The sequence below is a fragment of the Haliotis rufescens genome, unplaced genomic scaffold (assembly GCF_023055435.1).
Source record: "Haliotis rufescens isolate VD_foot unplaced genomic scaffold, xgHalRufe1.0.p SCAF_42, whole genome shotgun sequence".
In the NCBI taxonomy this organism is placed as follows: domain Eukaryota; kingdom Metazoa; phylum Mollusca; class Gastropoda; order Lepetellida; family Haliotidae; genus Haliotis; species Haliotis rufescens.
Window position 1 is genome coordinate 788,523 of NW_025964135.1, and position 211,865 is coordinate 1,000,387.

Below are 211,865 nucleotides of genomic sequence, written 5' to 3' on the forward strand. Positions count from 1 at the left end.
AAAACACTGAACAAAAAGGGACAAAGCATACAGCCTTGCTCACATCCATGAGTAAGTGAGTATGGTTCTACGCAGCTTTTAGCAATATTCAAGCAATATCACGGCGGGGGACACCAAAAATAGGCTTCACACATTGCACCCGGGTCTTCGGCGTTACGAGCTAACGCTTTAACCACTAGGCTACCCGACCGCCCCTCTCAACACCCATGAAGCAACAAATATACCAGATACTCTGTTGTTTGAACGAACACAAGCCTTTACATTACTGTACATTTTACCTATTTTAGCACACAAACCATGTCTGTACAATGGCGTCAACAGATGCTGTCAAGGCCAGCTGATTTATTATGTTTCTTGACATTGCTGCCTTCAAAAAGTTCGGATCTGGTGATTGAGGATTCTAATATGCCAATTGTCAGTACTTGCACATAACCTTGACATGTCAATATGTTCTCCACCTCACCAAGATTATCCTGAATACCCATTGGTTGAGAATTCAGCGACGAGAAAGTCCCCAGCCCACCCCATTCTTGTGTGTAAACAGGGTTGGGTCGTTGCGGTCGTCCAGACATACGTTTTATGATGTCCAAGAAACGTTTAGAGTCTACCGCTGCTGCATTTCCCAGGTCACTCCTTTTACATTGTGCAAACTGGTCCTTCTTGGTTCCACACAGTTATCTGTATACATTGCAAACTTTGTTCTACTTTATTAGGTATGAGTTACCTTTAGTTTCTTCTGAACGCATTTACATAATGGCACCGTTCATGTTTTTTACACAGACATTCATCATCAGCGGGGAACATGTCACTCAATGCTAAATTATAATCTATCACACTACACCCGAAATGCCCAGTAGGGGGCACGGGTGGCCCAGTCGTCTAAGGCGCAGCTATTCGCTGTGCAGAGTTGCGTCCCTTTGGCACACCAGAAACGATTGATTGTGGGTTCGAATCCCGGTTCGCCCCGGTTCTGTTTCTAGGTTTGTCAGCACCATACCCGTGCTCGTGGGTTTCACCGAAGTGATAAACGTCTGTGGCCTGCATCACTTCGGGCTTTCCTCCCACATTAAGGTGACATTTATAAGCCCCGATATAACTGGAATTCTGTTAAAAGCAGTGTTAAATCCAACTCACTCACTAAATGCCCAATAATTTTACAGTCACCGATTTGATAGTCAGTTCCCAATCTTCCATTCACAATGTGTATGTTAAGAATTGAACACATTTCCAAAAGAGTTTTTCCAAAGTTATTTGGTAATTTATCACATGAATATCTTGAAAAATCTGCTAAGTAATTATTACTTGAATAACATCGTTCTCCACATAGTCCCGCGTCACACCGGTTTTACTGTTCATGTACAATGGACCCGTGAAGATCCGGGGTAGAATAGGTCTTCAACAACCCATTCTTGTCGTAAAAGGTGACTATGCTTGTTGTAAGAGGCAACTAACGGGATCGGGTGGTCAGACTCGCTGACTTGGTTGATGCATGTCATCATATCCCAATTGCGTGGATCGATACTCATGATGTCGACCGCTGGATTGTCTGGTCCAGACTCAATTATTTACAGACCGCCGTCATATAGCTGGAATATTGCTGAGTGAGGCGTTAAACAACAAACAAACAAACAAACAAACAAATCCAAGTACAATGATAGAAATAGCTGAGAACTCTTCCAGTGTACTCAATAAAAAATACAGCAAAATCTCTTCCCCATTTTGTCTATGTTTGTTATCATACCGGGTCGATCTCTCTGGATATATTTAAACATACATCATGTAGCTCTACTGAAACCAAACATACCATTATGACCTGCCATTCTTATAATAGCCCCTCTTGTTCTCAGATCTGAGCAAAGTCAGTTTCTCACGCTGTCGCTTATTACGAATAATTGCAAGAAACCGAACAAGAACAATAAAAAAACGTGAAAATAGCCAAAAATATCCTATATTTCCAATGAAACCTTTTATAAGTATATTTTACATTAAGGGGCAATATGTACGATATTTACTCTTAATGTAAAAAAAAATAATTTTACATTAACGGTTGCGGGTTGTTACTCTTAATGTATTAAACATTACTCTTAAACATTTTTACGTTGAGAGTAATAATTATTTTTGCATTAAGGGTTGTAACAGTGCACACCTTTTGGCGAACATATGGCATCCTCATACTCCTTATTGAGTGTGAATCGTACAATCCACTCTGCTTTTAGCAGAGATGTCTTACCACTATGGAAAGCTTTTCATCGCTTATTCAAACAAATAATTTCGCGGTAATGTGGTCATTTGCAAATAATACCCTACGGTGAAAGGATATCGCTTGCGAACAAATCGGGTTTCTAAAATGTCATGGTAGAATATCGATTGGAATTTGTTTCATATAGGCGAAAGCAGCCTCGACAGCACATTTTGGGGGAGACCAGAAGACCTGCCAGCCAATCTGAAAGCATTCGCGGCCCGGAAGTGACGTTGCTGGCATCACAGCTGCAGCCATGGCAGATGGGTCAACGCTACACAAGACAAAACGTAGAATCAAGCATAGCTTGGACATAAAATATAGTTGTGGTCCATATATACACATTCACTACGATGGTGGGGTAGCCAAGTTGTTGAGTGGTTCGCATTTCACGCTGAAGACTCATCTTCGATTCACGATATGCGTACATTGTGAAAGTCCTGTTGCTCGAATTCTGTTAAAAGCGGCGTAAAACCCAACTCGCTCATGTTCACTAACATAAAGACATGTATCAGCATGTTTATGTATCAGCATGTTTATGTGTCAGCATACATGATAGCAATATGTTGTAACACAACATATGCTATACATAATTAGTTAGATTTACCAATCATTGATCTTGGCCATCTATTCTGACAAATGATGTTCTTGACGCGAGAATGCCACATTTGGACACAATTATTTGCAATTGTAATTATCTATCTTCAAGATGAAATATACACTACGTAGGGCGTTATCAGTGCAGTTCGCCAACAGTGTTATCAAACACACATTATGCACCAGTGATTTATATAAGTTCAAGTTTACCCCTTCAGTTACATTATCGTTTCACCCTGGCAGCCGGTAGAAATAGAGTGGCTCCATAACACAGTATGCATCCACAACATAGAGAGATCACACAACAACGTAAGAGCAATTTATTGCTCTCAGTAAAGACAATTTAAAATGTCAAAAATATTGTCCCATATCCCACCAAGCTCCAATGAATTTCACATTACACATAAATCCATCGAAATCCACTTGATACATTGTGGTACAACCTGGATTTACACAGAGACTTAGCACGTATTCCCTCTGATGTTATCTCGAATTATTTATTGTTAAATAATTAATCTGTTTGTTAATCTTTGTTTTTGGTATGGTCAATGGTCTTGTGTTACTAAACAACAAAGTGCAGTTTCATATGTAAATCTCCTGTAACTATTTATTGTTTCAGACCAGTTGCATTCATTAATATCATCATATCAATACCTGTCGAACCTATCCTCTACTCAACGTTAAGTGGAAATATATTTCATTGTTTATAGCTTCTGTCACAGTAAACATAACTAGTAGTGTATACACCACGAGAGATTTAACCGCGTGCTTAACCAGTGGTTTGTCTGGGTCAGACTCGATCATAGACAGGCCACCATGCTATAACATCGTCGACTGCAGGGTATCACAACATTCACTTACTTCCTGCTTAACGGCACATGTCGCCTTCTGAAGTGGGTCCGACACTTACAAAACAATGAACCGGAAAATAAACCAGGACACGACAAACATTACCCCTGTCATTTCGTGTCAATACACAAGGAAGAGGATCCTACAGACTGACCTACAGCCAAATCACACACGGATAAATACAGCAAACTACACAACTTACTGATGAGTAATTTTCTCACTTCAAATACAAATATTGAACCATAGTTAATATATTAATCAGATCATAACAAATATAGAATACAAAACGAGTTCCCGTGTAATACCAATTTTATGAAACGAGTGAATAGTTCTGGTATCTGACTCGCTTTCGCTCGTCAGATACCACAACTATTCACGAGTTTCATAAAATTGGTTTTACACGGGAGCAAGTTTAGTATTTTATTTATTACTTGCCATTTATAATGTTTTTAGAATTATACCGTTGAATGTGAATAGGCTGACACCTACACGATCCATTGCATAATCCAATTGAGTTTAACAGAATAATACTTCAAACACGTCAAAAGTTGAAGCGTATGAATTTAATATCATACAATGGTCCACCTTTAGAATTCAGGTGTCCGTCCCACGAAATTATCATAGCGCTAAGGCTATCGCAACTCACATACTTTAACTTATTACTTGCCCGTGAAGAGATCACCCGTTTAATAAACATACAGCTTTATTACACATTGTGTAATACCAAAACGCGTGCTTATGTACTCTCGGAACACGTTTCACGAACAAATATTGAAAGCTCTCAACATCCCTTGGCGTATTCAACGACATTGTGTGTGGAGATGATAGATCACTGGGAGGAGCTTATGCACACTCGATGACCCCAGCAACCTTGTTGCTAGGCTGACGTCACATGGCATTGTTTCGCCGATGGATCTTGCAACAAAATTCCACAAATTACGTCATCGGGTATTGTGACGTGATTGTAAACTTTGAGGTGCAAGGCCCCGTTCCACAAGGCGATCGTACTCTAGCGCAACGACAGTCGTTAGTCTAAGTTAAATTATGTGAGTTGTGATAGCCTTAGCACTACGATAATTTTGTGGGACGAACGCCTTAATTCTAAAGCTGGACCATTGTATGATATTAATTTCATACGTTTCAACTTTTGACGTGTTTGAAGTACTGTTAAACTCAATTGGATTATGCCATGGATCGTGTAGGTGTCAGCCTATTTACATTCAACAGTATAATTCTAAAAACATTATAAATGACAAGTAATAAATAAAATACTAAACTCGCTCTCGTGTAAAACCAATTTTATAAAACTCGTAGATAGTTGTGGTATCTGACTCGCTTTCGCTCGTCAGATACCAGAACTATTCACTCGTTTCATAAAATTGGTATTACACGGGAGCTCGTTTAGTATTCTATATTTAGACTACTGACTGTCGTTGCGCTACAATACGATCGCCTTGTGGAACGGGGCCTTGCACCTCAAAGTTTACAATCACGTCACAATACCCGATGACGTAATTTGTGGAATTTTGTTGCAAGATCCATCGGCGAAACAATGCCATGTGACGTCAGCCTAGCAACAAGGTTGCTGGGGTCATCGAGTGTGCATAAGCTCCTCCCAGTGGTCTATCATCTCCACACACAATGTCGTTGAATAAGCCAAGGGATGTTGAGAGCTTTCAATATTTGTTCGTGAAACGTGTTCCGAGAGTACATAAGCACGCGTTTTGGTATTACACAATGTGTAATACAGCTGTATGTTTATTGAACGGGTGATCTCTTCACGGGCAAGTAATAAAACACAATGTGTCACAGTTCATAAACTTTCATCGAATAATATATAGAGAGATGCACTTGTGCAATGTGGGAATCCTGTTGTCGACGTCCCCTTTCGTGATGTTGCTGTGGTCTACTGGTAAAGCGTCCGCCCGGAGAGCGGACGGTCCGTGGTTCGATCCCCGGCCGCGTCATACCAAAAGACGTTTTAAGATCATGTTAGCCTGTATGGCGCCCGGCATTATTGGGATAAAACAAGGACTGGTCAGCTCGGAGTCAGTATACTGTGTCTAAGTGAAGGTATTCATGTTAAACTGTGGCATGGTATCTCAATGGGCTGGCACTATGAATCGTCATCAGTCCGGACTAGTACAAGCACACGCACGCACTCATACACCTATAAACGAACACGGAACACATATCACACATTCTGAGTGTAACTATTGTTGAGGGTGGGAGTTGGAGTGGGGTTGGGGTGGATGGGTTGGTGTCGGTTCAGGTCAGGCTCACCTTCTTGGATTCATAACTTGAATTCATAATATGGGTGTCGAAGAAGTGTCTGTGGGTGTAGGTGTTGGCTTTGGTGGGTGGTCGATGAAGTAAGTGTGAAGGGTGTGGGGTATGTGGGTGCGGGTTTGGGGTGTGCTTGTGGCATGCGGAATGCGGGGTATTAGTTTATGTTTCACGTTATTGGGGTCCAATAGTGACAGTTTGGTTGGAATCCGCCGCTATTTTATCCGTTATGTAACACATCGGATGCAAGGGATTCGCCCTGCCGAGGAGAGTATTTCATCTATATCACGACCTGTCACCTTCATAATCGTTGTGGGGGCACGGGTGGCCCAGTCGTCTAAGGCGCCGCGATTCGCTGTGTAGAGTTGCGTCCCTTGGGCACGCCAGAAACCTATGATTGTGGGTTCGAATCCCGGTTTACCCCGATTATGTTTCTAGGTTTGTCAGCACCATACCCGTGCTCGTAGGTTTCACCGAAGTGGTAAACGTCTGAGACCTGCATCACTTCGGGCTTTCCTCCCACATTAAGCTGACACGCCGCGATATAACTGGAATACTGTTAAAAGCGGCGTTAAACCCAACTCACTCACTCACTGACTCATAATCGTTTTGAATCTGGTATTAGACTTGGTATGACTCACGAAGGAAACAATAAATATTGATGTCATTATATAATGAAATAAAACATTACCAGGTAGGACAGAACGGCGGTAATAACTTCTGATATTTACACAGTGTGTTTTAGCGATGGCTGATCGGTTAGTGGAAGAAACATGTCGTCACATTGGGCCATTGTTTTTAATACGATATGACGTCATTCACTATTACATTACGTCACCAGAACAATAGATTGAATTGAGTGAAATAACTTTGCAGGGTTTACATTTCATATGATTGTATAATGTTCCGTTTAATTTGTTTGTTTATTTGTTGTTTAACGCCGCTCTCAGCTATATTCCAGCTATATGACGGCGGTCTGTAAATAATCCAGTCTGGACCAGACAATCCAGTGATTGACATCATGAGCATCGATCCACTCAATGGTGATACGATAAAATGCCTCAACCAAGTCAGCGACCCTGACCACCCGATCACGTTAGTCGCCTCTTACAACAAGCATGGTCGCCTTTTACAGCATGCAAGGGTTGCGGAAGACCTATTCTAACCCGGATCTTCATGGATCGTTCGGTTTAATGTTCGGACATGCTATTAATGGCGAAAACACATGAAATGTCACTTGCATTGTTATCATCTATATTGGCGTAGGACAATGAAATTGTCCGGAAACTGAACACGGAACAACGAATTGACACTGATGATTCAGAAATAGTTGAGCTGTTGCTCCCAATGCCCACTGTCATCGAGTTACACTTCCTGGTAGGACACTGGCTGTAGAAGGGTTGAGGGGGAAACATGTCTGTCTCAAGGCTCTTGATAACCGTGTATTTTCAACATTCTGCATTATACTCCATCTGGATATTCCTTTGGATGGACGGATCTGCAGCCGGTAAGGATGTATCATACATAACACAAATCATGATGTCAAAGCGTTGATAATTCCAGTGGTGTGTTGACAGGTTGATTACATGTGACTGGGCTACTCAATTTACGTTGATTATGTGTGTGTAGGGTAGGGTTTCGGGTTTATTTTAACGTAGCTTGAAATATCGATTGAAACCGGTCGTATGCAAAATACACTCGACGTCACTGTTACTTCATGAGAGTGTAGCATGACGTCATTCACCAACAAGACTGCCCTGCAATGTTTGTTTGTTGGTTTATTTGTTGTTTAACGCCGAACTCAGCAATATTCCAGCTATATAACGGTGGTCAGTCTGGACCAGACAATCCAGTGATTGACATCACGAGCATCGATCCACGCAATTGTGATACGACGACATGCATCAACCATGTCAGCGAGCCTGACCATCTGATCCCGTTACTCGCCTCTTTCGACAAGCAGCTCTGCAATGATTCTGGGGCGGTCGGGGTAGCCTAGTGGATAAAGCTTTCGCTCGTCACGGTGAAGACCCGGGTTCGTTTTCCTGCATGGGCACAATGTGTGAAGCCGATTTTTGCTGTCCCCCGAAAGGTGCGATATTGCTGGAATATTGCTAAAAGCAGCGTAAAACCATACTCACTCACTGCGATGATTCTTCTGGTTAAACCCAGACTGATGCTATTATTAATAAATAATCATAGATTAAAGACAACAATTCAAAAGTAAACTAAGGTAAACGAGAAAGAATTGGGATATGATTTCGACAGGCCATGTTTTAATTATAACATTTGACACAAGGCGCTCGACAGTAGGTCACGACAGGAAGTGAGATATTTTATTAGCCCAAGGGATAAAATGATTTATTTCCTGTAACCGTGTCGCTTTTAGCAAAAGCTTTCAAATAAATGCAGAGAATGGGATATCAGGGGCGGCGATGTAGCCTAGTGGTTAAGCCTTAGCTCGTCAAGTGGAGAGCCCGGATTCGAATGCTCACATGGATAATGTGTGATGTGCATTTGTGTTGTCCAACGCCGTGATATTGCTGGAATACTCACTCACTCACTCACTCACTCACTCACTCACTCACTCACTCACTCACTCACTCACTCAAGCACTCACTCACTCACTCACTCAAGCACTCACTCAAGCACTCACTCAAAAAATCCTAACAGGCTGGACTCAGTATAATCCGCCTACGTTGTAAATGCAGTAACACTTCCTTGAGCTATAAACACTCTACGTAAGGTGAGTCATTGATGTACAACAGAGCATCACAGCAACAATGAGTGAGACGAAACAGGATATAACTGGCAACCTATGTTACAGCTCTGTAGCTCGGTAGCTTTGCAGACTCAGAAAAGAGTTAACCATTCATTTCTCTTAACGTATGCTCAAAGGTAAAAATAACTTCATCATATACAATTGACTGATAACTGAAACTTCATTATTATCATAATTGTATGGATGTTTTTGATCGGTCACTTTCCTGAGTGTGAGTAATAAACCACTGGCCAAAACTACGAGAGTAAGCTTGAGTCTTTAGTGTATAATAAGTTAACAAAGAACCTTCAACATTGAGTTTCCCTTCCAATCTTGTGTAATTTATAGAATAAATGCGACAAAAAACTTTCCATATTCATAAAAAAATCTGTGCCAAAAACTATATCATGAATTTATCATGAGCATGTGTTTATGAATCAGTATCAAATAGTTATAGTACCAGGTGTCCAAAAGCCCAGGAAACTAACGAGACATTTAACCTTAACTTATATAAATGACAATATAAATAAATTGAACACAATACCCTTTCTTAGAATAAATTTAGATTATCTATAGATTAACATTTTGGTAACTTTTAGTTCAACCCCGCTTTATACAATATTTCTGTCACACGTATCTCAGAGCACGTGAGCTTGACATGGAAAGAAAACCCAAAGAATGTTTTGCACATTATTGATTACAACCTTGTCATATATATTTGGGTTGCAATGGTGAGCAAAATGTGTCCTGTGTCGGGATATCGATGGCAAAATGCTCTTTATGACAATGACATATGCATACTTTCGTCCAATAGCCATATCAGGATGTGAAGATTCTGGGTTCGAATCCAATTTTCGTCCATTATGATTCTGGGTTTGTCAGCTCAATATCCTTGCACGAGAGTACGAACTGCATCATTTCAGACTTTCTAAACACATTCTGACACGCCATGATATAACCAAAATATTGTTCATTGTCGCACCCTTCCAGTTATTCATTAATAACGGACCCGTGAAGTAGAATTGGTCTTCAACAACCCATGCTTGCCTTAAAAGGCGACTATGCTCGTCGTAAGAGGCGACTAACGGGATCGGGTGGTCAGGCTCACTGACCTTGTTGATGCATGTCATCGTATCCCAATTGCGTGGATGTCATGGTGTCAATCACTGGATTGTCTGATTCAGACTCGATTATTTACAGACCGCCGTCATAAAGCTTGAATATTGCTAAGTGCGGAGTTAAACAACAAATAATCAAACAAACAAACATTAATAACGATATTTGATAAGTTGTTATATTGTACATACAAACAGACAGTGCGATGTCCTGCAAGCAATTCTCAAATCCTGATACGGAAACAACAGTTTTCAAGGACGATGGCTGTTTCATATTGTCTCGAGAGGACAGAACGTGGGAAGAGTCGCAAACCTTCTGCAATGGCCTGGGTGATGGATGGTCTCTTGTTGAGATAGAAGACGCGGAAACACAGAAGCATGTTGACAGTGTCACACGTACAGCTGGTGTCTCTACAGGGTCATGGATAGGTCTTCGTCAGCGAAATGGTTTCACATGGGTAACAGGTAAGCAATGAAAGAACAGCCATTTGGTATAGTTGGCGACACACTTCAGTCATAAAGAAATGAACACATGTACAACCACATTGCATCTTGAACTACGCTCTTACACGTTGTTAAAGATTTGGATGTCTCTCAATCAATATATTGTCATTACAATGCTATGACATGTTTTCTTTAGTATGATGTGTTTTTTAAATAGATTTATTGGTAATCTTTGCCCAAGTTGTGGTTGGAAGTCTGATTCAATAAACGTCAAACAACAACTTTCTTCAGGGAAAAGACTAGGGTATCCAGGTTTCTTCAAAGAACTGGCAGTAGGAGAAGTCCAGTCAACAGGAGACTGTGTTACAACAAGCCCTCCAGATGTCACAGCCTCCTATGGAATATGGAGCTATATGGACTGCACTGCAAGACTGTACAGCATATGCCACTCAGGTAGGAACTGCAAGTATGAACATCATATCACCTCGGCATTCTCGGCATTCTCTCCTACTCTCTTAATCTAAATATATATCTAAAATCTACTCGTGTATCAATATCGTCCATGTCGTATTTAAATATTTCTGTGAACTAGTATACATGTCAGCATGTATTAACACCAGTTATGTCTTTCATCATGTCACAAAATAAATCAGCACAAATCTGCTGTTGGGAAGCTCAGATAATAGGACTTATTTTCATTAAAATGTCATTACTCGTTCAATAATTGCTACCTTTACATGTATTGTTGGCCTCTACTCCAATGGTCATGACTTCCTGGATCATCATGTGCATCATATGGTAACACGATCCTACCTCCATCTAACTGAGTGCATTTACGTGTAGAACGAAGTCGGTTAACAGTGTTACCATGTCATGCATGTTTCCAAGACAAAAACTATCGATACATCAACCATTTCTTTAGTCCTTACACCAGGTTCCTCACTACCTCCAAGAAAAACGATGACATCTCGGCGTACAACGGCATCTACAATGACAGTAAAAGCAACTCCAGCTAAACCACAAACGACTGTAAAATATGGAGCAACACAATCCACAGCAGCAACAACGCAATCCACAGCAACAACAACGCAATCCATAGCAACAACACAATCCACAGCAACAACAACGCAATCCACACCGACAACAACACAATCCACAGCACCAACAACGCAATCCACAGCAACAACAACGCAATCCACAGCAACAACAACACAATCCACAGCAGCAACAACACAATCCACAGCAACAACAATGCAATCCACAGTAACAACAACGCAATCCACTGCAACAACAATGCAATCTACAGAAGCAGCAACCACACAATCCACAGCAGCCATGACAACATCTTCAACGACAGGCAAGGACCCTTTTCTGTTTTCTAAAACATAATTAAGGGTGTGAATTGCCTTTAGGATATCAGCTGCATTTATTACTTTGATGGGTTTAATCTGTACGAGTACTAGTGCCATTATCTGGCAAGTGCTTGACAAAGATACCAGTCACATGTCGTCACTGACAGCACAGCTTCTAATGTGTTTATACTCCAGTTGGGAGGTGCGAAGTGATGAGAGGGTGTCAATGTTATTACGAAGTAGGGATTCTTCACTGATTATTGCTAAAAGACCTATAGGCATAAAACTAGACTCACTGACCTAGTCACTGACCAGACAATACTCAATGTCTGCCATTATTGATAGAACCATAGACGATTGATATTGTTACTTCATCCTCCTGATGACTTCAGATCTATACCTGTATCCTGACCTGCTTCCTATAATTATCTGCCGTATGAATATATAAGTAAATACCTACACTCGTGACAATACTATTCTTGTTCCTTTCTTCCCGCTGTGATATTGCTGGAATGACCAAAAGCGGCGTATAGCCATCACTTCCTCTGTGAAATTAAGAAATCCAGTTATGGTAGCCCTTAAGGAAAGTAACAGACTCTTCGTTTGATTTTACTTCAAACTCAAAATCAACAAAATTATGACACACAATGAATGCAAGTGTTTGTGACGGGTACATTCAGTGGGGCAGGATAAGCTCGCCTTTTCGCGAACACCTGGTGTCATCATTTTGTCGTAGTGATTCCTATACACATGCTTGTCTAATCTCCGAATCGTACAGTGATTTCCTGTGATTGTTAAAAAGGTTTTGTCGATTTTGTTTACAACTACGAATGTGCATTATTCTACAGATTTAATTTCGTTTGTGTTTCAGTCCTTATTGCTGTCTCATCTACAGCTGCATTTGTAGCTGCTGTGTTCTTAGTTGGGGGTGTAATTGCTCTCTGTCGAAGGTAATACCTACTAAAGTTTTGTAATTGTTAGAGAAGGTTATACCTACTTAAGTGTTGTAATTGATCTCTGTCAAAGGTAATACCTACTTAAGTGCTGTAATTGTTCTCTGTCGAGAGTAATACCAACTAAGGTGTTGTAATTGTTTGAGAAGGTAATACCTACTTAAGTGTTGTAATTGTTCTCTGTCGAGGGTAATACCTACTAAAGTTTTGTAATTGTTTGAGAAGGTTATACCTACTTAAGTGTTGTAATTGTTCTCTGTCGAGGGTAATACCTACTAAAGTTTTGTAATTGTTTGAGAAGGTTATACCTACTTAAGTGTTGTAATTGTTCTCTGTTGAAGGTAATACCTACTTAAGTGCTGTAATTGTTCTCTGTCGAAAGGAATACCAACTAAGGTGTTGTAATTGTTTGAGAAGGTTATACCTACTTAAGTGTTGTAATTGTTCTCTGTCGAGGGTAATACCTACTTAAGTGTTGTAATTGTTTTCTGTCGACAATAATACCTATTTAGGTATTGTAATTGTTCTCTGTCAAAGGTAATACCTACTTAAGTGTTGTAATTGTTTGAGAAGGTTATACCTACTTAAGTGTTGTAATTGTTCTCTGTCGAGGGTAATACCTACTTAAGTGTTGTAATTGTTTTATGTCGACGTTAATACCTACTTAGGTGTTGTAAATGTTCTTTGTCCAAGGTAATACCTACTTAGGTATTGTAAATTGTTCTCTGTCGAAGGTAATACCTACTTAAGTGTTGTTATTGGTTGTAAGGGTAATACCTTCTTAAGTGTTGTAATTGTTCTGTGTCGAAGGTAATACCTATTTAGGTATTGTAATAGTTCTCTTACGAATGTAATACCTACTTAAGTGTTGTTATTGTTCCCTGTCGAATGTAATACCTACTATGGTGTTGTAATTGTTCTCTGTCGAGAGTTATACCTTCAAACGTTTTGAAATTGTTCTCTGTCGAAGGTAATACCTACTTAAGTGTTGTTATTGGTTGTAAGGGTAATACCTACTTAGGTGTTGTTATATTGTACTGTGTCGAGGATTATTATTATCATTATTATCATCTTTATTCCTCCATAGGAGAGTTACATGCAATTCATTACGGTTATACAGATATTAACAAGAGAAATAACAAGATTAGGTTAAGGGTCAGGATATAGTGTCAAACACAGTTGGTGTATGTTCTGGATCACAGTTCTTGCAAACAGCTCATTGTCTTCTTCACTCGCTTGTACAGGAGGTGTGCATGACAACAGACTGCACACTAGGTCAACGTCACACATGGAGTGTAAGGTAACACTCAATTCAACTGGACAACAGTTGACAATTTCACACCACATACGATCCTTGATGAATTCTGATGCTCTGCAGTGGCATATCATATGGACCAGAAGATCATTATAACCTTTGTCACAACGTTCGCAGTGACCATGTACTTTGCCTGGCCGCCAGAGTGCGCACATGTCCACAACAAATTTGCAGGAGTCTTTTAATAGGGGCCAATGCTTAGCAGCTTTCCATGCTTTTAATTTTTGTTATTGCTCGTGTTGGTAATATCTATTTAAGAGGCCGGCGGGAGTATAGGGACCTCTTAAATAGATATTACCTTCACGAACAATTACAAAACGTAAGTAGGTATTATCTTCACGAACAATTACAACACTTAAATTGTATTTGTGAGTGTTTAACTATATGTTGCACTGAGTTTGTTAAACTAACGGGAGCGATAAGTACAAGAGAATGTCATGAACCTTTACTCCCAACTTGTTTCAGAAACAAACAGAAAAGACTGCGTGTCAGGACCAATGACACGATGGCAGGTGACGACACTGAATCTGGTACAGTAGCGGATGTAAGGACAAAACCAGAGGTTGAGTACGCTGTTGTCACGAAAATACAGACGAAACAGTCATCACAAGTGAATGACTGTAACACTGAGTCAGGCTACCATTACGCATCCGTGGATGATGGCGCTCTTCCCATGAAGCAAGGCGTCAATGACCAAACATATGACACAGCAACAATCACAGAGAAGAAACAACCAATCACCTTTGACAACACATATGCTCGCGCGATATTCAGCCAATCAGCATCGGACACAGGGGATGACGTGTATGATCACACGCGTGTGTCCGGGAAGGCGTCACAAGAAGTTGATGCAAGCCATTACGACCACGCTTTCGTCAAATAACAATCTCGCAATATTGGATGTTAGGTTAAATCTTAACATGTACATATTTGCAAATCAATACTTTTGTATCCGAGGTGCCGTTTCTTTGGTAAGCATGTTAAAGTTTCTATTTTATAGCATTCTGCATATTTGTATTTCGTGTCCAGATAAACACGCCAGGCGATGGAAAACCAGAACCTCATAATTACCATGACAACCGATCTGGATCGGGTGGTTATATGTAGAACCTGGTAAATGTGTGTCGCCTTGGTCTCTGGCTCAGACTTGACTATTTACAGAATAAGGAAGAGAATATATGGAGGGCTCTCTGCCTCATGGCATTTATTCACCTGATGAAGGAGTAAGCATATATACTCCGAAACCTTGTGTTCCTCATAATACAGAAGTTGACATCCATATATACATCCATTCTCCTTATGTGTGTCACTTCTAAATGCCTTTCAAAGATCCATTTACAGAGTGTTGTGATATGGCGTTCAAGCAACATTCACTCAATCATCCCGACTATGCATGCACGTCACAATATAAATGCAATAATCTTGGGCGCGACATCAAACCCCATCTACCTCATCTCCTTTTATGGCAGACATGTTGAGGTCATTTCCAAATTTGACACATCAGTGACAAAAATGAGGTCCGATGCAATTCCTTATTTTGACTTGTACCGTATGTTCCTGTGTTTTTTCAGGTGAACAATTTACTTGCCTGTGCATGTGTTTGTGAAGGGTTCAACTGGTGGGGCAGGATACGCTCACCTTTTCGCGAACACCTGGTATCATCATACTATCACTGAATTTTCGCTGTGTTCATTGCAATTCCTGCATTCTGATTACCTGAATTGGTCAGGTGTTATTGCATTCATTTTCAAAATTAGGCCACGCCCATCTAAGGGACTACTTTTATTACTACGGAATTAAGGGGAATTCCCTTTCTGCTCACGTGAATCGTCGCCTTCTCCCGGACGTATTTGTTCCGGTTCGTTACTGTTGCAGTTCTTCTCGCCTCTTGCCTTGATTGACAGGTCCTATAAACTTTGTTTGGATCCTACTCTCCGTTGATTGGCTACTGACTTTGTGGGCGTGTCAAGTTATGGATATAAATGAAACAATCACCTGATTCATGTCACGCCACAGTATGTATTCCTACAATGAAATGTTTATAAATGTCGTCATTTGTGTCTGCTTTGATATATGCAACTGTGTTTGGGTAAAATATTGAAGATAACGCATGTTTTCGTTGTCGAATTTAATTATGAAGATTGACTGTGTGTGATTTTCGGTTCATTGAGGTATGACTTGAAAAATCGAGGTACCTCAATGAACCGAAAAACCTACCCAGTCAGTCCTAAATTAGCAGTGATTCATAAACACATGATCATATTACAATCGGAATCGTACAATCGACTCTGGTTTTGACAGGGGTTTCTTATGAATACTGAAAGGGTTTTGTCGCTTTAATTAACACTACCACCTCACCGTATCTGTTCACGGGAGGAACGTGGGGCTGCCCCGATGGTTTTGGGTTCGAACTTCTTCCAGTAAAGTGCTCAGGTTGTTGACTGTGGCCATGTACGATACGGGAGCTGGTGTCTGGAGCCAGCTTTGACAGCAGTGGAGCAAGATTATGCCATTTCTTGCGGCAAGTACCTTGATGTCAATAGACATGACTTCAGACGGCTGGTTGACTTTTATCACCAGTGCCTACGCCAGTGTATGCAAGTGGGTCACCCCAAAGTCACCCTGCAGTAGACTGGTACCCGGTAGAATAATATATGATAATATGATAATCACCCCTGTAACAGACGTGTTGTCATGTTCTGTTGTGCTATTATAGAGATTTGTTGTAGGATTATAACTCAATATTTTGTCCCGACTGTTACAAACAAGTAAAGACTTAGTAAGGATGATACTTATGGATGAACAACTTTTTTATTACAATTGTTCATCCATAAATATTATCCTTACTCAGTACTTCAACTTCTAAATGCCTCTCATAGAAGTAACGACTTGCCCTGATGACATGACCAGGTATAAGGACATGGTTCAAGCATAATGCCATACTAATATATTGCGTGAAAGATCAAAGACAGAAACTGTCAAAAGGCTGCCTCGATTAAGGGACTTTATATGTACCCGACTAATTTCAGTCTCTAAATAATTAATTGTCATGTCATCAACCAGAGAAGCAGTGGCAACGCTGTAAACATTTAAAACATGCGATACCCACGCTTGAAGATTGACGGTCACGTGATCTTCTTTCAAGTACTAAACTGGTTCCACTGTTGGTTAGCGCAGATAGCGCAGCGCGTTTAGCCAACATGAGGCCTACCAGGGATAGAAATCTGTATCCAAGTCGGTTGTGAGGCGTCCTTAAATACACACGTATGTCTTCACCTCGACAGTTTGTTTTTGAGCGATAAAAGCTACAACAAACCTCTGTTGATGTTTGAGTTTGATTTTGATAGAGCGATTTTACTTCACAAACAAACATCAAGTAGTCTGCTATTTGACTTGCATGCCACACTGAAGACCAGTCAATGCAGTGCAATGTGTCGTCCCATCGCAACCTACACATGGGGCGATGAAATATTTGTTCAGCTTAGTTGCAAAACCACATGTGTTTATTCAAAATAAAATTTGACCCTGAAATTTCACTTAGTAAAAACACCTTGCAACAATGTATTTTTTGCAAAAACAGTTTCTTTTGTTTTAACAGCCTGTTAAAGGGGCACTGATCTAACGCATTTCCCTGGACTGGTTTTTGCCTTTGTTATTGTTTTTCCCCCCGTGAGTACCCGGATGATACGCAACGCAACTGAGCGTGACCAGAGACTGGGCTACCGTCTGCAAGAACAGCTAAATAAACTTGGAGGCTGGAGGCAATATTTGTTTTACGCATTTTTGCATAAACACTGATTGGTTAACCGTGATCTATAAAGATTTCGACAAAGGGCGCATGTTAATTAATTTCTTCAGCCTAAACTAACAGACAAAAAAAACGGCGGAGCTCATCGGATGTCGTCATTTTGAAATACCCCAGATGGTTATAGTTAACACTAAAAAAAGTATCCATGCAGTGAAAGCATTTTCGGTTTTCGGAATGCGTCGATAATAGATTACTACTCCCTTGTTGTCATCCGCGTTTTCTCGCATAACCCTACTTGTGTATTTGTCGTCATTCACTTGATGTTCAGTTAATGAATTTATTACAGGTACAATTAGTGGTAGCACCACTTAGATTACCTGACAAAGGTTCCCATTTGGCATTTATTGTGTCTGGGGTAATTATTCAATCTAAATCCAGGTTTGAAGTGAGGTGAAATGTGTGTTATGTAATATGCACGTGGCAGACCAGCAAGAGGTGAATAATCAGTTGATTTACTTTTTTTTGTAAATCAACGGATCGTTCCTAGTCATCAAAGGATTAACAGAAAATACGTTGATTGATTAATCACTGTTATCTTGCACAGTGGATATGTCAAAAGTGAGTGTTTACATGTCTAGGTTTCCTAAAACAAAGGGAATACACACATATCCTTGCGTGAAGTGCCGATGTAAAAACAACATACTTTGTTCAGAGGGTTAACTGATAATACGTTGATTGATTGATCATTGTTATCTATCACTCAATGGAATTTTTAGGAACCGTGGACGTTATGAAAATAGTTGTCACGTCGGCTTTCTCAGCTGACCCTTGAGACTTGACACCTATGTGAAACACCTGAAACAATCCAAGTGATCGGTTGAGAAACGAACACGGGTTATAATATCCCGAAACGATATATATCTTTTAAAATATGTGATTGTTACAGAGACACGTGACATCGAATAGGTTTCTTTGTACAGCTGCAGACGAGTGGGATATTGTTCCTTTGTGTGGATATTCACGGATACATTCCTCGAACAAGGAAGCTGCCTAAAATTTATACACATAAATTTGGTAGGTTGTAATTATGGTATTTGCATTTTGTTTTCCTTCATTTGCTGTAGCATTGAACCGATTCGTCCTTGTTTCTTTACGTCTAGGTTGGGAAATTCTTCAATGCGCGATAGACGTTGTTTTCACAGGCCTTTCCCCTTGTAAGCGTGTGTATATATTACCGTCAATTTGTAAAATGTAATTCTCTCAGGCAATTTATAAAATGTGTAAATATTTCAGTCATTTTGACTAAAAAATCTGTCCAGATTGATTAAGGCGATCAAAAGGGCCTACAAACATCACAACAGATTATTATGTAGGATTAGAAGCCAAACAACATAGAAATGTACTTTTCAACGTAACATTTTCAGTCTCATGGTAATGACATTAAACATCAAAATGTTTGGAATTCGTTGTCATAATAATACAGATGGAAATGTTTTTCAGTCACTTTGTTAAATAACTGAATATTTAGGCGTTGAATAAATTTGAAAAAAAATATAGTAATATATACACACTATCAAAAAGCAATGCTCAAGTCAAAATAGTGTAAACGAAAATCGAAAATTACCAAGCAAGTGGCTTATCAAAACTTCGTCACCATTACCGATGCTAACCACAAAGATACCTACATTTCCTTATTATCTCCAAAACTGTATTTCATTTTGTTGATCAATGTGACCATCCGCCCTCTATATTACTACCCATACAAGTGACTAATGCGCTTACGAATGGCGCAGCAGAGGTCGCGAACTAGTCTAGATTTCTGCTATACATCCGGGTACTCACTGGGAAAAAACAATAACAAAGGCAACAACCAGTCCCGGGGAATTGCGTTAGATCAGTGCCCCTTTAACAAATGTGTATTCATTTTAGGATTTAAACACTTTCCTAAACATGTTTACATTCTAAACACATATTAGAAATCTGCCACTGCCTGTCCACTCGTTTAGCTAGAGTGAGTGAGTGAGTGAGTAAATACGGTTTTACACCGCTTGTATCAATATTCCAGCAATATCACGGCGGGGGACACCAGAAAGGGGCTCCACACATTGTACCCATGTCGGGAATCGAACCCAGGCGTTCGGCGTGACGGGCGAATCGTTTAGCTAGACAGAACCCATTGGTCGAATGTTGTACATATTGACGAATGTTCGCATTTTTTACTTCAGTTATTATTCTATGATGTCCTGATGATTCAGTGATATGAATGAAATGTATATAGATGCATAAATGTAGATATTATACATGCTTCTATTTTTATTTCTTATTAGATAAAAGTTATTATCTCATGTGGTACGTTTGCTTTCTGTTGTCCGATTGGTTTGTCAAACAGCAATAAGGTCGAGTCGGATGTGTCGACTCCCGGATAAATCGAACTATTTCTCTGTCCCCCAGGAGTTAGAAACTCCGCTGTTCAGGAAACCCCGTACGATTATACATAATTACAATGAACATTACATCATACATTGACGCTTCTCAAAACGTGTTTTGTTTCGTTAACTTTAGACTACAATCAGTTCAGTATTTTATTATCTCCTGGCTTATAGTATCAATAATTTCTAAGTTCAAATTATAATTTTAGAAAGAACTGTTTTCTCGGTTTCTTATTTCATACTCATGAAATTTTCTTTATTGTCTTTGTTATTGTTTTCATACTTTATAGTCTATCTAAAACAGGTTTCCTAACAGGTAATCGTCAAATTCTGTATAATTTCTGTCAGTTGAATAATTCAGGAGTTTCAAAAAGTATTGTCTTGCATGATTCACTTAAAATATTACATACGTTTGGACATTTCATGACATTGTTTTGGTCTATGTACTAGTATTCAGTTGTTAAATCTATTTCCGGAGCGACGTGACGTTCAAGTTGTGTCTGTATGCTTCTGACATAAGTGAGTGAGTGAGTTAAAATTTTGAGTCACATCGGCAATATTTCAGTCAAATCGTGACTATCAAGGGGTAAACATAACAAATACATTGAAGCCAACGAAGGACAATAACTTCTGGGCTTCTGACATAATGTTTGAAAGGGAAAAATAGCAGCTGAAAATAATTTATCTCAAAACTACATAATAAATGTATCTTCGAAGTTAACTTTAAAGTCTTCAGACATACATGCATGCCTATGTTTAAGATTATACATTTATAAATGTATAATCCTGCTGAGTTTTTAAACAGTTATCCTGAAGAATGGTTGACACTGGGACGCTGGAACTGGGCTTTAGACATTGTACCCGTGTGGGGACTCGAACAGGGGCAGTCGGCGTGACGAGCAAACTCTTTAACTACTGAGCTACCTCACAACCTTTATCTTTCAGAAAATGGTTACAAACACACGTTCATGCTTATGATCGAAATTAACTTGTGAAAGTTATATTTCACAGCACAATCAGAACACAAACACATCGATGTCCCGAATCACGGTTCTCTTATGCTGAACAAACACAGAGTTTACAGAATGATGACATACACGTCAAATTATGTAACATGGGGTATTTTTAGTTTTACAATTATGCATAAAAGACTTTTCATTTTTTATGCATTATCATACAAAAATCATATTACTGCCTTAAGCTAAAATCAAGAAGTACTTTCCAATATATATGTTTAATATGAAGTCAGAAAACGAGTTATGTTCTATGTCTCGTCACAGACACGTTACAAATTAATCAAAAGCTTCTGTTATACATGTACAAGTTTGGAAATATAACTTTTTGTTGTTGCAGTTTGTTTAAATTTGACTTTTGACCTTTAAATATTTATTTCTTTATATATGTTGTTTAACGCCGCACTCAGCAATATTCCAGCTACATCACGGTGGTCTGTAAATAATCGAGTCTAGACCAGACAATCCACTGGGTGACATCATGAGCATCGACCCAAGCAATTGGGATACGATGACATGCATCAACCAAGTCAGCGCACCTGACCACCCAATCCCGTTAGTCGCCTCTTACGACAAGCATAGCCGTGACGTTTAAATAAGTTTATATAAGATATTAATCACATTTCGTTATAATCCGACTGATCACACTACCCAGTCTTGATACATGTCTATGAATACATGTTCACTCATAGCAACAGCAACCCATGTCCCCAGCAACCCATGTTCGTCAGAAGAACCAACTTAATGGATCGTACGGTTGGGATCGGTGATGATGTTGATTGGTGTCCTCTACCCTGAAAGTGATGTAGTTGATAACAAGTCACACCTTGTTTGTACAATATTAACCAAGCGTTTGCAAAGTTTTCTGTCAATTGAAATTAAATATAATGCCAGTATTCGAGTGAGCCGAGTTAATTAGTGACTTGTTAATTGCTAAATTGATATACATAACAATATTCAGATTTACTCACAAACAACACCCGGCCTGTCCTTATCCTTCTGTGGCCATGTGTGTTTACACATATTTGCTTGTTTGATGTTTAACGCTTAAATCAACAATATTCCAGCCAGACAATCAAGTGATTCATATTGTAGGTAACGATCCACTTTGCTGACAGGTAATCACCTAGATTGACACCAATCCATTTGACGGCTAAATATATAGATGATATTTCAAGTGTCGAGTGAAATGTCATGTTTCTCTCATCGAGTGACGGGGTGAGGAGATATTTTCACGTGTGGCCTAGCCAGAATGAAAATATAACATTTTCCCCACAGTCACAGGCTGGCGAATACTGCTTTATGCCTAATATGAAATGACACTGTTGCCCTAATCATTCGATACAGGAAATGGGTCCATGGCATGCTTGCTGCAATGTAGCTTTGTTTTGTGTACGACCTTGTCAGAGTGGTTCCCAGGCGTCACTTGTATGGCACTATTGAATGGCATTAGCCATTATGTCGTGGTGGCAAAGAGGGTCTGTGCATGCAAGGTATTCCTGCTCTGTCGCACATGAGACATCCACTGAGTAATGTGTTTTTGTCTTGGGAAAATTCTTCGGTTCAATACATTTAAAAACCAGATATCATCACTGGGAGCAATGTATACCTTACATTCTGATAAATGCGAATACGGTGGTTGGGGTGAAATTTTTTTAATGTCGTGTTCAAGATTATCGTACTTAAATTGCAACGTGCATGCACGTGTGTGTGTGTCTTTTACTCTGAAAAGGGACTCTGGCCATGGCTAAGCTAGTCAAACATTGTGTTTTGTTTGTAGCGTTAAGGCCAGACTGTGCATGCATGGAAATGTAGTGGCTGTTGAATGCCTACTAGTTATGTATGTATATATACGTTACAACCTCAATATAGAAGCCTATGGAAACACATTTCGTTTGGGTCGAGCAAGACGGACGCGGCAGCTCGGCTAGAGACGGGTCCAAACGTAACCCAAACTGTCATTAAAGTTTAAGACTAGATAATGGCAATATAAGCACAGATGCCATCATATCCATCATATGGATCCCATGTAATGGAATGTGTTGACTGAAAATAATGTACACCCCACACTATCCAGTGATGATGTAAAGCGAAAACACCGTTTCCATATCCAATAGAAATCTTCGCATCAAGCCAGAGTCTGACTATATCATGAACGTGAGTTTATGAATCACTATCAAATAGTAATGACACTTGGTGTTCGTGAAAAGGTGAGCGTATCCTGCCACACTGGTAGCACATGTCACAAACACATGCAAAGGCAAGTCAATTGTTCACCTGAAAACAACACAGGGGCGATTGGTACAAGTCAAAATAGGGAATTGCATCGGACATCATTTTTGTCACTGATGCGTCAAATTTAGAAATGTCCTCCACATGTCTACCATAAAACTTTCTGAAAGCTTTACTGAGACCCTAAATGTTGTAACCTTGATCAAACAACTTCTGAACAAGAGTCGTATGACGCTCTTTGAAATCTGGGAGAAAGAGCATGCTCGATTGCATCTCACAGGTTGTAAATGGGTGGAGCTTCTGGAATATTGCTCGACATGAAGGGAAAATTTACTTTTAGAATGTTGAAGTCATCCCTCTTATCATACAGTCTTGTGTGGAGTGTTTCGTCACTCTGAATCTTTATGCATAGATCTAAAGATTGAAACAGATGAGGCGGTCTCACTGGTCTCCTTTATTTCTAGTTCAGGTGGGTAAATCTTTCGAAGGGATTGGCTTTTTGATTGTTATTGAATGATATCAAATCATCGATACCTGAAGCTTAAGTTAAACTTCTTGCCCAAATTACCTTGTTTTGTCTTTGCCAATCTGAACAGAAATTCCTATTCACATGCATAAAGAAACAGATCCGCAAGAAGGGGAGCACAATTGGTGCACATGGGGATACCTAAATTTACACAGATGCCATCAATGAGGAAGTCCAGCATTTCAAATATTGTTTTCTCAGTGAACTTCAGATGGCATTTACTTTCATTTTTCACAAACTGTCCTGAACCTCTGAATATAGATACGTAACTGTATCTCTGTTCACCGAGTTTTGAAACAAAGGATCCGTGGATCAAGGAATGAAGTTTTTCCTCAAGTTTGTCATGTGGGATAGTGGTGTACAAAGTTGAAAAATAAAATGTTTTGACAGAATGAAACCATATCTCCATGTTATCATGATATTTACCATGGCCACCATCTCAATCTCCTATATTTCTATCTCAGCACAGAGTTTCTCCCGCTCATGTGTGTAATCTGATTTCAATCACTGGATTTAAGCATTGAACAGCATGTGTACACACACATCATACATATGATCCTCTTTCTGATGAGGCAGGCAACCATTTACTGCACATCTGAACACTCAATGCGTGATGACATATTGCAAACGAGACAGTCATCGCAAACAGTGGACACGTGTTTAAAACGAAGCCATTAAACGAAAATGGACAAAGGTAATGCGAACTCAATATCATGTGTGTTCCCCTCCAGAGTCAAGTCCTGCCTCTTGCTCATGGACGAAATAACACTACAGATCCCAAGTTCGAAAATGTTAGCCCACTCGGTCTGCAGTGCACATGTAGCCTGTTGAAGTGTCTCCTGTTCACGGGCAATGCACTATCGGCATCGAATCTGTCGATGGCCTGTAAATTTAGCTTCCACAACAGTGCTGTTGTTAAATTCCGTAGGAATTGCAGTTCAGGTTGACAAACCCGAAACAATTGAATATTGCCAAAACATTTGACGATGGGTCGGTTGGTAACGGGTGAGGTGACGTGAAATGGGGTGTAACGTCGCATTCAAGATTATTGCACTTGCAGAGTCACGTGCATGTACGTGTGTGTGTGTGTGGTTGATTGTACTAGTCCGGACTGATGCTGATTTATAGTGCTAGCACACTTAGATACCATGCCGTAGCTTAACATGAATACTCCATTCAGACGCAGTATACTGACTCCGAGCCGACCAGTCCATGTTTTATCCCCTTAATGCCGAGCGGCAGGTGGAGTAACAAAAAGTACCGTCTCTTAACGTCTCTCGGTATAACGTGGCCGTTGATCAAACCTCGGACCTTCCCGTCTCCGGGCACACGTTCTATCACCAGACCATGGTCAGGGATATTAAATTAACGCGAGCGTGCGTGCGAAGAGCAAAATCCACGTCGTGCATGCTGAGTCATGCTTATCGCTCTTCCCGTGTGCGGAACCAGGATGGAATTTGTCCTCAGCATCCCATTACTTGTCGCATGAAGCGACTAAATTGGGCGACCTGTTTGCCGTGGGTTGCGCCCCTGTGTCAGTGGAGGAAGGGAGTCTGGTAGTTGAGGGCACTGGTTCAAGGAACTGTTTTCCTTTCCCCAGCATACTACTTTGACTCTAACTTCACCTGGACGGGTGGTAGGATTGGCCCGCTTCTATCAATCGGCTGGAAATGCCAAGCCCTGTGCATAAAATTGTGTATGCACACACTTGATTTAAACAAATGTATTGTTTGGTCTTGGTCATGTACGACATGTTTGAATTCTCAAATTACATATGTAGCAAATTGCCTAGAGTCTTATGCCACAATTCGAAGGTGGTGGCTCATGGGCCAATCTGGTGATGTTGACCTCCAAATTCAGTATGTATCCTATTTCTTGTCATGGGCTGAGCCAGCCTGGCATTTAATTTGGCATACAAATATTGCTATTTTCGTTATATTTGTTGAAGTATAACAGCCCTGTATCTCTGGTGTTTGCATCTAGGATATCCGGTGCACTAAAATACCGCTCTTTGTGGAAACAATGATGAAAGCGTTCTTTCGGGAGAGTTGGGTGGCCTTGAAAAGGCCCGTTTGGAAAAGAAAGAAACTACCAACACTGGAATTGGAACTGGAACGGAAACTTCATCCTAGGAAGGCGGGGGAAGCTTCCCCATTCGTGTTGCTCTGATTCGCACAGACAGTGCGAGAAAGCAGTAGCTGCCACATCGTCGTCGTGGGGCGCCCATCTTCTCAGCTGCACGCCGCAATGAAGCAGTACACACCATCGGCACTTTAGGTATACATGAAGCCCGCATGAGCCATCTCTTCAGTGACTTGGTTCATCTGCATCGGCCACCCATCAAACGAGGCTAGTCTTTTTTCAAAGTGCAGATGGGGCGATGGTGGTGGCTTACTGGTCGGCGGCGGCGGCGGCCTACCATCACAAGCATCCATGGTACACTCAGATCTGGACCCACAAGCATCCGTTTCATCACTCCTTGGTCAACAGCATCTGTACAGCTCTTCATCCGCCTCCCTAATGCTCTCTCCTCCTCCCTCCTCCTCCTCCCTCCTCCTCTCTCCTCCTCCCTCCTCCTCCTCCTCCTCCCTCCTCCTCTCTCATCCTCCCTCCTCCTCCTCCTCCCTCCTCCTCTCTCATCCTCCCTCCTCCTCCTCCCTCCTCCTCTCTCCTCCTCCCTCCTCCTCCTCCTCCTCCCTCCTCCTCCTCCTCCCTCCCCCTATTTCATCCTCCCTCCTCCTCCTCCTCCCTCCTCCTCTCTCATCCTCCCTTCTCATCCTCCTTCCTCCTCATCATCACTCTGCTTGCCAGCCCTGATGCCCATGATAGCCTGACTTGCTTCAGTGGAGGATTTTACGTGCGCTCCTTTTATTGAAGTGGAGGATCTTTCGTGCGCTTCTCCTCCTCCCGGAACCGGACGTGCCGTCATCTTAGATGCGCATGCATTAACCAGCGTTCCCCTCTTCGCGCACCCAAGGTGGCGGCTTTTCGGGTAGGGGAGATAACTCCTGCTGGCTTGGATACCAGGGTTTGTCCTAAACTGCTTTGGACCAATTCGCCATCATTGCTTCGTTCTAGTCACGATTTGAATGACCGCCACACCAAAAGCAGTCGTAAAATCAAATTACTCATATGAGCGAAAGAAACTCTGTGCTAAAATAGAAATATATGAGTATGAGATTTTGACCATGGTATATATTATGATAGAATGGATCAATAAATCACTGGACAGTATGGGGTGTTAACTATTTTGAGTCAACACATTCCCATTGAATGGGATTCATGAACGATTTGACCTCAAACAACAGAAAGCAGTACTTCTGACTGACTTCTTCACTTCTTCAGATCATCATGCAGTATTATACTGTATTGTATTGTTTGTTGTTTAACGCCGTACTCAGCAATATTCAAGCTATATGACGGCGGTCTGTAAATAATTGAGTCTGAACCAGACAATCCAGTGATTGACATCATACGCAATTGGGAAACGATGACATGCATCAACCAAGTCAGCGAGCCTGACCACCCGGTCCCGTTAGCCGCTTCTTACGACAAGCATTGGCGCCTTTTACGGCAAGCATGGGTTGCTGAAGACCTATTCTACCCCGGATCTTCACGTGTCCATCATGCGGTAAAGTTACGACTGCAAGTAATGATGTCAGGTACTGTGACCCAACATGGAAGCTAGACCAGGTCTTCTGTTGTAGGTCACACACCCCATTCGCTGGTAGTTTGTGTATATAGAGTCACATGCGACTACAGGCATCACGCGTAACGCATCAGAGGTCACAGAGAAATGCAGTCAACCAGTCAACTTTAGCCTCTCAACTATATCAGTTACTTTAACAGATCAGACACCGACACGAATGAAGGAACTACCTCCAGCACCTTCTCAAATGTATGGCAGCAGAAGAGGTTTTTATTGAAAAGTTCAATGAGAGATTACAACTGAAACTGCAAGTCAAAACACACATACACAACACCGCTGTATAAGTGTGATAATCTTGAACAGGACAAATTCACCACAACCTTCTTATTCGCATTTACACGCATGTAAAGGTATACTTTGCTCCCAGTGATATGATCATTGGTTTTTAAATGTGTTGAACGGCAGACTTTCCTAAGACAAAACACATTACTCAGACAGGAAGACAACGTGTTTAGGATTTGGTGGGTGCAGTGTGTGCACGATGGCGAGAGACGTTAGACCTGCTTATATCAACCAGTGGTTTGGCTGTGCCAGACTCGATCACAGACAGGCCACCATGCTATAACTGGAACATCGTTGACTGCAGTGTATCACAACATTCACTAACTTCCTGTTAACGGCAAATGTCCCGTCACTTACATAACAATGAACCGGAAAATAAACCAGGACACGAGAAATATTCCCCCTGTCATTTCGTGTCAATACACAAGGAAGAGGACCCTACAGACTGACCTATAGCCAAATCACACTCGGATAAATACAGCAAACTACATCACTTACTGATGAGTAATTTTCTCACTTCAAATACAAATATCGAACCATAGTTAATATATTAATCAGATCATTAGAAAACACAATGTGTCACAGTTCATAAACTTTCATCGAATATTATATAGAGAGATGCACTTGTGCAATGTGGGAATCCTGTTGTCGACGTCCCCTTTCGTGATACTGTTGTGGTCTACTGGTAGAGCGTCCGCCCGGAGAGCGGAAGGTTTAGGGTTCGATACCGGCCGCGTCATACCAAAATATGGTACATGTCAGTATACTGTGTCTGAGTTGGGTATTCTTGTGGTATGGTATCTCGGTGGGCTCGGTGAGCTAGCACTATAAATCGGCATCAGTCCGGACTAGTACAAGCAGCCAGACACACGTACACACTTGCATGCACGTTGCTATATAAGCGCAAAAACCATGAACGCGACGTTAAACCCCATTTCACCTCACCTCACAGTGATATTGCTGGAAGAGTAACGTTTAGCCATAGTTCACTCACTCACTCATGCAGTTGTTGGATATAATAGATGACCTGTATTTCCATGTGATAACGTATGTGATATTGTTATGGTATTTTATGCCTTGGAGTATTTATTATCCCAACACTTACACCATACATAGAAGAGTAACTTCATCTACAAATTACTACATTCTGACAATGACATTCGGACCATCTGTACTTGCCTCCTATTTCGGCCAGACGTCTCTCAAAGATCAGTGGCCCATTCGTCATGTAGAGTGACGTCCTTTAGTGATGCCGCGAGCTGCTGATTGTGGTGCCGAATATAAAATTTACTCTTATTATTTATCTAATGTTGTCAGGTACCAGTACAGGTATCTTTGCATATCTTGATGATAAACTATGATACAACCGAATACTGTTAATAATAGCGTTAAACCCGACTCACTCACCCAATCATTGTTCAACTGCTTTATTTGTTTATGTTTTATAAAAAGTTGATGATAATGTAACTGAAACACGGAAAACTTTCTTCCTCGTTGGCTGTGTTGATTTTAAAGCGGAAAAGCGAGCATGACGAGTGTAGGTGGGGGTGTTTGGGGGATAGGGAATGGAAGTGGGAGTAGGGTTATTGGTAAGGACAGCTGTGTGTGGGGGTGTCGATGAAGTATCTGTGGGTGTTGGTGTAGGATGGTTGATGAAGTGTGTGTGAAGGAAGTGGGGTATGATGTGTGGTTTGTAGGTATAGATGTAGGTGGGTGGTTCATGACGCGTGTGTGAAGGGAGTGGGGTATGAATTGAGGGTGTTGGTATGGATGTGGGTACAGGTGTGGGTGTGTGGTTCATGAAGTGTGTGAAGGAAGTAGGATATGAGGTGTGGGTGTGGGTGTGGGTGGATGGTTGATGACGCGTGTGTGAAGGGAGTGGGGTATAAATTGAGGGTGTTGGTATGGATGTGGGTACAGGTGTGGGTGTGTGGTTCATGAAGTGTGTGAAGGAAGTAGGATATGAGGTGTGGGTGTGGGTGTGGGTGGATGGTTGATGAAGTGTGTGTGAAGGGAGTGGGGTATGAGGTGTGGGTGTGGGTGTGGGTGGGTGGTTCGTGAAGTGTATGTGAAGGGAGTGGGGTATGAGGTGTGGGTGTGGGTGTGGGTGGGTGGTTCATGAAGTGTGTTTGAAGGAAGTAGGGTATGAGGTGTGGGTGTGGGTGTGGGTGGGTGGTTCATGAAGTGTGTTTGAAGGAAGTGGGGTATGAGGTGTGGGTGTGGGTGTAGGTGTGGGTGTGGGTGTGGGTGTGGGTGTGTGTGTAGGTGTTGGTGTGGTTGGGTGGTTCATGAAGTGTGTGTGAATGGAGTAGGGTATGAGGTGTGGGTGTGGGCATAGATGTGTGTGGGTGGTTCATGAAGTGTGTGTGAAGGAAGTGGGGTATGAGGTGTGGGTGTGGATGGGTGGTTCATGAAGTGTGTGTGAATGGAGTAGGATATGAGGTGTGGGTGTGGGCATAGATGTGTGTGGGTGGTTCATGAAGTGTGTGTGAAGGAAGTGGGGTATGAGGTGTGCGTGTTAGTTTGGGTGTAGATGGATGGTTGATAAAATGTGTGTGAAGGGAGTAGGGTATGAGATGTGGGTGTGGGTGTGGGTGTGGATGTGGGTGTGGGTGTGGGTGTGGGTGGGTGGTTCATGAAGTGTGTGTAAAGGAAGTGGGGTATGAGCTGTGCGTGTTAGTTTGGGTGTAGATGGATGGTTGATAAAATGTGTGTGAAGGGAGTAGGGTATGAGGTGTTGGTGTGGGTGTGGGTGTTGGTGTGGGTGTGGGTGTGGGTGTGGGTGTGGGTGTGGGTGGGTGGTTCATGAAGTGTGTGTGAAGGAAGTGGGGTATGAGGTGTGCGTGTTAGTTTGGGTGTAGATGGATGGTGGATGAAATGTGTGTGAAGGGAGTAGGGTATGAGGTGTGGGTGTAGGTGTGGGTGTGGGTGTGGGTGTGGGTGTGGGTGGGTGGTTCATGAAGTGTGTGTGAAGGAAGTGGGGTATGAGATGTGGGTGTGGATGGGTGGTTCATGAAATGTGTGTGAATGGAGTAGGGTATGAGGTGTGGGTGTGGGCATAGATGTGTGTGGGTGGTTCATGAAGTGTGTGTGAAGGAAGTGGGTATGAGGTGTGCGTGTTAGTTTGGGTGTAGATGGATGGTTGATGAAATGTGTGTGAAGGGAGTAGGGTTTGAGGTGTTGGGTGTGGATGTGGGTGTGGGTGTGGGTGGTTCATGAAGTGTGTGTGAAGGGAGTGGGGTATGCCGTGTGAGTGTGGGTGTGCGTGTGGGTGGGTAGTACATGAAGTGTGTGTGAAGAAATGGGGTATGAATTGAGGGTGTTGGTATGGATGTGGGTACAGGTGTGGGTGGGTGGTTCATGAAGGGTGTGAAGGAAGTGGGATATGAGGTGTGGGTGTGGGTGTAGGTGGATGGTTGATGAAGTGTGTGTGGAGGGAAAGGGGTATGAGGTGTGGGTGTGGGTGTGGGTGTGGGTGGGTGGTTCATGAAGTGTATGTGAAGGGAGTGGGGTATGAGGTGTGGGTGTGGGTGTGGGTGGGTGGTTCATGAAGTGTGTTTGAAGGAAGTAGGGTATGAGGTGTGGGTGTGGGTGTGGGTGGGTGGTTCATGAAGTGTATTTGAAGGAAGTGGGGTATGAGGTGTGGTGTCGGTTTTGGGTGTGTGTGTAGGTGTTGGTGTGGTTGGGTGGTTCATGAAGTGTGTGTGAATGGAGTAGGGTATGAGGTGTGGGTGTGGGCATAGATGTGTGTGGGTGGTTCATGAAGTGTGTGTGAAGGAAGTGGGGTATGAGGTGTGCGTGTTAGTTTGGGTGTAGATGGATGGTTGATAAAATGTGTGTGAAGGGAGTAGGGTATGAGATGTGGGTTAGGTTGTGGGTGTGGGTGGGTGGTTCATGAAGTGTGTGTGAAGGAAGTGGGTATGAGGTGTGGGTGTGGATGGGTGGTTCATGAAGTGTGTGTGAAGGAAGTGGGTATGAGGTGTGGGTGTGGTTGGGTGGTTCATGAAGTGTGCGTGAATGGAGTAGGGTATGAGGTGTGGGTGTGGGCATAGATGTGTGTGGAAGGTTCATGAAGTGTGTGTGAAGGAAGTGGGTATGAGGTGTGCGTGTTAGTTTGGGTGTAGATGGATGGTTGATGAAATGTGTGTGAAGGGAGTAGGGTATGAGGTGTTGGGTGTGGATGTGGGTGTGGGTGTGGGTGGTTCATGAAGTGTATGTGAAGGGAGTGGGGTAAGAGGGTGTGCGTGTGGGTGGCGTTTTGGGTTTGGGGATTGGTTGTAGCATGCAGGATGCGGGATGCGAGATGCGGGATGCAGGATGAGGGATGGGGATGCGGTGTATTAGTTATATGTTTCACGTAATTGGGGTCCAATGGTGACAGGATGGTTGGGATCTGCCGCTATTTTATCCGTTACTTAACAAATCGGGTGCAATTGATTCAGTATTTCATTTACATCACGGCGTGTCAGCTTCACGGGGAGGAGCCATCAGGGGTCATAATCGTTCTGAATCTGGGATTAGACTTGGTGTGACTTAGGAAGAAACACAGTAAATATTGATCTCATTATTATAATGAAATAAAACATTACCAGGTAGGACAGAACGGCGGTAATAACTGTTTGATATTTACACAGAGTGTTTTAGCGATGGCTGATTGGTTAGTCGAAGCAACATGTCGTCACAAATGTCGTTTTAAATACGATTTGACGTCATCCATTGTTCATGACGTCATTACATTACGTCACCAGAACAATAGATTGACTTGAGCGAAATAGGTTTACATTCATATGATTGTATAATGTTTCATTTAATTTCTTTGTCTATTTGTTGTTTAACGCCGCAAATATTCCAGCTTTATGACAGCGCTCTGTAAATAATCCACTCTAGACCAGACAATCGAGTGATTGACATCATGACATCGATCCACGCAATTAGGATATGATGACATGCATCAAACAAGTCAGCGAGCCTGACCACCCGATCCCGTTAGTCGCCTCTTACCACAGGCATAGTCGCCTTTTACGGCAAGCATTTGTTGCTGAAGACATATTCTACCCCGGATCTTCATGGGTCGTTCGGTTTTATGTTCGGTGATGCTATTATGAAAGAAAACGGCGAAAGCATATGAAATGTCAGTTGTATTGATCTTATATGTATTGGTGTCAGAAAATGGTAATGTGCGGAAACTGAACACGAAACAACGAAGTGACACTCATGATTCAGAAATAGTCGAGCTGTTGCTCCCAATGCCCACTGTCATCGAATCACACTTCCTGGTAGGACACTGGCTGTAGAAGGGTTGAGGGGAAACATGTCTGTCGCAAGGCTACTGATACCCGTGTATTTTCAACATTCTGCATTATACTCCATCTGGATATTCCTTTGGATGGACGGATCTGCAGCAGGTAAGGATGTATCATACATAACACAAATCATGATGTCAAAGCGTTGATAATTCCAGTGGGGGGTTTACAAGGTGAATACATGTGGCTGGGTCACTCAAATTACCTTGATTATGAGACTGATCAGATCTTGGATTGTATGTGTGTGTAGGTTTTCGGGTTTATTCTAACGTTGCGGGAAATGTCGATTGAAACCGGTCCCATACAAAATAGACTCGACGTCACTATTACGTCATAAGATAGTAGCATGACGTCATTCACCAAACAGGCTGCTCTGCAATGTTTGTTTGTTTGTTTATTTGTTGTTCAACGCCGCACTCAGCAATATTCCGGCTATATAACGACGGTCTTTAAGATTACTTATGAAAATGGAATGGGTTTTGTCGCTTTTTTTGTGAGTGAGTGAGTGAGTGAGTGAGTGAGTGAGTGAGTGTTCTTTCATGCCGCTGCAAGAAATATTTCAGCACATCACATCCATGTGAGCGTTCGAATCCGGGCTTTCCACGTGACGAGCTAACGCTTAACCACTAGGCTACATCGCCGTCACTCATATGCCATTCTCTGCATTTATTTTAAAGCTTTCGCTCAAAGCGAAATGGTTACAGGAAATACATCATTGAATCACATGGGCTTATAAATATCTCACTTCCTGTCGTTACTTACTGTCGAGCGCCTTGTGTAAAATTTATGGTTTTTAGCAATATTTTAGCAATATTTCAGCAATATCCTACCTTTCGGGGGACACCAGAAATTGGCTTCACACATGTGCCCAGGCGGGGAATCGAACCCGGGTCTTCAGCGTGACGAGCGAAACCTTAAACCACTAGGCTACCCCACCGTCCCAGAATGATTGCATAGCTGCTTGTTATAAGAGGCGACTAACGGGATCGGGGGGTCAAACTCGCTCACTTGGTTGATGCATGTCATCGTATCCCAATTGCGTGGATCGATGCTCATGATGTCAATCACTGGATTGTCTGGTCCAGACTCGTTTATTTACAGATCGCCGTCATATAGCTGGAATATTGCTGAGTGCGGCGTTAAACAACAAATAATCAAACAAACAAACATTAATAACGATATTTGATAAGTTGTTATATTGTACATAAAAACAGACAGTGCGATGGCCTGCAAGCAACTCTCAAATCCTGATACGGTAACAACAGTTTTCAAGGACGATGCCTGTTTCTTATTGTCTCGAGAGGAGAGAACGTGGGAAGAGTCGAAAACCTTCTGCAATGGCCTGGGTGATGGATGGTCTCTTGTTGTGATAGAAGACGTGGAAACACAAAAGCATGTTGACAGTGTCTCACGTACAGCCGGTGTCTCTACAGGGTCATGGATAGGTCTTCGTCTGCGAAATGGTTTCACATGGGTATCAGGTAAGCAATGAAAGAACAGCCATTTGGTATATTTGGCGATGCACTGAAGTCATAAAGAAATGAACACATGTACAACCACAATGCATCTTGAAATTCGCTCTTACACCTGGTTAAAGATCTGGATATCTCTCAATCAATATATTGTCATGACAATGCTATGACATGTTTTCTTAAGTAGATTTATTGGTAACAGTTGCCCAAGTTGTGGTTGGAAGTCTGACTCATTAAACGTCAAACAACAACTTTCTTCAGGGAAAAGACTAGAGTATCCAAGTTTCTTCAAAGACCTGGCAGACGGAGAAGTCCAGGCACCAGGAAAGTGTGCTACAACAAGCCCTTCAGATGACACATCCGTCTATGGAATATGGAACTATAACATCTGCACTGCAAGACTATACAGCATATGCCACTCAGGTAGGATCTGCAAGAATTAACATCATATCAGCTCGGCATTGTCTCCTAGTTTCTTAATCTAAATAAATATCTAAAATCTTCTCGTGTATCAATATCGCCTCCCGTCGCATTTAGATATTTCTGTGCACTAGTATACATGTCAGCACGTTATAACACCAGTTATGTCTTTCATCATGTAACAGACTAAATCAGCTCTAATCTGCTTTTGGATAATAGGATTTATTTTCATATACATGTCATTACTCGTTTAATAATTGCTACCTTTACATGTATTGTTGGCCTCTACTCCAATGGTCATGACTTCCTGGATCATCAGGTTCATCATATGGTAACACGATCCTACCTCCACCTAACTGAGTGCATTTACATGTAGAACGAAGCCGAATAACTGTGTTACCATGTCATGCATGTTTCCAAGACACAGACTATCGATACATCAACCATTTCTTTGATCCCTATACCAGGTTCCCCCCTACCTCCGAGAAAAACGACGACTTGTCGGCCTACAACGTCATCTACAATGACACTAAAGGCAACTCCAGCTAAACTACCAACGACTGTCAAATATGGAGCAACACAATCCACAGCAGCAACAACGCAATCCACAGCACCAACGACGCAATCCACAGCAACAACAACGCAATCCACAGCAGCAACAACGCAATCCACAGCAACAACAACGCAATCCACAGCAACAACAACACCACCCACAGCAACAACGCAATCCACAGCAGCAACAACGCAATCCACAGCAACAACAACACCACCCACAGCAACAACGCAATCCACAGCAGCAACAACGCAATCCACAACTGCCCAAACAACACCCGGCAGTGATGGTGAGGATGGTCGAGAGTTAAAGTTACTGAGTTGACAGTCCACCAGTTTATTGTTATTTTCTGAGAGCTAATATTAAACAGTACAATTCTTATGTTCACCCTTTTGTAAATTTTGTTCATTAGTATAGAAATATTTTACCTGGTCTCGTAACTATGCAATGTTGCCAGTCTGGTTGACTGACTGAATTTTTTGCGAATTTTACATACTGAATATACATGGTTTAGGTGTTGAATAGTTGAATCATTAAATAGTATTAGCAAATAATGTCTGGTTCCATTCAGATGATTCTTATATTTAATTTGGCATGTGTTGTTTTATGTTTTTATTTTTTAATGGAAATCCATTCAAACAATAGTAACAAAATCATAAATATATAAATAAGTAATTCGGAACATGAACCAGGAAGGGTATTTGGGACCAACTATATTAACGTCATGGTTCTTTAGGGTTTCCCTTTTCGTTGTTTGTGATGCCCTTTTAAAAACCTGCAGGAAACACGGAGTCGATGCACCAACCGAATATGGTTGTCTTGTTGACGTGACGTCACACGTGGACGACTGGCCGGTGGCAAGCCATGGTGTAGAAAAAGTATCCAAAGACATGATAGTGTGTTTCTATGAACATTAAAATGTCCGGCGTTTTGCGCCATCCCTTTTGCAGCATACCACATAGAAGTTGATTTTCAGCGTGCCGTGGCATTGCCCAAGCGTTATTTACGGTTAAACCAAAAAACTTTTTATTAATACCTGATAGTTAAATAATAGGTGTGTGCTCTTCACACAAACGTGTGTGAGTATCATGTCAGTTTGCGTGGCTTGGAAGTGCAGTGCAAGGCGAGGTGACCACTTGATTAATAGTCAATTCTCACATGTATAAACACTAAAATGTGTATCAGGATTTTCTAGTGGATAAGTGGGTGATTCGGGTTAAATTGTTTTATAAACAGTACTTCAGTCATCATCAAAAGCCAAAATTCGCGGTGAAAAGTTGCGTCCCTTAGTCATGCCAGGATCGTCTTATGATATGGGTTTGATCATGAGAAGTTAGACACTTTGGACATGTGGTTATCCTAAGCTGAATGTAACAAATAACTGAAATTGAAAGGGCAGATGGAACTGAATGTAATAGCATTAAGTCAAGTAACTTGAAATGTTATTGGTTTTTTTGATATTTCTCGCAATATGTGCTATTAAACTTTTGATGTAAAATACAGCAAAAGACAAAAGACAAAAACACTACTTCACACAACTGACATTAAAGTGTAAATCTTCTTTAATCGCCTCTCCCCGGACGGGTAGCCTAGTGGTTAAAGCGTTCACTCGTCACAGCGAAGACCCGGGTTCGCTTCCCAACATGGGTACAATGTGTGAAGCCCATGTCTGGTGTCTCCCGCCGTGATATTGCTTGAATATTGCAACAAGCGGCGTAAAACCATACTCACTCACTCACTCTCCCATTTTCTCAGCCTTTCTCCCCCTCGGCGTCACACACGAAATAGACGCTGATGACGCAATTATTGAGTAAAGATGGTTAACCCTTACCTTTTTGTTGTTTTCCATTAACTCAGTTCACTGTCATTATTTGTGGCAAGTCTAGATTCATATTTATTATTTCCAGCCCGACATGACATCTGTGTCCCTCTGATACCCGCTGTGATTGTTGCACTGCTCATTCTGATCATGATGGGGGCAGCAGTGTGCGTGGCTTGGAAGTGCAGTGCAAGGCGAGGTGACCACTTGATTGATAGTCAATTCTCACATGTATAAAAACTAAAAACGTTTCTAAAATTTTACCAAAATATTGACAAAATGGTTCATTAAGAATTTGCTGATTCCCACATATCGACAACATCTCTTTAAAGAATGAACATCTCTCATTTGGTGCCAAAAGTGTAATATGTTTAAACAATCTATTTGTTATCTATTTCAACACAAGATGAAGTCTCACCTCTCATCAATACGAGCCGTTTTTTCTGTCCTGATTCGGATCCGTGGATCTCAGACACCATCACAAGACCAAATGTTGATTACTGATTAACACAAGAACGAATTAATAGCCAGTTTAATATAGGTTTCACTTTGTTCTTTCAGCTTTGATGAACAGATATGGAGGTCAGCAACTACGAGTGAGTATTGTGTAGACATTTATGGTATTGGAGTGAGTGAGTGAGTGAGTATGTTTTACACCGCTTTTAGCAATAATCCAGCACTATCACGGCGGGGGACACCAGAAATGGGCTTCACACATTGTACCCATGTTCGGAATCGAACCCGGGTCTTCGGCGTGACGAGCGAATGCTTTAACCACTAGGCTGCAATCATTTATGGTATTAGAGCGTCTGCTCATGCGTCCTTAACATTCTATCACACATAACCGGGCATCGATGATCAGGTCGTGTGAGGTGCTGAAATATGATTTCCAGTTCGTGCCTTGGTTGTGCCTGGATCTAATGCTCATAGGTTCGAATCCTAGCCTCGCCCTGATTATGATCCTGATACGAGTACCATACCCGTGGTCGTAGGTTTCACCCAACTGCTTGATTTTGCCAATGGTGGCAATGTCAATTGCTGCTATTGCCAAGGGTGACTATGTCTGACTTAGCCTATTAAGTGTCATCATGCCCCGGGATGTGGCCGGTTTCTTATGTGTTCAACAACACGTCCGATTGGACCGATTGGTCCAAGTATTGGACCTGAATTGTGGAATGTTAGCTTAGACACCTGATGTCATAACTGATTTTCAGTGGTCCATTCCATATTATTTCTACAGCTATTTGCCCTTTACGCCATGTGGAATCTGTTTCGGCTGGTTATTCTCTTGCATTGACAATTAATAATTATTTAATTTCATCATTAACGAAACACGTAAAGCGTTTTGAAAAGTAAACAGTATTGACGTGTTATTGTATTTAGCCCAATACGCATTATAACGTCATCAATCTACCCTAGCCAGTGGTATGTCGTTCACATATATATTCATCAAACTATGACATCACACAGAACATTTTCAGTTTTCAATAAATGTATAATTTGCTGCATTTGATAAGGCTGGAGATGGAGCCTTCTACTTACAACCTCGTCCTGTAGACCAGTACCACGTATATGATGAAGTGGTGGAATAACAACGCAAGGACCTGGCGCTATCCTTCAAGAATGGAGCATGAGAACTTAACAACAACCACGCCCACCACTCCCAACACGCCCAACGCGCCCAACACGCCCTCCACGCCCTCCACGCCCACCACGCCCTCCATGCCCACCACGCCCTCCACGCCCACCACTCCCATCACGCCCACCACCCCCTCCACGCCCTCCACGCCCTCCACGCCCTCCACGCCCACCATGCCCTCCACGCCCTCCACGCCCACCACGCCCACCACGCCCTCCACGCCCACCACGCCCACCACGCCCTCCATTCCCCCCACGCCCACAATACCCACCACTCTCACCACGTCCTACACGCCCTCAGAGCCCACCACTCCCACCACGCCCACCACGCCCACCATTCCCCCCACGCCCACCGCGCCCACCACTCCCACCACGCCCTCCACGCCCACCACGCCCACCTGTCCACAATCCCTCAAAATTGTATTGAATTAACAGCATACTGTTGACCAGTATATGTGTGTTGTACTTCAAGACCGGAGAATGACGACTGTATAACACCAACCGAAAATGGATTCTGCTTTAGATAAAGACTTCTCATGATTGCGGAAATATTTCTTGTCGCTCTCATTCAGGAGGTAGCTTAAAAAGGTACAAAACCTGCACCGAAACGTCACAATAAAATAATAAAGAAGTCGTAATCAACTCTGTCTTTCTTAAAAGCAATAGAACACCAACGAGAGAAAAGCTGTGCGAAGTTTTTGACAAAGATAAATGAGATGGTGACGTCCAGGGTTTGAATAGAAATATTATACTGTTACGTGTCGATACCCAAATTGAAATAATATGTTAATCCAAAAGTCTGTACATAAAAGAACTCAGTGTGAAACCAACAAACAACCAACAAGTGGTATACAAGGAAGGCCGGGGTTTTTTGGCTATAAAAAGAAATATATAGAAGTTGAACTAGGGCATACAAGCAGTCATCCTCGGTGCTCAAGTGTACTGTTATATGACAGTGTATTTTATTGTTTAACAATGATGTAACTATGTTGCATTTTTTCTGTTAATATTCGGTAGACGATCATTGCATTTTGTTTGAACAGTGATCAGTCGTCAGGAAGTTATTGTATTTTGATGCTAGTGTGGTGTGTAGACTTCCGGTGGAATGTCGAACCGCAAGTTTACAAACCACACCAGCATCAACACAGTTAATATATTAAAGACATCATAACAAAACAAAATGTGTCACAGTTCATAACCTTCATCGAATAATATAAAGAGAGATGTACTTGAGCAATGTGGGAATCCCATTGTCCCCTTTCGTGGTCTACTGGTAGAGCGTCTGGGGTTCGATCCCCTGCCACGTCATACCAAAAGATGGTATATTTTGTTACCCTGTCTGGCGCTCGGCATTAAGGGGCTAAAACAAGGACTGGTCGTCTGAGTGGGGTATTCATAAACTGCGGCATTGTAATCTCAGTGAGCTAGCATAATAAATCGGCATCAGTCCGGACTAGTACAAGCAGCCATACACACACATGTTCATGCACGTTACTATATAAGTGCAATACTCTTGTAAGCGACGTTAAACCCTATTTCACCTCACCTCACTGTGATATTGCTGGAAGAGTAATGTTTGGCCATAGTTTACTCACTCACACATGCAGTTGTTTCTATTGCTTATGAACGTAGAGATGCACTGTCTTTCCATGTGATAACGTATGTGATATTGTTATGGTATTTTTATGCCATGGAGTATTTATTATCCCAACACTTACACCATACATAGAAGAGTTACTACATCTACAAATTACTACATTCTGACAATGACATTCGGACCATTCGTGCTTGTCTCCAATTTCGGTCAGACGCCTCTCAAGTTACAATGAGTTGGTGGAGGCCCATTCGTCATGTAGAGTGACGTCCCTTGGTGATGCCGTGTTCTGCTGATTGTGGTGCCTAATATATAACTGACTCTTATTATTCATCTTATGTTATCAGGTGCCAGTACATGGGTATCTTTGCATCTCTTGGTGATAAACTATGATACAACCGAAATACTGTTAATAATTGCGTTAAGTCCAACTCACTCACTCACTCGACCAATCAATGTTCAACTGCTTGATTTGTTTACGTTTTTTAAATAGTTTACGACAATGTTACTCAAACACGGAAAAACTTTATTCCTCGCCGGCTGTTTTGATTTCCTGTAAAGTTGAAGCGGAGAAGCGAACATGACAGCAGCTGTGAAGTTTCACACTGAGTATTTTGTAAATGTAACTTTCCATGAAATAAGGCTGAATCAAGGGATTTATTTGGAATTTCTTCCGTGTTATGTAGTGTATAGAACATATATAGCTGATCCTTAGCATAGATAATATATTAGATTTGGCTTAGAAAAACAAAGTGAATGCTTGTTTTGGTATTAATTTAAATTACCCCAGTATGTTAAATTAGTACTTAAAATCATTACATTAAACTACTATTCACTGCATACACCTATGAACGAACGCGGAACTCATATCTCGTCACGGAGGGCCACATTCTGAATGTAACTATAGTGTGTCGGGGGTAGGAGTGAGGGGGTGGAGGGGGGGGGGGGGAGTTTGGGGTGGGGGTGGAAGTCGGAGTGGGGATGGGGAGTGGAGATAGGAGTGAAACTGGGAGTAGGGTTGAGGGTAAGGGTTGGGGTGGGAATTGGGGTGGGAGTTGGGGTGGGACTTGGGGTGGGAGACGGGAAAGGGGTGTTTGTTTTGGGGGGTGGGAATGGAGTGGGAATATTGTTGAGGGTTGAAGTTGGAGTGGGGGGTGGGGGTGGGGGTGGATGGGGTGGTGTCGGTTCAGGTCGGGTTCACCTTTTGGATTCATAACTTGAGAAGCTGTGTGTATGGGTTTCGGTGAAGTGTCTGTGGCTGTAGTGTTGGTTTGGGTGGGTGGTCGATGAAGTTAGTGTGAAGGGAGTGGGGTATGAGGGTGTGGGTGCGGGTTTGGGGTGTGCTTGTGGCATGCGAGATGCGGGGTATGAGTTTATGGTTCACGTTAATTGGGTTCAATAGTGACAGTTTGGTGGGAATCCGCCACTATTTTATCCGTTATGTAACAAATCGGGTGAAAGGGATTCACCCTGCCGAGGACAGTATTTCATTTATATCACGGCGTGTCACCTTCACGGGGAGGAGCCATCAGGGGTCATAATCGTTGTGCATCTGGGCTTAGACTTGGTATGAATCACGAAGGAAACAATAAATATTGATGTCATTGTATAATGAAATAAGACATTACCGGGTAGGACAGAACGGCGGTAATAACTGTCTGATATTTACACAGTGTGTTTTAGCGATTGCTGATTGGTTAGTGGAAGCAACATGTCGTCTCATTGGGCCATTGTTTTAAATACGATATGACGTCATTCATCATTACATTACGTCACCAGAACAATAGATTGAATTGAGTGAAATAGCTTTGGAGGGTTTACATTTCATATGATTGTTTTATGTTCCGTTTAATTTGTTTGTTTGTTTGTTGTTTAACGCCGCACTTAGCAATATTCCAGCTAATGACGGTGGTCTGTAAATTATCCAGTCTGGATCAGACAATCCAGTGATTGAGATCATGAGGATCGATCCACGCAATTGTGATACGATAAAATGCATCAACAAAGTCAGCGAGCCTGACCGACCGATCCCGTTAATCGCCTCTTACGACAAACATAGTCGCCTTTTACAGCAGGCATGGGTTGCTGAATACGTATTGTACCTCGGATCTTCACGGTTTAATGTTCGGGCATGCTATTATTAAAGTAAATGGCGAAAACATATGAAATGTCACTTGTATTGATATTATATGTATTGGTGTCAGACAATGAAAATGTGCGGAAACTGAACACGGAACAACGAAGTGACACTTCAGAAATTCATGATTCATGATTCAGAAATAGTTGAGCTGTTGCTCCCAATGCCCACTGTCATCGAGTTACACTTCCTGGTAGGACACTGGCTGTAGAAGGGTTGAGGGGGAAACATGTCTGTCACAAGGCTCTTGATACCCGCGTATATTCAACACTCTGCATTATACGCCATCTGGATATTCCTTTGGATGGACGGATCTGCAGCCGGTAAGGATGTATCATACATAACACAAATCATGATGTCAAAGCGTTGATAATTCCAGTGGGGTGTTTACATGTTGATTACTTGTGGCTGGGTCACTCAATTTACGTTGAGTATGAGACTGATCAGATCTTGGATTGTATGTGTGTGTAGGTTTTCGGGTTTATTCTAACGTGTGCGGGAAATGTCGATTGAAACCGGTTGCATACAAAATACACTCGACTTCACTATTACGTCATGAGATAGTAGCATGACTTCATTCACCAAACAGGCGGCTCTGCAATGTTTGTTCGTTTGTTTATTTGTTGTTTAACGCCGCACTCAGCAATTTTGGCAGAGATTACTTATGAATATGGAAAGGGTTTTGTCGCTTTTGTTTTATAACTTTCACAGGATTGGAAGGGAAACTCCATGTTAAAGGTCATTTTCTTTGTTAACTTATTATGCATTAAATTTACAAGCTTACTCTCGTGGTCTTGACCAGAGGTTTATTACTCACACTTAGGAAAGTGAAAGATAAAAAAAATTATGATAATTATGAAGGTTCAATTGTCAGTCAATTGTATATGATGACAGGTACTTTTGCCTTTGAGCATACGTTAGATTTACAGAGAAATGAAGGGTCAACTCTTTTCTGAGTCCGTGAGTGAGTGAGTGAAGGAGTGAGTGAAAGAGTGAAAGAGTGAGTGAGTGAAGGAGAGAGTGAGTGAAGGAGGGAGTGAGTGAAGGAGGGACGGAGGGTGGTAGGGCGTGTGTGAGTGAGTGAGTGAGTTAAAATTTTACGTCACATCGGCAATATTTCAGCCATATAGTTAGTGAGTGAGTGAGTGAGTGAGTGAGTGTTCTTTCATGCTGCTGCAAACAATATTCCAGAACATCACATAGTATCCATATGAGCATTCGAATCCGGGCTCTCCACTTGACGAGCTAACGCTTAACTACTAGGCTACATCGCCGCCACTCATATGCCATTCTCTGCATTTATTTGAAAGCTTTCGCTCAAAGCGAAACGGTTACAGGAAAGAAATCATTTAATCACATGGTCTAATAAATATCTCACTTCCTGTCGTTACTTTCTGTCTAGCGCTTTGTGTAAAATGTTATAATTAAAACATGGCCTGTCGAAATCATATCCCAATTCTTTCTCGTTTACCTTTGTTTAGTTTTGAATTGTTATCATTAATCTGTGATTATTTATTAATGATAAAATCAGCCTGGGTGTAACCAGAAGAATCATCGCAGTGAATGAGTATAGTTTTACGCCGCTTTTAGCAATATTCCAGCAATATCCTACCTTTCGGGGGACACCAGAAATCGGCTTCACACATTGTGCCAATGCAGGGAAACGAACCCGGGTCTTCAGCGTGACGAGCGAAACTGTGAACCACTAGGCTACCCCACCGCCTCAGAATCATTGCAGAGCTGCTTGTCGTAAGAGGCGACTAACGGGGTCGGGTGGTCAGGCTCGCTGACTAGGTTGATGCATGTCAACGTATCCCAATTGCGTGGATCGATGCTCATGATGTCAATGACTGGATTGTCTGGTCCAGACTTGATTATTTACAGACCGCCGTCATATAGGTTGAATATTGCTAAGTGCGGCGTTAAACAACAAATAATCAAACAAACAAACATTATTAACGATATTTGAAAGTTGTTATATTGTACATACAAAATAACATGTTTTTCAAAGACAGTGCGATGTCCTGCAAGCAATTCTCAAATCCTGATACGGAAACAACAGTTTTCAAGGACGATGGCTGTTTCTTATTGTCTCGAGAGGAGAGTACGAGGGAAGAGTCGCAAACCTTCTGCAATGGCCTGGGTGATGGATGGTCTCTTGTTGTGATAGAAGACGTGGAAACACAGAAGCATGTTGACAGTGTCACACGTACAGCTGGTGTCTCTACAGGGTCATGGATAGGTCTTCGTCGGCGAAATGGGAAATACACATGGGAATCAGGTATGCAAAGAAAGAATAGTTATTTAATATTTGCACTAAAATCATAAGGAAAATGAACACATGTACAAGCACTATTCATTTTGAATTACTTTTGGTTAAATATTTGGATGTACTGGCATACTTATCAGTCACTCAATCAATATTAAAACGATTTATTGGTAATAGTTGTCAATATTGAGGTTGGATAAGTATGATTCATTTCTAACATTCAACGGCAACCAACGACTTTCTTCAGGGAACAAACTAGGGTATCCAGATTTCTTCAATGCACAAGCAGGAGAGACAGCGTCACCAGGAGACTGTGTTACAACAAACCCTCCAGATGACACATCCTCCTATGGAATATGGCGCTATATGAACTGCACTGCAAGACTATACAGCATATGCCACTCAGGTAGGAACTGCAAGAATTAACATCATATCAGCTCGGCATTACTTCCTAGATTCTTAATGTAAATAAATAGGTAAAATCTACTCGTGTATGAATATCCTCTCATCGTAACACCAGTTATGTCTTTCATTATGTCACAGAATGAATCAGCACATATATACTATTGGGAATATCAGATAATTAATAGGATTTATTTTCATATACATTTCATTACTCGTTCAATAATTGCTACTTTACATGTATTGTTGGCCTCTACTCCAATGGTCATGACTTCCTGGATCATCAGGTGCATCATAACGTAACACGATCCTACCTCCACCGAACTGAGTGCATTTACATGTAGAACGAAGCCAGATAACAGTATTACCGTGTCATGCATGTTTCCAAGACACAGACTATCGATACATCAACCATTTCTTTAGTCCTGACACCAGGTTCCTCCCTACCTCCAAGAAAAACGACGACATCTCGACGTACAACGTCATCTACAGTGACACAAAATGCAACTCTAGCTAAACCACCAACGTCTGTCAAACATGGAGCAACACAATCCACAGCAGCAACAACACAATCCACAGCAAGAACAACGCAATCCACAGCAAGAACAACGCAATCCACAGCAACAACAACGCAATCCACAGCAGCAACAACACAATCCACAGCAACAACAACGCAATCCACAGCAACAACAACGCAATCCACAGCAATAACAACACAATCCACAGCAGCAACAACACGATCCACAACAACAACAACAACGCAATCCACAGTAACAACAACGCAATCCACAGCAACAGCAATGCAATCTACAGAAGCAGCAACCACACAATCCACAGCAGCAACGACAACATCTTCAACGACAGGCAAGGATCCTTTTCTGTTTTCTAAAACATAATTAAGGAGTGAACTGCCTTTAGGATATCAGCTTCATTTATTATTTTAATGGGTCTAATCTGTACGGGTACTAGTGCCATTATCTGGCAAGTGCTTGACAAAGATTCCAGTCACATGTCGTCACTGACAGCACAGCTTCTAATGTGTTTATACTCCAGTTGGGAGGTGCGAAGTGATGAGAGGGTGTCAATGTTATTACGAAGTAGGGATTCTTCACTGATTATTGCTAAAAGACCTATAGGCATAAAACTAGACTCACTGACCTAGTCACTGACCAGACAATACTCAATGTCTGCCATTATTGATAGAACCATAGACGATTGATATCTTACTTCATCCTCCTGTTGACTTCAGACCTATACCTGTACCCTGACCTGCTTCCTATAATTATCTGTTGCATTAATATATAAGTAAATACCTACACTCGTGACAATCCTATTCTTGTTCCTTTCTTCCCGCTGTGATATTGCTGGAATGACCAAAAGCGGCGTATAGCCGTCACTTCCTCTTTAAAATAAGGGAATCCAGTTATGGTAGCCCTTAAGGAAAGTAACAGACTCTTCGTTTGATTTTACTTCAAACACAAAATCAACAAAATTATGACACACAATAAATGCAAGTGTTTGTGACGGGTACATTCTGTGGGGCAGGATAAGCTCGCCTTTTCGCGAACACCTGGTGTCATCATTTTGTCGTAGTGATTCCTATACACATGCTTATCATATCGTACGAATCGTATAGTGATTTCCTGTGATTGTTAAAAAGGTTTTGTCGATTTTGTTTACAACTACGAATGTGCATTATTCTACAGATTTCGTTTGTGTTTCAGTCCTTATTGCTGTCTCATCTACAGCAGCATTTGTAGCTGCTGTGTTCTTAGTTGGGGGTGTAATTGCTCTCTGTCGAAGGTAATACCTACTTAAGTGTTGTAATTGATCTCTGTCAAAGGTAATACCTACTTAAGTGCTGTAATTGTTCTCTGTCGAGAGTAATACCAACTAAGGTGTTGTAATTGTTTGAGAAGGTAATACCTACTTAAGTGTTGTAATTGTTCTCTGTCGAGGGCAATACCTACTTAAGTGTTGTAATTGTTTTCTGTCGACGATAATACCTACTTAGGTGTTGTAATTGCTCTCTGTCAAAGATAATACCTATTTAGGTACTGTAATTGTTCTCTGTCAAAGGTAATACCTACATAAGTGTTGTAATTGTTTGAGAAGGTTATACCTACTTAAGTGTTGTAATTGGTCTCTGTCGAGGGTAATACCTACTTAAGTGCTGTAATTGTTCTCTGTCGAGAGTAATACCAACTAAGGTGTTGTAATTGTTTGAGAAGGTAATACCTACTTAAGTGTTGTAATTGTTCTCTGTCGAGGGCAATACCTACTTAAGTGTTGTAATTGTTTTCTGTCGACGATAATACCTACTTAGGTGTTGTAATTGCTCTCTGTCAAAGATAATACCTATTTAGGTACTGTAATTGTTCTCTGTCAAAGGTAATACCTACATAAGTGTTGTAATTGTTTGAGAAGGTTATACCTACTTAAGTGTTGTAATTGATCTCTGTCAAAGGTAATACCTACTTAAGTGCTGTAATTGTTCTCTGTCGAGAGTAATACCAACTAAGGTGTTGTAATTGTTTGAGAAGGTAATACCTACTTAAGTGTTGTAATTGTTCTCTGTCGAGGGCAATACCTACTTAAGTGTTGTAATTGTTTTCTGTCGACGATAATACCTACTTAGGTGTTGTAATTGCTCTCTGTCAAAGATAATACCTATTTAGGTACTGTAATTGTTCTCTGTCAAAGGTAATACCTACATAAGTGTTGTAATTGTTTGAGAAGGTTATACCTACTTAAGTGTTGTAATTGGTCTCTGTCGAGGGTAATACCTACTTAAGTGTTGTAATTGTTTTCTGTCGACGATAATACCTTCTTAAGTGTTGTAATTGTTCTCTGTCGAATGTAATACCTACTTAAGTGTTGTTATTGTTTTCTGTCGACGATAATACCTTGTTAAGTGTTGTAATTGTTCTCTGTCGAATGTAATACCTACTTAAGTGTTGTAATTGTTCTCTGTCGAATGTAATACCTACTTAAGTGTTGTAATTGTTCTCTGTCGAATGTAATACCTACTTAAGTGTTGTTATTGTTCTCTGTCGAATGTAATACCTACTTAGGTGTTGTAATTGTTCTCTGTCGAATGTAATACCTACTTAGGTGTTGTAATTGTTCCCTGTCGAATGTAATACCTACTTAGGTGTTGTAATTGTTCTCTGTCGAGAGTAATACCTTCAAACGTTTTGAAATTGTTCTCTGTCGAAGGTAATACCTACTTAAGTGTTGTTATTGGTTGTAAGGGTAATACCTACTTAGGTGTTGTTATATTGTTCTGTGTCGAGGATTATTATTATTATTATTATCATCTTTATTCCTCCATAGGAGAGTTACATGCAATTCATTACGGTTATACAGATATTAACAAGAGAAATAACAAGATTAGGTTAAGGGTCAGGATATAGTGTCAAACACAGTTGGTGTATGTTCTGGATCACAGTTCTTGCAAACAGCTCATTGTCTTCTTCACTCGCTTGTACAGGAGGTGTGCATGACAACAGACTGCACACTAGGTCAACGTCACACATGGAGTGTAAGGTAACACTCAATTCAACTGGACAACAGTTGACAATTTCATACCACATACGATCCCTGATGAATTCTGATGCTCTGCAGTGGCATATCATATGGACCAGAAGATCATTATAACCTTTGTCACAACGTTCGCAGTGACCATGTACTTTGCCTGGCCGCCAGAGCTTTCCATGCTTTTAATTTCTGTTATTGCTCGTGTAGGTAATATCTATTTAAGAGGCCGGCGGGAGGTTCCCTGGTGAGAGTATAGGGACCTCTTAAATAGATATTACCTTCACAAACAATTACAAAACGTAAGTAGGTATTATCTTCACGAACAATTACAACACTTAAATTGTATTTGTGAGTGCTTAACTATATGTTGCACTGAGTTTGTTAAACTAACGGGAGCGATAAGTACACGAGAATGTCATGAACCTTTACTCCCAACTTGTTTCAGAAACAAACAGAAAAGACTGCGTGTCAGGACCAATGACACGATGGCAGGTGACGACACTGAATCATGTACAGTAGCTGATGTAAGGACAAAACCGGAGGTTGAGTACGCTGTTGTCACGAAAATACAGCCGAAACAACCATCACAAGTGCATGACTGTAACACTGAGTCAGGCTACCATTACGCATCCGTGGATGATGGCGCTCTTCCCATGAAGCAAGGCGTCAATGACCAAACATATGACACAGCAACAATCACAGAGAAGAAACAACCAATCACCTTTGACAACACATATGCTCGCGCGATATTCAACCAATCAGCATCGGACACAGTGGATGACGTGTATGATCACACGCGTGTGACCGGGAAGGCGTCACAAGAAGTTGATGCAAGCCATTACGACCATGCTTTCGTCAAATAACAATCTCGCAATATTGGATGTTAGGTTAAAACTTAACATGTACATATTTGCAAATCAATACTTTTGTATCCGAGGTGCTATGTTTTTCTTAAACATGGTAAAGTTTCTATTTTATAGCATTCTGCATATTTGTATTTCGTGTCCCGGTAATCACCCCAAGCGATGGAAAACCAGAACCTCATAATTACCATGACAACCGATCTGGATCGGGTGGTTATATGTATAACCTGGTAAATGTGTGTTGCATTGGTCTCTGGCTCAGACTTGACTATTTACAGATGGTTGTGATATGGCTTTCACACAACATTCACCAACCATTTCTGACAATAACACTCACTGCGGCATACCAGAGAACCACGGACACAAGGTTACAACAATCAAGATTTGACACAAACTTTGACGCATCAGTGATAAACATGACGTCCGATGCAATTCCTTATTTTATATTGTACTGTATATAGCTGTGTTTTTTCAGGTGAACAATTTACTTGCCTGTGCATGTGTTTGTGACGGGTTCAACCGGTGGGGCAGGATACGCTCACCTTTACGCGAACACCTGGTATCATCACTACATAACTGAATATTCTCAGTGTTCATTGTAATTCATGCATTCTGATTAGCTGAACTGGTGAGGTGTTATTGCATTCATGTCCCAAATTAAGCAACGCCCATCGAAGCGGACTACTTTTATTACTACGGATTTACTGGGAATTCCCTTTCCGTTTACGTGAATTTGTTCCGGTTCCTTACAGTCTAACTGTTGCAGTTCTTCTCGTCTCTTGCTTACTTACTTAAATTGGGAGATTAACGTGCGCTTTATGCGTATTTTGCGCATGTCGCCTCTTGCCTTGATTGACAGGTCCTATAAACTTTGTTTTCATCCTAGTCTCCGTTGATTGGCTACTGACGTTGTGGGTGTGTCAAGTTATGTATATAAATTAAACAATCACCTGATTCATGTCACGCCACAGTATGTATTCCTACACTTGGAAAGTTTATAAATGTCGTTATTTTTGTCTGCTTTGATATATACAACTGTTTTTGGTTAAACTATGTTTTCGTTGTCAAATTTAATTGTAAGGACTGACTGTGTATGATTTTCGGTTCATTGAGGTATAAATCGAAAAGCCGAGTTTCCTCAGACAACCGAAAAACATACGCAGTCAATCCTTCACTAGCAGTGATTCATAAACACATGATCATATTACAATCGGAATCGTACAATCGACTAAATGAATAATGAAAGGGTTTTGTCGCTTGAATTAACACTACCACCTCACCGTATCTGTTCACGTGAGGAACATGGAGCTGCCCCGATGGTTCTGGGTCCGAACTTCTTCCAGTAAAATGCTCAGGTTGTTGACTCTGGCCATGCACGATACAGGAGCTGGTGTCTGGAGCGAGCTGTGACAGCAGTGGAGCAAGATTATGCCATTTCTTGCGGCAAGTACCTTGATGTCAATAGACATCACTTTAGGCCCCTGTAGACTTTTATCACCAGTGTATGCAAGTGTATGCAAGTGAGTAAGATTAAATGCTCCCCAAAGTCACCCAGCACTAGATGGGTACCCGGTAGAATAATATATGCATAATATGATAATCACCCCTGTAACTAAAGTGTTGTCATGTTCTGTTATGTTATTATAGGGATTTGTTCTAGGATTAGAACTCAATATTTTGTCCCGACAGTTACAAACAAGTAAAGACTTAGTAAGGATGATACTTATGGATGAACAACTTCTTTATTACAATTGTTTATCCATAGGTCTTATCCTTACTCAGTACTCCAACTTCTAAATGCCTCTCATAGAAGTAACGACTTGCCCTGATGACATGACCAGGTATAAGGACATGGTTCAAGCATAATGCCATACTACTATATTGTGAAAGATCAAAGACAGAAACTGTCAAAAGGCAGCCACGATTAAGTGTCTTTATATGTACCCAACTAATTTCAGTCACTTAATAATTAATTGTCATGCCTTCAATCAGAGAAGCAGCGGCAACGCTGTACACATTTAAAACATGCGATACCCACGCCGGACGATTGACGGTCACGTGATCTTCAGTCACGTATTAAACTGGTTCTACTGTTGGTTTGCGCAGATAGCTCAGCGCGTTTAGCCAACATGAGGCCTGCAAATGGGTTAGAAATCTGTAACAAGGTCGGTTGTATGGGGTCCTTAAATACAAACGTATGTCTACACCTCGAAAGGTTGTTATAGCGCGATAAAAGCCTCTGTTGACTTGCATTCGACACTGATGACCAGTAAATGCTGTGCCATGTGTCGTCCCATCGCAACCTACACATGGTGAGATTAAATATTTGTTCAGCTTAGTTGCAAAACCAGATATATTTATTTAAATTAAATTTCAGCCTGAATTTATTGTATTAAAAACACCCTGCAACAATGTTATTTTTGTGCAAAAACAGTATGTTTGTTTTTAACAGCCTGCAAACATAATTATTTTTTCCCAGGCCAACTTTATCGTTAACATGTTGAAGTTTTACATGTTTAGATTGTTGATGATGTGTTCAGGTGGTTTTCAGTTCATGTGTTTATACTTTAAACATGTTCAGATAGAACACACCAAATGTGTATTCATTGTAGAATTGAAACACTTTCCTAAACATGTTTTCATTCTAAACAAATATATTAGAAATCTGCCAGAAAGGGGCTCCACACATTGTACCCATGTGGGGAATTGAACCCGAGTCTTCGGCGTGACGAGCAAATCGTTTAGCTAGACAGAACCCATTGATCGAATGTTGTACATGTTGACGAATGTTCGCATTTTTTACTTCGGTTATTATTTTATGATGTCCTGATAATCCAGTGATATGAATGAAATGCATACAGATGCATAAATGAATATATTATACCAACTTCTATTTATATTTCTTATTCAATTAAAGTTATTATCTCACAAGCACGATGTGGTACGTTTGCTTTCTGTTGTCTGATAGGTTTGTCAAACGGCAATAAGGTCTAGTCGGATGTGTCGACTTTTTCTGTCCCCCAGGAGTTAGACAGTACACTGAAACTCCGTTGTTCAGGAAACCCCGTACGATTATAAATAATTACAATGAACATTACATCATACATGGAAGCCTCTCAAAACGAGTTTCGTTAACTTTAGACTACATTCAGTTCAGTATTTTATTGTCTCCTGGCTTATTGTATCAAATTAAGTTCAAATTATAAATAAAAAACGAACTGCTTTTTTCTCAATTTTTTTTATGTCATACACGTTAAATTTTCTTAATTCTCTTTGTTATTGTTTTCATATTATACTTTATAGTCTTTCTCAAACAGGTTTCCTAACAGGTGATCGTTACATTCTGTATAATTTCTTAACTGCATTTTGTCAGTTGAATAATTAAGGATTTTCAAAAGGTATTGTATTGCATGATTCCCTTGAAATATTGCATAAATTTTGACATTTCATGACATCGTGTTGGTCTATGTTCTAATATTCAGTTGTTAAATCTATTTTCGGAGCGACATTGCATTGAAGTTCAAGATGTGTCTGTATGCTTCTGACATAATGTTGTTTGAAAGAACAAATAAGTAACTGATATTATTTTATCTCAAAACTACATAATAAATGTATTTTCGAAGTTATCATTAAAGTCTTCAGACATACATGCATGCCTATGTATAAGACAGTAAATTTCAAAATGTAAAATTCTGGTAATCTTTATAAACAGTTATCCTGCAGAATGGGTGACACTGGGACGCTGGAACTGGGCTTCAGACATTGTACCCGTGTGGGGACTCGACTGGGGCAGTCGGCGTGACGAGCAAACTCTTTAACTACTGAGCTACCTCACAACCCTTTATCATTTAGAAAATGGTTACAAACACACGTTCATTCTTGTGTATAATTATGATCGAAATTAACTTGTGAAGTTATATTTCACAGCACAATCAGAACACAAACACATCGATGTCCCGAATCACGGTTCTCTTATACTGAACAAACACAGAGTTTACAGAATGATGACATACACGTCATATTATATTACATGGGGTGTTTTTAGTTTTACAGTTAAAAGACTTCTTTTTTTATACATTATCATACAAAAATCATATTACTGCCTTAAGCTTTAAGCAATCAGTACTTTCCAATATATATGTTAAACATTATGTTAGAAAACAAGTGATGTTGTATGTCTCGTCACAAACATGTTACAAATGAATGAAAACCTTCTGTTATGCATGTACAATTTTGGAAATATAACATTTTGTTGTAGCAGTTTAAACTTGACTTTTGACCTTTTTACATATTTATTTATTTATTTATTTATTTATTTATTTATTTATTTATTTATTTATTTATTTATTTATTTATTTATTTATTTATTTATTTATTTATTTATTTATTTATTTATTTATTTATTTATTTATGTTGTTTAAGACCGCACTCAACAATATTACGGTTATATATCTGGACCAGACAATGCAGTGATTGACATCATGAGCATAGATCCACGTAATTGGGATACGAACACAACAGTCAACTCCACTTCATATAAGGGGAGGTTTAAACACCTGAATCAAGTGATGTGAGTGGCTTTTAGCAATATTCCAGCAATATCATGGCGCGGGACACCAGAAATTGACTACACACATTGTACCCATGTGGGGACTCGAATCCGGGTCTTCAGGTTTTTGAGCGGACGCCTTAATCACGAGACTTCCCCACAGCCCCCTTTAACAAATAAACTTCCCCACAGCCCCCTTTAACAAATAAACTTCCCCACAGCCCCCTTTAACAAATAGACTTCTCCACAGCCCCCTGTAACAAATAGACTTCCCCACAGCCCCCTGTAACAAATAGACTTCCCCACAGCCCCCTGTAACAAATAGACTTCCCCACAGCCCCCTTTAACAAATAGACTTCCCCACAGCCCCCTGTAACAAATAGACTTCCCCACCGACCCCATTAACCACAAGACATTCCCACCGACCCCTTTAACCATTTGACTTCCCTAACCAATCCCTTTAACAAATAGACTACGCCACCACCCCCTTTACCAAATAGACGTCCCCACCGCCCCCTTTAACAAATAGACTTCCCCACCGCCCCCTTACACCACTAGACTTCCCCACCAACCCCTTTAACAAATAGACTACGCCACCACCCCCTTTAACAAAAAGACGTCCCCACAGCCCCCTTTAACAAATAGACTTCCCCAGCGCCCCCTCTAACCACAAACTACCCCACCGGCCCATTTAACCAATAGACCTCCCAACCGCCCACTTTAACCAATAGACTTCCCCACCGCCCCCTTTAACAAATAGACTCTCCCACCGCCCCCTTTAAAAAATAGACTTCCCCACCGCCCCCTTTAACAAATAGACTTCCCCACCGCCCACTTTAACCAATAGACTTCCCCACCGCCCCCTTTAATCACTAGACTTCCCCACCGCCCCCTTTAACAAATAGACTTCCCCCACAGCCCCTTTTAACAAATAGACTTCCGAACCGCCCCCTTTAACAAATAGACTTCCCCATCGCCCCCTTTAACCACTAGACTTCCCACCCGCCCTTTTAACCACAAGACTTCCCCACCGCCCCCTTTAACCATCACACTTCCCCACCGTCCCCTTTAACCACTAGACTACCCCATCGCCCCATTTAACCACCAGACTTCCCCACCGCCCCATTTAACCACAAGACTTCCCTACCGCCCCCTTTAACCACTAGACTTGCCAACCGCCCCCTTTAACAAATAGACTTCCCCACCGCTCCCTTTAACCACTAGACATACCCACCGCCCCCTTTAGCCATTAAACTTCCCCACCGCCCCCTTTAACCACCAGACTTCCCCACCGCCCCCTTTAACCATTAAACTTCCCCACTAAGGCGTGTTGGTGTGATGTTGAAAGAAAACACTTGACTGTTATGTTGAAAGAAAACACTTAACTGTTATGTAAAACAAAAGTAGCCTTGGACTTATTTAACATTCTTGTTGAAGGTATCACTGCATAAAGTATAAGAACACATGGCCATTTGAAGCTCTTTTAATGAATCTCAAGTGTACAATTTTATAAATGTACTTCAAAACATCCACGTCGATGGCCCTGTTTAAGGCGATTTAGAATGTGTCCTTGGGGAGCCCCGGGAACCACCCACAGATGAGCCTTGGGCAGTATCTCGAGACTGAACTGATGCCAGTTTGACAGGTGCGGTTAAGGTCATCACAGCAGCTTTCTTCTGGAGCTGGTCAATGGAGCCGATGAAGGACTTGGCCTGTCTGCACATTGATTTAATCATCCCAGCAAAGAACAGCTTCCTGTAACTGAACGGGGCTATCCCTCTTATCTCCGTCATGAAGCTGCGGATGTTGCCTGACTCCCACTCCTTCAAGCCAGGAGTGTTGTTAAATACCTTCATTGGGTCGTCATAGAACGGTTGTATCGGGTACCCGAGCACACTAGAAAGGAATCATGATTTTAACTGAGATGCAGATTTATATTATTGTGATTTGCAGTAAAATGTGTCAAATGCGAAATCTATTAAGTCGGTATGACATTTTTGACGGCGCTATGGCTTTTAACTTCTTTGCTTGTTTCCAATTGCCGATAACTCGATGTTTGTTTTGATATATTTAGGTTTATATCTTTAACTGCCCATTTCCAATGACCAATAATATATTTGACAGAGTAATTATTCATATACTCCATCAGCGTCAATAGCGCCAGGTTGCATAGACTGTTCCTCTCTCACTTGTGAATACATGAGGCCAATACTTTTAACCCACAAATCAAGCAAAGGCGTGGTTCCAGTGACAGGGACGCCAGCGATTGTTTAGATCAAAGAGCGCGCAGGTTACGTCGCACGAATGGCAATGGTTCTGGCAACATGTAGCTGCCTGATCTAGATATTGCCTTCCTGTGCGACAATGGGAGGTTTCGTACAAACTTCATGCACCGTGTCAGTGACATAACTCTGCACAGCGATTTGTGGCGCCGCTCGCATCTCGCATACAATAGAGGATAGTGTTACCTTTGCATCTTGCCATTGATTCTGGAGCAGTTGCAGAGTTTCAGAAACTGTTTGGTGATCCAGAAGGGGCAGCTTGTGTAGGAAGTGTTAATTCGTGTTCCTTTTGGATTGTTCTCTTCATCGTCAACAGTATTCTCCTCCTCGTCCTCGTCCTCGTCCTCGTCCTCGTCCTCACCCTCGTCGTCTTCATCGTCGTCTTCATCGTCATCGTCATCGTCATCGTCGTCATGCGTGTCCAGTTTATCCTTCTTGGCGCCCATCATGTCATGGAACTTTTTGTGAATGTCCATCATGTGTTGAAACCAAATCACCTTGGCCATTGGACCAAACATAGGCCGATGCATCCATCTTGGACCACCATAGTGCTCAAATGGTCTGAACATCCCCATCGATCCCTGTGACATTCCCTGGATAGTATGGACAAGGTTGACCTGACCAGACAATTTCAAGTTGATCTCGGGAGCCTTGTGGACGCCATTTTCGGATATCCCATGAACCAAGGACATTAACCAAGGTGATCTAGATAAAGGCCCGCCTCGCGGAATGGGATATTTCCGCCTGTTATCATACTGGTCCCTTCTAGGGTGCCAGTAGGTTCGCTGATCTCTCATGGAAGGTTCGCCTTGGCGGTCGTCATAGTCATTACCAGTCCTGGAAGGTTAAGAAATATGAACGTAATCATTAATAATGAAACTTACCTGATCTACTCATATCATACGACTAGTTTGTTGTTTAACGCCGAACTTAAACATATTCTTCTTTGTGATGACGGCCTGTAAATAATCGGAAGTGGACAAGACAAACCAATAATTGATTGTATGAGCCACGTCACCGAGTCTGATTGTCCGATCCTTTAAGTTTTATTTATTTGTTTGTTGTTTAACGCTGCACTCGGCAATATTCAAGCTAATAATCTAGTCTGGACCAGACAGTCCAGTGATTGACATCATGAGCATCGATATACACAATTGGGATACGATGACATGCATCAACAACTAGCGAGCCTGACCACCCGATCCCGTTAGTCGCCATAGACATGTAGTAGACATGCATGGTCGATGCATTAAGTAGCTGCTTGGGACCAGTTCTAATGCGTCTTATCCCCTTGGAGTATAGTGATGACATATATAATATACAATCACTATTTGGATTACTAACATATGACAGTCATGTAAAAACTCTTAATAACTGGCATATTTTGTTACGATCATTTTTAATCATTATACCAAATTACATGTTTTCGCATGGCTCATAAAGCTTCGCATGGTTCATAAAGGGACAACTTTCTGTAATGATGATAGACATTGAATAATATTGTTAGCCTCATGTTGTAGCAGTGACTATACGACATTACTTCCTGTGGTGGGCTCCGTGATGTCTGCCGTGGTGGAAGTGCCCCGCTACCAGTGGGAGTAGAACCAGCACAAGCTGGAGATGCATCGTCCTTGTGTAGAGCTCTGAAATGATGATGTTATACTGATTGTGTTTGTTTGCTTGTTCCTTAACGCCGAAGTCACCAATACTGCAGCTGCACATCTTCCTGTGGCAAGGGCGTTAACTGATTGTAAAAGTCCAGTTTACACCCTTGCCGAACTAGGCTGAAATTTCCAGGCTCAATCGTAGCGCCACCAGTGGCTATTACGAGTTATGTCCCTTCTATGTTCCTTTTATTGACCAATCAAATTCTATCTCTCGTATATCACTTACATTTGCTGTCCGTGAAGATCCGGGATAGAATAGGTCTTCAGCAACCCATACTTGCCGAAACAGGCGACAATGCTTGTTGTAAAAGGCGACTGACGGGATCGGGTGGTCAGGCTTGCTGACTTATTTGATGCATGTCATCGTATCCCAATTGCGTGGATCGCGGCTCATGATGTCAATCACTGGATTGTCTGGTCCAGACCCGATTATTTACAGACCACCGTCATATAGCTGGAATATTGCTAACGTTAAACAAACAAACACACATTTCTATGAATACATGTTTACAGCATGTTTTGGGTTAGTGTTGATCCCCAGCAGCCCATGATAGGCAGAATAACCGCCTAAAGGGACATCTTGCTGGTACAATATTAATCAATTATTATTAATTAGTGACTGGTTAATTGCTAGATTGATATACATAACAATATTTAGATTTACACACAAACAACACCTTACTTATCCTTTTATGACGAGGGCGGTCGGGTAACCTAGTGGTTAAAGCGTTCGCTCGTCACGCTGAAGACCCGGGTTCGATTCCCGACATGGGTACAATGTGTGAAGCCCATTTCTGGTGTCCCCCGCCGTGATATTGCTGGAATATTGCTGGAATATTGCTGGAATATTGCTTAAAGCGGCGTAAAACCGATTATGTTTCTAGGTTTGTCAGCACCATACCCGTGCTCGTGGGTTTCACCGAAGAGGTAAACGTCTGAGACCTGTATCACCTCGGGCTTTCCTCCCACATTAAGCTGACACGTCGTGATATAACTGGAATACTGTTAAAAGCGGCGTTAAACCCAACTCACTCACTCACTCGTCTACTTACATTCACCGTGGTCCAAATCAGTAGCCACCAGTCTAGCAGTCAACCAAGAACTAAGCTGACTTATGCTGCCGTTTCTTGTTTTATGCCTAATATGAAATGACATTGTGTTGCTACAATCATTCGATACAGGAAATGGGTTCATGGCATGCTTGCTCCAATGTAACTTTGTATTGTGTACGACCTTGTCAGCGTGCTTCCCAGGCGTCAGTTGTATGGCACCATTGAATGGCATTAGCCATTATGTCCTGGTGACAAAGAGGGTCTGTGCATGCAAGGTATTCCTGCTCTGTCATGCACGAGACTTCTACTGAGTAATGTGTTTTTGTCTTGGGAAAATTATGCCATCAACGCAGATTCACCATATAAGAAGAATAGGGGTGTATGAATTTTTTTTCCAGCTATATGTTATTTTTTATAAATAAAACAAGAAAACAGTTATATAGAATACACTTTATTATTTAGTACCATTCTCCCGGATGCTCCCGACAGATGCTCCCCGACGTTGCCCGGACGCTATAGTACCGGACGTTTTACACTGAGTGAACCATCTGGGGCCACGCATGAACTTTTGAAAACGTCTGTCTTTCAGTATTACTTATGAAATAGTATACAGAATATGACACTTTAAAAGTACATTATTTTTGTTCTATAAGCAAATTTACATTGTATACTTCAAAGCCTACGTTACGACTACCTCGTCAGTTTGAATAAAATAAAATCGTATTTGCTTCGCAGATTCACCATTTAAAAAGAATAGAGGTTATGTATTTTTTTTCCAGCTCTATGTTATTTTTATAATTAATACAAGAACACATTTATATAGAATACATTTTATTATTTAGTATCATTCTCCCGGACGCTCCCTGGCATTGCCCGGACGATCCCGGACGTTTCCGGGCGTTATTTAGTAGGACCGTGTACGACGGAGCAGGAATACCTTGCATGCACAGAGCCTCTTTGCCAACACGACATAATGGCTAATGCCATTCAATGGTGCCATACAACTGACGCCTGAGAAACACTCTGACAAGGTCGTACACAACACAAAGTTACATTACAGAAAACATGCCATGAACTCATTCCCTGTATCGAATGATTATGGCAACACAATGTCATTTCATATTAGGCATAAAACAAGAAACAGCAGCATTCGCCAGCTTGTGAGTGTGGGGAAAATGTTATATTTTCATTCTGGCCAGGCCACACGTGAAAATATCTCCTCCCCTCGTCACTCGATGAGAGAAACATGACATTTCACTCGACACTTGAAATATCATCTATATATTTAGCCGTCAAATGGATTGGTGTCAGTCGTTACATACAATGTGAATCACTGGATTGTCTGGCTGGAATATTGTTCATTTAAGCGTTAAACATCAAACAAGCAAATATGTGTAACACACATGGCCACAGAAGGATAAGTACAGGCCGGGAGTTGTTTGTGAGTAAATCTAAATATTGTTATGTTTATCAATCTAGCAATTAACAAGTCACTTAATAACTCGGCTCACTCGAATACTGGCATTATATTTTTTCAATCGACAGAAAACTAAGCATACGCTTGGTTAATATTGTACAAGCAAGGTGTTACTTGTTATCAACTACATCACTTTCAGTGTAGAGGACACCAATCAACATTATCACCGATCCCAACTGTACGATCCATTAAGTTGGTTCTTCTGACGAACATGGTTGCTGGGGACCAACACTAACCCGGAACACGCAGTGAACATGTATTCATAGACATGTATCAAGACTGGGTAGTGTGATTATAACGAAATGTGATTAATATCTGATATTTACTTATTTAAACGTCACGGCTATGCTTGTCGTAAGTGGCGACTTACGGGATCGGTGGTCAGGCTCGCTGACTTGGTTAATGCATGTCATCGTATCCCAAAGTTATGCTCATGATGTCAATCATTGGATTGTCTGGTCCAGGCTCGATTATTTACAGACCGCCGTTATATAGTTGGAATATTGCTGAGTAGTAGTAGTAGTGGTTTATTTCAGTAAATCAGGCCACAGGCCCATTTTACGATATATATATTCAAGCATTCAAACATGTTGCGCCACCAGTGCATGTAGTAATATGAATACTAATCAGTACAAGGGTATCTGAGACCATATACATATGGTGGTAGAATTAGTAGTTTATATAATGGACAACTGCTTGCTCCTCATTTTAAGAGCAAAGAATGTAAACTTGGCAAGATTATTGATTGTGAAAGCATTACTGGTGGTAAATAAAACTTTACATTTATGCTCTGATGGAGATGTATAATAATAACTTGGCAGAAAGTTTCTTCTAAGATCGTCATAAAACAAACTAAACAAACATGGTATTCTGTTTCTACATTTGGAATGATACAAAATGGACAAAGTCTTTCACATTTTGGAATACCTAACTTTCTACCCTGTGATACCATAAGATCACTGCTCGACGTGCGAAACTGTGAGAGAGTAATCCCCAATGCAGCAATATTCACAACACTTCAATAATTTTCATATTCATTTGATAGCTTATTTGTTTTATACAAATATAATGAAGATAATTTGTCTAAAGATTCAAAGAGACACTGGTTATCAATATTAATACATCTTGTTCTAAAAGCGGATATAAATGAATGAATACAAGAAACTGATTGTCTATTCCAAATTTCACCATATCCAAAGGGAAAATAACAGATTTTAACTTTCAGTGACCAGCAATCTAGACCCTTTTCTGCCCCGTCATACTGGTACACATACGTGTGATATAATATACTGTTTTCGTTCTGAGTTAATAAACGCAGCCAGTACTTAATGATTTTCAGATGTTGGTTTACTTTTAACGAGTATCTCCCAAGTTCAGCTCTTGCTACAATATTAGGAACAGTTCTTCTCAGTTTCAAAATAAGCTTGCAGAATTTATCATGAACATTTAAAATATCTTTAGAGGGATGAAATCCACTTATCTCTGAGCCATATATTAATATGGGCAGTACTTTAACATCACAAATACGAAGTAACATTTTCAGGGGAAGTTTGTGAAAATTGTACATATGTGATTGTAACAATAATATTACCTTCCAAGCTTGTTGGGATCATATCTTTTGAGTTTTATACCAGGAACCCGAGCTAGAAAAATGTACTCCAAGATATTTATAACTGGGGACTATCTCAAGAGGGCTGCCATTAAGAAAAAACTTTTCATAGCTTTTAAGCCTACCTGCCTTACGAAAAATAATGATTTTACTCTTGGTAGAATTAACTCTTAAATGCCACTTTTTGCAATAATCCACCAACTTATCTAAACGTTTTTGTAACCCGAGAACAGTGCTATCAAATAGGATAATGGCATCTGCAAATAAGAGTATAAAGAGATCCAGCAAGTCTAAATTAACACAGTATTGCTTATCCACACTCAAAAACTGTACTATATCATTTACAAAAAATGAAAATAGGAAAGGTGACAACTGGCAACCTTATCGTACACCAAAAGGACAGTCAAAGAAGGGAGTACATCTATTGTTAACCCAAACACATGACTTCACATTTTGATACATATTATTCAAAAGTCTAAACATTTTCCCCTTTACATTACCAATCCACAATTTATAAAATAAAGATGGTCTATGAACAGAGTCGAAGGCTGCTTTCAAATCTATGAAAGCACAATAAAGTCTACCTTTATATAATGATAAGTATTTCTGTATGATAGTATCAATTACAAAAACATTATCTACCGTTTGAAAACCTTTTCTAAACCCTGACTGTTCAGGAATAATTAAATTTTGATTTTCAGCCCATTTTGAAAGTCTAGTGCACAGAATTTTAGAAAAGATTTTACCCGAGACTTCGAGTAAAGTGATTGGTCTGAAGTTTCCTGGATTATTACACGGTCCTTTTTGGAATAGGAATAATGACACCAACTGTCCACTGAGTAGGATAAACACCAGTTGACAAAATCATATTATACAGTTCTTTCAGCATATCTAGACACTGCACGGGAGCATTCTTAAAAAGTTCTATTGGGAAGCCACTGTACCCCGGGGCTTTCCCACAGTGCATACTGGAGATTGCATCCTGTATATCAGACATAGTAATGTCATAGTCAAGTTCATTATCAATATCAGTAGTTGCATCAATGAGATTGTCAGTTATACCTGAAATGAAATCATTTACATGAACATAAAAATCAAGTGAGTTTGGATCATGGTTTGTTCCACTAAACAGTTCTTTAAAATGTTCAATCCACGCAAGTGGTGTAATGTTTATTAATTGTGATTTTGTTTTTGGTCTCAATAGCGACCAAAAAAGTTTCACATTATTAGATTGGAGTGATTGTTCCAGTTTGTTTACCAACACATGTGTCGAGACAGCTGACTTGCGCGAGCAGAGTTCCTTGTAGTGTTTACGTGCAGAAATGTAGGTCAGCCGGTCGCATGCCTCGTTGCTTGCATGGAATGCACGCAGCAATTGACGAGCTGTCAATCTTGCCAGCAAACATTCCTCATCGAACCAGTCACAATGTGTTTGTTCAGTTCTAGCTCCGTTACACGGTTTTCTAAATTTAACACAGCAATTTTCAAGAGTGTTCTGAAAACAGTTGAAAGCATTATCTACATCATTGTTAATGATTTGATTGTTGAAATTCTTCTTAGTAGAATCCTTGAGATTATTCTATGAATTTACGTATTCACTGTAAAAACGATCAGACCAAACATACCTCTGACGCTCAGTGACATTTTCACGGTAACTGTCAGGCATACTGTTTAAAGCTAATGAATAGATTATAGGTAAATGAGTACATTCAACTTCATCTGACACATCAAACTTTGTAATAAGCTGAAAAAGATTTGGGTTACACAACACATAATCGACAACACTCTGGCCTTCATTGGCAAAACAAGTTATTTTACCAACACTGCTATCTGAGCACAATCGACCATTACAAATCCGGAGTCCTGTTGAATGACAGAAGTTTAACAATGAGAGTCCATGTTTATTGACAACACTGTCTTGAGATCTGCGTGGTAGGTTATCGTCTTGAATATAATCCATTTCATAATCGATGGGCAGGGAGGTAATATCATCGTTTTCAATAAAATCTGGGCGTGTACCATCATCGGTGCGAGCATTGAAATCACCATGAATAACTATCTCACAGTTTGGAAAGTCTGATTTTAAGCTCAAAATATCGCTTTCCAAAATATCAAATAAATCCTCCCCGGAGTGTAGACTAGACCCATCCGGAGAGGAATACACAGTGCAGATAAATAAAAGCGTTTGTCCTCCGTCATACTTTATCCACAGAGTGTTGCTTGATGTTGATTTAAGTCGAGTGACTTGCGTCGAGATACTGTCTTTAGCAAGAGTGAGTATACCTCCCGAGCTTCGTATTGCCCCTTCGGTTTTGTTTCTCAATTGGCTAAACTGTTGATAGCCAGGAAAGCTGAAGACATCATCATAGTTCGACCATGTCTCCACAAGAGATATGATATGAAATCTGTTAATAAAGTACAATTATTAGTCATTTTTCTTTTCAATCCTTCAACATTCCAAATAACTATGTCAATAGCACCAGGGCTTTGTTTACAGCCTTGGCCACACGCCTAGCTCTCGATGTTTGTGTAGTTAGAACGAGGTGTCCATGGTAACGTTTTCACTGCATAGAGTCCATTTTTATTTGGATTCAATTTATACAGTTTATTGTCAATTTGAATTTTGTCAAAATGTAAGGTTGCATATTTACAATCTTCCCGTGCTTCGTCCTGGAATGGTTTTAACTTCCGTCTGATTTGTCGAATTCTCTCCGTGAAATCCTGCCAGATGTTTACATCCCGGTTCCGCAGTTTAGAAGTTGATCTCAGAATACGTGCCTTGGTTTGATAGTCTTTGAATGACACCAGTACCGGACGATTACCGCGGGACTCTGTAGACATGCGTCGAGCACTGTATATATCAACTGATTCCTCGATTCCAAGAACATCATGGATTACTTCACGCACTTTTTCTTCAGTGGTACCCGTGGCCTCGTTACGTTCGTCAAGAATATTGTGAAAGAGTTTTTATTTATTTCTTTTCGTAAGTCTTTTATTTCTCTGCACATATCTGACTGTAAATTTCTGATCAAGTCTGCAATATTTTCGTCTACCTTTTTCACGTTGTCCAGTGTGCTTTGACGTGTACACGGAGTTTTCGGTGGGCCCGGGGTTTTCTCTACATCGCCGCTGACCAACATTAGAAGTAACGAAGTAAAGAGACAGAGTTTCAATCCTATCCTCGCCCCTCCAAGCATGCATCGCACGTGCGCCATCTAGCGGGTATCTCGACAAGTCGCATGCTCGGAGAGCTCCGCAAATCTGTGAAATATTGCTGAGTGCGGGGTTTAACAACATAAATCAATAAATAAATATTTAAACGTCCAAAGTCAAATTTAAACAAACTGCGACAACAAAATGTTATATTTCCAAAATTGTACATGTATAACAGAAGCTTTTGGTTAATTTGTAACGTGTCTGTGACGAGACATAGAACATCACTCGTTTTCTGACATCATAATAAACATATATATTGGAAAGTACTTATTGATTTAAGCTTAAGGCAGTAATATGATTTTTAAATTTACAACGGTAAACATAGGCATTCATTTACACTCAAAAAAAGACACGCACAGGTAGATTTTTAGTTTATTGTACGTAATAAAGTCGATATATTTAATTTAATATCATAGATACAAATATGAAATTTTGGAGCTCGAAAGACACATGTTGTCGTTGTACAAAGGTATTTAAAACTGTTCATTTTGTCATGTCACATAAGACCACAAGTTTGCGCTAAACTTAGTATCTCATGTGACCGTCCCGGGCAGCAATCACGGCTCTGCATCTCCTCGACACTGACTGAAAAGGGTACGAATTCTGTGCTGCGAATCACGCGCCATTCTGCTCGTAACACGTTGGCCAGTTGTGGGAGTGTCTGCGGCGTGATCTGACGTTGACGACCACGTCGATCGAGTTAATCGTAGAGATGTTTGATTGGGTTGAGATCTGGAAATCTCGACGGCCAGGGCAAGTCGTTGATGTTGGCATTACGCTGGTAGTCTACCGTGACACGAGCTGTGTGCGGTGGAACGTTGTCCCATTGAAACAGCTCCCTCTGGCAGTCAATGATTGGAAGAAGGTGAGTTTGAAGAATTGAATTCCTGTAGCGATTTGCTGTCAACTTTCCCTGAACCACAACCAAGTCAGAACTTGTGGTGTAGGATATGGCCCCCCACACCATGACACTACTGCCACCGAAATTGTCGAATTCACGTACACAATTTGTGACAAAACGTTCATTTCGACGACGAAAAACACGTCGTCTTCCATCTGGCGGGTGAAGAAGAAATCGTGATTCATCACTAAACCACACTCATCTCGTGTTTCTCCAGTTCCAAGGCTGTAAGGTATGGCTGTCGATAACTGGTCATCTGGGACGGATTCCAGCCTCGCGAAGATCGTTCCTGACAGTCTGGTCAGATATCCTCCCCAAACCAGGGATGCGTCCTGCAGTCTCCGTAGCTGTGGCATTGCGATGACGTGAGTGGAACAATCGAATGTAGCTATCCTTTACAGGGGTGGGAACTCTTGCTCGGCCGGTTCCCGGACGGTCTGCTGTGTGTATCGGTCACAAAGGCGGCTGTGGTGGACATTGAAGTGGCGTGCAAGAGAAGACTGTGATTACCCTCTTTGGATACGTCCTGTGGCGATGTTCCGATCGGCAGCGCTGAGTGTTGGCATTTTCGAACTTGAAAAATGTTGACAAATGAATGATCTAGTATTTTATCGAAAAAAGGTATCCCCGAAGATTCTTGAAAATATTAATTATCTTTACAGACTGTTCAAACAAAAGAAACTGTTTGGCACAAATATTACATTGTTGCAAGGTGTTTTAAAAAACGAAATTTCAGGCTCACAGATTAAATTTAAAAAGAAATGTCTGGTTTTGCAGGTATAGCTGAAAAAATATTTAATCTCTCTATGTGTAGGTTGCGATGGGACGACACATAGCACAGCATTCACTTGTGTGGCATGCGAGTCAAATAGCAGACTACTTGAAGTGTGTTTGTGAAGTAAAATCGCTATATCAAGATCAAACATCAACAGTGGTTTGTTGTAGCCTTTATCGCTCAAAAACAAACTGTCGAGGTTTAGACATACGTGTGTATATAAGGACGCCACACAACCGACTTGGTTACAGATTTCTACCCCTGGTAGGCCTCATGTTAGCTAAACGCGCTGAGCTATCTGCGCTAACCAACAGTGGAACCAGTTTAGTACTTGAAAGAAGATCACGTGACCGTCAATCGTCAGGCGTGGGTATCTCATGTTTTAAATGTTTACAGCGTTGCCGCTGCTTCTCTGGTTGAAGACATGACAATGAATTATTTAGAGACTGAAATTAGTTGGGTACATATCAAATCATTGACTCGTGGCAGCCAATTGACAGTTTCTGTCATTGATCTTTCACGCAATATAGTCTTATGCCATTATGCTTGAAACATGTCCTTATATCCGGTCAGGTCATCAGGGCAAGTCTTTACTTGTTTGTAACTGTCGGGGCTATATATTGAGTTCTAATCCTGACCCGTGAAGATCTAGGGTAGAATAGGTCGTCAGCAACCCATGCATGCCTTAAAAGGCGACTATGCTTGTCGTAAGAGGAGACTAACCGGATCGGGTGGTCAGGCTTGCTGACTTAGTTGATGCATGTCATCGATCCCAATTACGTGGATCGATGCTCATGATGTCTGGTCCTGACTCGATTGTTTACAGACCGCCGTCATAGAGCTGGAATATTGCTGGGTGCGGCGTTAAACACCAAACCAACCAACAACCAACCAGCGAATCCTTATGATAACACTACAGAAGATGACACCTTGCAACAAGAATGTTCCGGAGGTGATTTTAATATTATTCTACCAGGTACCCATCTACTGCGGGGTGACTTTGGGGCTCAGTTTATCTTACCCACTTGCAAACCCTGGCGTAGGTACTGGTGGTAAAAGTCAACCAACGGTCTGAAGCCATGTCTATTGACATCAAGGTACTTGCCACAAGAAGTAGCATAATCTTGCTCCACTGCTGTCACAGCTCGCTCCAGACACCAGCTCCTGTATCGTACATGGCCAGAGTCAACAACCTGAGCACTTTACTAGAAGCAGTTCGAACCCAGAACCACCTAGCTGGGGAGGCTCCACGTTCCACCCGTGAGCAGATATGTCCACTTTTGGGTGTGGTGCTAGTGTTAATTAAAGCGACAAAACCCTTTCCATATTCATGAGAAATCCCTGTGAAAACCAGAGTCGATTGTACAATTCCCATTGTAATATGATCATGTGTTTATGAATCACTGCTACTTAAGGATTGACTGGGTAGGTTTTTCGGTTCTCTGAGGTACCTCCGTTTTTCAATTCATACCTCAATGAACCGAAAATCATACACAGTCAGTCCTTATAATTAAATTCGACAACGAAAACATAATTTTTACAATATTTTATATAAAAAAGTTGTATATATCAAAGCAGACAAATAATGACGACATTTAATAACATTCTAGGTGTAGGAATACATACTGTGGCGTGACATGAATCAGGTGAGTGTTTAATGTATATACATAACTTGACACACCTACAAAGTCAGTAGCCAATCAACGGAGAGTATGGTCAAAACAAAGTTTATAGGACCTGTCAATCAAGGCAAGAGGCGAGACTGTCCGGGAGAAGGCGGCTGTTTCAAATGACAGGGTCAGTTACCACCAGATTCAAACATTTGTTCCCTGAGAACGGGAAAACAGTTTGAAAAATGCGGGTTAGAAATGAAACATGAAGGGTAGTTTGGACATTGAATATGCACGAATTTCGAAACATGTCCTCCGCATGACAATTCACGTGAGCAGAAAGGGAATTCCCTCGACTGTATTGTTGGGATTCCACGACATTCCGAAGTGATAACAGTAGTCCGCTTCAGTGGGCGAGGCTTAATTTTTTTTCATTCATTAGGATTAGAATGCAATAACACGGGACCAATTCAGCTAATTAGAATGCAGGTATTGCAATGAACATAGCGAAAAGTTAATAACATATTTAATGTATACAATGATGATACAAGGTGTTCGCGAAAAGGTGAGCGTAGCCTGCCCCAGCTATGGAACCCGTCACAAACACATGCACAGGCAAGAAAATTGTTTATCTGAAAAAAGAAAGAACACAGGAACATACTGTACAAGTCAAAAAAAGAAAAACGTCATGTCTGTCACTGATGCATGAAATTTTGAAATGACCTCTACATTTCTACCATAAAACTTGTTGAAAACTGAGGGGAGCCACTGCCCAGGCCTTTGAGGGCTGAGAATACATCGCACAAACGGTATGTCAAAATTCATACAAAGTTCGTGCACAGAGTGGAGCCTATTGACTTATTTCAACTTGTGCAAATGGCTGGTGCTAGCCTTGGGGCAGGACATGCTTCCTTTTTCGCGAACACCTGCTGTCCTCGCTGATTTTCAGTGGTCCATTTTTGCCCTGTGCGCCAATGGAATCTTTTCGGTGGGTAATGAAGAATGATTATTCTCTTGCTTTGACATTATATGTACAATAATAAACAAACTCCTGACGCTAGTTGACTAAATATAGACAAAGGTCACTACGACACTGCAAAAGTCGTATGTGTTCACGGGCAATAGGGGAAAGTAGAATGAGATACACTGATCTGTCGACCATGGTGACTAAGTGTATATCCGTGACACTAATGTTACAAACCTTTCCGTTGTTCTCCCGCATGCGGCAGGGGGCGATAGAAATGATTGAGTGAATGTTGTTTGACGCCATATCACAACATTCAGTAAATAGGTCTTTGAAAGGCATTTAGAAGTGAGATACACATAAGGAAGAGAATATATGGATGTCAACGTCTGTATTATGAGGAACACAACGTTTCGGAGTATATGTTTACATATATGACATCCATATATTCTCTTCCTTATTCTGTACAGAGTCAAGTCTGAGCCAGAGACCAAGGCGACACACATTTACCAGGTTCTACGTATGATCACCCGATCCAGATCGGTTGTCTTGGTAATTATGAGGTTCTGGTTTTCCATCGTTTGGGTTGATTACCGGGACACGAAATACAAATATGCATAATGTTATAAAATATAAACTTTACCATGTTAACCAAAGAAACAGCACCTCGGATACAAAAGTATTGATTTGCAAATATGTACATGTTAAGATTTAACCTAACATCAAATACTGCGAGATTGTTATTTGAAGAATGCATGGTCGTAATGGCTTGCATCAACTTCTTGTGACGCCTTCCCGGTCACACGCGTGTGATCATACACGTCATCCCCTGTGTCCGCTCCTGATTGGCTGAATATCGCGCGAGCATATGTGTTGTCAAAGGTGATTGGTTGTTTCTTCTCTGTGATTGTTGCTGTGTCATATGTTTGGTCATTGACGCCTTGCTTCATGGGACGAGCGCCATCATCCACGGATGCGTAATGGTAGCCTGACTCAGTGTTACAGTCATGCACTTGTGATGGTTGTTTCGTCTTTATTTTCCTGACAACAGCGTACTCAACCTCTGGTTTTGTCCTTACATCCGCTACTGTACCAGATTCAGTGTCGTCACCAGCAATCGTGTCATTGGTCCTGACACGCAGTCTTTTCTGTTTGTTTCTGAAACAAGTTGGGAGTAAAGGTTTATGATATCCCTGTACAATGTACTGATGGTGCCTGTTAGTTACACAAACTCTGTAAATTACAGTTAAAAAACTCTTTGAATAAGAACATTGACATCGAAACAAGCCAGGCGTCAGGTTTATGGCCGGAAGCCTTATTTCTACTTTCATCCATCTGGAGGTGGAGTCTTCACTGCCTATATATAACCAATTGTACAGGCTGCATGTTCTCAGGTCAACGTCAACGCCCGGACTTCTTCCTGTGAACGTACATTCGTTTGTCAACCAGGTGTGGTGGCTTCCACTTATCTGATGTTGACATTTCATGTCACAAGTAAGCATTCCCCTTATATTATATCCATTCTACATCTATATCTACTATATTACTTATTTACCAATCAAGTAGTGTAACCCAAGTTAACACCATACTTATTGCTATTATTCATTTATCACACAGCTGGAAATATATATATCGAGCATTCTACTTGCCTCTGACAATATATATATTGTCAGAGGCAAGTAGAATGCTCAATATACTTATATTCACTTTGGAATATTTTGAACGAAATATTTTCTGACAAATATTATTGAACTCTCCCTAATATGTTTCCATCACAAAATGTGTTCATTTACACATAAATTGGTTTCATTCTGATTTTACACCGCACCCAGCAATATTCCAGCTATGTGACAGCGGTCTGTAAATAATCGAGTCTGGACCAGACAATCTAGTGATTGACATCATGAGCATCGATCGACGCAATTTGGATACAATGATGTGCAATCAGCTTGGTCTAACAAACCTAACCTTTAATAAGAAAGCCTAGGTTGTTTGGATATATGTTCTTTTGCCGAATGGACATAGGCAGGTATTTCGTTCACGAAAAATTACAATACTCCACATGTATTTCCTTCACGAACAACTACAATATTTCAGTTGGTATTCCCTTTACGAACAATTACAATACTTCACGTGTATTTCCTTCACGAACAATAACAATATTTCAGTTGGTATTCCCTTTACGAGCAATTACAATACTCCACTTGTATTTCCTTCACGAACAATTACAATACTTCACGTGTATTTCCTTCAGTTGGTATAACCTTAACGAATAACTACAAACTTCAGTAGTTGTTACCTTTGACAGAGAACAATTACAACCCCAGCTAAGACCACAACTGCTCCCCCTGCAGCTCCGGACGAGACGGCAATAACGACTGAAACACAACAGAAGTTGTTGAAAGTGTCATTGTACTTCACTTCCTTGAACAATAATGCAGATCGGTAGTTGTAAATAAAAGCGACTTAACCCATTCAATCATCATAATAAATCACTTTGATCACATCGCATCGACACAAAGGAATTAGTATTTAAAATCTTTAAGAGACATTTAGAAGCTTTAGTAGCACTGACGACATTGATGACTGTGGACCAGTATTTTTGTCAACCACATGCTAGATAATGTTCCAGGATCCGTACTGAAAAAACTGTATAAACAGTATTTTGGTTTGGTTTGGTTTGTTGTTTAACGCCGCATTCAGCAATATTCCAGCTATATGACGGCGGTCTGTAAAAAATCGAGTCTGGACCAGACAATCCAGTGATTAATATCATGAGCATCGATCCACGCAATTGGGATCGATGACATGCATCAACCAAGTCAGCGAGCCTGACCACCCGATCCCGTTAGTCGCCTCTTACGGCAAGCATGGGGTATAAACAGTAACAGAATGTGATATCGATATGGCAATTCAGTCCTCGTGAACAGCTTACGAGGAACAAAAGAGAATCCTTGCCTGGCATTGGTGTTGTTGGCATGACAGTTGGTTTTGTAGAGATCATGGCAATAGTGTCCGATGACATCATTGACGTTGATGATTCTAGTGTTGAAAGGGTTGTAGTTTCTATACTTGAAGACTTGACTGACGTCGTTGTTCTTGTTGTTGTTGATTGTGTTCTTGCTGTCGTGGATTGTGTTGCTGCTGTGAATCGTCTTGTTGCTGCTGTGAAAGGTTGTGAATCAGCTGGAGTTGTAGTTGGTGTCATTGTAGATGTGCTTGTACGCCGAGATGTCGTTGTTGTTCTCTCAGTTAGGGAAGAACCTGGTGTAAAGCCAAACAGAATGGTTGGTGTTGTGATAGGTTGCATCTTGCATGATACGGTGACAATGGCACAGTGTTATCCGGCTTCTGTGTATATCTCCAGAAAGTCACGACCATTTGAGCTGAGGCCATCCATATATGAAAAAGTAGCAATTATTGAACAAGTAATCTTAAAATATGTTTCAAATGGCGTGTCAAATCAATGTTTCCATCTGTTGACTCATCAATTAACAAGTTATCTAGATGGTTATTTTAAGACGTAATCGGCATTGTAGCGTGGTAAAATGTACACTGGTACATACAAATATTAAATGTGACGGGATACGATATTAACACACAAGTAGATTTTAGAATAAGTATTTAGATTATGAAGCAAGGTGACAATGCCGAGGTGATATGGGGTTCATACTTGCAGCGTGGCATATGCTGAATAATCTTGTAGCACAGATCATAAGGTGCCATGTTCCATATGCATGGATGGATGTGTTTCCCGGGGGTATTGTTATAACACAGTCTCCTGGTGACTGGTCTCCTACTGCCAGTGTTTTGAAGTAACCTTGAAACCCTAGTCTTTTCCCTGAAGAAAGTTGTTGTTTGACGTTTAATGAATCAGACTTCCAACCACAACTCGGGCAACTGTTGCCAATAAATCTACTTTAGAAAACATATCATAGCATTGTAATGACAATATACTGATTGAGTGACATCCAAATCTTTAACCACGTGTAAGAGAGTAATTCAAAATACATTGTGGTTGTACATGTGTTCATTTCGTTATGACTTATGTGTATCGCCAAATATACCAAATAACTATTCTTTCTTTGCATACCTGATACCGTTGTGTATTTCCCATTTCGCCAACGCAGACCTATCCATGACCCTGTAGAGACACCAGCTGTACGTGAGACATTGTCAACATGCTGCTGTGTTTCCACGTCTTCTATCACAACAAGAGACCATCCATCACCCAGGCCATTGCAGAAGGTTTGCGACTCCTCCCACGTTCTCTCCTCTCGAGACAATAAGAAACAGCTATCGTCCTTGAAAACTGTTGTTACCGTATCAGGATTTGAGAATTGCTTGCACGACATCGCCCTGTCTGTGAAAAACATGGTATTTTGTATGTACAATATAACAACTTCTAAATATCGTTATTTAATGTTTGTTTGTTTATTTGTTGTTTAACGCCGCACTCAGCAATATTCCAGCTATATGACGACGGTCTGTAAATAACTGTAAACTGACTCCGAGCCGACCAGTCCTTGATTTAGCCCCTAAATGCCGAGCGCCAGACAGGGTAACAACAAGTACAATTTTTTAACGTCTATTGGTATGACGCGGCCGGGGATCGAACCCCGGACCTTCCGCTCTCTGGCGGTTTTCCACGAGTTGAATGACCGCCACACCAAAAGCAGTCGTAAAATCAAATTACTCACATGAGCGAAAGAAACACTGGGCTAAGATAGAAATATATGAGTATTTGATTTTGACCATGGTATATATTATGATAGAATGGAGCAATAAATCACTGGACAGTATGGGGTGTTCACCATTTTGAGTCAACACATTCCATTGAATGGGATTCATGAACGATTTGACCTCAAACAACAGAAAGCAGTACTTCTAACTGACTTCTTCACTTTTTCAGATCATCATGCAGTATTATATTGTATTGTATTGTTTGTTGTTTAACGCCGTACTCAGCAATATTCAAGCTATATGATGGCGGTCTGTAAATAATCGAGTCTGAGCCAGACAATCCAGTGATTGACATCATACGCAATTGGGATACGATGACATGCATCAACCAAGTCAGCGAGTCTGACCAACCGATCCCGTTAGTCGCCTCTTACGGCAAGCATAATCACCTCTTACGGCAAGCATGGGTTGCTGAAGACCAATCCTACTCCGGATCTTCACGGGTCCGTTTTCGATGAGGAAGTGGAAGGGTGCGCCTTTTTGAAAAATATTTCGGTTATATCATGGCGTGTCAGAAAGTGTTTAGAAAGTCTAAAATGAAGCAGTTCGTCCTCTCGTGTAAGGATATTGAGCTGACAAACCTAGAATCATAATGGACGAAAATTGGATTCGAACCCAGAATCTTCACATCCTGATATGGCTATGGGGCGAAAGTGTGCATATGTCATTGTCATATAGAGCATTTTGCTATCGATAGCCCTACACAGGATACATTGTGCTTACCAAAATTCCAAAATTTTAACTTGATTTAGCGTTATAGACATTCTAAAATTATAGAATTTCTGAAGATCTTTTGTGTTCCATTTATAAAATTATTATTTTTATAAGTTATGGTGAAATGTCTGGTTGGTTTCCTGTGCTTTTGGACACCTGGTATTATAACTATTTGATACTGATTAATAAACACATGCTCATGATTGATAAAGTCATGATATAATTTTTGGCAGAGATTTCTTTGAAAATGTTTTTTGTCGCTTATTTTTTATAAATTCAATGCTGAAGGTCATTGTCTTTTCATTTAAAGATACTTGTAGTTGAAAGCTATACTTTTTGCTTGACAGCAGACATTCAAAGTTATTAGTAGATATACATGAAAATGACCAGTCGGGTAGATATTTCATTCTTATTTTGTTATATACAGGGAATATACTGGTTACAGACGGGGCAAATTCTTAATGACTTTTCAATATTGAAACATCTTCCTCTATTCACCTATAAATCATTCAGACCAAGTCTAAAGCGTATCAATGCATTGCGGAGGTGTTTGAATCTTACATCTGCGTATCTCGATCTTCCTGAAAGTGTAGAATGCCAATCCTGTCGAAATATATCTATAGCACGAGTACGAAATTGTAAAAACATATTTATGTTCCCAATGGATTGCGAGTGAACCACGTGACCACAGTGAGAGTGAGTGAGTGTTCATTCATGCAGCTGCTAGGAATATTCCAGCAATATCACGGCGCTAGACATCACAAATGCACATCCATGTGGGTGTTCGAATCCGGGCCTTCGACTTGACAAGCTAACGCTTAGACACTAGGCTACATCGCCGCCCCTCATGATCATATGCCTTTCTCTGCATTAATTTAAAAGCTTTCGCTGAAAGCGACACGGTTGCAGGAAATAATTGCTTTAATCATCTGGGCAAATATATTTCTCACTTCCTGCCGTGACTAGCTGACGAGCGGCTTGAAAAGTAAACACTGCATTAGTTCACGATCTTGGAAATGATGACACGGCGAGTTTACTGTTCATGCATGTTTTGTGTTCGTCACTGTCAAATGTTATAATTAAAACATGTCCTGTCGAAATCATATCCCAATTCTTTCTTGTTTACCATTGTTTACTTTTGAATTGTTGTCATTAATCTATGATTATTTATTTGTAATTAACACCAGTCTTGATTTAACAATAAGAATCATTGCACCGAGTGAGTAGGGTTTTACGCCGCTTTTAGCAATTTTCCAGTAATATCAAGGCGGGGACACCAGAAATGGGCTTCACACATTGTGCTCATGCTGGGAATCGAACCCGGGTCTTCAGCGTGACGAGCGAACGCTTTAACCACTAGGCTACCCCACCGCCCCAGAATCATTGCAGAGCTGCCTGGTTGGTGAATGACGTCATGCTACATTCTCATGACGTAATAGTGACGTCGAGTGTATTTTGTATGCGACCAGTTTCAATCGACATTTCCCGCAACGTTAGAATAAACCCGAAAACCTACACACACATACAATCCAAGATCTGATCATTCTCATAATCAAGGTAAATTGAGTGACCCAGCCACATGTAATCAACATGTCAACACCCCACTGGAATTATCAACGCTTTGACATCATGATTTGTGTTATGTATGATACATCCTTACCGGCTGCAGATCCGTCCATCCAAAGGAATATCCAGATGGAGTATAATGCAGAATGTTGAATATACACGGGTATCAGGAGCCTTGCCACAGACATGTTTCCCCCTCAACCCTTCTACAGCCAGTGTCCTACCAGGAAGTGTAATTCGATGACAGTGGGCATTGGGAGCAACAGCTCGACTATTTCTGAATCATCAGTGTCACTTCGTTGTTCCGTTTTTAGTTTCCTCACATTTCCATTGTCTGACGCCAGTATAAATAATAACAATACAAGTGACATTTCATATGTTTTCGCTATTTACTTTCGATGTCGTAAACGTCCGAGACCTGCATCACTTCGGGCTTTCCTGCAACATTAAGCTGACACGCCGTGATATAACTAGAATACTGTTAAAAGCGGCGTTAAAACCAACTCACTCACTCTGAATCCAAAAGGTGACCCCGACCTCAACCGACACCACCCCATCCACCCCCACCCCCACCCTCACTCCCACTCCCACTCCCACTCCCACTCCCACCCCCCAAAACACCCCATCCTCGCCCCTTTCCCGACTCCCATCCTCTCTCCCAACCTAACTCCGACCCTTACCCTCAACCCTTCTCCCACTTCCACTCCCTACCCCAAAAACACCCCCACCTACACTCCAACCCCCAACACCTATCCAACCTCAACTCCTACTTCCAGCCCCAACTCCCCGCCCTCACCCCCACCCTCACTCCTACCCCCACCCCACTATAGTTACATTCAGAATGTGGCCCTCCGTGACGAGATATGAGTTCCGCGTTCGTTCATAGGTGAATGCAGTGAATGGTAGTTTATTGTAATGATTTTAAATACTAATTTAACAAACTGGTTTAATTTAGATTAATACCAACACAATCATTCACTTTGTTTTTCTAAGCCAAATCTTATGTATTGTCTTTGCTCAGGATCAGCTATATATGTGCTATGCACTACATAACACAGAAGAAATAAATTCAAAATACATCCCTTGATTCGGACTTATTTCATGGAAAGTTACATTTACAAAATACTCAGAGTGAAACTTCACAGGTGCTGTCATGCTCGCTTCTCCGCTTCCACTTTACAGGAAATGAAAACAGCTGACGAGGAATAAAGTTGTCCGTGCTTGAGTAACATTGTCGTCAACTATTTCAAAATCGTAAACAAATCAAGCAGTTGAACAATGATTAGGTGAGTGAGTGAGTTGGGTTTTATTATTAATTGTTAACAGTATTTCGGTTGTATCGTAGTTTATCATCAAGAGATGCAAAGATATCCACCTACTGGCACCTGACATAACAACAATAATAATATATTTTCACTTTGGGATTCGGCACCACAATCAGCAGATCACGGCATCACCAGGGGACGTCACTCTACACGAAGAAGGGGCCTCCACCAACCCACTTTACCCTGACTGACGTCTGACCGAAATAGGAGGCAAGCACGGAGGGTCCGAATGTCATTGTCAGAATGTAGTAATTTGTAGATGAAGTAACTCTTCTATGTATGGTATAAGTGTTGGGTGAATAAATACTCCAAGGCATAAAATACCGTAACAATATCACATACGTTATCACATGGAAAGACAGGGCATCTCTACGTTCATCTGTCTGGCATATAATGTTTCTTATATGTAGATAAATGTACTATCACAAGTAAACTGGGCACATGAGCAGGTTTAATGAACCTGGACATTCAGAAACTATACATCATATTTTAACAATTGCAGAATGTTACTGTACTATCTGTGTGTGTGTGTGTGTGTTGGGGGGGGGGGGGGGGGGTGTACTTTATATAGGTGTGGACGGGCTGTACTGTGTCTGTCGGTATGTGTCATGGGGGAGGGGGAGCTGTACTCTGTGTGTTTGTAGGGGTGGTAGCTGTACTGTGCCTCAAGGGGGGGGGGTGGCGGCGGGGAAGGACGGGCCTGTACTTTGTGTGTTTGTGATGGTGGTGGCTGTACTGTGCCTCTGTGTGTATGTGGGGGTGAGGTACTGTATGCTGAGCTCGCCTGGATGCTTGCTGGATGCAATCTCGACAAGATGCAGATATCAGTGTGGGTAGGGTAGCAACCTTCACTGTATGCTAATGTTAGAGGATGTGTCATCTCGACTGGATGAAGGTATCAGTGGTGGGGGTGGTGGCTGTACTTTGCCTCTCTGTGTGTGTGTTGTGTGTAGGGGGGGGGGGGGGGGGGAGGGGGGGCAGTACAGTGTCTGTGTATGTATGTCTGGGTTGAGGGGGAGCTCTACTACGTGAGTAGTTAGTGTTAAGGGCGGTACTTTTCCTCTCTGTGTGTTGTGTGTGTGTGTGGGGGTTGGGGGGTGGCGGGGGGGGGGCGGCGGGGGGGAGTGTCTGTACTCTGTGTGTATGTTGGACTGTATTCTGCCTGTGCGTGTATGTGGGGGTAGGGGGTTGTCGGAAGGACGGGCCTGTACTTTGTGTGGTGGTGGTGGTGGTGGCTGTACAGTGCCTCTGTGTGTTTGTGGGGGTGAGGTACTGTATGCTGAATGCTGCCTGGATGCAGATATCAGTGTGTGTGTGTGGGTGTGGTGGCCATCTCGACTGGATGCAGTTTTGGCGGGGTAGCAACCTTCACTGTATGCTGATGTTGGAGGATGTGTCATCTCGACCGGATGAAGGTATCAGTGGTGGTCGGGTCAACTGTGGGGTGAGGCAGTCGGGTAATCTGGACCATAACACGGGACCCTGAGAGGGAGTTGTGTTTCTTGAGGATGCAGTGGCATATTTGGTGCGGCAGTCAGCACAACATCCATACTTGGAGTTTAGACTGTTTAGTGGAGTTTTGTAGTTTGTAGAAGCTTTGAAAACAATCCATACTGGTCAGATATACAATGACAAGCACAGTAACCGGCCTCTCAACTTAACATACCATGGTGGCGAATGGGTCCGGGGTTTATAGCCAAGTAGACTGTAGATGTAATACACTGGATAATCGAAGATGAGTCCAACATTGCCTAAAGTCCTTAAAACCCGAAATTCTGGGGAAGTCGATTGGACAGCAGTTTTATGTAAAGAATTCGGACACGTCAAGGATCTGGGACACACAGATAGCCCACAAGTAAACATAGATCTGGCGGGGCTACCGATTCATTTATCTAAACATACATGAGCATAAAGCGTGAACAGTACATGTGTTACTAATACCAACCTCATAATAGATACCACAGGTACACACAACACATTATCTTATTCGCAGGCTTCTGCGAGTTCACACTCAATCCCGTGTTGAACTGAAACTTGAAACTATAAAGCCGGAGCGATTCATGCGTGTTTTACGTTACTTGTTATCTTTGACTGACTGTACGAGGCAGAACCATGTCCAGAATTGTTCTTGCTGTTTCGGTGTAACCTGCGCTTATCAACGACATAAATCAAACCTATATAAACAATAGCGCTGGGGGAAAATATGTATAATGTTTATCTGCAAAATACATTATAAACTCCATGGGGATTCCTGGTTAGAGTATTGGTCAGCAGCAACGTTAACCCTTGCTTGTGGGAAGAGGCGCCTTAATGGATCGGTGGTCGGGCTAGGTGACCTGGCTGATACATGTCAGTGTATCCTAAATGCGATGGTTGAAGCTCATAATGTCAAAACTGGATTGTCTGGCCCACAATCGATTACTTACATACCTACGTCATATAGTTGGACGAGTGCTGCATGACTTTACTAACTCAGTGCGTTTCACTGTCCACTCCGAAGCTAACATGTTAGTGGGCTTTACTGACCAGTCAGTAATTTTTACAACTTAGATTAGTAGGTGGCCTATCTTAGATTATTAAATTGTGCTTCTCTGTTAGTAGAGATTACAATCCAACCTTCAAACAACTACTGACCGGTGAAAATCCGGGTAGAGAATAGGTCTTCAGCAATCTGGGTTTGCCGTAAAAGGCGACTGACGGGATCGGGTGGTCAGGCTCGCTGATGACTTGGTTGATGCATGTCATCGATCCTAACTGCGTGGATCGATGCTCATGATGTCAATTACTGGATTGTCTGGTCTAGGCTCGATCATTTGCAGACCCCCGTCATATAGCTGGAATATTGCTGAATACGGCGTTAAACAAAAAAATATATAAATAATTGCCATTACGCCCCCTCAAGTCATCAGATCAACGTACCCCTACCATTCCATTCAGCTACACTGTTTGTAAATGTCGTGATGGTGGTGGTGTTATATATTCTTAAAAAGAGGGGGTACTCGGCGTTGTAGACGCTGCGTTTCTTGTTCAAAAACAAACAAACAATGAATGAAATCAAATACATGCCAGCTGTATGATAAGCAAATTCCATAAGACCGACAGAAAGAATGATCCACAGTGATTAGCCGACAGTCCTTGAAAGTGTCAAAACCAGGAATGGCACCCTACACACGAATGTGGCGCTAGTGCGTAAGGCACGTGCAAAGTATAGGATGTGCTTTGGTGTTAAGTTGTACAGACATAAACGTTCTTGCATAGGATTTCTTCATCAACACTTATCTTTGTTCTAATACTTGGTTTTATAATTCATGACCTTTTAAAAGAGTATTTAGTTTAAGGGTGACGTGGGCCAACTGAAGGTCACATGCTCACAGCAAACTGACCAACGTAATCAGAATCTCAAAGTATTGTAGTGCGAAAACAAACCATGGAAACGTTCAGATAACGTAAAGATGACGTGTGCACATATAAATCATTTTCATTGGATACACGTATACATTGCACAAGGACATTTAATGATGGGAACGTGAAAAGAAACGGCAGAAGAATAACATTTGCTTGATGATATGGTGGGGGGTGGGGGGTGGGGGGGGTGCGGTCGGGTAGCCTAGTGGTTAAAGCGGCGGTTACGTTTGCCGACATGGGTACAATGTGTGGAGGCTATTTCTGGTGTCCATCGACGTGTTATTGCTGGAATAATGCTAAAAGCGGCGTAAAACCACACTCACTCACTCTGTCACTTCGTGAAAGGGATTAAAAACCTAAAGCAGGCACTTTCATTTCTGAAACACGAATTACTCCTTCAATAAAAAAAAGCAGTAGCTATGATAGAATTTTTAAATCATATTACTAAATCTATTTAAATCGGTTGACTGGGAGCCTAAATAACATCATATTTTCCTGACAAAATAAAAAAAACTGCCCCTTTATCCATGATGTAGGGGTCCAAAACTGTAGCTTAATTTGGAATTGTTCAGAAGTCTCCAAATTGCAATGGCCACATTTAGAAGAGACCGCCTTATCAATGATACTCCTGTTGGAATGTAGCCCACAGTGTCCAGGTCGGAGTCGTGTCAGAATGATCTCATCGCGACTTTAATGACGGCAAATTTTATGACCATATTTTACAGATAGTCTAAAGCCCCTATCTCACATTCACAAATCTGAACACGAATGAACACGATTTAACGTTTTTCTTTAAATCGTGTTAGAACGTATGAAGGTCGCGCACTCATTCGTGTTCATTCGGTTCGGTCGTGTACGGTCGTATGGACGTCGCAGCTCGGCTTAAATCGTGTTATAATGCAAAAATTTATAACACGATTTAAGCCGGGCTGAAAAGTCGTGTTCAGTCGTATGTAGGTCGTTTGAAGGTCGTATGACAGTCGTGTTCAGTCGTATGTAGGTCGTTTGAAGGTCGTATGACAGTCGTGTTTAATCGTATGAAGATCGTGTTCAGTCTTATGAAGATCGTGTTCAGTCGCGTTCAGTCGTGTTGAAGCGTGGGAAGTAACTTATACGACCTTCATACGTTTTAACACGATTCAACACGACTTTCATACGACTCCCATACGCCTGAACACGAAATCCATACGTTTGTCATACGACCGGAAGAGCCAATCACGTGACTGAGTGAGAACGTGGGAAACCCCCTGAAAGTGAAAGCTCATTCTACAGCCATGCTAAACCCCCAGGCCGAAACGGAAGCTCCTCCAAGCAAAACCTTCGAAAGGGAAACATCCTCCTCCTCCAAAGCTGCTTCTTGCGCGTCTTGTTCGTTGTTGTTGTGAAGACTGACACAGAAATGCTGTTGCAGCGCAGCTTATATACTACATGACCCAAGCGACCAAAATAAACAAAAGTATGTCGTATGAAGGTCTTGCTCAGTCGTATGGAGATCGTGTTTATTTTTGTAGTCGTATGGACATCGTAATGATTCGGGTTTAATCGATTGGCGGTGTTGTTGAATCGGGTTAAAGCCCCATCTGCGGTAGTAACTACCGCACTCTAGTGGGCGGAGCTTATACAAGTGATTTGACAGGTCAATATGACGTCATGATAACACATACATTTCATTGGTTAATGCGTAAACGGGTGACGTCATGTAAACACCCACCCACGTGGGTCGTTTGACAACAAGGACGCAAGTTTTAATGGTAATATAAATATCTACCAAACGATTCCAAGACTTTTCAACAAACGCGTACGTCTTTGGTTTCAAAACCTACCTGCCATGTCGTCTTCACATCTTCATAAAATGATACCGTGGAATGTCCACGATTTATCCAACACACAAATTATAGTTCAAGATCTTTGGACTAGAACGAAATACATTTGTCGTGATGCATATGAGCAGTGTAAATGAAGAAACATAATGTGTTGGGGCACCAATCGCTAATCTGTGGTGTACGGTATATCTGCAGTTTATAAATAGCATTTCTCACAATATATACAGTAATCGGTGATTTCAACAATGTTTTTCTTCGTTGTGTTCGTCTTGCCTCATCTGGAATCTAGATGACAACGATCGTGTAAAAAACCCTGGTAATGGTCAAAAATATTTTCAAGTGATCAAAGTAGTTTCTTGTCGTTTTTTCATTGCCCAGTAGCAATGTATTTTGGCAAAGTCTCACTTGTCCGATGAAGCTCCTCATGACGAAGTAACTCGATCCGTGAAACTTGGTGGGTCCCAGTGACCCAGATCCCTGTTGATTGGCAAGCCAAGTGTCATTTGCATAAGGCCATCCATATTTTTTTGTATGTGTTTCTCCCCTCAAGCCTCAACTAATCAGAGACCGGGCGGACGAAATAAAACATATGACTTATCAAAAAATGTCTTTCAATAATTGTGTAAGTTATTTGATGACATTTTAAAAAAAGGTTCAACACTTGGTACTAGAATCTAGTCTATGAATTAATTGATGATGTAGATCGATTCGCTTTGCGTCGGAAACGAATTTTTAATAAACAACGGAACAAAGATAAAGTTGACCTGGTTCTTTTATGACGGTGCAATTGTAGATCTAGTAGTATTTCTTTTATTAGATCGGTGCGCAATTTTCCACAGCGGCAGCAAAATTCAGACACGAAGACATTATATTATTTCACGTCGGAATGGAGATAAAAATATTCAAATACGGACAGCCTCACAGACTTCGAAACGATGTTCAGATAAATATTTGTTCACATTAATTCTGTCATGTGCGTGAAAATGGGTTTCAACATTACTTTCATCAAACTTACATACAGGTCGCTGGCTACTTCGGCATTAACACATGTTTTGTCTCGAAGCTCAAAGCAACAATGTTTCTCTCAGATACATTTTTCTCTCCATCCATGACGAACACCTGTCATAATGTCAATGCCTCAACATTCCTGGGCAGCTGATTTCAACAATGTAATACACACGGCCTCATTCACGGCGTCATCGCAAAGATTCCTTCCAAATACCCACAACGTGATCAGGGTTACGACCTTGGGATGAATTAATAAATTATTTTGCATTTTTAGAAAAGATTTGTTTTCGTGAATATTTTTTTTTTTTAATAACCTGTACATGGTACTTTTGGATTGCACTGGGCATTTCTTTTATTACTTTCTAAAACTTTTTATTTTCGCCTTTCCGACCTTTCCGCAATCTCCTAGCAACCACGCCCCATGAGCGCATCGAGTTACTGCTTACAACTGTCAAGAACTTTGCAATTTCGCTTGTCTTCAATATGAGAAACAAAACATTTTCATGTGAAGCCTAATTTGACGAAGAATTGTTCGAGATAATCAGAGAGCCTTAGGTAATTTCGATTATGACATTGGTGACTTTATCGTGGAGAAAGTTCCAATTCAAGATGACATCATTCCGATTCACAACTCGAATCGACAAGATGGCGCCTCTCTTCCCGCCCTTGCAAGTGCAACAGAAACTTTGATAAATTCAGTGCCGATTCTTGGGATTAGTGAATTAGTGTCACAGCTAGATTTCATTGTGGAACCAGATGAAGCCGAATATGTATGTTCACATTTCTTTTGTCAACCATGCGTGACACGGCACAGGCAATCGCAGTTAGGGAATGGTGCGGCCACCATGTTGCAGAAATTCGTCGATTCGAACACATTGCTTCTGGACTGAGCTAAATAAATGAAATGTTTGGAGAGATCGTAGATACTTGGACTTGAAGAAACGGAAATAAACGTTGCAGCAGATGAAGGATCGGTGTGGACAAAACGGGAAAGGGATCCCAGATTATATTTTAAAACTTGTGCGCGAAGTGTATCCAAATACCCCGAACAAAAAAAATATACATGGGACAAGTGTGGATCTAATGATCAAACTCAGTTTTGTGTGTGAAAATTCTGTGAAAGAAAAGGAAATTCATAATTAAAGTTGTCTTGGAATATGTGTATTGGAGTTTTCGTTTATCGTAAGTACAATATTATCTGGATACGCCTTCAGTAGGTCAAAACATCAAGTATATTTCGTTAGTTAATTACCAGTTGCTTATGTGCATTGATATGTTGATACACGTGACATATTCATCTATTGTAGTCAAGCTGAGAAATATTGGCGCAACTTCTGGTGCTTCAAATTAGGCCCCTTCCTAAACACGTTGAAAAATCTGTGTAATAATTTAGGTTTTATAAATATAAACTGATTATTGTGTGGCACAAATCTAACTGTTGAATGCAAATGACCAAAACTAAACAAATATCTGTAATTTTCGGATTGAACTCAAAGAATCGCGTCGTCAATTTCGTATTTAAATATCGTTACTGTTACATTAACCGAAACTGATGTTCTGCTGCTGTTCTGCCCTAAAAAATATGCAACACAATTCACTTTGACCACAAATGCATTGAATGTGTCACATGTACACATGACCATGTGCTTTGCTATTTATAGCGCAACCGTAAATAAGCTCCGCCCACTGTGATTGATGCAGACGCCAAACACGATCGATACGATTTTTTATGATAAAACTACAGAAAGTCTATTGACTTATATCTTGATATGGAGCCATTTGTTGTATCCATGGTTTGTCATTCAAGTTGATACGAAGTTTGACGGTCAATGGTGATCTGGTTCCCTTATGGTTTTCAAAAAACGTCTCCCGACACTCGGTTGTGTTTACATTGTCAGTCATTGTTCAAAACTGAAACACCGCCACCTTGCGGGCTATTTATAGTCAGGGTGGGGCTTTAAGTCGTATGGGCGTCGTATGACAGTCGTGTTTGGTCGTATGACAGTCGTATTGGGGTCGTGTTAAATGAGGTTAAATCGTGTTGTATCGTATGACTATCTAATGACGGTCGTATGAGTGTCGTGTTCAGTCGTATGAAGGCCGTATGAGGGTCGTATGAGGGTCGTTTTGGTCGTATGAGGGTCGTGTTTGGTTAAGAAATTTGCATAAACCACAAGGTCGAGCACGAATCAATACTATTTTTCAACTTTTCTTAAATCGTGTTCGCAATTTCTTAATTCGTGTATGTGAAATAGGGGCTTAAGTTTGGATTTTGTAATCCAGATCTGGCCCAAAGATCTGCAATCTCATTCCCATGTATTCCAACATATGCTAGAACCTAAACAATATCGCTTGCAATGTCCTTCGTGTTTAGAAATGTACCCAGTGTTAATATCTCAAAAACAATGTCATCTCTGGGTCAATTTGCACCAGCTTCTATAGCTTTAGTTGCGCCATGGAATCTGTAAAGATAATTGCTTGCAAAATGGACAAAAGTTCAGGTGAACGATCCATTTGCGTGGATCGATGTTAATGATGTCAATCACTGGATTGTCTGATCCAGATTCGATTATTCGTCATATAGCTGGAATAATGCTGAGTGAGGCGTTACACAACAAACAAACATACCTGACTGGAGACATTGGTCATTATGAAGCAGGAAGCGGTGGATCTTTTGCTGGTCTTGGACCTGGAACTGTTGAGACATATACATGTCTCAAGGTCTGACGCAAGGATCATGAATACATAAATTCAAACTTTCCGCATAACAGCTAGAGCAGAATGTGGCATATACTTACACATTTCATAGCATACGTGTATCTCATCTGCACCAGGTGACGAGTTATCTGTTCTTGATATGGCTGCTTCAGGTTCCTCGTGAGTGAAAGCAGCATGTAGTTCCGAGCTACTTTACAACATGGCAAAGACATTTCAGGCAGAAATAAGAACAGGGTGGGGTTGAAGTGTTGTTTCAGTGGCTTGTGAAGAATTGGATTTTAAATTCTGAGTAGCAGAAGCAGCTTTGGGTGGAGTTGGAGTGAACTTGACCTTTTGAGTTGCTTCAGATATTATTTTCTACTCGTACATTTTGCAAACACACTTCCTCTTTGTATTGTTTCACATCCCTTGTTGGCAGCACTGGGGCTACCCCGTAATTACAACATCTGGATATGTTTCTGAACAATTGGCTAATTGGGTCACCATAAGGGCATACAGGAGTTTAGGCAGCTGTAACATCTGGTAGCTGGAGGGATGTGTAGAATGGACTCGTAATACACCCTGCCTCGCCTGTATCAACACAAATAGTCACACCCGATACTGACACTGTTGATGGTTGGTTGCTTGTTTGTTTATTTGTATTAACGCCGCACTCAGCAATATTCCAGCTATATGATGGCGGTCTGTAAATAATCAAGTCTGGACCAGGCATTAAAGTGATTGACACCATGAGCATCGATCCACGCAATTGGGATACGATGACATGCATCAACCAAGTGAGCGAGCCCGACCACCTGATCCTGTTAGTCGTTCTTACGACAAGCATAGTCACCCTTTACCGCAAGCATGGGTTCCTGAAGACCTATTCTACCCCGGGTTTCACGGGTCTAATACATCCTGACGCGGTCAGGCAAGCAAGGTTGAACGTGTAAGAAGGATTGATAAGAGAAGTTATCTCCTTATCTTTTCCATGCATAAGTCGTTGTGAATGTTACACTTAGACCCATCTCATCCACATTCCCATCTGTGTCAACGTTGTTAATACCTTCCTTAGATTCACTGAGGCTTTTTTGGATCGAATATCACATTCAGTGCAAGGTTAATTTGCCAGCCCTCCTGTCGTGTATCACCAGATTTCCCTTTTACAATTTTACTCAACTCATGTTCTCAAACGTAATCTCGGCTCAACAAAAGTAAATATGACAGCAAAATTGACTGGTAACGTCATAACCAAATCGGTCTTCCTCATGTTTTCCATCATGAGATTGGATATCATTGACTTGTATTTCTCGGTTAAAATTCAGCATCTGTCGAGGTGGAGGGTGTTTTGTCACTCTAAATTTGCATACCCATAAGAAACAGATCAGCAAGAAGGGGAGTTGGGGACTATGGATATGCCTCTTGTCTCAAAGTCCTGTCTCTAAAATTCACATTGATGTTCATTTTAATAGAATTTACGAATTGCATACCTACACCCATCAATGTATCAATTTCCAAATATATTTAAGTTTAATGGATTAATGTCTTCTACAAATATTGATGTGCTCAAGCCTTTGACTGCGTACTAGTATATATGTTCCATGCAATGATTTTCAGAAATGATAAGATGAGTGACTTAAACAAGTACAAATCAATTCGTCCACCCACTATCCAGAAAGACATGTACTATAGGCCTATAGTATTTCTGTAAAAAGATCTATTGATTGACATGAGGAAGAATTTCAAATATTGTTTTCTAAGGAAACTTCAGATGACATTTACGTTTAATGTTGACAAATTGTCCTGAACCTCTGAAGATAGAGTGAGTGAGTGAGTTGGGTTTAACGCCGCTTTTAACAGTATTCCAGTTATATCGCGGCGTGTCAGCTTAATGTGGGAGGAAAGCTCGAAGTGATGCAGGTCTCAGACGTTTACCACTTCGGTGAAACCCACGAGCACGGGTATGGTGCTGACAAACCTAGAAACATAATCGGGGCGAACCGGGATTCGAACCCACAATCATAGGTTTCAGGCGTGCCCAAGGGACGCAACTCTGCACAGCGAATCGCGGCGCCTTAGACGACTGGGCCACCCGTGCCCCCTCTGAAGATAGATATGTTACTGTAACCAAAGTCGCATGGATCAAGGAATGAAGTCTTTCCTTAAGTTTGTCATGTGACAGTGGAGGTCAGTGAAGAACTGCATACCTTCTTTGTGCAAGTTTTATGTTTGCTTGTTTCGACGGCGGCCTGTTAACAATTGCGGACCAGACAAACCTGTGATCAGTATTATGAGCAATGATCCACGTCTTCGCTGAAGAAAGCCACTGACAACCAAGACTCCAAGTATGACCGCCCAGTCCATTAAAGTAAGTGTCAGTGATCATGGATCACAATCAGGTAAACTCATAAAGGTGACTTTTGTTTTCTTGAGGTATGGCGTTCTTATATAATTATGCGGACTACTATTATCATTTATTCGTCGACACGAATGCAAAACACTAAATGGAAACGCATCCAGTTTTATAAAGCTGGATAGAGGTCCTTGAATGTGTCACCTGACAGCATAGATAACAGTATTCCAAAGGTCTAATATGAGACAGTTACCTACGAGCGATGGGGAATTACGAATCATTTGTCCCGAGTTTATTCATCTCACAAATCCCGAGCCTTGGAAATGTTGTACTACCACTCTATTGTGTCCTGTCACTCTATTGTGTCCTGTCACTCTATTGTGTCCTGTCACTCTATTGTGTCCTGTCACTTTATTGTGTCCCGCCACTCTATTGTGTCCTGTCACTCTATTGTGTCCTGCCACGCTATTGTGTCCTGTCACTCTATTGTGTCCTGCCACTCTATTGTGTCCTGCCTCTCTATTGTGTCCTGTCACTCTATTGTGTCCTGTCACTCTATTGTGTCCTGCCACGCTATTGTGTCCTGTCACTCTATTGTGTCCTGTCACTCTATTGTGTCCTGCCACTCTATTGTGTCCTGTCACTCTATTGTGTCCTGTCACTCTATTGTGTCCTGTCACTCTATTGTGTCCTGTCACTCTATTGTGTCCTGTCACTCTATTGTGTCCCGCCACTCTATTGTGTCCTGTCACTCTATTGTGTCCTGTCACTCTATTGTGTCCTGCCACTCTCTTGTGTCCTGCCACGCTATTGTGTCCTGTCACTGAAATTGCTTTGCAGTAATTTGTATTAATGTATAATCGTAGTTCATATTTGTAATATATATGTTAAATGTATACCATTTCTTTGTTGTTTGTGGGTTTCACACTAAATTCGTACAGGTTACTGGGTTAACTCATTGTTTCAATTTGGAAGTCGAGACGTAACAATTGCCCACAATATCGGTGTGAATCATTGCTAATGTTGCAAATGAAGCACATATCTAATTTTCACCGATATTGTTCCTTTTACGCCCAATGAAAACTTTCGGAGGATAATCGACGTTTTATATACCGATCGGTTACTTCAGCTCTTGAAATAACTGTTACTTTATCATTGGTGACTGCACCTTAAGACAACATGGACACTAGTGAGTGAGTGAGTGAGTATGGCTTTATGCCGCTTCCAGCAATATTCCAGCAATATCACGGCGGGGACACTAGAAATGGGCTTCACACATTGTACCCATGTCGGGAATCGAACCCGGGTCTTCGGCGTGACGAGCGAACGCTTTAACCACTAGGCTACCCGACCGCCCCCAGAGAACAGTAACAAACCCACTAAACATGCTAAACAGAATATAGAACGGCACACTTATATACAGAAGAATAACGCTGAACAGGGCACATACATATTTATCATAGACAACTAGTGAAATCAATAACAATAATTCCACAATGTCGCAGTCTATCTGTGGGTGATTATTGAGGACAGACAGGCTGCAGGGGGCTGGGAAGCTGATTACCATTGGCCAGATGCTGAAGACCTGAAACATACAATTGGTACAACTATAATAAAATCATGAAAGATCTTGATAAAATAAATATATTCTGTCTTGCTCATTATTAAACATCTGTATACTGCACAATGCAGTAACACATGGAATGGAAAATTGGATTTTGAAACATGGTCAACAATGTTTTATCGACGGACTAGATTGTTCCTAGATATTCGACAGAATGGCTACGCGACCAGGATGAGTCAAATCTCGAATAACAGAGAAGTTCGACTTATAAATAGTATCGCCACTTGCCAATGTTTAACACATGTATTCTCATTTCTTAAAAATATATTCGTTCTAAAATACATCTAAGTTCCCGTGAATCCCGTGAATAAATGATGAATGTTAAAACAGTCGACTTCGGTATTGTTGTATGGCTCAAGATGAACTAATTCCACATAGACCATGTAAAACCATATCAGTTTATTAACATAATGAACTGTTTGTAATCAAACAGGATTATTAATAATAACTTCTAATTATACATATCAGGCCTATCAGTTCCCAACGTACCAGCTACGCTTGATTGCAGGCCGGCGTTGTAGTCGCAGGCAACTTCGTTCCTGATGGTGTCGTCCCTGTCATCACTGTACTTGTCGTTCGGGTCGGGCCCGCCGACCATGGCGCCGTATAAGACTTGAGGGTTGGGGCCCTTGTACTTCTCCATGTCCCAGGAGCAGGGTGCGGGGAGCAATGGACACGAACTGAACATGGGAGGACATCAACTAGTAATGTTCAAATATTAATCAATTCAGCCGTTTAGCTAACCGGCTGAAAGACTGCTTCGGAGGACTAATGATGCACGTTTTGTGTCCAGCCAGTTCACAATATTAGAACAAAGGTTTCCTGGTGTATTAACTGCCTAAATGTAATGCTAACATTCGTTGACGGACTATAAAACTGAGTCATTGAAAATGGTAGTGCATTCCCAAGCTCAAGGGGTGTCGTGTGTGTTTGTTGGTTGGTGTGGGTGGTGGCGGATTTATCTGCTTGAAAGGATATGTGCTACATGTTTTTAATGATAATCTGCTCAACAAAACACAGTCCGGTTCTCTTGCCCATAGCATTGCGATGAACACTTTGGGTTCAATTCAGTTATTTCCACATTACTTGCAGAAAATGTCATCTTTTAGTTTATTAACCAACTAATTTAGTTACATATATTAACTAACTTTGTGGCATATGTCTATATTTGTCTGTTTGCTGTTTAACGACCAGACAATCCAGTGATTGATATCATGAGCATCGATCCACGCAATTGGGATACGATGACATGCATCAACCAAGGCAGCGAGCCTGACCACCCGATCCCGTTCGTCGCCTCTTACGTTGCCGAAGACCTTTTCTACCCCGGAATCTTCACGAGGCGCATATGCCTATGTCAAAGACTGAGGAAAATCAAGTAAGTGTGCAGGGTGAAGTTCAATCCTCGAAACATAATACCCATATTACTTTCTACCAGGATAAATGTTTTCAAAAAATTATCGGAAATGTGGATAAAAAAAGTAACACGTAAACGCCAGAGACAAAAAGCAAAATCGCGGTGAAAATATGGCTTCCCTATCGGCCGATGGTTGACCTTACCTTGACCGGTGATGAAGTCTCTGTGGAGGGTTGTTTCCAAACCCTGCAATAAAACTCCTTCCGGTGTCTCCAAGAATATAGTGGATCTGACCTATCGCCCACTGGCGGTACTGGGAGGTATTGATACCTTCATCCGCTGCCACCAGAGCCAGGTACGCCATGTTAGCTGAAGGAGGTCACAAGCAGTTAGATATACTTTCAGTTTTTAAATTTTAACATAATTGGATATAAAAGTATTTAATCCATACCCGAAGAATAACCGTACAGAACGTTGCATCTCATCGCCAGTAGATGAAAATATAATTGGAAGAATACATCTCATTATCATTGAAGACAAGTATCAAGGCCCATGATGTTATATTCTATGAATACTCATTTAACAATCCATAAATACAAATATTTTTGCGTCTATACATAACAAAGGAATAAAGTTTATCGTTTCATAAATACATGAACTCTCCGCATGTTGACATAATGAAACTTCTGTGAACGTTACTTCATGAAGCAAGAGAAACTGCAAGTATGTCAATATAAAACATCCTATATTCCTCAACAATCAATCTCCACACTTTGTGCTACCCTAGCCTTTTCACTTTACTTTCACATTTGAGAGCCAAGTGTTTTTTAACTAATACATATATCAAATTAAATATCTCTTTCACATGTTCTCGGTACAAAAAGTGTATATAAAATAAAACCCTGTTAACATGGACCCCGTTAGTACGGAAACCTGATTTTCCGGACGATTACTGTCAGTAACATGTAGATAGATATATTCAAGACACCCCAACAATTAGCCGTTTGTTCGGAAATGTGTTGATTTTTGGACGATTTCTTTAGGAATGGTTCGGTCCGGATTAACGAGATTCCGTCCGTATTAACGAGGTTCAATCCTGATTAACGAGGTTCCATCCGGATTAACGAGGTTCCATTCGGATTAACGATTTCCGTCCGGATTAACGAGGTTTTGTCCGGATTAACGAGATTTCATCCGGATTAACGGGGTTTGACTGTACTCTTATTTGTCCCGCAACCAACCTGAATATCGGAGAGGGCCCCACTTTAACCTGAAGGCGAGGCAGTTGGGCGTGTAGGTGACAGTGCCCCCTGGTAGCCAGGCGTTGAAGGTGGCTACAATGTCCTGTTGATAGATGCTTTTCTTGGTTGCCTCGTACAGTAGAATCTGTAGGTGAGTTGGTGGGTGTTAGTATATGTGCTTGGGATCTTTGGCCTGCACATGCAGACAAACCTGGCAGTGGAAACAGCATCAATCCACACTGCCTTCCACGACTGAATAAAGACCAGATTTCAACACATCAACACACTTAACATTCCCTTCCGGAATCTCCTCTGTACCCTGTTGTTAGAGCAGTAAACGTGAGACACTGTGTCGGGTTGCAGTGTATGTTGACACAGGCTCTATTAATTGCATGCCTCCGTGAAATTGCCGAATATCAGTTTAAAACAACATCTACACTTCATCTACCCTCTTGAGAAGTCGATTATGGGTTGAGAGAGAGATGAGTTAGTGAGTAGGGTTTAACGCCGATTTCAACAGTATTCCAGTTACATCGCGACGTGTCAGCTTAATGTGGGAGGAGAGCCCGAAGTGATGCAGGTCTCAGACGTTTACCACTTCGGTGAGACCCATGAGCACGGGTATGGTGCTGACAAACCTAGAAACATAATCTGGGCGAACCGGGATTCAAACCCACAATCATAGGTTTCTGGCGTGCCCAAGGGACGCTACTCTACACAGCGAATATCGCCGCCTTAGACGACTGTGCCACCCGTGCCCAGAGAGAGAGCGAGAGAGAGAGAGAGAGAGAGAGAGAGAGAGAGAGAGGGAGATAGAGAGAGAGAGAGATAGAGTGAGAGAGAGGGGGAGTTAGAGAGATAGAGAGTGAGAGAGGGGGATATAGAGAGAGAGATAGAGAGAGAGATGGAGAGAGAGAGATAAAGAGAGAGATAGAGAGAGAGAGATAGAGAGAGATAGATAGAGAGAGAGATAGAGAGAGAGAGATAGATAGAGAGAGAGATAGAGAGGGAGAGAGAGAGAGAGAGAGATGGAGAGAGAGAAAGAGAGAGACACAGAGAGAGACACACAGAGAGAGACAGAGACAGAGAATTACCATCTTTTAACGTCTATTGGTATGACGCGGCCGTGGACGGAACCTTAAAAGTTAAAAGTTGGGACAGTTATTCAAAGTTGCGTTAGTTTGGAATGAGGACTGAATATGGATATAATATACTTAATAACATATACTGAACAAAATTACTACACATGTTCTTAAGGTTGAATTTACTTTTTGAATTTCAAATATTATTTGAGTAGCCTAGTGGTTAGAGCGTTCGCTCGTCACGCCGAAGACCCAGGTTCGATTCCCGACATGGGTACAATGTGTGAACCCCTTTCTGGTATCCCCCGCCGTGATACTGCTGGAATATCACTAAAAGCGGCGTAAGACAATACTCACTCACTCACTCACTGACTATTTGACCAAATCGTATCCTATTTCCATGTCAACCATACACAAACAATTTGTATTATCTACCACACGTTGAGTTACACTTTTGAACGTTTAACTTACATTAGCGCCACCATTTTTTTCATCCCACGAGAATCCCCATGCCGGCCCTGGTATATGGTGCTGTTCTGCGTCAGCCAAGTACTGGTTATCTCCCGTGGCTTTGTACATCCAGATGGCGCCCCAACTGTTCTCGTCAGCGAACCCATATGACCTGCAATATCCAGTGACTAACGTTGCCAAGAATAGAAGCTACGCCAATCACCATGCAATTATAAATTACTTCGTTGCTGTGTTAACATTACCGTCGCCGACCAATGGCTTTAGAGGATTCAGGGAAATGATTTGCTAAAAAGAGTATTTGGAGTATGGAGGTCATAGAAAAAGAGATTTCCCTGTATGTAACATACTCACTTATAGAAGTCGGAGACATCCGGGACGCTGTCACTGTACTTCCCTTGGTGAGCCATGGCGTACGTGTACAGCTGCTTCGCATGGGTCAATAGTGTGGAGGAATATGCAGGATCTACAAACAAATCACCAATACTCTACATGTGATTACGCTTTACCTAGAGAACGGTGTGATTGCTGTATTTAACACAGCTTTAAAAAGTATATGGGGGGGCACAGGTGGCCCAGTCGCCGCAATTCGCTGTGCAGAGTTGTGTCCCTTGGGTACGCCAGAAATTATTGTTGGTTCGAATCCCAGTTCGCCCCGATTATGTTTCTAGGTTTGTAAGCACCATACCTGTGCTTTTAGATTTCAGCAAAGTGGTAACATCTAAGACCTGCATCACTTTGGGCTTTCCTCGCCAATATAAACTGGCACGGCTCTTAGCCTATCTCATTAAAATCAGATAAATCAAAGTGCAGTAGCGATGAACTAAGATCTGATTTTAATGAGATTGGGCTCTAGCGCACAACGATTTGTAGCAGCTTACAGAACTGCACCACTGACATCGCCACCCCCTCCCCCACCCCCTCCCCCAAACACAAACCCCACCCATTCGTCACCACTCGCCCCTTTCCGTAACCTGCAAGAAGACTCGTCCCCCTATCGATGAATGTAATGTAACCAATCAGAATGCGTGTATGATTATAAGTTCTTCGTCAAAGAATCCCTAAGATATATATTTTGATTTTACATATGTTTTGCGTCTAAAAATATACCCAAAACAAAGTTAAATGTATTCAATCATACTGTATAATTTCGCACGTCCCGATGTGCTTTAAATTGCATCTGAAATATATATAATATATGGGGAAATATATGTGAACCATTACGCAACGAGTTGACAATTGTTTTAGGTATGCCCGTTTGCGCTAAGACGGAACCCGGTCGCAAAAATGTCCATGAGAGGGGCACGACTCGCTATTCGGCTTGTCCCGGAATAACACGAGTTGGTCACGAATGCAACCCCACCATCTACTCCCCTTCCTTCTCCTCCACCTCCCTAAGGGGCAGTACCGCCAACTTTACCTCACCTTTCTGTTTAAATGCAATGGAGCCAGCCGCCATTGCTGCTGCAACTTCCATGGCAATATCAGACCCATGGTTGTCAGCATCTATCTTGAACGTAGGCCTGTTCTGGTTCATGCGTTCTGGGCTCGTCCACGTCGAGTGTTCATAAGCACCGTCTCCTGTCTAATATAGCAGCCCAGGGTTGATCGTTGGACATAAATATGTGTATACGGTAACACCCCAAAGCATCCCAATACACGTAGGGCATGCAGTGAGTGAGTGACACGTGGTTACAAAAAAACCTGTAAATCTTGGAAAGGTATTGGTAGATGAATGACAAAACTCAGCATCAATAATTGCAGTGCCACCCGTCCCAACAGTACATGTCCGTGTTACCCAGGGCAAGGACCGACATGACAAATCAATGAGTTAACCGTTGAGCTACCCGTCAATCCCACAACCGTGGGATGGGGTGGTCCAGTGGTTAAAATGTTCGCTCGTCACGCCAAAGACCTGGGTTCGATTTCCGACATTGGTACAATGTGTGAAGCCCATTTCTGGTGTCCCCTGGAACTTTGCTAAAAACGACGTAACTCACTCACTCACTCACTCACTCACTCACTCACTCACTCACCCACCCACCCACTCACTCACTCACTCACTCACTCACGCACTCACCCACTCACTCACCGACAAACACGAGTGACCAATAACACAGTGTAAAGTTCTTGTGAAGGGCAACTACCATGGACAACAGACCGACATAACCGTGGATCGTATTGCACACCAATGGTCACTGGTTCCTCATTCGTCTTTAGCTATACAGAGAATATGGTTGGATATATCTTGTTCCGATTGTTAACTGATACAGACTAGTATTCAAGACAAGAGCCATGTCCCCATACCTGTACGTATAGTTCGTCCGGTTGGGTGTGACACTTGATGAAGTAGTCCAGAGGCCACTTGATGCACTCGTACATCTTCTCCAGCTGACCCGTCTTCTCGTAGGCGTCCTTGTATCTGATCAGACCCCAGGTCAGGAAGGTCGTGCTGAACGCCATGGGGAAGTTGAACTTTGTATTGCCTCCGGCTGAAGAAGACGCGAAGCTAGCTGTTGTAGGTTATGTTTATAAATTTACCAACATCTTCAATTGACACTCGCCTTCATACGCGGCCCATGTGCGGAGTTCCCACTCCCCTGTCTAACCGCATCCACCACCAAATTTTGTTCTACCACTACATCCATTCAACCACCCACCAATCCATCTCCCAACACCTCCCTCACTACAGTCATTCAACCACCCACAAATCCATCCTTCAACACCTTCCCCGCTACAGCCATTCCCTTGTCTCCTTACGCCGTGTCCCCCTCCCTCTGTGCAGTTGTACTCACCGTCATACCATCCCCCAGTGAGATCCTCCCCATTATCTCCCTTGTCTCCTAACGCCGAGTCCCCCCTCCAAGGGATCCTGTTGTCAGCGGGGAGTTTCCCGGATCTCTGAGCCTCGTAGAACATCATCGACTTCATCAGGACCTCGACATAGTTGTACTTGGTGGCCTGGGCACCTTGCAATAAATATCCACAGGTGTTTACGTTAACTTAAAGTGGTACAGTTGTTAAAACACACTGCCATTTAGAAAGTGGACAAATGTAACAACTATTATACTTCGGACAAGACTTGTTCTGAGTAAAGTTCACATTCTAGTACTTTTTGGGGTTGAGACCCATCCGGGATTCGAACCCACACTACCAGAGTGAGGCACCTTATCGCCAACACACAAAGTCAACGATCTAACCCACTCAGCCACCGAGGCTTCAGTTGTTAATCCACGAAAACTGAACGAAGAGGGCTTATGATATCATCGGAATCATACAATGGTCTTTTTAGTTGAAATTTCGTATGATTGTTGACATGGTGTGTGTTGTGTTTAACCAATCTGAAGCACACCTATAGCTCCAAGACATTCGCTGTGTTGTCGGTGTTCAATGAATACAGTTTATTATTGTTCAAAATACAGAATACTTAAGTTATGGTTTGGAATCAACCCTTCACGAAATGTAATCTACATCGTCAGAGTTTGGACCCGTGAGGATCCGGGGTAGAATAGGTCTTCAGTAGCCCGTGCATGCCGATAAAGGCGACTATGCTTGTCGTAAAAGGCGGCTAATAGGATCGGGTGATAAGGCTCGCTGACTTGGTTGATGCATGTGATCGTATCCCAATTGCGTCGATCGATGCTCATGAAGTCAATCACTGGGTTATCTGGTCTAGACTCGATTATTTACAGACCGCCGTCATATAGCTGGAATATTGCTGAGTGCGGCGTGAAGCACTAACCAAACAAACAAACGTCAGGGTATGACTTGATACATACCTGCAAACGTCGACACGGCTGGTACGGTCTGTTGGGCATGGGTAAGATCCCTGAGCACTCCCGTCGCAGTGATGACAGCAGCACCGCATCTCTGTACCATCATCTTGACACACAGGTGTTCCCCTGTGTAGTGGACGCCGTCGGGGGGCTTATTGACCATCTGCAGCTGGGTGAAGCAGGATGCGGACGAGGGAGAGATGACATCACCATCATATTGCTGGGAAATCAAAACGTCGCACACTTTCATTAAAACGTAAGTGCCAGTCTTTAAGGGGGTGTGTAAGTTCCTTGTAGTTCCCTGGTTTTACGTCGCTTTCAGCAGTATTCCAGCAATGTCACGACACATTGTACCCGTATGGGGAATCGAACCCGGGTCTTTGGCGTAACGAGCGAACGCTTTAACCACTGTGCTATCACCCCGCCCTGCATGTTCAATGTAAAGGTTATAAAATATCATGTTGATAACATACATATCTTATAAAAGAATGTTTGACCAGTCAAGATCCGAGGTCGAATAGGTCTTCAGCAACCCATGCTTGCCGTAAGAGGCGATTATTGACCTTTTTCACACTTCGCTACTTCCGGTTTGAAAGCGAGGCTTGGAGAGCAGAAGGTGAAGGCTGCATGGATAGCACATGAAACACGTGGAGAAGTCAACAAGACACGCAATCTCGACAAACTGTGACAATTTAACCATCCCGGTACATTTATCGTAAGTATTGAACATTATTCTAATTCTTATCATTGACAAACTATTCTACTGTTATCTGGTCTCCTTACCGATATAAATTTGAGTCTGAACGTTCTGTTGTGATTTCAATTTAAAATATCCATGACCACCTGGTAACTCCCAGTGCAGTTTATGGTAGCTGAACAGACTTATGCAAATGCTACTGAGATCTTGTAAAGAATAATTCATCGTTTACACACCATTAAGCAAAACTATTTATTGTGAGTTTAAATAACTTTGCGGGTTGTATTTGAAGTGGAAATATTGAACTTTTGACCATATCTAGATAGATGTCAGAAACTAACTAAATTGATATGTTGTTATGATGTATCAAATTGTAACCTATTGAGAATTTACAATCGTAACAAATCAGAATTTTGCATCAGTTGCGTATTCGATGTAAATTGTAATGGACTCAAATGCATTCCAATAAAATATTAGACCTCTAGATCTACTTGTGCTGTTGTGATTGTTAACAGTTGTTATTTTGATTGTCAATGTTGACAGATTAGATAGCATGAGGTGTAATATTTCAACTGAATAATTACATAAAGGGTGTGTAAATATTTGAAGTAAAGTACAGTTTGATCTGCAATTTTGTAAACAATATTTCTACCAAAATGATATTTACTTAACTGTACCACATTAATCATGTCATGAAATTAGCAAAACCCCAACTTATTACTGGCCAGTAAATGTTCAATCTACATGTGATCTTTATATAATTTATAGAAACAGTTAACTCTTTAACAGTTTGTATTCAAATATTTCAAATGCCTAAATTGATATTGACATTACTATAAACTTAGTATAAGCAGAATTATTTTTAAATCACATGCGTATTGAAATCATAACTCATTTATTTCCTTTGTTTAATTGTTAAACCCATCTGGTTTTATGTCCACAAACATGTTTTGAAACTTTTGAAACAAAATGATTTCTTTGTGCAAGCAATTGCCATGTATTATTGATAATTAATCATATCAATTTATATGTAAGAATATAGTTGTTCTTACTGTGTCATTTTGCAATAATTATATTGTTATGATGTAATATTTTACTATTTGTAACAATCTTTAGAACTTTAGTTTATTTCAATCAAGTCAAGTGGTGTGATCATTTTCATATTTTTTTATAATTCAATCAAAACGAGAAATGTAAAAAATATAAATACATAGAAGAATTTTGTTTTCCTTGTCAAATAACGATGATAGCATGAATTTATCTCATCTTGTGATCTGACAAAGTTGATATTTTCAAATCAAGATATCAACTTTAGTAAACCACAAGAAGAGATAAACATTTCATTTGACAAAATAAATTTAAGTCTTATATTTTCTTTGTGATCTTCATGACCTTACTCAGAAAACCATAGTGTTAATGAGGCAGACTGACTGTAGGTGTGACAAAACGTGATATTTCACCTGATTTTAATAAAAAATCTTATTTATTTCACCCTAGCGAAAGTATGTTTTCAGCATGGTCAGACTAAACAAAGTATTTCATTATTAAATACATACCGGTAATACAAATATCAAAACGTGTTTCATTAAAACAAGAGTGAATTTCTGTGTGACATTGATATAAAGAGCTGTACACTGTCATTAAATTGATGCATTTGTTGAGTTTAGTGTTTACACAGAATATACTGTTTGAGTTCAAGATTGTTCTAAAGTAGCATGTAATAATACACACTGTGATTAATTTTCCTTAAATTTCTCTATTTCAGAAGAATGTTGTTTTCTAAATAAGCAATATTTTGAGAGAAGGTGAATATGCATTGTTTATAAAAAAATTATTGAAGTAGAAATATTATTACAATATTATTGAATTATTCATTTCAGGCCGGCGAGTCAACACAATGAAGTACTAGTATCCGGTGGGGGATGTTTGGAGGAGCTTTCTGCTAACAGTAACACACTGGTTACAATGTGCATCCTGTTAAAGGACGAGGAAGTAAAAGCCATATTCATTCAATCAACAAATGTGCTTCCTGTCACATTTAACTTAAATAGGACGAGGAAGTGAAAAGCCTTATTCACTCACAAAACAACATGGTCAATATTTATCAGACACTAAAAAAGTACATTTTACCATTTATTTACAAGCAAGAAAATTATTCTCTCCTGGAATTTAATAAGGTGCTTTTGACTGACAAAGACACCCGGTCCATGTTAAGTTTTGAAAACTTATATTGTGAGAAATAAAGACATGAAAATTTCGGTTTGTTTTTCTTTGTTAAATATGAGAAATCCAGATTGTTCCATCAACGTAATTTGTACCGATACATATATTTTATCTTGGCTTGATTACCAATTGAAGCTGATTCCTTTTTATCTTTTGTTATTTTATCTGTACTCATATCTGATCAAGCCATTTCCAAACTATTCAGGATAAATGTACTAATAGCTTCCTTTTGATATACAATTACCTTTCATCAAACAGGATAAGGTGAGGGTGTTCAAGAAGTTGATGGTTTTATCAATTCTTATATTTCTTCAATTTCATGCATTATTTATATTTACCAATTTTTAGTTTCCTTTTAACTTATTTTAAACAGTTCACACATTATTACTTTTGTCTAGCACGGTGCAATCTCAATCCACAATAATCAGTTAAGTAAGTGATGTTTGAAGAACAAGATAGTATCATCTGTCATTGTACACACTGAATAGAGTTATCGCCCCATCTGAATATTTATTTTGACACACGAATTATTTTGTGAACTAATTTCATTTACATCGTAATATGTTACTATGAAAATACCAAGCAGAAAGAGTGTCTTTTGTCAACTGGATTTATGCTAAAACGATAGTGCGTTTTGCAGCAAACACCACTTTGAAACGTGAAATAAACATGAACGACGATCACGAGTTCGCCAAGCCACGCATTGACTGAGCAAATTTGCAAAAGTACACTGACGTGTTTCATGTTATGCGGTTCATTTACGATACAAAACTTCTGTCATTGAATGAACTGTCACATTGTACCTATATGCCGACGAGGTTATGATAAAACAATCTATTTCTGAAATACGTATCTCGAAATGCACCTTTCGATTCACTTCCGGGATCCTGACAGCAAAATGCTAATTCCAGTGTATAATAGGCATATTTTAGTTGGACCTCATGATTAAATGTGAAATATCTTCTGTATTAGATAGAGAGGATACCATTTTTTGTTTGTTTGAAATGTCCATCAGTGAAATGCACAACATGCTGTCTGTTCCCTATCAGCTGATGCGACTCACACTGCATGGAGCTAAGCTCTCCAAGCCTCGTTTTCGATCCAAGAAGGCGAAAGTGTGAAAAAGGTCAATACTTGTCATAGGAGGCAACGAACGGGATCTGGTGGTCAGGTTCGCTGACTTTGTTGATACATATCGTATCTCACTTGCGTGGATATATGTTCATACAATCTATCACTGGAGTGTCTGGTCCAGATTATTTAGAGCCCGCCGTCATGTAGTTGGAATATTGTTGATTGCGGCGTTAAACAACAAACAAACAAACAAAACAATATTTGATAATTTCCCCTGATTGTCTACCAGAAAATGTCTGGAGTTTCGTAAGTGTGCCTTTGGTGGTGAAACCTTGATTGAGACGATTATGTTTTCAGCAAAATATGTGAAATTAGAAGCCTTAACATCAGTTGCCGTCCGTTATGTAGTTAACACAGAAACTACGACCTCTCCTCACGACGGTTTGTTTGTTGTTTGTTGTTTAACGCCACACTGATTGTTTGTCACAGTAAGGAGGTGTGGGGTGTTCATGCTATCAATCACTGGTTTGTCTGATTCAAACTTGATTATCGTTATGGGTCTCCCAACATTCCAGCTACATGACGGCTGTCTGTAAATATTCGAGTCTGCACCAGACAATCCCAGGATTGCTATTAAGAACAGCGAATCATTGTTTACTGTAAGGCTTGGATGATGAGTTATGTGTAACTAGTTATCGATTTCTATTCACAATACCAAATAGAAATAAGTCTAGTTTGTAGGCTCGAAATAGGTCCCGTTGGAATTTAGAGTTATCTCTCTTTGATCACTTCAAATATATTGAATTGAAAAAAAATGTTTTTGCTATCAAATCTAAAAATAGTTGGTGTTCCTTACGCTAACGTCCTTGACCGGCTTGCTGAAGGTCACGTCTAGTTCCCATCCCAGGATGTCGGCCTTCAGGTCGAAACAGAACGACCCCAGCAACGCCTGTCCCTGTTGACTCGTCACCTGCATCGTTGTCGTCATGTCGCCGAGGACGCCCCATGCCAACGTTGACAGTAACAGAAGTCGCATTGTCTGAGGAGGTTCATCACGTGTGTATTGAGTAGTTACGGAGGACGTTTTACAATTCTGTATATATATATTTGTTTGTGTAATTTGTAGAGTGTGTTGTGCAGAGTTGCGCCCCTTATAGCTGCAAGGATCCTATGACCAAGGCGTCCAGTCCCGCTGATACATCAGTTGTGTTCAAAACATCTATGATCTTGAGTTTAAATGCCGTGGGTTAATCGGCCTGATTATGTTTGTAGGTGTGTCAGCACCTCAAAGTGTAAACGTCTAAGATCTGCACTTCGGGATTTCCTCTCAAGCTGACATGCCCCGATATAACAGAAATGCTGTTCAAAGCTGCGTTAAAGCCAACTCACTCACTCTATCACATGTATCCAGTTACACGTAAGAGTCGCAGTTAAAAACGTCAAGGTCTCAGGGGTATTCATACTCGAATTTAAATAAGGACCCATTCCGTAAAGTAAAGTATTGAGCTAATGTTTAATGGCACAGCTTTTAGCAGTTTTACGGTAGTAATTATCGAAGGGTATCGTGATAACTACGCTTAGCTACCTAATAATTTCATGTTTTGTAACAATTTGTACAGTTTCCGTTGCCCCGATTCTCGTAACATTTGTCATCAAAATTTCAACCTGATATCATCTGTTTACCCCTTTCACTTACCGCTGGATACGTGTGTGAGTGAGTATAGATTTATGCCGCTTTCAGTAATATTAAAACCATATCACGGAGGGAGACATCATAATTGGCCTTCACACATTGTACGTACATGGGTAATTCAAGCCAGGTCTATGGTCTACTGGACCGCCTCTGTGGTCTAGTGGTTGAGCGTCCGCCCGGAGAGCAGAAGGTCCGGGGTTCCACCCCCCACCGCGTCATACCAAAAGGCGTTAAAAGATGGTACTTGTTGTTACCCGGCAAAAAGGGGATAAAACAAGGACTGGTCGGCTCGGAGTCAGCATACTGTGTCTGGTCGGGGTATTCGTGTTAAACTGCGGCATGGTATCTCAGTGTGCTAGCACTATAAATCGGCATCAGTCCGGACTGGTACAAGCAGCCACACACACACGTACATGTACGTAGCTATAGAAGTGCAATAATCTTGGACGCGACGTTAGACCCTATTTCAGTCTGTACGTGCACGATTCCCCTTTTGACGACATTGCTACTGTTAAAACTGAAGTCCAGCCAGTCCCCGCTAACTCAACAGTGGAGCAGGTGTTACTGGATTTATTTGACATAAAATAACTGTGGAAAATAATGTTTTGAGTTTTGTGATATTTACTTATCCAAACCTACAGATCTGTATATATAAATGAAGATTTCAACATTTATAACATAATATAACCTTATAATTATCATTATAATGTTCTAAACGTGTTAAATACCTTTAACATAACATACCTTTATGTGTCTGCTATCAGTTTGTCACACTGCTGGCCACGCGTGTTCCAGATCTTATCGTGACGAGGACGTTCTATGGGAGTGTCAAGGTCGCGTCTTAAGGAATCAACGGTGTTTTCAGGTGAAGAAATCACAACAGTCAATATTTGTCTGGAGTCCTGTTTGTTAATGGATAAAATGCGTTATAGAATTTAATGATAAGAAAAACATTTTTAAGTAATTATACTATACTACTCAAAAGAAGTTAAGAAACTCCCAATTCTTTCGAAGTACTGTACTTAATCTGGCATAAATGTATCCAATAACATGTACACATTATTGTCGCAATTTAAGACGTCAAGATTTCAGGGGTGTTCATATTCGTATCTAAATGAGGATAAATACAAAAAGACTGTCAGTAGAACTTTCACATCATCAAAGCAACAAACGCTTAATAGCAGGTGTAATTGATCTTTTTTTACGCTTTCCTTCTATTAATAAAGAAACAAAATCCTTTCCATATCCAATAGAAATCTCTGCATAAAGCAGAGTCGATTACACAATTCCGACTTTATCATCAACAAGTATCCTTCCCTGCCGGTAGCACCCGTCACAAACACATGCAGAGGCAAGTCAATCGTTCATTTGAAAAAATATAGGAACATTTGGTACAAGTTTTTGTCACTGATGCGTCAAATTTGTAAATGTCCTCCACATGTCTACTATAAAACCTTTTGAAAGCTTTACTGAGGCCTTGAATGTTGTAACCTTGATCAAACAACTTCTGAGATAGAGTCGCATGATACTCTTTGAAATCTTGGTAGAAACAGCATGCTCGATTGCCTCTCAGAAGTTGTAAATGGGTGGATCATCATGCCAAAACACGTTAAAACATTGTTGTTGTTCCCTGCATTAAACAAGGACTGTGTGGGATATCCTTGTTAAACTGCGGCATGGTATCTTAGCGGGTTGGCACTATAAAATCGGCATTAGTCCGGACTAGTACAAGCGACCACAACGCGCGCGTGAATGTGAGGTCGCTAAATAAGTGCAATAATCTTGGACGCGACTTTAAACCCCATTTCACCTCACCTCATCTCACCTCACCTCACCTCACCTCACCTCATCTCACGCCACCTTATGATGGTTCTCTTGCCTCCACAGTAGAGCATGTTTTTCCTTGAAACAAATACCGAAGCAGCACATATTTACCACTCACAAGCAACTGTTGAAATTGTCCATGATATTGAATCCCAATCACCGGTCTATCATCAACTATTATCGTGCTAATTTTATATAGACGGGCATGGTATTTGCGGCGTTAAACAACAAAGAAACAAAACAAATCCTAACATGGTATAAGTAACAATATTCCATCTGACGAGTTCTGGAGGGTTGTGTGTGATATTTTATGACGCAACTAAACATTTAAAATAGGCATATCATACCTTAATAACATAATTATGCAAATAAGGAATAAGTTAGCTGAAGCGGGAATAGGTAACCGGAAGTTATCACCGATGCTCGCAAGCAACTCTGATTACATTGATTGACTAAGTCAAGTAATGCAACATGTAGGGCAGCATGATAAATGTGGAGGAAATCTCTCAAAACCAAACATCAGTACCATCAACTTTTGACTGGGCGAACACTCTAACCACGATGCTGCTACGACCGCCCCTAATACGATCAAGGAAGGAATTCGTACCATGTGGAACAAGGAATTTGGGATCTAAGAAAAGAATCAAGTTGAATCTTGAGGGATAACGTCATTCCTTGATCCTTGGGACATTTTTTATACTAACCATGGTGACCATGGATACAGTAACATCTCTTGGTTCAAGACAATTTGTCAGAATTGAAAATAAATGCCATCTGAAGTGTTCTGAGAAAATAATACTTGAAATGATGGTTTCCTCATGCCTTCTTTGAGAGGCATTAAGATCTAGTACTGAGTAAGGATAAGATCACAAGTGATCACTTGCTTGATTAAGGTTAGAACCTACACCGAAACGCCGCTCCTAATTGTAATAAAGAAGTTGTTCATCCACATATCTATTCCTTACTTCCTCATTGGTAACCATCTCTGTGACATTCAGGGACAGGACATTTACACTGGAGGTAGGCATCTCCACGGACACCAACTGTGCTCCCAATGGTTTCATGGTTTGTTTATGCTTATGAATATGATTTTTTCTCAAAACAAGGGATCTAGTCGGGAAGTCATTCTTCATGTTTATCGATGATCTGATATCATTCAATAACGGTCAACTAGCCAATTCCCTCCCACTGATTTACCCACCTGAACTAGAAATAAAGGCGACAAGTGAGGCCGGCCCTTAATGTGTCATATTTAGTTCTATGTATGTCAGAGTGACAAAACATTCTCCACAAGACTGTATGACAAGGGGGGTGACTTCAACATTCCAACAGTCAACATTCCCTTTATCGCGGGCAATATTCCTGCAGCTCCTGCCTTAGGTGTACACATTCCGCAAATTCAAAGAGCGTCTTATGAGTCGCGGCCCCCGATGTGTTCGATAGGATTTACAACATTCAAGGACTTAGCAAAGTTTTCAAAACGTCCTATGAGAGACATATGGAGAACACATCCAGCTTTGACACACAAGTGTCCAAAATGACGTCCGATGTTATTCCCTATTTTGATTTGAACCACATGTTCACGTCTGGGTTATTTCAGGTGAACATTTTATTTGCCTTTGCATGTGTTTATGACGGTGCCACTGTTAGGGCAGGATGCGCTCATTTTTTTTGCAAACACCTGGTGTCATCAGTTTTTGATCGTGATTCACATATACATACTCATGATGAAGTCGGACTGGAACCATAGACTTTATATGATTATGTAAATGTCACATATAATTTATTAAATGCACAACGTTCAATTGATGGGAGACGATATATGGAGTTCCTGGGAATGTACATGCGCAATGTGTGAAACCCTGGTGTAGACGCAGTGACGTGGCGGTAAATAATCACTAACAGCGGGTAAAACAATACTCACTCACTCACTCAAACACTACCATCCGACACGTGATAGTCGCTAGGATATTTTGCATCTTGGGCAAACTTTATGGTGACACCAGTATCGGTGACATGTAAGAGCTTCCCTAGTGTTGAGATGCGAGTCCTTTATGGTTGGTTAGGTCATGGTAGCAAGGAAACCACATATGACAATTTCTAATGTAAGTTATCGAAAATGTAGTGTCTGAGTCCAACATCTCCACACATCCATCTAAAATCACGTCACTCGATGAGACAACCACCATAAGTATCCTCCATGGTTGGTCGATAATGGTGCATGTCTTCAGTCATATTATGTCGACGAGGTTTCACGGCATCCTCTATTTAGTTGTTGAAAGGTGGTCATCGATCACCCCAAAACGACGCGACGGCCTCCATTGTCTAGTGGTAGAGCGTCCGCCCGGAGAGTGGAAGGTCCGTGGTTCGATCCCCGGCCGCGTCATTCCAAAAGACGTTTAAAGATGGTACTTCTTGTTACCCTGTCTGGCGCTCGGCATTATGGGGTTAAAACAAGGACTGGTCTGCTCGAGGTCAGTATACTGTGTCTGAGTGTGGTATTCATGTTAAACTCTGGTATCTCAATGGGCTAGTATTATAAATGCTAGTACAAGCACACACACACACACACACACACACACACACACACGTACACACACGTACATGCACGCCGCTATGTAAATCTAATAATCTTGGACGCGACGTTAAACTCCATTTCACCTCATCTCATTCAAAACGACGCTGTCAAACGGGGGATAAAAACCCAATATTTCAGGTAACGAGGAAGATGTAGTCACACACACATGAGTGGTGGTATGGCATCGTGTGTAATGACGTGTTCCTTGTGACTCTCCAATCCTTGTGTACGGCGTGATGACGTCATGAGAGCTGACGTCAGAGCTGTGTTGTAAGAACAATGCTATGGTTCCTACTTCAAGATAAATAATATACTCACCAACGAAAGAAACGCGAATACCATTATGATACATGCTGTTTAAAATATGAAGAATTACTCTTGTTCAAGAGACATTAGTTTTGTTTGATACACAAACGAACATACTGTTATGTTGCGTGAACCGACGCTCATGAACGCATCACATGTGACGTCATAGATCCATGACTCGAGATGCACCATGTGTCTTGTGCAGGATTAGCGTGTATAGTTTGGATATCACGTGCAGCATATTGTGATAAAAATAAAGACATTGTGGTAACACTTGACTGATTGTTAGTTTTGTCATTAATTGGTACACTTTGGAAACATCTCTTCTTCACGTACATACTTCTCTATATGTTTCTGTGCTTCGCGTTTCTTTTGGCGGTGAGTATGTCATGGGTCTGTTTGTGATTCATCAAAGTGTGCTTTTGTCAGAAGTGGAAAGCTGAAAACAATATTCTCAATCACTTTTATCATTGATTATTCTCTGGCGTGTTATATTTACAACTAATCTTTTTTCAATATACATGAATATATCTGCTTGTCTAAGACACAGGCCGAATTGTATCATGGTTGTGTAAACTTTCAATGTCATACTTCAGAAACACACTTTAAACAATTGAATTTCTGAAGAAATTTTCCAGCTTCTATGGTGTTGCGTCAAGACGGTGTGAAGGCTGCATCTAGGGGCAGATCTCCTTGTATGACGTGGGGAGCTCGTGGGCGAGAGCCAGATGCATTAGGCCTGAAATAGACAAGAGTGAGTCAGTGAGAAGAGGTAAACGACGCCTTGAATAGTACTTCAGTTGTTACGGCGTGTAGATTTATGTGTAGACATACATATCACATGAGGACGTAGGCGTTTGACGCATAGACGAATTCTGTACGGGCTGGATGGGGACTGATCAAGGGTCATGATATGCTCTAGGGTTCGAACTCGCTACCAGCGGATCCTGTCAGCTAAGGGAAGCAACTCTGTACACCGAGCTGCAAAACACCTTGACCACAGACCCGCCCGACTCGCACAAGCTAATAGAGGAAAACATAGGCACATGTTAGACTCCATGTAATAATGATGTAGAGGATGTTGTTGTCTTTGTACCAGTTCGACCGAGTAAATGGTATTTATTCAAGCACGATTACAAATTTATTTCAGAAAAAATGAGTTGTGCAATTTTTTCAAAAGTTAACATACAAGTGGTAGGCACAGAGGGTTGTGGAAGCGTGACTTTTCTTGAAAACTCATCACCAAATAAGTTAGTAATATGTTAATACCCCTGTAGACGTCCCAGGGTATGTTTACACTGTGAAAGTAGAAGGTAGACTAAAACAGTGTTTGAAGTTACGAGAAAGGCGGCAATATTCATCTTTAGCAGAAAGATTAACTGCTCATGATTTTTTTGAAGTTCTTATATCTATAAGGCGTAAAAAGATGGGTTTTAAAATATAAAATGTCAATGCAATAAAATATGTCTGCCAACGAGAATCCATCTTCGGATTCACGCGTAGCATCGTTGCCGCAAGACCTAATCAGCACGTTCAGTCTACACACCCACTGTTCACATCACACACTCTGATGCTGTAACTATGTTTAGAGCCTGTAGCTTCACACACGTTCACGCACCTGCTGTAGAGGCATGCATGCCGGCGTTGTAGTCGCATGCTACCTCATTCTTGACGTAGTCTTTTCTGTCATCCTTGTAGCTGTCGTCTTTACCGGGGCCGCCCACCATGGCGCCGTACAGGGTGTGGGGGTTGGGGCCCTTGTTGGTCTGGGACTCCCAGTCACATGGGGCCGGTAACATGGGGCAGGAGCTGCCCAAGTAAAACAGTGTTTGAATTTCCATTAGCACATGACATTTCTTTTGGACTGAATTTTGCATTAAGAATGGAATAATAAATATTTTGATTTTTTACAAGCACGTTACATATAATTACAAAATGAATTTGTTACCCAAATTTAGGCAATTCTGATTGGTAGAGAGCTCCCGAAAACCTGCATTTATATTCAATAAATGCACACAAACTTGCATTTATACATCATATATGCACGTTTTCCCGGAAGTGATAGAACAACTTTTCAAATGCGTCGATTTTCAGAGGAGGATTTTCGTTGATTGAGGGAATGTACATAATAAGTCATGTAAGTAATCAGAAACAATCAGAAAATCTGCGTGCTGTTATTTGTTTTCCAATGCAACCAAGGAAATTAGTCAGAAATCACAGTCATGGCGTCTCACAGGACGGACACTGTCACGATTTCTGTTGAATTTACCTGATCATTGTAATATATATATTTTATTCCGTACTTCGTGCTACGACACTCTCCCCACGAATATTCTCTAACGCGTGAGCCAATGTAAGCAACAATTAGACGAATTGATCTCTCAAAATATGCGAGAATGCTACATGTGTAAACTCTGAATTTTGCTTTGTCTACATTTCAACAAATACAGTTTTCCGAGCACAGCGTTCGTTTCCACACCCAATTTTATTTTGCTTGATTTCATCCAAATAATTTGTACACTTTGGCGTTCGTGTTTGCGTTTTTCCAAACATTCTAAACGATTCCAGGCTTTTCGGCGACGTTTCAGAATTATCATTAGTGACTTGATGACAAAACAGATACTCGTTATAATAATTATGCAATTTTTTAAATTTAATTTTTCCAGGAAATATCCGATATTTAGAATTCTAAACACACAGAAAATAATGCCGTGAATGGTGACTTAGTAATGTGTCAAATATGGCGACATTCACTTACTGCTTCTCGTGGCATTTTGATAAATTCAAATTTTGAAAAATGTCAGTTCTCAAATTACATGAGCCACGCTTGAAATACCACGCTGGTATGACGTCATTAATATAGTCTCTTCCGGAAACAAATAGTTTGGGAGTTTTTCTCGCTCAGGTATATAACATCTGTGAAAGAAAACCGTTTTCACAAACACTTGTTTGTTATTTTACGACGTAGCAATAAAGTCGTATTCATGTATTCTTGATACAATGTGCAGCGAAATGAGCGCGTTTGTCAACAAACCTGATAAATAGAGTAAATATATCAGATAAGGCCGGTTATGTAGTCTTAAATAGTGAGTGAGTGAGTGGGTTGGTTTTAACGCCGCTTTTAACAGTATTCCAGTTATATCGCGCCTTAGACGACTGGGCCACCAGTGCACCCGTATTCTTAAATAACATATTTAACAAATAAAATATGAAGATATGAAAGTCTACTGGTATCTAGGAGGAAAATGGAGCCCATAGCATTTTGTAATTCTTTAGCACAGAGTACTTTCAATTGGGTTTTAAAAGACTATAGAAAATAATAAATACAAATTCAAAAAAAGGGAACGAGAAAGTGACCGAGTGAGTATTGTTTGACGCCTCGTTTAGCAATATTCCAGCAATATCACGGCGGGGGACACCAGAAATTGGCTTCACACATTGTACCCATGTGGGAAATCGGACTCAAATATTCGGCGTGACGAGCTTTCAACACGAAACGACTTCACCGCCCCACAAAAAGGGAAATAAGGTTTAGGGTGTGACAGAATGTTAGTTGTGATATTCTAGGAGCACATCACAAGACCCGCTGTCGCTGTATCCAGCATATTGTACCTGGCGCGATGATGTGGCCGTTCAGGTGGATTCACGCCAAAGCCGACGATGTAACTCCTTCCGGCGTCGCCAAATGCGTAATGAAGCTGCGTCATTGCCCACTTCCGGTACGACTCGGTATTAATTCCGTCGTCCGCAGCAACCAAAGCTAGGAATGCCGTATTGGCTGAAATAGAACAGGTATCAAAGTATCAAAGAACAGTTAAATATATCTTCATAATTCTTGAATGTGAACGAAGAACAAGTCTCTATTCTGTTCAACGATCGTGATAAGCTCATATCCGCTGACTCGTGTTAATTTTTATCATATCTATATATATGTATCTGTATAAATGTTTAAGATAAGCGAGTCCTTGAGAAGATCGTGTGTCATAAAGCTGTCACCGCTGGACGGCATGGTCGACATAGTTCTAACTGTTGACGAAGCAAATCTGTATTTATGATTTCAACGCTTGATGACATTGTTGACATTTTGAAATGAATTAATAACGTTATAAAGACATGACCTCACCTCACATCACATCACATCACATCACCTCACCTCACCTCACATCATCTCACATCACATCACATCACATCACCTCACCTCACCTCACCACATCACCAATAACGAAGACCAAATCTTCAATGCAGCTGTTCACAAAGTGTGACTATTGTGGAGGTTATCATATTCGTGATATCAATCGACCGAATTTACGAAACTCTGGCTCGAGGAATAGAAAAGAGCGTTCCTTAATATGCATACACCCGCATAATAAACTCTATATATGGTAAACACAGAGCGATGAAAGGGGGTGTTTGTCTCAGAGAAAAGGCAGGTATAGAACAGGAACGCCATGAGATGCCGCTCCTTCTGGCAGTACGCGGGGCACGCGGGGCACGCGGGGCACGGGGGCATGGGTGACCCAGTCGTCTTAGGCGCCGCGTTTGGCTGTGCAGAGTTGCGCCCCTTGGGCACGCCAGAAACCTATGATTGTGGATTCGAATCCCGATTCGCCCCGATTATGTTTCTAGGTTTGTCAGCGCCATACACGTGCTTGTGGGTTTCACTATAGTGGTAAACGTCTGAGAACTGCATCACTTCGGGCTTTCCTCCCACATTAAGCTGACACGTCGTGATATAAATGGAATACGGTTAAAAGCGGCGTTATACCCAACTCACTCACTAACTCTGGCAGAACGCTTATCATGCACTTATTCTGTTCTGGTTTCAGGGTTTCACTCATTAGATTTTTAATCCATAATCCACATATGTACAGTTAGAACAGGCAACCTATGGTTGTCGTACGGAGCGATGAAATAGATCGAATGGCTGGGCTCGATGACTCAATGACAGATGCGTAACAACAGATATACGACTCCTTCTCTAGTGGATTCTTTTTAAAATATTTTATTTCAAATTTTGTTCGATTTCGAATTATCAAAACATGAAAGTCAATTTGTTCCACAAACACCAGTTACTTTCAACACCGAAAAGTAAACTAGACTGAGCTCCATATAAGGAAATCAGTGTCACTTTCGACTCTTTTTTATTACCCTAAGAAAGACCGGGTCTAAAATGATATATATACATGGAAATTAATTATGCAACACCCAATGCATAGACTTTTAATTCTGTGAATTAAAAAAACAGCATTTTTCTGATTGATCATTGTGACAAATTGCATCTTGCTGTACAGCATGACTTTTTGTGGAGACATGTAATGCACGTGCAACGACGCGCAATGCACGGGCAATGTCAAACCGACAACATTGATGAAGTCAAGCTTTGAATCATTTCATGTCACACCCTATACTTTCAATTTGTATTGCGTATCCAGTACCCTTATATTGTCATGGCACGTCGTAAATTGTCAGAGGCTACAAGGTGGCAAATTATTGGCATGAGAAATGCAGGAATGTCCCTCAGACAAATTGGACGTCAACATGGGCGCAATCCTTCTATCATTTCAAGACTCTTGAACAAAAATAGGGCTACAAATATCTTGAAAGATCGTCCAAGACCTGGCAGAACCCGTAAGATAACAAAAAGAAGGGATAGACATTGTTGGGACTTGTTAGGCGCCGTCCATGGAACTCAAGCACATCTTTAAAGCAACTGTGGTTCCCAGGGCGAGCTCTTATCTTCAGAACCCTCAGAAATCGGCTAAAAGCAGCAGAAGACCCATCGAGTGTATTATACTGTCTCCTGCTCACAAATAAGCACGACTTGCCTGATGTAATCCACGTGTTCGAGCATCATGGCAGAGGTTTCACTTTTCAGATGAGGGTTGGTTCTTATTGCATATGGTGGATGTCGTACACGTGTCCGGAGACAAAGGAACACAGCCATGGTTCCCCGCAATATCCAGGAGACGGTTCCCTTTGGGGGAGGGTCACTCATGGTATGGGGATGCATTTCCTTGGGTTGCAAGATGGAGTTCACCATTCCTGGTAACCTTAATGGGCCTCGTTATCAACAGGAGATCCTTGAAAGAGTTGTTGTCCCCCTTTTTGATAATCATCCTCTAGCCACAAGACCCATCTTCATGGATGACAGTGCCACGCCTCACAGAGCACGTGCTGTCACTCAGTTCGTGCAACAGAATGCTGTTGAGACCATTCCATGGCCAGCCTTGAGTCCAGATCTCAAACCACTTGAGTATCTGTGGGTTTATTTTAGGTCGTCGTGTTCGTCAAAGAGACCCACCTGTCCATACGCTCAATGAATTGACTGCTGCTTTGCATGAAAAATGGAACAGAATTCCTCAGAATCAAATCCAGGGATTGATCCAAAGAATGAGAAAGCGTCTTGAACCAGTTGTTCGGGTTCAGGGAGGTTACACAAGATACTGGTGGAAAGTCAATATTTGGACTTGCAGGACATTATTCCGTGAACAAAACGGGTGCATGGTACTGACAGTTACGTCTGTGCAACAAAAGTAATGTTTTCGATGAAATTAAGTCATTTACCAAATCTGTAACATCAAATAAAACAAATGACTTCATGGAAATCTTGGGTATATTTCCCTCAACCCTTTCTTTTTCACAAAATAATGTATTTGGTATTGTAACTGTTTGCATATTTCATGCACCAGTTCATTGAAGCGGCTCGGTCTGAGAATATACGGGTGGTGCTTAATTAATGTCCATGAGTATACATGAAGGCCTTCACCAGGCTATGAAGTAGATTCCAGTGACTCACATGCGTATCTCAAGGCCCCCCACTCCAGCCGGAAGGCCATGCATTTAGGGCTGTATGTGATATCTCCACCTGGGAACCACGAGACGAAAGTGTCCACGATCACCCGCTTGTACATGTCCTTCTTCGTGGCCTCGTACATCAGTAACTGGCAACAAACAGTTGTAGTACATCACTCATACATCATCCATATGCGGGGCATTGTTAACCTGGAGGACATCTTCGTGGCCTCGTACATCAGTAACTGGCAACAAACAGTTGTAGTACATTACTCATACATCATCCATATGCGGGGTATTGTTAACCTGGAGGACATGATCTAGATAACCTCATGTTGTGCCAGAGGTAGGATGCCATCTGTGTTCATCAGAGCCTGACTTGATTGTGGATAACTGAAAAATCATCTCATTAGAGGAGAACATTTTCTGTATATAATATGACAGGTTGAAATAATGTTCACATATTTTCGTTTATGAATTGGTTACAAATCAGTATACACGATATGCAAAACAAAAACAACATGTTTATGAAAAATATACACAAATGTTCAAAAATTCAAGACAGTGCCCTCAGTTTATCGGCACAAGAACAGCACAGAACTTTCCACATGTTTCTATAACATACCGAACCGGACGCATGTTTACACACCACACTAGCATCTAATCATAGTAGCTTCCTGACGTCTGGTCACTAGCCAAACACCATGCAACGAGCGTCTATCGAATCTCAACAGAAACAGTGTAGCACAGCTACAATCACTGTTAAACAACAAAAACACAAAGGCATATAGGACAGGACGTCTACGTACATTGGCACCGCCGATCTTCTCATCCCAGGAGAAGCCCCAGGCGGTTTTGTTCACGAAGTGTTTCTCTGCATAGTCCAGGTAGGTCTGATCTCCAGTAGCCTTGTACAGCCACACACCTCCCCAGCTGTTCTCGTCCTCGTAATCCTGGGATCTGAGTCGCAAGACAAATATGAAATACTTAACCACCAATATACTCGAGGTCGAAAATAATTTGCATTACCATCGACATGTATATTATTCAGGTTACTATATGTTTAAATTGGTTTTTTTCTCCTAAACTATGAAATCTGTTACTGTTATATTATTTCCTATTTTATTTTCTTAATGCACTTTGTTTTATTAGAAACGGCGTCATTTTTATTATCAGTGTCATTGTCGTTAGCATCACGTAAAGCTTTCGAAAACCCTAGCAGTGTCAACATCTTCATTCGGAGTTTTGTTTACGATAACATTAAACCTACTTACCTCCAACGTTTACGCTCACCCTTTTCAAAAAGTGAGGGGAGGGAGAAGATTTCTTAACCTTCAACATCCAAACGCTCATCCGTCACATATCCGTCATACATTCGTTACAGATTCCATCACGCATACTTCGCATGATAACAAACACCGGACACATCTCCCGCGCGCTCCCACTCACGTGTAAAATCCCTGGGCCCCTTGTACACTGTTGCTGTATTTTCCCTGGTTCGCCCTGCCGAACTCGAACAGCTGCTTGGCGTGTTTCAGCAGGGTGGCCGAGTAAGCGGGGTCTGAGAGGTCATACAGGTCACATAACACAAGTTCAAAACAGCATAATACTTTCATTCTTTTGTAAACAATATATTAAAGAAACTACTCAGGACGAAAGGTGCAGATTGTATGGATTCCATGCATGTACAGTAAACTACGGTTATGACGAATGCAAAGGGACCACTAATTTTAGTTCGTTATAACCGTAGTGCGTTATTAATATATATGCAGCATAGATGGCACAATATCTATGATACTACACGAGGCGAAAAATGCAGATTGTAAGGATTCTATGTACAGTTAACTACGGTTATGACGAATGCAAAGGGACCACTAATTTTAGTTCGTTATAACCGTAGTGCGTTATTAATATATATGCAGCATATATACAGCAAATGGCCGGGACCCAAAAAATAGTTCCTTATATCCGTCAGTTCGTTATATGCGTGCTCGTTATAAGAGTAGTTTATTGAATTATGCCCTTTTTTCTTGTCCATGACACTGGCGTTGAAATAAAGCTTGGGTATGATTGTTCTTGGGTATGTGGAAATTCTGTAATATGGTATGGAACATCCTGATAAAGAGAGTATCAACTGTTCTACCTTTTTGTTTAAATGCTATGGAACCAGCAGCCATGGCAGAGGCTGTTTCCATTGCCAAATCGGACCCTGGGTTTGCTGCATCTATTTTCATGGCAGGTCTCCTTCCGGTCATGCGCTCTGGGCTGGTCCAGACGCCGTGATCTATGCCGGCATCCCCCACCTAGATGGAACACAACATGGTGGCGCTCTCTTAAGCAGTCTCTGTCAGATGTGGATGTGGATGTGTATGTGGATGTAGATGTGGATTTAGATGTTGGTGTTGGTGTAAATGTGGATGTGGATGAGGATGTGGATGTGGATGTGGATGTGGATGTAGATGCGGATGCGGATGCGGATGTGGACGTGGATGAGGATGTGGATGTGGATGTGGATGTGGATGTGGATGTAGATGTGGATGTGGATGTGGATGTGGATGTGGATGTGGATTTAGATGTTGGTGTTTGTGTAGATGTGGACGTGGATGAGGATGAGGATGTGGATGTGGATGTGGATGTGGATTTAGATGTTGGTGAGGATGTGGATGTGGATGTAGATGTGGATGTGGATGTTGATGTGGATGTAGATGTAGATGTAGATGTGGATGTAGATGTAGATGCGGATGAGGATGTGGATGTGGATGTGGATTTAGATGTTGGTGTTTGTGTAGATGTGGATGTGGATGTGGATGTGGATGTGGATGGTTGTGGTTGTGGATGTGGATGTTGATTTGGATGTAGATGTAGATGTGGATGTAGATGTAGATGTGGATGTAGATGTGGATGTAGATGTAGATGTGGATGTGGATGTGGATGTAGATGTAGATGTGGATGTAGATGTAGATGTGGATGTGGATGTGGATGTAGATGTAGATGTAGATGTAGATGTGGATGTGGATGTAGATGTAGATGTGGATGTAGATGTAGATGTGGATGTGGATGTGGATGTGGATGTAGATGTAGATGTGGATGTGGATGAGGATGTGGATGTGGATGTGGATGTGGATGTGGATGTAGATGTAGATGTGGATGTAGATGTAGATGTAGATGTGGATGTAGATGTAGATGCGGATGAGGATGTGGATGTGGATGTGGATTTAGATGTTGGTGTTGGTGTAGATGTGGATGTGGATGTAGATGTAGATGTTGATGTAGATGCGGATGTGTTCGCTGATGAAGATGAAGATGTGGATGCTAGGGATTTTGTATTTGTGTGGGGGTGTATATGCAAAAGCAGGTGTGGGTGCACTTCGAATGTGATTTTAAATGTCGCTCGATGGAATCATGTTGATATGGTGCAGTTTTGATGTCCGATTGTGGTTTAGATATAAATTTGGATTCAAATGGTTGTGACTCTGGATTTAGCTGTGGCTGTGGCTGTGCCTGTGGACGTTGTTGTGGATGTTGCTGTGGGTGTAAATGCTGAATTGTAAGCAGACGCGGCGCATGTGAGATGCCTATATTGAGTATACAGAAATGATTGCTCATCTTACTGCGGATGTAGTTCATGAACCATCTCCACCTCACGCCAAATAGTCGTATACCATTGTGTGACCTTACACTGAAATGATATCACTGGTTTTGGGATACACGTTATTTGTTCGAACGTGTATCTAAATACTAAGTTCGCTTACCTGTGCGTACAGCTCATTCGGCTTGGTGTGACACTTGATGAAGTAGTCCAGAGGCCACTTGATGCACTCGTACATCTTCTCCAGCTGACCCGTCTTCTCGTAGGCGTCCTTGTATTGAAGCAGACTCCAGGTCAGGAGAGTTGTGCTAAAGGCCATCGGGAGGTTGAATTTGACGTTGTCTCCAGCTGAAACAAAATATAGTATTTATTTTCTAGCCTGACTAGAAATAAACAAACAAGATACTGAAATATTCCTGCGTGCAGCGTATGTCAACAGTCACGCACGCTCCCAAATATATTCCCCCGTGGTGCCCCTACTATTCTGACCATCTTACTCACCGTCATACCATCCTTCAGTCAGGTTATCCACATTATCTCCCTTGTGTACCTAACGCCGAGTCCCCCTCCCTCTGTACAGTGGTACCGCCCCCCAGTGAGGTCCTCCCCGTCTACTCCCTTGTCTCCTAACGCCGAGTCCCCTTCCCCCTGTACAGTGGTACTCACCGTCATACCATCCCCCAGTGAGGTTCTCCCCGTCTACTCCCTTGTCTCCTAACGCCGAGTCCCCCTCCCTCTGTACAGTGGTACTCACCGTCATACCATCCCCCAGTGAGGTCCTCCCCGTCTACTCCCTTGTCTCCTAACGCCGAGTCCCCCTCCCTCTGTACAGTGGTACTCACCGTCATACCATCCCCCAGTGAGGTCCTCCCCGTCTACTCCCTTGTCTCCTAACGCCGAGTCCCCCTCCCTCTGTACAGTGGTACTCACCGTCATACCATCCTCCAGTGAGGTCCTCCCCGTCTACTCCCTTGTCTCCTAACGCCGAGTCCCCCTCCCTCTGTACAGTGGTACTCACCGTCATACCACCCCCCAGTGAGGTCCTCCCCAGTATCTCCCTTGTCTCCCAGGGCGGAGTCAGCCCGCCAGGGGATCCTGTTGTCAGGGGGGAGTTTCCCGGATCTCTGAGCCTCGTAGAACAGGATGGACTTCATCAGCACCTCAGCGTAATTGTACTTGGTGGCCTGGGCTCCTGTTGCAAACAATCGCCAACTTAGACCCATCGCATTGCATGCTGCTATTGAGTCTTACGAATCTACTAACGGGGCATTTCAAAGATTCAAAGAAGGATAAAAATCTTTGGAGGGGATAGTAAGGTTTAATTGTCAGAGGATTTCAAGCAAATAACAAACAGCTGCGATCGTCATATTTTTATCGTAGGCAAAGCGATATAAATACACGAGTGATCGCGCCAGTTCAAAAACCTTCCTTGCTGCATTAGATGTTGCGCTATGTGTTGATAACATGTATTAAATGCTACTATGATTTATGCCTTTTTTATGATTTCTTTGCTTCCTAATCATTTTGTACAATTAATTTTATTGGTGTGTTTCAAAATTTTCGGAATTAAGTTTAACCGACACGAAATTATTGAACAACTTCCTAACAACATCTAAACACCCAACATTCATCGCAGTGAATTTTATCCTTAAGAAAATACGAATCCTGTAATTTAGGGATTTCTTCATGACATGCGCTACCATTCTCGATGACAATACTTTTAACAATGGAAGGTCATTCATGTCTATATGCTTGTCGTAAGAGGCGACTAACGGGATCAGGTGGTCAGGCTCGCTGACTTGGTTGATGCATGTCATCGTATCCCAATTGTGTGGATCGATGCTCATGATGTCAATCACTGGATTGTCTGGTCCAGACTCGATTATTTACAGACCGCCGTCATATAGCTGGAATATTGCTGTGTGCAACAAACAAACATTCATATCTAATTTTCTTGTTCATACCATATAAATAAATAAAAGCGACAAAACCGTTTTTATATTCTGCTAAAAGCAGAGTCGATTGTACGATTCCACCCATATCACGAGGAGATGTTTCTGAATCACTATCAAATAGTGTTGATAGTAGGTGTTGCAATAGATACTTATGTTGTTGATTACAGGTAAATTCTCCTTACTCTCAATAATCTAGGGGCAATAAAGGGTATGACTTTAATTATCTTTGTCTGACATTTTTGGGTTGAACATAGCTACACATTGAACCTCTATCTGATTGGTAACGGGGTACCTGTTACGACGGGGAGTCGTGGCAACGTCTGTGCGTCGTTGGTGAGGTCGACGAGGACGGCGGTGCCGTCGGGGTCCTTGTCTTCGCACACGTGGCCCATCATCCGGATGCAGTAGTGTTCGCCGGCGTAGTGGACGCCCTTGGAGCGTTTGTTCACCACAGTCAGGTGTTTGGAGCACGACGTGGTGGGGTGGGTCCAATCGCCCTCAAAATTCTAAGCATAAGGAATCAATATATGCAGCCCAACTATCGATTCAAATCAAAACTATGAACTATCAAGCTCATCACGAGGATATCTATATTTGTTGCACTTCAAATTTGATCTCCCTTCGTTTGCATATGTTCCATTAAATAATATGACCCTTATATTATCCTTGTGCGTGCGTGCGTGCGTGCGTTCGTTCGTGCGTGCGTGCGTGCGTATAACATCCTTATCAAAGAGAAGCGGTGGGGTTAGTGGTAGAGCGTTCGCTCGTCACGCCGAAGACTCGGGTTCGATTCCCCACATTGGTACAATATGTAAAGCCCATTTCTGGCGGCGTAAAACCATACTCAATCATTCACTCTCTCCTTGACACAGGCCTGTTTTAACGCGATGTCCTTGATCACTTGCACCTACTTACTGTGATCTCCTTGACCGCTACCGTAAAGTCCATAATAAGCTCCCATGCAACAATCTCCTCCTTGAGGTCGAAGCAGAACCGCCCCTCCCAGTTCTCCCCGTGATGCTGCATTAGGTCCAGCTTGGCCGTCCTGTTGTGGGGGACGTGCAGTGATGGCAGGCCGGCTGGGGGGTCGTCACGGTGTTACACATGTATACATAAACACATCTAATGGCTGTTTGTTTGTTTGTTTGTTTGTTGTTTTACGCCACACTCAGCAATATTCAAGCAATACGACGGCGGTCTGTAAATAATCGAGTCTGGACCAGACAATCCAGTGATTGATATAAGCAACGACCCACGCAATTGGGATCGATGACATGGTTCAACCAAGTCAGCGAGCCTGACTACCCGACCCCGTTGGTCGTCTCTTACGACAAGCATAGTCGCCTTTTACGACAAGCATGGGTTGCTGAAGACCTATTCTACCCCGGAATCTTCACGGGTAGGTGATCTGATGGGTTCGATGTTACGCCAATAGTCAGTCACCATGGTGGTTGAAGATAATATGTAAGGTGAATAAAAAAAATAAAAAAATATCCCTATCAAATGTTCAGTAGCATGAAACGCTATGGCGACCATATTAGGTATTTTGACCATTTGATATTCTGGGAGGGGCTGGATGTTTTTTTTAAATGATATGTCCCATAAGAAATATATTTTGCCCAGGCATTATCTCCCAAACTCTTTTCGATGGACAAACTGGATGGCCGAAAAAGAAATTCAAGAAAATAATTGTTTTGGCTCCTCGTTTCAGAGAAAAAAAGTGTATGCCTTGATGCAGTGTCTATTGAATATTCAATTGTCGGTCACGACGTTCTAAATACAGAACGCCAACACCAGAGAATATGTCAACGTCAACGTCAACGTCAACGTCTCGATCTTCTGCCAAAACAGATTCCATTGGGCGTAAAAGACCAAGTAGTATAGTATGTAGATGGATCACTAAAAATACAGTGTTGACACTTGTGTTCATTAAACACGCTAAATATAAGGTCGCTCCAGGTAGCAGGGAATACTGTTGCTGCTGAAAAGCCCGTGTATCAGTAATAGTAGTGTGTAGAGGTGGCTGTAGAGTGTGTCATCAAGGATTGTCATACTCACTGGTCGTAGGCGGTGGTGGCGTTGTCGGTGGCCATGCTGGAAATGTAGAAAATGTGTTACATTGTTTCTTGGAACTTAAAGGCGTAGTGTGTTAGCGCCACTGATCTCATATCAATCTCATCTGTTTATTTCAGTGTCACATGTGTTCCTATCTAGTGTCAGGCATATTGTCTTTATACCATTTCTGTTTGTCCATGACCATTTAGTTAAACGTCATCAAGTCAGCGCCACGTGTATCACGCCAAGGCCATGTTTATTACGTCAATGGCACGTGTATTACGTCAATGTCACGTGTATAACGTCAATGCCACGTGTATTACGTCAATGCCACGTGTATTACGTCAATGTCACGTGTATGACGCCAATGCCACGTGTATTGTGTATTACGTCTATGCCACGTGTATTACGTCAATGTCACGTGTATAACGTCAATGCCACGTGTATAACGTCAATGCCACGTGTATTAAGACAATGCCACGTGTATTACGACAATGCCACGTGTTTTACGTCAATGTCACGTGTTTTACGTCAATGCTACCTGTATTACGTCAATGCCACGTGTATTACGTCAATGTCACGTGTATTACGTCAATGCCACGTGTATAACGTCAATGCCACGTGTATTACGTCAATGCCACGTGTATAACGTCAATGTCACGTGTATAACGTCAATGCCACGTGTATAACGTCAATGCCACGTGTATTACGTCAATGTCACGTGTATTACGTCAATGTCACGAGTATTACTACAGCGCCACCGGAATGACGCCAATGTCACGTGTATAACGTCAATGTCACGTGTTTTACGTCAATGCTACCTGTATTACGTCAATGCCACGTGTATTACGTCAATGTCACGTGTATTACGTCAATGTCACGTGTATAACGTCAATGTTACCTGTATTACGTCAATGCCACGTGTATTACGTCAATGTCACGTGTATTACGTCAATGTCACGTGTATAACGTCAATGCCACGTGTATAACGTCAATGCCACGTGTATTACGTCAATGTCACGTGTATTACGTCAATGTCACGAGTATTACTACAGCGCCACCTGTGTTACGTCAATGCCACGTGTATAACGTCAATGCCAGGTGTATTACGTCAATGTCACGTGTATTACGTCAATGCTACCTGTATTACGTCCATGTAAGGTGTATAACGTCAGCATCATGTGTAACTGCATTATGCGAGTGTCAACTAGGTGAAGACCTACTCTCTCCTGGTCCAAGTGTCCTTGTCGTCGTGGGCGTTGTTGTGGTGGTGGTAGTCGTGGTGCTTGTCGTTGATGGAGGGGTGGTGGGATCGGGCATATTCTCAACGACAACAGTAGCGGTAGGGTCGATGTCGCCGCTGCCGTGCCCGAGGAAGCTGACACAGAGGTCGTCGCCTGTATGCTCGTTTCCGTTGAAGGGTTTGTTGACAACCACGAATTCCTTTCCGTCTGCACTCTTGGACTCTATGTCGGCAAGCCAGATCTGACCAATCACAGTTAGTCATTAATGGTAATGACGGCGCAGCAATTAATCTTTTGCCCTATTTTATTGCTTTATTATTTTATTTTGTTGCAATTCATACATTTTACGATAACAGAAATAACGTGCATGTTACATTATGGCCCAGTCGTCTATTAAGGTGTAGCTATTAGCTCGCTGAGTAGCGTCGGAATTGCGTGCAAGAAACTTATGGTGGTGTTTTTCAGTCCAAAATTCGCCCTTATTATGTTTCTTGGTTAGTCTGCACCAGCCCGTGGTCGCTGGTTTCTCCACATTATAAAGCTCGTGCAGGATTAGCGTCTAAAGTTTGGAAGTCACGTGTAGAATATCGTGATAAGAATGAAGACACTGTGGTAACACTTGACTGATGGTCAGTTTTGTCATAAGTAAGTGAGTGAGTATGGTTTTACCCCGCTTTTAGCAATATTTCAGCAATATCACGGCGGGGGACACCAGAAATGGGCTTCACACATTGTACCCATGTCGGGAATCGAACCCGGGTCTTCGGCGTGACGAGCGAACGCTTTAACCACTAGGCTACCCGACCGCCCCGTTTTGTCATTAAGTGGTACACACTGGAAACATCTCTTCTCAACATACATACTTCTCTGTATGATTCTATGGTTCGCGTTTCTTTTGGCAGTTAGGTACTGCATTTATTGTGATGAGCCTATCGTATTATTACTTCCGTAACCGACGTAATAAGCCCCCAGGGCGCTCTCAAAATTAAAAATAGGGGGCTCTTATTAGAATATAATTTTGATGAGAAAAAAAACAGAGTTGAAAGATCGTAAATTTCGTGGTTTAAGCTGACAGCCTGAAATGATACAAAAGAAAAGTCTGTGCGTTTTATACACGACTGATATATTTTCCACGCATATAACACACGAGTGCGTATTATACACGAATAAATGAGTCTTGTGTACATTGATCAATCGGAAGGGGTGCTAATTGGGATTGTTCGCTAGCCAATATATTAACAAATATCGCCTTGGCCGCTTATTAGAGCGGGGCGCTTATTACGTCGAATACGGTAATTTATCGTTCATGAGCAGAAAGTGATAGTAGTTGTGTCAGTAGTGCATCTATAGGTGCCAGATGACAGTGATGAAAGATGACAGTAATGACAGATGACAGTGATGACAGTTGACAGTGATGACATTTGACAGTGATGACAGTTGACAGTGGTGACAGTTGACAGTGATGACAGATGACAGTGATGACAGTTGACAGTGATGACCGTTGACAGTGATGACAGTTGACAGTGGTGACAGTTGACAGTGGTGACAGTTGACAGTGATGACAGTTGGCAGTGATGACAGTTGACAGTGATGACAGTTGACAGTGGTGACAGTTGACAGTGATGACAATTGCAAACAAGAGTGACATAGTACCTCCAGTGATGACACGGGTTCGCTGAACGTGATGTGCGCTTTCCAGGAAGTGACGTCAATAGTGAAGGGTATGCAGAACTTGCCCTGGAAGCCTCCACTCCAATGGTTTCCCAGGGTAACGGGAATTGTCAGACCCATGGAATGACGCGCCACCAGCGCTAGGAGAAGTGGGACTAACATCTGTAAAAGGGAACATTTCCTACCTGATGAGTGAGTGAGTGAGTTGGGTTTAACGCCGCTTTTAACAGTATTCCAGTTATATCACGGTGTGTCAGCTTAATGTGATAGGAAAGCCCAAAGTGATGCAGTTCAGACACCTACCACTTCGGTGAAACCCACGAGCACGGGTATGGTGCTGACAAACCTAGAAACATAGTCGGGGCGAATCGGGATTCGAACCCACAATCATAGGATTCTGGTGTGCCCAAGGGACGCAAATCTGCACAGAGAATTGCTCCCACCTGACTAAGGAAATATATATCTATGCATTATGAGCAACCTCATCACAGCCAGGCTGATGCCGTTTTTATAGTGCTTGCAAACAAAGATACCATGCCGCAGTTTAACATGAACGACCCACTCAGACACAGTATACTGACTCCAAGCCGACCAGTCCTTGTTTTAGCCCCTTAATGCCGAGCGCCAGACAGGGTAACAACAAGTACCACCTTTATCGTCTTTTGACATGACGCAGCCGGGGAACGAACCCTAGACCTTCCGCTCTCCAGGTCGACACTACCACTAGACCACGGAGGCGGTCCTACTGACCTTGGTACCTCAAAGGGCTGGCACTATAAAACCGGCAATAGTCAGGACTACAAGCAGCCACACACACACACACACACGTGCATGCACGTTGCAAAATAAGTGCATTGCTGTTGAACTGAGGCGTTAAACCCCATTTTACCACACTAAAAATAGACAGTGCTACAAGCAATATGATAAACTCTTCTTCAATGTTTATGAGTTTGCGGTTATATGACACCACTTCCTTCTTTCAAGTTCTGATATTCATGCTACATGTACTATTAAATTATTTATTTTTTTGATTGAGAAAAAAATATTCTGATTTTAGTATTTTTCAAGATATAGTTAACTTACCTTCTCTCTTGCTTCTCAAACAACAGATATAGTAGAGCAAGTGCCGTGTTATAATAGATAACACAGTTGGTACCATCTGCGAGTTCACATTCTTTTTATAGACAGACACAATATGTCAGACCACGCTCTCATGTCCTGTCGTGTTGGTGTTTCTACAGAGCCAGAGCATGTATTGTAGTGGACGTCATTACAACACAGTGTACAGGGATAAGGTATTCAGTATTGTCAAACGAAAACCAGTTTATTTGGTATATAGTTTAAGGGGTGAGGGTAGAGGTTGGGTTGGGGTAATTGTGGGTGTCCAAAGAAGAACTTATTTGTACATACCTGTCATCTATTGATGCATATAAATTCCACCAGAATTATTTACCAAAGTAGCATAGTCGTATTTTGAATTATTGATAACGATTTCAAAATATATTCATGACATATTGCAAAAGTGACAAATTAACTGAAATATTTCTTACTCATCTGCCATGTCGGTGTCGGTGTATATAGAGTTACTTCCCTTACTCCTGACAGGATCTTAGTATTGTGGATTCGAATCAGAGATTATTTCCCTGTACATAAACTGTGTTTACATAACACATATGCTAGTGATATGTGTTTACGAAAACTTTATTTTTATAACTCTTTGTTGTGAGATCATCCATGTAGGATGGCGTAATACTCTTTGTGCACGTGATCGTAATTTTCAAACGCTGTGTTATAATATCATCAATGCATGACGACTTTTCACAACGCTGTTTCGTGATATATTTCATGTATGATATATCGATGCACGATAGCAGTGTATAGATCTATGTATAAAGATTCAGAGTGACATGAGTGGCTACACAAGACCCACTTTATGTCGAGTACTAATCCAGCACCTTTAGCTATGTTGTCTACACGTCACAACTCTTTAGATACAACCCAGCATATATTTTCCACGAAGATCTAAGAGAGCGTCATGCAACTCTTGCTCAAACGTGATGTGAGTTACAACATTCAAGGCCTTGGTAAAGTTTTCAAACATGATTTATAGTAGTCCTGTGGAGGACATTTCCAAATTTGAGGTATCAGTGACAAAGTGCCTTATATTCCCTTTTTTCCGGTGAATAATTAACTTGCCCTTGCATGTATTTGTAACGGATGTCCCCGGTTGAGCAGGATGCGCTCACTTTTTCGCGAACATCTGGTATCATCGCTATATGACAATGATTCATACACACAACCTTAGGATAGCGTCGGAATCGTACAATTAACTTTGCTTTCAGTGGACATTTCTTATGATAATGGAAATAGATTGTGTTGCCTTTATTTGGTATCGCTTAGTAAAATAGCTAATAAATATGTTATGCAATGTTCAAGGTTTGGATCAATACTGGTAAAACCGTACTACCAGTTCAAATTATTTTGGACTTTTTTAAGGATATTTATTTCTGAAGAAATAGGTCACATTAACTTGTATATATCATTTATCACCTATCAAACGATATCCCCGACGATATATCACCATTGGTCGATTGACAAAGTTGATAGCTTGTGTTTTAAATGTTCAAAAATGTAACACAAATGTTTTATTACGATTATAGTAAAATCCATTATTCAAGTTATTGCAAGCATACCGAACTCTTAGGTTAGTCAGTATTTGATTGAGTACAAGGCCAACTGTGACGTCTCAGCAAGGTAGCGTTACAATTTAACAGCACTTTTCACGAAGACGTATTAAGGGAATGTCACCTTAATATATCTTCGGCATTTCCAAACAGATGGAAATGTTAACCAATTTATCATTTTATACATTAAAGACATTAAAGACATTCAAAACAATATTTCACATTGTTTTTGTACTGAATGATTTTGGATGATATTGAATAAAATATATGATCCCACCCTAACCCTTTTGACAAAGAACAAATCAACACTCGTGGATAAATGTAATTAAAAAGCGACAAAACTCTCTCCATAGCCACAAGAAATACACTAAATGCAGACTCGATGGTGCGATTCCTATCGTATCACGAGTATGTGTTTATGAATCAATATAAAGCAACCGAGTTTTGTTGTGTGAATCAACTTGACATGTGTTGACAATAAATCAGTGGAAGGGATTATTTATTGGATGGTTACTGAACGATATTAAAGCATTGATAAACTTGATGATTCAGTTGACTTTGCCAATCTTATTCATATGCATGAGACCCGTGAAGATCCGGGTAGAATAGGTCTTCAGCAACCCATGCTTGCTGTAAAAGGCGACTATGCTTGTCACAACAGGCGACAAACGGGATCGAGTGTCAGGCTCGCTGACTTGGTGGATGCATGTCATCGATCCCAATGGCGTGGATCGATGCTCATGATGTCAATCACTGGATTGTCTGGTGAAGACTCGAATATTTACAGACCGCCGTCATATAGCTGGAATATTGCTGAGTGCGGCGTTAAACAACAAACCAACCAACTATGCATATGCATGAAGAAACAGTTCAGCCAGATGGGACGCACAGTTAACGTTGGTGGCAGTGGGGATGCCGTCTTCTTACCCAAGTGTCTTACGCCCATATTTACACAGATGTAACCAATGAGGAAGTCCAAGGTTTTCACATACTATTTTCTCAGTAAGTTCAGATGACATTTGCTTTCATTTTTGACAAACCTCTGAAGATAGACATGTAACTGTATCTATGGTCACGTTTGGTAACAAATGTCCCATGTTTCGCTTAAGAGTGTCACGTGGGCTAGCGGTTTGCAAAGGTTATGTAGTTTATGGGCTATTCCAGGACCTCCGTCCAGTTTCCAGTACAGTCAAGTGGTAATTCTAGAGACATAGACAAAATTATCTAAAAAGACATCTGGTATAATCACATATCTGAACCGGGTGATTAAACATTTCCATATTTGACAACATTCGATTTAATCACAAAGAGCGAATGCGTGTGATTTTACGCTGCTTACAGGTTACACACAACCAAATGTTTTCCCATAGACTTCTATAGTAACGTTATAATTTTTTTTTAAATAACTAAGCATTCAACAGCTACTACCTGTACGTGTGTGCACAGTTTGGCCTTAGAGCAGCAATAAAAAATAAAAAATGACTAGCTTAGCCAGCTCCTTTTCCGAGTACCGGAAGCTAAACACACCACCCCCAGTTTCGCACCAAATGTCACCTACTTGAAAATAGCTGTGGTCACATTCAGCATAAGTCATCATGTTGAAAAAGACAGTACTAAATATAGAAAAACATGGTCAGTTTTAATAACTGGATGGATGTACATTTGAAAGACATAAAAATCTTACAGAATATCCTCCAATCACAGCCTGCAGATATCTTTCGATTGGCACTGAAGGCTACGAAAACCGCACTGTCCCAACTGGTTTTGATTTGGTGTAGTAGAACCTTTAGCAATACTATCGTTTCGCAATGACACAAGGGAACACGTTCATTAAAGGGGAATCGAACCCGGGTTTTCGGCATGGCGTGCCAACACTTTCACCCTTATCCTGCCAAGCGGCTCTCAGTAAACTTCAGATGACATTTGCTTCATTTCTGACAAATTGCCCTGAACCTCTGACAATAGATATCTACTATATCTATGGTCACCTCGTTTTGTAACAAAAGTCCCTAAATCAAGGAATGATTGTTTGTCATGTGGAATAGTGGTGAACTTAGATGAAAAATCAAATGTGTTGACAAAATTGAACATTTCTCAAATACTTCCTCTGAATACATAGAAGATCTTCCTTGAATGTTATCAGGATTATGGTTAATATTTGAGACAGGGATTTGGTGGTACATTTGCTGGCCTAGCAACATATCTCTCTTTGTACGGAGTTTTATTGAGCTTATGTCTTCCGGTTCTAGAGTCAAACCAAAGTCGTTAGTACTGATGCATGGTTTTGGCAGATGTCTTCTTCAGTTAACATACTGGCCTTCTACGTGGCATTATTTCATATGTCATTTATACCAAGTTCTTTGCTCAAACAGTTAATGTAGTGATGCTTACATATAATTGTTATCTGAGGCTTTGTCATTGGGAACGAATCCTTATATAGGACCTGAGGATGTCTGAGAACCTATGGGGACTTAAGGGATCTAGGGACATATTGTTGTAGCTGAACGCTTCCCAAACCTTCCCACTTCCACCACCCAATCTGTACGATCGGTCGTCAGGAAGTAACTATATTTAGATGCTAATGTGGTGTGTAAACCACATAGTATGTTATAAAAACATATGAAAAGTTCTGTAATGTTCTAGTGCTGTTCTAGATTGGTGAGACCACGGTATAGAAACTTCCAGTGTTTGGCTGTATATATAGTGGGACTAGAGCGTGTTTAGGTATCTCTCACACATTTCATCTCTCACACATTTCATCTCTCACACATTTCATCTCTCACACATTTCATCTCTCACGCATTTCGTCTCTCACACATTTCGTCTCTCACGAATTTGCTTTCACCACTGAAAGTATTTATTTGATACTGTCCACTGCCATCACATTGTATATTGCCATGGAATACTGTACTACCTCTCTGGTGTGTACTCCATAGTAATTTCTGTGTAGTAATTTGTATTGATTTGTAAACCTTTGTTTCTGATTTGTACAAATATTTTTTGTAATACATTTGTTGATTGTATACCACTTGTTTGTTGGTTGGTTGTTCGTTTCACACTAAGTTCTCTTATGTACAAACATCTGGGTTAACATAGTGTTTCAATATGGGAATCGATACGTAACAATTGAACGACAGCAATCAGCGTCACGTTCATAACGTAAACTGTAAACGTCGCTGACGGTGTTGTGTCAAAATTGGTCGACAGTGGATATATGCAGCATGGAGCCGTCGTTGAATGGCGTCTGCTGATACAGCTCGCCGTGGCCTCTGATCTACACCTTGCCTTCTGTTCCTGAGATAAGTGACCCTTACACAGCGATCATGTGCAGGTGTTGTAACTCTAGACGTTGTGTAGGTGGTTAGATGACATCCTAAAAGTCTGGCACAGTTGTGATGTTACTAGGGGCGGTCGGGTAGTCTGGTAGTTAAAGCGTTCGCTCGTCACGCCGAAGGCCCGGGTTCTATTCCCCACATGGGTACAATGCGTGAAGCCCATTTTTGGTGTCCCTCGCCGTGATATTGCTGGAATATTGCTGAAAGCGGCGTAAAGCCACACTGACTAACTGTAAAGTAACCGGTCTGCAACATTGCAAGAGCGGCAGTCTAGACATTATTGACTTCAACTGTAGACCCTCAAGTGTGAATATTGAACCGGTGCCTGGCATCCACCTTTATAAAGGACACCTCAGAGAGAAAATGCACCAGCATTTAGTCCGAACGTGCACAATGATTGGTTGTTTGTGGTAGTGTATGTATGCATGTGTCCGACTGTGGAATGTACGTCATATTGCAGGACGTCGGTTCATCTGTGATCTTTTCAGCATTTTCTAATCATTTCTGATAAAATGGAAAGTTTCCACTTGTAAAAAAATTTAAAAAAGGGAAATTGCGGTGTAGGATAGGTAACTCACCCATACAAACCAATGCAGAGTCTGATACAGACTCGATGATTAACAAACCGCCGTCTATAGCTGGAATATTGCTGAGTGCGGCGTTGAACAACAAACTCACTCACTCACTCACTCCTCCCATATCAAGCTGATACGAATTTATTGAATACTGTTCACTCATTCAAGGCCTTTTGAAAGACTTGAACGGCATCTCTGCATGTATTCGCCTAAACAATAGATATTGTTTAAGTTTCATCATCGCCAAATGTACACGGTGAATGTCCTGCATGTAATGCAACATCTTGGTGGAACGATGTCTACAGAAATACATGAACAAGATTGCGTCAATTATATACATTTATTCCTATGGGCACACATCCTTGTATGTTGACGGCAGTTCCTTGGCTATGGCAAGATGTTCCAAACCTGAAAAAGGAAACAAAGTCAGGTTATGTGTGTAAGGAATCATGACCAGTAACTTTAAGATCCTTACTTTTTGTTTGTTTGTGTGTTTGTTGTTTAACGCCGTACTCAGCAACATTCCAACTGTGGACATACAATGGACACTCTAATATATAATGAAATCAGTTTTGACATGGATTACCACATTGACAATTTATCTCTATTCTGTATAAATCATAATTTAACTGGCTTTTCATGTATCTTAATCGAGTATGATAAACCTAACACCATAGGAAAAATATGGAGGTACAATACAGTGCTCTTTCTGTATGTATGATGCGAATTGGGATGTAGATGTACAATTTCTACCTGCTGCAGGAATAGTGTTCCATAACCTTACAGTTGATGGAATAAAAGAACACGTTGAGTAATGTACAAATGGGATACTTGTCAAGTCGTGAGGCGAAAACCAAATACATATATGTAATAATATGTCGTGAAATATATTTTGGCTGGTCTCAGGCTAATTCAGAAATGAGAATGACTCTTGTTTTGGTTTTTTATTTTTACCTGCAACGGCGGACTGGAATCCAGCGTTGTAGTCACACGCCACCTCATTCTTGACGTAGTCGCCCCTGTCGTCGACGTAGCCGTCGCTCTTACCAGGGCCGCCTACCATGGCGCCGTACAGGGTGTGGGGGTCGGGCACCTTCATCTGCTGTTCGTCCCACCCACACGGGGCAGGCAGGCTGGGGCACGACCTGGGGAGATTCGAGTGAGTGAGTAAGTTGGGTTTAACGCCGCATCGAACAGTATGTTGTATCACAAGATGTAAACTGTATGTGAACGTTATGACGAAGGCCCAAAGTAACGCATGCCGAATACGTTTACCATTTTGGTGAAATCCATACCAGGAGTATGGTCCCTTCAAACACAGGATCAAATCGGGAAGAATCTAGGTATCGAACCCATGACCAGCGGATCCTGGCGAGTTAAGGGACGCAACCCTGCATATAAACTGTGAAACTTCCTTATTTTGGACCCTCATTGGCACTGTTTTAATTCCAGTATTCCAGTATTCCAGTATTCTAGTATTCCAGCATTCCTCTTATCTTATGAAAGCGTAAGAACTTGTTAATAAATCACTGTTTTGACGCAATATATTTTAAGGAATATGACGTTCAATAACACATTAAAAAAACAAAAAAAACATTTGGATCAAAAACGATGGATCAATCGCCATATATTCGATTATTTTTTATCATATTTTGCTCATGAATATTTGTGGTGATATATACTTTGTTTCGTGCCGTACATTTGAGGGTGTTTCACAATAGTATGGAGGTGGATATTTCGTTTTTGATGTATCAAACTCACGCTGCTCGGTGGTGGGGACGTCGTGGTGGGTTGGTGCCGAAGCCGATGACGTAGCTGCGCCCGGCGTCACCGAGGGCGTAGTTGATCTGAGACATGGCCCACTTTCGGTTATTTACAGGGTCGATGCCGGCGTCAGCAGCGACAAGCGCCAGAAGAGCCGTGTTGGCTGTCAGGGAAAGAAAACTTTGTTAGTGTCCAGAACGGACAACTCGAAACGTGTCGGTAAGTATCGGTAGGTATCGGTATGAATCGGTAAGTATCGGTAAGTATCGGTAAGTACCGGTAGGTATCGGTAGGTATCGGTATGTATTGGTATATAATGGTAGGTATCGGAAAGACCTTGATGATGAACAATTGATCTTATTTCAACGGTTTATGATTAATATACCACAATACAAGATACTAATTTAGTTGCCAATGGTAAACGTTCGTAATTTGAACAACTAAGAACATGATACGTTGATAACTCCCGCAGGGAATTATTGCCATTCCTCTCCAAGGGTTCTTGCGGAAACACAGTCTTGGGTTCGAATCCCAGACTCGCTCTGATAATGGAGTTTGGAGGATATTATGTCCCACAAATTGTGTTGGTACGGGTAACTCAGTGGTGTCAAAGAGCTGCAATGCAGAGTTCTTTCCCTTAGTTGTGTCAGAACCTGCTGTTCGCGTCTTCAAACTTCGTTTTATGGGAAATCCATGTTTTGTTAGTAAAATCAAACGTCTACGACCGGCAATGGGTTTTTTACACATAAAAATCACACGCCGTGATACAAAGCTGATAGTTTTCAAAGCACCGTTGAAACCAAACTCGCTCATTCACTCCTCCTCCAAGGATAACCCCCAGCGGAAGGGGCGTCCCACTTACAGGCGTATCTGAGGGCGCCCCACTGTAACCTGAAGGCCAGACATTTAGGGGAGTATGTGACGCTACCACCGGGGAACCAATCCTGGAAAGTTCCCACAATTGTCTTCTTGTAGATGTCCTTCTTTGTTTCAATGTACAAAAGCATCTGAAAAATATAAATAAGCCGATGACAAAATATTTGTAATAGCTTTTATGTAATGTGATACCGAAAAAGGTTCCTGTGTACTGTAGGTCACTCGGATTTGTAGTCAACAGTGAGTGAGTGAGTTGGGTTTTACGCCGCTTTTAACAGTATTCCAGTTACATCACGGCGTGTCAGCTTAATGTGGGAGGAAAGCCCGAAGTGATGCAGGTCTCTGACGTTTATCACTTCGGTGAAACCCACGAACACGGGTATGGTGCTGACAAACCTAGAAACATAATCAGGGGCGAACCGGGATTCAATCTCATTGAAATCAGATCTTGGTTCTCGCTACCGCTAAACAAAGATCTGAGAACACTCATTACGGGTCACGTCAGACCCACCTTGCGCAAACTTTGACCGACAAATGGAACGACTGACAAGTCGACATTAGCCAATCAGAAGGCAGCTTTCTCGTGCTTTACGGCACTAATTTCAAATTGGCGACTACGCTTCGAAACATATTTTGACAAATTCTCGACTAGAAATTTGAAATCTGAACAAAAGAACATTCTGGAATGGCTGATAGATGTTCTAGATTGTATGGATTCAGTCGTTAAGCCCGTAACTATCGTTCGGAATACCCCGTGTTTAGAAATCACATTCCGACCCACTATCATAGGTTTCTGGCGTGCCAAAGGGATGCAACTCTGCACAGCGAATCGCGGGGCCTTAGACGACTGGGCCGCCCGTGCCCCCTGTAGTCAACAGTAATTACAACAAAGACAGACACATTTCAATAATGTTTCTTATTATGTAATATTTAACATAATGTGAACTAGCGAACAACTTTGCTACAATACTAAACAAACTTTCTTCACGCAAATTCATTGACCCTAATCAAACAACTTTTGAGCAAGACTTGTATTACGCTCTTTGAAATCATCGTAGAACTTGAAGCTACTTAGTCTATAGCGTTCACACAAAGTCTCAGCTGTCTAAGATTCGTGGGGGGCGATCGGTTAGCCTTGTGGTTAAAGCGTTCGCTCGTCACGCCGAAAACCAGACATGGGTACAATGTGTGAAGCCCATTTCTGGTGTCCCCCGCCGTGATATTGCTGGAATATTGATAAAAGCGGCGTAAAACCATACTCATTCATCAACATACGACACATGTGGCGGTTTTCTTAATTCAGATGTCTCCCACTTACATTAGCACCGCCGATCTTTTCATCCCAGGAGAACCCCCAGGCGGTTTTGTTCACGAAGTGTTTCTCAGCGAAGTCCAGGTAGGTCTGATCTCCAGTAGCCTTGTACAGCCACATCCCTCCCCAGCTGAACTCGTCCTCGTCGTCCTGGGACCTGGCATAGAAGTAAAGTGAGTGACTTTCTACCTTAGTCACGAATAGAACCGAGTTGTGTGGACATTAAAATACAGGTTAGTAAATGAGCGAGTGTTGTTTAACGCCGCAGTCAGCAATAGATCAGCAAAACCAAGACAGCAATATGTTCGACTTTGGACCAGACAAACCAGTGCCCGAAAATGTCCTTCGGTGACTATGTTGTAACTGTTCTTTCCCGGAATCAACACGGAATTTCTTTGTTCCATAAAGCGTCCAAGGGATATGTACACAACGATGGCGAGGGGGGGGGGGGGGGGGGGGGGTCATTTGGTTCTAACACTACCATATTGCCGATGCTACGTTAAACATAAACTCATTTTGATATCACACATCGGCATGGGCCCCAATACACACTATTTCAACAGTATCACCGCCATCCATGTCTGGTTTCCTTTGATTTGTAGCCCTCTCCCCAAACCCCCATTTTCTAAAGGCCAGGGTGACGTTGTACAAAACAACCTTAGCGCTACGACTGTCGTAAGCCTATTTTAAGGTGTGGGCGTTACGATCACCTTAGCGCTACGACTGTCGTAAGCCTATGTTAAGGTATGGGCGTTACGATCACCTTAGCGCTACGACTGTCGTAAACCTATGTTAAGGTATGGGCGTTACGATCACCTTAGCGCTACGACTGCCGTAAGCCTATGTTAAGGTATGGGCGTTACGATCACCTTAGCGCTACGACTGTCGTAAGCCTATGTTAGGGTATGGGCGTTAAGATCACCTTAGCGCTAAGATCGCTTTGTACAACGGCCCCCTTGAGATGAGTTATTCCTGTATGATCAGCCTGACCATGACGCTGTCACCTACTTGTAATATGCAGCCGCGGCGCTGACGCAGTCGCTGTATTTACCAGGGTAGGCCTTTCCAAACTCAAACAGCTGCTTCGCATGGGTCAGGAGTGTGCTGGCATATGCAGTATCTTAAAAACAGAAACATTCACTATCCAGAAAAACTCTGATCCATAGTTTACTAAAACCGCTGTATATACAAGATGTAATAGAGCTAACAAACGATGAGTTCGTAGAAGACACACCTGTGCCGTTTTTAGATAGTTATCACTTAGACTTAGATTTGTCTTGTCCTTCTTCAATCAACAAATGTACACTTCCTGTCAAATTTGAACCAGCATTACATAGTTATGTCCCAACCTCCTTTCTGCTTGAAGGCAATGGAACCAGCAGCCATTGCAGCAGCGGTTTCCATGGCAATGTCAGATCCGGGACAAGAAGCGCTGATTTTGAAGGAGGGTCTCTTTCCGGTCATGCGCTCTGGGCTGGTCCAAGAGCCGTGGTCAATACCGCCATCGCCAACCTAGCGGAAATACATGTCACTATTATCCATGTGCGCACAAGACATGCGCGTACATAATCATATTGTAAATTGATATGTGTTTCAGATGGTCATGTAGACATGTATCATATTGATTAAAGTTCATATATTCGTGGAAAAACATAGCCATTACTGGGGGTGGAGGAATGGGGAGGGGGCGGAGGGCGAGGGGGGCACGGATGATGTTTCACGCAAATCCCAGAATCACGACCCCCACCATCCCCACCACCAAAGCACCCGGATATCAAATGGTCAGTCTCTTAACATCACAGTCACGTCACTGCTGCCTGCTTATAATCGAATATGAACCAACAAACCAGAAACTCACACATTGTGACCCGATCCTGATCACTCGGCTCTTACAACAAGAATGGGATACTGAGGGTCTATTCTGCCCTAGATTCCCATGACCTTCAATGGCTCTTACAAGAATGGGAGACTGAGGGTCTATTCTGCCCTAGATTCCCATGACCTTCAACGGCTCTTACAAGAATGGGATACTGAGGGTCTATTCTGCCCTAGATTCCCATGACCTTCAATGGCTCTTACGACAAGAATGGGATACTGAGCGTCTATTCTGCCCTAGATTCCTATGACCTTCAATGGCTCTTATGACAAGAATGGGATACTGAGGGTCTATTCTGCCCTAGAATCCCATGATCTTCAACGGATCTTACAACAAGATGGGATACTGAGGGTCTATTCTGCCCTAGATTCCCATGACCTTCAACGGCTCTTACAAGAATGGGATACTGAGGGTCTATTCTGCCCTAGATTCCCATGACCTTCAATGGCTCTTATGACAAGAATGGGATACTGAGCGTCTATTCTGCCCTAGATTCCTATGACCTTCAATGGCTCTTTTGACAAGAATGGGATACTGAGGGTCTATTCTGCCCTAGAATCCCATGATCTTCAACGGATCTTACAACAAGATGGGATACTGAGGGTCTATTCTGCGCTAGAATCCCATGATCTTCAACGGATCTTACAACAAGATGGGATACTGAGGGTCTATTCTGCCCTTGAGTTCCATGACCTTCAATGGCTCTTACAAGAATGGGATACTGAGGGTCTATTCTGCCCTAGATTCCTATGACCTTCCATGGCTCTTATGACAAGAATGGGATACTGAGGGTCTATTCTGCCCTAGATTCCCATGACCTTCAATGGCTCTTACAAGAATGGGATACTGAGGGTCTATTCTGCCCTAGAATGCCATGATCTTCAACGGATCTTACAACAAGATGGAATACTGAGGGTCTATTCTGCCCTTGAGTTCCATGACCTTCAATGGCTCTTACAAGAATGGGATACTGAGCGTCTATTCTGCCCTAGATTCCCATGACTTCAATGGCTCTTACAAGAATGGGATACTGAGGGTCTATTCTGCCCTAGATTCCCATGACTTCAACGGCTCTTACGACAAGAATGGGATATCGAGGGTCTACTCTGCCCTAGATTCCCATGATCTTCAACGGCTTTTATGACAAGAATGGGATACAGAGGGTCTACTCTGCCCTAGATTCCTATGACCTTCAACGGCTCTTATGACAAGAATGGGATACTGAGGGTATTTTCTGCCCTAGATTCCCCACGGCTTTCAAAGGGTTTATAACTAGGAGCGCTGTGTGAAGCGGTGCTCATGAATACTGCCGACGGCCGCATCACTCACCTGGACATACAGCTCGTTGGGTTTGGTGTGGCACTTGATGAAGTAGTCCAGAGGCCACTTGATGCTTTGGTACATCCAGTCGAGCTGACCAGACTTGACATAGGCATCCTTATACATCAACAGCCCCCACGTCAACACCGTCGTACTCCACGCCATCGGGAAGTTGAACTTAACGTTATCTCCAGCTGCGATGTTAGTAAAAGCACAGTCATTTCAACAAAGAGCTGTAATTTCCTGTAAACCTAATCAGAATTCAGTTTGGAACCGAACGTACAGCTTTAAAAAGTTAAATTAAGCACGGGTTAAACCTACAGGTAACCTAGCTCTACAATCAAAACACTGATAATAGCCTTAAACCAAAGTATGACACTGAAAGGCTCACACATTGTTCTGGTGTACTTTATGTGACATTAAATGACAGGTGTTTCCAGCACAAAAGGACTTGGGCTCACTGCTAGAACAATTTTAAAGGCTTACATGTTTTAGTTTTACACAATGTGTCATTTACGTAACACCTCTCATTTTGACTCAAACGATGTGGACAAGCGCCAAATTTTAATTTTAAGTTATCTGTTGTCCCCACAACTTGAAATACGCCCTCTTGGTCGATTTGTTTTACAAAATGGTTTGCCACACATACTACCGATAATTTCCATGATGAGTAAATATTAGTTTACACAATGGTGTGGTCGCCAAATCAGCTGTTTCAACAGAAGTGGCTGTTGTGATTTGAAATCTTTGATTGATCAGTCAGAACGAGTATTTTTCAAATTCATGGGAAAATGCAGTTTCAGTTGTATACTCTACAGGAAGCTGAGAATGAAATCGAGTGCATACGGATCCAGAGGCATTATTACAATTATCTCATGACTTGATTTACAAGAACTTACACGAACGTAAAACAATACATTTCGTCCGGTGTTATGTCAGCGGACCGTGCACAACTCCAAACTATTACAAGCGAATGTAAACAATGAAATAGTACAAGCATTATTACACTGATCTGTATCGTTTCAATAAGTCTGTCTCCTCACATCGGGAATACATAATACCACTCACCGTCATACCAGCCGCCAGTGAGATACTCCCCACTGGCCCCCTTGTCACCAAGGGCGGAGTCAGCTCTCCATGGGATGCGGTTACTTGCCGGAAGTTTACCGGATCGCTGCGCTTCGTAGAACAGGATGGACTTCATCAAAACCTCTGCGTAGTTGTACTTGGTGCTTTGTGCACCTGCAAGCAGCACGATATCACTGTGTCATGGGACATTTGGATTTGTTTTAATTATTTGCTTTACGGATAAACCGGCCATAAATGAGGGAAATGTGGACCAACATTGATATTATCAGGATTGTCATTGATATTCCTGCTCAGTTTGTTAAGACCAGTATCCCTGGCATAGGACTATTGTTTAGGCTCGTAACGTAACTTGTATATATGTGTGTACATGATTGTATAAAAGAGAGTAAATGAGAGTACATGGTTGTATGAATGAGAGTACATGGTTGTATGAATGAGAGTATTTGGTTGTATGAATGAGAGTATTTGGTTGTTTAAATGAGAGGTCACTGTTGTTTACTGGTTCTGGAGTGTTTGCTTTGATAACTATGCTACTTAGTGAACACTTTATTAAACAAATATTGTTTTGCGATTTTATATATATTTTTATTTCGACCATATTTTGAACATGGAATTTCGCAAACAAAATATAAAACTTAAACTGCCTAATCACTATAGTTGTGTGAATCATTGTGTCTGTCAGCATGTATTTTAGCATGTAGTTAAACTATGCAAGCCTTGCCCTATAACAAAGGTATGCTAACACTTTAATGTCAAACACTAGAACCATTGATTGCCACTTAATCCATAAAAGAAAGGGGGAAATCAGCCTTCAGTCTCGATTTCAAAAGTAATGTGAGGGTGTAATGTAACAGTTGGATATGTAACTGATGACAAGACATCTTCTGTGTTACAGCTGTAGGACTGTCATCAAACAAATTATATACTAGTTGATTTAGAGTGAGTGAGTGAGTGAGTGAGTTGGGTTTAACGCCGCTTTTAACAGTATTCCAGTTATATCGCGGCGTGTCAGCTTAATGTGGGAGGAAAGCTCGAAGTGATGCAGGTCTCAGACGTTTACCACTTCGGTGAAACCCACGAGCACGGGTATGGTGCTGACAAACCTAGAAACATAATCGGGGCGAACCGGGATTCGAACCCACAATCATAGGTTTCTGGCGTGCCCAAGGGACGCAACTCTGCACAGCGAATCGCGGCGCCTTAGACGACTGGGCCACCCGTGCCCCCAGTTGATTTAGACGGTTTGTATGGTAATAATGACGCTATATAAACACAATGTAACATATCCAAAACTGCTTTTCCGTGAATAAATTCGACGAATTATTTCCATTATCAAAAGAGATAAAACAGAGTCGACAATCAAAAGAGCGACAACACCCTTTCCTTAGTCAAAGCAAAATCTCTGCCATAAGTCCATTGTTGTGATGTTATCAGGTATTTGCGAATAGGTGAGCGTATCCTGCCCCACCGGTTTCACCGTTACAAACACATGCAAAGGCAAGCCAATTGTTCAGTTAAAAAATGGTACAACGAAGCAATGCGAACAAGTGAGGGCACAGTAGAACCGACCTGCTACGTGGGGGATCTTAGGCAGAGTCTGGTGGTCATTTGAGAGATCCTTCAGGATACCAGTTCCGGTGGGAGCACCACCACTACCACATGTCTTCCCCATCATGCGCACGCATACAGAATCCCCGGCAGCGTGGATACCCTTCGACCCCTTGTTGACCATGGCGTATTTGTCGGAACACCCTGAATTCGACCCGTGAATGAAGTCGCCGTCCCATTGCTGTGAGCATAGAACAGAACGGCGTTCAACATTCTAGCGTCTGAAACCTTATTGGACATTTTATGATTATTATACATAATTAATTTCGGTGATGATGCATGGCGATCAGGTAATACAGAATTAATATATTTGTGTACCTGATTATCTTTGTCTTGAAGCAGCGACAACGTGAATACGATGATAACTTGGCTCAAACAAAATCTCACGTCACCCACGGGGCGGTCGGGTAGCCTAGTGGTTAAAGCGTTCGCTCGTCACGCCGAAGACCCGGGTTCGATTCCCGACATGGATACAATGTGTGAAGTCCATTTCTGGTGTCCCCCGCCGTGATATTGCTGGAATATTGCTAAAAACGGCGTAAAACCATACTCACCCACTCACTCACGTCACCCACAACAACACACACAAACACATCACATACACCCTGAGTGACAAATAGTGGGTTCCTTGAAACATCATTGGTTTCTCAGTTTAACGGTTTAATCGTTTAAAGGTTTCAGGACGGTAGAGTTCAGTCTTCCTGATGAGTACCTGTATTCATAAAGCTGTATTGCTTTCCGAGTGCTTATGTATCCTGTGTATATGACTGAATAAAAAAATTTAAAAAATGAAAAAAAAGGTTTCAGGACGGTAGAGTTCAGTCTTCCTGATGCAAGACTCTACCTGAATCCCCTGCACTGGTACGTTGAAGGTGATGTCCAGTTCCCAGCCGACCGAGGCGGTCGCCAGTTTGAAGCAGAACTTGCCCTCGAAGTTGTTGTCCCAGTGCTGCATCAACTCAAACTTAGTAGACTGGTCATCTCCGGTTGCACCGGAAGCGACCAGGAGAAGAATTAGTGGCAACATGGCGCAGGTTCCTGGTGACGAAAGACATCAATCCGTCAAAACGTGTAGTCATCTTCTGATTTATGTTCGTCAATATTCTCCATCCTCCCACATCCTCCCGAGGCAAGGGAGTTAACTGACTATAAAAGTCCAGTTTCCACCCTTCCCGAACTAGGCTGGAATTTCGGAGTTGTATTTTGTCTAAACTGACGAGCATTTCAAAATCGCATAACGAAATCGACAACCAGTTCGTAAACAACATGGCGACTGCCGTGCAGATTTCGGTCGATTGAAGGATTTGCATAACATGTGTACCGTCAACTGGGCGTCGACAGATAGTTTCCACATCTTTTCATCCTTTCATCTCATGTCACATCTTTGATAAACAATATTAACAAGCTTTTTACTACACGTAGTTTAAGACATTATTGCCGGGCAAAAGAAAGCACACACTTGAAAATCGGGTTTAACCAAAACTTTAAAGCCGCCGAAACACGGCAAACGTCAGCCCCAAAACACAACAAGAAACCGGCATCAAATACATCACCATCGAATGACCATCTCTTGTGTTCTATTTTAGCCACCATCAAACAGAGTGAATGCTTCCTTTTGCCAGCATTTTAGGTATCGAACATCGTTTGACACTACTATATAACACAATGTGTTTGATTACATATAAATAGTAATGCACACGATAGAGTTGCCATGGAAGAATTTCGGAGTGTTTCTGACATAAGGTCACTTATGCGGACATTCACAACGACGTATCTCAGTACCACTAACCAGAAAGTTTTAATATATTCCAACATCTCATATGGGTGAGGGTGAGGGTTAGGGTTAGGGTTAACGTAACCCTAACCCTAACCCTAATCCCCACCCCGACCTAACCCTCATATGAAACGCTAAAAATAAGCTGTCGAAATCTTCAAAGAAAACGAAATCATTCGTTTAAAGAATTCGTCAGTAACCATAGTGCAACGTACAACTGGTTAAAGGTAGGTATAAATACCTTCCTCTTCACTACATAACTAAATGATCAGACAGTATGTGATGTTGGCTCACCTGTCTTGGAGTGACCGGAATGACAAGATAGAGTCGGCCAGATTATATATAGACTTTAAGTTTAGACAGCAGATGGCTTTGTTCACAGGCTGCCTGTCTGATAACCAACTCATTCTTCAGCCTTGGCCTATATTCGGGCTTAACTTACCTAAACTTATATATTATTTTAAAACTGTAAGACTTTCTTGTGGAATCCAAGACGCAACATTGTCGAGTTGTCATCTATACAAAACCAAGTCTCGTTGTCCCGTTTTGAAGATGTTTGTTTTCACCAACGGGTAATGCGACAATGACAACGCGACATTTCTTAGTGTCAAAAATAGGTGGTGTGGTCACAATCTCACTGAAGAAATTTGGACTATGCGACAGTGACAACGCGACATTTCTTAATGTCAAATATGTCGAGAAACTGCATTGTCAGTCAGGACATTTAGATAATGCAACATGACTAAACGTATGACATTTTGTCTATAGACATGTTCAAATTAACGTCGAATACGAACATTTTGAAAAAATATCAACATATCCGGAATGAATACAGAAGTGTTTGTCGGAGAAAGAAAAGTATTTACGAAGATGAATGTGTAAACTATTGCCTTGCGTCTTACCTAACAATACCGAAAAGAATCACACAAACTCCAGACAGTCAGAAAGTAAAGGACAGTATGACTCAAGGTCAGCGGACAGATTACTTTAAGCAAGTTCTTGATCTGGTTGATTTTCGCGTGAACTGTGATAACCTCGATTCTACAGATATTTATGAAACAAGTCACACATGCGAGCTGTTGCTACTGTCACGATAAAACATGTAAACTCTGATATGACTGAACCAGAAGTCGTGACAACCCATGCTTGCTGTAAAAGGCGACTATGTCGTGATAGGCGACTGACGGTATCGGGTGGTCAGGCTCGCTGACTTGGTTCATGCAGGTCATCGTATCCCAATTGCGTGGATCGATGCTTATGATTTCATTCACTGTATTGTCTGGTCAAGGCTCGATTCTTTACAGACTGCCGTCATATAGCTTGAATATTGCTGAGTGCGGTGTTAAACAACAAACAAACAAATCTCAGAAATATGTACCTGTTTATGTATGAAATGTACTTGGGTCTATGGCCTAATTACCTAATTAATGAATTCGACTGCTTCCATCGACTTAAGCCATGTTATTGTGTTTATGTGATTTCTCTTTAAGTTTGCATACATTTGTGTCAGTTTAAGATTCGCGTTCAGAATGGCAAGATAATTCCCGGTTCAGAATCAACTGCGACAACAATATAGGGATTTTACGAGCGCTTCAGGGGTATTGATGTAGCCAAACCTGCGGATATTCCATCTACAAAAGGCTAAAGTTTGGTTTTCAATCGGAATGGTCTTTAGCGTTGGGTGAAAGTACTAAGTACTGCTAGACAATAGCATAAGAAACGTCCTCCTTGCTGTGTCGTGCATAAGCCGAGGCGATCCGATGGGAACACGACGAGCACGTGTGAATCAGAAAGAGTCAACATAATGACGATTGTGAATTCCCACAGAAGCGTTCCGAATGTATCTACCGTCCATATTGGCGCATGAACACGAGAACTAGTTGAAATAAGTTCGGGGGCACGGGTGACCCAGTCGTCTAAAGCGCCACGATTCGCTGTGCAGAGTTGCGTCCCTTGGGCACGCCAGAAACCTATGATTGTGGGTTCGAATCCCGGTTCGCCCCGATTATGTTTCAAGGTTTGTCAGCACCATACCCGTGCTCGTGGGTTTCATCGTAGTGGTAAACGTCTGAGACCTGCACCACTTCGGGCTTTCCTGCCACATTAAGCTGACACGCCGCGATATAACTGGAATACTGTTCAAAGCGGCGTTAAACCCAACTCACTCACTCACTCACTCAAATAAGTTCAATAACTCTTTTTCTACTTGCGTCTTATAGTACAATTAATGTAGACTTTACAACAGCGCTCGCTTATTCCAGTTGTAAAAAGTATTGAACCTCTCCAATACATATTTATTCTTTTGCACAAAAAGTATATTTGGCAAGTCAGTCACAGCTGTTCATCTTTTATTTGCAAATTATTCATTTTTAAATTAGATGTTAAAATTAGATGAAGAAAACTGAAAAGACTAAGGTGGTTGTCGGATTTATGTTATTTCAACAGTGGTTGTCTCAGATATATTCAGTTAAGTGCTTGAAACGACAAGTTTTAAAACTCATTTATTTCATTTCTAAATCTTGTCCTTCCATAGACAGCGTTAACAAATATTCTACCATGACATTGATGAATGCTTGATTCTGATTGGTTAATTTGCTACAGAAACCCCTTTCAAATATATTAAGCCTTTTCACAAAAAAACGTGCGTATGAATACATAGATAGCCTACATATCGATTCACAGAAAATGGCTGCCGATCGATCACCCCAATATATGAACTGTAAAACATATCTATATTTCCTCTAATACACGCTGGGTCTCAAATACCAGACAGGTCTCTAATACACGCTGAGTCAAGGGCTCTCGCGAAATTAATAGACGGCGTATAGTGTCAAATAGAGGAAATACGGTAGTTTGATATCGGCTGTTTGGGGCGTTATAGGCCGCAACCCTGACTGCTTCGATGATGACATTAAAAGATTTAACGAAGGCATATCTTTTGCTTACAAATGAAATGTTTATGAAACTGTTAGGGAAATGTTCTATGGTGACCAGAATCGGTACAATTTAAGCTATTTCCTCATTGAAACAACCGACAATGAAAGTAAAATATAACATTATAAAAATTGTTTGAAAAAGCAACATCACATCAGCAGGGATAGTCAACGTGTTAATGTTGAACAGCATCACACTGTGCATCAATACTGGGTTGTCTTCTGGTTTCCTGCAATTCTTTAACAGCACTGTTACTGTTAACAATTTCTTTGGCAGCCATAACTGAGAGTGCAGTGCAGATACAGTGACAACCGGGCCACTTTAGGACGGTTCTCATTTCAGGGTGGGGAGGTATAATTAAAAGATTCACACATTCAAAATTAGTGAAAGAGTGATATCTCATAAATTTTGTTGAGAAAATAATAATTGTTCATTTTTTTGGTAGCTTTTTCTGAAACCCACGAACAGTTAATTTCATTATTGAAACAACCGACAATGAAAGTGAAATATAACAGAATAAAATGTGTTTGAAGACATTTTATTCATGACAACATGGTGTTTACAAACCTTTTTCTGATCGATATCCATTGCCATCTCCGTCAACCACCACCGTTAGAATTTGGCAGGTGGGAATTTGAAAGTCCATCGGAAAACACTCCCTTTCGAAAGTCCACGAAAACAATGTCCCAACTGAAGTGACAGCTTATCAAACTTGATGAAATTCATTTCAGAACACGCACAATTATGGAAATTATACACGACCTACTATTTCTGGACCAGAAATGTCTAAGTTCTGTCACTTTTTGGCGTTGGATCCGTGAAATCTTGAAATTGACAGGTCACACCATGCAGATTCCTCGTTTCAAAATATCCGTCTCGTCTGCAGCCTAAACAGCGGCTGTTCAGTCATACTCAGTTCCATTAGTAATCATATGGATGTACCAGCAGGCTCGATCAATCCCAGTAAATCTACAGGTAAATGTTGAACCACATCATAGATCGGGGTTGTCATCTTGCTTCTTTTAACTAGATCAAGTTAATGTAAACACATGATTGTCAGCCATTGACAGCTGTGAGGTGTGATTACCGTGATTTAGGTCAAGTTCTGCCACATCCAAGTTCGGGACAGAGAGGCATTTACTTTGATGTTATTATTGTTTACTGGGGGTAATTGCTATCTAACTAATAACTCTTAGACATATTAAGTGTATATTAGAATGTTAATTCATAAAGTTTGCTGTAGAAATATATTCGTTTTGCATTTTAAAACCTTTTTTCTATTACCCGTCACCCCTACAATAGAAATGATGGCATGTTCGATTTCCAAGAAATGACCTCTCTCACAAATTTCCGAGAAACGACAGCCAAGTCCACAGTGTTCAACAGTGTGCAACAGTTTGATAGAACTTAAAACATCTCTCTTTGGATTAAGTTAGGAGTGTTATTTGTCAACTTCGTTTGAAAAACTATGTGTTTTGAATACTTATTATGAACTACTCACGACTTTGGTGTTTTTTAATCTTAAACTTTAGTAATATTTGTCACATATATAACTACCTGTGACCACTTTTCGGAATGTTCTAAGATTGCGGACCTGCATGTGCACCTGTGTGATTACGCGTTGCAAGAGAGCACCATGTTCAAAGCGTTGTTGCCGTCATGGTAGAATGGAGATAAACCTACTGTGTTTTGAAATTTGATGTAGTCCCACTGTAGAATAGATACCTGCTCATTATAATTTGGAACCGAGCGCTTTAGCGCGAGGTTCCAAATTTTAATAAACAGGTATCTATTCTACAGTGGGACTACATCAAATTTCAAAACACAGTAGGTTTATCTCCTAAGTACACATTTTATATGAAGTAATTACGATACAGTTATGAACGAATGCCATGTCTAGAGATGTAAAGAAGTATTTCTAAACATGTACCACCAATAGTAAGACCCCGGTAAAGCTTAATGTTCGTTTAAATATAAGGTGTTACGATAAAAAGGAAGAATAGCAATCTTATCAACTAATGTAGAGACATGAAGCTGAGTAGAAACTTTTTGCTGGATATAACATAAATAGCTTTGGTATTGTTTGTTTGTTGTTTAACGCCGCAATATTCCAGCTATATGACGGCGATCTGTAAATAATCGAGTCTGGAGCACTGGGCCACAAGAGCACTAGGCTACAAGAGCACTTGGCCACAAGCGGCCACAAGAGCACTGGGCCACAAGAGCACTGGGCCACAAGAGCACTAAATCACTAGAGCACTTAGCAACAAGAGCCCGCAGACATAAGAGCAATGGACCACAGGAGCACTAGGTCACAAGAGCACTGGGTCATAAGAGCACTCAGACATAAGAGCACCTGGTCACAAGAGCACTCAGACATAAGAGCACTAGGCCACAGGAGCACTCAGACATAAGAGCAGTTGGACACAAGATCACTGTTTGACGTTTGTATTCTTACTCATTTATGATTTTGAGAAAGGTAAACATAAGTGACAGGAGAAATATTCGCTTTTCAAATTGGTCAGTAGTAAGCGCACCTTCTCGCACGTGGCCCCAGGTATCGGTTTCACCTTAACCAGGTGATAACTCAAAATATACCCTCTCTGACAGAGAACATGAAAAATCCAGATAAGTTTGGGTTTTCTTTAAAACCAAGAAATACAAACATTTATTATTCAATCATTTATTATACACTTTGGTACAAAATATATACACACTATATACAACTGTCAATATAGTACACCAACAACATGGAGACACCGAGGGAATGTACAGTATTTTACACGCGCTTCACACACTCTCGTTCGACTATGCACCGCTCTATTTGCACTTGTGATCACGTCATTGTGACAAACAGCTAATGATTCCTTCTCAATATACGCATTATACGACAATATGTTCCAATAAGTCGAAAATCGGATATATCGAATATGAGGCGTTATGTTGTATATCAATTCAACACGGAATGGTTTGTCCTGCACTCATAACTGATGGAAATTTGTTATTTCGAAGTTCTGATAAGTCGAACAAGCGGTTGGCTGTGCTTTTCAACTGATCGTATCTCGGCTAGCGTCGGTGTGGATAAGCTGATGGTCGCTTTGCCCTCGGCCGCTTGCTTCTTCATCTCCAGTAGCTTTAGACCTGAAACACATTGACATTAATATAGGAACCGACCGTTGGATATTTTGGAAGAGGGCTGTTTTTTTAAAGTAGTTTGTTTCAAGAAAAAATTGTTACCATATTTGACAAAAAGGTTGAGTGTTTGAGATTATAAGCCCCTTTCAACCATGTCATGTATCACGTTCTGTCCGCTTCATATGGGAGAGACCCGTGAAGACCCGTGAAGACCCGTGAAGACCCGAGAAGATCCGAGGTAGAATAGGTCTTCAGCACCCCATACTTGCTGTAAAAGGCGACTATGCTTGTCGTAAGAGGCGACTAACGGGATCAGGTGGTCAGGCTCGCTCACTTGGTTGAAGCATGTGATCGTATCCCAGTTGCGTGGATCGATGCTCATGATGTCAATCACTGGATCGTCTGGTCCAGACTTGATTATTTACTGACCGCCGTCATATAGTTGGAATATTGCTGAGTGCGGCGTTAAACAACAAACAAACAAACAAATCATATGGGAGAAATACCAAAACTGTTTCTAAACACCAAGGATCATTATCAGGAATAAAAAACACTACTAGCGGATTCTGTCTTGGACAAGGGATGCAACTGTGCACAGCAGTCACAATTTCGACCACTCGGCAGGGCCAACCTTAATTCTGAATAGCGACTAAATATATTAATTCATCTTGGAATGATGTGGAAGTTGATTAGACTTGATTAACACAAGGGGTGTATTTGTTCACGTCCGTGTGCAGGAATATACCGTGGTTGGGATAATGTAACATGAGTGGTCAGAGCTTCGGTGTCCAGGGTTACACCTGATGCTAGATTTGGTTGAATGTTCAAGCCTATGAAAATCTGGCATTTAAAATAAAGAGTCAACGCCAGAGAATAGCCAGTCTCGATTATATCCCAAACGGGTTCCATTGGGGGTAATAGGAAAAATAGTGATGAAACTATGAATGGATCACTGAAAATCATTAATGACACCAGGTGTTCCTAAAAGGGTAGGCTGGTCCTGCCCTACCTGTATCACCCACCAGACACAGTTTTTAATTAAACAATGTATAATTCCAGCAGCTCCAGCTATTGGTATTTACATTTCACAACTTTCGAGGTACAATCGAGCAAGCTCTTTCCACAATGTGTATCCGTGTTTCTTCAGGTGAACAATTGACTTGTCTTTGCATGTGTTTGTGATGGGTGCCACCGGTGGACAGGATACGCTCACCGCTTCGAAAAAACACTTGGTATCATCACTATTTTATAGTGATTCATAAAGACATGTTCATGAGATGGTTGAAATCGTACAATCGACTTCTTATGAATATGGAATGGGTTTTGTCTTAAAACAATCGAGTCTGGACCCGACAATCCAGTGATCAGTATCATGAGCAATGATCCACGTCAATGGATGTGACATCGTTATATAACATTGCCCGCAGGAACACTATGCACCCAGCAAGCACTATCGCCGTCCAGCCCCATGGAGCCCTGTGCAACATGCGCGGTGCATAACAGAGCAAGCATGCCCGTTCTTCACCAGAAGGTTTACAGACATGACAACGGCTCGTACCCGCCACAGCTGACTGGAAACCGGCGTTGTAGTCGGTGGTCACCTCGTTGTGGATGTAGTCGGCCCTGTCATCCACGAAGTTGTCGTAGATATCCGGCCCGCCCACCAGAGCTCCGTACAGCGTGTGTGTGTTGGGCTCTGACTTGGAGAAGTCCGACCATGTGCACGGCCAGGGACTAGGGTCGCATGAGCTGTGAAGAGTACATCATAAAACCTTCTAGTAGCGTGTTACAGACCAAGAATCCAATCATTCATTAAGACATGCAGTTGATGAAAAAGACTGCTGTAGACATGCATTGTGCTCAAATTATTATTTACAGAGTTATATTTCATACAAAAAGAATCCATTTATCCTTAGAGAATGTCAAAAGTATAACAATGGCAACTAGAACTGGCGAACATTTAACTGAAAGATTAGTATTCAGTACGGTAGTTAGATTAAAGTGTATCCAGGGTTACAACAGTCAAGGCCTCAAAGATTTTTAAAAAAAAAATATTTTTGACATGTAAAGGGCATTTCCAAATTTCCCGAAACAGTGACTAAATGATGTCCGATGTAATTCCCTTTTTTTACTTGTACTAGATGTTCCCATGTGATTTTTTCAAGTGAACATTTCACTGGCCTTTGCATGTGTTTGTGACGGGTCCCACCGGTTGGGCAGGATACGTTCACCTTTCGCAAACACCTGCTATTATCACTAGTTGATATGCTTCATAAACATATGCTCATGATTTAGTCGGAACCGTACATTCGACTCTGCCTTTACCAGAGATTTCTGATGAATATAGAAAAGGTTTTATTTATAGTGTGGACAACTTATTTTGAAGTATTTCAAATCGATATAAGCACTAAGACTGGTCCACACCTGTAAGACCTACAACCAGCTAAAACGCGTTTGTGCACACGGGCCTATGTGGACTTTGTTGCAACGAGGGTAGTTATCATGTCTGAAGTTTAATCTTGTCGTGGATTCTATTCACAGAAGACGTTGTGATACTGTTCTGGGAATATGGACCTTCTGCATTGGTGTTAGCCTACATGACCTGCCTGGAGGCGTGGTGTGGTCGTGTCGGGGGGTTGAACCCGAAGCCGATGACGTAGCTCCTGCCCCCCTCCCCCAGCATGTAGTGAATCTGGTCCTGGGCCCACTTCCGGTACAAGTCTGGTTTGACGCCCAGGTTAGCTGCAGCCAGGGCAACAGTCGCCATGTTGGCTGCAATGGAATCACAATGGTACGTTACATTCAAACTCCGCAGTGCAGTACCCCGTGGTGCCGCGAATTACGAGCCACGTGACTGGGCTGTTGGGGAAAGGGAATCGTGTGGTAACAAAATCTGATTACAATAGTGAGTGAGTATGGTTTTATGCCGCTTTTAGTAATATTCCAACAAGTGGGACACCAGAAATCTTCTCACGTTGTACCAATGAGGGAATCGAACCCGGATCTTCGGCGCGACGAGCGAACGCTTTAACCACTAGGCTACCCACCATCCCCTGAAGGGCGTCCAGCAGGGAATACCCACACTCAGACATGTCTTCCTAGCAAGACTCATGAGGTACGTGGTCTGCGCACAATATCAACCATTTGTTTCTCTGGAACAGGTTCGATTATTTTCAAGACTGTCGTGAGGCAATGACAAGAAATACAGAATGTTAGTGACAACAAAATCATTAAAAAGTATAATCAGTAGTGCCTGAGTTGAAATACCTTATCTTATACACATCCATGAAGTGATATTTCAAAGTGCCTCAAACGACAGCCTGACCCACCCTTTGTTTTCACCAAACGCCAGAGATATATCCAAGAGCACAATATATTAACTTTTCTGCCGCTGAATTTTCTCCCTTAGACGTGCATGGATTCTATGATAGTGGGTCCTATTCCCACATTCACCCCGATTTATATATTTGGTTTGTTTTAACCATATTCGTGCAGTTTCAGTCAAATGATAAAATCCACAACTGGCGTCAATCATTCTCTCACACTAATTCAGCCACCCGCAAAGTCACTCAAACAATCATTAAAAAAACTTTTAAAAACTGATTTAAAAAGATATTGTGCTACCACACAACCCTACCGGAATATCGGAGCGACCCCCATCTCATCCTGAACGCCAGGCCTTTCGGGGTGTAGTCCACCGACCCCCCGGGGAGCCAGTCGCGCATGATGTCCTCGATCTCCAGACGGTACCTCCGCTGCTTTGTCAGCTTGTAGAGCAACACCTGAAAACCCCGAAATCATAAAACATGGACATAGATTCTCAATATGAATGGTGAGTGAGTGAATTTAACCCCGTTTTGAAAACTTTTCTGTAACATCGTGACGTGTCAGCTTTATATCGGAGGTAATATGTACAGTTATACGGGATGCAGGAAACGATTACCCTTTTCGCGAACACCCGGTGTCATCACTGATTTTCAGTGGTCCATTCAGATCACATTCACAGCCATATTGCACCTCACGCCAGATGGAATCTGTTTCGGCAGATACTCGAGATTGGTTATTCTCTAGCACTGACAGGTTTCACACTTTGGTGACAATCACGAGGACAGGTATGGGGCTGATAAACCAAGGTTCATAATCAGGGATAATTTGAGATTCGAACCCACGACCATAGTGTTCTGACACACCTACAGTGTAAACTGATGCAACTCTTGTCTGCAACATAGGACTTGGCCACCCAAGGTATTTCTACTGGAACACCAGTTTTGCCGTCTCTCCTGCCCTATTTCCCTGCGTAGTGCACTGGACAATGAGTGAGTGAGTGAGTGAGTGAGTTGGGTTTAACGCCGTTTTAAACAATATTCCAGTTATATCACGGCGTGTCAGCTTAATGTGGGAGGAAAGCCCGAAGTGATGTAGGTCTCGGAAGTTTACCACTTCGGTGAAACCCACGAGCACGAGTATGGTGCTGACAAACCTAGAAACATAATCGGGGCGAACCGGGGTTCGAACCCACAATCATAGGTTTCTGGTGTGCTCAAGGGACGCAACTCTGCACAGCGAGTTGCGGCGCCTTAGACGACTGGGCCACACGTGCCTGGACAATGACAATGAGAAAACACACAGTGTTATTAGAGAAATATCTCTCTCTTAGTCTGTAAACTTACATTTCATTATAATTACCCTAATCACATAGGGACAATGTTTCTGTTTCACATTTTTCACATCTGTTTCTGTTTTCAGTGCACCAATTACAACAACTAGACTTTGAACAAGCCGTGAAACAACGTTCTAATCACTCACTTGCCACGACTAGAATTATATTACATAACTGTTTGAGAGTTCTAAAATACAACTGCTGAATAAAATTGTTTATTTGTCCCTCTCCACGCCGGCTAAATGGGTACCCGGTAGAATGACGATCATCGGATTCCAAGCCTCCATTGTTACTCTCCCCAGGGAGGTGAGAAAAGAAAAAATGCACTTAACCTTTGCCAGGGGTACACACGTAATGCAGAATGTAATATTAAGTAATTTTTTTTTCATTATAAATTTATTTTTAATGATTGTATTGTCTATCCGGACATTTCAATGTACAAGTATTCATTTTCCGTTACGGAAATGTGTTTTGTGTGTGTCGTTTGTGAAAAGTGACGTGTGTGTTTTCCGCGTGCGGCTGAGGAATCTCACCGAAGCCTGGTTTCCTGGGTATGCTGCGTGGCCCAGTGCAGCGCCAGCGCAGCATACCCAGGGAACCAGTCTGACTCTCACCGTGGCCCCTGCCGTCTTCTCATCCCAGGACTGCGCCCAGCTTCCCCGGTCGTAGTTCCGCTCCGCGGCGACCAGGTACTTCCTCAAGCCGGTGGCGCGGTACAACCACGCTGCCGCCCACGTCAACTCGTCACGGTAGCCGGACGACCTGGGGAAAACAAGGATGTCATGAACATTCGGCAGTGTTTCACGATGTTTCACGATGTTTTCTGACTGTGTCCGAGCAGCATCGTTAACCGTTCTGTCCTTAAAACTCCTGTATGTTTTCCGGAACAAAATGAAGCAGTTACGGAAATAGGCGATCTGTGATAAGAGAATAGCTCAAAGAAAATGCATTATTAATGATAAATAAGGTTGACATTTTATTGTGTTTACAGAGCGTAAAATCGATCCGACTGTTCCGGTTAATGAAGATGTTTCCAATATTGATGTACTATGGGATAAATAATTCATCTTGGTAGTATTGTAAGGCATGATAGAGAGACATCTCGAAGAGAAATATAACTAAATGTACTGTACGTCATTTACGAGTTTTGCGAGCACTTATTTTGAAACGATTCATGAACACATGCTAATAATGTAGTCGGAATCGTACAATGGACTCTGCTATTAGCAGATATTTCTTAATTATTTATGCGAAAGTTCATTTACTAATCAGTTAGGGGGGTGAGGGTGTGAGTCAGTGAGTGCAAATTTTTGTTTGTTGTTTAACGCCAAACTCTTCCATGTCTTCCGGTCTTCCCCAAAAGCTGTGATCTACATACGGGTCACCTACCTTGAATATATCGTAACAGAAGTCAGATGTGAGTCAAATAAGTTCGTTTGTTTGTTTGATGTTTAACGCCGCGCTCAGCAATATTCCAGCTATATCACGGCGGTCTGTAAAGAATCGAGCCTTGACCAGACAATACAGTGAATGAAATCACAAGCATCGATCCACGCAATTGTGATACGATGACCTGTATCAACCAAGTCGGCGAGCCTGACCACCCGATCCCGTTAGTCGCCTCTTACGACTTTTGAGTGAGTGAGGCTTTACAAAGTTTTCAATAGTGTACCTTGGTAGGCTGTGTGTCAACGTACCCTAGCGGTTAGTAAAGTTGCTCATTATATCAACCACTTGTTTGCCTGGCCCACACGCTTTGTATACTGTCTTGATAGAGCTGGAGTATTGCGTCTACAGCGAAAACCATCACTCACTCACTCACTCACTCACACAGCAAATGTAATCCTAAACCAATTCACTTTATCTTCGTAAGACACTGCCCTACACATGACTAGGGTAGAGTGTGGTGATATCCCACTACACAGAATTATAAATGCGATTCATTACTGCTTTCCTGGTTTTTAATGACGCACGCATTAATCCCAAGAAGTATGTACTGCAACCTTAACTTCCGGGTTGTGAATAAATGATGATATTCGATGTGAAGGGACCGTGACTCTGGTCTCGAAGAGTTCACGGACAGCCCATGTTCGTGTCAAGCAAATCTCTAACACAGCCGTCGGTACATTCGTGGGGGTGTGGTTCGGCGTACGAGGAAGCTCATTACCGAAAGCCTAAAAAAACAGCCCGTTAAATGGTGACATTGTCATGTTCATGCAAATAAACTAGCGGGAAAAAGTAACTGTGCTTCATATATTTGTTCATTTGTTGTTTAACGCCGCACTCAGCAATATTCCAGCTATATGACGGCGGTCTGTAAATAATCGCGCCTGGACCAGTCAATCCAGTGATTGACATCGTGATGCTTCATATAGAGTGGGGTAAATGTTATGTTATTGTAAATAACATCATAATGTTTGGTAATTCGTCTGATCAATGTTTTATCGTAACAAATTCATTGACAAAACACAAACCTGGTAACAGGAGACAGAACGACACCAAAGAAGGTTGGTGTAAAACAGTCAGTATCGAGTGTAACCACCATTTGCGTTGATACAGACAGAGGCAGAGGCGGTGCATTGAAGACACAAGATGACTGAAACCAGCCTTGGGATGTTGTTCCAAATGCCAATCAAAGATTGGCCAAAAAACTGAGCTAGCGTTGGCGGCTGGTTCTGGTCCTGTCGTAGGCGTCTTGCCATCCTATCCCAGACACTTTCTATGGGTGAGAGTTGTGGAGGAACAGCCGGCAGTGCAGCAATGTTATGCTGCCTCAAAAAGTATGTTACAACACGTGCAACATGCGAGGATTATCCTGCTGCATCGTGACGTTACGGCCCTGCATTTGCACAAAGGGTAGAACATGATCCGAACGATGTCTTTCCGGCCGCGTACGTCATTCAAATTGCAATTAACAATGTGTTCCACCCCTAAACTAACGACGTTGAGTAACGCAATCGTCGCTTAAACGTTCTCCTGAACGCCTGTAGACCATTGCACGACCATCACAGCTGTCCACATAACACCTAGACTCACACGTGAACAGTATACTGTCCTAGTCTTGTCTTTCTGACAAATTTGCATATTCAAAAACAAGTATACTATTTATCGACACCCGTTTATTCAGTGTACTATATCTCCATTCTATTTGATAAATACCTCGTACCATGGATTAGCACGACGGGCATCACGCCCAAAACGGCCCTACTATCCAAAGGCGGGAGAAAGCATGTGCTAGGTTAGACAAAGGTGCGATAGGAGGGGATGGCGCCACTTCTCAAACAAAGCTATGGAGGCGAATATGCCGAGAATGTGTTTAGTAATAAACTTGACATATAATACACAGGACTGTAGAGGATGATATGCGTCATGCACTGCCACCATCCCCACCCCCACCCCCACCCCCACCCCCACCCCCACCCCCACACCATCCCACACCACACCACACCACACCACACCACACCACACACCACACCACACAGACACACAAAAAAGTTATCCCCACCCCCTTACGATACATGATGACGACGAAAGGAAAATGACTACAAACTCACGTGTAGAATTCCTCCACGATAGGGATGCTGTCGCTGTACTTTCCTCGGTATCGATCAGCAAAGTCAAAAAGTTCCTCCGCGTGACGAAGTAGTTCCGCTGCATAGACCGGGTCTGAGATAAAGATGCAGATAAAATTCAGCACACGATTCAATAGTTCAAATATGTGTCCAACCGAATCTTGATAGCTAAGCTGTTTACACATGGAAACTACAGACAAGGACAGAACTTGATCAGTAATATAACTAACTTCCGGTTTCTGTGATAAAGAGCTTTAACTCAAAATCTATATTAATATCTCGTTAATTTGACGTCCATCAATATAACATTGAAATCCCTGTCTGTATAAGGGTTAAAGCTTCTGATCGTGCAATGACACAGCGTCAGTAAAATCAAGTGAATCCTGCACCATGACGCCATTATGGGTCTCTTATGCCCATGTCTTGGGCCCTAAAATATATTTATTTAATTTACATTAATTTAAATGGATTTGAACTGAAGTAAAGTGGCAAAAAACGGCAGTTCACAAGATACCTTTTGGTTTAAATGCAACGAATCCGGCAGCCAACGCTGCTGCCGTTTCTCCAATGACGTCACTTCCGGGTCGTTCAGGTGTCAAGCGATACGACGGTCTGTACATGTCCATGTCTTCCGGTCTTCCCCAAAAGCTGTGATCTACATACGGGTCACCTACCTTGAATAAATAGTAACAGAAGTCAGATGTGAGTCAAACAAGTTGTAAATACAAACAAAAAGACAAAGGTTGCCATGGTCCCATTCCGGAGGTTGATATTTTATCGTCCCATTCCATGCATCTTTGGCATCCATGTTCATAATTATTGGTTTTCTTTGTTAGCATTAGAGCAGTGTCGCAGTAAATGACAACCGGAAATGACGCCATTTTAGACAAATGGAGGTCAAGAATGTATTTAGATATTGGTCAAAGCAAAGATAAAGCAAGAGTCACCTCCCCTGGTCTGGTGCCATTTGGAAATGGAGTTTGGCTCTTTGTACCCCACTTTTGGCATGTGATACCTTCAGTTCAGTGAAGAAAAGTATAATGTTGTTTCGTATTTGTCAATATCCCAAATCACCAAAGGCACCACTTTACCACTATACTGGTCTGTATAGCAAGTTCATCCAAGAAATATTAAACGGTTTTGGAGTTCTGCTTGTTTTCATCATGACAAATCATGAAAACCAAAAAGAATAAATATCGCAAATCATCAACAGGCACCAGTTCCCCACTAGACTTACCTATATAAAAAGTTTCAACAGGAAATATTCAACCGTTTTCAGTTCTGCTGCGGAAACGGAAAACGGACCGCTGACGGACGGACGGACGGACATTGTGATCGCTATATGCCCCCGATGTTTCAAACAAGGGGGATACTATCTTACAGTACGGTAACAAATAATGTCTATATACTGTATACTGTCAAATCGGTCGTTGCAAAGTGTATACTTTATTACACGTTCCACTAACTAGCGCAAACACCAAACCTCGTTTATTCGAGCAACTACTTTCAAAGTTGTTTGGATTAAGAAGGCATTGGCCCAGTACAGTGTAGATTATAGAATATTATTATACATACCAAAATTGTCCGGAAGAGGCGGTACCGGAGGTGAGGTGAGGTGAAATGGGGTTAAACATAGCGTTCAAGATTATTGCTTTTATAATGTGTGTGCGTGCGTGCGTGCGTGCGTGTGCGTTTCAGGACTAATGCCGGTGTTAAAGTGCTAGCACATTGAGATACCATGCCGCAGTTTAACATGAATACCCCACTCAGACACAGTACACTGACTCCGAGCCGACCAGTCCTTGTCTTAGCGCCTTAATATCGAGCGCCAGACAGGGTAACAACAAGTACCATCTTATAACGTCTTTTTGATTTGACGCGGAGGCTGTCGAATACATAAGGTTCCTGTGCATTGAGGTAATGACCTTGCCATGCTTTCGAGGCTAAACCTTATGATTAGCCTCCTGACTCATATTTTCGTTTGATGTAATGCATTAGGCTGACGGAAATACAAGTTGAGGGAAAGTGGGTTTCACCTGGAAACACAGAACATATAACTGCTTCCTGATGTTTTTAACAACACACAGAGACGCCGATACGTTCTAAAATATCTTACGTCGATAGACGTTAGTGCAAATGAACGTTATGCAAATCATTTGTTTGTACAAGCTGAACAATATTTCAGAGAAAGTCACGATCCGGTGGAGTTCACTAAAGGCGTAGACCTCTACCGCCATGTAACGGAAACAAGTCTACACTGAGGTTTAACCAGAAAATATGACACCTGACCCAGGAAACTGAACATTAGCTCAGGTAGCTTATTTACCTCAACATAAGTGTGCGTAAAATATGCATTGAAAGTCCTGGTTCATAATGTATACTACTCAAAACAAGATCGTTTTAACTTGTTTTTTAGTTCACAACAGTCGATGCTCTTTAGTTGGGTTTACGGCAGGCATGAGGTACAGGGACCTATTCTTCCCCGGAAACCCTACCAGTGGTGATAACTTTTATATTTACAAAATTGATAGAGCGCACAGAGCGCACAGAGCGCACAGAGCGCACAAAATTGTTTGTTTACATTTACATTCATTCTCAGCTCCCTATGAAGCATACACACTAAGCTGCCTGTTAGGCGCTGCAACGTTTGGAATAACATTACAATATTCTACCGTTTATCCAATCGCTGCTGGGTCAATATTCTATACATAATAAATACCATCTCGACGAAAACAACAATATTCTTGCCATTTCTCAGAAATTTATATTTAACTAAAAATATTTGTATTTCATCACAGTTTGGAATAAAAAATAAAAAAACATCAACACCAGAGAATAATCAGCCTCGTTTATCTGCCGAAACAGATTCCATTTAGCGTAAAAAGCAAATAAGTGGTGAAAAATATAAGAAGTGTAAGAGGCTAATTACCTCAATCGCCACCTGGTATTAAACACTCTTCCTACCTGGGCATAGAACTCGTACTTGGTCGGATGAGCTTTCTGAAAGTAATCAAGTGGCCACTTCACACAGTCGTACATGTCCTCCAACAGTCCAGTCCCCTCGTACGCCTCCTTGAACTCCAGGAACCCCCACAGCAACATCGTCGTCGCCCCCGCCATCGGGAACCCGAACTTCACGTAGTCGCCGGCTGCAATACAGAGGTGAGGTGAGGTGAGGTGAGTAGAGGTGTGGTGAGGTGAGGTGTGGTGACGTGTGGTGAGGTGAGGTAAGGTGAGGTGAGGTGAGGTGAAAGGGGTCCAAGATTATTGCACTGATATAGTGACGTGCATGTACGTGTGTGTGTGTGTATGTGGCTGCTTGTACTAGTCCGGACCGACGTCGATTAATATTGCCAGCGCACTGAGATACCATGCCGCAGACACAGAATACTGACTCTGAGCCGACCAGTCCTTATTTTAGCCCCTTAATGCCGAGCGCAAGGCAGGGTAACAACAATCATCTTTTAAGGTATTTTGGTATGACGCGGCCGTGGATCGACCCCGGACCTTCCGCCCTCCAGGCAGGCGCTCAATCCACTACCATAGATAGGTACTACATCCAAAGTATCACTGTCTTACCAAGGCCGTAGGCTTCTGATGAATTCTCTATGCAATCTCAACTACATATTGAAAAAGTGCGTAGCTTTGTATTTGTTAGAAACGTTCATGAAGTGATATCAAACTGTCAGCTACCATGCATGCTTGTCGTAAGAGGCGACTAACGGGATCGGGTGGGCAGGCTCACTGACTTGGTTGAAGCATGGCATCTTATCCCAATTGCGTGGATCGATGTTCATGATGTCAATCACTGGATTGTCTGGTCCAGACTCGACTATTTACAGACCACCGTCAGATCGCTGGAATATTGCTGATTGCTGCGTTAAACAACAAACAAACAAACAAACATCAAATCGTCAAGGCACCTCCACCTAAGTCCGAAAGAAACTGAAGCGAATACTCTTGTTCCGTTTCCGCTATGTAAAAGCGGTAATCCTCGAGGTATTGAAACTCTCAGACTATTCCGGTCCATTCGTCCGTTACCTATATGGTGATTAAGGAGTAGTAATCTTACAGGACTGTTAACTGCACACAGGTCGATCACTCCGCATGTAGTTCCCACAGCAGTTCTAGGAATGTTGTGTTTAACAGAACTAAGTTGCACGTCAGGTTGCTCGATATGACCTCCATCGTCTGCATGACCCAATTGAGCTATTGGAGACACAGGGCATGTGAGTATCCAAAGCATGTCACTCACTCACTCACTGTTTTAATGTGTTGTCCGATTTACGAGGGTTTACGTTTTAACCTTTTCAACATGCATCGTACATAAACGCATCAATTCATATTTTAGCATTTCAGAACAATATTATGTGTTTAATGTCAAGTGAATATATGTTTAATGTCCAGTGTAGATATGTGTATAATGTCCAGTGTATAGTTGTAAATGTCTTTAACCAACACCTGTATTTATACTTAACCGTAGATTGAGTGTGTGAATATGGTTTTACGCCGCTTTTAGCAATATTCCAGTAATTATCACGGCGGGGGACACCGGAAATGTGCTTCACACATTGTATACTTAAGGGGAATCGAACCCGGGTCTTCGGCGTGACGAGCGATCGCTTTAACCACAAGGCTACCGCACCGCCCCCTTAAACGTAGAATCCTGTTATACTTCTGATGCTGCACATATTTCACAAAGCATTGTGTATGTCTGGTCAGTAATAGTCCAACATAATTCCATCAAGAATTACAACATAATATGTAATATATACTGTAAATACAAATGGAGTCTAGTGGTTAAAGCGTTCTTTCGTCACGCCGAAGACCCGGGTTCAATTCCTCACATAGGTACAATGTGTGAAGCTCATTTCTGGTTACCCCCGCCGTTATATTACTGGAATATTGTTAAAAGCGGCGTAGAAACATACTCACTCACTCACTACAAATGTATGCATACGGTGAGACTGTAATATAATATCTGTCTGTCAGTGTGTCTGTCTCCGTCAATCGTTCAACTCTTCTGATTACCATAGACCCATGGAGGGAGAGTACAGCTTGTGTGTGGTATCCTGAGCTTGCGATGAAGCCGAGTGATTACTATAGATGAACCAGTTGGTTGTCGGTCATCTTCACTCCACGTGGATCGTTGTGTTGTGTTTGTTTGGGTGTTTTACGCAACAGTCAACACTATGTCGGCTGTAATTAGCCTGCAAATGGATTATGGGCCCGGCAAACCAATGGTCGATAGCAGGAGCATGATGCCAAACCATTAGCCAGGTCACAGGGCCCAGCCCCCGGTCTTCCTTTTAGTCGACATTTTCTGCAGTCCTGAGATACTGCCGGCCTATGTAGACTGGGGGACTCCCACTGGAGAAGGCTCATTCACTCACTCACTCGACCACTCGACCACTCACTTAATCACTCGACCACACAACCACTGACTCAATCAATCACTCTCTCACTCACTCACTCGACCTCTCACTCACTCACTCAGGCACGCAGCACTCACTCACTCGACCTCTCACTCACTCACTCACTCATTCGACCACTCACTCACTCGACCTCTCACTCACTCACTCACGCAGCGCTCACTCACTCACTCACGCAGCGACCACTCACTTACTCGACCTCTCACTCACTCACGCACCATTCACTCACTCACTCACTCGACCACTCACTCACGCATCACTCACTCACTCGACCACTCACTCACTCACGCACTCAAACGACCACTCACTCACTCACGCAGCACCCACTCACTCACACACGCACCACTCACTCACGCACCACTCACTCACTCACTCACTCACTCACACGACCACTCACTCACGCACCACTCACTCACTCACTCACTCGACCACTCACTCACTCACTCACTCACTCACTCACCGTCATACCAGCCTCCGGTCAGGTCTTCCCCGAACATGCCCCGGTCGTCAGTGGCCGAGTTCCCCCTCCAGGTGATTCTGTTGTTGTCCGGGAGGTAGCCTGACCTCTGAGCCTCGTAGAACAGAATAGATTTATACATCGCCTCCCCGTAGTTGTATCCTGGAACAAATACGCATACACTCACAGAGACCATATAGATTATAGAATGTGGAAAATAAATACGCATACACTCACAGAGACCATATAGATTATAGAATGTGGAAAATGAATACGCATACAATCACAGAGACCATATAGATTATAGAATGTGGAAAATAAATGCGCATACACTCACAGAGATCATATAGATTATAGAATGTGGAAAATAAATACGCATACACTCACAGAGACCATATAGATTATAGAATGTGGAAAATAAATGCGCATACACTCACAGAGACCATATAGATTATAGAATGTGGAAAATGAATACGCATACACTCACAGAGATCATATAGATTATAGAATGTAGAAAACAAATACGCATACACTCACAGAGACCATTTAGATTATAGAATGTGGAAAATAAATACGCATACACTCACAGAGATCATATAGATTATAGAATGTGGAAAATAAATACGCATACACTCACAGAGATCATATAGATTATAGAATGTGGAAAACAAATACGCATACACTCACAGAGACCATATAGATTATAGAATGTGGAAAACAAATACGCATACACTCACAGAGATCACATAGATTATAGAATGTGGAAAACAAATACGCATACACTCACAGAGATCATATAGATTATAGAATGTGGAAAACAAATACGCATACACTCACAGAGACCATATAGATTATAGAATGTGGAAAACAAATACGCATACACTCAAAGAGATCACATAGATTATAGAATGTGGAAAACAAATACGCATACACTCACAGAGACCATATAGATTATAGAATTTGGAAAACAAATACGCATACACTCACAGAGACCATATAGATTATAGAATGTGGACAACACATACGCATACACTCACAGAGATCACATAGATTATAGAATGTGGAAAACAAATACGCATACACTCACAGAGACCATATAGATTATAGAATGTGGAAAATAAATACGCATACACTCACAGAGATCATATAGATTATAGAATGTGGAAAATAAATACGCATACACTCACAGAGACCATATAGATTATAAAATGTGGAAAATGTGAAATATTAAAATAATTATATCAAACGTCACAAATGTTATACTTGGGATAACACTTCTTAGTATTTACAGTAAGTAATTAGTAATTAATTCTAGTACTTTTGGGGGTTGAGTCCCATCCGGGATTCGAACCCACACTGCCAGAGTGAGGCACCTAATCACCAGCAAGCAAAGTCAGCGATCTAACCCACTCAGCAACCGAGGCTTCCAAAACCTAAAGTCCGACAACTGGTAGTCTAGATCACGTACTTGGTGTACCACAGTCCTGGATGGGACTCGCCCACATAAAGTACTAGAATCTGTACTTCACTGAGAAAGTGTTATCCAAAATATAACATTTGTTACATTTGTCCACTTTCTAAATGGCATTGTGTGTTTTTTATTATATCGTTCACGGTCGGACAACGAGGTAACCAACACTTTGCCGACTTTTTGAGTACTGAGATAACATCATGGAACAAGACGGATTGGTATATGTAAGAATAGATCTTAAGCATTTAGTACACTCGAATGTTTTAAACAATATCTTTCAACACAGACCTGGAAACAAAGTTTGCGTCTGTTGCATACGTTTACGAGATCTTGCCCAATAATTTGTTTTAAACAACATCAAGAATGTAAATGTTTAAGAACGTTTTAAAGCAACCATTTATTAACATAATGTGTTCAGCTTCTTACAACACGAACGGAAAGAAAACGTTTTCTTTGTTTCCACCGGGTCACAACGTGCGAGTGTTTGCGTTCAGCGTGTTAAGAGAGTCACAGTTTCCTGTGAAAATGTTTGGTAATCAATTGCGTAAATGTTTTATGCAATCACGAACATTTGCTGAAAATTCGTTTTTTTATATTCAGCTAAATTACCTTTGTTTGTTTCGTCCTAGTTTCATATTCTCCTCAATTATCAGCACACTGGGATATATATTTAGCGGGAAATACACTCTTATCTTGCCTTAAAGCAATGTTAGAAAAATAAATAGACTTTTTTCAAAGGTTTTGTAATGACGGAAAATTACAAATATCCTTAAATGCATTGTGTATACTTACAGAGCCCTGCCAGTGTCAAACGTCCGTATCAGCTGAACTAACGTCGTTTGTTTGTTTGTATGTTTGTTTGCTGTTCAACCCCGCACAATATTTAAGCTATATGAATATGAAATAATCGAATCTGGACCAGACAATCCTGTGATCCATCGATCCACGCAATTGGAATACGATGACATGCATCAACCAAGTCAGCGGGCCTGACCACCCGATCACGTTAGCTGCCTCTTACGACAAGCATAATCAGCTGTTACGGCAAGCATGGGTTACTGAAGACCTATTCTACCCCGGATCTTCAAGGGTCGAAGTCATCTAACATCGTATCCCTTATTAGTTTTTATGAGTGAGTGAGTAAGGTTTTACGCAGCTTTTAGCAATATTCCAGCAAATTCACGGCGGGGGACACCAGAAATGGGCTTCACACATTGTACCCATGTCGGGGATGGAACCCGGGTCTTCAGCGTGACGAGCGAACGCTCTAACCACTAGGCTACCCCACCGCCCCTTAGATTTTATGAGTAGTTGATGAAAAAGTTGAAAAATGACATTGGCTGATTTGCAGACTAAAATGTCAATGATGATTTAATATCCCTATATTTCCCCCTGGGGACAGAGCCCCCAGACACAGCTGCAAATGGTGCAAGTGAGAGGGGGGGGGGTCTGTCGTGCTGTTTTATCCGTTATCGAACTTTTGTACGGATTCTCCATGCATGCAGTACGTTGTGATGTAGAAACGAGAACCCTGCGTTTACAAATTGTGTCAGGGGCGGTCGGGTAGCCTAGTGGTTAAAGCGTTCGCTCGTCACGCTGAAGACCCGGGTTCGATTCCCGACATGGGTACAATGTGTGAAGCCCATTTCTGGTGTCCCTCGCCGTGATATTGCTGGAATATTGCTAAAAGCGGCGTAAAACCATACTCACTCACTCACTCACAAATTGTGTCAATACACGACATACATCCCAACCCCCCAGGGTCGTCAGAGCGAGTTTGAACCCGGAACATATGCAGGACAGAGCGAACACCCTCCCGCTGGACCACATCACATCACATATACCACTTCCTGAACACAAATAGTTATACTGTGTCCGCCTTCGTTCATATGTTCCACTTAAACAATTAGTTGTATTTACACCTGTCATCGTATCCCAACTGCGTGATTCGATGTTAATGATGTCAATCACTGGATTGTCCTGTCCAGACTCGATTATTTACAGACCGCCGTCATATAGCTGGAATATTGTTGAGTGCGGCGTTAAACAACAAACAACCAAATAATAAATTTAACATGACGTTATAAAGCGCTGGTGGTTCTAGTGTGAAATGCTGACGAGAGCTTATTGTTTTTTCTTTTTTTTAAATCCCTTTTCTCCAAGGTGTCAAAATGCTTTGGGGGGTTAACAGTTAAGTTTAAATCTTGTTTATTCAAACCGATTATCTGTTAAGATAGCCTTGGGTTGACATTCTTACATGTAATGCCCCTGCCGTCTCCGTGATGGCGTGTGTTGTCATTGATGCAACACCAATAGTTTCACGTCAAGGTCACATAACTAAATATCTATCAGAACACGAGACTTACATCAAAGCCCAGAGGTATTTATCTATTATGCCGAGTCAGCTTGAAAAGATTTGTTTGGGCCGAGATAAAAAAAATACTGCACACCCCAACCCAAATACACCCCCCTCCTTTCCCATTTTGTTGCAAAACGAACATATTTCTTAATTTTTTAAACGTTTAATTTTTATTTACAAGCAGCAGAATTCCTGCACTTGTACACAGCCGACGTTTTAAAAAAATAACACTTCGTTTTTAGTTTCAACAAAATCAGTAAATGCGCTTTCGTGTCACTTGAATGTCAACAAACAAACACGTATTTTTATGCAAATCGTGTGAGTGGGAGGTTCTGCCGGTAGAGCAGGACATGCTTACCATTTTCGCAAACACCAGGTGTCATCACTGATTTTCAGTGATTCATTTATGTAATTTGCACCGCTATTTTGCCTTTTAGGTCCAGTGGAATCTGTTTCGGCGGAGAACCGAGACGGTTTTTTCTCTGGTATTGGCGTTTAATATTTGCTTAATCTGTGATCAGAACAACCCTTCGACCATGAGTTTGAGTAAAGTGAGTGAGGTTTTAAATCGATTTTAGCAACACCCCGGCTATATCAGGGAACGGAACTTTTGTATCTCTGTTATAATTTGGCAAAAACGAGTTTCGAGATCACCCAAAATTCCGTCCTTCGTATTCAATGAACCTCGTCAATCCGGAACCTCCATCTTCCGGACATTTACTGCAAGTCCTGCTTGATATTATTTTTGTTCGTTTGTTTGTTGTTTAACGCCGCACTCAGCAATATTTCAGCTGTATGTCGGCGATTTGTAGATAATCGAGTCTGGATCAGACAATCCAGTGATTGACATTATGAGCATAGGTCTACACAACTGGGATACGTGACACACATTAACAAAGTCAGCGAGCATGACCACCCGTTTCCGTTAGTCTAACCACAAAAGGGTTGCTGATTCGTTTAACCGACCATCCATCTTCAGGACGATCTAACGGGGCTACCATCCTGTATAACGGGGTTCCACTGTTGTGAGATTGTGGTTTTACACCGCTTGTAGCAACATTTCACCTCAACCTTTTTGGCAAGAAAGGGCGTCACACATGACCCTTACGTCACGGGCGAACATTCTAACCGCCAGGTTCCCCACCGCTGACCGCTGCTTCTCGCAGACAAAGTACAGCATGGTTCTAAGGTATTTGTTCCTGGGGAAAAGTTCGGAGCGTTTGACTACCCTTCGTTATAATTAATCGCTATCATCTCTCTTGTTTGATTGTCTGTTTGTTTGTTTGTTTATTTATTTAGTTGTATTGATTCCATGCGTTCATATATGTTTATTATTTCCAATCAGATTCATGTAAAACCTCGAAGGATCAGTGTAATCGAACACGTGTCATCAATGTTGTCGAAATCAGAAATATGTCCACCCCTGCCGTATAGGAAACTATGCTAAGGAAAGATACGACTGACACGAATTAATATTCCTCGGGGAAATGTAGCATGACCTCCCAAGTTGACCGTGTTTGAAGTTTAGAATTACATTTGATTACAAGTCTTTCACATCAGTCATCTCTGAAACTGAGATCACTGCACGTTTCAGGAAACAGTCGCGCCGACAACTCACAACAGTGAACACACAATGCCATTTAGAAAGTGTGTTTGTTTGTTGTTTAACGCCACACTCAGCAATATTCAAGCTATATGACACTCTGTAAATAATCGAGTCTGGACCAGACAATCCTGTGTTTGACATCATGAGCATCGATCCACGCAATTGGGATACGATGACATGCATCAACCAAGTCAGCAAGTCTGAACACCCGATCCCGTTAGTCGCCTCTTATGACAAGCATAGTCGCCTTTTACGGCAAGTATGGGTTGCTGAACACCTATTCTACCCCGGATCTTCACGGGTCCATTTAGAAAGTGGTCAAATATATTTGGGATAACACTTTTTTACAGATTCTCGTACATTTTTAGGTTAAGTCCGAGCAACAGGTTTAAAGAAAACAGTATTTAACTCTTCAGATGCGTTCTCTCTGTATGCATGTAGGATGTCTGCAAAGTGTGAGTGCTGGGTGCTACCGGTAGAGTGAGTGAGTGAGTATGGTTTTACGCCGCTTTTAGCAATATTCCAGCAAATTCACGGCGGGGACACCAGAAATGGGCTTCACACATTGTACCCATGTCGGGAATTGAACCCGGGTCTTCGGCGTGACGAGCAAACGCTTTAACCACTAGGCTACCCGACCGCCCACTACCCGTAGAGCATACATACCCTTTTCGCGAACACCCTGTGTTATCACTGAGTGATCCATTCATATCATTCTTTACCTCCAATTAGCCGTGTACACCCAGTGGGAATCGCCTCGGCAGACAATCGAGGCTGATTATGCCCTAGTCTTGACGTGATATATATATTATGTACAAACTGCCCTTGACATTATATTTACCGAAATAGATTATAGCAACTGTTGCAATACGCAAACTAACATATTTTTTATCGCAGTTTTCTAAATGAAAAAGGACCAGAAGTTTTAAAAAAGGGAAAGGATATAGGAGAAAGGGCAAGGAGATATGAGTGAGTGAGCTAGAATATGTCAAAATATCTCACGGGGTGAGGGGTGGGGGTAAGAAAGAGTTTTACTTATCATCAATTTGATTTGGACATATAGGTATAGACAAAACAAACATTGCTCTTTGCTCACGGAATTTCCCTTTAAATGGCATTTTGCACTAACTTAAGCCATACATATATACTTCATAGGTCACGAGTCCAACACGTCTACACATAGAACGTCAACACCAGTCTCGATTATCCGCCGACACAGATTACACTATACGCACATGGCAAAACAGCGGTGATCATCATATGAATGGATCACTGAAAACCCACCGATGACACCTGGTGGTCGCGAAAAGGGTAAGTCTGCCCTGCCCTACCGTAAGGGTACAGAAAGAGAAAAGGCTACTATTTCAACATGTCTGATAAATGTCACACCAATATTTCAAAGTTTCCCAGAATTTTAAAATTAAACATCTCTAGTCTGCCCCCAGCGGCCTTATCCCGTCCCGTCTACTGTCATCTTTAACACATCACACGATAACGAGGTCAAATTCCCGCACTACACCACACAAACATCATTCAATTAAATGACGACGTCTACAGTGTAGGTAGAGAAACTGAATATCGAAATGATATAAAGGTCCCTAGTTTTTAAATGGACCCGTGAAGATCCGGGTTAGAATAGTCAGCAAGTCAGAATAGTTAGTCTTCAGGAACTCATGGTTGTCGTAAGAGGCGGCTAACGGGATCGGTTGGTCAGGCTCGCTGACTTGGTTTATGAATGTTATCGTATCGATAGATCGTAGATCGATGCTCATGATATCAATCACTGAATTGTCTGGTCCAGACTCGATTATTTTCAGCTCGAATATTGCTGTGTGCGGCGTAAAACAACAAACAAACAAACAAAGGTTTTTAGAGGATAACTGAATCTATCACCGTGGTAAAATATTCCGAATACATGTCTCTTACCTCCCTCAGGGTCCGGCCAAGGAGGGGTGGGTCCTGGGGGCGTGACCGGCGTCAAGTCGTCCTCGGGGGGTACAACTGGGATCCAAGGCCAGAAGTTGTGCTTTGGGAGTCCATAGTAGGTCTTGTTGTCTTTCACAGGGGGGATGATTGGTATATATGGCCAGAAATTATGCCGGGGAAGACCAAACGTTGTCGGAATACGACCATTGAGAAACGGACGGACGAGAAATACGGCATGAACGACGTTCACGGCAACGCATGCGGTGAGGAGGTAGAGTGACGTATGCACCATGACTGCAACTACGGAGACAACTGTGCTATAATTACCATCCCTTCTTAAACAGGCTCCCTCAATTCAGCTGCCGCCGATAAACTGTTTTTTAAATCCATGTGAAAAAGATCTTTACCAAGCTTCTGCTAAACTGTCAGTGGAGCACACCCCTTGTGTTAAGATCAATACCACAGCCTGGATGTGCCTCGCATATACCAGTTGCTTCAGCATATACACAGAACCTCAGACATGTTCTTCCACAGTAAACATCCTTTCTCCTCAATGCCTCTATTCAATTGAACGAAAGCCCTCAACGGACAAAAAACATCTTTTATATTTTTTCCCGTTTTTCCGTTTGTTAATTTCCCGATGGTCCACGGCCGACAAACTCCAACTGTTTTGTGTCGATTGAACGCTAGGGTAATCAGGTTCGCTTATTTCCTATGTACTTTGTTAACATAAGGAAAATCAAGACACCAACAAGCAATCATCCCAGGGTGCGATCTTTGCCTTCCACATAGGCCATACACGCTGACTGGGGCATAATTTGCCTGGAGGAAAAGCTTAAAGGGGATCAAGCTACGGGAAGGTTCCGCTAGCGCTACAGTTAGCGTTGCGGCCGCTTCCCTGCTGAGCAGTTTGTATCGTTGAGTGCAACGCTGGCTGGACGAAAAACTACACGCCGACAACAAGTGCCGTCCACTATGTATACCAGCTTGCGTGTCAGCAAGCTTTCGTTAAGACTTAGTTGAATGTCGCGGCTGTTCGGCCTCTTGTACTCGTGAGGTGACATATTTGCTGTGGATTTATGACAACAAAGAAACTATCTAACATGTTTAAAGGACTGTAGTCAGTGTTAAAAGTCAGCGATATCTTGACATGAAGGGACAGTCTTTGAAACTAACGACCTCCAACATCACAGGAACGACCACTGTGTTATTTTCGAGTGGAGATTTACGCAACCAAAATAAGAAGTTTTTCTTAAGTCATTTCAGAATTGTTTACAAATAAGCTTTAAACATTTGCTAATTGCAAAACCATGAAACCTAGAGCTGTAATGTAATTTCTATTGTCAACTTGAGTGTGTGGTGAAATCAATAGCGACTGTGGTCTTGTTGAATGTGCGGCGTGTGGACGAACCAGCTTTTGTACCTCTATGTAATTCGTCTATTCTGGTCGAGTTTTAAAAAGTATACATCGTGCGAGTCTAGCGTAACAGCTAATTAATTTGACATGTTTTCTTTTAATATTCCTTGACACGGATTGCGATACGTTGCCATGTTTACTGACACCCCGCGATCGTTTCTTGCCAGGGGATTTTTATACAAATAGAAAACTAGTTCACACTATGATGATTATAGGGCATAAGGTTATTGATGCACACGTAGAAGCTTATTATTACTCTTTTAATCTTTATCAACAATACTTTCGACTGATTTGAAATGTAATGCGTTGTGCATATATGGATCATAACACTCAAAGATTACATACATGGACGTGTGTGTGTGTGTGTGTGTGTGTGTGTGTGTGTGTGTGTTTGTAGGTGTGCGGGCGTGTTTGTGTATGTATGTGTTTGTTTATTGTTTAACGAAGCACTCCGCGACATTCAGTGACATCATGAGCATCGATCCACGTAATTGGGATACGATGACATGCATCAACCAAGTCAGCGAGCCTGACCACCCGATCCCGTTAGTTGCCTCTTACGACAAGCATAGTCGCCTTTTACGGCAAGCATGAGTCGCTGAAGACTTATTCTACCCCGGATCTTCACGGGCCTTTTTAGTGATAACAGTAGACGGTAGTATGATATAATATTTAATCTATTTTAGCTGCAGTGATGTATGGTTGAATTCTGATTCCAAGTGGTGGAATCTGGTTTGACAAATTTCGAAACTGGTTCCATACAGAGGGATGAAAACACAAATGTATGCTGGATTTGATTGACTGGATTGCAATTTAGTGATGTATTGCAGTGATAATTTAATGCGGCGCAGGTCGAGTTTGATCAGCTTCTACATACAAACTGTCCACAGGAGAGATCCCAAAATCTCCAAGACAGAGCCTTAGGCCCTGATGGTGTATTGTGTCTAATTTTTCGAAATTGCTTTTGCAAGCTCCACCTTTGACGATGTAACCATGGTCTAGTTTAGAGCGTATTAGCGGTCTGTACAAGTGAAGGAGGGTTGTCTGATCCTCGGAATTTCAAACGACTTTTAGCAAGTCTAGAGCCTTCAGTCACTTTGTCATTAGATATTTGATGTGAGGTAGATGTGAGATGACGGTCAAATATGAGGCCCAGGAATTTGGCCTCCTCTACTACCTTGATAGGAGTACCATCTAAAAATAAATCTCGATCCTTGTGAGGTTTATATTTTCGGCAAAAGTGAATACAGTTTGTTTTGGGTATGGAAAGCAATAAGCCATTTTCGTTGGCCCATTTTTTAAATTTGTTAAGCTAGAGTTGTAGCTGTCTTTCTATTGTATTCATATTCGTACTTTGACAAGAAATGTTGAAATCATCCACAAAAAGTGAACCATCAACACTTGTTTAATATTTTGGTGAGACTATTAATTTTGACGCTAAAACGTGTGACAGATAGGATGCTGCCTTGAGGGACGCCCTGATCTTGATCGAAATGATCAGACAGGGTAGAGCCCACTCGAACTTGAAATTGTCCGTTTAAAAACTGAGACATGAACTGAGGTAATCTGACCCTCAATCCAAATTCATGCAGATCTTCTAAAATACCATATTTCCAAGTATTATCATATGCCTTCTCGAGGTCGAAAAGGATTGGCACAGTATGTTGTTTGTTGACAATGGACTGTTTAATATTTGATTCTAAACATACCAAATGGTAAACTTTTTTTTTGGAAACCACACAGAATGTCATTCTGGAGGTTATTGGTCTCCGGGTACCAGACTAATCGATTGTTGACCATGCGCTGCTTCGTCTTATAATAAATAATTCTAAACACACCAAATTGTAAACTTTTTTTCGGAAACCACACTGAATGTCATTCTGGAGGTTATTGGTCTCCAGGTACCAGACTTACCGATTGTTGACCATGCGCTGCTTCGTCTTAGAAACACGGCTAGTTGATAGTGGACGGTAATTGGAAGGATCTGTGTGATCCCGTCCAGGCTTTGGTATAGGAATGATAATAGCATTGTGCCACGAAGGAGGGAAAATTCCGGTTATCCAAAAATTAAGCAGCGTTTCCAAACATGAATCAGGCAAGTGTTTCAGGAGCTGATAGTGGATGTTGTCGGCTCCTGCTGCAGTGTCATGAGCTTGCTTTAGGGCAGCATGCAATTCATGGAGTGAAATTGTTTCACTATTATCAGAGTTAAAATTTCTTCTTTTTTTCTTTGCCTGTTGTTTTTGAAACCTCTGAATTGAGGGTTATATTTTGATGATTAGGAATGACTTGTCAAGGTTTCACCCAGCTTGTTGGCAATTTCAGTTACAGTTGTTCATAGTGTATTACCATCTCTGAGATTGTGAACTCAAGATTTTGATCCTTTGCCCTTCGTCTTTGGAATCATGTTCTACACTTTGGTGTGCGGGAACTGATTTTAGATACAGAGTTCTTCCATGATTGGCGTTTATTTTGTTATAAAGGTACGTCTCGCTCTAGCGCTCGTGAATTTAACATTATTCAGGTTGTGGGTGGTGGGATGTCGTCGGAAATATTTCTCAGCTTTCTTCCTATTTTTTCCAGTTTGTTTACAATCATTATCAAACCATGGTTTACGTATATGAGGGTTTGGGAGGACTTAGGACTACTTTCGTCTCCAATAACATTTAATGGATCTGAAAATGGTTGTATAGGATCAGGAACATTCCTGAAATGTCAGGTGTTAGTTTTCTGTACATAATGTTTGCAATAAAGACCAATTGGCCTTTGTAAAGTCCCACCTTGATGAATGTGGCTCGTCAGCGGAATTAATAGTTGTAAGTATTGTTGGAATATCGACTCTTCCACAAAGGTCATCATGGACCGACCATTCAAATTTGTTTAAAATATTTGAATCTGTCAGTGAAAGGTCAACGTCAGAGCATGCGCCAGTGGCAGGATGCAGATGGGTGTTAGTACCATCATTGAAGATGCATAAATCATTGTTTGAGATACAAGTTATAAGGGAAAAGTCCTTGAAGATTGTATTAGTACTGCCCCATAGGAGATTATGACCGTTTTAATCGCCAGTGATCATGCAGGGCTTTGGGAGCTGATCATACAAAGTCTGAAGATCTGATTGACGGATAGTTGAGGAAGGTGAAAGACACAGTGAACAGTAACAGTTTGAGAGTAACAAATGTTATATTTGGGATAACACTTCCTTAGTAAAGTACAGATTCTCGTACTTTTTGGAGTTGATTCCTGTCCGGGATTCGAACCCACACTTGCCAGAGTGAGGCACCTAATCGCCAGCACACAAAGTCAGCGATCTAACCCACTCAGCCACCGAGGCTTCCACAAAAGTGAAAGTCCGACAACTGGTAGTCTAGATCACGTACTTTGAGTACCCCTCTGGCAAGTGTAAATTGGCACGGCTCCCATGGCCGAAAGCTATGAATACACAATGCCATTTAGAAAGTGGGTAAATGTAACAAATGTTTGAGTAACAGTTTGAGAGTAACAAATGTTATATTTGGGATAACACTTCCTTAGTAAAGTACAGATTCTCGTACTTTTTGGAGTTGATCCTAAATGGCATTGTGTATTCATAGTTTGGGAGTAGTGAGGTTGATGCCCAGCTTCACCAGGATAGATAGACCCCCTGTAGCTTTATCACCAGGAGGGGAAAACGAGTGGTCAGAACTGTTCTGTCGGATATCAAACTGATCTCTGTTTTTACGGTCTGCTTCTTGGAGACAACAGGTGACGGTGTAAAATCTTGAATTAAAAGTTTTAATTAAAGTATTTCATTAAAATTCTCCTTAAGACCTCTGCAATTCCATTGTATTATGTTTTGTGGATTCATGGTTTTTGTTTGTTTTTTTGTTTGTTTGTTTGGTGTTTAACGCCGCACTCAGCAATATTCAAGCTATATGACGGTGGTCTGTAAATAATCGAGTCTGGACCAGACAATCCAGTGATTGATGTCATGAGCATCGATCCACGCAATTGGGATCGATGACATGCATCAACCAAGTCAGCGAGACTGACCACCCGATCCCGTTAGTCGCCTCTTACGACAAGCATAGTCGCCTTTTACGGCAAGCATGGGTTGCTGAAGACCTATTCCACCCCGGATCTTCACGGGTCGGATTCATGGTGGTGCTTCCACAGAAGAAATGTCACGCAAGTCTGTGGTACTGCTAGTCCTTTTTGCTGCTTTTGTTTTAATAATTGTGTTTTCATTGAAAGATAACAAATTTCTAGTTCTCGTTCAGTTGCTGGTTATACATAATACATGTCAAAATAAAGGTTGTTTTTGTTCCTGAAATAGATAGATTTCCTATGTCCCTAATCCAGCAGTGTCCCGCATGAATGGTCAGGTTTGCATTGCTAAAAGCAACAACTTCGCAGGCTCTCCAATAGAGCAGGCAGTAGGCAAAAGAGTGGAAGTACAATATTCAATGACAGTATCAAATACAAAATATGATGGTAAAGGTGATATAAAAAAAGTCAGTGATAATAATATTCATCTATCCGCAACAGTGGCCAAGCTCCCGAGAAAGGCCTCGGTAGTGATAAGTAATTTTCACACAAAATCTGGTCTTGATGTAATGTCAGATGAAATGAGAGAAGAGACAGGCACGCGCCCGCTCCACGTGTATAGTCTAACTAGCTTCCAGCACTTTCCACACAGTGCTAGACCAGTCCAGTGTCACTAGAACATCACAGAATATTCCACATGTTTCTATAACGCTTGACTTCCCTCCATGCAGTTCCGGAAGTATATCACACTGCCATATAACAATACGCATATGAACATAGTTTTCAAGTTTCAGGATAGTTTCTCAATGAAAATTATGTTTATCAAAAATGAAACAGATGAAAAACACGGAACATGGAATGTGTAAGAAGTGACGATGTGACAGAGGTACAAGGAACCCTGGGTAGGAGAGTGATTAGCTTCATTCGACCGAGGCATATTATATTGTAGTCTAGGCTTTGATAAACAATAAAATCTGATCAAGCTGTTAATAAGTATTGTGCAACTCATTCGTAAGAAAAAGACACAAGCTTTCTCTTCAGTTTGCCTCTATTAAAAAACAAGACTGAAACAAGTTTACTCAGCGCAGCGCTTGCGTTGTCGGCTTCACTGTGCGGAGCTCTGTTGTTTTGGTTTGAGAATTGAATAAGGCATGTGACGACACACTCGGACATTATTTCATGCATGATTTGAAAACATACAGAACCGTCGATGTACTGTCCTTTTAAGGCTGCTGCCTCAGAGCACAACACACTGAACTGATGTGAGGGCATTGTCCGTGACATGGCGGAATAGCAAATTAAGACAAAAGCGGCAAGGAGAGCAGCTGCATACTCCACAACCAAAGGTTACCTCCCCTTTAGAGGTCCCCTCAGAGACCCACTACTCCTTTGATCCTCTGAACATGGAGGTAACTCTATATCCAAATGACACATAGGAGTCATACAAAGTCGTCCTCGCGTTAGCCCGATGTTTCTCTGATGGAAACAGTGAATCCGGAAAAAAACATATACTAACGGAAAAAAGTAAGTGTGCTTCATAAAAAGTTCGATCAAAATATATTCATTCTGAAATTAAATATTGTCTTTATGAATATGTATTGAAAGATGCACGTCCTCGATGTTAATGCACAAAGCAGAAATTTAGATGTTTGCGTGTGTGTTGGGATCATGATAATCATACACGTGGTTTTTTTAATGTGAACAGTTCACAACGATTGTTTAAGTGTCAGGTACTCACAAAACACTTTTCTTTAACAGTAAATAATGCTTACGCAATGCCACGGCTTGCTGAAAATACATATCTGTGCGCCGTGGGTATGCTGCAAACAGGAATGGCGCCTAACGAAGTTGTCAGAGAATGTTCATCGAAACAATAGTATCTCTTTGGAGACGTTATATATAGCAGGGCAACACTCATGACTTGCTACGAGCTGGTCGTCCACGTGTGACGTCACGTCAACAAGACAACCGCATTCGGTTGGTGAATCTAAGGAATCGATACCTTACTTCCCCTTTAACAGCTCAGACAATTCCTGACCACCGTCATATATATGTAGTAATACCCAGATTATTCTCCAGGAATGCCCGCATTTCCCGGATACTGCCTGTGTTTGATGTTATCAATATTTGAGGAACCTCTCACGACAGAAGTATTACATCACCATACACCTGTATATAATCTTGATTTAATTTTGACTGGTTATAGGGGTCACGGGTGGCCCAGTCGTCTAAGGCGCCGCGATTCGCTGTGCAGAGTTGCGTCCCTTGGGCACGCCAGAAACCTATGATTGTGGGTTCGAATCCCGGTTCGCCCCGATTATGTTTGAAAAGGTGTTCAAACTTGCATGTACATGTCACGACTTCAGTTGTCTGCGTGGTGCATCTGGTCTTCGCTGTCTTATTCGTTTTATACCGCGACTTCTGTATTGTTTCACTATAAGATACACCGCAGTTTTCTTATTCTTTCTGGTATTTCTTCGTCTTTTTGGCTTTTCCCGCGCACGCGGTGTTACATTTTCAACCATAACCTAGGTGTTTTAACCTACACCTTAAATCCTGAAATAACTAGTTGAACTCATGGTATCCTTGCAACATAACCATTAGCATAACCGCACTATGACGATACTCCACCGTATCAAGCGTACAAGCTCGGAATAGTTCATCTCTTGTTTACACCACACTGAGCGGTTATCTCCCAAAACCCCTACATCCCATTTCCCCTACAACCCAGTTCCCCTACAATTAGTTAAAACAACACGCGGCATTTACCTGTCTGGCATTATGAACTCACCTAAAGGAGAGATTAAGGTCTGGAGTAGAGGTAGTAGAAATGAAAGGGATAGAGCTTTAGGGGATTAGGGGACTTAAAGGAAAGTTAAAAAAAATAAAAATAATGTAAGTGTAATGAAAGATGCCTGTATGATGAGAAGACAATTTTTAGAAATTACAAACAACAATAGGAAGAAGCAATTATTACACTGAGAAACTGAGATGACACGATTTACAGTTGAGATGTAAAATGAACATTTTGTTATAATGTATTATGAATTTTGAAAAATGAACATTTTATTATAATGTATTATGAATTTTGAAAAATGAACCTTTTATTATAATGTATTATGAATTTTGAATAATATCGTAATCGTAATTAAATATTTATCTCAGTCTATTCGAGTTTCTTGGGTTGTTCCATTGTATGAAATAGGTAACAGACTAGGGATTAGCAGTGCCATGGACCTTGAACTTTGTTGTCTTAAGCTGTAGGGGAAATGGGATGTAGGGGTTTTGGGAGGTTACCCACTGAGCAATAATCGAGCTTTATGACGGCTGCTTGTTAAACTAATCGAGCCTGAAGCAGACACACACGCAACATCCCTTGGTGAGGTGAGGTGAGGCGAGGTGAGGTGAGGTGAGGTGAAATGGGGTTTAACGTCGCGTTGAATTATTGCACTTTTATAGCGACGTGAATGTACGTACGTGCGTGCGTGCGTGCGTGCGTGCGTGCGCGGTTGTTTGTACTGGTCCGGGCTGATGCCGGTTTATAGTGCCAGCACACTGAGATACCATGCCGCAGTTTAACATGAATACCCCATTCAGACACAGTATACTGACTCCGAGCCGACCAGTCCTTGTTTTAGCCCCTAATGCCGAGCGCCAGACAGGGCGACAACAAGTACCATCTTCCAACTTCTTTTGGTATGCCGCGGGCGGGGATCGAACCTCGGACCTTCCGCTCTTCAGGCGGACGCGTCGTTGGGGTACGAACACACACCATCAACCAGGTCACCTCGAGATCTTTTTGGTCCTCGACATTTGTTTCGGCAACATATTGGTATATCACTTTTGGTCACTTTTCAAACGATTGTGTTTATTCTCGAGCTCGTTTTTCACCGAATGTATGTCTTTTTATATACTGAACAAAGAAAGCGAATGAAAACTATGGGGATATTTTTTTACGAATTATGTGCTCAGTTTTCCCTAAAAAAACTTATCTCCAGATATATTCATGATCACTAACTTTTCTGTCCGGTACATATACACCTCGTCATAAATATCGCACCACACATTTTAAAGTAAAAGTAGAAAATATAATTTTCGTTTTTTTAAACTAAAAGTACATATTTCATATACTACACCATCTGTATACATACTATCACAAACAAACCCTTTTCCGAGCTGCACGTGCATGCCTGCGTTGAGCATGCTTGTACCTGGGGTCGGTTTGCTAAACATGCAGTATGCACATAGCCTCTTTTGGCGTATGTTATGTTGGCAGACAGGCTAAAATTTGGTTTTAGCCATAAATTAAGCTTTATTTTGACCAACCGGTGAAATGCCCAAGTGTCCAGTGCCTCTGAACCAAAGATGGCAAATCATTGGTATGCACCAGACTGGTATGTCATGTCGTGCTATTGGAGCACAACTGAACATTCATCACACTGTCATCAGCAGGCTAATACGTAAGCATACTGCTTCCGGTGAAGTGAAGGATGCACCGAGGTCTTGACGTCCCAGAAAGACCAATGACAGGGAAGATCGTGCTCTCGTACGCCAAGCCAGACGAAGCCCAAAGTCTACTTGTCGACATGGGTGGCATCCATACAACAGAGTGTCTATCAGCACCATCAGACGACGCCTAAATTCTGCAGGATTGAGAACAAGACGACCAATCAGACGTCCACTCCTCACAAATCAGCACCGCCATGTCCGTTTAGCCTGGTGCCAAGCACGTGCTCGCTGGAACCTGAGGACATGGAGAAGGATCCACTGGTTCGATGAAAGCAGATGTTTGCTGCATCATACAGACGAAAGGGCACGAGTTTGGAGGCAGAGAGGCACAGCTTGTGATGGAACATTCAAGCTGATGTTCCTTTTGGGGGTGGATCCGTCATGTTGTGGGGGTGTTGTTCCTATGATTGTAAACTTGACCTCATCACAGTTCCCGGAACACTGAATGGACAGAGGTACCAGAACTTGATCCTGGACGGTGCTGTTGTGCCTCATTTCGATAACCATGCTCTCGCCACACGTCCAGTCTTCGTGGACGATAAATGCCAGACCACATCGTGCTCGAGCTGTTGTTCAGCATCTCCAACACAACGCCATTGAGACACTACCCTGGCCTGCCTGAAGTCCAAACATTAATCCTATTGAGCATTTGTGGGCCATTTTGGGACGTAGGGTGAGAGCAAGGGATCCTCCAGTTCAGAACCTTCAGGAATTGACCCATGCATGGCATGATGAGTGGCAGCAAATCCCCCAACAGGGATTCAGACGTCTGGTGACCAGCATGAGACAGCGTGTAGAACATGTTATCCAAGTGCGAGGCGGTTACACCAGATACTGAGTTAGCCAGTCATTGTGGACCTTACTATTGTGTTCGACATTAATGCAATGTGAACTGTGTTGTGTGTCTGTTGTAACGACTCCGGCAGCCATACTTATTTCACCTTATTTCACGGTGATTTTAGTGAACTTTAGTTTGCTACAATTAAACCCTCAATTAGTGCTCAAATTCGGTCTTGTGTTGTCAATTTTCTGACTGAACGCTCACATGAGGCCATATAAACAGTTTAACGTGCTTTCCTAAGCACCATTTTTATGAAGTTGAAGATCCAGTTTTACTTAGTGAAAAAAGGTGGGTTGTGCGATATTTATGACGAGGTGTATATATGCATTGGTTTTCGTATCATTAAGGGGCTTATCCTAAGCTATTAATTATGTAGCTTTAACCACTAGGCTACCCGACCGCCCCTTCAGAACAGGAGAGGAGGTCTAGTGTGACCATAGTGATACTTTGTCAAGTCAAATTCGCGAGCGCACGCCACGAGATATAGTGATTTTACGTGCGCATCAACGGCAATGGCGAAACCAAAGGTTATTGTAATTACGGGTGAGTTTTCTTGTTAAATCACGGCGCGTCTGCTTTCTGTGGGAGGAAAGCTCCCTTTGGTGAAACCCATGAGCGCGGGGATGGTGCTTGTCCAAACAAAGAACATACACGGAGAAGCATCACCGGGGCGAACTGGGGCTCGAGCTCATAGTCATACCTGCCCAAGGAACGCAAATCTGCACAGCTAATTCCGGTGCCTTATTATAAAAGATAGCTCCGCGATAAATCGCAAAGAGCAGTGAAGAACGAAGCGTGGTTTATTTAAACGATGAAACATTGTTCTATCATGAATATTTCTGGAGATTCGAATATGCGCTCGCAACTTGATGACGTCATATACTGGACGACGTTATTTATGAAAGGTAAGTGTCCAGTGAGTTGTTCCACATATATTTAGCTGGGGTACGCAGATAAACGCTGTGGGCGAACGATCGTATCCAAAAGTGGGAGAGATATGACAATAGGTATCAGGAAAAAAGGAACAGATGAGATTGTTACACAATACCAAACCCACCTGTTCATAAAATGGACTTGTCCGTCATTGCCGAAGTCGGATTCTGTTGAGGGAGTCATCATTATAAAAAATGCGGGTAAAGATGTTATTAATGCTTGTAAATTTTATCAGTATCCTTAAAAAGGCTGGACATTATGCTGATATCTCGTATAAGAAATAACGACTCATGGTCGTTGTACATCATACAATAAAACACTGCAGGGAGAACAAACCCCTTGGAGCTGTACGATAAACAATGACGAGTCGTTTAGTTCTTAAATATTTCTTAGCCATCCTCTGTCGGAATAAGTGAGTTGGGCTGGACACCGCTTTTAACAGTATAACAGTTATATCGCAGCTCAGCTTAATGTGGGAGGAAAGCCCAAGGTGATGCAGGTCTCCGACGTTTATCACTTCGGTGAAACCCACTGTTATTGTGCCGACAAACCTAGAAACAGGCGAACCAGGATTCGAACCCACGATCATAGGTGTCTATCGTGCCCAAGGGAAGCAACTCTGCACAACAAATCGTGGCGCCTAAGACAACTGGGCTAAACAATCACATCTAAACCCAAGCATACAACCATGCCCAAGCAGCTGACTGCTTCTGGATCGATATCGATTTCAGTCATCTCATCATCCACACAAACATAAATCCTAATTTCACTGTGGGTATCAGTTTATATCGAACCATAATAAGAGTTAAAGTGTGGTATAACGTAGCGTTCTTGATCAGTGAACTTATACAGCGACTCGCATACACGTGTGGGTGTGTCTCCACCGAGATACACCACTCGGACACAGTATCTTCCAGCCGACCAGTCCTTGTTTTAACCCCTTAGTGCTGAGCGCCAGGCAGGGTAATGAGTACCATGCTTTAGCATCTTTTAGTTAAGACGCGGTCCGGGATCAAACCATAGACCTGGTAGCTCTATTCTCTAGCCCAAGGAGACAACCCGTGAAGATCCAGGGTAACACATGCTTGCCATAAAAGGCGACAATGCATGATCGGGTGGTCAGGCTCGCTGACTTGGTTGTTGCATGTCATCGTACCCCAATTGCGTAGATCGTTTCTCATGATGTCAATCACTGGATTGTCTGGGACACACTTCTTTATTAACAGACCATCGCCATGTAGCTGGTCACAAAGAAAGAAAAGCAACAAAAACAATGTGTTCAATCCAACCATGGATTTATTGGCTTTCTCACAAGTTTGAATACAGAATTTTATTACACAAGTCAGATGAGAGAAAAAAACAAACACAAAGTAGCATAAACAGGATGAAATATTCTTAACACAGAACTAATTTAAAGCCTTGGTCGATTACTGATAGATATATGTCCCTTACCATGCTTACAGATGAATAGTGAAAAAACTTAGATAATAAGTCACAATTTCATCACTTTAGTACAGTACCGGTGTTTCTGACCTGAATGTGTATTTGGCTTCAAGGTTGACCAGATATTTTCTGTAAAACACATAATAAGGGCAAACTGCAGCCTCCCTCTAGATGGTAAGATTTATAATAATCTAGGGGTGTCCAGAATGATACTGAATTACTCCGATTTCTCACAGTTCACACAGGATACCATTCATGTCATGGCCATGTTTTTGTTTAGTCATTGGTCTTCATCGATTTGAGGGCAACGACTATTTCATCATCCATCGCCTTCTGAACCGTCACCTTGAATCACAAGAAAAAGTCACATAATAATAACAGAAATTGTCACACATACACTACTCAAAAGATGTTAAGGACCACCAAAGTCTTTCATATTCCTGTAGTTAATCTGCCACTAAGAGTAAATAGTATATCAACAACAAAAAGTGTCCGAGATGAAGGTTTTCATATATTTCTGAAAAATATTTGATGATTGGCTAAATATGACCAATGACAGCACGAAGCATGAGCCTAACACTACTCCGTACATAGAATAGGCATCACTATCTTACTATAATACTGTGACACGAGGTGCACAAAGTAGGTCCACACTCAGTGGTAGTTGGCAAATTGTGATTTATCTATTTTCAATGTTACCCGTTTCATCGAAATACTGAGGTGGGATTGTGTTCTGATGGACCTGTAGAGAAACAGGCATGTTAAGTATCTACTAGCAAAGTTTTGACAAATATATTTGAATCCAGCGCCGTTTGAGACATTTTCAAATTGACTTCATGTTAATGTTTTATAAAACATCTATTTTAAGTATTCTGACTTTTAACTTTACAAGCTGGCTCGGAAACCTGCCTGTTCGCAACAAATACAAACTGTTTAAAATCTGTAACACATCAAATAAAAGTATTGGCATCACTCTTCAGGACATCAGCTGTACTTCATCTTCCCGATGCAAGAGAGTCAACTGACTATAAAAGTCCAGCTTCACCCTTGCCGACCTAGGCTGGTATTATGGAGTTACAGTTTGGCTGGACTAACGAGTATATGCATAGTCCAATCAAAATCTCACAACGAAATCAAAATGCGGTTCGTAAACTGTCATGCAGATTTGGGTTGATTGCAACAACAACAGATATTTTCCAAATCGTTTTGGAAGGTGCTCGCGTGATTTGATGCACTTATCGATGCAAGACCCGTTTTATCACAATATAGATCTTGATTATCGATCAGATCGTCCTCACTATGCGACACCATTTTGTTTGAAGCAAATGCAAGTGATGGATGGGTTGGTCCATAGGACAGGCTTAGAAGGGACATAACTCATAATAACCACTGGTGGTGCTACGATCGAACCCATGAATTCCAGCCTAGTTCAGCGAGGGTGGAAACTGGGCTTTTAAAGTCAGTTAATGCTCTTGCCTCGGGAAGATGGCTGTATTTATGAGTGAGTGAGTCAGTCAGTTGGGTTTAATGCTGCTTTAAACAGCATTCCAGTTATAATGCGCCATGTCAGCTTAATGTGGGAGGAAAGCCCAAAGTGATGCAAGTCTCAGACATTTACCACTTCGGGGAAACCCACGAGCACGGGTATGGTGCTGACAAACCTAGAAACATAATCGGGGCAATCCAGGATTCAAACACACAATCATAGGTTTCTGCCGTGACCAAGGGATGCAACTCTGCACAGCAAATCACGGCACCTTAGATGACTGGGCCACCTGTGCCCGCTCTGCATTTATGAACAGCAACTAGTTAATAATCAAAAAAATATTAAGCGAGTCTCGAATATTCTACATTCGTAGTATCAACTACTTACTTCTGTCCTCCAACTACGACTACCAATGTTGAGAAGAAGCAGGGCCCAGAATTCATTTATACCAGTTAGTACCAGGCTGTATAATAAGTTTTGTGATAAATTGAGCATTTATTCGCTAGTGACACATTTAATGTTAATTACGTCTGTGATGCTCTTTTTGATTTGTATGTATGTTTATCACAAGCTGAGACATTGTGCTGTTAAAAACCAAAATTTCTCCTGGTATAATAAAGCGTCATTTTAGTTACATGTAAAATTTGGGTGTTCCTTAACTTCTTTTGAGTAGTATTAGGTCATTTCATCATCCATACTCTTTGGTGAACAAGAGGTTTCTTGTTTAACGTAGCACTAACCAATATTCCAGCTATATGACGACGGTCTGTAAATAATCGAGTCTGGACCAGACATCCAGTGATTAATATCATGTGCATCGATCCACACAATTGGGATCGATGACATGCATCAACCAAGTCAGCGAGCCTGACCATCCGTTCCCGTTAGTTGCCCCTTATGACAAGCATAGTCGCCTTTTACGGCAAGCATAGTTGCCTTTTACAGCAAGCATAGGCACCTTTTACAGCAAGCATGGGTTGCTGAAGACCTATTCTACCCCGCATCTTCATGGGGCCATCTTAATCCTACTGGGCACAGGGTGCAATTGCTGTGTCCATTTAGCTTAGTTCATCACCATGTCATCAAAAAAGGAAAGAAGTTAAACCTACCATAAAGTCTTCTCCCAAATCAGCCTTTTTCTGAATGTCTTGACCAATATCATTATCTGGGAGGCGCAGATCTTCCCGTGTTATGCTCTTATCGTCAAGCAGGGACAGATATCCGTCTTGTACACCTAAACACTGAAACAAAAGACAAGAGTAACAGTGTGCGTGTTTTGCACGTTCAAGATAACTGGACTTATGGAGCGTTCTGTGTGCGTGCATGTGTGCCCCCATGTGACAAACCCTAGAGTGTGCATGCATGCGCGAGTGCGTGCGTGTTGCTGCTTGTCCGGACTAATGCCGATTTATAGTGCTAGCTCACTGAGGTACCTTGCAGCAGTTTAACATGAATACCCCACACACACTGTACACTGACTCCGAGCCGACCAGACCTTATTTTATCCACTTAATGCCGAGCACAGGGAACAGCAAGTACTATGTTTTAATGTTTGGTATGACACGGTGAGGGATCAAACCCCCAATCTTCCACTCTCAGGGCTGATGCTCTACCAATAGGCCACAGAGGCATTCAAGTGGGATATGATGACAAGCATCCACCTATCCCGTTAGTCGCCTCTTACAACAAGCACAGGTTACTGACTAACTCTAAGCTCTCATGCTGCTTTAAGCAATATTCCAACAATATCCCTGTGCGTTCAGCCATGAAATGTACCGTGTGACATAATCAAACACTAGTTCTCGCGGGACATTTTCCCTAAAAGTAAGTCCTGTCAGCCTCTCCTGAGCCTGAGTTTGGCTCAACACTGCTTTTCACAGCATAATATTTCAGCTATATCACTGCACATCAGCTTGGTGTGGGAGGAAAGCTGGAGGTTTACCAATCTGATCAAACCTGCCTGCACAAATAACAGCAGAATTCGAATTCGAAATTGAAAATAAGTTTCTGACATGCCTAAGGGACGCAGTATTATGAATATCATCTTAAAGCAATAATATCTGTCCACATTTGGCTCAAACACAGTCGTCTTTCTGAAATAATCTTTTAAAAGATCCTAGGTTCAGGTCCGTACAAAAGAATATTGACTACTACATGTACTGGAAGGGGTTTTGATTGGGGCTATAATTCTATTAACTGATGTAATAGAAATGAACAAGTTATTTCTGACAATCTCCAAGTCAGCTATTTTCCTCCCAGTCGCCACTCAAACCAAAGGGAAGTTACTCCAATCTGGAGTCGGCAGGTTTGGAATGTTTTGTTCATAACTAATCATAACTTTAGAAAATATTGATTGTTATGCATGCCATCGACAAGACTTTCATGATCGACTACTGGCCTTTTGAAATTTCTATCCATATAATACTTTTTAACAACTGCAACTCATTGAATGCCTGATATATTGACATACTACTACAAGTGGTACTCCAAAGTCACATTTCATGTACTGTCAGAACTGTCTTTTCTCATTGATAGTGATACTAAATACTAGATATTGACTAGCTAGTATACAAACTCTTCAAAGTTAGCGCCTCATCAGCCTTCCATGTAATCAGATTCCCTGTAAGTTGTTAGTGATAAGATCGTGGAATATGGTATTCAAACGATCAACAAAGATAGCCACTTAACAGAGGTGCAGTCAGCTGCTCCAGTATTTTCTGTAGAAATACCAGGGTTTTGCCAAGCCTCTTGAAGCTGGCAGTCATAATGATTCCCTAGGTGTTCCATAATAAATTTAATGGTTTATCTAAAATAATATAACCAATGTGTAGTTTTCAAGTCATGATTATTTTCAGTGCTGTTTCAAGGCAAATGCCTTTTCAAGACATACTTAAGTTCCAGGCCTTTTCAAACCATGTGCACATCAACAGTCAAAGCATGGAACCGCAAGGGGGACGCAGATGTCTCACACTTACCTGGTAATCCAATCGTGATATAGTCGGCACAATCATGTTGTGTGTTGAAGGGCATATATCCTCATACTTTTTCCCAGTGAAGATGTCTAGGCCCACAAGGTGAACCTGAAACAGAGCAACAGTGTAGAACAGACATGTTGCAACAATGTAGAACAGACATGTTACAACAGTGTATAACAGACATGTTGCAACAATGTAGAACAGACATGTTGCAACAGTGTATAACAGACGTGTTGCAACAATGTAGAACAGACATGTTACAACAAGGTAGAACAGACATGTTGCAACAGTGTAGAACAGACATGTTACAACAATGTAGAACAGACATGTTGCAACAATGTAGAACAGACATGTTACAACAGTGTAGAACAGACATGTTGCAACAATGTAGAACAGACATGTTGCAACAGTGTAGAACAGACATGTTGCAACAAGGTAGAACAGACATGTTGCAACAATGTAGAACAGACATGTTACAACACAATGTAAATGTCATCAAAAAAGAAATATGCTTGTCATATCACCACGATCAGTCTGTAATGATAGTCACTAGTCCGAAGCCTGTGTCTAGTAAAAATCTGTTCAGTCCAGTAAGCTCAGATTAGTCCATATAATAACACCAAAATCTACTGTGTCATATGGCAGTTTATTTGATTATTAAGTCAAGGTTGTAACAGTATTACATTGAGGGATGAGAATGGATATTTTCATTTTCAGGTGAAACTTCTTTGTAATGGGGCATGGTCCATAATTTGTTTAGGGGGAAGCCATGAGATTTTAACAAATTTGTCACTAAAATTCGCAGATCTGAGGAAGATTCTCACCCCTATATCGTTTCTGTTGAGATTTGGTCAAAGCTCATTGTATTTGCTTCCGGAATACCGTGGACTGTGATAGAGTGTTATAGAAACGTGGAATATACTATGTTGTGAGGTCACTGTGGAAATTTTAAGTAGCTAGTTAGACTGTATATAAGGGGACAAGCCTGTGCCTCTCATATCTCTCCCACATTTCATTACATCAAGACCAGCTTCCGTGTGAAGATCATTCATCACCCAAGATTTCCTGCCTAGGTCCATCCTGGAAGCTTGACTACTGTCGCTGCTAGGTGAATATACTATTATCACTGATTTTTGTTATCGCCACTGTATTTTTGTTATCGCCACTGTATTTTTGTTATCACCCCTGTATTTTTGTATTTGATACTGACCACTGCCATCACCTTATACACTCTCATTGAATATTGTACTACCACTCAATTGTGTTGGTTGTTTAACACCGCACTCAGCAATATTCCAGCTATATGACGGCGGTCTGTAAATAATCAAGTCTGGACCACACAATCCAGTGACTAATAGCATGAGCATCAATCCACGCAATTGCGAGCCTGACCACCCGATCCAGTTAGTCACCTTTTACGACAAGAATAGTCACCTTTTACAGCAAGTATGGGTTGCTGAAGACCTATTCTACCCCGGCGTCTTCACGCGCCACTCGATTGTGTACCGCCATTGTAATTGCTGTGCAGTAATTTGTATTGATTTGTAAACCTAGTTAATTTTGTACGACAAGTGTAAATTGTATACCACCACTGTGTTGGTCATTTGTTGGTATCACACAGGGTACTTTCACTCACAGATTTCTGGGTTAACATCGTTTCAATTTGTGAATCGACAATAACAACTGACAAGTATGGGCTAGTACTTAGCTCTGATTGTTAAATACACAGGGTTTTACATTTCATTTCTTGGGCATTGGTTTTTGCCATAAAAAATGTCCTAAAGATTCTTTCTCAAATTTAGCAATGATACGGAAGAATGTTTTATCAAAAATTTATAACATTATGAAAATGAGTTAATGCCATTTGTCTCCAGCAAAGTCACCTTGCTTTTGGTAACAGATAGGCTCCAATGTCTGAATGATACTTTTCCTGGTGACATCATGATTGAAATGTATATGCTTTTCTGAAACGTTCCTTCAAATGAGATCGACCCATTCCCTACCTTGGCGTGTCCATGTTTGCCGGTCTTGGATGTGGACATTTCAACAATCTTGCACGGCCTCGACTTGAGAAGGACATGGCCGCCTTTCTTCAGGGCTGAGCACTGCTTCGGGTAGGTCTTAGAGGCACCACTACTTGCCTGCTCAAAGATTTCATCTGCAGCGTCATTCATTCTGGTGACCCTGTAACATCAGAGCTGGCCGTTATGCAACAGTAACGCGTTGTCTACATGTATGATAGTGTGTGGTAAACGAGTGACCCTGTAACATCAGAGCTGGCCGTTATGCTACAGTAATGCGTAGTCTACATGAATGATAGTGTGTGGTGAGCGAGTGACCCTGCAATGTCAGAGCTGGCTGTTATGCTACAGTAACGTGTAGTCTACATGTATGATAGTGTGTGGTGAACGAGTGACCCTGTAACATCAGAGCTGGCCGTTATGCTACAGTAATGCGTAGTCTACATGTATGATAGTGTGTGGTGAGCGAGTGACCCTGTAACATCAGAGCTGGCTGTTATGCTACAGTAACGCGTAGTCTACATGTATGATAGTGTGTGGTGAGCGAGTGACCCTGTAACATCAGAGCTGGCTGTTATGCTACAGTAACGCGTAGTCTACATGTATGATAGTGTGTGGTGAGCGAGTGACCCTGTAACATCAGAGCTGGCCGTTATGCAACAGTAACCCGTAGTCTACATGTATGATAGTGTGTGGTGAGCGAGTGACCCTGTAACATCAGAGCTGGCTGTTATGCTACAGTAACGCGTAGTCTCACCATGTATGATAGTGTGTGGTGAGCGAGTGACCCTGTAACATCAGAGCTGGCTGTTATGCTACAGTAACGCGAAGTCTCACCATGTATGATAGTGTGTGGTGAGCGAGTGACCCTGTAACATCAGAGCTGGCTGTTATGCTACAGTAACGCGTAGTCTACATGTATGATAGTGTGTGGTGAGCGAGTGACCCTGTTACATCAGAGCTGGCTGTTATGCTACAGTAACGCGCAGTCTCTACATGTATGATAGTGTGTGGTGAGCGAGTGACCCTGCAATGTCAGAGCTGGCTGTTATGCTACAGTAACGCGTAGTCTACATGTATGATAGTGTGTGGTGAGCGAGTGACCCTGTAACATCAGAGCTGGCCGTTATGCTACAGTAACGCATAGTCTACATGTATGATAGTGTGTGGTGAACGAGTGACCCTGTAACATCAGAGCTGGCCGTTATGCTACAGTAATGCGTAGTCTACATGTATGATAGTGTGTTGTGAACGAGTGACCCTGTAACATCAGAGCTGGCCGTTATGCTACAGTAACGCGTAGTCTCACCATGTATGATAGTGTGTGGTGAGTGAGTGACCCTGTAACATCAGAGCTGGCTGTTATGCTACAGTAACGCGTAGTCTACATGTATGATAGTGTGTTGTGAACGAGTGACCCTGTAACATCAGAGCTGGCCGTTATGCTACAGTAACGCGTAGTCTCACCATGTATGATAGTGTGTTGTGAACGAGTGACCCTGTAACATCAGAGCTGGCCGTTATGCAACAGTAACGTGTAGTCTACATTTATGATAGTGTGTGGTGAGCGAGTGACCCTGCAATGTCAGAGGTGGCTGTTATGCAACAGTAACGCGTAGTCTACATGTATGATAGTGTGTGGTGAGCGAGTGACCATCCAATGTCAGAGGTGGCTGTAATGCTACAGTAACGCGTAGTCTACATGTATGATAGTGTGCGGCGAGCCAGTGATGTGGATTTATGCCACTTCTAGCTTTACACACAGGGGGGCATGAGAAATTGGGCTTCAGACATTGTACCCATGTCGGGAATAGAAACCAGGGTCTTCGACGTGACGAGCAAATTTCACCACTAGACTACCCGACTGCCCCAGCTTTACTACAGACAGTAGGACTAACAATTTGATATTCTGGGATTTTGTGTCAAGGTTAGATATTTTTCATCTACAGCTGCAAAACCAGACATTTTTTAAATAAAAATTATGAAGCTGAATACATTTCTGAGAAAAACACCTTGGAACAAGGTAATTTTTTTTGCATTTTCTTTTTTCAAAAGTGTGAAACATTCTTTTTTTTCGGGGACAATTAATTTTCTACAACAATCACAGCCCCAACACCACCCCTCGCCCAGAACATTAAATGGTCGGCCCCTAAGGATGAGCTTTGTGTTGTACCAACGCAGGGATCTTAAACCTCATAAACATCAAACCAGCAAAGTCAGCGATATTTTTTATATTTGTATACTTATCCTGCATTACTCCTTTATATACATCTACTGCTTGTTTTTGACAGAAAGAAGAGCTGTGTGAAGTCTTGCTGTAGAAAAAGTTGTTTAGACCCAGTAATGCAGGATAAGAATACAATTTACAAATATTTAAAAAAATATCTAGGATTTCAACTTCTTCAGCAAGACTTCACACAGCTCTTCTTTCTGTCAAAAACATGCAGTAGATGCATAAGTAATGCAGTAGATGCAGGATCACTTAAAAAATATACACTTATAGTGTTCAGCAATAGAAACTAACAGCTTTAGCCAACTAGTCTTTACAATGATAACATATATGAACACCCTTAAAAAGGGCAAATTTCTTCTAGTCCTTAGGATACCTTAACTATTGGGCAGTTTGGCAAAGGACTTGGACTAGTGCCAGTTTCTAACGCTGAGTGTTTTGTTCCCTTGACAATTAAGGCTGCACATGGCAATACATAGCAGCTATATGAATGGAGACCAGCAGATAATTGAGTCTGGACCAGACAATCCAGTGACAATTATAAACATCCCATGACATCATGGTATGATGACACAGAATCAATTTATGTTTTCCTGTTTAACACTGCACTCATCAATATTCAAGCTACATGACGGCGGTCTGTAAATAATAGTCTGGACCAGACAATCCAGTGATCAACATGCATCAACCAAGTCAGCGAGTCTGACCACCTGATCCTGTCAGACGCCATTAAGCATAGTCGCCTTTAACTGCAAGCATGGGTTGCTGAAGACCAATTCTTACCCAGATCTTCACAGGTACACACAATCTAAGAAGTCACTGCAACAATAACAATTGCGCTGGGGACCTATTCTAAACCAGATCTCACTGGGATGTTTGAAGAAAATATTTGAAGATCTGTTGATCTTCAAAATGTCCTGTCTTGCACTGTCTGTCGTACTAATCCCATGAGACATTGTTAATCTTTCAACACTAAATAGTTTCATGTACAGGGACATTTTCAAAGAAGTACAAACTTTCACTATTTGGTACAACATACTTTGCCCATCTGGACCAGACAATCCAGTGATTGACATCATGAGTATCGATCCACACAATTGAGATCGATGACATGCATTTACAGCGAGCATGGGTTGCTGGAGACCTATTCTACCCTGGATTTCCCGGGTCCAACAACAAGGTAACACGTCTTGCTCTTACACCTTGAGACCCGTGAAGATCCGGGGTAGAATAGACCTTCAGCAACCCATGCTTGCCGTAAAAGGGATGCATCAACCAAGTCAGCGAGCCTGACCACCCGATCCCGTTAGTCGCCTCTTACGACAAGCATAGTCGGCTTTTATGGCAAGCATGGGTTGCTGAAGACCTATTCTACCCCGGACGCAAATACGCTGCTCATCTGTAGCTGTTAATAATGAATGTATATAAACATGGTCTTGCAAACAATTAGAAAATGAGATTAGCAATTATTCAGTTGTCATCTCAAATGGCTGTATTTTCTTGTGTATCAAATTCAGTTGTAAAGAGACTCCGAGGGATGCGTATATACAGGAACATAATTAGTTTTGGCTTGCACTATACTGAAGAAAATACATCAGAAGTGGTCGCCAGTTATGTTTATATTTAGGTAGCTAAGTGGCGATACATTTATGTCGCCTTGGCAGTGTTTCCATTCTCCGGTATATGCCGGCTTTTGGCCGGTAAAAAATGGCAAAGACCGGTAAATGTTTAGTGTGACGGTCCCAGTGTCCAGTAGAAAGAATGTTAGAAAAAAATAACTTCAACTGAGTCTGTGCCTGCAACAAGGTGTTTAAACTTTGTTCACTCAACTCTAAAATCAGTCTGTGTTTCTCTTCCACACAGAAAGGAATTCCCAGTTTTCTAAAAATAAACTGGACTCGACTCGTTTCGTTTCATTCAGATTGCATCTGTATATCTTTGGTATCTTGACACAACAAAGCTATAGTAATCAAGAAACAGATTTAAACAATATTTTCCGAATGAGTTCAGAACCACGTGCACACTCATGCGCAGTGATGACTTCACATTGCACCATTGCCATTGGCTAATTTGCATGTCACAATCACGTGACAGAACTTTCGCGTGTTTGTAAACAAACGCGCTTATTCTGAAAACAGAACAGACTGGCCTAATGCAAACCTATTGGTGAGCTTTAGATATTGTTTTTCAAAATAATATAGATCTAGATATGCTACCACAAATGCGAAAGGTGCATGACAAAATAATTTTGGGCTTCATGTGCGGTCATCGAAACCTACGGAGAGCTATATTGCGATGTGGTCATTTTAATGTGTAAATAGCATATGTATTGTCATGCAACTCACTGTCGCAGTTGTAGTAGCATATCTATATATATATACAAAACAATATGTAAAGCGCCCCAAAATACTTGCATTAGTCTGTTCTTTTCTGATTTCCTAAAAAGCGTGTTGGTTTGTTTACAAACAAGAGAAAAGTCCAGTGACGTGATATGCAAATTAGCCTGTGGCAGTGGAGCGATGCTAAGTCACCACTGCGCCAGAGTGTGATCCAATGTAGCAAAGAACAAGTATTTGTCACAGAGTGACGAAATATCCCCCGCCTGTACACCATAGTACCAAATATGAAGACAATCCAGCGATTAGTTCTTGAGATATTGTGGCAACACCGTTTTCCAACTCCAAAAACAGATTTGCCTGCTGTGACCTTGAAAATGGGGTCAAGGTCACCAAGTCTGACAGGTGTCTGCGGTGTCTGTATATACACCATAGTTCCAAATATGAAGACAATCCAGTGTTTAGTTCTTGAGATATCGCGGCAACACCGTTTTCCAACTCCAAAAGCAGATTTGCCTGCTGTGACCTTGAAAATGGGATCAAGGTCACCAAAACCGACTGGTGTCTGCGGAGTCTGTATATACACCATAGTTCCAAATATGAAGACAATCCAGTGTTTAGTTCTTGAGATATCGCGGCAACAAACAGGTGGGACGTACGTACGGACGGACGGACGGACAGTCGTGAATACTATATCCCCCGCTTCGCGCTTTCGCGCGGCGGGGGATAATAAATATGCATATGGTGATAGTTTTTCACATTTCATGATATTTTCTCAATGAAACTTACTTACACAATCTAAGACATATGTTTATCTAAATAGATAGGCTCGTCAAAAATGAAACAGATGAAATACAGATGCAATATCTTGAATCAAAGACGTATATATATACGTCTTTGCTTGAATGGAGATGTGACGAATCATCTGAGAGGACCTATGCTGACTGCATGGAACTCTGGGTAGGAGGGTGAACCATGTGTAACTGCAAGCTCTGATACCTTTGTTACGTAACATTGTGAAAGGGCTGTTGCTGTGAGGAGCTTGAGCATGGGTGTACTGCTGTAATAATGGCGGGCAAGCAGACGACACTGTCATCATTCCTTGGGGGCAAAAACAGTACGCTCGGGAACGGAGGGTCTTAATCGCCTTTTAAAAGTAAGAAAGTTGTCTCAGAGACTGACAAAGAGGGTGACAAAGATACGGGCAGTGGTGATTGTAGTCAAAATGTTGCTCAAAAACGTAAACTTGATTCAATGTCTGAGACGGGGTCAGATACGTCAACTGTCAGTTGTCAAAAGGCCAGCCAAACTAAAATTCGGAAATATAATTCTGAATGGTTGCAGGAATTCAAATGGCTTCGTTATGAAGAGGAATGTGGTAGAATTATGATGTACTGCAAGATATGTGAGGCAGCTTGGAAAGAAAACAGATTTACAAAAGGTTGCATTAATATGAAGAAGTCAGCATTGAAAGAGCATCGTGATAGCTGTTACCACAATGTATCAAAGAACTTCCATGGCAACTCATATGAATGTGGCAACGGAAAAAAATGATGAAAAATTGACTGTGATGATGAGAATCGTACTGTTCATGGCAAAAGAAAATATTGCTACAAATAAATTTTCTAGTCTCTTGGATTTGCAGGAAAAAAATGGCTGTACCAGATTAAGTGGTGTGGTATATACACATTCTGATTCAGTGGAAGAAATGGAACATGCTTTAGTTGAAAGCACTATTAAGGATCTGAAGGAAAAAATAAAGGAAAGCAGGTCCGTTGGTTTAATCATCGATGAGACAGTAAACGGAAAACCTGAGACAATATTTCTGGGTAATTTTACGGTACACAGTGGGACGGCCGAGTGTGTCACAGAGAAGGTTAAAGAAGTGTTAGTACAGTGGAACATTCCTATCAAACAAGTAATCGGTCTACGGTTTGATGGCGCCAGTGTGATGACTGGACGGCGAAGTGGGGTCAGTGTTCGACTGCAACAAGGTCGCAGCCCTTTCATGATTCATGTGCACTGTATCGCTCACAGGGTGGCTTTAGCATCCGCTGATGCAGCCAAAGTATCTAAGACTATCGCTGATTATAGAGAAACACTGAATAACATTTGCAAACTGTACAAATATTCAGCGACGAGATATGCCAGATTACGTGAACTGTCCATGGTCAGGTCCTTTCTGATTCCGATTTTTCAAGTGTAAAACAGCCGTGCAGTGTGCGTTGGCTGTCCGTAGGGAGGGCTGTTAAGGGGACGAAAGATAACTGGCCAGCACTTGCCATGGAAATAGAAGAAGCAGCAGCAGAGCGAAATAATGGTGCAGCAGTCAATATCAAGAAAAAAATCAAAACCTACTCATTTATTGCAACAACCTACATGCTATCAGATGTGTTGTATCATATGGACAAACTTGTCACAATATTTCAAAAGACAATCTGAATCTCGGCATGATAATGCCAATTTTGAACTCAACCTGTGACTCATTGCAAAGATTGCTAAAAACACCAGGAGAAAATGAGCAATCGTTTATTGACAACATCACAAACGGCGTGTTTCGTGGTGTGAAAGTTACATATGCAGATGCACATTCGGTGCATGCTTTTCATAATTCACGTGCAGGCTTCATCGATGAATTGTGCAGTACATTACATGCCAGATTTCCTGAAGACAGTCTGTCTACCCTTACTTGTCTTGACAAAGTCCTGAACCCATCTCACTTCCCAGATTCACACAAGAATTTAATAACTATGGAAGGGATTCCCTAAATCAGCTGATTACCAATTTCAGTCCTGTGATTAGTCCAATAAATAATGACGTCACATATATCATAGATGGCGACCGGGCCAACCGTGATTTCGCCAGCTACAAAACTACAGTTGTTGGACTTGGTACACACACACTTCAACAGAACTGTCGAGTTATCATGGCTGATTATGAGGATATTTATCCAGATTTTGCTGTTTTCGCAGCTGTAGCCATGACGATACCTGTCAGCAGCGTACCAGCTGAACGCAGCTTCAGTCTACAAAACCGCATACACACGGCAAGTCGTAACCGACTTTGCCAGCTAAGATTAAACAATCTCATGATCTTGAACATGCATTCTGGTGAAAAACACCTTCCTGCAGCAAATCTACACTTCAGAAATAAAAGGAGAAAACTCTGATCGAAAGGTATGTTTTTACACAGTAACATGGGGGACCGTCCGAAAATGATAAGGACCGGTATATTTTTAGTCAGCTGGTCCAATGACCGGCTGACAAAAATGGAAACACTGCTTGGTAACTGAACTGGCACTGCATGGAAAAGGAGTAAAAAAAATATTAATCCTGTTAGGCAGTCACGAGATTGTCTGAACACTGACTGATGGACAAAACACCTATTATCATACTTATTTCAACAAACATATAGTCTACAGCGTTAGAAACAACAGTTTTCATCCACTAGTCCTTATAATGATAACATATAGCTAAACTCTTAGAAAGGGCAAATTTCTACTAGTCCTTATGATACCTTAACTATTGGGCACTTTGGCGAGGACTAAAGGACTAAAGCCAGTTTCTGCCACTGGTCCACCTGGACATAATTAGAATCCTACAGACTGATTGGCCCGGGATCAATTATACCCTAGACCATGTTTTTTTATTGGTGACCACATCACTGCTAAAGAAATTATTTATTTGAGAGCACTTCTTTCAAAAAGACAACCAACATTTCAAGAAAAGAGGTAGGTAATAAACGCCTAACAATACTGTGTCATGGTTCCTAGAATAACATAACAAATGTGACAATACATTTTAGGCATATCAAGATGTTTGTTTGTTTGTTGTTTAACATCGCACTCAGCATATGACAGCAGTCTGTAAATACTCAAGTCTGGATCAGACAATCCAGTGATTGACATCATGAGCATCGATCCACGCCACTGGGATACAATGACATGCACCAACTAAGTCAGCGAGCCTGACCACTCGATCCTGTTAGTCACCTCTTACGACAAGCATAGTCGTCTTTTACGGCAAGGATAGGTTGCTGAAGACCTATTCTACCCCGGTCCATATCAAGATGAACGACAACTAAATGAGTAGTTACTAGTACATCATTCATCAACGCTGGTGAAGCACCCACTGATCATATTTGACTTCAGATGTTTTCAACTGATTCAAAACCGGAATATATATCAAATTCTATGAATTCTATTCCTTCTACACATTCGGTTTTGAATTCATAACATTTACAGGTTGTCAAATTAAATTTATAAAAATCAACATCCAAAACCTCTAAATTGAAAACACAGCAGATTTATCTCCAAATGTAACCAATGACAACCTGGTGACCCTCAGTACACGGTAACGTGGAGACTTTGTTCACCATAATGTTCAATAACAGTACTTATTTTAATGTAGTTTGCGAGTGAGCTCTACGTATATATTTGGGACACGGCAAACATCTCATTATATGTCCGATCTGCTACCCCTCGAACTGCTGTCGGAGTGAATACTGTTGGCAAGTGGTCCATGCAAATCTTGAACTTTAGTAGTAATCAGTACAACCTAACTGACGGAATTGTTAAATTCAAATCTCGGATTTACTGTAAACTTGGGGCTAAATATTGGCCTCTGAGAGCTCCTAAACAAATCCCTGGCCAGTACATCAATTTAGTTTCAATGACATTGCTTTGAAATGTGTGTTACCAAGGTTACTTGTGTAGTCTGTCATATATTCTGAGAATATTTAGTACACCTATCATTGCCTATGTGATATGGGATTCCCAACAATCATGTTTTATTGATGCTACTGAGAGAAGCATATGACGTGACTATTTTTTAAAATAGGACAATTAAGATAAGCCAAATAAATGACCCTGCTTGCATTTGCATGGCTTAATATGAGTAAACATCAAGATAGAACAAAAACATCAACAAAAAGGAACTTCAAGAATGGCATGCAACAACCCCATCCATCAGTGTCATTCATGACCATTGGGGTCACATTTCAACAAAGCAATATTCTTTCATCAACTTGGGACACCATAAATGATAACATTTGTTTCAAGTCTCTCTGTATGTGTGTGTGTGTGTGTGTGAGGTGAGGTGTGCAAGACACTCCCCCTCCCCCCCCCCCCCACTTTTATTTTAATGAGGCAGCTAAACTCCTTAGAAACTGTTACTAAGGAAAGAGTTGTGCACATTCTCTTACCACAATTGAGGAAGGTGGGTGTACTTTACCTTGTTTTGAGTAGTATATACAATATATTTAAACAAATAACACATTAATCTGAATTCAAGGGTTCTCAAACCGTTGTGAACACTGAAAGTCTAACCACAAAACCCAACAGTCACAATACAGCGAACACCACACATACTTTCTATTAGAAGTATTGTACATTGCTCTACACATGAAAATGTTTTTAGTTTTCTTTCCAAAATAGGCAGTCAGGCGGGGTGTCGGAGAAGTCATGTAAGCACCCAAAAATGAATTTAATGATTCGATTCGATGTGTAACCCGTAACCACAATCACTGTAAACATTGGCATGAAGGCACAATGGGTAGAATCTTCGAGAGCCTGACTCAACAAGATGTGTTTCGTATGAAATAATATATATAGTATTATTGAAATGACGTTTTCGGCCCACTTTTTCAAAAATAGAATTACCTAATAATGTAGTCCTAAATATGACTATATCTATTTCCTGTCAAAATTCCAAGTACCCTCAAACAAATTCGCCGGAAGTTCTTCGTCACCGACTGTAGGTAACTTCACACGACATAGAAATATTACGGAAACTAGTAATTTCAGAACTATTTCTTCGCGACACGACAAGTAGACTGCGTGATTTAACTTAATAAATATAAATGTAGCTTCTTTAAAACCCTACTGGAGTTCATATTTATTCGAAAATCATACTACAGCGAAGTGAAAATCACACTCGTCCGCACCATGTGTTAACACACGTCTAACGTATGGCCCAGGAGGTATTTTGATTCCAAATCGACAGCGTCAAGATTATACAGTGATCTGACGAGCTGATATTTGGGAGGAATAAGGTTCTATGTGTCTTGCTGTGAAATAACAGTCTCTCATTGCCATTTATTCAATTAGTTCGATATATTTAAAACTACTAAATGTAAACTCACGTGTTGGGATGGTCGTTCAAGTAAAAGGGATGAATTGCGCATGCGCATCTCAAACTAATCCAATTCCTCGGTAGAGGGGTCGGACAATTGCACCACACACAGTCAAAGTGGTCTCCCTTTTATTATTTCCAAACAACTCGGACCTACTCGGCTTTTTCCGCTGTCGATCGGCTTGAGGTGAGACCCAGTGGAAATAAGATCTATTACCTTGAGGTTTAGGCTAACACTTAGTCAATGAAAACATGTCTTTATTTTTTTTATTCTTATATCTAAAATGGCTAACAATATATAGCCCTGCATGTCAAGAAGGCGGGGATAAATATTTTGAGAAGCCTACCTACATTCGTTGCAACCGTTTTCACCAGCCTTCTTTTTCAAAATCTTCCAGGCAAATATAATGCCAGTACTCTTGTACGGTGCGGAAGTTTGGGGGTTCGAAAAAGTTGTATAAGGTACAAGTGTACGCAAATAAGTCTAGACCAGACAATCCAGTGATTGACATCATGACCATCGATCCACGCAATTAGGATATGACATGCTTCAACTGATTGAGTCCGACTACCTGATCATGTTAGTTGTCTTTTACGACCATCAGAGTCGCCTTTTACGGAAAGCATGGGTTGCTGAAGACCCATACTCTAACTTCACTGGTCTGACAACATGACTAATAGTGAGCCTGCTTTATGCTCCAGTAACAGTCTATCATCATGTGGTTGTATCTCACTTGTGACACAGAAGAAGGGGCACTGGTTGCCAAATAGTTTAAGGCGACACATTTTGCGATGCAGAATTGCGCCACTTGGGCACACTAGAAACCAATTATTGAGGGTTCCAATTCTGGTTTGCCCTGATTATGTTTCTAAGCTTGTCAGCACCATGGGTTTTGCCAAAGCAGTAAACTTCTGAGACCTGCATCACTTCGGGCTTTCCTCTCACATTAAACTAACACGCTGTGATATAACACTTACCTACCCAAAAGGAGGTTTGTTTGTTTTATCTAAAACTGTCTGCCTCGAACACCACAGTGTTAGGTGAATGTGGTAGATACCCCAATCATGACAATATGTGTGAAGTATTGGTTAAATATTTTGACAATGCCCCAGGGTCGTTTACCCCAAAAATGTTATGATATGGTGTGCTTGTATGATGAGCAGTGTTACAAAGTCTGTATTGGTTAGGATGTGGAGATATATGGTTATATCAAATGCATGGTTACAAAAATGCATTTTCCCATATGTTTCAGCAACGTTTAAAGGACAATTTCTGCCAAATTTGGCACAGTGATGTACTTGCAAGTTCAAAAATGTCCTAGTATGCAACATTTAAAGTTTTTATAAATTGTGAAAACTATTTTGACTTCATAACACAAAGCAAATTAAAAATTGCTCTTTCTCGTTTTCGTTGAAGTTGTCATGACCTGGAAATTGAGTGTGAGAGTCACTTCAATATCCCGAGAAATTAAAGAAAATGTAAACTTTGTAACTTAAACTGAATTCCAATTTCTTTTAGCTTGTTTCATCTTCATCCTCACATTCATAAATTTAACATTTTGATGTAATCGCCAAACATCTTTACAAATCTAGCAAAATAATTTGTACTGTTTACTGCAATTCCGCCTGTACCGTCATGTTTGCGCACAAAGGCCCGAGGCCTAAAAGTACTGAGCTATATTGATTATTGATTGATTGATTGATTGACAATCTCATTAAATTCAGATCTTAGTTCTCGCTATCGCTAACCAAATATCTGAGGACATCCCATTACGGGTCACGTCAGAATGACCTTTCGCGAACATTGACCGACCAATGAAATGACTGACAAGAAATCGACATTTGCCAATCAGAAGGCAGCTATCTCGAGCTCTACGACACTAGTTTCAAACTGGCGAGTACGCTTTGAAACATATTTTGACGTATTCTCGATTAAACAATTTAAAACTGACCAAAACAACATTCTGGAATGGCTTATAGATGGCCTAGATTGTATGGATTTTATCATAATACCCGTAACTGTCGTTCGGAATAACCCGTGTTAAATATTTCGAGGTTGCATGATTAGAAAACACATTCCGACCGTCACTTTCAGGATCTGGTAAGCGACGCTGTGATTGGTTTGGATGAAAGGTCATGCTGACGTGACCCGTAATGGGATGTCCTCAGATCTTTGTTTAGCGGTAGCGAGAACTAAGATCTGGTTTTAATGAGATTGATTGATTGATTGATTGAAAGATTGATTGATTGAAAGAGCATTTTATTCTCTAGTTGCTAAACTTCGATACAATGCGAGACTGACCTAGGTTGCACTTCTTTGTGGTATAGTTTTTTAGTATAAGCCAGACATATGCATCTGTCATGTACCGTAGATCCCAATAATTTGGTACTAAAGTGGTTACAGTGTTCGTTTTTGTTTTTTGTTGTTGTTGTTTGTTTTTTTAACGCCGCACTCAGAAATGCAGTCTGTACATACTCGAGTCTGGACCAGACAATCCAGTGATTGACATCATGAGCATCGATCCACACAATTGGGATCGATGACATGCATCAACCAAGTCAGCGAGCCTGACCACCCGATCCCGTTAGTCGCCTCTTACGACAAGCATAGTCGCCTTTTACAGCAAGCATGGGTTGCTGGGGAAGACCTATTCTACCCCGGATCTTCACGGGTCTAAAGTGTTCGTGCGTCCACACGAGTTAATAGCTGTACACAGATAAACAATGTGGTTCGTCACATTCGAGACAGAGGTGATTCCTGCATGACAATACAATATATGTGTGAAATTTAAAAAAAGCAGCGTAAAAACGAAATTACCCACAATGTCGTTGATGATGTTTTGTTCGTAAGACAACCATGGTTTTGGAGGACCACTCTAAACCAAATCCCTGCGGTGTTTGGGAACAAGTCGTGTCGAGTATTGTGTAGAGAGGGGTTATTATAAGAGACTGAACGATGAATGTAACCAGTGCATGAGAATGGTTTTACGCCGCTTTTATCAATATTCCAGCAACATCACGGCATTGGACATACACTCTACGGTAGTTCTGCGCCATGACTGGAATTTATTTTATTTAGGTACTTTTTTCTACTAAAAGCCTAGGCAAGTCTAGATCAAACTAACCAAGTCTAGTTTGCTTGATTCCACATATGAAAACAACAGAAGTGGAAAGGTTCTTTCAAAGAAAAAAATAATAATTTTAAAGACATGTTTTCACTGACTAAGTAAAATTCTAATTCTCCGCATGTTGGCAACCGAACTCGGGCCTTCTGAACGACGAGCGAACGCTTTAACCACGAGGCTACCCCGCCGCCCCTTAAATGTTAGGTACGAATATACTTTATTGTCGCACAAATTAGTTGAATCTAGAAAACATGGATTGCGGTTTCTTTTGTCTTTCTTGTTTTAAAGGAGTCGGGTGGTTCTTTGTCGTTAAAAGAGTCGGGTGGCGCGTTGTCGTTAAAAGAGTCGGGTGGTTCCCTGTCGTTAAAAGAGTCGGGTGGCGCGTTGTCGTTAAAAGATGCGGATGGCGCGTTGTCGTTAAAAGAGTCGGGTGGCGCGTTGTCGTTAAAAAAGTCGGGTGGTGCTTTGTCGTTAAAAGAGTCGGGTTGTCGTTAAAAGAGTCGGGTGGCCCGTTGTCGTTAAAGGAGTCGGGTGGTTCTTTGTCGTTAAAAGAGTCGGGTGGCGCGTTGTCGTTAAAAGAGTCGGGTTGCGCGTTGTCGTTAAAAGATGCGGATGGCGCGTTGTCGTTAAAAGAGTCGGGTGGCGCGTTGTCGTTAAAAAAGTCGGGTGGTGCTTTGTCGTTAAAAGAGTCGGGTTGTCGTTAAAAGAGTCGGGTGGCCCGTTGTCGTTAAAAGAGTCGGGTGTTGCGTTGTCGTTAAAAGGGTCGGGTGGTGCGTTGTCGTTAAAAGGGTCGGGTGGTGCTTTGTCGTTAAAAGAGTCGGCTGGTTCGAGGTCGTTAAAAGGGTTGGCTGGTGCGTTGCCGTTAAAAGGTTCGGGTGGTGCTTTGTCGTTAGTTAAAAGATGCGGATGGCGCGTTGTCGTTAAAAGAGTCGGGTTGCGCGTTGTCGTTAAAAGAGTCGGGTGGTGCATTGTCGTTAAAAGAGTCGGATGGTGCGTTGTCGTTAAAAGAGTCGGGTGGTTCGAGGTCGTTAAAAGAGTCGGGTGGTGCGTTGTCGTTAAAAGGGTCGGGTGGTGCTTTGTCGTTAGTTAAAAGAGTCGGATGGCGCGTTGTCGTTAACAGAGTCGGGTGTTGCGTTGTCGTTAAAAGAGTCGGGTGGTGCGTTGTCGTTAAAAGGTTCGGGTGGTGCTTTGTCGTTAGTTAAAAGATGCGGATGGCGCGTTGTCGTTAAAAGAGTCGAGTGGTGCGTTGTCGTTAAAAGAGTCGGGTGGTGCATTGTCGTTAAAAGATGCGGATGGCGCGTTGTCGTTAAAAGAGTCGGGTTGCGCGTTGTCGTTAAAAGAGTCGGGTGTTGCGTTGTCGTTAAAAGGGTCGGATGGTGCGTTGTCGTTAAAAGGGTCGGGTGGTGCTTTGTCGTTAAAAGAATCGGGTGGTGCTTTGTCGTTAAAAGAGTCGGGTGTTGCGTTGTCGTTAAAAGGGTCGGATGGTGCGTTGTCGTTAAAAGGGTCGGGTGGTGCTTTGTCGTTAAAAGAATCGGGTGGTGCTTTGTCGTTAAAAGGGCCGGGTGGTGCGTTGTCGTTAAAAGGGTCGGGTGGTGCTTTGTCGTTAGTTAAAAGAGTCGGATGGCGCGTTGTCGTTAACAGAGTCGGGTGGCGCGTTGTCGTTAAAAGAGTCGGGTGTTGCGTTGTCGTTAAAAGGGTCGGGTGGTGCGTTGTCGTTAAAAGGTTCGGGTGGTGCTTTGTCGTTAGTTAAAAGATGCGGATGGCGCGTTGTCGTTAAAAGAGTGAGGTGGCGCGTTGTCGTTAAAAGAGTCGGGTTGCGCGTTGTCGTTAAAAGAGTCGGGTGGTGCGTTGTCGTTAAAAGAGTCGGGTGGTGCGTTGTCGTTAAAAGAGTCGGGTGGTGCATTGTCGTTAAAAGATGCGGATGGCGCGTTGTCGTTAAAAGAGTCGGGTTGCGCGTTGTCGTTAAAAGAGTCGGGTGGTGCGTTGTCGTTAAAAGGGTCGGGTGGTGCTTTGTCGTTAAAAGGGTCGGGTGGTTCGAGGTCGTTAGTTAAAAGATGCGGAGTGCGCGTTGTCGTTAACAGAGTCGGGTGGTGCTTTGTCGTTAAAAGGGTCGGGTGGTGCTTTGTCGTTAGTTAAAAGATGCGGATGGCGCGTTGTCGTTAAAAGAGTCAGGTGGCGTGTTGTCGTTAAAAGAGTCGGGTTGCGCGTTGTCGTTAAAAGAGTCGGGTGGTGCTTTGTCGTTAAAAGAATCGGGTGGTGCTTTGTCGTTAGTTAAAAGATGCGGAGTGCGCGTTGTCGTTAACAGAGTCGGGTGGTGCTTTGTCGTTAAAAGGGTCGGGTGGTGCTTTGTCGTTAGTTAAAAGATGCGGATGGCGCGTTGTCGTTAACAGAGTCGGGTGGTGCTTTGTCTTTAAAAGGGTCGGGTGGTGCGTTGTCGTTAAAAGGGTCGGGTGGTGCTTTGTCGTTAAAAGGGTCGGGTGGTGCTTTGTCGTTAAAAGAGTCGGGTGTTGCGTTGTCGTTAAAAGGGTCGGGTGGTGCATTGTCGTTAAAAGGGTCGGGTGGTGCTTTGTCGTTAAAAGAGTCGGGTGGTGCGTTGTCGTTAAAAGAGTCGGGTTGCGCGTTGTCGTCAAAAGAGTCGGGTTGCGCGTTGTCGTTAAAAGAGTCGGGTTGAGCGTTGTCGTTAAAAGAGTCAGGTGGCGCGTTGTTGTTAAAAGAGTCGGGTTGCGCGTTGTCGTTAAAAAAGTCGGGTGGCGCGTTGTCGTTAAAAGAGTCGGGTGGCGCGTTGTCGTTTCAAATAAGTAATGCACAAACGATAACCTGCACGTCGTATTCACGAAAACAGCTTCATTCTCAAATGAACATGCAAGAGGAAGCTATTTTCAAAAATTGAACAAATTCAAACAAATTGACATGTTTTCATACCGCTCTTGTAACACTAACCATGAAACCTAACGATGTACGTACCCAGGTGAAGAAAACTACGACCATGACGAGTTAGGTCTGACCATGATATTGCCGTGTTGTTTCACCAGTTTAAAATAGTTTAACTTCTTTGAAAGGCATTTAGAAGTGAGACACATAAGGAAGAGAATTTATGGATGTAAACTTCTTTATTATGAGGAAGCGTCCGCCCGGAGAGCGGAAGGTCCGGGGTTCGATCCCCGGCCGCGTCATACCAAAAGACGGTAAAAGATGGTACTTGTTTTTTACCCTGTCTGGCGCTCGGCATTAAGGGGCTAAAACAAGGACTGGTCGGCTCGGAGTCAATATACTGTGTCTGAGTGGGGTATTCATGTTAAACTGCGGCATGGTATCTCAGTGGGCTAGCACTATAAATCGGCATCAGTCCGGACTAGTACAAGCAACCACACACACACACGTGCATGCACGTCGCTATATAAGTGCAATAATCTTGGACGCTACGTTAAACCAAATTTCACCTCACATTATGAGGAACACACCTATCAGCACTAATTACCCCCGGCCTCCCGTTTGCCCATTGTCCATTGCCAGTTATCAGTCAGTGATAATTTAGTCCTGGGCCCCGTTCCACAAAGCGATCTTAGCGCTACGATCATCGTAAGCCTATGTTCATAATAAAGAAGTTGACATCCATACACTCTCTTCCTTATTTTTTTAATATTTCAAAAATCATAATTTTAATATTTTTGATATTTTAAAATTATATTTTAAACATTTAATAATCAACCATATAAATTATCTATGTATCTGCCGTGTCCTGTAAACATCATGTAAGTGGTGAACAGAAAACTGTTATGGATAAAACAAAAATATTTATAGAAAAAAATATACAATGTACTTACTTCATTACGTCTTTCACACGACAGGTTCTATGAAATATACAGATTCGTTACTGAAATGTTTACATGCGCAGCTTGCTTTTATAGGGTCTCTGCGTCGATATTGCACAACTGACTGAAATGTAAGCTGCAGCGTCTCCATGTAGTGAAGAGTAACCAGTTTACAAACGTCAGGCGTATGTATAGAAATGTTGCACCACCATATGCACCACAACGGAGCTGAGAGTTACCTCCCTTACACCATAGGCTAAGTGTAAGAAGCTCTTCCAACTACATGTACTTGCATTATGCCCTGAGTAAACTGTGATTTACATGAACAAATTTTCGTAACTGATAACAAGCTGTCTTATCTCTATCACGCACAATGTTTGCACGTATTTTAAGAAATAAACGACGAGGGGCAGTATCGTACAATAAAACACTGCTGCTGCCCCCCCCCCCCCCCCCCCCCCCCCCCGGTTTATTCTCCCTGCAGTGTTTTATTGTGCTATATACAAGGACTACGAGTCGTTTATTACTTACATGAGTTATCAACATTTTGTAGTCTTGTTAAGGATGTCAATAAATTGTAAATCTTTGAAAATATATAACCGTATATAAATAATGATGACTCCCACAATACAATCCGGCAATGTCGGACAACTCCATTTTATGTACACGGGGGTTAAGTTTGTTATTTTCACAATTTATACGTCGATTATATCTGCACCTTTTCTCCCAATGCTGATTGTCATACCTCTCCCACTTTTGGATGCGATGGGTAGGCCATTGTATTTATCTACGTTGCTTAGCTACATCTAACAAAACTCCTCCCTCTAAAAAATAACGTCGTCCAATTACCAACGTCATCAAGTTGCGAGCGCATATTCGAATCTCTAGAAATGACGTCAGGATAGAACAAATGTTTTATCGTGAAATAAACCACGTTTCGTTCTTCAGTGTTGTTTGTGTATGCATAGCTGTCTTATATAACATAATAATATAGAGACAGTTTAGGAAAATGGGACGCAGTTTCTGTCTTCGAGAGAATGTTTCTTACTATAAGCGCGAACCAAGTAAGTTTTTCACTACATGTATATATGTTCAAACTGTTCCTTTACTTGTGGAAAAAATAAATCAAATTCTTGCTTCTACTCAAATATTAGAAGCAGTGTTTCTTGAAAACCTTTGAGCTAGACTTATTTTAGTGGTGAAAGGACATTTTTCACGTGGGGCACGGGTGGCCCAATCTTTTAAGGCGCCGCAATTCGCTGTACAGAGTTGCGTCCCTTGGGCATGCCCCAAACCTATGATTGTGGTTCGTTTCTTGCTTTACCCCGATTATGTTTCTAGGTTTGTCAGCACCATACCCGTGCTCGTGGGTTTCATCGAAGTGGTAAACGTCTCAGACCTGCATCACTTTGGGTTTCCCCCCTACAATATGTTTGTTTGACGTCGGCTTGTCAATAATCGTGTCTGGACCAGACAATCCTTGTGATTGTCAAAATGAGCATCGATCAAAGCAATTGGGATACGATGACATGTATCAACCATATCAGCCTGACCACCTGATCCAATGAGTCGCCTCTTACGGCAATTCAATTGAAGTGCGAGTGAGTGAGATTGGTTAACGCCTTTTTGGACGGTATTTAATTATACCACACCATGAGAGCTTAGTGTGGCAGAACGTCACGCTGAATACCCGGGTTTGATTCCCGACATGGGTACAATGTGTGAAGCCAATTTCTGGTGTCCCCGCCGTGACGTTGCAGGGATATTGCTAAAAGTGGCGTAAAACAATACTCACTCACTCACTAATGTTCAAGGGAAGCTACGCTCACGGAATGGAGCTGATAAACCAAAAATCATATGGGGGAATAGTGGCTTCGCACCAACGGTCATCAGATCCTGCTTCGATTAAGGGGCGAAACTCTGCACATCGACATTGCTAGACGACTGACGTCTGATAACCTGCGCAAGGA

General features: G+C 41.7%; 9 protein-coding genes across 11 annotated transcripts; 2 read left to right on the forward strand and 7 right to left on the reverse strand.

Annotated features, from left to right (window-relative positions):
• The first annotated feature begins 7,350 nt into the window (after window positions 1-7,350).
• LOC124119127 (location of vulva defective 1-like) lies at window positions 7,351-15,728 on the forward strand. Of its 2 annotated transcripts, none has more exons than XM_046481537.2 (6): window positions 7,351-7,478; window positions 10,046-10,312; window positions 10,583-10,744; window positions 11,214-11,648; window positions 12,515-12,593; window positions 14,377-15,728. In XM_046481537.2, the coding sequence occupies exons 1-6, from the start codon at window positions 7,385-7,387 to the stop codon at window positions 14,792-14,794; spliced, it is 1,455 nt and encodes a 484-aa protein (XP_046337493.2). In that variant the 5' UTR covers window positions 7,351-7,384; the 3' UTR covers window positions 14,795-15,728. The 2 variants fall into 2 exon arrangements, with proteins under 2 accessions (XP_046337493.2, XP_046337494.2); XM_046481538.2 differs by having other exon boundaries at window positions 11,226-11,648.
• A 27,248-nt stretch (window positions 15,729-42,976) lies between these two features.
• Window positions 42,977-50,351, forward strand: LOC124119137 (cell wall protein DAN4-like). The gene is made up of 6 exons (XM_048382956.1): window positions 42,977-43,109; window positions 44,798-45,067; window positions 45,303-45,461; window positions 45,881-46,321; window positions 47,182-47,260; window positions 49,443-50,351. The coding sequence occupies exons 1-6, from the start codon at window positions 43,016-43,018 to the stop codon at window positions 49,858-49,860; spliced, it is 1,461 nt and encodes a 486-aa protein (XP_048238913.1). The 5' UTR covers window positions 42,977-43,015; the 3' UTR covers window positions 49,861-50,351.
• A 5,525-nt stretch (window positions 50,352-55,876) lies between these two features.
• Window positions 55,877-59,495, reverse strand: LOC124116492. Its single transcript, XM_046477841.2, has 4 exons — window positions 59,411-59,495; window positions 58,232-58,334; window positions 56,878-57,528; window positions 55,877-56,305 (listed from the first exon to the last, which is right to left on the reverse strand). Exons 2-4 carry the CDS (start codon window positions 58,315-58,317, stop codon window positions 55,957-55,959), a joined length of 1,086 nt encoding a protein of 361 aa, XP_046333797.2. The 5' UTR covers window positions 58,318-58,334; window positions 59,411-59,495; the 3' UTR covers window positions 55,877-55,956.
• A 9,681-nt stretch (window positions 59,496-69,176) lies between these two features.
• LOC124116491 lies at window positions 69,177-73,673 on the reverse strand. Its single transcript, XM_048382856.1, has 4 exons — window positions 73,636-73,673; window positions 72,921-73,226; window positions 72,262-72,340; window positions 69,177-71,120 (listed from the first exon to the last, which is right to left on the reverse strand). Exons 2-4 carry the CDS (start codon window positions 73,168-73,170, stop codon window positions 70,703-70,705), a joined length of 747 nt encoding a protein of 248 aa, XP_048238813.1. The 5' UTR covers window positions 73,171-73,226; window positions 73,636-73,673; the 3' UTR covers window positions 69,177-70,702.
• A 17,361-nt stretch (window positions 73,674-91,034) lies between these two features.
• On the reverse strand, window positions 91,035-105,682 carry LOC124116490 (endoglucanase E-4-like). Its single transcript, XM_046477839.2, has 12 exons — window positions 105,576-105,682; window positions 103,995-104,177; window positions 99,148-99,364; window positions 98,164-98,337; window positions 97,676-97,860; window positions 96,794-96,953; window positions 95,723-95,834; window positions 95,372-95,522; window positions 93,819-93,963; window positions 92,781-92,946; window positions 91,710-91,900; window positions 91,035-91,181 (listed from the first exon to the last, which is right to left on the reverse strand). Exons 2-12 carry the CDS (start codon window positions 104,172-104,174, stop codon window positions 91,117-91,119), a joined length of 1,746 nt encoding a protein of 581 aa, XP_046333795.2. The 5' UTR covers window positions 104,175-104,177; window positions 105,576-105,682; the 3' UTR covers window positions 91,035-91,116.
• Window positions 105,683-109,985: 4,303 nt separating this feature from the next.
• On the reverse strand, window positions 109,986-128,058 carry LOC124116480 (endoglucanase 4-like). Its single transcript, XM_048382952.1, has 15 exons — window positions 127,929-128,058; window positions 126,828-127,007; window positions 125,154-125,415; window positions 123,934-123,969; window positions 122,791-122,954; window positions 122,168-122,381; window positions 120,939-121,112; window positions 120,084-120,268; window positions 118,475-118,634; window positions 117,781-117,892; window positions 117,141-117,291; window positions 116,336-116,480; window positions 113,152-113,317; window positions 111,158-111,348; window positions 109,986-110,278 (listed from the first exon to the last, which is right to left on the reverse strand). Exons 2-15 carry the CDS (start codon window positions 127,005-127,007, stop codon window positions 110,217-110,219), a joined length of 2,202 nt encoding a protein of 733 aa, XP_048238909.1. The 5' UTR covers window positions 127,929-128,058; the 3' UTR covers window positions 109,986-110,216.
• Window positions 128,059-133,765: 5,707 nt separating this feature from the next.
• On the reverse strand, window positions 133,766-144,340 carry LOC124116478 (endoglucanase E-4-like). The gene is made up of 11 exons (XM_046477825.2): window positions 144,129-144,340; window positions 143,246-143,465; window positions 141,656-141,829; window positions 140,597-140,781; window positions 138,741-138,903; window positions 138,400-138,511; window positions 137,398-137,548; window positions 136,066-136,210; window positions 135,201-135,366; window positions 134,394-134,584; window positions 133,766-133,847 (listed from the first exon to the last, which is right to left on the reverse strand). Exons 1-11 carry the CDS (start codon window positions 144,309-144,311, stop codon window positions 133,786-133,788), a joined length of 1,752 nt encoding a protein of 583 aa, XP_046333781.2. The 5' UTR covers window positions 144,312-144,340; the 3' UTR covers window positions 133,766-133,785.
• Window positions 144,341-150,680: 6,340 nt separating this feature from the next.
• LOC124116489 (endoglucanase E-4-like) lies at window positions 150,681-173,535 on the reverse strand. The gene is made up of 10 exons (XM_046477838.2): window positions 172,611-173,535; window positions 165,252-165,410; window positions 162,324-162,508; window positions 159,874-160,033; window positions 159,342-159,453; window positions 156,402-156,549; window positions 154,765-154,909; window positions 153,734-153,899; window positions 152,686-152,876; window positions 150,681-151,133 (listed from the first exon to the last, which is right to left on the reverse strand). Exons 1-10 carry the CDS (start codon window positions 172,900-172,902, stop codon window positions 150,994-150,996), a joined length of 1,698 nt encoding a protein of 565 aa, XP_046333794.2. The 5' UTR covers window positions 172,903-173,535; the 3' UTR covers window positions 150,681-150,993.
• A 12,074-nt stretch (window positions 173,536-185,609) lies between these two features.
• Window positions 185,610-209,931, reverse strand: LOC124116477 (eukaryotic translation initiation factor 5A-1-like). Of its 2 annotated transcripts, none has more exons than XM_048382906.1 (5): window positions 209,908-209,931; window positions 192,244-192,424; window positions 190,241-190,345; window positions 188,375-188,506; window positions 185,610-186,124 (listed from the first exon to the last, which is right to left on the reverse strand). In XM_048382906.1, the coding sequence occupies exons 1-5, from the start codon at window positions 209,910-209,912 to the stop codon at window positions 186,056-186,058; spliced, it is 492 nt and encodes a 163-aa protein (XP_048238863.1). In that variant the 5' UTR covers window positions 209,913-209,931; the 3' UTR covers window positions 185,610-186,055. The 2 variants fall into 2 exon arrangements, with proteins under 2 accessions (XP_048238863.1, XP_048238864.1); XM_048382907.1 differs by lacking the exon at window positions 209,908-209,931 and adding an exon at window positions 202,969-203,096.
• Window positions 209,932-211,865: the final 1,934 nt, after the last annotated feature.

What these genes read in the sequence shown, in the direction of transcription:
- LOC124119127 (XM_046481537.2), top strand. Translation starts at nt 7,385, where the DNA reads ATGTCTGTCTCAAGGCTCTTGATAACCGTGTATTTTCAACATTCTGCA. An exon ending in TGGTTTCACATGGGTAACAG is followed by an intron (nt 10,313 to 10,582) that starts GTAAGCAATGAA and finishes AACTTTCTTCAG; the next exon opens with GGAAAAGACTAGGGTATCCA. An exon ending in GTAATTGCTCTCTGTCGAAG is followed by an intron (nt 12,594 to 14,376) that starts GTAATACCTACT and finishes AACTTGTTTCAG; the next exon opens with AAACAAACAGAAAAGACTGC.
- LOC124119137 (XM_048382956.1), top strand. Translation starts at nt 43,016, where the DNA reads ATGTCTGTCACAAGGCTCTTGATACCCGCGTATATTCAACACTCTGCA. An exon ending in GAAATACACATGGGAATCAG is followed by an intron (nt 45,068 to 45,302) that starts GTATGCAAAGAA and finishes GACTTTCTTCAG; the next exon opens with GGAACAAACTAGGGTATCCA. An exon ending in ATACAGCATATGCCACTCAG is followed by an intron (nt 45,462 to 45,880) that starts GTAGGAACTGCA and finishes CCATTTCTTTAG; the next exon opens with TCCTGACACCAGGTTCCTCC.
- LOC124116492 (XM_046477841.2), bottom strand. Translation starts at nt 58,317, where the DNA reads ATGCATCTCCAGCTTGTGCTGGTTCTACTCCCACTGGTAGCGGGGCAC. An exon ending in CACGGAGCCCACCACAGGAA is followed by an intron (nt 57,529 to 58,231) that starts GTAATGTCGTAT and finishes TTAACCTTCCAG; the next exon opens with GACTGGTAATGACTATGACG. An exon ending in ATCAATGGCAAGATGCAAAG is followed by an intron (nt 56,306 to 56,877) that starts GTAACACTATCC and finishes ATTCCTTTCTAG; the next exon opens with TGTGCTCGGGTACCCGATAC.
- LOC124116491 (XM_048382856.1), bottom strand. Translation starts at nt 73,170, where the DNA reads ATGACACCAACTACAACTCCAGCTGATTCACAACCTTTCACAGCAGCA. An exon ending in GCCAACAACACCAATGCCAG is followed by an intron (nt 72,341 to 72,920) that starts GCAAGGATTCTC and finishes GTTGTGTTTCAG; the next exon opens with TCGTTATTGCCGTCTCGTCC. An exon ending in GTAATTGTTCTCTGTCAAAG is followed by an intron (nt 71,121 to 72,261) that starts GTAACAACTACT and finishes AACTTGTTTCAG; the next exon opens with AAACAAACAGAAAAGACTGC.
- LOC124116490 (XM_046477839.2), bottom strand. Translation starts at nt 104,174, where the DNA reads ATGCGACTTCTGTTACTGTCAACGTTGGCATGGGGCGTCCTCGGCGAC. An exon ending in AAAAAAATGGTGGCGCTAAT is followed by an intron (nt 93,964 to 95,371) that starts GTAAGTTAAACG and finishes ACTCACCTACAG; the next exon opens with ATTCTACTGTACGAGGCAAC. An exon ending in AGACTTCATCACCGGTCAAG is followed by an intron (nt 91,901 to 92,780) that starts GTAAGGTCAACC and finishes TCCCATGTTCAG; the next exon opens with TTCGTGTCCATTGCTCCCCG.
- LOC124116480 (XM_048382952.1), bottom strand. Translation starts at nt 127,007, where the DNA reads ATGTTAGTCCCACTTCTCCTAGCGCTGGTGGCGCGTCATTCCATGGGT. An exon ending in AACCCGTGTCATCACTGGAG is followed by an intron (nt 125,416 to 126,827) that starts GTACTATGTCAC and finishes GTGATTGGTCAG; the next exon opens with ATCTGGCTTGCCGACATAGA. An exon ending in CGAATGAGCTGTACGCACAG is followed by an intron (nt 118,635 to 120,083) that starts GTAAGCGAACTT and finishes TGTTCCATCTAG; the next exon opens with GTGGGGGATGCCGGCATAGA.
- LOC124116478 (XM_046477825.2), bottom strand. Translation starts at nt 144,311, where the DNA reads ATGTTGCCACTAATTCTTCTCCTGGTCGCTTCCGGTGCAACCGGAGAT. An exon ending in TACCAGTGCAGGGGATTCAG is followed by an intron (nt 143,466 to 144,128) that starts GTAGAGTCTTGC and finishes CTATGCTCACAG; the next exon opens with CAATGGGACGGCGACTTCAT. An exon ending in TAAGATCCCCCACGTAGCAG is followed by an intron (nt 141,830 to 143,245) that starts GTCGGTTCTACT and finishes TGCTGCTTGCAG; the next exon opens with GTGCACAAAGCACCAAGTAC.
- LOC124116489 (XM_046477838.2), bottom strand. Translation starts at nt 172,902, where the DNA reads ATGGTGCATACGTCACTCTACCTCCTCACCGCATGCGTTGCCGTGAAC. An exon ending in TTGGCCGGACCCTGAGGGAG is followed by an intron (nt 165,411 to 172,610) that starts GTAAGAGACATG and finishes TATTTGTTCCAG; the next exon opens with GATACAACTACGGGGAGGCG. An exon ending in GGGGTCGCTCCGATATTCCG is followed by an intron (nt 153,900 to 154,764) that starts GTAGGGTTGTGT and finishes ATTCCATTGCAG; the next exon opens with CCAACATGGCGACTGTTGCC.
- LOC124116477 (XM_048382906.1), bottom strand. An exon ending in GCAAACATGGACACGCCAAG is followed by an intron (nt 190,346 to 192,243) that starts GTAGGGAATGGG and finishes GCTCTGTTTCAG; the next exon opens with GTTCACCTTGTGGGCCTAGA. An exon ending in ATTTGGGAGAAGACTTTATG is followed by an intron (nt 186,125 to 188,374) that starts GTAGGTTTAACT and finishes TTGTGATTCAAG; the next exon opens with GTGACGGTTCAGAAGGCGAT.